The sequence below is a fragment of the Hirundo rustica genome, chromosome 28, assembly GCF_015227805.2.
Source record: "Hirundo rustica isolate bHirRus1 chromosome 28, bHirRus1.pri.v3, whole genome shotgun sequence".
NCBI lineage: Eukaryota > Metazoa > Chordata > Aves > Passeriformes > Hirundinidae > Hirundo > Hirundo rustica.
This window is the reverse complement of record NC_053477.1, coordinates 1155537-1415659: the sequence shown is the minus strand read 5'-3', so window position 1 is coordinate 1415659 and position 260123 is coordinate 1155537. Positions and strand designations below refer to the sequence as shown.

The window sequence follows — 260123 nt, the reverse complement described above, 5'->3', positions numbered from 1 at the left end:
GAGGGACATATATCTGAAGCCTGGGGTTCCCTTGCCACTCTCAGCTCGCCAAAGCAGCAGCAGGGGTTGACCCCACTCCACATTCTTGTCACCACTGGTTGTCCCTATCTGTGCGAGGTGCATGAACTGGGGAGGAAGCTGTGGCAGGAGTCCCTGGATGAGCAGGGAGGATCCATGTTCTGGGACCCCAGGTCCCATAACCCTGTACCCCCAAAGCTAAGAAGGGATCCAGGTGTGTCTACACTCCTGCAGGGGTAGAGGCAGGTCTGGAGGGCAGTGCAGGGCATACAGGGTGCAGCAGCAGGAACACGGGGTGCAGCACTGAGTATGTGGGATGCAGCACCAAACATAGAGCACAGCACAAAGTGTGTGGGTGTGTGGCCAAGTGTGGAAGGGTGTAGCACTGAGCAGAAGGGGATACAGAGCCTTGCACATGGGGAGCAGCACTGATCACATGGGTACAGAATTTAATAGATGGGGTGCAGCACCAAGGATGTGAGGGGAAGGAGCAGGCTGGGTGGCCCTTCGAGATGCCCCCAGCACAGTACATTGCAGGTTCCCAGCACTGGGAGGGGATCCTTAGACCTTTGTCAGCTTCACTCCTACTGCAAGCCCCACTCTTGAGCAGTGGGACTGTGACACTGGAGACACCTAAAACAGTGAGGCAGCACTCTGGGAGCTGCTGGGAAATGCCCTGGGAAACACTCCAGCCTGTGGCCATCTCACACACAGACGCAGGGGCTACATCCTCCTGCCCCAGTAACACCAGTAAGTCTGTAACTCCTGCATTGGAAGTCTCTGATGGATGCTGAGCCTGCCCCGAAATCCACCTGCTTGGCATCAGCACCCCGAGTCCTTGTGCCAGCTTTGACCTGCAGGTCCCTTCACGTGTCCTGGTGTTCAACAACATCACTGGTCATCCCAACATCCCAACACTCGCTGGCACATTATGGACCTCTGAAGTGCCACCAGCAGTCTCCAGAAACCACCAGCACCGCAGAGGTTGGCACCCCTGCCTATCCGGGCTCCACTCCTGACTGATCCTCTTATTTCACGTTGTCCTGCTCTGTGGAGGGGGATGAGCTTCCCAGACCCTTGCCCTGGAGGGATGTCTCTTGAATGGAATGTGATAAACTCATCTCAACCCTCCCTGGGAGAGAGGACCTAATGACGGAGTTCTCTCTCAGGTCAGAACAAAGCACCCATAATGCTTTGATATACCTTCCCAAACCCATTGGTTTTTCCCCTTTGGTACCACCCTTGCTTTCCCCCATAAATACCCCAGAGTCTACCCTGCTCAGGAGGGAGTTGCCGTCCCTGGCCACCCCTTTGCAGGATAATAAAAGCTATCCTGTGGAACTGCTACACGGCGCTTCTGTCTCGCAGTCCCTTGAGCTGGCCTGGGATAACCTCACAAGGCAGAGCTGAAATCACTGCTAGAGCTGAAACCACTGCTGAGCTGACACCACTGCTAAGAGCTGATCACTTACAGCCCCTGGCTGTGCCTTGCTGAGGCTGCCCAGAGGCCAGAGGCTGCCCGAGACCCCCAGAAAGGCTGTCTCTAGCGAGATCTCTCTCTCTGGGAAGATAGCACCTATCTGGGTTGGACTACAGACTCTACAGACATTCACACAACTCTGTTGTTAATTGGTAATAAATTAAAATGAATTTTCCCGAGTCAAATGTTTTGCCCATGACTTAACTGTTGAATGACCTCTCTCTCCTTACCTCACCCCAAAAGCTGTTCCACTGCTCACACCCCTGCCATATGTGTCTACATCGCCCCACTCTGTATCACCAGCTGGGCACTGTAAGTGTGGTCATGCTCCATGAGAACTTACATGATCCACATTCATGAGTAGTTTGGCTTATTGGAGCAACAGGGAAGCAGGTTCAGAATAAATGCATGAACCAGAGTGTTAATATGTCACAACAAAAGGTATAGAACAGAATATATATAAAATATTCCTGGGTCTGTGTGTTGCTGGAGGCTGGGAAGCACTCAGTGCCTGTTCTGGACAGTAGCCAGATACAGGGGCCCTGTGGCAGAGCTCCACAGGGGATGCCTGTACAGGCAGCCCACCTTTTCCTGGTGGCCCAGTAAGCTGGGATGGAAAAAGCCCAGTTAAGGTCTGCTCCAGCTCACTCATCCAGCTCCTTTCTTTGCCATGCATTTTTCCAGGAGATTGTGCCCAGCATATGAAGAAATCTCACTGGGTGCCTCCCCAGCATGGGAGATCTCTTCCACTCACTGCGTGCTGGTGAATCACTGAATTCACAAAGGTATTAGTGAAAACAAACTTGAATCACATTGTGGATAAGGTTGAAAAGGACAACTGTGGGGTCATCTGGTCCAACCTCCCTCCTAAAGCAGGGTCCTCTAGAGCACATTGCACAGAAATGTATCCAGACAGTCATGGAATATCACAAGTGGCTGAGACTCCACAACCTGGGCAATCTGTTCCAGTGTGTGGTAACCTGCATAGAAAAATTCTTCCTCATGTTCAGGTGGAATTAGTATGAATTTGCAAAAACACAACAAAGGGTGTTGTCCAGGGTCACTGTATTCCTTACAGCATGGACAATACCTATAGTGAAAATCAAATTAGAATCAATTAGAATCAGTGGCAAGTTAGATTCAGTGGCATCATGGGGTCCCCTCACCCCCTCAGTACCCAAGGGACCCCCAGGCCCCACAGTGGCATCCATGGGAGTTTGCTGCCAGTACAACACAATTGATCATGCTGATGCTCTTTATTTATACTCCTCCAAATATTCTGCTAGCTTCTGTCTGGCTGTCTGGGCACTCCAAACTGGCTCAGGAAGCTGCGAGGCGCCTATGAAGAGAGGAAGGTGCTGAGGCCCAGCCAGGGTGCAGGGTGGGTGTGAGGATCCAGAGCAGCCCTGGGCACCCGCGGGCTGTGGGCACCCGCTGCAGAGGGGAGCTGTGGGCTCAGAGAATGCTGAGCAGAGCACAGAGTGCCAGCTCACAGAACCAATCTCCACAGTGACTTACTGGGTACCCAGTAAGCACCAGAGCTCAAAATGCCTCATGCCACCCAAAAGCGGTTTGGCAGCTCCTCTCTGCCCCACCAACTTACTTTCTCCTCTTCCTCCACACATGGAGCACACAACACAGCACCATTCCCAGCAGCATTGAGCCGAGGACCGCCACGATGCCTTCAATGCAATACTTCTGGAAAGAATTAGCATCCACAGCATTTCTGTCTGCCCTGCCCACCACAGTGTTTGGGTCTGCTCCGTAATCCACAGCGTTTGGGTCTGCCCCGCTGTTCCCAGCACTGGCGGATCTCCTGACAGCACTGTTGAGGCTCAGGCTGTTCACACCTGGAGGACCAATTGTGCACATTAGTGGGTCCTGCACACCCCTGGCAATCTCACTGGAAGGCTGACATTGCCAACAAATGTTCTTCCCCACTTCACTAGCATCTCTGAATGAGGGATATCCTGTGGCAGCAATATTTCCATGGCTTCAGGAGAAACCAAGGGAACTCCCAAAGGCCTTGCAAGTTCCTGCTCTCTTGGACCCTCTCTTGTCTCAGCTTTGCTTACACTTTGGAGTGGCCACAATCCAGTTCTTCCAGTGTCTGCCTTTGCTCCCTGTTCTTGGGGATTCTTCACACGCGCCCACAATTTCCCTCATGCTCTGGCCAGGGCAAACACAGTCCCTGGGCCTTAGCTGGAGACACAACTGGCAGTAGAGACTCTGGACTACACTTGCAGCTCACCAGCACCCGCAGGGCATGACAAGGAGAGTCCCTGCAGTGAGGGTCTGAGGTGTGCAGGGGGGGCAATGGTGTGCCCCTATATGCACCTGAAACCTCTGCTGCTCAATTGGGCTTGTCAGGAGTGACCTGCACCCACCTCCTTGTATTATCTTCAGCTCCCTCAGGATTTCATGTAGCATTTTGGATGACTCCATGGAAGATGGTTTCCTTCCATCTTGATACTCTGGACCTTAATGGGAAGAATAAAGTTGCATTTTCGCCCCAGCAAACCCTGGAAACAGCGCTCAAGCTGTGCAGTTGGTCAGGACTGACCAGTGACTCCTGCAGTGCCAGGGGAGTTCCAGTGCAGGGTCCAGCGGAGAAGCTGGGAGAGCCCTGTCTATGCTCACAGCTGCAACCTGTGCCCACAGCTGCAACGAGACTCCCCCCAAGGAGCTCCCCTCATACCCTGGAACACCATCTGTCCTGATGGAACAACAGAACAGGGAAGAGGATCATGAAAGAACACACCACACCACTTTGCTCCATGTTCCTGGGGATCCTTCACGTTTGCCCACAATTTCTCTTGGCACTTGCCTATCTTCCCTTTTGAGGCTTGGCAGGTGCTGCCCTGGATGGAGGCTCGCTCTGATGCTGAAGGATACAGCTGTCCCTGTGGACAGGACTCAAGGGACTGGACAGAGCATGGTGGGGAGCACAGCTGTCTGACCAATTGCCCCTTGGAGTGAGATGGACAAAACCCATTCCTGTGTCAAGGACAGCCATCCCCATCTCTCCTTCACCAGCCCAGCACTCAGACCCCAAGGGGATGCAGTCAGGCCCTCTAGGGAGATATCTGAACTTCCCTCTCCCTTATTGCCTTTTTCTGCAGTACAGGCAGCATTTGCCTGTCCCCAGTTTTCAGGACTCGTCTCCTACTTACAACCTGTGGCAGGACCTAGATAATTTTGGAAGCATTCCTATATCCTGGCATGGGGGCCTTCCCCAGGGTTGGCCAGCACTGCCAAGGATCAGGGAAAAGCAAAGCTGCAGCACAGACTTTGCAGGAGGATGACGTAGGGTCCCCCTAAGCCGTGCCGATCTGAGAGTGATCCCCTTTGGACCCCAGTTCTGAGGAGGGATCCCCCTCTGCTGTGTTAGTGCCTCCAGGGTCTCACAGCAAGGTCTGGGATGCAGGTGGTGGGGGAGGGATATTAGCTGTAGAGTCACATTTCCCATAATCTGCTGAGGGGTGTCCAGGTGGCCTCACTCCCAAAAGAGCCAAGTTCTGAAATCCCCGAGAACGGCGTGTGAGAGGTGGTGAACATCTTGCTGCACCCACAGAGTGTCTGAGTGTGTGTCCCTAGGACAGCAACAGCAACAACCTGCACCCCAGAGGTGATAGTCACCCCAGAGCTGCTCCTGGCTGCTGGCAGAGCACTGGCTCTGCACTGACAGTTTGGCACCAGGGCAGAGCCTGCAGACACCCGAGGATCTTGACAGATGTTGCTGAATGGAAGGACAGCATACCTGCTGTGTGAAAGGCCCTGGTGTTTCCCCGAGGGACTGGCACTGCCTGATGGCCTTCCTGAGGCGCTTCCTCCTGCGCAGCCTCACGCTCCAGCACTTTAGAGAGAAAGTGTGTCAGTTGAATTCCAAGTGACTCTTGCTCATTGGGATCTGCCAGAGCTGGGTGCTGGCTCTGACCTGCCTACCTACCCACTGCCTGTGCTCGCCATGGAGCAGCCCCAACATCCTGGGCTGGCAGGGCCACCAGGAGGAGGATGAGAGCCAGGGCCCACCGTGCCTGTACCATGATGCAGCTGCTGCTGCTCCTGCCACTGCCACTGAAGCCCCTAACACCCAAACTACACTGCACACCAGGACTTTGCTGTTCCACAGGGCGCTTTGTGACCTCATGGGGGCTTCTACCAGCAACATTCTGCCATCTCCATGGAGGGCCCAAATATTCTCCAGGTGCTGGTGACAGGTCAAGCAGAGCCAACAGATTCAGCCCTTCCCCAGCATACATAGGGTTCTCTGGAGAGCTGCTCTAGAATACTTTGCAGTGACTACCTGGGACTTTACCTTGCTGTCTCCAGAGCAATTACCAGTGCTCCTGGAAGTGCCTGAGGATGTCAGGCAACTGCTGTTGTGCACCTGCCCTGAACATGGACCAAACACTTCCTGGAGTTTCCTTAGAGGAGTCAGAAGCTGGCATCTGGGAATTATCTCAAACCCTTCGTGCCTCACATCAGTCATCAATAAGGACTGTCAGCTGGCAACTAAGCACCATGAAGCTGTTTGCTTACTTTGCCCCTCATGGAGTAAGGAGCATACTCAAGAAAGCAAAGAAAATAGAATTTGTGGGCTGAGATAAAAACAGTAATTTAATTTAATTTAATTAATTTCAATTTAATAATTGAAATGCAGTAAAACAACAACAACAAAACAACAACAACAACAATAATAATAGTAATAGTAAAAAGATATGGTGAGAGGGAGAGAACACACAAGAAAACAAGTGATGCACATTACAACTGCTCACCATCCACTAAGCAAGGCCAAACCAGTCCCCAAACCCCCCTAAGCCATTTGTTCTGGGTAAGTCCCCCATACTGGGCATGATGCTCTATGGCACAGAGTATCCCCTTGGCCAGTTCAGGACAGCTGGCCCAGCCATTCTGCCTCCCAGATTTTAGTACCCTCCTCCCTGGCAGAGCACAACACACAGGAAAGTCCTTGGCTCAGGGCAAGCAGTTCCTTGGGGCCACCTCTCCTGTCTCCTACCTGATTTGCTGCCCATCCCAATGACCCAGCAACACCCACTTCAGGACTGCCCTTGCCACCAGCACCCCAGGTGCCTGACAGAGAGCTGGGGGACATCTGCAATGGAGGCCAGCTTGGCAGGTGCCCCAAAGTTCCTCCCAGCCCAGCACGGTTTCCACTTGCCTGGGGGGGCACCATGCAGCTGTTTCTTCACCTCCCAGAGCTTCTCTCCACCAGCCCACCTTCACTGGCCACCTCCATGCTGGGCCACAGCTCCACTGCCTTGTGGCAGCCCAGACAAGAGGGGCCCATCACAACACCTCACCACCTACCAAAGGAGTGCAGAGGAAAGACCCACATACCTGAGGACCCTGCTGGCACCAACACAGAGGGACAGAGGTGGCCCCAGCCCCCATGGTGCTGCCAATATCATCATAGCCACCACTGCGGGGGCATCCCTGGCAGCCATGTCCCAGGGCAGCCACATCCTCCTCAAGGCACTGCCCAAGGAGATCCTTTGAGATCGTTCCCTGGTCAGACAGGATGAACCCAGAAGCATCCCCATGGCTTGGAACCCTGGAGCCATCCCCTATGGTGACGTTGCTTTGCTCTCGCTGCCGGCGGAGTTGTTCAGCCCCACTGCAGTGTCTCCAAGAGCACTAACTGTCTTGAGTCAGGAGCAAGTCACCACTGGCAGGATGGAGCCCCGGAGGCTGTGCTGAGGTACATGGAAGGACCCACTGCCACCCCAGCCTGCCATGTCCCAGCTTCGCACGGGGCACATGGAAAGTGGGAGAAGTAGAAGAGCACCAGGCCAAACCCTGCCTCCAGCAAGTGCCAGGCTCGGGCAGCCAGCACTAGGGTGGGAGGCGTGGGTATATTTCAGCATGGAATGGTGGTAGATTGTAACTTTGCAAGATATTTACTCCCGGGTGTGTTCCATTAAGCACTGGTTCTCCCAATTGTTTTGTGCAGGAGGGGAAGGGAGGGACTGGGGAACAGCACCTAAGAGGTGCAGGAGCCGTGCTGAGCCCCACATGAGAACCAGCCCCGAGAGGAACTGAGCTGCCCGCAGGGCTGAGGCATGGCTAGCTGGGACGACAGAGGCAGAGGTGGCTGCCCGGTCCCCTGCCTTGGGGGAAGCAGCCAGACCTGATGGGTCCGTGCAAGACTCTATGGCCACAGCCTCATGCAGAAAGCAGCAGGGAGCCCCTGGAACAAGGGCAGATGGGGGGAACAGGGCTGGGGATGGACACACAAGGGATACAGCACCTTCATCTTGAGCACGAGCAGTGTTCCTTGCAGCAGGGATAGGTGTGAGTGCAAAACCCTTCAAAGCCTCAGGGCAATAAGCTCTGTCTGGTGTTCCCTGCACTCAGCTCTGCAGCTCAGCTGTGCCTCACTGCTGCAGCCAAATCACCCCAAATTGCCCCAAGAGTGGCAAGGGATCAGCTGCAGGCCAGGTAGGGACACTCCTTCCCCGGTCTGGCTGAATTGATGGGGAGTGGGGGAATAATAATAGTAAGGAACAGGAAAAAAAAAAAAAAAAAAAATCACAGCACTGACCAGCCAGTACCTGGAATATTCATCTCTCCTTGTTGCCCATTTCCCATCCAAACTCTGGATCCCATCCCAGGTGTGGATCCTGGGGAAGGTGCAGTCCCCATTGGCATCAGCCTCGCCCCACACACTGCCCTGCCCTCAGCACTGTGCTTGCCCCAGGGCTCCTGTCTCTGTAGCAGATGCACTAACACTGCCCACCACTCTCAGGGCCATGCTGTTCCTCTGCCTGAGAGACAAAGTGAAAGAGGAAAAGACCACAACTTCAGGGCTGTGCAAAAGTAATAGCATGTACTACTGAAGTGCATCTTGGAGCTCTGAGAGAACTGGAGGATGGAGTTGCCAGGACCCCCTCTGTGCTTTTGGGAAAGTCACAGCCGTCAAGTGAAGCCTTGGGTGATGGGGAAGGGAAACTCCACCTTCCCAAGATAAATTTAAGATGTTGTGTTTTATTCCCATGTTTAGATGAACAATGTGTCCAGCCCCAAACTGAGGATTCAGATTTAACAGAATCCAATGCACTAATTCCAAGTAGATGGGGTTTGGATAAAATTCTTTACTATTTTCATCTAGTTCCTTAAACAACTTATTGCCTTGGTTTTGAAAGACAGTTGTCTGCCAGGGAAAACTAGAGCCTCCCTTGGAATGGAGAATGTAACCCCCCCTTCCACCCAATTATTATAATTTTGCAATTAGGGGCTCTCAGGCAAAGATATGGGAATAGGAGTTCTTTACTAAGAATAATAAAAATAAAAAGAAAAATACAAATGTAGTAGTTTAAAAAACAAAAACAAAAACAAAAACAAACAAACAAAAAAAAAAAAACAAAAAAAAAAACAAAAAAAAAACCACACAAAAAAACAAACAAAACAAAACAAAACAAAACAAAACAAAACAAAACCAACAAAACAGCAAGGAAGCAAAGATCCTGGAGAGTCCGGGATACAACCTGGCACCCTGGTGGTCAGGGTGTTGGAAGCTGTCCAAATAAATCCTCCTGGAGTAACAGATGTGGTTCTGTGCAGTAGGGATGGTCCTGTAGAAAATCCAGTGGTGGTGAGATGGGTCCAGTCTTCCTCTGGGAATCCAGTGAAAAAACCAAATCCCTTGTGTCCTTCAGTCCCAGTTTTTATCTAGCTGGGAAGAGCTGGCTCCTCCCCCACTGTGTGGAGCATCTCCCAATGGCATGATGGAATGTGTCATGTCATTGGTGGCCCCTAAATGGCCCATTATCAGAAGATGTTCCCCTGGAGGTTGGAGGGATGACAAAAGAGACAAGAAACACTGCCCCACCTGGATTTAATGGCTGGGCCATTATCAGGAGGCATCCTCCTCCTTCCCCCCTGGAGGAGCAAGAGAAAGACAAAACATCTCTCAAAAAACAGCTTTCAATAGATGAAACAGAATGCACATTTCTAGGTTACATAATCCACTACACTTACAAATAACCTGAGAAGTATCTGCAGAGTTATAAACACATGTTTAACAACACATAGCAAAGTATGTTCCAGTGTTAGTATAGACATTAAAATGTTCATAAACAGGATCTCTGTCTGACTGAAAAAAATACCTAAACTCTGGGAACTACCAACTCCTCAGCCGCAGCTCTACGCCTGGGAAGATTATGGAGATCCTCCAGGGAGCCCTGCTGAGGCCCATGGAGGGCACGAGGTAATTCAGGACAGCCAGCACAGCTTCACCAAGGGAAAGTTCTTCCTGACTAAGCTTCTGCCATGGAGCAATTCCACCCGGGGACAAAGGGCGGGCTACGGCCGGTACCTCTCTGGGCTGTTGAAATGGCACCCCCAACACCCTTCTCTCCCCTGGAGAGGGGGATTTGCAAGGGGTGTCTGGCGGACGAGTTGACTGGATGGTCGCAATGTTGATCAAGTCGATCAAGGGGACCAGCTGATGGAATCATTTTTGATTTCGGCAGTGTTCATACAGTCTGTCCCAGGACCTTTCTGGAGCAAACCTCCCGTACACGGTTAGATAAACCCATGCTGCAACAGGTGAGGAGCGGGCCGAGGGGTCACAGTGGCCAGGGCGACACTAGGACAGAGACCGGGGGCAGAAGCGAGGGGACTGCTGGGGGAGTTCCCCCAGCCCGGAACGCAGGCGCTGCCGCGGGAGCAGGCCCGGCACCGAACGGAGGCGCTGCCGCGGGAGCAGGCCCGGCACCGAACGGAGGCGCTGCCGCGGGAGCAGGCCCGGCACCGAACGCAGGCGCTGCCGCGGGAGCAGGCCCGGCCCCGAACGCAGGCGCTGCCGCGGGAGCAGGCCCGGCACCGAACGCAGGCGCTGCCGCGGGAGCAGGCCCGGCACCGAACGCAGGCGCTGCCGCGGGAGCAGGCCCGACGGAGCCGCTCCCGGCCGCCACGACGGGCCCGGCCCGCGCCGCTTCCACAGCCCAAGCGGCGGCGGCGGGGCCTGGGCGCCACCTGGAGGCTCGGAGCGGCTCCTGCAGCCCCGCCCCTCCCATCCGTGGGGCAGAGCCAGTAATGGCGAGGGGGGGGGGGGCCGGGGACGCGGGGGACATGGAGAGTATCGGGGGAAGTGGGACACTGAGGACAAGGGGGGCCGGGGTCTGGGCGTCCCCTGGTTCTGGGAGGCGACAGGAGGCCCCAGCGGTGCCACTGGGAGGCCGGGAATGCCTTGGAACCGTGAGAGGGGCCTCCCGGGAGGCCGGAATACATGTGCGCGGGTCGGGTTCCGGGCGGACCGGAAACGTGGCCGAACCTGTTGCCGTGACAGCGGGCCCTGAGCCGCCATGGAGGCCGCGCTCACTGACATGTACGACCAGGCGCTGCTGGGCATCCTGCAGCATGTCGGCAACGTGGAGGAATTCCTACGCATCCTCTTTGGCTTCCTCTACCGCAAGACCGACTTCTATCGGCTCCTCCTGCGTCCCGGGGACCGCCTGGGCTTCCCGCCTGGCGCGGCGCAGGCCATGGCCCTGCAGGTACCGGCGGGGCCCGGGGGGATGGCGCGGCCTGGCCTTGCTGGCGGCCGGCGCTGTGCCTGTCGCGGGGCCGAGCCGAACGGGCCGCGTCTCCCCGGCTGGGCGGTGTTTGTACCGGGCCAGCGGCGGGCTTAGGTCCGGGCAGAGCGGGGGATGTGAGGCGGGGGTCGGGCAGCACAGCAGCCTCCGGGGCACCGGCGCTGCCTGGAAGAGCACAGAGGAAGGCAGGAGAGATGCCTTGAAGCGGGGGGGAAGCGTCGTAAGAAGATGAACCCTCGTAAGAAGAAGAGCCCCGGAGGCAGGCACGGACGGCGAGACCGCGGTGGGAAGAGCCGGGTCGTGGCATCAGCTCGGAGCTAGGCCCCAGGAGCACCGCGCCCGGGTGGTCTCAGGGAGCTGCGGCCAGGAGCCGTGGGAGCAGAGAGCCCAGAGAGAGGCAGGGGGCAGATGAGGATCCGGGAGTCGTGGGAGGAGGCAGGTCTGGGCTTTGCTTAGCAGGAGCTTGTACTTGGCATTGCTCTGGTCCCGCTCCTGGACAGGAGGGGCAAACAGCCTGAACTGCCTGCTTCAGTGTTGAAGCAGCTTTGATTTGGGGATCTCTGGCCTGATGTTAATCTTCACAGGCAAGGAGGAAACGAGCTCATAGAACTTAGAGTGAGACTGGGTTTAGGGTGTTTGTCTGCTTAGACTGGATGAGTTTCTCTTGCCAGGCGCATCAGGCCTGGCCTGCCTCGGGTGGGGGGACAGGAGTCCTGCCACTCTCTGCAGTGCCCTGTGGCGCATGGGGGTCCTCATTACCCCCAGGAGTAGCCCCTGCTGGCCTCTCTGGAATAGACAGACCCCAGAGGGCAGGGCTGATGGGGTTGCTATCTGGTGTCAACCTGAGACTTTTTGGGGCTGATCACAAGGAAGGAGGTGCAGTGTTCCTGCCGTGGGAAGGTGTTAGGACAGCCTCATGGCTGCAACCAAAGGTCCCCAGAGTGTGGGAACAGTGTGGAAGGGGCTCGTTTCTCCTCATCCTCGCTCAACTGCAGTTCAGGGGCACAGTTCTGAGGTGTTGCTTTGCACGATCTATGTAGGGCTGGTACTCACCTCTCCCACATTCTCTCCTTTGCTCATTGCCTGAGGACGAAAGCTGGCATCAGTGGCACAAGCTTCTGTCATTTTGTGACTCTGCTGGCAGGAGCCCTCCCTGGGCCATGTCTTTTGTCCTGCACCTCCTGGACCCAGAGGAAGACTCAAGTCGAGCAGGTGTGCCAGTCCACTGCTGGAAGCACTAAACCTGCCTCCATAGTATTCCTGGGAAGCAAAGGAGGGCTGCGTTTGATGCTTGACACTTTTTAGAACATGTTTACAGTGCCAAAGCCCTGGCACTTGGGTGGGAGAACTTGCAGCCCTTTCAAGAAGCAGGTGCAGGGTCTGTGTGGCCATCACTCCTTGCTGCAGACACAGTTGTGGGCTTTTCTTCTGACCTTCAGCCCACACTGGACAGGCATGGCTGGAAGTCAGTGAGGGGTAGGATTACATCTGGAATCACATCTTCTCCTGCACATGTCTGTTTGGGCACAGCCAGTGCCAGGTCAGCTGTCCTGCAGCTTCTCCTGGGGCAGTTCATCCTGTTTACTTGTTGGGGACTTTGTCTGAGTCCAGGCTTGCAAATGGTCCCTGCCTGAGCCCTGAAATATGGGGTAAGGGAAGGCTCTCTTGGAGCCTCCTCACAGCCAAGAGCTGAATCTCACCACTCCACTTTTCCTTGGAGTAACCAACTCTCTCCCCAGGCTAGAGTGAGGTTGCCTGTGAGAACACAATCCTAGAAACAATACCAAAATGCTCCCAGGAATTTATGAGTTGTGCTTGACGGCCATGGGACTTTTCAAAGAGACAGCAGCTGTTTTTCTTGATGACTGAAGCAGCTCAGGGTAGGTATGTGGTGCAGAGAGAGGAAGGGCAGGAGGGAGTAGGTGCCCCAAGAGTGTGGTGCTGCTCCTTTCCTTCTCTCGGCATCCCAGGCAGAGCTAGCAGTGCTGCTCACTTGGTTTGCTCTTTCTCTCCCAGGCATTCCGAGTGTTTGAACGGATGGCCAGGCAGGATGATGAGAAGAGGTGCCGGGAGCTGGAGGCAAAGCTGAGGAAGAAGGAGGAGGAGGAGGAGGCAGCTGCAGCCGCTGAGAGGGTGAATCTGTGCCCTGCAGCTCAGGAGATTGAGGTGGAGACAACGGAGCACATCCCAGCTCCAGATGCCGGGGAAGCTGCAGGCACACAAGAATCAGCTGCAGCCCCAGGTGCTGCAGCCCCCAGTCCTGTAGCAGTGGAGCCTCCGGGGGCTGCTGCCCCAGCAGAGCTGCCCACGTAAGGGTCTCTTACTTTCTTCATGTTCCTGGTGGGGGGAGGCAAAACCATGGACAGGGTATCCACTGTTCACTGCACAGCCCGTTTTGGATTTTGACCTTCTTCTGCAGACACTCAGCCCTTCAGGAGGCTGTGAGGATTTCCCTTGCAGGCTTCCGAGGCCAGAGACATTGTGTAACTCCCCACAGGAGGGCAGCAATTGTTGTCCTCTGGGTGGTTCAGGGTTTCCCACTCTGCTCTGAGCAGGGGAGGTGGCATGTCCTGTACATGGCCCCACAAAGCTTGGCTGGGCCATGTGGCTCCTCCACAAACTGGTTGTGGTGTGCACTATCCCTTTTCTGGCACTTGCAAAGGTTCACATGGAAGTCCCGGCACCAGCCTGCAGCCTTTTTGTTAGTGCTGTACTCCTTGGATTGCTGGGAGACATCCCAGCAGCCATCTGGGAGTGTGCACAAATACCTGCAACACTTGCAAGTTGGTGCTGGCAGGCCTGGCTGTGTGACAGGTGGCTGCAGCAGCAAATGATGTCTCTGGTCTCTCTCCCTCTAGAGGCCTCTGACCCCGCCATTGGCTCAAAGCAGGGCCAGCTTTGAAGATCAAGCAAGTGTAGCAAAGTTTTCTCTTTAGCCAGGCTTGGTAGCTTTCCAGCAATGCCAAGCAACCTCCATTTGTGCAGAAATGTCCTTGTGTCAAAGTCCTTCCACAGCTTCTGGGACCTTGCAGTCTGACTCTGCTGAGCAGCAAGATGTGAGCTCCGGAAGGCCAGCATGGCCTCTCTGAACCGTGTACCTGAATGCAGGTCCTGTACAGTGTTCACTCATCCTTCCCTGGGATCACCTTGACCCTGAGCAAAGTCAGAGCTGCCCAACCCTTACTCAGGACCCCATGCCCCACCGAGGTTCAAACTCCTGTTTCTTTTCTGACCAAGTTGGGGGAGTGGTGCTGTGATCTGGCTGTGCAGATTCCGTCTCCTCCTCCCCTCTCTGGTGTGTTCTGTGGTCAGACCCCATGTGATTGCTGTGCCGACCCTCTCCAGTCACCATGATGGTCGTGACCATATGTGGGGTTTTGCTGTGGCTTGTCCCTGCCATCCCACTGGTGCTTGGTGAGGAGGAAGCTTGGGCTGGTGATCCCTGTCCTCTCAGGCAGTTTTGGACATCATTGGGAAGAGCAAGATGCTGGAAAGAAGTGGAGCACTAGAAGAACCCCAAATCCTGTAAGGACTGGGATAGCCATGCCCCTGAGGGGCAGAGAGAATTCAGAGCTCAGACTTTGAGACTGTCGACCTTTGGCACATGGAAAGGACAATCTGAGGACCAGAATCTTGAGAACAGTGGAATGATACATGGCAGGAGTGGGGAGGTTTCCTTCTTCCCCTGGGGGATAGTTAGGCACTCAAGCAGGCTCCTTGGTCAGGGCTTCAAGGCTGCCAGAGCTCAAGGAGCATTTGGACAATGCTCTCGGGCAAACGTTGGGATTGTTGAGGTTGTCCTGTGCCAGGAGTTGGACTCAATGATCCACATGGGTGCCTTTCAGCTCAGGATATTCCATGATTTCATTATTCTAGGACAGTGGTAGAGTCAGGTTCTGCAGCCTTGGCTGGAGGCTGTGTTGGAGAAGAGCCTGAGCTCCGGCTGTGCTGGGACAGTCTTAGAATGGCCACCACTGGAGGAGGGGGAAAGGACACCAGCAAGGTGCCTGGTGAGTCACATGGTCAATGGGAGGAGGAGAAAGGACTTACATGTAACTGATGGCCATCTCATGGGATAAAGATAAGCCAGAAGCCAAAAATGAAATCACCTGCAATGCCTGTGCTGGTGCTCTCCTGGAATAGGAGAATTGTCCCTGGGGCTGCCAGTCTGACACTGATCCCTGGGCAAAATTAGCAAGTCAAAAAAAGGCCTGCCAGAGTGCACAGCAGAGGCCTGGGTGTGTCCAGCCCACTTTCTCCCACTGGAGAAGAGAGGGAGAGATTGGAGGCCCGGTGAAGCCCTGAACGGAGGGAGCTGGGCTGGGCTGAGTGCCACTTGCTTGTGTCCCTGTGCAGGCTATGTTTGCTGTGGTTTGCCCTGTGAAGTTTCACCTCAGGACTTTGGTTGTGGGGCAGCAGCTGGTGTGAGGAGAGTTCAGCTGCTTGAAAACAAATGTCAAGGCTACAGGAAGGAAACTGGAGGGATCAGGAAGGAAGATGAGGGCTCGTGTGGGAGCAGGATGCATCTAACAGCAAGTGTGGTGGAGCCACGAGGGATGGTTTCCACTGTGTGTGGTAAGAGCCTGGTTAAAACTCAACCCTTGCATGTGCCACCCTCTGGGTGTGCCTGGCACACTGGAGAGTGGCCCTTGTCAGACTTCAGACACTCAGGTGCTGTTTTGCAGCCTGCAGCTGTGGCATTGAACACCAGGCCCTGCGTGGCAGCTCTCCCCTGGGTACCTTCTGCTGAATATAGCTGCCACTGCAACTTCTGCCCTCCTCAGTGGGCTCCTCTCCCTTTACTGCTCTTGCTACCCTAAACTTGCTGGTGGGGTGGAACACCTGCAGCCCCCTTGGCGCCTGCCCACTTTAAACACGGGGTGGGTGAGACCAGGTGCAGGAGGCCCCATCCCAGTCCCAGGAGTCTCATGGTTTCCAGGCCAGGAGAACGGCATGTCTGTGGTCTTGAAGTAGGGCAGAGGAACCCACGGGTTTGTCACAGGGCTGTAGTTGGTTTTGATGCCTCTGGGGGGCACTGGAGCCCCCAGAAAGGCAACGGGGGCCGGGCAAGCACCCCCTAACAGACTATTAATAATTTAACCAATTGCTTAATTCTCCACAGCCCCTTCCTTCTGAGCAAAACCCAGAGCTACCAGCCTGGGTATGAGGGGCGCATGAGTAATGCACAATTCTGGCAGCAGGAATGCAGAAAAGGGCTTAAACAAAAATATTTTCCATCTCTCTTCCTTCCCCCTGCCTCTCCAGCCACTGGTGAAGACAACCACTGCCACCAAAATCTATATAAAAATTTGCTCATTCTGTCAACCTGACGGCTCTGGAAATGTAGGGCAGGTACCATCCCAGATCTGCCAGTTCCCATCAGAGCCTCACACTGTGCCTGGATGCTGGGGTGCTGGTTGGGAACATCTTACAAAGCACAGTGAGATGGTAGCAGCGTTTTCAGGGTCGATCCAGATGAATCAAGCCAGTTTTGCCAGTGTGGAGGTTTTCAGGGCTCAGTTTGGGGCTCAGCCAGGTCTCCCCAAGTCCCTCGCCCTTCCCACTTGTGAAAGGCAGGTGAAGCAATTCCTCTTTGCTGCCCTGTAAATACACCAAGAACTGAAATGTCTTTGGGGTGGCACTCGTGCCTGGAGCTGTGCTGAGGGGGACAGAGGTCTCTGTGCCACAGAAGAAGCCAGGCTCCTCTTGCAGCTGTCTCAAGTGTTTCAGCCATCCTTCCCCAGCTGTTGCAGCTCTCTTGCTGTCCCTACCTTGCCAGGAGGGTAGCAGGGCACCGCCCTCCTCACGCCTCACCATGGGACTGTTCTTCCTGGCATTGCAGCTGCGCAGTCCCAGCTCTGGCTCTTCCCCCATCTGCTCCCAGAAGCCATCCTTGCTTGAGCTCAGCTCCTAATTTTGAACACCTCTGCTGCCCAGCACCCTTCCCTTCCCCCAGCTTGGATTCCATCCTGCATATATTTGCCACACAGCATTTAAAATAGAGCCTGGCAGCCCACGTGTGGCACTGCACAGCCCGGCCTGTGCTTGTGCTTTATGACTTTGGTTCCTGGCTTCCCTCTGCTCCTTCCTTTCTCCCGGTATGAACGGGGGCAGGGAAGTTCTCGTCTGCCTGTCCTGTGAATCCCTGCCCTTACTGCGTGTATGAGCAAGAGGTAGTGACAGGAGGCTGGGAAGGGCAGTCCTGGTAGCCTGTGCATGATGGTGAATGTGTCACCTTCATGTGTTTCTCCATCCAGCTTTTGTGTCTCTCCCAGGTGTTTCTGCCAGGTGTGCTCAGGATGGGGCAGCTCTGGTCTGTGCCTTAGAGATCATCTGGGTGGGTGAGATCTCTGAGAGGAGGATCTTTGGCTGTGGACAGCACAGCCAGGGCTGGAAGCAGGGCCACTGGGACACAGAACACTGTGCCAGGTGGGCCCAGGAGGCTGTGCAAATGCCTCATTCCTGAGGAAGCCTTTGGCTGCTGCTGGGCAATCTGGCACAGTAGCACGCAGAGCAAAATGAAACCCTGGGGTCTCTGTGGCCTCAGCCATTTGCCCTCTGCGGTGTGGGGAGGGAAGAGGTGGCTAGAGCAGCGGGCTGAGGTGAGGAGGGGGCTCTTCATGGCTCCCCACTTTGTGGGGCCTTGAAGAAAACCCTTCAGGTGTTCTAGAGTCTGTGACTAGTGGAGGGGACTCCACTCACCCTATGCACACAGTGCCATTATGCCAAGGAAGGGGGCAAACAGGCTGCTGCTGAGCAGCAGAGCCCTGGCTGCCCCAGTCACCTGGTCCAGGTGAGCCCTAACAGCGGGCTGGTCTCTCTGACATTGCTCTGCTGTCCCTGGGAGTGGGTATTGGGGCTCAGCAGTGACCTACAAAAATCCCTGGTGTACTCCCTGGCTTGCTGGCTGGTGAGAAGCAGAGTGGAATTGAACTGAAATGCATTAATTTGGTGAGCTGACTCCTAACATCCTAGCTCTCTCCTGAGACCCACCAGTCCCATTCCCAGAGCCCTTGGTGACCTGGAGTTAACCCTTTGTGACACACACTGGGAGCATCCCTGGGATGACACAGCAGTGCTCTGGGAAATTTCCATGAGGTGCCTGTGTGAATCTTAACTCGACTTAGCAACGGCTTGGCTTTGCTGGAAGCCCAGATGGCATTTTGTTGTGAGGTGCCACAGGATGGGCTTCCTGGCATGGCTACATCCTCCTTAGGGTGCCAGGGACAGGAATTTCACTGCTGGTCACCCTCTGTGGGAGAGCAGGGCTGTGAAGAGGAACTGTTGCTGCACACTGCTAACTTCGAGGCTGGTTTTGTTTGACTCAGAGACTGCATCGTCCCAAGCTTTCTCCTCTCAAGCCTCTTCCATTTGGAAGGGAGGGGAACCCTTAGGTGCTCAGCAGTTTTGTCTGGGACTGTCCAGACCAGAAGTCAGTTAAACTGGTTTTCTTCCCCACTACCCCTATGGACTTTCCTGATGAGCTCACCTCAGAGTCTGTGCTGTTCCTCCAGCCTGACCTAGAAAGGAGCTGATCTTGATCCATATTTAAGGAGAATCTGTCCTGGTTCTGATTCCTCTTATGCACGTGGGGCTGTGCACGGGGAATTCCTCTGGCACAGCCAAGGCCTGTTATGAGCAGGAGTCAGACAGAGCTCAGAGAACGGCCTGACCTGATACAGCCAAGCTCCATCTGGCCCCATATCCTGTCTCCATCAGCAGCAGATGCTGGGGGAAGAGCAGAATGAGTGGTGCAGTGATACTTTCTCTATGCTTTCACCCTGCCCTGATACATAGTGGCTCAGTGGTTTTCTAAACACTTGGTCGTTCAGCCCTTTGGGAGGATTATTTTCCCTTTTCTTTCTGAATTTCAGGCCTCCCACGCCTGGGACTCTGCAACAGCATCCTGCACCAGGTCCCTGCCACATAGCACTGCCATGTGTGGCGCTTTTCTCTGTGCGGGTGAAGAGGCATTGAGAGGGTCCCCAGTCCCCTTCTCTGCTCTCTGTGGAGCTCTTCTATTGTGTCCACTTTCCGCTTTCAGCCTGTTTTTGGGGTGAAGAGTCATAATATCCATGCTTGTTTCCTGCTTGAGCATCTTTGTGTTCCTGGTCCTACACGATTCTCCAGTATTCTGAGGGCCATTCCCATGCTTGTGTGTGGATGCATTGGTGTTTTCTGCCTCCCTCCCTGTTTCTTTTCTCTTTTGCTGTCCTGCTTTTGCAATGAGGCCAGGAAATCCTCTACCAGCCACATGGTACCTCTCACAGTAAAGTGACATCACTCCAAACCCTTTTGCTCCCTTCCCAGCTCTCCCCAGCGCTGACAGCTTTTTCAGGTTGGGAGCAAGAGCTTTGAGAAGCTCTGTGTTGGTGAGACCTTCTTCTGCCAACATGCCCCTGTGTGTCCTTGGCTCCTTATGTGGAACCGAGGCTTTTGACCTTCAGGGTCTGCAGCACTGCACTCACAGTGCTGTTGTGTTTGGTTTCTGGGAGGAATGTGTCCAGGTGACACTGAGGGAAGCAGGGAAATGTAACTTAAGTCATCTTTGCTAAGTGGAGTCTTTCTTGCAATAGAGAGAAGCCATTCCTGCTGGGAGAATCATTTTAATCCATATTCCTTCTCCCATTGTGGTGGGAACTTAACTGCTCAGGAAGCTTCCTTTCAAAGGGTTGAAACACTTGAGCTGAGGGTGAAATCCCTTAGCCCTTTCTGGTGCAGCCCTTGTCACTAAAGCCTTTTGCAGATGATCAGGAACAGTCAGGGTCCAATTTTCCAGTGTTCTGGAGACCCAGGCTCCTCTGGTTGGGCAGCAGAGATCAACAGCAGAGTGCCAATTTCCCTGTGCTGCACTGAACTGCTAAGTCTTTTGGTTGCCCTACCAAGGTACTGAACTCCAAAATTAGCTCCTGGGACCAAAAATAACTAAATTAAAACCTATAAATTTTTCTCTCAACAAGCAGAAAATCCCAGGGCTGGAAACCGAGGGACAGCATGTGCCCAATTCTTAGGTAAAAAAGCAATCGCTGTTTGCTTGGTTCACTAAAAGGGGCCTACCATGGAAAACTACCTGGATTAGGCCAGGTTGTGTTGGTGATGTCAGGGTCTGAGAGGCCACCTTGTCCTCTGTTCCAACAGCTCAATCCCTTTGGCTTCCTTTGCCCTTATCCCCCTTTATCCCAGGGGAGCCTGGTTGGCTGCGTGTAGGTCACTCTCCCAGGAGATCTCTGAAGCCCAAGGTTGTAGAAGCTGTGTGCAAACAATAAAGATCCCAGGGGTCTTTTCTGGACAGTAGTATGTCCTGCTGTCCTTGACCTAAATATCCCTCCAGTAGTGAAATTTAACCCCTTGGTGCTTGCATTACAGCACTCTTCTGCAAGCTGGTGGTGGCATTTCAACTTGCCTAACGTCAATAAGTTGGCGCTGTCGAACAGCTCTAAATAACTTGGGACACAAAAGGGAAAGCTAAAAGCTCTCCTGAAGTGAGTGAGCTTGGAAAAGGGCAAGGCTCTCCCCCAGCAGGGAGGGGGCAGAGCATCTCTGTGGGGCTGGTGGGGGCTCCAGATGCAAAGGAGGCGGGTGGATTTGTTGGTTGGCTCCTCAGTAGAGCAGCAAAGGCATCATGTGAGTGGTGGCTTGGGCACGTGGTACCCAGGAGCATTGACCCCTTCCTACTGCATCACCTGGACTTAATGACACACTGGGATCTAGGGTAGTGTGTCTTGATGGGCTTGGGTTTTGGTTGTTGGTTCCATCCTGGTGGTAAGTTGAAGCTCTGAGGCTTTGTGAAGGTGAGGCTTTGAAGTACAAGTCATATGAGGAACAGCTGAAGGAGCTGGAGGGGCTCAGCCTGGAGAAAAGGAGGCTCGGGGTGACCTTCTCACTCTTGACAACTCTCTGACAGGAGGGTGGAGCCCGGTGAGGATCTGGCTCTGCTCCTAGAGAACAAGGGACAGGACAAAAGGAAATAGCCTCAAGTTGTGCCAGGGGAGGTTTAGCTTGTATATTGGGAAGATTCCTTCATGGGAAGGGCTGCCCAGCCCTGGCACAGGCTGCCCAGGGAGTACAGCCTGGGGGGATTTTACAAATGTGCAGATTTGGCACTTGGGTACGTGAGTTAGTGGTGGCCCTGACAGTGCTAAGGACACAGTTGGACTTAATGGTCTCAGAGGGTTTTTCCAACTGAAATAATTCCATGATTCCATGATCCTTGTAAGGCTGATGGTGGGCACTGCAGGCTTGAGCCTGGGCTGCACTTCCTGGCTGGGCTGTACCTCAGGTTTGAGTGAAGGGGAAGGCACTGGCTTGCATTTTTCGCCTTTTGTTTTCGAGAGCAGGACCACCAAGCTGCACAGTGCAGTCCTGGAGGTGTGTGTTCAGGACCCCAGGGACAATGGGCTACGGGGAACTGTTGACAGACTTCTGCCTGCTTTGCAGGTGAAGAAGACTTTCCAAAACTGGATTTGGGTTGTTCTCCAGCAAACCAAACTCACTTGGACTGGAGGAAATCCTGAGGAATGGGAGTGCCCTGGACCACTGCTGTGCTCAGGGCTCAGCTTGCTGCCAGCCAAGGAGTGTCAGAGAGGATCGGGATGGATCAGAGGGGATCAGAGTGGATCCTGAGGCTTATTGACTGCAGTGTGACTTGAACTGTAAAGGAAGGGATTTGGCATTCAGCTTGCTTAGTGCTGTGCCAGGGCCCTCATTAGTTGAAGTGCTGGTACAAGGAAGCCTTTGTGGAGCCCTGGTTGCCTCCTGGACCCCAGCAAAGGTCTGGGAGCCGCGGTGTACATTTTCCTACCGCGGTGCTTCCCAGGCAGAGCCCAGAGACAGAAAGTACGACTGTCCTGATGTTTTGATGCCAAAAGATGTTAAATCTGGAGGTGAGGGGGGAGGCTCCTTTGCAGCTTGCTTGCAGAAGTAGCACAAAGCTGGGATTTTCCATGCACACAATCCTTGCAGCTTTGGGAATGCAGCTTTCTGATGAGGTTAAACCTCTGGCTTCCCTACTTGTTGCTACAGCACCCACACTGGAGCCCTGAGGAGCAGAGGGCACATTTTACCCTCTTCAAAATCATCTTAGAAGCTGGGAGGTTTTTAGCTTTGGCTTACCAGCTCAAGCTGAAGCATGGTAGCAGCTTTTTGGGGTGCGCAGACCTTCCTGTGGCTTGAAGTACTTTGGGTTCTCATCTGGAGAGCCAGTAGAAGTTCTGGAAATCTATTCCTGTAAATCTGTATTGTGTTGCGTGTGCTGGTGTCTTTGAGTGAGTGTGGCCTTTGTGCAGAGATGCAGAATGGGCTCTGCCATCCCCCTGCCTGCCTGCCTAGCTGCACTGCACTATGGTTTCTGCCTTGCTGGGCTACATGCAGTCCCTTTAGTGCTGAGAGGACAAGATGCAGGTGTGGTGCAAGGTGCTTCCCCAGGAGGGATCAGGGATTTGTGATAGTGTGAAGGTCTGGAGTTGGCCAGGGGTCTGACTCAGGGGTCTCACCCACCTGGGTGGGTGACCCAAGTGTTGCCATGGCAGGAGGATGGTGGCTGCTGCCATGGTGCTGGTTCCCAGCAGCCCTGTGCTACCTGCATCAGTGGTTTCAGGGGGACGGACTGTGGGCTGCTCCTCTCATCCTTCCTCCACATCTGGCCTGACATGATTTCCTTAAAGATGCCTAAATAATTCACCTTCAGTAATAGCAAACAGCAGTGCCAGCTCTGGAGGAAGCTTTCTGGGGATGCCAGTGACATGAGAGTGCCTGCTGTACTGGCCACTGAGCCATGGCATCCTTCACTGCTAGCTCCAGGTATCCTGGACTTCCCTTCCTGAGAGGGCAGGGATCCTGCCTTGGAAAGTTGAACTGCTCCAGGCTGAGAGGATCACTTTCATTGAGTTGTTCTCATAATCCTTGTAATTTTTTCCTTCTTCTTATGGGGGAAAAAAAGAGGTCCATTGGGATTATGCTGTACCAGTTCCCTCCCATGACACTTTCCCACCTCTGCTCCTCATGCTGCTGTGTCTTTTCCTCAACTTTAGCATGCCTGCACCAAAACTCCTCAGTGAAGAGGAGCTCAGTGAGCTGCCCTGCTTCTCAGCTCAAACAACCAGATCCTTTGGTGTGTTTGTTTCCTGCTCTTCAGTTGTGTCCTGCTCTGTGTTCACAGAGTTGGTGCTGCGGCTGTTGAGCTCCAAGGACAGAAACACGTTCAGCTGACTGTCCACAGGGAGAGGATTGTTGTTGCCATTTCCACATTGCTCAGCTCATCGTGCGTCACCAACCCACGGAGCTGGGAATCCCAGAGTAAGAAATGCCCAGAAATCTGTGTATGGGGCTTGACGTATGGTTCAATCCTCAGACATCTAGCAAACCCACCAGGGACAGCACTGCCACCTCTCGTGGGGGTCTTGGTCCCCTTGTGCTGCTGCTGAGGGTCTCACCCTGTGTGTAAGGAGTGGCTCCAGTCCCCAGGACAGCGCAGCCGTGCTGTGCCATGTGGCTCTGAGGAGTGGGAAACAGATCGGCTGCTTCTCGATGGTGCATTGTTAAAGGTTTCACCTCCCCCAAAATGACACATTGCAAGCAAAAATAGAACAAGACAGAACACACAGACCCACCCCCACCATCCCCACCACCCGACAGCCAAGTGCACGCAGTGCCAAGCCCTTGGGTATAAAAGCTGGTGCTTTGTCACCCTCCCTCCCCTCATTCCAGCCACCACCTGCGCCAGCCCAGCAGGCATTCAGGCAGTCCGGTGAGTGACCATCGCATTAGGAGCGGCCGTACTGCTGGCACAATTGCCACCCAACCCACACTGTGTGCTGGATCTGGCCTTCTTCTTCAGGTGGTGGGTCTGGGGATTGGGAGCAGGAACCACAGTGTTGGTGCAGGAGGTTCTCTCACCTGCTGCACTGTGGTGCTCTTCAGACAGCATGACGGATGCCTTCGGCCAGGAGAGCCGCCTCTGGTGTGGCGGCATGGCTTGGCCCGGCATGCTGTGAGCCAGAGCTGTCTCCTGTGAATGGTGAGGGAAGCTGCCTCCCAGCCAAGGAGCAGGGTCCAATTCTGGAGTGCCACTGGCGTGTGCTAAGCATTGTTGGACCAGGCAGAGATCTGGCTGGAAAATCTCCAGGAAAGGAAGAGTTGCTCCAGGAGGTGGTAGAGCTGTCAGCTGTTTGTCAGCAGGGCCTAGCAAGGCTGTGCCTTGCCTTCGCCACCCTGGATCCTCCAAGGCTACAGAGCTGGGAGTTCCACTGGCAGTGGAATTATCCAGGCTTTATGAGTCCCCCGGTGATCCTGTCCAGGGGTACAAAGCCCATTGCATGGATTTTCAACATTGGAAACAGAGCAGAAGCAGAGGTTGGTGGTTTCTTGGGAAAATAGCTGGAGGGATTTGGACTAGGTGTTGGGGAGGAGAGGAGTCGAGAAGTGATGGCACTGGATCTCACACCCCCCCAGGACGGGCAGACATGGCTAGAGGGAGGTTTAGGCACAAGGGGGAGCTTCTCCCGCTGAAGTTGTATGAGGGGCTGCAAGGCCGAGGAGGTGGGGCTGAACTTGTCCAGTGAGCTGCACGTGGTGGCAGAGGTGGTGGTGACACGTCCCTCTGTCACCCAGCTGTGCTCCATTTATAACACAGTAACAGCTCTGGAGAATGACAGAGCTGTCCCACAGGGACGGTTGGGCTGGCAGTAAGGCTGCTGTCACCTCTGCAGTCCCTATGCTGTGCAGAGAGACATTGGACAGAGTCCCTGCGGAGCAAGCCCTGCCTCAGTTTCCCTGTTGCACAGTTAACACTGGCTGTGGGGCTGATGAGTCTTTCATGCCCTCACAGGCTGTGAGATTGCATTTGGTAAGCTCCAAGTGGGGCTACAACATCCAGAATTGCCTGGCTGGGGTCCGCTCTGCCCCTGTGCTCTTCTCCTGAGGAAGAGAAGGCACATCCAGGACAGCCCTGGTGGCTTTGTGACAGCAACTGATTGCTATGTTTATTCATGCTGAGGCCATTTGTAGCTGGCATCTCACTGTGTGTGCCTTTGTACCAGTGGATTTCTCCCATCTTGGATGACCTGCATCTGGTTTCACGAGCCTTGACTGGGCGTAAGGCCCACTGCCTCCTCCTGCTCCCTTTTGAATTTTTCCCAGGAGAGGTCCGGGGGGAGCAGCCTAGGGGAAACTGCTATTTGATGGTTTTTGTCTGGTTCTTTCATGATTGTGGGGAGCCACAGACACTTGGAATGGCAACTCCCAGCTTCCCCCATGTATCTTGCTGGCAGGTTTGGGAGGAGCCAGGTTGGGCTCTGCCGTGGCCAGCATGACCACTAAGCCAGAAAGCTGGGGTTCCCATGGAGGGAGGCTGCAGAGAACTGAAGGGTGGTGCAGGTAGGACTGTGGGGTGTCAAAACCCCCTCCATGCTGCTGCCCCTGAAGGTCACAGAAAAACAGAAAGTGACCCACACTGCTTAGTTTCTAAAGAGATTTTAAAAAAAAACAGCTGGGTTTAAAATCGGGTCAGATTTGTCCTCTGGTTCACCATGTGGCCTCGTGGCCAGCCTGGAGTGGAGGGCAGGAGTCCCATGTGCCATGCCTGGGCAGACCCCACAGTACGGGTAAACATCTTACGAGGGCATTTAACGAGCCGAGCTGCCCCAGGCTACACACAGACCCTGCTCCCTGCCAGGGGCTGATGCAGCGTGGTCTCTGAGACAGGCGTGCCTTGAGAGACAAGCTGGGTGCCACCAATGGGCTGTTCCTAGACGGGGACCAGGGGACACATGAGACAATGCCTGGGGACATACCACCGCGTTTCAGCACGTTTGCTTTGTTTACTTCCCACGGGAGTGTGCTCGGGGCTCTGAAGACCCTGTCACCACAGCTCCTGGTCGCCTGCACCGTTCGGCTTCTCACCCTCCAGCCTGTTTGACTCCTACAATCCGGGGGCGGTTGGGAAGTGACAGCTGGAGCCAACGCACCAGCCCGGTGCGTGCTGCCATGCCAACCCTGTTTCCATGGCAATGGGCACCCAATGGGCGACTGCCAGGCAAGGCCAAGATGCCTGAAAAATGATGCGATGCCCCCCGAAACGGCCAGCTGAGGGTGGGAGCCTGTGAACGCCGCCAGTCCCAGTAGTGCCTTCAGTGCCTCGGAGTGGATCAGACCCCCCCCAGTCCACAGGTGTAACAGGGCAGGTGAAACTCTTGGTGCACCCAGTGAAACCATAGGGGAAAAAAAAAAAATGGGGAGGTGCGCACAGCCACGTTTACAGCCCCCTCTGACTGTCTTGCAGCCTAATTTAATTTAAATAGATGGCTCTTACATAACCCTCAGGGTGATGTGCTGCTGGAGCCAAGCCCACCCCAGACTAGTGAGGGCCCCCCAGAGTGGGGGTGCCAGGAAGGCAGCAGAGCACAGCAAGACAGGCTCCCCAGGGCTGTCTGTGCCCTGGGGATGCTCTTCTCCAGCCCCTCCTTTACATAAGTCCCTGAGCCCCATGTTTATCCAGCTCTACACTGAAGCCTAGGTGGGTATCAAAACATTTTAAAATAACTCTGCCTTTTGTTAGCACCGCAGCTATCTTTAGAAAAGATTTGATTTTATTTGAAAGCCCTCTCTGTGAAGGTTCAGTGGAATAGATCCCCAGCCCAGCAGTTTAAAGGGATCTTTAAGGGTGTGGTGATCTTTCTTGGCTGGAAACACTGTCTTGTTTATTGCTTATCAATAAACCCAATCTTACCCCTGCAGCCATCTCAGCTTTTCTGACATTTCCACAGCTGGAAGGGGCAGTGTTGTGCTCAGTGTTGCTCACGATTCACTTGTCCAGGCACCCTGGGATGGCTTTTGAAGCATCCTGGTCCCCAGCTCCATCACCTTCATGTAAACAATTGCCCTGGTCATAACAGCTGGTGATTTTCCCAAATGTTAAAATCAGAGTGAGGAGAACCAGTGCTGTGTTTTCATGGTCACACCCATAGGCCACCACCTCTGCAGCCATGACAGTGCCTTGGGGGACAGCTCACACACAGCACGTGCCAGTGTCCCCGCTCCAGCTGTGATGGGAAGTAGAGGGAACGAGGAACTCTCTACTGGAGCAGAGGTGGCCATGGCCCACTGGAGGCCATCTCTGCACCTTTTGGGCTGCCAAACTGTCACTGTCGTGTGTCTCACCGGTTGTCCTTTCAGCAGCCTGATTGCTGCTCCAGCAGACTGGGGAGAGAGGACTGTGAATCACCCACAGTGGGTAGGATGGCTGTGGTCCCTCTGTCCTGTGGCTGCTTACTTGGACCTGCTCCCTTCCATAGAGCCGGCAGTGAGGGAGAGATGGGGCAGGAGCCCAGCCTTGGAGATGCTGTAGAAGGGCTGAGCAGAGGCTATGCCATTCCTTTTGGTTTCTTGCATCCTGCTCTCAGGCTTCCAGCTCTCTCCAGGCTCTGCTCTCATTTAACGTGTCACCCCTTTCTCCCTGCACCAGGAGACAGGAGCAGTTCCAGACAAACCCTGACAGCTACAATGGAGCTGTGCGAGAGAATTACACCTGGTCCCAAGACTACAGTGACCTGGAAATTAAAGTGCCTGTGCCCAAGCACATTGTCAAAGGCAAACAGGTAAAGTGGTGTTCGTGGCATCTCTTTAACATTTCCCTTTTCGTCGGGGTGCACAGCTTTCCTGGAAAACTGTGTTTGGAGCAGAAAGGCTCCTTGTCCTTTGTACTGAAGGACCAGGATGTGGTTGTGCCTTGTTCTCCAGTGAGTCTGATGGGGACTGAGATCACAGACTGACTGTGTTCCTGTTGTGTGGCAGTGTCCTCTGCTCCATCTCAGCTAGGTTCCCTGGCATTGCCTTGCACTTTCTATGCTTCTTTCTGCTTCTACTACCTGCATACTCACACGTGTGTTTCAGAGCCTGGCTGGGGATAGAGGCCGTTCTTCATTTGTTCCTCTGGCTCTGAGTGCCTTCTGCCTTCTGTTTGGAAGCAGGAGCTGCTGGAACGGCTCCTCTGGCACTGGGGAGCTGGATCAGGCACAGCCCCTGTGTGGCTTGACCTGCTCTAGATGGAAGGGAGCCGGCCTTGGGTGGAGGCTGAGGGGTAGCCCCTCCCCCTGGCTGGCTTCATGTACAGAGAGGTCTCGCCTCTCTCTTTGGCTCAGGCAGGAGCTTCCCTGTTCTGCTTGTGGTCGTGTTGTTTTTCCTGCACCACATCTGGTCTCTCCTGATCAGGGACCCAGAAAGAGTGTGCCCATGGCTGACCTTCGTCAGACCTAGAAGTTTGAACTCTTTCCCAAGTGCTGCCCTTCCCTCTGTATTGTTCCATTTGGAAAGCCTGTGCTCCCCACCTCCTGCTCTCCTCTGCTTCCAGGGTGGCTGAAAGGAGCACACTGGAGTTTGTCACTGGTTTCAGCCTACACAGCTCCTCAGCACGCCAAGGAGTGTCACTGGCAGCAGCAGCAGCCCAGGCTGGAGGGGTGAGGGGGCACATGGCTTCCACAGGCACAGCAAGGCACCAGGAAGATGCATCTCTTCCAGCGGGTCTCTAAAACAAACCCAGGCTGTTTCTTCAAAGGATTCTGGGATGTCCAGATGGATATTCCATCCCTCCACATCATACTTCAATCACGATTCCTCTCCCTGTCTGGGGAAGTTTCCTCCATGCCAGAGAAGTTGTGTCCTTGCCAAAAACCCCACACAGAGCTCTGTCTGCTCTATCCTTGGCCATGGAGAGGTTCAGGAGCCTGCAGGAGCTTACAGGAGTGGAGACAGGATATGTTTCCTGACCTTTCCTTGGTTCAAGACTGTGCTATTGCAGTGGAAGAGTCCCTGCACCTCAAAGTGGGCAAAGGAGGTTTCAAGACACCCCCTTTCCCATGCCAGTGCCCGTGGCATGGCTCTGCCCACCATTGCCCCAGTATCTGCCCACACTGCCCTCTTGAAGAAATTGGTTGTTAGGGTGCTGGACTTCCCTTCTCCTTGCATTCTCTTTCCTGGTATTTTGTTCATACCCCCTTCTTGGGGCTTCTCATGTCAGCTGAGTTTCCATTTCCAAATGATTCTATGTATTCCCTGCCTTGGGGGAATGAGGGCAGACAGGCTGGGTTTTGGGCCAGAGCAGGAGGACTCAGCAATTTAAAAGCTCCATGGACTTTGGACATGTTGTTAATCAGTACCTGCACAAGAGCAACATTCTCCTGCATTCAGATAGCTTCATATTTTTTAAAAATTACCAGTTTTTTTGCTTCTGCCTGCCAAGGCAAGATTAAAAATTTCCCCATTTGGTCCCTGGGCTCTGAGTGCACCCAACTCTAATGCTGCTCACAGTCTTCCTTATTTTTGGGAAGACTTTTTGGGATTCAGGCTGTTGCTATGGCACATTTTGCTCTGGTGAGCTTGAGGTTTCCATGTATGGAGCTCAGGTGTCCTTGGAGCAGAAATGGGCAATTTGGGTAGGTGGGAGCATCTTCCTCCATGATCCACACCTCTGATCTGCTTATGGGCTCAACAGAGGCCCATGGATCCAAGCGCTTAAATAGAGATAATGACTCCAGGCCTCTCTCTGCTGGACTCAAGAGGAGACAAGCTCGATTCCTCTCTCAGTTTATATTTGCTTGTTTGAGCTGCGTGGGTGAGCGTGGGCATCCAGTGTGGACAGAAATCACTATGGTGAAAAGACCACAGCACAGACGAGAGCTGGCTTTCTTTGGGAGCAGCCAGGTGTTTTGGGGAGCAGAGGTGCCTGTGGGGAGCGCCTGGAGAGGGACAAGCAGCTTCAGAGCTGCCACAGTACTGTGGGTTGCTCTTGGCCTTCCCCCAGGTGTGGGCTGTGCACAGGTACCACCTTGTGCACACATGAGTCCTCTCAGACATGTCCCTCCATGAACAGAGGGGCAGGGCTCTCCAGCAGGGCATGTGCTGCCCCTGTCCCTACTCCTGGGGGGCTGGTGTGCTACGTGGGACCTTCTTGCTGAGTGCAGGTAGAAGCAGGTGTTGCAGTTGCTTCTCATGTTGGCTGCTTGCACAGCGAAATGGCTGGATTAAGTCTTCCCAGTTTGTATCTCTTCTTCCATTTTAGTTTCTCTGCTTCGTCTTCCCATGCGTGGCTGGTCCCAGAGCACCTAAAAGGTGTCCCTCGGCACTACCAGATATCTTGTGCGGCCACCTGTGAATAAAACCCCTCTCACATTTGGTTCTTGTCCATGTAGATTCCACTGACACAATGCTGCGCCTGTGCCTTCCATGTCTCCAGCTTTCCTGGACCTCCACACCCCAAAGAATTTCTCCCCAAAAGGTGACTTGGAAGTCACCTTACTTTTTTTCCCCTTGATCCTCTGGGCAGGCCCTGTACCATGCTGAGAGCCCAGCATCAGCAGCTCTGTCCCTGCACCCAGGGACCTGAGCAAATGGTGGAGTGGAGGGCAGAGCCTCATCCCCATGCCTCGTCTCTGCAGTAAGGTGTCAGCACTGGGCTGGAGGGAGCCTCTCCATGGAGGGAGCTCCTCTGGAGGTGTTTTCATCCCAGGGCAGCTGTTCTTGTAGAGACTGTCCACAGCCACATGCCAGGTGACAGCCAGTTCTCTCCCATCCTCATGTCCCTTCCCCAATCCCCTGTGAGCACAGTTCTGCTCCCAGCCATCCCACTGGAGCTCAGTCCCATGTCACCCTCTGCTGCGTGTGCTGGGCCTCCTCTGCTCCTGCCGGAGCACGCAGCAGGTTCAGGGGCTGTACCCGGGTGACATCAGTCAGACACAGCCACGGTGCCCTCCCTGGCTGGAGCAGCTCTGCCTGTCTTCTGCCTGTGTGGAGCTAGTGAGCTGCTGGAAGTCTCCTAGGTAATGGATAATGTAATAACATTTCAAATGAGATCTGCAGAGCAGGAGGAAGATCTGGGGGAACTCTGGGAGAGAATGCAGGCAAATCTCACTGCAGTCTCCTCCTCTTGGGCCAGCACTGGGGGCCACAATCCTACCTCTCCCCAGTCAGGTCCTCCTTACATCCCCTGGCTTGGCATGGGCTCTGCTGGCGGCACCTCAGGGCTAGAGGGGACAAGAGAGAACATATGGTCTCTACAGAGACCAAGGGTACTGTGTGCCCCTCACAGCCTGCCTCTGTCTCCCCAGGGGACAGCCACGTCACCTGCATGGCAGGTCGGAGCAGAGTTCCCCATATGGCTGCTGTGGGCGGGAACTGGCCCTGTTCCTGGGGACAGAGCTGCCCCTGTAGCAGGGAGCCGGGAAAGCATGCTGCAGCATTCCCCCTGCACGCAGCCCCTCCTCACACACCCAATGGGAGGCCTGGGCTGAGCCCAGTGCTGGCTCCAGCAGCGGAAGCAGAGCCAAGGAGCATGCTTTCAGCATGGTGCAGCAAAGAGGGGATGACCTGCTGCAGCCCTAGTATAGGAACCCCCAAATTGCCCCTGCTCGTCTATCAGGATGACACGCACTCATGCCCAGCTTGTCACAGTGACAGACAAGCACACCCCTAAAGAGCTCTCTCCTAGCAAGTAGAGGTGCCCAGCCTTTGAATGCTCTTCGGAGGCCTGTAGCGTCACTGGTCTTTGAGGGGAAACTGAGGCGTGGGTTAGAACCAGCTGCCTTGAATCCTTCAAGGGTCCCCCGATTGCTTTTCCTTCCCTGAAGAGGTTTCCTCTCTCCTCCAAACTGTCGCTGTTTGCTATGAGAGAACAGCAGGATTCCCACCCTGCTGCTACAGGGAGGGCTGGAAGCTCTTCTCTCTCTCATCCTCTGCAAGTGCACTTGACCCCAAACCCCAGCATGCGCAGTGAGATGGCAAGCAGGAGCCTTCCAAATTGTGTCTCTCCCTTTGTTTCCAGGTGTCTGTGGATATCAGCAGTGGTGCAATTCGTGTAGCTGTGGTGGAGGGAAGCAGCCAACGTGTCCTCATGGAAGGGAAACTCACCCACAGGATCAACACGGAGAGTTCCCTGTGGAGCCTGGAGCCTGGGAAGTGTGTTTTGGTAAGGGTGGTCTACACCAGCTGCGTCTCCTTGGCTTGCAGCTCTGCCACACTTGACCTAGGAAACTGGAGCAGGTGGAAGTTTGAGCCAGCTCTGGATGTGTCTGGCTTTGCCTGTCCAGCGTCTGGCTCATGCTGCCCTTGCCTGTGTGCTGTGTCTTGCCTCCTGCTCCTGAGTTGCCTGTCAGGGTGCCAGCTGGGCAGCACAACTGTCAGGCTGGGCAAAGGAGTCCCCAGCTGCAGCTGAGGGGGTGTAGCACAGCCATGCCTTAGGGGTGGTCACTGTTCTCAATCATGGAGCTCTGCAGTGCTGGTCCTGCACACCCGGCCTTGCTGACTCTGTTGTCTCAAATCATCCCTGTCAAGGTGGTCTCAGCTTGTGCCCAGCTGTGTATTACTAGTGGGTTCCCAGCCCCAAGCCTCATTTCTGATGTGCTCCAGATTTTCGTGCTGAAGGTGTAAGTTCAGCTGTGTTCACAGCTGAAACTGTTGCAGTTCTGCCCATCACCCTGGGATCTTGTATGTCAAAACAGTTTCCAAAGTTTATATGCCAAATTGGGGGCCAGGATTGTGCTAGGAGCAAGATTTTGCTACCTGTGACTATCTTCGCCCTATCCTTTTCCACCCAGAGGCTTTTCCAGGAGAGTTTCAGGAGTCCCCAGGCTGTTGTGAGTCCCAGGAGGGGACACATACTGTCCCTGGGAGGGAGAGAGCTGGATCCAAGCCTTTCTCCCTGTGGCATGAAGGTGGCAGCAGATGGCACCCAAATCCAAGCCCTCACAGTGGAAAATGGAGTGGGAATGTGCTGCCAGAGTTAGGAATCCTGTGGATGGTGTGTGGAGAAGCTGCACAGTGCTGCTTGACCACTGCTGATCTGCAGAGATGTACCTCAAGTGACAGACTGGTGCCAAAAGGGTGAGTGAGGTCTCTGCAAGGGAGAGGAGCTTCTTCGATGCTGCTAGGCCATTGAAAGGATGTGGTAGTGGCGTTCTTAACCTGCATTTTGTAAATATTCGTAAACATCTTGAAAATTAGCTTATCCGGGACAAAGGAACAATCCTGGAAAGGCATAAACCCATTGAAGAGGAGGTGGCCCAATGGGTGGCTGCTCCACGGTGTGGATGGAAGTCTGGAAGTCCCAGGTGGATGTTCCCAGCACCAGCAAGGGCAGACGGTGTCTCTTTAGTACCTGTCAGAGGCTGGGAATGGCGCAGGTGGAGCGAGACGTGCTGCCTCCTGGAGTGGCCACAGGCAGTGTGGGGAGTTGGAGTGAGCCCATCACCCTCAGCCCCAGAGCTGGGTCTTGCCTCGAATAGCATGAGCCCAGGCTTGTAAGGATCTCCAGCTGGCTGCCAACATATTGATAGTGGGATGAGATCTCATTGGAAGAATTGTAGGGTAACTGGAGCAGAGTGAGTAATTCTCGCCCAAGAGCATCTCCTTTTTCCATGCGCTGAGTAGCCAGGAGTGGTTTGTGCCTCCTCCCGATTCATTCATCAGGGGGCACCCACCCGTGTGGGAATGCATTGCTTCATTCAGTGCCTGGATGGGGCCGTTGGGATTTATTTGAAGCTCATGGGGCACATGGACCCTTTCTGTGCCCCAGTTTGTGCATTGCTCTGTGTAAGTTCCAAATGCAGCAGTTGGGCTGTCTCCCTCCTGCAAGGTCCTGCAAGGTGCTGCTTGGCTTCCCTGTGGGACACAGCGATGGCATTCCCTGGCAGGGTGTGGGTGTAGCCAAAACTGAACTCACCCAGTGTCAGTGCTGGGGTTGTCCAAGGAGGTCCTGCCTTAGGGACTAGTTGGGGGACCTTAATGGCCCTGTCCATGCTGCATGTTCATGGTCTGTGAATTGAGGTGATCCCTGCAGCAGAACTCAGTCTTGGCGCTAAGGAAGTGGAATCTCTCTTGCTGGGTCCTGTCTGTCTGAAAAGATCTCAGTTCTATGCAGAGATGCTGTTGAGTCCCATGTCTTCTTGCAGAACATACCAGGTATCATCAAGATCCCCAGATTCTTCAGGAGGCTGCTGTAACAGCTTTTGCACTGTCCTCAGCCTCCCTGGCCCCCTCCTGTCTCGCTTCTGGGATGTCATTCACGGGCACGCCATGAGCAGACTTGCTCCTCCTCCAGCTCTTATCCTGGGAAGATTATTTTGCCTTACAACCCATCCTAGTTCTGCTTCCCCCATCCTGCCTGACGTTCTTATTCATGTATCCTCTTCATTATGTCACTCGCACTCCAGCAGCCCCAGAACTCCCCTTACCAGCATTCAGAGACCACTCTGCCTTCCCCTCCTGCTCCCAGCTGGAGCCCAGCCTGACACCAACATGTTTCTCATCTCATCCTTTGGCACACCCATGGGCATGGCAGCAGAATCCAGCTGGCATTGTTCCATGGTGGAGTGCCTTGCCGATGTGGGGTGGGGGGCTGTCCATACCCCCTGCTCAGGATTTTGTCCCAGGATTGTGCCTTTGCCTGTGGTGTGCCACGCGTTATCCTGGTCCTGGGTGTCATCCCTGTGCTCTCCCTTCTCTGTCACACCCGCTTGCTTGTTGAAAGCAAGATTAAAATAACCTCGCTGTTTTTAGCAATCCCCACTGAGTGTTGTGCACAACTCTTTTTGGTATTATTTTCGTTGTGGAGGATTTTTTCTCCCATTCCTTCTCTTTTTCTCTTCCTCTCAGCCTTTGTTTTCCACACTTGGGCTTCTGTCAGCAAGTCCTGCCTTGAACGTTTACTACAGTCTTGGCTTGTCATCCTGTGAGCCATAAGGCTGAGGGGAGACAATTTAGTGGTGTTCAGCCCTACCCTCCCTGTACTGGCAAGAATGGTGCCTCCTCTGTCCCCCTAAACACCTCCCAAAGATTTTTGAGGTGACTTTGGCTGCTGTGGTTCCAAGAGGAAGGCAGGCAGGCAGAGGGTGTCTTCCCACGACCTACTTACATCCCTTGGCAGCATCTCTCCAGGTTTAACAAGGTATTTGGCATCAGAGAAGAAACCTTGTGCTACCACAAAGCCCAGCACCGACAGTGAGGGGTTGTGACCTTCCCAGTAGGGGGTGGAGATGGGTCATGACACTGTGTCCCTACCAGTGATGCCTGTCACCTATTGGAGGGTCTCTCCTGCTGAGTGTCCCATTGTTCCTGCAGCCGTCCTCCTTGTAATCCATCATTACCCTGGTGCTTTTCCAGGCAACAGCCCATCCCGATGTGGCTGAGAGCTCATATCTTCGACACCGGCTGTGGGAAGTGAGCACTGTGGCATGAGGACACTGCTAGCTTCAGATACAGCATTGGGGTATGCCTCCTGCAAGCCTCTCTCTCCTCAGGTCACTGTTGCAGAAGCTGTTCCTGCCTCCTTGAGCACCCCAAAAGACTCAGCTGGGCTTTTACCCCATTGCGACCCACAAGGCAGATCCGAAATCTGGCTGAGAGCACGGGCACACCGCAGTGACCTCATCCTTCCTCAGTGGCTCTCAGCATGTCTGGGGCCTTAGGGGGCCAGCCAGAGCTGTTGGCTGGAAAAGTGAGCAGCAGTGTCAAGTGCAGGCAAAGCTTTGCCTTGTCTCAGAGTGAGAAACATAATCAGGTCAGGGTTTGTCCTTGTGGAAGAAGCCATGCTCCCTCCTGGAGCCCCAGTTTCTGGAGCTCTCCACAGCGGTGCCCACAGCCTCTGGGGGGGCCTGTCAGCTAAGTGCCAGAGCCTCTTCCATGGGCAGGTGGGTGGATGGGGACTGGCATGTGTGGAGAATCACCCAGAAACCTGCCATGGCCTCTCAACTCTCCCTTGGCTCCCTTGGCTCCCTTTGGGCATCCAAAGTGCTTGTGGGGGGACCCAGCTGCATCTCCATCACCACTGGCTCACATAACCCAGACACTCAGCCAGGCAGGGGATGGATCTAGAGAGGACACTGGCAGAAACTGTCCAGGGAAATGTCCTATTTCTGTCCCATCCTGGAGGTGGGACCTGTCTGCAGCAGGTCCTCCAGCACCACTTGGAACCACAAAATGCAAACTCATGTAATGTTTGCATTTTTTTTTTTTTTTTTACAGGCTGCAGAGGTGTGCAGATGGTGTCAGGGTGCCAGTGAAGGAAAGGGGTTTGGTAGGGAAGGGAGGTGAGATGGGTTTCCATCCCAGGTGCTCCAGGATGGGTTTTCCATCCCCCCCAGTGCTCCAGGATGGAGTTGGGGTGAGCTGCTCCAACACTTGTCTGCCCCTCTGCCAGCAGGCTGGCCCTGGTAGGGCTATACCAAGCCATGCATGCTTCATCGCAATGCCATGGGGGCATGGCTTGTGCTGGAGCCCTCACTAGGGAAGCTCACACCTTGCCAGGAGCACCATGAGGGCATCTCTCATGTTCCAGACCTCATGAGCCTGAAGGGTGCTCCTGCTGCAGGTGTGGGACAGTTGGGGCTGCTGCCCCTCCACTTTGCTTTCTGTCTCAGGGTGATGTTCTGGGGGTGCTACCACTCCCCCACCTGCCCACCACGGGTTGGGAAGCCCAGGAGCAAACCCTCAGTTGCTCTCTCTCCCCTCCAAAGTGGAGCTGTGCAATTAAAAAGAGAACAAGCATGCCTGTCTAGCTGGAAAAACTAATGCCTTCCCCAAGCTGGAATATTTTACTGTCTCTGCTCTCTCAGAAGGATTAAACCCCAGCCGCCCCCTCCTGTATTAATTGGTTCCTTTTCTTCACACCACAGAGAAGCTTGGCTCTATAACAGGAATGGCTGTCCGTGTTCTCCCCTCTGGAGCTATTGAGCTTCCAGGGAGGTTTGAGCAAATTGTATTGTCTGCCTTTATTGATGATTTTGCAGAGGCCAACGAATGCCATAAATCTGCCCTGCTGCTGGGATTAGTGCTAAAATAACATGGGAGGAAACAGCCCACTCTTCCTGGAAAAACTAAAAGCAAGCTGGAGTTCCCGTTGCAGGATGCCCCATGCTGGCCCCAGCACAGCCTCCCGGGCCAGCCGACTCTGCTCAAGGCACTGCCATCAGGGATGATGCCTGTGACTATAGCCAGTGGCTTTTCCCAGTGAGGATGTTGGCTGGAGCAAGGAGATATCCCCTCTCCTTGTCCATCCCTCTGGGGCTGCTGCTGAGCTGTGGTGCCACGGGAAGCAGGTGCTGGCAGTCAGCAGGGGTGGCACAGAGCAGCAGGTGATATCCTTGCCTCCTTTGCCACTCGTGCTGCCACCCAAGCCAGTGCCAGGGGAGCTGAGGCCAAGGTTCTTTCTAGGTTAGGGAAAGGCAAGATGGCTGCACTATCATACCAGGAGCCCACACTCCACCAAACACGGCCTCCTCATCTGGCAGTCCTGGGCCCTGTCACTGCTGCTGTGCTGTCACCCCTAGGCAGGTGCCGCTGGGGAACGCCGGTCCTGACTTTGAGCTGTAACGTGGGCTGAGATTTTGTCCTTGGGGCCTGAGCTGGGACTGTAGGGGCCCACAGCAGGGTTGAGCAAAGCCTTTGGCTGCTGAGGGAGGGAGACACAAGCATCCCTCCTCCTCTGCCAGCCGTGAGGCTGGATCACTATGAGCTTGACTTCCACTCGTGGGCAAGCCCCATGCTGCTGTCAGCCGAGCTCTGCATCACTGCCGTGGAGCTGTGAGGTGGGCAGGGGCACCACATTCTGGGCAGGACAGGAGCTCCTCTCCCCATTCGCTGACCCACACCTTGTCCCCAGATCAATCTGAACAAGGGGGACGAGTACTGGTGGAATGCCATCCTAGAGGGTGAGGAGCAGATCGACATTGACAAGATCAACAAGGAGCGCTCCATGGCCACAGTGGACGAGGAGGAGCATGCTGTGCTTGACCGCCTCACCTTTGACTACCACCAGAAGCTGCAGGGCAAGCCGCAGAGCCATGAGCTGGTAGGTGCTGGCTACCCTGTGTCACTGCCCCAGCCTGGTGCTCCCACCTGCCCTTCAAGGGTCCTATCCCCAGGAAAAGGGGCCCCAATGGCTCTGCTTCCTCTCAGAGCACCGCTTCACAGTGTCCCCCCCAATTAACATTTGAGGGATGTGAGGTTCTGCTGGTCAATCTTTTGCCATGCACTCCTGTCTTCCCTTTCCTGGCACCTTGGCAACTGCCTATAAGCCCAGACCCGCTGTACCAGGGATGAGCCCCACATCCCTGTGCCTCTCTCCCAAGCTGGCCCTACTCAGGGCTGGACCCACAAAGGTCTGGACTGAGCCCGACCCAGGAGCTGCCTGGTGCTGCCCTGGGTGCTGTCTGCCCTTTCCCAGGCAGCAAAGAGGAGCACAGAAGTGGTGTGTGCCCTTGGCAATGACTTCTGCCAGCCAGGGACGGGGGGGGACTGCTTCCCACAGACCTTCCCATGGGTCAGGTGGCCACACAGCCCCAATGCCTGGGATGAGCGCAGGGGAGAGCAAGGGGTGTGGGGAGCAGCATGGCATCACCCCAGGCTGACAGAAGCCTGTGGCCTCTTTGCAGAAGGTGCATGAGATGTTAAAGAAGGGCTGGGACACCGAGGGTTCGCCATTCCGCGGCCAGAAATTTGACCCCTCCATGTTCAACATCTCCCCTGGTGCCGTCCAGTTTTGACAGTGGCAAAAACAACTGCAAAACAAAGCAGGGAGAGGAGACCTCCCCGCCCCCGGATGCCCACCAGGACCCTCACACCCAGCGCCAGTGCCCTGGACTCATCCACGCTGCCAGCACCCATCCATGCTGTGTGGGGAAGCTTGAGGAAGCGGGCAGATTTTTTTTTTTTTTTTTTTTTTTTTTTTTTTTTTTTAATATATATATATACACACACACACACACACACATCCTGTCACCACGACAACCTGGGCACCAGGACCCCTCTCTCTTCCCCTCCCTGCCCCTCACCTTGTGCTGCCGACGCTCCATGTTTTTCTGGAATAGATGGAGCGTGTTGGGTCATGTTGCGTGACATAATTATTATTTTTGGTGGATGAGGATACTGCTTTTGGGGTTTCTGGGAATGTGGAGCCCTCCCTGCCCTGGCACGGGGCAGCTTTGCTCCCTCACAGTGGAGATGGGTGCTGGGTATGGGCAGTGAGGATGAGGAAGCCTGCATCTGCCTGCCTCTGCCAGCACCCTGCCCACCTGGCCCCCCCAAATCGTGTCACCAACCCTGCTTCAGGGTATCGCAAGGGGTCTCTGCTGCCCCTGCCTTCTACCTAGCCCCGAGGGCAGCTTCCTCCTGGTTTCCCCCTCCTTCACCTCCTCACTGGAGGGTTGTGAGGGCACCTGGGAGTGGGCAGTGACCACAGCCATCCCTCAGTGTTTGCTTCCCTTCATCAGGGAGCAGTGGGGGTGCTCCCCACAGCACTGGCGTTTGGAGGGGCTACAGGCCCACACCTCATAGCCAGCAGCTGGGCAGGAGCCTCAGAAACATACAGGTTTCCCTGGCATGGTACTTAGGGGTCTGAGAGTGGGGACTTCCTAGGAGAGTAGGCCCCACCTAGGCTCAGCCTGGCCCTCACAGCTTCCCACCAGCTCTCCACTCTGGGGTATGTGGGCTGGGGGTCCCTGGCCATCGCCTTGTCTGGTTCCCCACCCCTCACCCTCAGTGTGCAATAAACATGTCTCACCCTGGGGCCTGTGAGTGATTCAGTGCCACCTCTGGGGAGATGAGTGTGCCCAATTCTCCACCATCACCTTGCTTATGGGACAGGGACACCCAAGCAGGGTGCCTGGGGTGTCTGTCTGCCAGCATGGGCTCCAGACATTGGGGTGGATGTTGGGGGGGATATGGGATTCCTGGGGAGAGTGGAATTTGGGGGTCCTTCAGGGTGTGACTATGGGATTCCTGGGGGTGGAGGGAATGAATTTTGAGATCCTGGGGAGGGGCTGGAATATGGGATACCCCGAGGAGGGCTGGATTTATGGGTTACTTGGGCATGGGGATGTCAGAATGTGGTATCCCAAGGAGGCTGGATTTTGGGGTCCTTGGGGTGCGATATGAGATCTCTGGGGAGAAGGTGCTGGATTTTTGTGTCCTTGAGCGGTGGGGTGGGTATGGGATCCCCAAAGCTGGCTAGGTTTCATATCGTGGGTGCTCTGGGGATACCACCCCCGAGGTGTCACCCACCACTCTCCCCCTAGCCCTCCACCCAGTGCCGGCATCTCCCGGCGCTGATGCGCACACCGGGCCCGCGGCCTCCCCGGCCGCCCACGGTCCCCATGGCAACAGCAGCGCCAGCCGCCCGCCGCCCACCCGCGCCGTGGGGAGCCCACTCCCCCCACCCCACACCCCCCGCGCCCACCCACCTCCCCGGGCTGGGGGGGACACCCCGCTGTCCCTGGGGCTCCTGGTGGCCTTGGGGGCGGCTTTTTGTGTGTCCCTCGCACCAAAACCCACCCCCGCGTTATGCTGCTGAAACTGGGGGACTTCAAGGTGCCCTTGGGGGAAGCAGGGGGGTGATTTTGTCCCGCTCCGACCTCTCCCGGGTGTTTTGCTTAGGGAGGGGTTGGAGCCTGTAAGGGTTGTTTGGGGTGACATTGGTGCCGGGAGGAGGGAGCTCAGTGTTGGGGGGAATAGGGGGGGATTCCCCGAGGGTGGGAGGAAGGTAGGGCATGGATATGGGGTCTTTGAGGTTATCTGAATGTTGGGGCTTTTTAGGGGGAGAATGTGGGATCCGGAGGGGGTGCGGGTTTGGGGTTCTTTGGGGAGGGGGGGTGAGATTCTTGAGAGGTGTCTGGATGTGACCAGACCAGACCTATTGCAAGAGATGTGGATGTGAGTCTAGATTTGGGGTCCTAGGGGGGATCCGTCAGAGGGAGTCTGGACACAGGGCTATTTAGGGGAGGAGTCCCGGGAAGGCCGTCTGGATATGGGGCCTTTACGGGTGGGGGTTTGGTATCCCACTCCCGTGGGTGATTTGGGGTAAAGGGGTTCCAGGGTTGGGGGGTGGTCTGGTTATAGGGCCCTTGTGGAGACAAGGGGGATCCCCCCCGGCACGCGGGGGCAGGTCCGAGGTGGGGGGTGCCCCGCGGAGGGGGTTGGGGGGGATCCCAGGCGGAGGGGGGGCGGCGGGGGCTGTCCCGGGCTGGAGCCTCCCCCGGCCCGGCGCCTCCCCCCGCCCCCCCGAGCCGGGCGGAGCCGGAGCCGAGCGGAGCCGGTGCCGGGGCGGCTCATTGCGGCGCGGCGCGGCGGCAGCATGGCCACCACCGTGCCCTGCACCCGTTTCACCGACGAGTACCAGCTCTACGAGGAGATCGGCAAGTAAGGGCGGCGGCCCCGGCCCCGGCCCCGGCCCCGGGGCGCGGCGGGGGCGGGGGGCGCTGCCCGGGGCTCGGGAAGCCTCTCGGTGCAGACGTGACGCATCCCCCCGCCCTCCCCCCCCCCCCGGGATGGGACACCCGGGACTGGCCCCCCCCCCCGGGATTGGCCCCCCCAGCCCACCCCCCCGGGACCGGCCCTGCCCAGCCCAACTCCCCCCCTCGGTACTGCCCTCCCCCCGGTATTGGCCCTGCCCCCCCCCCCCCCCCCCACTGGCCCCCACCCCTTATACCGCCCCCCTCCTGGGGCCTTCCAGCCCTTCCCGGCGGCCCGGACCCCTCAGCTCCTTTGGGCCCCCCCCTCCCAGAGCCCCTCCTCGTCCCTGCAGCCCCCTTGTTCCCCAAGGTTTCCCCATCCTTATGGACCCTCACCTTTAGACTCACCTGATGTGTCCTCATTCCCCCAGCCCTGGTGACCCCAGACCCCTCCTCCATCCCTCCAGATCCCCTGCAGTCCCAAATCACCCATCCCTAGAGAGCCCCTACTCAGTTCTTATAGCTGCCCTTGACCCTATGGACATTCCATCCTTACAGACCCCCAAATATCTCCTCAACGCACCCCAATTTTCACAGATTCCTCCAGCACTCATTCCTGCCCCTGGCTCCTACAGACTCCCTCAGTCCTTAAAGCCTCCTTGCTCCAAATAGAACCCCCATTGTCACAGACCTCTTGTCCCCACAGATCCCCCCATCTTTACAGACCCACCCCGCCCCCCATGTTCCCTGCTCCTTACAGATCCCCATCCCTCCAGACCCCCCCCAAAAAAGCTCCTATAAACCCCCACTCCCTCCAGCCCTTATAGCCACCCATGTTCCTTCCAAACCCTCCACCCTACTCAACCCTGATAGACTCCCCCCTCCCTAGTCCTTACAGCTCCCCTCTAGACACCCCCCATTCTCCAGACCATCCTTAAGTATTTATAGGCACCTCCTCCTTTTAGACCTCCTCCCCTTTCAGAACCCCCTTGCCCCTCACCCTGATGGACTTCCCCATCCCTCCAGCCCCCCCCATTTCCATAGACCCTCCCCCATCTTTATGGACCCCCCCTCCCATCCCTTTCCCCTCTGGTCCTTTTAGACCATGCTCCCTCTATCCCCTATTAGACCCTTTTGGGCCTTATATAACTCCCAAATCCACTCCCCTTTTGGGTCCTTACAGATTCCAGCCCTCCTGGGCTCACCGGCCCTTAAAGATTCCCAGGTCCCTCTTCCACCCTCAATTCTTCCAAGCCCCCCCAGCTGCACCCCCCGCATCATGACCCCCTCGGGTGGGTGTTGTGGGGAGCTGAACAGGAGCTCTTTCTGGGGGGGTTCATTTGCCCCCAAGGCCATGGGGGTTGCAGTTCCCCCCCCTCCCCCCCCATCCATGGGCAGGGATTGGTGGGGAGTAAAATGAGAGGGGAGGGGGTCAAGCCTTTTGTGAGGAGGGTTGTGCCACCACCCTCTAGACTGGGGGAACATTTTGCAGGGCTGGCTGTAGTCCCTTTGGGGGTACCAGTAGGGGGAACATGGTGCAAATTGGGGGCTGTTATGTCGGTCTGCCCAAAATCCAGCCCATCCTGGTTGCCATGGCAACGTGGTCCTGTTTCCCCCTTCCCATCTCTCAGTGTAGCCTGCCAGCCATCGCGCATGTGTTCCCCCCTCGCCAGGGTAGGGGGGGAATATTGCTCTCGCCAGGGGGAAACTGAGGCATGGCTTGGACCATGACAATGTGCCCCTCCCTCAGGGGCTGGCACCCACGATTTCCCCTTGTCCTGGGGGCCACGTGGGGAAGGGAGAGGTCAGCGTGCTGGGAACCCCCACTTTTCCCCTGGTGGTGAGAGGGTCCCCACTATTCTCGCCAGCATGGGGCCCTTGGTGCCTGAGGACATGGGGACATGGGACGGTGGCAGGAGGCAGCCAGGCCCTGCACCCTTCCCAGGGCACACGTCCAGCACAGCACCCTCTCCATGGCAGGACCAGGGTGGTGCTGGTCTCAGCCATGTCCCCAGCCAGTTATGGGGATCTCCTCTATGTGTCCTGGTGCTGCCTTGACCCCCCCCTCAAGGGAGGGGCCTGTTGGACAGGGAACAGGCAGGAGATGTGCAGGGACTTGGATCCTGGAAGGAGGACAGGTGCTGATGGCACTTGAAGGGGCTGCAGGTGCTTCTGCCTGTCGTGGGCACAACCATGCTTTTCTCATCTCTGTCCCTGTCCCTGGGGTGTTGGTGGCAGCCAGCTCCCTATATTCACAGCTGGGTCCTGTGCCCACTGCTACCACCACCACTGTCACCACTGTCACCGCCACTACCATCATCACCATCGCCACCGCGGCCACTGCTGCCATCCGGGCCACCCACTGTTCCCATGGCAACAAGCTGCCGGTGCTGGATCCTTCTCGCGACCCCCCCTCCCCGATTATGCGTGGCTCTGAGCCCCCCCTCCAACCTCTTCCTCCCAGCCACCCCCTGTTGCACCTCCAGCACACCCGTGGCAGGGGCCCAGTGTGTCAGTGTCCTCTGTGTTGGGGTTCAGCCCCCTGGTGCTGAGTCACTGTGGGTACAACCCCCTGACCTTGGGTGCTGAGTCATGGGTGGGAGTCACCCCCTACCCACCCCCCAAGGTGCTTTGGGGCGTGCTGAGCCTGTCCCTCCCCAGGGGAGCTTTCTCAGTCGTCCGGCGCTGTGTCAAGCTCTGCACTGGCCATGAGTACGCTGCTAAGATCATCAACACCAAAAAGCTCTCAGCCAGAGGTAGGACCCCCAGGAACCCTGGGACTCCGCAAGACCCCTCTGGCACCCAAGGGGGTCATTCCCAGACACCCCTGGTACCTGTGATAACTCCTGGTGCCTATGGCACTTCTGATGCCCCTGGTGCCCATGACAGCTGTGATACCTGTGGTGCCCGTGACACCTGTGGCAGCTGTGACCCCAGTGGTGCTGGTGACACTGGGTGCTGGTGTTAGGGGGGAGGGGAGCAGGGTGAATGCTCCAGGGGGTGGGGTCTGGCCCTGCCTATTCCCGTTATCTCCCCTGCTGCCTCCCCCAGGGCCCCTCAGAACTTCATCTGTCCCTGAGGGGTGTCCTGCAGGTGCACAGGTGTAAGTAGATGGTGGGGAGGGAGGGTGTGCATGGACAGGTGTGAGCCCCGTGTGTGAACGTATAGGAGCTCTGTGTGTGCAGGTGTGAGCTGTGTGTGCACAGGTGTGTGCAGTGTATATATGGGGGTGTGTGTGATGGTGGGTATGCGCACAGATAAGTGGCAGGGGAGACCTGTGTGTGTGTGCACAGGTGTGTGTGTTCATGGTGTGTGTATGCACATGTGTGGGTGTGCACACACATGAGCAGAGGGTGCCTGAGGTGTGTCTGTGTATGTGCGTGCTTGGTGTGCACCCAGGTGTGAGCAGAGTGTGTGTCTGTGGCACTACAAGTGTGCACGTCAGCAGTGTGTGCATGTGTGTGTGCTTGCACATGAGGGTGGGCACTGCTCTGTGTGCAGATCTGTGAACAGAGTGGGTGCCTGTGGGGTGGGGTGTGCTCATACCTCAGCAGTAGGGGTGTACAGATGTTTGCAGGTGTGGGATGTGACAATGCGCAAGGGTGTAGATGTTTAGGATGTGCACCTGGATAAGAGGCAGCATAGTGTGGCACAGGGTGTGTGAGTGTGTGTTCTGTGTGTGCACACGTGTGTGTCTGTGGCTGTAGTTGTATGCACAGATGTGAGCAGTGAGTGGAGTGGTGCACACTTGTGTGTGAACTGTGTGTGAGCTATGTGCACATCTGTGCACGTGTCTGTGTGCTGTTGTATGCAGACATATAAAAGTGCAGCTGCACACGCAGGTACACATGGGTATTCATATGGTGGCTGTTGTAGGCACACGTGCAGTCACACACATGCACAGCTGCACAGATGTACTGACCTGCACACTCCACATCACATACAAACACAAGTACAGTGATGCACATAGATGCAGGCACGCATACATTTACACCTCTGCGCACAAGTGCAACCACAGAGCTGCATGGCTGCACACGTAGGTACACACAGGTACAGCTGCACACAGGCACACTCGTGTGCACAACTGCAGGACACGGATACCCCCGCACACCCTGCATACCCACGCCCAGGTACAGCCACAGGTGCTTGCACACATGTGCATGCCCATCTGTATGTGTGTACAGGCATGCACAGCCTCTCACAGCAGCACACATGTGAACACGCACACCTGTGCATACCTGCATAGCGTGTGCATGTCTGTATCCACGTGCTTGCCCAACCCATGTGTGCGTACATGCAAACCTGTACACGCTTACACATGTGCACAACCAGACACACGTGCACAAGCCCACAGGTACAACTCCTACCCCTGCCCCCAGTGCATACGTGCACACCCCACAGAGCCACATGCACTCCCACATGGGCATCTGTGGCTCCCCTTGCTGGGGTTGGGCTGGGGGCAGGTGATGGGGGTGGGAGTGGAGGGGCAGGGCAGGTGCCCCCCTGACTACTGCCCCCCCAGACCACCAGAAACTGGAGCGCGAGGCACGTATCTGCAGGCTGCTCAAGCACTCCAACATCGGTGAGTGACTGGGGACACCGGGGGGCTTTCACCACTGTGGACCTGCTTGGGGCCACCCAGGGACACCCTGGATGACACCCTGGGGATATGTTTGGTGTCTCTCTGGGGATGTACGGGGTCTCACCCTGGGGTCCCTCTGGATGCCACCTTTGGGACACTGGATGTGGGGGTGTGGGCTGCATGTGACAGACACACATGGGTGCCACTTGTAGTGGCTGGGGGAAGGGGCCAGGGAGTATATGGGGGGCTGAGACTGAGCCTGTCCCTGTCCCCATCTGGTCCCCACAGTGCGGCTCCACGACAGCATCTCCGAGGAGGGGTTTCATTACCTCGTCTTTGACCTGTGAGTGTGGCATGAGGCTCCCAGAGCTTTGGAAAGGGCTCAGGGGATCCTAGGGGCTCCCGGGGATCATAAGGTGATATGGTGCCTGGCTGTGTTTCAGGGTGACGGGTGGCGAGCTGTTTGAGGACATCGTGGCACGGGAGTACTACAGCGAGGCTGATGCCAGGTGAGCCTTCACTCCGCCATGCACCCCATAAAGCCCTGGACGTCCCCAGCCACCTGTGCCCTGCACCCTGGGAGGCCTGCAGAGGTGGGGTAGCTCCAGCAAGACAGGCAGGGGGGCACCCAGTGGGAGGGGGGGCACACCCCCTCAGCCCCCGTGTTGTTATAACCCTTCCACTGGCTCCATCCTGCTGCTGGGTGGGCTGGGGCCCCCAGGTGGGGGCCCCCTGTATTGTATTCCACTTCCGACCCCATGCTTCCCCCTCTGCCGCTGAGTCCTGGCACTATCATGACCTGTGCTGGGAGGGCTGGTGGCAAGTGGGGGGCCCCCAGGGCCCCTCCTGTGCTGTCCCCAGCCCCCCAGTGCCCTGTGTGCTGCCGTGTACCCCTCCCCATGGTCTCTGGGCTTTCACAACATTGTTTCTCCCCCTCTCTCGTTCCCCCCATCTCCACCCTCCCCTGTCCCTGTCCCCCCTCGTGCCCCTCACCTCCTCCATCCATTCCCCCCATCCCTCTGTCCCTCTCGTCTCCCATCACATGTAGCTCGGGCTCTGTGCGTGTCCGTGTGTCCATCTGTGTGTCTGTCCGTCCCACTGCTGCCCTCTGCTCGCTGACCCCCCAGCCCTTGCCCTCTGTTTTGCCTCCTACACCTGTCCTTGCCCCTGAAATGCCCCTTATCCTCCCATCCCCCTCTTCTGCCTCCTTCTCCCACCCCTTTACCCCCAACCTGTCCCCACACCCTGACCACCACTTCTTCCCTCCCACCCCTTTACCTCATCCCACCCTGCCAACCTGCCCCCGTCCCACCCCCTCTACCTCATCCTGCCCCCCATTTCCCACCCTCTACCCCTCCATCCTGCACCCCTTCACCCCTTCACCCCATCCTGTCCCCCTCCCACACCCTTTGGCCCTATCCTGCCCCTGTATCCTGACCCCTCTCCCACCCCTAACCCTCCCTCCTGCCCTCCTGCCCCCGCCCCCCGTTCTGTTTTGCAGTCACTGTGTCCATGAGCTCTTTGCCCGCGTTCCTCCCACCCATCACTTTGCCCCTGAGCAGAGGGAGCCGCAGGTCAGTATCTGGGGGGGGCCGGGGGGGCCATTTCCCCCTCGCTGCCCCCACCCACCGCTGCCCCCGCTTCCCGGCCCCCCAATCCGTTCGTCAGGACCCTGTTGTGGGGCTTTCTCCTCACTCTTTTTTCTCCCTGACCCCCCCTTTTTTGCCCCAGTCCTCACAGGGAGGTTGCCCCCCCCCTAATGCCCCTGCTCTCCCAGCTAGGTGGGGCCCCCCTTCACCCCCATTTCAGGCTCTCATCCCCTCGCTCCTTCCCTCTTTCTTTCTTGTCTCGTCTCCATCCGCGTTCCCCCCCCTCCCCACATCCCCTGTTCCCCCCCTTCCCCTGTGAGTCCTGTCTGGGGGATCCCAGTGTCTGGGCGGCAGCAGGGATGGGGGGCTGCCATAGGGGACAGGGGTAGGCACAGAAGCACCGCTGGGGTGACACCCCATGGCTCTGTGCCAAGGTCGGAGCTCACCTGGTGGGTGCTGAGGGGTGACCCCCAGGAAGTGACCTCCCCAGGGGTGAACCCCCAGCCAGTGACCATTTGCCCCAGGATCACCCCCAGGTAGTGACCCCCAAGGGATGATCTCACAGGTGTAACCCCTAGTCAGTAACACCCTTGGAGTGAAAACTGGAATGGTGTCCCAGGGGTGACCCCTAAGGGATAACACCCCAGACAGTGATATGCCCCCATGGGTGATGCACCCCAGGACAGAATGACACCCTCAGCGACAACCCCATGTCAGGTAGTGACGTCCCCATAGGTGTCCCCTAGGCAATGACCCACCCCAGGTGGGACTCTCCCCAAGGTAGTCATCCCCCAGGAGTGATGCCCCAAGGCTGACCCCCCTGGCAGGGGTACAGAGGGGTTGCCATGCACAGCACCCACAAATCCAAGGTCACCACTTGTTTTTGTCAGTTCCCCCCTGGGTGCAGTGGGGCCCTTGCAGTGGGACAGGGGGCCCCCTTTGGAGGTGCAGGTCGTGGACAGGGGTTGTGGGAGGTGGGGGAGCAGCATACCTCTGACCTCCCTGCCATTTGCATGCAGCCACTGCATCCAGCAGATCCTGGAGGCTGTCCTGCACTGTCACCAGATGGGGGTGGTCCACAGAGACCTCAAGGTAAGTGTGTCCTTCCAAGCCCCATCCATCCCTCTGCCCCTCTCCCTCTGCCCAGTTCTTGGGGATGTCCCTGGCCCGGTGGATTCTGGGGAGTCACTGAGACCTTGCTGGGCTTGGGGGATCCCCTCAGCTCTGAGCACTCCCAAATACCTTTTCTGGGGATGCACGTGTCCCCGGGTTGTGACATGGTTCTGCGCTGCTCTAGGGTCTCACTGCAACCCCCTGTCGCCATTGCCCCAGGGGGAGTGTGAACTGGTGGGGATGGGGGCATGGGGGTGGGAGCAGCTGGAGCTTGGCAGGGGGGGTTCAGGGCAGGACACAAGGGTGTCCTGTGGTGGGACATGGAGGGATGGTGGGATACAGGGGGAGGCTGGGATATGGGGGATGCTGGGATGAGACATGGGATGACCCTGAGCTGGCCATGGCGCTGTGCCATCTGGCACCCTCGGCCATTGGCAGAGGGCACCGAGAGGCCACAGCCCCACAGCACGGAGCCAGTGATGGGCAGGACCTGGTCAATGGCAGTGGTAAAGTCCCTCCTTTTGTCCCATCCCCCCTCTCCCTCTCCCCACCCATATCTGCGCCCGGTGCTGTCCATGCCTGGTGCTCCTTGTGCCTGGTGACCACATAGCCGGAGAACCTGCTCCTGGCCAGCAAGTGCAAAGGGGCAGCAGTGAAGCTGGCAGACTTTGGCCTCGCCATCGAGGTGCAGGGGGATCAACAGGCCTGGTTTGGTGAGTGCTGTTGCCCCTCCTGCCCACCACATTTCCAGCCCCTGCCCACTGTGTCCTGCTCACCATGCCCCTGTGCTGTGTCTGCTGTGTCCTTCCATTGTCCACTGAGTCCCTGCTTCGTTTCTACTGCATCTGCCCCGTGCCCACCATGGCCCTATCCCATACCCAGTATATCCATGCCACTGTGCCCACAGCATCTCGCCCTGTCCCCACCATGTCCACCCCTGTCTAGCACATCCCTGGCCCATGCCTATATCCCAGTCCTGTGTCCTGCATGGTGTCCTGTCTTTGTCCCCTCCTGTTGTGGCTCACCTGTCTCTCCTCACCCATTTCTCTGTCCCTGTTACAGGATTTGCTGGCACACCTGGCTATCTGTCCCCCGAAGTCCTGCGCAAAGAGGCCTATGGCAAACCGGTGGACATCTGGGCATGTGGTAAGAGCCAAGCCCTGCCCAGTCCCTGCCCGGTCCCTGCCCCTTCTCTGCCCCCATCCCAGACCTGGACCCGGTCCCAGTCCTGAACCCTGCCCAGCCCCTGCCCAGTGCCTACCCAATCCCATCCTACCTGGTCCCATTCTGATCGCATCCCACTCCCATTCTGGCACTCTCCAGGCTCCATCCTAGTCTCACCTTCTTTCCCATACCATTTCTATGCTGATTCCTGTTCTTGTTCTGCTCTGATCCCATCATGGGGCCACCCCATACCATGTGCCCCAGCAGTGCCGCACAGTCCCCTGTCCATGCCGTCCTGGCAGCGCAGGGGACAGGCCATGTTGGAAATAATTGCTTTGTCATGGGGGCACTGCAGGGGCAGAGGGAGCCAGGGGTGGTTTGGGGTCCCTGAACTCCCCTAACCCCACTCTCCCTGGCTCAGGGGTCATCCTGTACATCCTGCTGGTGGGCTACCCGCCGTTCTGGGATGAGGACCAACACAAACTCTACCAGCAAATCAAGGCCGGGGCCTACGATGTAAGTTCCTGGTGCCTGGCATGGTGCCAAGACCCCATGCCCTGCAGCAGCTGGTCCATTAACTCTGGAACCTACTGAGGGGCAACACAGTTGATCTTTAGCAGGCAGAGCCTGGGGGTGGCTTTGGGCCATGTCTTTGGTTGCTGGCTGGGGATTTGTAGGGATGTGGGGTGGCACACACACCATGGGGCTGCCCCTCCGCAGCTGTCACCCCCATGTCCCTGTGCTCCCCCAGTTCCCTTCACCTGAGTGGGACACAGTCACCCCCGAAGCGAAAAACCTCATCAATCAGATGCTGACCATCAACCCCGCCAAGCGCATCACAGCCCACGAGGCCCTCAAGCACCCGTGGGTCTGCGTAAGTGCGGCGTGTCCCCCCAGTGCGTGTCACCTCAGTGCAGTGACCCATGGCATGTGGTGCTGACCCCACTGTCCCCCGCAGCAACGTTCTACCGTGGCCTCCATGATGCACAGGCAGGAGACAGTGGAGTGCTTGAAAAAGTTCAATGCCCGGAGGAAGCTCAAGGTGAGGGGGCTGGTGGAGGAGGTGTGGGCTGGGGACAATGTTTATCCTCCCAGCACCACCTTGCCTCTCCATGGGGCTCTCCTGTGGGACTCTCCTCTGCCCTTCCTTCTGTGGGACATTCCCCTGTTCGCTGTGGGACCCCTGCCTTGCACCCTCTGGCAGCACCTGGTACGGCACTTTCCTGCCCCAGCACGCATCAGTGCCTTCCTGTCCTTTCCATGGGGCGCAACCCCCTCCCATTGGGTGTCGCAGTCCCTCTCTGATGTGCCTGGTGCTCTGCTGTGGGCTTTGGTCCCGTCCCAGTGACACACAGTGTGGCACAGTCCCACCCTGTCCCTGCCCAGTATCTTGCTCTGTGCCATGGCTCTAGCCTGCCCCCGTCCAGCTGTGCCCCCCAACCTTCACCCTCTATCCCATTGCCCTGTCCCATGGCTCCATCCTACCCCCTAGTCCTGCCAGTCCCATGCCAGTCCCATGGGCTGCCTCCCGTACCACCCCTATCCCATCGCCCCATTTCTCCCTCTCCATCTCACCCACCCCCATCACACCCTGCACTCCCAGAGCCCCATTCTGCCTGTCCCCCCCCAGCATCCTCTCCCCTGCTCACCCTGCCCCTCCCCGCAGGGTGCCATCCTCACCACCATGTTGGCTACCAGGAACTTCTCAGGTAAGGGGGGGCTCCCACTGGCCGGGGGGGCCGGGGGCCGCAGCTCCCCCTCCAAAGTGCCCCACCCCGGGCCGGTGCCCCCCTCTCTCTATCTCGCTGTCTTTCTCTCTTTCTCCCCTCCCTTCCTTAACCCCCCCAACCCATTTTTTCCCCATCGGTGAGGACGGGGCATGTGGTAGCCAAGGTGGGGGCAGGACCCGTCCCCCTCCGCCCCACGCACGCAGCAGCAGGTAGTGCCCGGTCCCCGTGTGTCCCCCCCCCACTCCGGTGGCTGAAGGGAGGACAACACGGGGAGGGGGATGGAACAGCACCAGCCACCCCAGGCCTGAGGCTGGGGTGATGGGCACCCCAGGAGTTCTTGTTGGGGGGGGGAAGGTGGGGGTCCCGGCTGCAGCCCCTCCCCGCCCCCCCTAACAGGAGCTCCGCTCCCTCTCTCTCTCTCTCGTGGCCCGCAGTGGGCAGACAGACCACCGCTCCTCCCACCATGTCGGCGGCCGCTGCCGGGGCCCCCCTGGGGCTGGTGGAACAAGGTAGACGCGTCCGCAAAGGGCCCCCCCGGCCCCCCCGGCCCCGCTTGGTCTCTGTGTGTCCCCAGATCCTCTATCCTTACGTCACCCTCTTCTCCCGACCATCCTCCCTGCCTCCCGCCTCCCCAACGGGTTTCGGGTGCCCTCCTCGGAAATTGGAGCGCATGCATGGCCCCCTGGCACTGCCTGCCCCCGCAGCCCTCCGGCCTCTCCCCTCCCCGCTGGCAGCAAGAGATGCCACTGTCCCCCTGCTGTCATCCTGCGGCTGGCCCCGGGGAAGGGGTCCCTGCACCAGCCCCCAACCCCAAGGTCGGCTGCTGAGTGCTTGACCCTGGGCCAGTGGTTCCTGGAGGAGGGCACACTGATGGCATCCCCAGGGTCCACATCTGGTTCAGCAGTGGGGAGCTGGGGGTGGGGGGGTTGATTTTAGAGTGTGTCCCTCCACCGCTCCCACCCCCATGGCACTGCCCCCCTCATGCACACAGGGGGGGCACACTGGTGCATGGAAGGGGGAGTGAACGGGCTGCATGTCCTGTGTGCCCCCGTGCCCCCCCTGCGTCCCCTCCCTGCATGTGCCACCCCTCGCATGTGTCTCTCCCCGGCATGTGCCCCCCTCAGCATGTGCCTCCCCACAGCTTCTGAGAGCTGCAGCCAGTGTTTGTGATGCTGCGAAACACTCGGCGGGTCTTAAACCATCCCCCATACAAAGGGTTGCCACTGGCCCCCCTGCCAGGGGTCCCTCTCTCCCGCACCCCAGTTTGACTCTGGTTTAAACCCCCACCTCTCAGCACCCGCCTGCTTTCAGAGGAGGGACCGGGACCCTTGGGGACACCCTGCTAGGGACTCCTGAGGAGACAGATACGTCCGCGGGGGAGGGATGTGTGGGTCATCTCCTCCTCCCCACATCTGCCCACCCCCTCCTTTGGTGCTGATGGGTACTACCCTGCTGTCACTGGACTTGTCACTGCACATCCCCCCTCAACTTGTGATGCCAGCGGGAGGAGGGGTCCCTCAGTGTGGAGGAATGACAAGGATGCTCGAGGTGACACCCCCTAACCTCCGCACGCCGCACAACCACTTGAGCCCCACCATGTCCCCGTCACCCCCTATTCCCCCACTGGCCAGAGATCGTGGTAGCAGTGACAGATGCTAGTACCTGTGCCCGTCCTTGTCCCCCTCCAGGGAGACAGGGGGGGCACAGGCAGCTGTCCCCACCCCCTGTACTCAACTCATCTTTTTTATGTTCTTTTTTTATGTTTTTCCCCTTTTCCTCCTTTCCCCCACCCCCGTTTCTCTCTTGCCTCCCTCCCTATTCCTCTCTCTTGCTTTCCTCTCTGCATTTCTCCAAGGTAAGCCTGCCCTGTCCCCCCCACATGGGGGGGGACCCCCTCAGGCTGGGGACACCTCCTTCCCCCAGTCTGAGGACCCACTGAGTTTGGGGACCCCTCCCTCCAGAATGGGGACACCCTGCCTCGATGGGGATCTCCACAGGTTGGGGACATCCCTCTCAGGATGGGGACAGCCCCCCCAAGGTTGGGGATCCTCCTGAGTTTGGGAACTTCCCACCAGGATGGGGACACCCACCAGGATGGAGACACCTGCCAGGAGGGGGATGGCCCCACAAGGCTGGGGAAACCCCTCCCTGGGTAGGGACACTCTCTTCCCCTAGGATGGGGACCTTCCTGAAGTTGGGGACCCCTCCAGGCTGGGGACACCCCTCCCCAAATGGGGATTCCCTAGGATGGGCACAACCCATCCGGCATGGGGACACCCCTCAAAATGGAGACCCCCTTAGAATGGGGACACCCCTCCCTGCATGGGGACCACCCCTCCAAAATGGGGACCTCCCCCAGGATGGGGACACCACCTTCCTCGTGTGTTCCCCCTCTCCGACACTGGGGTGGCAGGTGCTGCCAGCACCCAGGGTGGAATCGTGTTGGGTGGCTGGGAAGGGTCTGGGTTTGGGGGGAACGTGCAGTGTCCCTTGTGCTGGGGGGAAGCACTGACACTGTCTCCCCCTGCAGCAGCTAAGAGCTTACTGAACAAGAAGGCGGACGGCGTGAAGGTGAGGGGCCGGAGGGGCCAGAGGGAGGCCGGGGTGGGCTGTTTCCCCCCCATCCCACTGAGCCCCTTCAATCTCTCCCCTCCAGCCCCAGACCAACAGCACCAAAGGCAGTGCCGGTGTCACCAGCCCTAAGGGGACTCTCCCGCCCACCGCTCTGGTAGGTGCCCCCCACCCTGCACCCCCGGATCTCCCATCACATCAGATCCATCCCACCAGCCCATCCCATCCATCGCCATGCGCGTGCCATGACCGGCTCTTCCTGGGGTTGCTGGGGAGGGGGGCTGTCCCCAGGATGGAAAGGGCTGTGCAGGATATGGGCACAGGGTGACCCTACTGGACAGACGAGGTGGGTGAAGGGTGCAGGTATGTGGACAGCCCCGCATCTCCCTTAGCCATGGAGGCAGTGACATGGGTGCAGGACACAGTCATGCAGGTGTCCTACTGTAGGGACAAGGTAGGTCCAGGACACACACACAGATATTCCTGCCATGGGGACAGCAAGGTGGGTGCAGGATACGGGTGTAAGGATGTCCGGTGACACGGGAACCAAGGACCTGAGTCTGGGGGTGCCCCAGCATGGGAACAAGGTGGGTGCAGGGTACAGGCATAGCTGCCCCTTAATGGGGACGAGCCACAGGCAGGAGGATCCTGGTGATACGGCAAGGTGGGTGAAGGGCTGGGGGACGGGGACACCCTGCCATGCCAATGGCAAGGCAAGCACAGGGTCACAAGGATGGGGCTGCTGACTGTGACCTCACAGGTGAGGTAAGTGGAGGATCCAGACACAGGACTGCCCCAGCTGGCACAGGGAGTGTGGGACATGAGTGAAGGTGTGGCTGTCTAGAGCAGCAGGTGCAGGATTTGGGGGTGCTCTGGTAATGCCATCAACAAGGTAGGTGCAGGATGTGGGTGCAGGGGTGCCCACTGTGATCTTTATGGCCAAGGGGTGCAGCACAAGGGTAGGGACATGGTACTATGAGAGCAGGACACAGGCAGGGTGATGCCCAGCTGGCACAGAGTGCTGTGCACTGGGGAAGGTGTGCCTGGCTGGTGAGTGAGTGCAGGATATGGATAAAGGGGTGCCCACCCCACACAGTGAGGGTGGATGCGGGCAGCAGGAAGCTGTGGATGGCGGTGGGTGGGGTGCTCAGGGTGTGGGGATCGGGATGGTCAGGATCCAGACACAGAGATGCAAGCCGAGGGATGCTTGGGGTGCAGGCACAGGGATGGTCTGGGTACAAGCTGGGGGATGCGCAAGGATATGGGCAGTGCTTGGGATGCAGGCAGCAGGGTTGTTGGGATTCGGACACAGGGATGCCCAAGATGCTCAGATGCATGGTGAGTGGAGCCCCTGGGCACCAGGATGCAGGACAGGGGCATGGAGCTGCCCCTCAGCCCAGCCTTTTGGCCTCACTTTGTCTCTCCCCCAGCTCTGCCCACCTCTTTCCCCCCTTTCTTCCCCCACCATGTCTGAATTAAACCATTTGGCTTTGCTGGACTAATGACTCTCTGCTTCTCTCCCCCCTCTCTATCCTCTTCCCAAATCCGCTCTGGGTGTCTCCTCGCCCCTGTCCACGTGCTGCTCAATCCGTCGTCCCCCCCTCGTTGTCCCCTCCGGGCTCTCGCTTCCCCCTACCCCCGCCTCTGTCTCTCTCCCTTCTCCTGTAGGAGCCTCAAACTACTGTCATTCATAACCCCACGGACGGCACCAAGGTATCGCTGCCCCTGCTTTCCACCTTCATCCTCCCCCCAGCATCAGCCATGTCGTGGGGGGGGTGACGTGGACGAGGAGTTGTGCGCAGGGCGCAGTGACAGCGGGGTCCCCCCGTGGCGTCCAGCATCGTTGGGGTCCTGCCAAGCCCTGGCCGGGCTTGTCCCCCATCCCCCCGGGGCCAGGTCTGACCCCCCTGTTTGTGTCTCCCCCCCACCGCCGCCGTCCCATGAGCAGGAGTCCTCCGACAGCACCAACACCACCATTGAGGACGAGGACACCAAAGGTGACGGGCGCAGGGGGCGGCAGAGTTGTGCTGGGATGCATTGGGAGGGAGCTGGGATGCGCTGGGGCGGTGCTAGGATGCATTGGGTTGCACTGGAATGGCACTGGGATGCACTGAGAGGGTCTTGGAATGCACTGGGATGGCGCTGTGATGGGCAGTTGTGGTGGCACTAGGATGCGTTGGGATGCACTGGGAGTGTGCTAGAATGCACTGGCGTGGAGCTGGTATGTGCTGGGATGACACTAAGATGCACTGGGGTGCACTGAAATGGCACTGGGATGGCACTAGCATAGCACCAGAATGCATTTGGTTCACTGGGATGCACTGGAGCAGCTCTGAAATACACTGGGATGGAGCCAGAATGGCACAAGGATGTGTCAGGTTGCACTGGAATGGCACTAGGATGCGTTGTTGGGTGGCACTAGGATGCACTGGGAGTGTGATGGATGGAATGCATTGGAACAGAGCTGGGATGCATTGTGTTGGCACCAGGATGCCTCGGATTGCACTGGAATTGTACTGGGATGAACTGGGGTGGAACTGGCATGGCACCAATGCACAGTGATGTGCTGGGGCAGCACTGGAATGCACTGGGTGGGATTTGGATGCATTGGGATGGCACTGGGATAGCAACAGGATTTGTCGGCGTACACTGGAATGGCACAGGGATGGCACCAGAATGCATTGGGGTTATACTGGGACATTTCTGGGATGAGCTGGGCAAGTGTTCAAATGCACTGGAATGGATCTGGAGTGCGCTAGGCTGGAGCTGGGCTGACACCAGGATTCATTGAGATAGCACCAGGATGCACTGGGAGCACGCTGGGACGGCACTAGGATGCATTGGGGTGCACTTGGATGGAAATCGGATAGAATGCTAGAATGGCACTGGAATGACAACTGGGGTTCATTGAAAAGGCACTGGGGTGGCATCAGGATGCACTGTGATGATACTGGGACATGGTGGGGTGGTCCCAAGAGGTGCTCTGGGTAGAACTGGGCTGTACTGGGATGTATTGGGATGCCCTGGAATCAGTGAGACACAGTATGTTGGCACTGAGATGCAGCAAGAAGTCACTGACACAAACTGGAGTGTACTGTTATACTCTGGCATAGTACTGAGTCATACTGGGATGGAAATGGGCTGTGTTGGAATGCACAGCAGCGGCACTGGGATGCACTAGGAGGGCATAGAAGTGACATTGGGATGCACTGGGACAAACTGGGATATAGTGAAGGGTCACGGAGATGGTTGGAACACATTAGGGTGACAAAAGAATGGACTGAGGAGCACTGGGACACAGTAGAATGGTACTGAGATTGAGATGCACTGGAGTGGCCACGGGATGCACTGGATGGAACTGGGGTATACTTACATGCACTAGAATGGTACTGGGATGTATTGGGATACACTAGAATAACATTGGGACACAGGAGATTGGCACAGACATGCGGTGAGATACTACTGGGATGCATGAGGGCAGACTGGAATATACTGGTATGCTCTGGAATAGCACTGGGAGATACTGGGATGGAAGTGGGCTGTGTTGGAACGCACTCAAGTGGCACTGGGATGCACTAGGATGAAGGGACTAAGGTGACTAGGATGGCATCAGGATGAAGTGAGTCCTTGGGATATAGTGGGACGGGCTACACTGGAATGGTACTGGAACGCAATTGCACTGGCACACACTGGAATTCAACAGCATGATGCTAGGATGCACTGGGGTGGAACTGGGGTGAACTGGAATGTATTAGAAGGGCACTGGGACAAGGTTGGCACTGGGTTGCATTGAAATGCAGTGGCATGGCCCTGAGATGTACCAGTGTAAACTGGGGTGTATTGGGACGCCCTGGAATGGTATTGGAACACTCTGAGGTGTGACTGAAATGTAGCGGAATGGCACTAGAGTGTACTGGGCTGTCACTGGAATGCAGTAGGATTGCACTAGGCTGTAACCGGGTTTATTGGAATGCACTGGGCTGGCACTGGGAAGCAATAGGATGGCACTGGGATGCATCAGAGGACACTGGAGCAGCTCTGGGATGCACTAGGATGTATCGGGATGCACTTGCATGGAACTCTGAGAGTACTGGGATGCACTGGAATGGCACTGAGACAGTGGGATGGCACTGGGAAACACTGGTATGGAACTGGCTGTTTTGGGATGTGCTAGAATGGCACTGGGATATACTGGGACTTGCAGGAGTAACGCTGGAATGCACTTGGAACTACTGGGACATGCTGAGCAGGCACTGGGATGCTTGAGCATGCTGGGAGGGCACTGGATGGCACTGAGACATGCAGGGGTGGCACTGGGCTAGCAATGAGACATGCTGAGATTATCCGAATACTGATGTGGCAGAGCTTTGGGGGTCCTGGGAGCACAGTGGTCCCTATCTGTCCCCACGGGCCTTCTGTCCCCAAAGGGTGTCTGTCTGTCCCCGTGGTTTCTGTGTCTGCCCCTGTGGTCTGTCTGTCCCCAAGGTCCCTGTGTCTGTCCCTATGGTCCATCCCCATGACCTGTCTGTCCCCAAGGTTTTTCTGCCCTCAAGGTCTGTCTGTTTGTCCCTGTGTCCGTCCCCACGCCTCCCCTTCATGTCCCACGTCCATCCCAACATCCCGTCCACCCCCCCCCACGGTGTCACCGCGGGGCTGGGGCGGTGACAGTGACGTGCCCCCAGCCCGCAAGCAGGAGATCATCAAGATCACGGAGCAGCTCATCGAGGCCGTCAACAACGGGGACTTCGAGGCCTACGCGTGAGTGGGGCAGGGCCGGGTGGGGCAGGGCGGGGCCGGGCCAGGTGGGGCCACTCTCACCTGCTGCCTGCAGGAAGATCTGCGACCCGGGGCTCACCTCCTTTGAGCCCGAGGCACTGGGCAACCTGGTGGAGGGGATGGATTTCCACCGCTTCTACTTCGAGAACTGTAAGTGCCTGCCTGTGCCGCTTGCCCTGCCCATCCTCTCCCTGTCCAGCCCGATCCGATCCATCCTGTCTCTCTCTTCTTCGCTGTCCCCCGTCTCTTACCCGCTGCCTGCCCGTCCTGGTCCCCTTGCCTGCCTGTCCCAGCCCTCCGCTGCCAAGCCATTGGCTTTCTGCGCTGCTCCCAACCCTGCCCCTGCCCCTTCCTCACCTGTTCCCCGGCCCCGCTGGGTCGGTGCCCCGCTGACCTTGGCCACCCCGCAGTGCTCTCCAAGAACAACAAGCCGATCCACACGACCATCCTGAACCCGCACGTGCACGTCATCGGGGAGGACGCGGCCTGCATCGCCTACATCCGCCTCACCCAGTACATCGACGCGCAGGGCCGGCCCCGCACCAGCCAGTCCGAGGAGACCCGCGTCTGGCACCGCCGCGATGGCAAGTGGCAGAACGTCCACTTCCACGGCTCGGGGGCCCCCGTCGCCCCGCTGCAGTGAAGGTGAGGGCGGGCTCGGGGCTCGGAGGGATGGGGAGCCCCAGTTGTGTCTCACCAGGGTGTCCCCACAGAGCTTGCGGTGGCTGTCCTGGTTCCAGCCCGATGGAGACGGCGATGGGAGCCGAGGCGGCAGCCGGAGCTGCGGCCCCCCGAAGCACGCGTCCGCATGCCTGTCCCCCCTACCCTGGCCCCTGCTCCCCCCTCCAGTGCCTGTGTTTGCAGAAAACAAAAAGACAAAAAAAAAAAAAAGAAAAAAAAAGAAAAAAAAAAGAAAAAAAGCCAAAATGATGACAACAAAAAAACAAGGAAAAAAATGAAAGGGGGAAAATCCACCCTGATCCCAAACCCACCCACACCCCCAAACCCAACCCAGCCACTCGGCCACAGGTGAGGGCGCTGGGGGGCTCAGCCCCCCCCCTCGGCCCATCTCTGCTGGGGGGGAAGGGGGGTCCCGGCCCCCCTCCCAGCTGTGCTCGTGGCGTGTTGCTGTCGCTGGTGGTGGATATTGTTCTTTGGGCTCCGCTTTGCTCTGTCCTGCCCCAGCCCCTGTACATAGAGAGAGCTATTTATTTTTGAATTCCCACGGGGGTGCCCAGCATTGGGGGGCTGCCAGGGGGTGAGTGAAGTGGGGGGGACACATACAGACTCTCTCCCCTCCACCCCACTCCAGAGCATCCCCTGGGAGTGCTGCTGTGGGGGCCCGAGGCTTATCCTGGGCACTGCTGCACAGGGAACACGGCAGGTGCCTTTGGGAGGGTCCACCAGTCGCACCCCAGTGTCCCCACCCACTGATCCCCACCCCAGCACCCCGTGTCACGGGTGCCAGCTCCAGGAGCTGGCAGGTTTTGGCAGGGGGGAGGCGGGTGCCGTGTCAGAGGGCAGCCGGGGAATGTTGGGGTTCGGGGTGGGAGGCTCAGGACGATCCAGCCAGCACTGACACAGCATTGAAAGCACTTTAGACTAAGAGAATGGGTCTCTTAGGGGGCACAGGCTGCTCCGCCGGGGACCCCCCAGCACAGGGGCACCGGCAGCACATCCTGCACCCCCTTCCCATGGCCAGCACTCGGGGGGACCCCGTCACCCCCAACCCCCCCCATCCCTGGAGAGGCATCACTCGACTCCCAGGCACTCCCCACACAATTCCCCAGGGCATCCCCACCATGCTGAGGGCTGGTTTTGGCTGGGGGAGAGGGGGTGGGATAGGCGGGGGATATTATTTTTTAATTATTCTGATGATTTCTCTGCATGCCCTTTGCGCGGGAGCAACCCTCGGGCGCTAATGCTGTATGTCGAGGAGCTGAGCTGTTCCTGTCCCATGAATGCTGGTGGATCGTTGCCAAATTTTTCTTTCCTCCCCTTCCCTCTCATTCTTTTTCTGTCTCCCCCTCCCCAGCATATCCCCCTCTCCCCCTCCCCCCAAAAAGCCCTTTGTCTTTTCTTTCTGAGCCTTGTAAGTGTAAAAGATGACTCTGATTTCGTTTTTGTCTCGGGAAAACTGCAAATAAATTATGAGGAAAAACCAATGATCATTAAGTACGAGGTGGAGAGGGAAGGCCGAGCGCACCTGTCCCTGCCAGGGTGCCCAGGACATGTCCACCTGAAATCCCACCCCGGGACGCTGCAGAGAGGGAACAGGACTTCAACTGCCAAAGACGACTTTATCCCCCTGGCCAGTGCAGCCAGGGCATGGAAACAACCAGAGCACTGCAAGGTACAGCCCAAGCCAAACTTTTCACTTCCCAAGGAGGAGGAAGAGGAGGCAGTGAGGGCTGCTGGACCCTGGCAGGTGCTGAGTCCCCCCACCCTGGCCGGTGGGAGGAGGGGCAGGGCAGGCTGGTGAGCTCCCCCACTTCCCCAGCACCAGGACACAGCTCCAGGCTCAGCACCATGGGGAAAAGCTGCTCAGGGAGGCAGTGAGCACCCTCCACCCAAGACACCTCTTCTTTTTCCCTTCCCCCCTTCTCCCACCCCCCCAGCTCACCCTTAGGACACGAATACATAAAAGCCCCCCAGCTCCTGGGATGGCAGCAGGGGGCTCTGCGTGCCCCCCCAGCCACCCAGACAGCAGTGGGAGGCTCCACCCCTGGGGGGTGTGAAGGCAGGGGAGTGTGTGGCCAGGTACCCCCTGGTCCAAGCTGTCCCAGGAACAGCAAGGGGGGTCTTCAGTGTGGACATCCCCCCATGGATGCCAGCCCAGTGCCAGCCTTGGTGTCCCCTTAAGATGGACAAGTCACATCAGCCCAGGGGTCTGAGGACCCCTGGCCCAGCCCCAGGAACATCCCTGGGGTGGCTCTGGAGGGGGGTGGAGGGCTGGTGGTCTGGAGGTGGAGACCCTGGGCTCCACGTCACATGATTTCACAGCAGGAATTCTGCTTTCGGGCCTAAGAAGAGAAGGAAAACCATCTGTAAGACTCCCCAAGGGTTGGGGGGTCCCAGGGCCAACCCACCTGAGGTCCTGCACAGCCCCTCTCCTGCCCAAAGACACCAGCATAGCACAAAGCTTGAAGACCCAGAGGTTCCTTTCTTTTTGGCCCGAGGTGGTGCCAGGAACTGGGATGGGCATCACCCCCCCACCCAGGGCAGGGGCTGGGGGGCTCTGCAGATGGAATCGAGCTGCAGGTCTCCAGGCCCAAAGCTTGCAGCAACAGGGACGATCCCTGCCTGGCACAGAGCTGTGCCCCAGGATTCATCCACTGGGGGTGACCCCCCAAGAATGATATTCCACCCATGCCCATCTCTCTCAGGGAGGGGGTGACCCTCCACACCCACCGTTTTGTAGAAGGCTTTGGATTGTGCCCCCAGCACCTCCGATTTGGAGACCAGGTCATCCAGCTTCTCCCCACGCTCCAGCAGCGATTCCATAGTGTTGTGCTGCCAGAGAAATGTGTGCTGAGCCCCAGTCCCACACCACCCTGCGGCAGGAGATGGAGCTGCCACCACCCCTCCCACCTCCCTACAGCCCCCCCAGCTCTGCAGCCCCAAGGGAGATGGGAACTTGGCCAGGGACAGGAGCAGCAGAGTTCCCAAAGGGTCACCAGACTGGCACTTGGAGGAGGGGTCAGAGCCCTGGTGCTTGTGTCCAGCCAGCTAGGATAAGCCCAGGGAGAAAAACTGGGGCAAGTGAAAAAGGGGAAGAGAAAAGGAAGCTCCCACAGCAGGGAGGTCTCTGGGGAATGGCCTGGGGTGACCCCACCCTGCCCCACAACATGCCCCCAGAGCCCCCACCGGCGTGTGCAGGCAGGAGCATCCGGCTGCAACCTCACCAGGATGATTTTGGTCTCGTCCAGCTCTGCCTGCACTCGTGTCATTGGATCAGCATCCCGGGGGTTCTGGAGAGAAACAACACGGCGCTGGCAGCACCACAGGGACACCAGAGCTCCCCGGCTCACCGGGGTCCCCGCACGCACCAGTGTTGCCCATCTGCCCTGCCATTTTCAGGGCTGCAGGAAACACAAGAACCCTCTGTCCCAGTGCCCTGCAGGGTCCCAGGGGTCTGTACCTGGTATTTGCTGAGGTATCCATCCAAGGCAGAGTAGCTGATGGTGGCAGGAGACCCTGAGAGCCAGTCCATCTTGCTGACCTGCCTGGAGAACTCATCCAGCACCTGCCAGGTGAGGAAGCAGCAGCTGCCATCCAGGAGCCACAGCTGGGGGGCCACAGTGGCTGGATGGGTTTTGTTCATCAAAATAGGAGATCTGGAGATTTTTGGGAAGGGACCTTACAGCTCATCCACACCCCTGCCACAGGTAGGGACACCTTCCACTACACCAGGTTGCTCCAAGCCCTGCCCAAACTGGCCGTGAACGCTTCCAGGGATGTGGCAGCCACAGCTGCTTTGGGAAACCTGTGTTAGTCCCTACTACCCTACAGGGAAGGAGTTCTTCCCAATAGCCCATCTAACCCGGCCCTTTGGCAGTGGGAAGCCATTCCCCCTTGTCCCAAGTCCTTCTTCAGCTCTCTTGGAGCCCCTTTAGGTACAGGAAGCGGATCTGGGGTCTCCCTGGAGCCTTCTCCTCTCCAGACTGGATAACCCAGGTCTCCCAGTTTGTATCCCTGGCAGTGGCTGGGAAACTGCCAGTGGAGAAGGACCTGGAGGTGCTGGTGGCTGTGACTGGACATGAGCCCAGTTATGCCCAGATGGCCCTGGCCTGTACTCGTCACAGTGTGGTCACTGTCCCAGGCAGTGGCCATCCCCTGGCCATGCTCTGTGCTGGCACTGCTGAGGACCCCTGAGTGCTGTGTCCAGTTCTGGGCCCCTCATGGCAAGAAGGACATTGAGAGGCTGGAGCGTGTCCAGAGACAGGAATGGAGCTGGGGAAGGGGCTGGAGCCCCAAGAGCAGCTGAGGGAGCTGTGGGGGCTCAGCCTGGAGAAAAGGAGGCTCAGGGGGGATCTTCTGGCTCTGCACAACTCCCTGACAGGAGGGGACAGCCAGGGAAGGACAGGCTCTGCTCCCAGGAAAGACGGACAGGAGGAGAGGGAACAACCTCAAGATGTGCCATAGGAGGTTCGAGTTGTATATTGGGAAAATTCCATCATGGAAAGGGTTGTCCAGCCCTGACACAGGCTGCCCAGGGCAGTGGTGGAATGCCCACCCCAGGAAGCACTAAAAAAACCATGTGAATGCAGCACTTGGGGACATGGTTTAGAGGTGGTCTTGGCCATGTTGGGGGAATGGTTGGACTCGGACTTGGAGGACTTTTCCAACCAAAACAATTTCACAATTCCATAAGAGGTGCTCCTGCCCTCTGACCACCTTGGTGACCCTCCTCCTCCACCCCTTCTGAACAAGCTGAGGGCAGAGACATGAATGAACAGTCCTGGCAAAAGAGGACCAGAGCAATGCCCAGGCCAAGGTGGCCAGCCCTGACTGTCCAGAAGCCCTGCACGTGCCAGGGCAGGGAGACTGGAGAAGGCCTCTGGAGCACCTCCCAGCAGGCACCCTCACCTTGTCCAGCAAGGTGAAACAAACCCGCTGTGGATATTCATTGTCTGCAATCACCACTCCGGCCAGCCCATCGTTCCGGACATACACGTGGCACAGATAATCTGGGAAGGAAATTCCTGTCAGAGAGGCAGCAGAGGTCCCAAGCCTTTCCCAGCACCCACCACCCTCCATCCAGCACTCCCAGTTTCCTCCCTCCCCCAAACCACCCTGGAAGGTGTCATCAGCACCTGCATTTTTCATTACTTCATTAGGAAAGTAAGAAGGGTTTAAAATTTGGGGCTCAGCCCCAAATTGCTCTGTGGCAGGGGCCCACAGCCATGCCATGCAGTGTGGGACATAAAACTGACATCCCACCGTAGCAAGAAATAAATAAAAAACAGTGGGGGAAGAGCTCAGCCTGATTTTAACTAATTTTAATTAATAACCAGGCTGGGGTGTCATTAAAGAGGCTCCAGCAGGCAATCCAGGCTGTGTCCCACATGTCCTGGGGCTTGGGAGGCACGTGAAACAGGACAGGGAGGCTGCAATGAGGTGAGAATTTGGGGTACGGAGCCTGGACTCGCATGGCAAAGCTGGCACAGGCCCCCTGCAGTGGGGGTGGGGAGTTGGGGGAGCTGCAACCCAACAGCTCCAGGGATCCCGGGGAGAGTGCAGACGCCTGAGGAGGGCCCTGCTCCCTGCAGAACTCTGGCACTGGGCCGAGCTCACACCCGGTCCAGCAGCTCTCGCCATCAGCGCTGCTCCCCAGGCACTCCCCAGGCTTTGGTGTGACTTCTCCCAGGAGTGGGGCTGGGGGGAAGCGGCCGCCCAGGACGGTCTCACCTTGCTCCTTGATGGAGGCCCGGCTGCCCAGCGGCGAGCGCTCCGCGATCAGCTGGCTCGTGAATGTCATGAACTCCTGCACGCTGTGGGGACACAGCACCGGGCCAGGGGACAGTGCTGGGTAAACCAGCTGTCCCACAGCTCCCTGGTGCAGTGAGGTAACAAACGCTTCCCCCCCAGTCCCCATATCTGCAGCGGGGCTGCATCTGAGGGGCAGGTTTTCCTTGGGGAAGAGGCTGGACCCTGAACCTCTGAGGAGTGGCAGCCCCCAAACAGACACCTCCAGCCACCACCCAGACACAGGGGAGCATCCACAGCCCTCCAGCTGCACTAACAGACTTGTGTCCTTGGGCTGGACTTGCTATTTGGGGATTTAGCAGAAAGCAAAAATACCATTGAACCCGGCTCTACTTGGCCAACACCTGGTGACCAGCTGCATCACAGAATCATAGAATGATCTGGGTTGGAAGGGACCTTAAAGACCATCCCGTTCCACACCCTGCTGACATCTTCCACTAGAACCATAAAACACGCTGAGTTGGAAGGGACCCATCAGGATCAGTGAGCCCAACCCCTGAGTGTGCACAGAACACCTCAACCATCCCACCCTGTCCCCGAGAGCATTATCCAAATGTCTCCTGAACTTACGCTTCCTGCTGTGACCACTGCCCCAGGGAGCCAACTCAGTGCCCAAACACCCAAAAACCTTTTCATGATATCCAATCTAACCTTCCCCTGACACAACTCCAACCATTCTCTTGGGCCCTGTCACCGATGACAGAGAGCAGAGACAGAAAGCTGCTCCTCTGCTGCCCCTCAGAAGGGTGTTGAAGAGCAGTGAGCTCTCCCCTCAGTCTCCTCCAGCAGAATATACCAAATGTACTCACACACTGCTCATATGGGCCCTCCAGACCCTTCCCCATCCTTGTGGTCTCCTTTGGACGCTCTCCAATTGGCTTAATGTCTTTTTTTTATATTGTCATGCCCAAAGCTGTCCCAGGACTCGAGGTGAAGCTGCCCTCAGTGCAGAGCAGAGCAGGACAATGCCAGGACAGGGATGCCCCTCCTGACTGCCAGGGCATTGCTGACTCAAGTACCAGACCTTGAGACAGCTCTGTGGGTAGGGTCTTACTTGAGTGGCTCACAGGAGCACAATCCCCCTCCCCATGCCAGGGGGGATGTTTGACTCCCCAGGCACCCAGCCACCGCTGTGAGTCAAAGTTAAAGAATTTCCTAAAGCCAGACCTGCTCTACGTTTGGAAAACATTCCTGAGCCCAGGCTCAGGCCTGTCCAACAGGCTCCTCAGTGATTCTTCATCACCCCATAGCAAAAGAAAAGAGGTCAGAAATAATGAGCAGGAGTAAAATAAACCTGTTTTCAAAACACCACATCCCAGGCACGCTGGGATTAGCCAATGTGAGGCAACACATTCCCCAATTCAGCTGGAAAATCCCAGGAAGGGATATTTATCAGGGATCAGGTTACAGTTTGCCAAACACCAAGGAGCGGGACAGCTCCTGCTTGGGGGGTGATATGGTGACAAGGAAATGTCACTGGACACAGACACTGGCATGGCAAAGACCATGGTTTTCTGATGGCCTCCCACAGCTGGAAGCAATTCCAAAGGGGAAATTGCCTCTCACATTTTACATCCTGTAGAGGAGTCTGCATTCCTCCCAGCCTGGACACCAGTTCCAGAGAGATTTGGGACTGTTGGGGTTTCAGGCACTGCAGAGAAAAGTCCAGCCCAAGGATTCCTGAACACCCCTGTTTCATCAGAGAGAGGGAGCACAGACACCGTCCTCCAAGTCGAGGGATGTACTGCCAGCCACAGCCCCCCACTGTGATCCCAGGGTTTCATGCATACCATGGAAAAAAACATTTAAGATCACTCAGTCGAACCACGCGTCAATTAGATCCCCATATGTATTTTCTTCAAGGCCAGCTCTTCTACTGGGAATACTGCTTTTATTTCCCAGTATTCCAGAAGGAACTGCTCACTCAATACTTCATTCTGCCTTCCTGACCCTGCCAAATTCCTTGGCAGATGTTCAGCAGACATGAGGCACTGGCACAGCCCAGCCCTGTGCTTCTACCCAGCAGGTTCCACAGCCCTGGTTACCCCAGTCTCAAGCCTTCAACCCAGCTCTCTGGGAACTCCAAACGTCAGCTAAACACACCTTACACATCACACCTGGGCCAGGCTCTTGAGGCCCTCTGAGCATCACCTGTGAATAAGCCTGGAACAAGCATCAAATCCTGGGAACAGCTGCAAGACTGACAGGCACAGACCACCTCCTTCTCCAAACTTCACTGCTCTTCTCAAAAGCCCAGACTCTTCTCCAAGCAGAGACAGAGCCTCCTGTGGGGGAAGCCCACAGCATAACCACACAGGGAATTTTCTTGGGATTTGGGAAAACAAGAGCTGCAGCTACAGAGTGTTTTGGGATTGCAGCTGACGTCACACGCTGGCACTGCTCCACATCCCACTCACACATTTGATTAAGAAAGAGTTTTTTAACAGTCTTACTCCCTTTCCCCTTTACCCCTGGAATTAGAGAACCAAATGTGCCTGAGGATCCATAAAACCTTGGCATGGAAAATTTGGGTCCCAGACGAATTTCTTAACTCCTTTACCATTTGGAGCAGGCACTTGGAACAACCACAGCCTATTCCACAGCATGTTCCTGCTTTGTTTTACAGCTTCGGGAGGTGCTCAGGAGCTGCCCAGAGCTCCCCAGTCCCTGTGTGCCCCGAGTGGGGATCACAACACCAGGAGCCTGGACTGACATCCGGGGCTCGATCAGCTCACCTGAAGCCACTGGAATAACCTGAGAAGGGTTTTGTGGGCTGGGAAGAGCTTCAAGTGAGTTCAAACAATCCATGAGCACCAGGATCCGGGTGAGTCCTGTGAGCCTGACACAGATGGGCCTCCTCTCGTCCCACCTGAGAGGGAAGAGCTGACTCCACTCCCAGGGCATTCCCTGTGCCCCAATTCAATTGTTCAGCTACATTGGAGAATTTGTAGAGTCAGACCTGACCAGCTACTGGCTGGTGCTCCAAGAGTTTCACTCCATTCCTGAGGCTGATCCATCACTCCAAGTGCTGCAGCAGGTCACAGCTCCCCAGAGAGTAGTAGCTCTTGGGGTATGTTCTCTTTCACTGAAAAGCCTTTCACTGCTGCCACTGCAGCCCCAGCGGTGCAGAAAACCTCTCAAAAGCTTCTGCTTCCCCTCCCCAAGGTCCTGCCTGAGCCATATGCCAGCCTACAGCACACAGGAGCAACTTCCCCCAGGAGGTTCCAGCCACCGGCACCCACCTGGATCTCTGAAAGAAGTTGAAGGTGGACACATCATAGGCAGCTTTGAGCAAATGCACTTTGGGGTCACCTTTGTAAAGGACACTTAGGCTGTAGAGCCTCATCGCGGTGGCTCCGTGGGCCTGGGGGAAAGGAAGGATTGGGCCTGAGGCCATGCAGAAGCTAGGACACCCTCGGACCTCCCTATGCCACCCCTGTGCCTGAGGCTCCCCCAAACCTTCCTTTCGTGCTTTAAATGTTATCCCACTCAGCCAGAACCCTCCTGCCCCCGGAGCCTGGCCTGACTCCCCATCCCGGCCCCCGCACAGTCAGGCCTCCTCAGCCAAGCCTAACCAATCCCTGCCCCCTTCTGTCCCAGCTGGCCCAGTATAACCTAGCACCCACCCCAGTATAACTCAGTAAAACCCAGCCCGTCCACGCAGTGTAACGCGACCACTCCTCAGTAAAACCCATTACAACCCAGCCCCAGTGAGCCCATCTGGCCCAGCCCCGCCTTCCCCTGTGCAGCCCAGTTCCCCTGTAATGACTCAGTAGAGCCCAGAGACGCCCAGTACAGCCCCCAACCCGCCCCGGTACCGAGGCTGCGGTGGCAGCTCAAAGCAGCAGGCGGCCGACGGGGCGATGGGCGCGACCCGGAAGTGGAACACGGCGGCCGGAAGTGCCCCTACCCCAGACGCTGCCACGGGATTCCTCCTGGCCTGCGCACGCGCCGAGACGGCTCCGCCCCCTCAGCCTTCTGACCAATCACCGTCCGCCTCCCCTCTTCGTGTGTCAGCCGGACGACCAATCAGCGCCGCACTGGCGCCGTGGGGAGGTGCTCGCTCCGCAGAGAGGCCAGCAGGGGGCGCTGTGCCCGACCGGCGGGGCCGCAGCGGCGGCGCCTGATCGGCTCTCGCGCTGTGGGGCGGGACCCCTGTGTGGGGCGGGACCCCTGTGTGGGGCGGGACCCCTGTGTGGGGCGGGACCCCTGTGTGGGGCGGGACCCCTGTGTGGGGCGGGACCCCTGTGTGGGGCGGGACCCCTGTGTGGGGCGGGACCCCTGTGTGGGGCGGGACCGTGCTGTGGGGTCTCTTCCTACGGTGTGGTGACCCTCTCTGAGAAGGGGCCCCACGGGGGGAACAGCCTCGCCCTGGTGCTGGGGGACACGCAGGGGAGTGGGGTCCTTTCCACGAGGCGGTTCTGCCCCTGTGTGGAGGTGTACTGAGGAGGGGTGGGTGAGTGCCCGAGGGTTTTGGACCCCTCAGAGGTGTAAGCGCCCCTCCATGGGTGGACACCAGCACAGGGGAAGGGCTGCCAGAGCCCTCCTGTGGCCCCCGGGAGCCCTTTGCACGGGGTGCAGGTGAGGTACTGCAGGGTGACCCTGTATCCCCTGGGCCCTGCTCTGCCACCCACAAACCCTCTGCCCTCCCCAGAGCCCCGCAGTCCCCCGGGAGGCTGTCACCCCGACACCCAGCCAGGCTTCCCGCGGACCCTCCTCAGCTCTGTGTCTAAGGAGATGCTGCCACAGACCGACACCGGGAGGTTTTGAGGTCCACCCATGACCAAGAGTGCACCTCATCCCATTTGCACCTCCACAGTCTCCTATTTCCACAACACTGGCTGGATGACGTGGCTTCGGGGGTGCTGGGCGTTGCCACATCCCCGTCCTCAAATCCAGCACCCATCTCCGACCTGTTGTGATGCCTGGTGTCAATCCCAGCACCACTGGATCCTTTCCCATCCTGGGGGCTCGGAACGCTCCCCAGTCGCCCTCGCCCCTCCGCGGGTGTCTGTAGGCCGTGCTGTGTCCGCGGTCTCCATGGGAGCATGCCGGTTGCCAAGCCGGCCGGTGGAGTGCTTGCCACCACCATCGAGCCGTTGGTATGACAACGGGGACACGGGTGACCCGGGGCGTGGTGCTTGGAGTGACGGGGCCAGCGGCCCCTGCGGGGAGGGTCCTGGCCGAGCCTCGCCAACATACCGGGGGGTCCCCACGGGCTGCCAGAACCCACTGCGCTGGGCTAGGACCCACGTGCCGGCACCAGCCCGGGAATTTATTGATACATTAAGGAAGAGAGCAGAAGAGCGTGAGGGGATCCCCTCTGGAGCAAAGGATGTGGGGCAACAGGGCTGATCTCACCAGGGCCCTGAGTCCCGCTCCCTACCCCGCTGTTTGAGGCCTGGGGGTATCGGGACTCTCTCAGTGGGTGCTGTACTGGGTCATCAGATGAGATAACACGGCGCAGCGAAAGTGGAGCATCCGCGTGTGGAGCGAGGGACGGAGCAAGGGACGGAGCAGCCCAGTGCCTACCGGACCCCCTCCAGGACAGGACAGGGGGCTCCCCCAGGCCAGGCACCACGGTGGGGACACAGGGGCTGAGGGGGGCACGGCTTGGCCCGCAGCCCACCCCACCCCACCACCTGCCCCCATGCTGGATCACCGAGCCAGGATGGAGAGCAGCAGAAAGGAGAAGGTGAGGCTGCTGCCAGGGAAATGCTGGGGGGCCGGGGGGGCCAAGGGGTGCCCAGTGGGTGTGGGGAAGAGTGCAGATCCTCACTGGGGGTTCCAGACTTCCCCGGAGCTAGTGGCCAGGTGCTCCCAGCATCTCCCAAGGTCCCAGCAGAGGTAGCCCAGAGGATGGCTGGTGGGGAGGACATCAGCTCCCAGGCAGCCTGGGGACAGCCCAACGTGCCCCAGGGAGGTCCCCATCCCCTGGTCACCGCCCAGCACATCACAGGCCCTACAGCACTGAAGGCTCATGATGGAGCTGGGAGCATTTGTGGGACATTCTGCTGATCTGGGATACTCCCACCATCCTAACATCGCCCTGGACATCTTGCAGCCATGCAGCTGCACCCCAGGATGAGATGGGGCCTGTCACCTCCTTTAGCTGGCTGTCATTGTTGTCACTGAGGCACCCAGCAGGATCACGAACGGCTTATCCCCAGTCAAAAAACAGTTGATTGTGGGAAGCATCCTCTCCCAGACAGATTGAGCTCATGGGGTCATGGGTGAGGACAGTGGAGACACTCCCTGCTGCCAACTGGGACACTGAGGGGACTCAGCACATGCTGGACCAGGAGAAATGGGTGTCACTGGCCACTGCAGCCAGCAGCCATGGTTGCTCATGGTTCCCAGCTCCATCCCTTTTGTGGGATGCATTGGAGCACACCATTTCCATGGGAAACTGAGGGCCAGATAGCATTATGTGGGAAGACCCAAATCCTGCCAGGCAAGGGCCAAAACCGTTGTTTGAAGGTGAGTGAAGAGATGAGTAGGGATATGGGGTGCTGAGATGGAAAAAAAAAAATGGAGAAATAAAATTTGGACTCCTGGGTGCCAGACTTGGGATGGGGACCCTCTGGCCATGGCAGATCTGGTGTTGCCATGCCAAGCAGTGCTGTGGGATGGATTAGCACAGAATACCTTCAGCCAACAACCCCGGAGAGATGATCAAACCCAGCTCCATGCTTTTCCTGGCAGGATTTTTCCAATCATTCTGGGCCAAACACCTCTGGATCTGGGCAAACCTCACCACAATGCTACCGCGGGTGCCCGGCCCCGTTCCGGGGAGGTCCATGCTGCAGCTATGGCATTTGGGGCCAGGTGATGTGCTAGGGTGGAGGGCAGCTGGACTGAGCCACAGCAAGGGGTCCCCACAGTGTTGGGACGCTCCAAACCACACTCCAAACACTTTCCCAAACCCCCTTCCCCAAAACCTGTCAAGAACCAGCAGCGGCCTTGAGGCAAACATCTGTGCCGGCCAGAGCATTGGAGCCTACCTGGAGCCCGGTGACTAATGAGCCCTAATGCTGCCAACTGCAGCTGGCGGAGGAGTGCCGGCTCCAGCTCCATCTGACAGCCGGGGCACCTGGCCCCAGCCCTGCCTGGCTAATGGAGGCTGCGCCAAGCCCAGGGTTGCTACGGAAAGGATAAACACGGATCCTGCTTGCCAGGTGCTTCCCTGGAGTGGATCCTGTGGCTCTCCCTGGCAGCGAGACAAGGCAGCAATCCCCAAGAATATTCCTGCCTGCCTGCCCTCTGCCCCATATTAGCCCCACATTTGATGGGTGAAAAATGGTGCCCACAATTCCCAGTGGGATACAGGAAGAGGGACGCTCCCAGGGGAACAAAGAAGAAGCACCAGCATCATCTTAAAAGAGTCCCGTGTCCTTGGTGCGAGATGTTGTGCTCCTCAATGGCATGGCCAGAAGCACTCCTTGCTGGGAATGACCCTGGGATTCATCAGTATGGGATATCCGAGGTTACTGCTGGAATGGTGCTGGCTTCTATGCAACCATCCAAAAAATTCAGCTGGGTGACAGGGATGGCAGAACCGCAGTGCCAACTGCAGGCCCCAGGGACCCCAGAGCTGATTGTGGCGTCCTGCAGGCAGCACCAGAAGGGGACTTGGTGCCTTATGATGGTCCTGTGGATTCCCTGATGCCTCTATTCAGTGGGAGGAGAATAGCAGAGTGATAGGATAAGTAATTTCAGGGTGTCCATTGTCTGATGGGGAAAACCAGGGCTGAGGGAAGGGAAGCTTGGCTATTTCTTGCAGTTCAGGCACCTTGCATTCCACATTCCTGGTCCCTGGTTGATGGTGTGTTGTGTGCAGGTGGAGCAGATCCTGTCGGAGTTCCGTCTGAAGGAGGAGGACCTGAAGAAGGTGATGTACCGGATGCAGAAGGAGATGGACCGAGGGCTCAAGCTGGAGACACATGAGGAAGCCTCTGTCAAAATGCTGCCCACCTATGTTCGCTCCACCCCCGAGGGCTCTGGTATGCTGTCACTCCCAGTCCGTTGTGTGTCGCCCCGTCCTTGGACCCTATCAAGCTCCATGTGGAAGGCTGAGCCTACCAAGAGCCCATCACCTTCTCCCCCTCTCCCTGGCTTTGCAGAGGTGGGAGATTTCCTGTCACTGGACCTGGGCGGCACCAATTTCCGTGTGATGCTGGTGAAAGTGGGCGAGGGGGAGGAGGGGCAGTGGAAGGTGAAGACGAAGCACCAGATGTATTCCATCCCAGAGGATGCCATGACTGGGACGGCTGAGATGGTCAGTGGAGCACACAGGGCATCCCATCCTGTTGCAGTCCCTTTCATTGTGTGTTTTTCAGTGGGAACACTGGATGGGACACCCTCATCTGTCCAGCCAGAGAAGTTTGGGGGGGTGGCCAGGCCTGGGGAACCCATGGTGGGCAACAGCATCCATCCAAGGGCAGTGGGAGGGTGGGGACATCCCTTGGGAAAGGCTGGACCTCCTGTCTTCCAGCTCTTTGACTACATCTCTGAGTGCATTTCCGATTTCCTGGACAAGCACCAGATGAAGCACAAAAAGCTGCCCCTGGGCTTCACCTTCTCCTTCCCTGTTCGACACGAGGACATCGACAAGGTGAGGGGGTGGCCGGGCAGCATGAGGGCTTAGTGGTCCCCAAACCTCACCTACACCCACAGCCCCATTTCTGTCTGACCCCCATTCCAGGGCATCCTCCTGAACTGGACCAAGGGCTTCAAAGCCTCCGGCGCGGAAGGAAACAACGTGGTGGGGCTGCTGAGAGACGCCATCAAACGGCGAGGGGTGAGAGGATCAGATGGCTGTGCTGGTACTGCCACAGTGCAGAGACCCCAGCACCCCTGGCTGTCCCTACGATGCACTCACTGAAGCCTGGCTGTGCCTGCAACTGGGCCACTAGAGCTGGATGTGTCCTCAGGAAGGGACCACTGGATCAGCGCTGGCCCCACAATGGGGCTGCTGGAGCCAAGTGTGTCTCTGGGCAGAGCTGTTCTATGTGTTTGCTCACATGTGTGCATGACACATGCCCAGGTCCTCAGCCCCGGGGACCACGCACCATAAACCCACCTGTTGTGGGACAGCCTGACCCCCCCCAATGGTCCCTGTCCCCAGGACTTCGAGATGGATGTGGTGGCGATGGTGAATGACACAGTGGCCACAATGATCTCCTGCTACTATGAAGATCACCAGTGCGAGGTTGGGATGATTGTGGGTAAGATACCCCTTCTACAGGGACACGTGGCTGGGGACAAGGAACTGTCCCATGGTCCCGCTCCCCTGCTGCTTTCCCTGTCCATTTGGGGAGACATACCAAGGACAGGGGGGTGGCAGTGGCACTCTGCTGTGGTGTCCGGTGGTTGGGACACCCAAAGACATTTCCTGGCCCCAGCATGGTGGTTGGGGCACTTTGGGAGTAGAAAGGGGGTGATCCCCACAGGGCTGCCCTGCCCCCAGGCTCTTGGTGCCTCTGGCACCTCATCATAGGTATAGGCACCCATGGAAGGCAGCTGGAGCCAGGTGGTGGGGATGAATTTGAACCCTGCTGGCTCTATCCCCCAATCCCCACAGAGAGCAGCCCCCCACCTCTCCCAGCCCCTCACTATCTTTAGTGCCATCAGACATGCACCAACGTGCCATCTGGCCTCTGTGTGCCCTTACCTGGGTAAACGCATGCTGGGATATTCATCAGCTTCTTGGGGCTAGCTAGGCTGGCCTCAGCACAGTGCCCCGAGCCCCTGGGACCCTGCCATGGGGACAAGTGGCCAGCTAGGGCTGTGGGGACACTGCAGGGGTGGGGAGCAGGAGGGATGTCCATCCCCATCCTGCAGGACAAGGATGTGCAGCCCCAAGCACAGCCCTCAGCCATGATCTCAGTCACTGAATTCTGATGCTCATGGAGGATGCACTGGCTATTCGGTCAGTTTTTTTACTCTGAAATGAGGTCTCACATGGAATCATGGAATTGTTTGAGTTGGAAAAGTCTCTGAAGTCGGGTCCAACCATTCCCCCAATACTGTCAAGACCACCCTAACCTATGTTCCCAGGTGCCACATCCACGTGGCTGTTGAACCCCCCAGGGATGGGGTCTTCACCACTGCCCTGGGCAGTCTATGCCAGGGCTGAACAGCCCTTTCTATGAAGGGATTTTCCCAATATCCAACAGAAACATCCCCTGGTGCAACTTGAGGCTGTTTCCCTTTTATCCTCAGAGCAACCTGGTTTAGTCAAAGGTATCTCTGCCCAGGGCAGAGTGGTGGAATGAGATTAATTTTAAGGTCCATTCAAACCCAAACCATTCCATGATTCTATTATTTGATGGTTCAGTGCTGGGTGGAGTAGGGATAGTGATTTGGGACATATGTAGTAAGTTTCTAACCATCCTTGGTTCCAGCTTTCATGAAGTCACAGAATAGTTTGGATTGGAAGGGACCTTAAGGATTATCCAGCTCCATGCCATGGGCAGGGACAGCTCCCCTAGACCAGGCTGTCCAGCCTGGCTTGTAACACTTCCAGGGATGGAGCAGCCATAGCTTCTCTGGAAAACCTGTTTGTCCCTACCGCCCTCACAGGGAAGGATTTGTTCCCAGTATCCAATCTAAATCTCCCCTCTTTCAGTCTAAAACCTTTCCCCCATGTCCTGGAGTCACCCTTGAAGTACTTGTAAACCATGGTGCCAGTCACCAGGTTGAAGAACGTCCCTCAGGCTCCATATGGATCCCAACCCCTGCCCTGGCACATCTGGACCCCCTCCAGTTCTTCCTCATTGCTCCACAATACTATCCCAGTTTTATCCCAATTGGGATGGGAGGGCTGTGGCAGGGGGGTGTCATTGCTGCCTGCCCCCACCGCCCAGACCCATCCCCAGTTCCCGGCAGGGACAGGCTGTAATGCCTGCTACATGGAGGAGATGCACAACGTGGAGCTGGTGGAGGGCGACGAGGGGCGGATGTGCGTGAACACGGAGTGGGGGGCCTTTGGTGCCTCTGGGGAGCTGGACGAGTTCCTCCTGGAGTACGACCGCGTGGTGGACGAGACCTCACTTAACCCCGGTCAGCAACTGTAAGGAATAGGAGAGATCCAGTTCCTCTGGGCATCCCTCCCACCCCCTGCACCAGGCTGGGCTCAGCCCCCCAGCATGGGCATCCCTCACCCTGGGCCATGCCCATGTGCGGGAACACATCCAGCAAGGAGGGGGGAAGGAAAGAGGGGGTGCTGTGGGATGTGACCCCTCAAATCCCAGCTCTGATGCCACCCCCTCACCTATGCCCCCCCTCCCCAGGTACGAGAAGATCATTGGGGGGAAATACATGGGGGAGATTGTGCGGCTGGTGCTGCTGAAGCTGGTGGATGAGAACTTGCTCTTCAATGGAGAAGCCTCTGAGAAACTCAAGACTCGTGGGACCTTTGAGACCCGCTTCATGTCCCAGATCGAGAGGTACGCGGCTGGGGGGTGGCACCCCCAAACCGGCCTGCCAGGCTGCATGGCACTGGGAGGTCTGTGCTCTCACTCCTCACTGGTCCAGGCATATTGAGGAGTCTGTGCTCTCGCTCTGCACTGGGCTGTCCCACATGGAGATCCCCCTATTCCATCATCCCATACCAGTGTGCTTAGACTGCCTCATATTAGGGTCCTTTATCCTGTTAGCCCACACCAGCCTACTCTGACTGTGCCTCTTGGAGTCCCTGTGTTCTGCCACCCAAACCACAGTGTCCCATGTCACGGGCCCATCATGACGAGACATCATGATCCCATCATTCCGTACCTGCCTGCTCTGTCCCATATTGGGGTCCCCGTGTCCCATCACCTCACATTAGGGGGCCCTACTTACAGGTCCCTCTGTCCCATCACCCCACACCAGCCCTCTACAGCAGCCCCATGTTGGGGTCCCCCATCCCATCACCCCACACCAGCCTGCTCTGACTGACCCAGTTGGGGTTCCCTATCCTGTGACCCCATACAACCTGAGGCTCCCCAATCCCATCATTCCCCATCCCTCTCCAGCTGCCTCACCCAGGGTCCCCACCCTTCAGCCTTTGCTAACCCCCTTTTCTTCCCTCACCCCAGTGATTCAGATGACCGCAAGCAGATCTACAACATCTTGTCAGCCTTTGAGCTGCTGCCGTCTCGGACAGACTGTGAGATCGTGCGCCGGGTGTGTGAGAGCGTGTCCACACGGGCTGCCCAGATGTGCTCAGCCGGGCTGGCCGGCGTCATCAACCGCATGCGGAAGAGCCGCAGCCAGGACACCCTCAAGATCACTGTTGGTGTCGATGGCTCTGTCTACAAGCTCCATCCCAGGTGGGGATCCCCAGACCCAAATGTCATCCCTTCTCCTCTCCCTTCATTCCCCAAGCCTCGAACACATTTGTGACCCCTCGTTCCCACTCCCCAGCTTCAAGGACCACTTCCACGCCACAGTGCGGCAGCTGACTCCCGGCTGTGACATCACCTTCATCCAGTCAGAGGAAGGCAGCGGGCGCGGGGCCGCCCTCATCTCAGCCGTGGCCTGCAAGATGGCCTGCATGATGGGGCAGTGAGCTGGACTCAGAGGGGGGATGGCAGGGGCCGGTGGTCCTGCTCAGAGCACTGTGAGAGCAGACGTGGATGCGGGAAGGAGGCGGCTCCAGCCCCCCAATAAACGGGGTGTGTGTGGACTTCTCTTGGGCCACTTGGGCCAGTGCTCCTCATGCCTCTCTCCCCATGCTGGTAGAGACACCCTGATGGTGCTGCCCCACACAAGTGGGGCAGCCAAGGAGCTTCCTGTGCCCTCACCCCCCTCCTCCATCCTCACACAGCTGCAGCAGGGGGGGGTTCCAGTGCACCCCAGCCCCTTTGCTGGGGGAAAGCCCCCCCAAGGGACTCTTTGGGGGTACTTTGGGGGGGATGTCAGGGTAGAGGAGCTCCCCACCAGTGATCCCTGGGGTGCAGAGACTGACCAGAGTGCACCAGAAATGGGCCAGATGGGGGGGAGCATACTGGGGGGAATCCCCTCAAGCCATGTCCCTACCCGTGTTCCCTGAAAGGTCTGGGACACTCCAGAGATTTGAGTTCACCAGAAGATCTGGAGCAGATTATTGGGGTCCCTCTGGGGGCCATGGGCACCCCAGGGTGTTGGGGTTCCTCTAAGAATCTGGCAATACCAGAGCATATTGTTGTTTCCTGAAGGCTCTGGAAGCAACCCAGGGATTTGGGCCACTCTGAGCGTCTGGAGTACCCCAGAGTGGAGGTGTCTTCCTGAGACACCTCAGGGTGTTGGGATCCCTTTGGGGGTTTGGGGCACTCCAGGGTCTGGGGCCCACTCATGGTGTTGGGGTCAGCCCTGGGGGTGCAGGGCTACCCCCTGGTATGGTCTGGGGTTATATCTGTGATATTTGGGGCCACTGCAGGGGTCTGGGATCACCCTGGAACATGGGGACTCGCAGGATCTAGGGACATCTCGGCGTGCTGGGGTAACTCGTGGGCATCCAGGACCACCTGGGGGGACTGGATCACCACAGGGTGTGGGGCCAACCTGGGGGGCTGGAACTACCAAGGGGTCTTGGTGTCCTCACAAAGTGCAGGGTCACCCCATGGCTGGGGGGTGCACACTGAGGGGCTGGGGACACATGGAGCGTCTGTGTCACCCCAAGGGACAAAGCCACCAAGCGGTGCTGTTCCTGAAGCCCCTGCATTCATGCCTGGCACCGGGATCCCCACAGCTCGTCGCAGGAGGGGAAGGGGATCCCTCTGTTCTGCTTGGCGGCAGCCCTTAGCCAGCAAGATTCCCTGTGTTCTGATTGGTTTGCAGCAGAAAGACATCCTTGAGCTCTGATTGGTGGCAGCCCTCAGAGACCTACAGTTTCTCTGTTCCGATTGGCATGGGGCAGACAGAGGAGATTCCCCGCATTCCAATTGGCTGGAATTAAAGAAGCGGGGGGGGGGGGGGGGGGGGGGAAGGGAAAGGGATGTGGGCTTCCCTGTGCTCCGATCGGCTGGGGCTGAAGAAAGGATCCAAGGGATTCCCTGTGCCCAGCTGGGACAGTGCCAATGCCATGTGTTGGGGACAGTGAGGATGATCCAAAGCCCATGGCAGTGCCAGGGACAAGTGACAGTGCCAAGTGCAGGGACAGATGCAGTGCCAGACACGGGGACATGCTGCTGTACAATGAGGGGACAGTGACAGCCAGGACCACCCAGGTGTGTGGAGGGAACCTCGCACTCCCACCCACATGGGACACAGCCCCACACTACCGCTGGCAGCTTTGGTGTCACCTTGGCCCTGCTGGGGGCAGGCCAGGGCCAGACTGTCCCCTGCCAGTGCCTGGTGCCATACACCCTTGCCACCATGTCCCCCCAGGGCAGACAAGACCATGCAGCCAGAGGAGAGGCTTTATTGTGAGGGAGAGGGATGGCTGGGCTCCAGGGGCATCAGGGACTGGAGGGGTGTCAGGGTTCGGGGAGCACTCAGGGCTGTGCCTGTGGAGAAAGGAAAGAGCAGGGGGTGAGTTGGGGGCCAGCAGAAGCAGCTTCTCTAGCTTTTCCCCTGCTCCACAATGCACTTTGTGGTGACCTGGCTCACCCCCACCCTACAGAGCTGCAGTAGGGAAGGGTCAGAAACCCCAAGCACACTCCCACCCCTCCGACATGGGGGTGCAGGATGTGGGGTGCAAAGCATGGTATGCAGAGGGGAGAAATGGGGTCAGGATGTGGGGTGCAGGACATAGGACATATAGCAGACTCAAATTAGGAAAGAGATTTATCTTCCCCCCCCCCACCTTTGCCTAAGTTAAGGCACCCTTCAAGAAGGTCTCAGCATCTATCTTTGACAAACTGGGCAGCAGTCAGATGTAAAGCAATCAAAGACAAAGACTTTAATTTGGCTGAAGAGCCGCTTATGGCTTTACCAGGATCAGGCTGCAAGGTGCAAGATGAAGGATTCAGGATACAGTGCAGGACTGGGACATGGGGTGCAGGACATTTGGTGCAGGATCAGGATATGGGTGCAGGATGTGGGTTCAAGATCAGGCTGTAGGGTGCAGGACACAGTGCAGGACAGGGGGTGTGGGATTGTGATACAGGGTGCAGGACATGGTGCAGGATGCGGGATGTAGGATTGGGATGTGGGGTGCAGGACACAGAGAGCGAGATACGGGATATGGGATCGGGATGCAGGATGTGGGGTGCAGGACACAGGATGCAGAGTGCAGTATGAGGATACAAGTGGGCACTGACCATGCTCAGGACTGGCAGATGCCCATGGCAGCACAGATGTCCCGGGGCATTTCCCCATTCTGTAGCCCTTCGGTGATCTGGTCCTGGTACTTTTTTACCAGCCGCCGGCACTGCCTGCCCATGGCCCGGCCCAGCATCCGGCAACCCTTCTGCAATGCTGCTTCCACCGCCGCCTGCCAGAGCTACCACGGGTCAGGGGCACAGAGGGACAGGGTCCCCAGCCCAGCCACCCAGACCCTCATCACCCCTCACCTTGTCGGGGTTGTCACCTGCCAGTGCCTGTATCCTCTTCAAGACCTTGGTGCACAGGCGGCACTTAATCCCCCTGTCCTGCACCATGCCGTCCCCATCAGCCATGTTGTCCCCATCAGCCATGTTGTCCCCATCAGCCACATTCCCCTGTGGGGACACAAAGACCCTCAGGGCTGCCTGGACCCCTGGGTGGCCCTGGCAGTACTTGAGGGTGTGGCACTCACCAGGGCCAGGCTGTCCCAGATGTCCTGGCATCGCTGCTCCCAGCCACAGCGTGTGGCCGTATCCATGTCCCAGCACCAGGACATTGGGTCACCCTGGCAGGGTTGGGGGGCTGCGGCCTGTGTTGCTGCACAGGGACAGGACGATGAGCATGGTCGCAGGTGCCCATCACTGCAAACCCCAGGAGCTCTGGAGGTGCCCAGACACCTAAACCGCCAGTTCCAGGTATTCAGCCCCATCCCCACCATCCTTTCTGCCTGTACTCACAGCCTTCTCTTCCCGCTGTTCCTAGGTCCCCATGCAGATCCTGTCCCCAAACGTCCCCAGGTGCTGGTCCCAACATGGGCACCATGCCCATCATCCCTGGGTCCTCAGGCAGTCCCATCCCTGCCACCCCCAGGTGTTCCCATAAGATCCCATCCCTGCAACTCCAAGGCCCCCACCATCTCTCCTGCCTGGACCTTTGTCCTCCTCCCCACATCCCTGAGTGCCTCTCCCTATACAGACCCCATCCCCCTCACACACAGGTCCCCACAGGCCCCAGCCCCCCAAGCTGCCATCCCCACTGTCCCCATGTGTCTCCTCTCCACCTTGGGGTGACCATTCCCCCCGGGAAGCAGGAGGGTCCCCGTTACCTCCCACCAGCAGCAGCAGCAGGAGGAAGATGGAAGCCATGGTGAGCCCCCTGAGCTGGTGACGGCCGGTGACTGAGTGAGCAACTGCCTGTGTCCTGACACCTTTTATTGTGAAGCCACAGGCTGTGGGGGTGGGGGACCAAGACACCAAAACTCCTTTAAACAGAATACCGCTGCTCCCCAGGGCCCTTCCTGCTTCACACCTCCACCCCCGCACGAAGGGATAGGGGGGGGCCCGGGGGGGACATGGGGGAGCTCAGCAGCCCCCAACCTCCCCAGCCTCATCCCCTAAGGGAAGCTGCACGTAAGTCCCCCAAAGTGTGCGGGGAGGAGGGAGTGGCCAGACAGCCGAGGGCTCCGGAGGGTCTATCCCGAGATCGGGGAGGTCTATCCCGGGGTCTTCTTGGACCTCTCCGGGCTCTGGGGAGTCCAAGGGCCTGGGCTTAAGTGTCCTCCCGGGGTCAGTCCTGGTGTTCTCTTCACCGCATGAGTTCCGTGGGAGCCCGGGGTGGATCCCGATGTCTCACTGTCGCGGTCTGTCCCCGTCCCCTCCATCTCCCCCCACACGGGGACGGGGCGGGGGGGGCTCTCATGGCACCGCGGTTGCCATAGTGACCCTAACGTCACTTCCGCCGCGCGGTCACACAACTTCCGGGTTTGCTGCGTTCGCGCCTTTTCCCGCCGCAGCCCCACCCCCGTAGCGGGTCCCGGTGTTGGCGGCGACCTTCGACCTCTGACCCCTCACCCCGTACGTGACCTGCGGGAACCCCGGGCGGCGGTCGAGGGGGTGTTCCCGTTTGGGAACGGGGAAGACCCCGGTTGGAGGGACTGGGGAGGTCCTGCAGGTCCTGCAGCCTGAGGGGGGCTGGGGCGTCGGGGTTGGTGGTTAGGGCGGGCTGTTGTGTCCTCGGGGGGTTTCTGGTGCTAGGTAGGTGTTTGGGGGGTCCAGTGCCGCGGGGAGGAGGATTGTGCCAGAGGGAGTGTGTTGTGGGGGGGACACTGGTGCCTGGGGATATCCAGGAGGCTGTGCAGGGCCCGGGTCCATTTGGGAGAGGGGGGTCATGGGGGGCCAAGGTGTATTTTGTGGGGACTTCAGGTGTCCTGCTCTGGGGGGGATTTTAGGAGAGGGTGGTCCGGTCACTAGGATGAGTTTGGGGATGCCCTGAGTTGGGAGGAGAGGGGAGGAAGGGGGGCTGAGGGGGTGTAGTGTGCAGAGGAAGGATCAGACCCGGACATGGTTTGTATTTTTGGGGTGGGGAAGATCATTCTCTGGGGAACTGTCGTGTCTTGGGGTGACAGTGATGGCTGGGTGGGAGCCAGGATCCTTAATTCACCAATTTGTTTTCCAGACCCATCGTTAGACCCCCATATCCCATGCCATGTTTTCGGAGCAGGCAGCCCCCACGGCACAGGGGCTGCTGGCCCCCCCCTCGGCCGAGCCCCCCACCTTCCCCAGGGTGCCCGTGTCGGGCTATTCGGACTGCTCGCAGCCCTTCCAGCTGGGTGAGCGCAGCTTTTCCCGGCAGTATGCCCACATCTACTCTGTGCGCCTCACCGGGATGCGGCCAGGCTTGGAGCGCCGTGCACGGAGCCGATGGGGTGAGCCTGGGGGGAACCCCCTCTTTATCAGCCCCAGAAAAAACACTGAGGGGCTGGGACATGTCCAGGGGTAGAGACAAAGCTGAGGTAGGGACTGGAGCACCAGGAGTGGCTGGCGGGGCTCAGGCAGGAGAAAAGGAGCTTCAGGGGGGACCTTCTTGCTCTCCACAATTTTCTGGCAGGAGGGTGCAACCAGCAGGGCTCTGCTCCCAGGAAACAAGGGACAGGACAAGAGGACATGACCTCAAGTTGCACCAGGAGAGGTTCAGATTGGATATTGGGAAAATTCCTTCATGGAAAGGGCTATCCAGCTCTGGCAGAGACTGCCCAGGGCAGTGCTGGAGTCCCCATCCCTGTGGGGAAATAATGGCTCTGTGGATGTAGCACTTGGGAACATAGGTTAGTGGTGGCCTTGGCAACAAAGATCTGTGGAGCTGCCTTTGGATTTTATCTCTTGTGTTTGACCAGATTTATATCTAGAGTCCAGAAGTGAGTGAGTGTTCCCATCCTCAGGCTGGGTGCACCCTGCAGGCATCCCTGGGGGCAAGATCCTTCCTGTTGAAGAGGGGGCTCGGGGGTGGAGTCCATCCCTGCCAGGCTGCAATCCACCTACAACCTTCCTGCAACCTGTGCAGCTCCAGTGTGCCCAGTTCTGCCAGTCTCCAGTGCTCCAGTCTCCCCTTGACAAGGGATGTTCAGCAGAGCCCAGTCAAAACAGCTCAAGCCCCCAGCTCTGAGATGCACAGTGATGATGGGATAATTCATTTGCAGCTGGATTATGTGGTATTCCTGCTGCAGCTCCCACCTGGAGTTCTGACCTTGGGACAAGCTGCATTCCCCATCGCAAATAGAAGGGGGTGTGGGCAGGGAGAACACAATCGTCTTTGTCACATCGCCCCACACACTGTTGGGAGCAGGAATTGGGTGTGAGGTTTGTCAGGGTGAGGCTGGGGGGCCCTGACCAGGAAGTGGGGTACAGGGGGGTGCAGGGGGATGAGAGGTGCTGGTTGTGCCAGTGGAGGCTGTTTCCTGCCTGGGGGGGTTGTGGTTCTGTGGGTGGGACCCTCACACTCAGAATTTCCATCCGCGGGGTGAAGCAATGCTGGCGCTCCTGGGGCTCTAACCCCCCTTGCCTGGGCACAGCCTGTGGTTGAATTTCCTTCGTCTTTGCCCTTCTATGGGCAAAAACCCCTTCAGTGGAAGCTTTTGGGCTAGATGCCTGTTCCTGTGCTCTCCCCAGCCCCGTGGGCCGTGTGGAAGCAAAGCCAGTGCTGCTCCCACAGAGGATGTCATTTCTTGGTTGGCCACCCTGGACTTTGCCGAGTGTAACTGGAGCTAATGGTTTGTAAAACTCCACCTCCTGGAGTCCTGGGATGGGACCGGATTTTGGGGTTTGTCTCCTAGCAGGAAGCTCTTGCAGGCAAAAATCTGGAGAGCACACCCCCCTCCCCCTGAACACACATTTTGGGGAGTTTGAGCCAAAAATAAGAAATTTCAACAGGATTGTTTTTGTTCTGACTCAGAGCTTTTGCATTCCTGGGCTCGGGAATCCATGTTTCCAGTGTGGGGTGCCAAGGATGGCAGCAGGGTGCTCTCCCTGGGACAAGAGTCACGTTCAGCAGCGCGTGATGAGCAAAGTGAGATCTTTGGGAGGAGAAATGTCACCCGGAAAGGATGAGGAGCTGGTGCAGGCAGTGTTGTTTTGGGAGAGGAGACCGGGAGCGGGTTCCTTGCTCCTCTCCAGGGCCTGAGGCTCAGGATGGACTTCACAGGCTGGTTTAAGTAGGGAATGATGGTCCCATAGCCACATACTGGATTGGGAGGACACACACTGGATGGGGCTGGAGCACCTCTGGGTCCCCAGGCATGGGGTAAAAAGTTTTGAACTCACCTTGTGGTGAGGGAGATTTTTGCACCTCAGCCACAAAGTGGATGCAGCTGGGGCTGCAATGCTTCTTGCAGCTCCCGAGGTTCTTCTAGCCTGTATACCCTATGGATCCCTGCCTGAAGCCCAGGGACTTGTCAGCATGCCAGGATCTTCTCTGGAGTTATGAGGATCCTGAATTCCAGCAAGGATCTGGGGCAGAAGATCTAGCCCTATCAGAGATCAGGTCTGGGGGTATTGGGTGATCTCCTGCCTGTCAACTCCCAGTAGGATGTTTGGGTCATCCCCTGGGGTGAAGACCAGGAACAGCAGCCCTCCATGCCCAAGGGCAGGAGCGCTGCATCCTGGACCCTTCCCAGCCAGAGCTGTTACTGGGAGCTAAACACACCATCATGACCCAGCTTTCCCCTCAGCACAGAGGAAATGCCTGCAGGCTTGCAGGCTCTGGAATGCTCCTTGGCCCCATCTGGCCCACACATGCCTGTTCGGCACCATGCCTTGAGGGAAAGCAGGAGGCTTCCTGGCGTTTCCCAGCGCCTCTTGCTGGGGCTCTTCAGCTGCTCCTGCCAGCCCTGCACTGTGCCCACCATCACCCCGAGACCGCTGACCCATGTCTCTCTGCAGGGAATGACATTGCACTGCGGAAGCTCTCAGAGCTGCAGGCAGGAGAGAAGTGCTGCGTGGTGGGGACGCTCTTCAAGGCTATGCAGCTCCAGCCCTCTATCCTGCAGGAGATCAGCGAGGAGGTAATGGGCTCACCCCCTCCTCCCCACAGCTCAGGGGGTTGTGCCAGCACACCTGAGAGCTCAGCTGGGTTTCCATGGCTTCCCTGTGCTCGTTATAGCCAGGTAACTGGCAGAGATTTGAGCAGGGATTTAAACAGGATGGCCTGTGCCCAGCCTGTCCCTGAATGCCACCTTGGTACTGCCTCTTGGTGTGTGTGCTCCTTAAGAAATCATGGAAGCTCAGAATGGCTTAGCTTGGCTTGGCTTGGATTGGCTTGGAAGAGACCTTAAAGCTCATCCATGGGCTGGTTTTACCTTCCACTATCCCAGGTTGCTTCAAGCCCCATCCATCCTGGCTTGAACACTTCCAGGGATCCAGGGGCAGCCACGGCTTCTTTGGACAACCTGTGCCAGGGCCTCAGCACCCTCACAGGGTATTTCTTCCCCATATCCCACCCCATCTAAACCCACCCTTTGTCCATCTGTTCTCCCACCACCACTTGCCACCACTCTTGTTCAGCGATGCTTTTCCAGTGCTCAGTGAAACCAGCCCATCCAGGGGTTTCCAGCTGCTGGGGCCCTCAGCTGGGCTGTTGGCTGTACTGGGGATGGGGGGCTGGGGTTGGGAAGGGTCCTTGGCTGCTACTGATCCTTGCTGAGGCCGTCAGAGCTGTCCCTGTGCCCTATCAGCACAACCTGGTGCCTCAGCCACCCCTGCCCAAGTACATCCAGCCCTCTGATGAGCTGATTCTGGAGGATGAGCTGCAGCGGATCAAGCTGGAAGGAGCCATTGATGTGCAGAGGCTGGTGACAGGTAAGGGACAGCAGTGGCTCTGTGGTGGCACCCACCCTGCAGGTGCTGGCTGGGGCTGATCCCCTGCTCTGCCGTAGGGACTATCTTGGCTGTGTACGGCTGCGAGCATGACGATGGCAGATTCCTGGTGGAGGATCACTGCTTCGCTGACTTGCCGCCACCACTGCCCTGGAATGGGCCCAGCTCCGACCGGTGAGTCAGCAGCAGCAGGACTGGGGTTGACACTGCATCCCTGCTGTGTCTCTGAGTCCTTTGTGCCAAGAGGGCTGGCAGGGGGTCTGAGCCCCTTGTCCTGGCTCTCTGAAGCCCCTAAGTTTGGGAACATGGCACACTGCCTGAGCCTCTCCATCCGTCCAGGTTTGTGCTGCTGGCCTCGGGACTGGGGCTGGGCAGTGCGAGTGGAGAGGCCCTGCTGAGCACTCAGCTGCTGGTGGATGTGGTGACGGGGCAGCTGGGTGCAGAGGGCGAGCAGAGCTGTGCTGCCCACATCACCCGTGTCATTCTGGCCGGGAATCTGCTAAGCCAGAACACGCAGAGCCGAGACACCATCAACAAGGTACGGTGAGGAGGGGGCTGCAGCCTCGCAATGCTCCTGGGGTGCTGGGAGGGTGTGGGGAGGAGGAAGAGAGGCTGCAGGCTTGTCCCTCACTGTCTTCCTGCTCACCTAGGCCAAGTACTTGACCAAGAAGACACAGGCTGCAAGTGTGGAGGCTGTGAAGATGCTGGATGAGATCCTGCTGCAGCTCTGTGTGAGTGCTCGGGGTTGGCCAGGGAGTCAGGTTCCTTTGGGGTAGGGAGCCTTGTTTCTGAGGCAGGGTAGCAGTCTGGGGTGCAGGGTGGCAAAATTCCCTTCCCCAGCACCCAGCTTCCCTTTTAGCACCCCATACAGGGAGGCAGATCACAGTCCAGCTCCAAATGCTTCTCCTGGGATCTGGCCTCTTTGGTGAAACCAAGCAGGGTGTCCTGGGGATAAGGAGCAGCAGTGACAGCGGGGCTGTGCTCTGAGCCCCCTTGGAGGGCACTTCGGCCACCCAGTTGATCCCTGCTCTACCCACAGACCTCTGTGCCTGTGGATGTGATGCCTGGCGAGTTTGACCCCACCAACTACACACTGCCGCAGCAGCCCCTGCACCGCTGCATGCTGCCCCTGGCCAGTGCCTACGCCACTCTGCGCCTTGTCACCAACCCCTACCAGGCTAACCTGGATGGTGTCAGGTAAACAAACCTGGTGCACTACCAGCTCTGGTGACGGTCCAGCACATACAGCATCTAAAGCTCCCCTTCTTTCCCCCACAATGTAGGTTTTTGGGGACATCAGGACAAAACATCAGTGATATCTTCAAATACAGCAGCATGGACGACTACCTGGAGATCCTGGAGTGGACACTGCTGACAGGACACATCAGCCCCACAGCCCCAGACACCCTGGGTATGGTGAGAGCTGGGGGGTTGTTGAAGGGGGCTTTGCCAGGGTCTCCCCCCTAATTCCTGTCTTCCCCAGGCTGTTACCCGTTCTACAAATCTGACCCATTTATCCTCACCGAGTGCCCTCATGTCTACTTCTGTGGCAATGCGCCCCACTTCCAGTCGAAACTGCTCCAAGGTGGGTCTCACAGCACACCCAGATCCTCGCAGGGGCTGAGAACCCGTGCTGGGGGCTGCCAGGGGACTCCTCTGCTTGACTCTCACCTGTGTTTGCAGGCAAGGAGGGGCAGCGGGTGCTGCTGGTGACGGTGCCAGACTTCAGTGCCACGCAGACTGCCTGCCTCGTCAACCTGCACGACCTCACCTGCCAGCCCATCACCTTCTCTGGCTTTGGGGCTGACAATGAGGACAAGGACATGGAAGTTGGACACTGACCACATGGAGGACAAAGGTTTCACAAGCCCCCACCCCTCAAGGGATCCTGGCACCCACAGCCTTTGTCCTCTGGGAGGGTGACAGAGCTGAGGAAGCAGTGGAGGGACAAGATGTTCATACCAATATAACTTGATTTATATGTGTAACAAAAACTGTATGAAAGGGGAGAAAGGCTATGCTTGCCTCCATGGGCCCTGCCCAGGAGAGCAATACCACCCCTGCCACCCCACTGGGATACAGACAGTGAGCTGGCACTGCCCAGCTCCAAGGGATGGGGTAGCATGTCCCTGACAGCACCCAGCTGTTGGCAACAGTGCCTGCAGTCCTTGGAAGCAGCAAGGTGAGGAGCTGGAGCCCACCTGGAACAGCTGCCGAGGCTCAGGGAAGATGTTGGGAGCGACTGCCGAAGCGTCTGACTGTGGCTTGAAGCAGAGTAAGGGCTCAAGTGTCCCTAGTCCCCAAAGTTCACGGTGTAGGTTTCAGCTGTGGTGAGGGGCTGCGCCATCCCTGTATGCAACTCCCAGCCCTCTGTCTCTGTCACCAGCTCGGTGACAACCTCTGTCTCAGTGTCCATCTCCCAGGTCCCGGCAGTGGGCGGCTCCTGGCTCCAGGGCATGTAGGCCGTGCTGCTGAAGGGGAAGGGCGGGGCCGTGGTGGATGGTGGGGCCGTGGGGCTGCTGGTGGCTAAGGTGGCATTGAGACGCCGCAGCCGCATCTGCTCCCGCAGCCGCATGCGGTGCCGCAGGCGCATCCGCAGGCGCAGGCGCTCACGGGGGGTCATGGGCCGACCAGGCACCACGCGGCGGATTGGCCGGTTCCCATTCATAGCCATGATCTCCCGGATGCGCTTCCAGTTGGAGCGGGACAGGACGAAGTTGCACTGGGTGGCCCCAATGTCGTAGAGGACGTGGCAAGTCTTGATGCTGGGATTGTAGCCCTCGGCCCGCGCTGACACGCGGTACTCGCCCGGGTTCAGGATGCGCCAGTAGTCCCCGCCGCTGGCTGCGGATGTGGCGGGCAGCAGGGTGAGGTGGGGGTGAAGTGGTGCTGCCAATACCCTGCCAGTGCTTCCCAGCACCTACCTGTCCTGACGTTGTGGTTGATGCCCCCCACCGCAATGGTGGCGTTGGCAATGGGCTCTCCCTGCTGGTCTGTCACCACACCCTTGATTCCCCGGTGGATCTGGGTGAGGAAAAGGAAAAGGGATGAGTGGAACTGTGTAGGACAGGTGGGGCAGCTATGGCCATGTCCCAGTACACACCTGCTCCATGAAAGTGAGCAGAGACTCCTTATTGTTCTCCCACTCCTGCTGCAGCTCGCTCTCATGGGGGAACTTGTCACAGCCCAGGTAAATGGAGAGCTCCAGGCAGTTGGTATGCAGGTAGCTGAAGTCATTCATACCTGCAAGAGCATAGCCATGCCCACCCAGCTGCTTGCTCACCTGCCAGTGGCCAGGTTATGGGGCAGCCACACCACTGGCCCCAACTTACTGCCAGGCCGGGGGTGCCACTTGGCACCCTGCACGATGCCCATGGCATCGGTTACATCCGGTGCGTGGCAGCCCCCCCCGGAAGGTCTCGGTCATGGTGAGGTGTGCTGAGGCATAGGAGATGGCAAGCCACCGGAACACAGCGTGGTCGGGCGTCTCCTGCAGTTCAGGCCGCTCATCCTCATAGTCCAATGGACGAGGGGCGGCTGCTGGTGTTGGGGGGCTGGGTCGGGCTGTGTCAAAGGGGAAGGACACCAGCTTCTCCCCACCCTGCAGGTTGGCTCCCAGTACGAAGGGGTTCTTGTCCATCCATGCCATGACAGCCCGTGTCTCCACTGCCACCTGTGAGGCACACACAGGGCACAAGATGTCACCCCCTGCCACCTTCTCCCCACCCCCTGCCCCCTGTGCCGCACTCACCGCCGCGTCCTCTGACAGGTAGTGCTCTGGGATGGGGATGTGGTGGTTGGGGAACTGATGGGGCACCAGCCACCTCTCCTCGGCTGCCCACAGTGCTGAGGCCAGGTCAGGGAAGTTCTCAAAGAGGTCAAAGCCTTCCTCCGTCCAATGGCCCAATGCCCAGTTGCCCAGTTCGGAGCCCTGCAGGCAGCCCAGGACACTGGTGAGTCCAGGGGGGCTGCATCCCACCACCCATGTCTCATCCCACTGCTCCGGGTCCCCTCCCCTTCTCTGACAGATCTCAGGTGCCCAGCTTGAAGCCCTGTGGCCAGCCCAGGGCAGCAGTGAGCTGTGAGCGGGGGGCTGCCTCCGACTGCTTTACCATCCCATCCCACTAACCCACAGCCCATCCCAGCACCCCACGTCCTACCCCGCTGCTCCACTGTCTAATCTCACTGCCTCATGGCCCCTCACCGCCTCATGGGCCAGCTCGTAGCCATCAGGGTTGAGGGACGGGACGAGGTGGATGCGTGTGTCGGTGACCAGGCTCCGCACGCGGGGATTCCCATCCTGGTACTCCTTGCACAGGAACTGCATCAGCAGCAGCAGCAGCTCCCGGCCCAGTACCTCGTTCCCATGCAGCCCCGCTGTGTACCGGAACTCGGGCTCACCTGGAGGCGGGGGCCAAGGAGGGTCAGCAAACACCTGGGACCATGGCTGGGGGCCCCAAATCCCTCACACCTCCCTCACCCGTCTCATGCTCGCCGGGGTTGTCGGAGACCTCCATGGCGTAGATCTTCAGCCCCCGTGAGCTCTTGCCAATGTTGTAGATGCGGGTGATGGTGGGACACTCTTCATTCACCACCTTCATCAGCTGCAGGGTGGGAGAGATGGGGGCAGTGCTTGGGGGGATGAGCCCACACCCTGCAGAGAATCCCACGCCCATGCAGGATCCCATTCTGTGAAGATGCCCATCACCGTACAAGTGCCCACAACCACAGAGAATGCCATACCACAAAGATGTGCCCACCACCACAGAGGTGTCCACTCCTCATGGCGGATCCCACCCCACAGAGGATCCCACAACCACGTGTGTTCCAACTCCATAGAGGATCCCACTCAAAGGATTTGTTCAGAGATTATTCCATCCCCTACAGAGGATCCCACTCCCCGCTGGATCTGCCCCCTAGCAGTGCCCACCTGCCTCATGTCCTTGTAGGAGTGGTGTCGGAAGTCTAGGTTGTCCGTGGAGGTCACCTCGTTCTGCTGGGTGTAGTAGCTGCTGACAGCTGTGGAGGCGACAGGGACACAGCAGCGGGGGTGGCTGGAGAAATCCCACCCCCCGTGGCCCCCAGGCTACTTCGGGGTGACTGTTACCAGAGAGGGGGCACCCTAGGACCTCAAGGCGCAGGCAGAGGCTCCCGTTCCAGCGCTGGGGGTAGATGCGGATATACCGGGCCACCACTGGCTCAGGGAACTCACTCAGCACCGGTGTGTCCTTGTCCACATTGCCGTAAAACATCTGCCGAGGAGGGAGAGATGTACCCAAGAGGGTCACCGCTGTTCCCGTGTCACCCACCCAGAACAGGTCCCCACCATCTCCTCGTAGCCATTGCTGTACATCACCCAGTGTTGGCTGTCGTTGCTGAAGCCCACATAGAAGCTGGTGACAAAGTCATCACTGTGGGAGGACAGACAGGTTGGGACAGGGGTCTCCATGCTGATCCCCCACTCCACGTCCCCAGCTCCACCGCCACATCCCCATACTGGATCTGGGAGTCGCGGCCCTGCGTGATGACTCCGGTGAACATGGTGATGCGGCGGGTGTCCACCTCGAGCCAGTGTGCCCGGCTGTCATCCTCGGCACACCACGCCCCATCGAAGAAATCGTCCTCGTTGGTGCCCGCCTGGGGAGCAGTGAGGGGGATGTGCGTGGGGGTATCACCATGGCTCATGGGCTGGGCACTGGGGGTGACCCTCACCTGCATGTTGAGGCGGCCACGCTGGGCACCCAGCCCGTGACGCAGCATGGAGGAGGCCAGGATCTGGTCATCCTCAATGCGGTGAGACTCCAGCCCAATTGGGGGACACCCTGGGGACAGCAGGGGGTGATGGGCTTCCCTTGCCCAGCAGGGTGTCCCTGTCACCACAGGAATGGGGACACTCACTTTTCTTTTCTGCTGGAGGGGCCCATTCCTCCTCATCTGGATCCCACTTCTTTCCTCCCGTTTTTTTGGGTTTTCCTAGGAAAGGAAACGGGAAAGTGAGGGGGGGCAGGGACAGGGACAGGTGTGAGGGGACAGGAACGGGGGCTGCCACCCACCTTTGCGGTCCTGGCCCTTCTCCTCCGCCCAGCGCTCCCCCTCTTCCTCCTCCTCCTCTTTCTTGGGCTTCACTGTTGGTGAGGTGATATCCACCCCAGGGACGTGACACCAGTCCCAGGAACATGCCACCCACCCCAAGAATGTGGCACTGATGCTTGGGGTGTGACACCCACCCTGGGGACATGCCCCCTCCCTGGGGATGTGACACTTGCCTGCAGACATATCACTCACCCCGGGGCCATGCCACCCACTCCAGGGATGTGCCACCATCTCTGAAGACATGACACCCACCTTGGCATGTGACATCTACTCCAGTGAGGTGACGACACTCACCGTGCAGATATGTCACCTACCCAGGGACATGCCACTGACCATGAGACATGTGACTCACGCTGATGATGTGCCACCCACCGTGGGGACGCAAACCAGCCCAGGGACATGCCATCCTCCCTGTGGCTCTGCCATCGACCTTGGGGCACACATGTCCACCACGGGCACATGCCCCCCATGCTGGGCCCTGCCCACCCCACCCAGCCCCCTTCACCCCCTCTCACAGGATCTGGTTTTCTCCTCATCCGTCTTCATCCCATCCTCTTTGTCCGGGTGTTCATGGGGCTTCGTCGGGAAGGGCAGCCCGTATGTCCCTGGGGGGCACAGGGTGGGGGCTGGGACGACCTTCTGGAGATGGGCGGGGCAGGGATGACTGGGGGTGCTGGGGTGCCTCGTTCTTCCCGCTTCATCACTCACAGTCATCGTAGTCGGGTGGCTCGAAGCCCTCACCGTAGTCCCCTTCAGTCACCGGGCCAGGCAAGGGGGGCTGCGGGAGCGGCTGTGGCGGGGGTTGCGGGGGACGCTCCTCTGGCTCTGCTTGGGGGAGGGGGGGGAAGGGGCTGTGCTGGAGATGGGGAGGCAGTGAGGGTCCCCATGGCCCTGCAGGGTGCCCTCTGTGGGGTCTCTATGGAATCAGCATGCCCCTCAGGAACCCACATTTCCCTTTTGGGTTCCCATATACCGTGAGGTCCCCGTGTCCCCACCAGATCCCTCTGTATCCCACTGGGATGCCCACGCCCGCAAGAGATCCCCATACCTCTAGTGTCCTCCCAAGAGTGTCCCATGCTCTGATGGGAATTCCATGTCCCTATGGGGTCCTCCATGCCCCCACAGGGTCCCCATGTCCCTGCAAGGCTCCCTGTGTCCCTACAGGACCCCTCTATATGCCCACAGGATCCCCATGCCACCAAGGGATCCCCACACCCCTATAAGATCCCTGCACCCCTTATGCCATCCTCATGTTCACCCCAGCTCCAGGCTGCCCCAAAATGAGGCCCCCCTGGGTTCCCAAGGCTGGGGACTGTCCCCCAGCCTCACCCTGAGCACTGCCAGCCCCCCGTGTCCCCATCCTCCCACGTACGTGTCTCCTCGGGCTGGGGCCAGACCCGCTCAGGTCTCCTCCTGCTTGGGGGCTTGGGGGGCTTCTGCTGCCGCCGGATGTACTCGACTGGCAACACAGAGGATGGCACACTGTGGGGAGACATGCCCTCTATCCCTCCCCGCTGGCCCCCCACCTACACCCCAGCACCGTACAGTCCTCGTAGTCCTCCCGCTCCAACTGCTCGTTGTAGTCCAGAGTTGGCGGTTCCGGCTCCTCGGGGACCTCTGCGGACAAGGGGCACATGGGGCACAGGGTGGCACCGGGGTGCGGGCAGGTGACAACAAGGAGCAGGAAGGTGACATTTGAGAATAGGAAGGAGGCCCTGAGGTAAGTGTGATGGCCCTGGGGCACATAGGAGGTGACACTTGGGAGCAGGGAATTAGTCCAGAGTGCAGTGAGGTGCAGGGAAATGACACCAGGGAGGAGGGGGTGGCCCTGGTGTGCAAGGTGATGGCCCTGGGATGCAGTGCTGCGACAGGAAGGTGACATAGGGGTGCAGGAAGGGGAGTTTGGGAACAAGGATGTGGCCTGTGTTGCAGGAGCATGGCCCTGGGGAGCAGGGGCATGGCATTGGGGTGCAGAAAGATGACATTTGGGGACAGAGAGGTGGTCCCAAGACACAAGGAGCTAGCCCCAGGGTGCAGAGGGGTGGCCCTGGCCTGCAGAGGAGTGTCCCCAGGACATAGGCTGGTGGCCCTGGGGACTGGGCACTCACCTGGCTGAGGTTCAGGGTTCCAGTCCTCCCGGCCCAGCCCCCAGCGCTCAGTTGGCAGCTCTTCTAGCTCCTCTGGGGACAGAGACAGAGCAAGGGGCTGGTGTGGCCTCCCCAGGCCCCTCTCCAGGCCCCCTCCAGCCCCACAGTGGGAAGAAAATCCCATGGGAAGGAATGCAGGGAGACAGAGGGGAAACCCAAGGGAACAAACCCCAGCCAGCTGTAGGGTGCTGCCAGGGCAGCTGAGCACAGTGTGGGGTGATGCTCTGCTGTGGTGAGACCTCCCACCCCAACCCCACTAGTGGCAAGATGGGTGTCCCCAAAACTCAGCTCGAGCACCTCCATCCTCCTCCTCCTTGTTGTGCGAAGGCTCCAGGAACTCGGGTGTCTCTTCATCCTCCTTGCCCTGTGAGGGCTGCAGAGTCGTGGGGGGTTCAGTGGGGGGGCTTGGTGGCACTGGTGGCTTCTTGCCAGAGGGTTTGGTGGCCTTGGGTGGCTTCTCCTTGGGCTTTTTGGAGCCTTTGGGGATTTTTTCAGAGCCTTTTGGAGATTTTTCTGAGCCTTTTGGTGGGTTTTCAGAGCCTATCAGTGGCTTCTTCTTGGATTTCTTGGGGGGTTTGTTCTTGCCCCGGTCCTTGTCCTTGACCTTTTCCTTATCCTTATCCTTCTTGGGGTTCTGGGGTCGCTCCTTGAGCTTCCTGGGAGGTTTTTCCTTCTTCCCCTTCCTGGGTTTCTCGGGCTCTGTCAGCGACCCTGGAGAGCCTGAGGGGACAGAAGCCGGGGGGCAGCCACTCCGAGGCAGGGTGAGCGTGGCAGGGCCGGGCAAGGGGGTCCCCCCTATCCCGCCACGCCCGTTCCCCGTGGGATCCCAGTGCCAATCACTCACCGGTGCCGGCGCTGAGGTCGGTGCCGAAGCTCAGCTCAGCACCGTCCCCGTCTCGGTCCCCGCCGTCCCCAGGTCCAAGGAAGCCCCGCAGAAACTCCTCGATCTCGGCGTCGGTGAGCGCGGGGGGGCCCGGGGCTGCCCCCGGTGCCGGTACCGGCAGCAGCAGCAGCAGCGCGGCCGGGAGCAGGAGGCAGGAGAGGGGCGGCCCCGCCGGGAGCATCGCGCTCCGCACCGGCCCCGCTCCTCGAAAGCCCCGAGAGCCCCTGACGGGCGGGCTGGGGGCGGTGCTGCGGCCGGGGGCGGGATCCGCTCGGCACCGAGGCGGCACCGACGCTCACCAGGGCCGGGATGGCACTGAAGGGACGGGCACCGACACGGTCACTGTCGCCGGCCGGGGACCGTGCGCTGCACCGGGGCCGGGAACCCGCACTGACACCGCGCGGGACTGGCGCTGCCGGGCACCGACACCGGGACTGGCACGGCGACTGGCACCGGCACCGCCTGGGACTGGTACCGAGCCCGCACTGGCGCTCTGCGAGGTCTGGGTTGCAGGGGCGGGCGCTGCATCAGCGCTTGCAGGGTGTGGGGACCAGCAAGACACCGGCACCGGCCCTGGCACCATCACAGCAGGCACGCGTGCCGTGTAAGGGCCCGGCCGCAGGGCTGGCACCCGGCCGGGCACCGGCACCGCTCCTGGCACGGGCGGGCACACGCCACATGCCCCTACCCCCACAGCCCAGCACAGTGCCTCACACACCAGCGCTGCACCTGCACAAGGTCTGGGCACACACCCGCTGCACCCGCTGCAGGCATGGCACACGGGAACCGCAGCACCCGGAGCAGCACACGGACACGCGTGTGTGAGGACACTGAATGAGGGACATGCACAGCACATGGAACACACGGCACACATGCACACAGAGCACACACACGGGTCACGCACTGCACATGAGGCCCTGCACACAGAACACACATGGGTCACATGCTGCACATGAGACCCTGCACACAGAACACACACACACACTGCACATGAGATCCTGCACACATGGGTCACATGCTGCATGTGAGACCTTGCACACAGAACACACACGGGTCACACACTGCACATGAGGCCCTGCACATGGAACACACGTGATACGCACACACACTGCACATGAGACCTTGCACACAGAACACACGTGATATGCACACACACTGCACGTGACACCCTGCACACAGAACACACACACACACTGCACATGAGATCCTGCACATGGAACACACATGGGTCACATGCTGCACGTGAGACCTTGCACACAGAACACACGTGATACGCACACACACTGCACATGAAACCCTGCACACAGAACACACACACACACTGCACATGAGATCCTGCACACGGAACACACATGGGTCACATGCTGCATGTGAGACCTTGCACACAGAACACACACGGGTCACACACTGCACATGAGATCCTGCACACGGAACACAAGTGATACGCACACACACTGCACATGAGATCCTGCACACGGAACACACATGGATCACACGCTGCACATGAGGCCCTGCACACAGAACACACGTGATACGCACACACACTGCATATGACACCCTGCACACAGAATACACGTGATACACACACACTGCACATGAGATCCTGCACACGAGATCCTGCACACGGAACACATGTGATACACACACACACACACTGCACATGACACCCTGCACACGGAACACACACAGGTGACACGCTGCACATGAGATCCCACACACGGAACACATGTGATATGCACACACACTGCACATAAGACCCTGCACACAGAACACACACACACTGCACATAAGACCCTGCACACAGAACACACACACACTGCACATGAGGCCCTGCACACAGAACACACATGGGTCACATGCTGCACGTGAGACCTTGCACACAGCACACGGGTCACATGCTGCACATGAGATCCCACACATGGAACACACGTGATACGCACACACACTGCACATGAGACCCTGCACACAGAACACACACACAGTGCACGTGACACCCTGCACACAGAACACACACACTGCACATGAGATCCTGCACACAGAACACACACTGCACATGGATCAGGCACATGGAGCACACACTGCACGTGAGTTCCCATGCACGGAACACACACTGCACGTGAGACCCTGCACACGTGTGGCAGTGCCTTGGGTTACCCGCACACGCACCGCGCACAGAGGAAGCACACACAGGGGATGCAGTGCACATGCTCTGCACACACTGCACAAGCATTACACCCCCCATAACCCCTCTGCCTACAGGGTCGAGGTTCAGGCTGGAGGGCGCACGCCCAGGGTGCCCCCTGGGGCGCTGGGGGGCTCTAGGGGGTGACGCTGGGGTGCACCGGGTGTCCCCCACCCGCCCGGGTCCTGCAGGCTCCCTGGGCGGCAGTGGTGGTGGCAGGGCCACGTGGCAGCTCAGGCCGCCCGCGATCGTCACATGCGTGACCCACGCCCCCCCCCCCCCCCCGCCCCCAACCCATGACTCACTGTCCAGCAATGCTGGGGCCTGCCGGGAGCTGGGGGGCCCCATCTGCACCTCCCCGTGCCTCCCACTGAGCCGGCTGCAGCCCCTACTGCACCCCACCAGCCCTCAGGAATGCTCCCCCTTCCAGTCCCACTCCGGCTCCAGCCCCTCAGCCTGTCGTGGCTCCCCCAGTACAGCCCCGAGTACAACACGCCTCCCTTCCCGCACTGCGGTCTCCCCCAGTGCAGCCCTCCCATTCCCAGTAGAAATCCCCCCACCAGTAACAGCTCCCAGTATACCTCCCCCACCCCCATGCAGACCACCCAGTATAGTCCCCCAGCCACCGCAGCCCCCTTCCAGTTCAGCTCCACCCCCACACAGCTCCCAGTATAATCTTCGCACCCAGTATAATCCCCCTTCCCAGTACAGATCCCACCTCCCCCGGCCCCCCAGCGACGCCCCAGCCCCTGGGAGGGGACAGAGGCCTGGGACTGCAGAGCGAACGGCCCGTAGGTAGCACGGGAGGGATGGGGGTCCTGGGAGGGGTGGGGAGTCCTGGAAAGGGATGGGTGCCAGTAGGATGGACTAGGGTGTCATCAGGGTGGAGGGGTCCCGTGAGAGTGTGGTGGCCCAGCAGCACTGAGGAGGGATTCAGGAGGAGGGGGTTCCTCAGGAGGGTCCGCAGAATGGTGGGGGGTCCGCAGAATGGTGGGGGGTCCAGCAGTGTGAAGAGGGATCCCAGGGGATCCCATGAACATATGGAGGCAGGGAGCGTGAAGAAGGGGTCTCCTGGAGGGGAGGAGATCCCAGGGCTCAATGCCCCCCTCCAAATGCGGGGACCCGCACCCGGGTCCACCTTTCCCCCCCCGGGCAGGCCCAGCCCCGGCGTCCCCACAACTCCCCTCCCTGTCTCGCCACCCTCGTCCCCACCTTTTCCTGCGCCTGAGTCACTCCCGGCGCCTTCCGGCTCGTGGGGCTTCCTGCTCGTCCGCAGCCTCGGCCGGAGCCGGGCGCTCTCGGAGCATCACTCGGGGGTCCGTCCGTCCATCGGGGATCCGTCCGTCCGTCCCTCGGAGGGGGACGCTGTCGGGTTGTCCGTCTGTTTGTCGTGGGATGTACTCCTCGCGGCTCTCTGTCTGTTCTGGGGGCTTTCCACCCCCTTGGGGTCTGTCTGTCTGCTGGGATGTCCATCTGTCCTTCCAGCTGTCTGGCTGTACATCAGGACAACTCTGGCTGTTTGGGGTGCCTGTCCATTTTCCTGGTATCCATTTATTGGGTTGTCTGTCTGTCCATGGGAGTCTCCCCCTACCCATAGGGACCTGCATCTGTACCTAGGGGTGTCTGTCCCTCCTCTGGGTGTCTGTCTGCCCACTGGGGTGTCCATCTACCTCATGTGTCCATGTGTGCATTGGGGTGTCCCTCTGTCCTTCTGGGTGTCCATCTGGGCATACAAGGTGCCCTTCTGGATGTCTCTTGGTGTGTCTGTCTGTCCTTCTGGGTGGCTGTCTATCAGGGTGTCCACTTGTCCTTCTGGGTGTCTGTTGGGGCATCTGTCTGTCCTTCTGGGTATTAATCTGTCTACTAGAGTGTCCTTGACCTCCCTCCTGGCTCTCCGTCTTTTGCAACCATCTCATGCTTCCCATCCCCGGGTCCATCTGGCCGTCCATCCCTCTGTCCCCACAGCCCCAACGCCGTGTACACCGCTCTCCCCAAAAGGTTCCCCCTCCCCACTCCCCCCACCCCCTTGACTGCTCACATCTGACCCCACCTGCTGCGCCACAGTGGTTCCCCTTTTGACCCTGGTGCCACCAGCTCAGGGCTGCACGTCCGGTGGGTGGAGCAGCTGTGGCCAGTGAGGGTCCCTGAGGCCACCCTGGTCATTTTCTTCTCGGGGGACACTACCTGGTGCTGTACAATGGCCCGGAGGAGCAGGCCCACCTCCACCTGTGGGTGGGTGAGCACAGGGCGGGGGCAGGTGGGCTCGGGTGCTCACCTGGCTCCCACAGGCTGAGACTCCTCGCAGGACAAGTGGTGCCCCTGCACCCTCCTCTGCAGCCAGCTGAGCTTGCTGCTGGACCAGCATCCTGTCACCCACCACCAGGTGCAGGGCAAAAACTCCAACCTCTTCGTGGAGGACTTCCCCTGCAGCTTCACCTACCCGCTATGGGGGTCCCCAGGGATGCTCAGCACCCTTACAGCTGCTCAGTATCCGTGCTGGGTGGTTGCAGTGTCTGTGCTGGGTGGTTGCAGTGTCCGTGCTGGGTGGTTTCAGTGTCCGTGCTGGGTGGTTTCAGTGTCCGTGCTGCATGGTTTCAGTGTCCGTGCTGCATGGTTTCAGTGTCCGTGCTGGGTGGTTGCAGTGTCCGTGCTGGGTGGTTGCAGTGTCCGTGCTGGGTGGTTTCAGTGTCCATGCTGGGTGGTTGCAGTGTCCGTGCTGGGTGGTTTCAGTGTCCGTGCTGGGTGGTTGCAGTGTCCGTGCTGGGTGGTTTCAGTGTCCGTGCTGGGTGGTTTCAGTGTCCTGCTGGGTGGTTGCAGTGTTCTGCTGGGTGGTTTCAGTGTCCGTGCTGGGTGGTTGCAGTGTCCATGCTGCATGGTTTCAGTGTCCGTGCTGGGTGGTTGCAGTGTCCGTGCTGGGTGGTTGCAGTGTCCGTGCTGGGTGGTTGCAGTGTCCGTGCTGGGTGGTTTCAGTGTCCGTGCTGCATGGTTTCAGTGTCCGTGCTGGATGGTTTCAGTGTCCGTGCTGCATGGTTTCAGTGTCCGTGCTGGGTGGTTGCAGTGTCTGTGCTGGGTGGTTCCAGTGTCCGTGCTGGGTGGTTGCAGTGTCCGTGCTGGGTGGTTTCAGTGTCCGTGCTGCATGGTTTCAGTGTCCGTGCTGGATGGTTTCAGTGTCCGTGCTGCATGGTTTCAGTGTCCGTGCTGGGTGGTTGCAGTGTCCGTGCTGGGTGGTTGCAGTGTCCGTGCTGGGTGGTTGTCACCCCTGTTTGGTTGCTGAGCCCCCCACCCCGTGCCAGCAGCAGGGCGGTGTGGCCTCAGCCGTTAAGCACACCCACCCTGGCCCCAACCCCACACCCAAACTCTACCAGGGGAAGGGCAAGAGGAAGATCTGGGCAAGCCAGCGGGACCTGTCCTAGGCCAGCTTCAACACTGCCGACTGCTTCCTCCTCGGCCTGTGACAGGTGGGCAGAGGACACCTGTCCCCACTGTCCCCGTCCTTGTCCCCGCTGTTGCCTTCCCTGGTCTCCAGACCCTTCTCACCAGGTGCAAAGTCTTGTGTGCTCCTCAATCCTCTGGGGTGTCCATCGGCTCAATGGCATGTCTCTCTTCATTGGGGCGCCTGTTCATCCACAGGACTGGCTGTTTTTCTTCCTCTTGGGGTGTCTGTCTGTCCTTCCAGTGGCCACTGGGACATTTTCCTATCCATAGGCATGTCTGTCTATCTGTTGGAGTGCCCCTCTTCCTGTCATGGAATCTCCCTGGACCAGCTTTAACCTCAGTGGCTGCTCCATCCCCAGCCTGGGCAAGGTAGGTTGAGGGCTACCATGGAGCAGTTCCATCACCACTGTCCCCCTCCCTATCCCCAGACCCTCTTCATCTGGTGTGGGGCCCAGGGCAATGTCCTGGAGCACAGCAGGGTGCAGGAGCTGGCCGGTGCCATCCGGGACAGTGAGCGGGGCGGCAAAGCACTCCTGGAGATTGTGGCTGATGGCGAGGAGCCACCTGAGATGGTCCAGGTGTGTCCCCACAGGGCAGAGACGGGGATTTGGGTGTCCCTGGGGTTGCTCCATGACCTCCCCATCTCATCCCCTGGCAGGTGCTGGGCCCCAAGCCCCCCTTGCAGGAGGGCAGCCCTGAGGAGGACATGGTGCCTGATCAGAGCAACACGGGGGCAGCTGTCCATGCCATTATGGCACCGGGGTTGGGCATATGTAAGTGTCACTATGGCAGGCACAGAAGGTACGTGAGGCTGGGCACAGCCAGAGGACACAGTGACGGCCCCCAGGAGCACATGAGGTTGGACATAGCCCAGGGACACTCTGGTGACCCTTAGGAAAGCCACACGGAGCTGAGCATGGCCAGAGGACAGACACTGCAATGGCCCCAGGGGACACCACAGGGGCCCTGGAGCAGCCAAGGATGAGGAATGCCGGAGTGGCTGGGGGGGAGGGAGAGAACCCAGGTGACCCCACAGTGATGTCCCCTCTGTGGGCAGGTGTCGGATGCGACAGGGCACATGGACCTGACCCAGGTGGGCACCAGCAGCCCTGTCAGCCAGTCTGCTCTGCCCTGAGGACTGCTTTGTGCTAGACAACGGCACTGGTGGGATGGTCTTCTGGAAAGGTGCCCAGGGATGGGGATACAGGGTGGCATGGAGATAGGGCCTGTCCCCAGAGCGGCTCTGACATCCCCCTCTGCAGGGTGCAGTGCCAACGAGCAGGAGCGCCAGGCAGCTCTGAGGGCGGCTGAGGAGGTGATCGCCTGCATGGTGGGTGCAAATGCTGAACAGTGCCCAGGGGCTGCATGGGAGGCATCACCCCCTCCCAATCCCTGTCCCCTAAGTGTCCCTGTCCCCACAGGTGGAAATCCTGTCCCAGGGCCACAGGACACCCTTCTTCAAGCAGTTCTTCTCCAGCTGGAAATGGGCAGCAAGTGCCCATGGGGCAGTGCCTGACCCAGAGTGTGACCAGGCTTGTGCCAGCTCCCAGCAACGGCTGCACTCTGTTTAGCTGTCCCTGTCCCTGTGCCCATCCCATCCCCATACTGTTGGCATTCACATCCTTGTGCATCACATCCTTGATATCCCATACCAAGCCCATGCCATCTCTACTGCTGTGATATCCCCATGCCTTTGCCCACACTATGTCCATGCCAGGCTCATCTCCATGCCATCCCCAAGCCCATGTCATCCCTATCCCTGTGCCATTGCTATGCCAACTCCACGCCCAAGCCCCTGCCATCTTCCCCTCCATGCCAGTCATTCTCCTCCTTGTGCCATTCCCATGTCACCCCAACCCCAAGCTGTCATGTCTACCCCTGTGCACGACACTGCTGTCATCCCCGTGCCTCTGTTTGCCCCATGCACACATCATTCCTGTCTGTCCCTTTGCCATTCTCATGCCCATGGCGCTTCCTTCCCCATTCCCATGCCCACGCTGTGCCATGCCCATGCCATCTCCAAATCCATGCCATGTCCTTTCTGTGACAACTCTGTCCCCATGCCATCCCAATCTCCTTGCCATACCCAAACCCATGCCACCCCTGCCCCTGTGCCATCCAATCATCCCAATTCCTTTGCTCACTTCATGCTTACCTCCATCCCCATCCCTACACCAACCCAAGTCCATGCCATGCCCACAAGTCACCACCCTTCCACGCTGCTGCCAGTTTTGCCACCTGCATGCTTTCCCCACCTTCTTGCATGTGCCTGTGCCACACTGTGCCCGTGCTGTGCCCACCCCTGCGCCCAGGTCCTGGTGAATGAAGGGACAGTGCCATGTCCTGATGGGTGTGGTACCAGCCCCGGGCACGGGGAGGCATGAGGGGACCCAGACAGGACAGGGCAGTGCCAGTGCAGGGGGTGAAGTGTCTCCAGCACCCTGGTGTGATGCCACCCCACATGGCACACAGCAGGGCCACCTGTGCCACCAGTTCTCTGCCCCTGAGAGTGTGATGCCCATAGCCACACGATGTCCCTGGGTCCCTGTGTGAGCACCTGACCCCATGTGTTTGGGAAGGGTGGGAGATGGCCTGAGGCACCCATCTGGCCACCACCATGGGTCCCCCATATCCCCAGATTCCCCATGTCTCCAACTCTCCACTGCACCTCCCTGTCCACCCTCTGCTCTCTCCACAGTCCCTACACCCCCAGTATCCTGTGTTCTCAAACCACCAGTGCCACCAGCCACACCCACAAAGCCCCCCTCCCCCCTGGGGTCACCCAGATCCCAGGACAACCACTGCAAGCTGCTTCCTCCCTCATTAGACCCAAACAATTAGTGTTGAGACTAATTATGTCCCCATTTACTCCCTCCTCGGCCCCTGCTCACGACAACCTGGTGTGATAATGTCTGGCACTATCAAACCCCTGGCATTCCTCTCCAATTCCCACCAGGATCCCGCTCCATCCATCATCAAAGAAAAGCCCTTTTATTGTAGCTGGGGAGGGAGCAAGGAGAAGCAGGAGGTCGGGGGAGGGACTCGGAGATGCCACCGTGTCCCCCAGCACCCGCAGGAGGGCTGGGTGAGCTGGGACCCCCCATGTCCCAACTCTTTCTCTCCTTTTATTCCTAAAGTGACATCAGGGCAGGAAACTGTATTGGGGGAGGGGCTGGGCAGGGCTTTTCCTTGTTCACAGTGAGCTTGGGGGATGGGGAGGGGGCCCCACGTGCTTGGCCGGGCTGGATCTGTGCTGCAGGGGAGGTTATTCACTCCCAGTTCAAATCCCCAGAGCATGTTTGGGGTGAGGGAACAGAACAGCGGGGAGAGCAGGGAGGAAAACACAGGATCACATGTGGCGGGCTCAGTGTGCTCAGGGCGGTGGGGAACAGAGCCAGGATTCACCTCTCCTGGTCATGTCAGACCCTGCAGGATTCCAAAATTATTCTGATGAGCTTTTTCAGTGAAATAGAATTGGGAAAGTGGCTCCTCCAGGGTGGCTGCAGCAGGTCCAAGTCACGGGTGGGAGGGAGGACAGAGGAGGTAATCTGTTCCCTGAAAGTTCCTTTGAGGGATTTGTCACACCCTCCTTCCCACTCCAAAGCCGAGGGAGGAGGGGGAGACCAACACTGCAGGCTCAGGGTGGGATGGGACCCTTCCTTCACCCACCCAAGGGCAGCTATGGGGCACAGGGGGGCAGCACCTGGGTGGGCCCCACTGTCAAGGGACTGGGGAATGGCACTTCACTGAGAGAGAGAAAGAAATAGAGAAGAAGAAAAAGCCACGTGTCATTTGAAAGAATCAGGCAGGAGCTGAGTGGTCTCAGGGGTATGGAGCAATCCCAGGGGTCTGGAGCCCCCCATTAGCCCCCTGCCAGTTCCCCTACTCTATCAGCTCCACGTAGTTGGCGGGGAACATCCCGAAGTGGCCGTCGGGGCCATAGCCGCGCCACCAGCCCTCATCAATCATCTCGATGTTGGTGATGATGTTCTCAGGATCAAAGGAGATCTCGGTGTCATCAGCTGCAGCGGGAAAGAGAGAGGGGAGGGGAGGGGGGGGTCAGACCACCTGAACTAACCCAGCTCTTGGGTTCCCAAGATAAGAGGGACGTGGAGCTGCTGGGTCTCTCTGCTCTGAGTCCAGAGAAGGTCATGGAGGGGCTCCAAGGGCTGGAGCCCCTCTGCTCTGGAGACATGCTGGGAGAACTGGGAATGTCCAGCCTGGAGCAGAGAAAATTCCAGGGAGACCTTAGAGCCCCTTCCAGTGCCTAAAGGGGCTCCAAGAGAGCTGGAGTGGGACTTGGGACAAGGACAATGGCTCTGTGGGTCTCACCAGCCTGGTAGTCGTACAGTGCCCGGGCACAGAGCCCCTTCCCCGCCAGGTCCAGTGACTCCTGGTACTCCACCCTGTAGTCATATTTGGCATCGTCAGCTTGTTCCTTCAGGAAGGAGAGCAGGAATTACCAGGAGAACAGTGGGAGGGAAGAGAACAACAATGTCCAATGCCCAGAAATGTATATCGGCCACCTGAGGCTTGGAGACCTGTGTGCTGGAGGTTCCAGATGCCCTCTGGAATAAAATGTGGGCTCCAGGGAAGTTGTGCCACATGTCTGCCACAGCAGCAAACCAGCTCTTAGCCAAAGAGCCAAGGTGGCCACATCTCTGCTTAGCTCAACACCAATCCCTGTCCCTTGGGATCTCATCCCAATGGAAACACTGGAGACCGGTGGCAGACAACCCCTCTGATCCCTTGGGATTCCTGCTGTAGGCAGAGGCTCATCCCCTAACAAATAAACTCCAGCTCCTGAAACATTTCTGCCAGAGCCTGAGCTGGCTGTGGTTTGCTTTCCTCAGGAGAGGCTGAGGGGATCATTGAGCCCATCTCCTCTGGAATCCTTTGGAACCTGCTGGACATTTCCAAATTGCAGAATGAGAAACTGTTTGGAATGCCGATGGTTTGGGGAGCATGGAAGAAACCAGAGGGGCCCCATATCTCCGAGTGTAGGACAGCAGCACAGCACAATGCTGCGATGCACCACTGGAGAATCCTGGAGTGCACCAGGAATGGCTGGGATTGCCAACTCCACTGGGCCCAGATGTGCAGAGAAGCAGGAGGAGGAGAAATGGCTTTGGAAGAGGCTGATGGATCCTCTCCCCTCACTGGTTCTGGGATGTGACACTGACAACAGCTGGGGCAACCCTGGGGTGCAGGATGGGTGCCAGGGACTTAGCACCAGTGTCTCCCACTGGGAGCACTGGGAAGGGGCATAGCAGCAGCCCTTTGCCACATGGGTGCATCCTGAGTACATCTGAGCTCTGGGGTTTTGCTGTTTCCTACTATTTTAGCTAAGAAGAGTGTTCCAGGCTCATCCTAGGGATGGGAGAAGCCACACTCTCCCACACAGATCCAGCCCCTGCCCTCCAAACTCACCTGGGGCGGCTCCTCATAGATGGCCGAGGGCTCTGGAGGCTCCTCATACAGATTCTCTTCCACGTGGGACCCTGGGACACCAGAATTGTATCTGGAGTCTTGTCCTGAGGAGAAACAAGAGATCTGTCACCAAAACCATGCGGTCCCATCATCTGGCTCCTGCCCTGGACTGGAGTGACACCAGGTACCTGCTCAGGAGTTGGGTGTCCCCTGGGCCTCACGTCCAGCCAGGAGATGGAGCAGGCAGGAAGCATGGGATGGAGTGAGGAGGGGTTTCGGGAGCAGTGGAAAGGATAAAGGAGAGATCTATCTCTGATAGGGAGGGGATAAAGACAAAGAAGGGAGAAACTCGCTCAAGATGAAAAAATTCCCCTGGAGGGGAAGGGCTGGAGCAGAGGTCTTGGCCAAGAGCAGCATCTAGTGGTGACAGTGGCCTGGGGACATCGGAGCGGCACCAGCACCTCCCTGGTTCCCTGCCCGTGGCAGGGGAGGTAGAAGTAGATGGTTTCTGAGAGTCCATCCAAACCAAAGGAATCTGTGATTCCATGATTCAGGGACAAGGGCAGCCCTCGGTGCCACCTACAGCACATGGGGAGACCTCTGGGCACAGCCAGCCCTTCTCTGGAATCTCCTCCTCCCCCAGACTACTGGGAAGTTGGTTGGGCAGGGACACCTTCCACTGTCCCAGGCTGCTCCCAGCCCAGTCCAACCTGGCATTCCAGAGATCCTGGGGCAGCCACAGCTTCTCTGGACAACCAGTACCCCACCCTCATAGGGAAGGATTCCTTCCCAATGTCCCATCTAACCCTGCCCTCTGGCAGTGAGAAGCCAGCCCCTCTTACCCTGTCACTCTGTGCCTGTGACTTTACTGCAACAAGGAAACAATCAAGTCTAACTCTGGAGCAGGGAAACCCCTGCACAGGGACTGAGCAACCTCAGCTGGGCCTTGGGGCATTCTGGAGAAGTCCAAGCTTGACTGTCCAAGCCCTTGTGGCAGGTCTGGAGGAAGGCTGGGGGTATGCAGAGCCAAATTCCAGTCTGAATTCCAGCAGGACATATCCTCATCCCCCAGGCACTGAGCCTTTGGCTGGAGACAAGCAGGAACCATCCTCATCCTCAGCATCACACTAACCCCTGGCTGGAGACAAAGCCCAGGAGAAAACCAAATGGAATCTCCAAGCCCAGCCTCAAAATGCCCAATTTTGTGAGATCTAGTTGGAAAGACAAGGAGAAAAGCTTTGGGGAGTGCAGGGAGCCAAGCACATACCGGCTGCAGGCACTGGGGAGGCCGGCGGGGACCCCCAAACATCCCGGCTGGAGGAGGCAGCACCGGGCACGGCGTTCGTCTCCTTCTGCAGGAATGGGCTGCGGAGCTTCCCTGGAAAAGGAACTGAAGGAGCTGCAGGAGCTGCTCAGGCAGGGGGGCTCCCAGCCTGACTGTGCACCCACAGGTACTGCTGGGTCACCCTCCCAAGCAGGATTTTCCAGCTCTAATCCTGGTTGTGGAAAACAAGTTTGGCAACTGGTTACAGCAGCAGCCAAGGAAAACTTTTTTTTTTTTTTTTTTTTTTTTTTTTTTTTTAATTGATTTTTGTGGAGGAAGAAGAGCTGGACAGCTCTGCCTCTGGCTCTCCAGGGTGACTTTTGGAGCACCTTGAACTCCACAGACGTCATACTGGGAGGGGATGATGCAAACTGGTTTCTGCCGGTGCATTTCCTGTGGCAGGAGGTAACTGTGCTGGTATCTCCCCACCTCCACCTCCAAACCAAACAGAAGCTGAGGAGAATTCCCAGACAAGCCCTACCAGCACCAAGCCTCCTGCCTACCCTTATCGCTGGGTCTGATCAATTCCAGGACATTTATCTCCCTTTCCTCCACGAAAACCATCAAATCCTAATAAAATACCACAAAGTCAGTCTCTCCCCATGATGTCTATCAGAAAGACATTTTCCCAGTGTGACATTCCCTCCTCTCCCACACATGGCTTGCCTGCCCAAGGAAGTAGGGATTCATGCTCCTATCACCAAGTGATTATTCTGAATCAATTTAAGGTGCTTTGGAGGGGGCTGGGCTGAGGAGGATGAGGAGGTGGCAGAGGCAGTCACCCGAGGGTGTCACGCATTCTTCACTGCTACTTCCTCAGCTGCTCTCAGCTCTGGTTTGCAGACTTCCTGATTCCTATCTGAGAGATTGGATCAGGCTCTTCTAACAGCACAAGATTCTGCTTGGCTGGGACAGTGCAAAAATTCGGGTGAAATTTCATTCAGTCAGGATAGATTGCGACTAGTGGTGTTTTCCTGGTATTAATATATTGAACTCTAATTAAAACAAAACAAAACAAAACAAAACAAAAAAAAAAAAAAAAAAAAAAAAAAAAAAACCACCAAAAAAAACCCAACCCACCTTTAAGGCTCTGAAGGGAAATGGGAGTATGGAAATCTTCAGTCTGTGTGATTAAAACCTGGCTAGACCCACAGCCTGGAAAATGGCAGGAGCCAGGTGTGGGACACAGCACAGCAGAGAACATCAGCTGCCTTTTGTCAGCTCCAACTGTGGCCTCACAATATCACTGCCCCACTGGGAGCCCTCCACATGCAGAGACACTCAGTGGGCACTGGGACCCGCCCCCAGCGCCCTCTCCACGTGCCCGGGCCGTACCTGGCTGTGCTGGCATCCCCACGTCTCCCGGCCCCGCTTTCTCCCTTTGCTTGAAGATGTCTCGGGGGTTCACAGCTCTCTGCGCGATCAGCGTGGCGGCCTCCTGCCCGGGAAGGGCACACGGCGCAGTCAAGGCACCGAGCAGCACGGAGCCGAGGCAGCTCCCCCTGTCCCCAGGGGCTCAGGCTCCCAGTTCCTCACCTGGGCTTTCTCCACCGACTCGCTTCTCTTGACGCCCTTCCGCTGCTGCGCCTCGTACTCCTCGGCCTGCTCCTTCTACAGCGCAGGGGATGTCTGGGCACCTGCCCGCCCCTGCAGCCCTCCTGCCCCCTTCACCCCCTCCTGCCTCCTCCAATTCCTTCCAGAACCACCCACCCCCTTCACCCTCTCCAGACCCAAGGAACTGATGTGGCAAGGGAGGCTGGATGAGGAGGAAACCCTGGATCTGGGTGGGAGACGGGGGAATTCTGGGTTGAAAACAGGGACTTGGTGTCATGGAATCGTGGAATGGTTTAGGTTGGAAAAACCCTCTGAGAGCATCAAGTCCAACGGTTCCCCAGCACAGCCAAGGCTACCGCTAACCCCTGTCCCCAAGTGCCACATCCACACAGCTGTTAAACCCCAGGAATGCGGATGCCAGCTGTGGGGCACAGCTCCTGGGCAGCTGTGGCAGAGCTAGACAACACTTTCCATGCAGAAATTTGCCCAATATCCGACTTAAACCTCCCCTGTGCAACTTGAGGCCATTTCCACTTGCCCTGTCCCCTCCACCATGGATAAACCTCGCCTGGGGCCAACCACCAGGCCTCACCCATTTCTGCTGCTCCCTGTCCCTGTTCTCAGCCTCCGGTTGCTGCTGGAGTCTCCTGTGGGGACAAATGGGTTGGAACTGAGGATTTGAGACCTCACCCTGCTATTCCAGGTCCCTGAGAATAGCACATGAAGGCCATCCCTCACTTTGGTAATGCTCCACCTCACTTCAGAGCTGACAAGGCACTACAGGTCACCCTTGAAGAGAGGAGCACAGTGAGAGGGGCAAGAGCTGCTCCAAATAGTGGGATCATTCCAGGGAAATCTCTTCCTTTGGGATATAGACATGAGCATCTTGATATGGGAGCTGGGCAGATTTCCCTGGAATGGTCCCTGTGCGGCTTGGAGTTCCCTGGACCTCTGACACCCCAAAAATAGGGACCATGGGTGCCAGGCAAGAGTTTGGGAAGCAAAAGGAGGAGTAGTCCTGGAGCAGGATCCATGGGCAGGGAGACTCAGGGATGATGCTCGACAAGCATCGAGCTCCTTGGGGGTTAGCTAGGGAGATGTTCCCTCCACAGCTGGAGCAAGAACCCCTCATATCTGTTCTCCTAAAGGAGATTTCCTGGGACTGCAGGAATTCTAGCAGTGGGAAATGCATGGACATGATCCACCACTTCCTAAGGAATAAACTTTGCTGGAGTGGAGGCAGGTCAGAGAGGTAGTGACAGGGACATGTAGCACCACAGGGACCCCAGAGAGCAGAATGGGCTCTGGGAATCATTCCCAAAACCCCACTCACTTCTGGGCTTCAATTTCACTGGATCTGGCTTTAAACATCTGCTCCCGCCCCGCTGCCTCCTGCAGCTCCCGCTCCCGCCACTCCCGCTCCAGCCGCTGACGCTCTTCCTCCGCCCTCCTCTTCTCCTCCAGCCGGCGGTTCTCCTCATCCTTCTGAGGGGAGACAGGCACAGAGGCTTGGGCTTCCTGGGCTCAGAGGGGTGGGGGTCAGTGCTCAGAACCCCCTGGGCCTCTGCATCCTGGGGCACACAGCAGGTCCCAGGGGACACGGCATATCCCAGGGCACACGGTGGATCCCCGAGCTTGTGGTGGATCCCAGGACACTTATCCAGTCAGAAGGTTCACACATTATTGCTTAACCCCATAAAACCTAAGGTGAAAGGGAAGGAGACAGGGAACAGCCCTTGGAGAGGTCAAAAACCAGTTTCCTTACCCAGCTGGGATTTGCTGGGAGCTGGGATGCAGCCCAGTTGTCTGCCAGGAGAGCCAGGGTGCATCCCAGCCCTCTCTTCCTGAGCCCACCCCAGCAGCCCCGAGCCAAATTCAGACGAGATAAAGGAGCACCTTCCACTTCAAGACCCAGCCCCTCCTCTCTGAGCAACCCCAAGGCAGTAGCTCTGCACTTCCCTGAGCTTTTGATGCCTGATTCCAGGCAGGACTCCCCTGATCCCAGACAGGGAATAAGCATATGGAGAATAATTTCCAGCTAAATCCAAACACTTTGTGCTCCAAGGCACGTGTTCACTCACCTCTGCTTTGGCCCAGAAATTATCCTTATTTACCCGCTTGATTTCGGACATTGCATTTGTCTTCTGGTACACAGAGCCCTGAGGAAGACACAGAGAAATCTTTTTTGCCTTTTTTTTTTTTTTTGGTCAAAAATCAGCCAAAGTCAGCACAGTCTGGGACTTCTAAAAGAAGTTCCTATAACTTGATGCTTTGCCTCACAATTTAAAGGAGTGCTGGGTGAGGCAAGCGACGTGCACATTGCCAAAAATATGGAATTGCTGGCCCTGGCACAGCTTGCTGCCCCTGGATCCCTGGAAGTGTCCAAGGCTAGGCTGGAGAGGCTTGGAGCACCCTGGGATAGTGGGAGATGTCCCTGCCCATGGCAGGGGGTGGGACTGGATGGGCTTTAAGGTCCCTCCAACGCAAATCATGTTTCCATGCTTCAAACCTGCCCTCTGGCAGTGGGATGCTATTATTCCTCCTTGTTACTCTGTGCCTTGATGCAAAGTCTTTCTCTGGCTCTCTTGGAGCCCCTTTAGGCACTGGAAGGGGCCCTAAATTCTCTCTGGAGCCTTCCCTTCTCCAGGCTGAACATTCCACCAACATGTCAATGGCCAGGGTGCCCCTTCCATCATGGGAAGATAGTGGTCCCAGACCTTCCCCCCCACCCAGAGGCACCCAAAAGCCCTCACTGATTCAACTCACTACAGGAGCCTGGGGCCCCGAGTCCTGGAACTTGATGCTCTCCTTGTGGAAGCTGTAGTTGGCTCCGGAGGCCTTGGCCACCTTTTCCATGATGAGTTCAGGCTCCACATCTTCCTCTGCCCGGGCATTGATGGTGACGTGAGCCCCCTGAGCAGGAGGAACCAGGACAGGGGTGAGGGGATCACTCTGGGAGGCCCCAACGCCACCACCCTGCCCTGGTAGGTCCTGTCTGTGCTCCCAGAGCTCCCAAGGGGAAGGAAAAGGGTTCTGGTGAGGAGGAAATATCCAGAGGGATTTTTTGAGCAAGCTGGTCCACTGGAAGATGTCCCTGACCGTGACGGGGGGGTGGAATGGGATGGTCTAAAGTTCCTCCAACCCAAATCATTCAATGACTTCCTGAGGGAGGACACGAGGGGGATCAGACCTTCAAGAAGTTGGCCACAGTGCTGACGTGGTTGGCGCAGGCTCCTTTCCGCATGTCATTGACACCTTCACCCGTCTGCAATGAGATACCATCAGCACCTGGATCTGAGCCTGAGGCCCTCTCCAGCTCTCCTGGAGCCCCTCAAGGCACTGCAAGGGGCTCTGAGGTCTCCCTGGAGCCCTCTCTTCTCCAGGCTGGACACCCGCTGCTCTCCTGGCCCCAGGGCAGAGGGGTTCCAGCTCCCTTCCCATCAAGCCGAGGTCTGTCCCCACTCACCCAGTTGACGAGGACGTATTTGGGCAGCCCAGAATTGGGATCCTTCACGCGGCAGAAGCCGTACATCACCTTCCCGCTGTTAAGCTCCTCCACCATCTCCTCCAGCCCCCCATCTGTCCCAGGAGGAAGGAGAGGGGCTGAGTCCAGCCCGTTCCGTGCGTGTGGTGGGAACAGCCAAACCCACCCCAGCTCTGTATTCCCCGGAGATTTTCCCCATTAGATGTGGGTACCTCATGAGTGCCTCAGACCCCTGTGTTCACTCTGTAAACTCATAACCTGATTATTTATCACCCACATGATTATTTGGGAGCCTTTTCTCATCCACTCCCATCCCCAGCAGCCTTCATCACCCAGTTCCTCTTACTCACGCCTTCACAAACCCCATACGGAAAGATCCTAGATCTGCAACCAACTGCAGGCATGACAGGGAACGGGAAAGAGCTGCTCGCACTCCCTAATCAATTAGAAGCTTTAATGAGAGCAGGCAGCTGTCAGTTTTGCCCACAGGCTCCTGCACAAACCCATGCTCAGAAACACCTCAGTGAGGGTGGGAATGGTGCTGAGAAGTGGTAGAGGAACTGGCTGAGCCTTGTTCCTGCTTCGCAAGATGGGAAGTAGAGAAGAAACCAAAAGGGTCACATGGGGAAAGGTCCTGCTAGTCCACCATGGGGAAACTCCTGCCTCAACGCCTCCCTCCCTGTTACAACCACCTAGAGTGGTCTCAGCACTGGTTTGAGGACTTGGGAGTGAATCCCAGAAGGAAAATCCCATACAGGGCTCAGGCACTGGCAATGGAAAGGGAACAGTGTTGCTCCCGCTACACCAATAAACTACTAGGAAAGGAGGAAAACCACCAAAAATGCACACTCTCATCTCAAAAATATTCCCCCAGACCACAATTCCTCCTGTGCGGGGTCATCTGAGCCCAGAAAAGTGGGAAAAGAGCCAATGGTCCTTATCACCCCCAGCAGGAGTAACAAAGACCAACACAGCTTGTTCTGCTCTGCACCATCACCCAGATCATTTCCTCCTCCCTATTAAATATTTATGATTTGGCTCTAAATTTGGCTCCAAACCCGACAGGGAAGTTGAAGGTTGGAAGTCTGAAGCTGGTTGGTGAGGGCTGGAACAGAGGGACATGACAGGAGTGCTGGGGGAGCAGGGATCTGCGGGGAGTTCAGGGCACACCCTCTGCGGCTCCCCAGAACTCTGGTTTGTGACTCAACGAGGGTTTTCCTCAACAAAATTCCCCAGCACCAAACCCCTGGCTCCAAGGGCTCCAGCAGACCCTGTGAAGCATCACAGAAACTTCCACAGAGCTGGGAAAAACACTTGGAAATTAAGGAAGAAGCTGGGGAGGGATGAGAGGATGCAAATTCTGAGTGTGGGGAAACCTGTCTAGATGTGCTGCTTCCTGAAGGCTTCAGCTTCCCAGCCAGTAGTGCCTGGGTAAGAATCAGCAGTCAAATTAAAAAAAAAAAAAAAAAAGTGGGAAGAAGGGAATTGGACACGAGGAGCTTTAAGAGCATTGAGTAGGGAGCCCTGGCTGAGTAACTGGCTTTGGAGTACCATGTGGTCCAGCCTAAATCCGGGATCTAAAATACTTCAGGGATGCAAAGAGCTGCCAGGATCCAAACTTTGGATCCTCTGGAAAGGAGGAAAGTTAAAAGAAAGGAGAAGCAGAGCTGCCAGTGAGGCTCTGCTCCATATTCCTCACTCCAAAATCACACTGGACACCCCGATACAGCTCCCACCCTTGTCCCACCACCAAGGGCAACCCCAAAACACCCTCAGGGACTAACCCCTGCCCCCTGACATTTCAGGCAGCTACAGTGAGATGAGCCCTAGAAGACCCCCAGAGCCATGGAAGCCATGGAAACAGGGGGATAGTCCCCAAAATCCTCACCTCCAGAGCCAGCCACTCGCAGGTCATTGCTGTTGCCTTCATAGGTGAACAGAACCCTAAAATTAAGGCAGAAGAGGGATTTTTAGCACAGTGCTCATGTAGGGTGTTCACACGTCCCTGAGGTGCACGGGAATCTGCCACGCCACAGCCCAGGGCCCCACTGATCCCCTGCAACCTGCCCTGATCTTCTCACACAGCCCAGCCCCAATCGCCCCTCTACCCCTTCACCCACCCCACATCCCCCCAAACACCCCCACACTCTGACCCCTCTCACCCCATATCCCCCCAAGGCACTGGCTCAGCCGTATTTTTTGTCACAGGCCCTGTTCCACCCGCCTCCATCCCTCTCTCACTGCCACCCCTCCATCGCCCTCCCCACCTCCTCGGATTCCCCCGCACCCCCATCCCCCACCCCAAACACCCACGTTGCTCCGAACACTTCACCCCCGCCCCCGCAGCCCCCCATCCCCCCCCCATCGCCCCTCAGCGACCCCCGGGCCCCGCCGAGCCGCCCTCACCAGTCCGTGGCGCTCCCCGCGGCCACCACGCTCCCGTAGGCCTCCTGCAGCGCCCGCCCGTTCTTGGCCAGGTTCAGCGCCATGGCCGCGCCCGCTCCGCCCGCCGGCACCGCCGACACCGCCCCGGCCCCGCCCCGCCGGTGCTACCGGCACCGCCCCGGCACCGCCCCTGGCACCGCCCCGCCGGTGTTACCGGCACCGCCCCGGCACCGCCCCCAGTGCTACCGGCACCGCCCCTGGCACCGCCCCGCCGGTGTTACCGGCACCGCCCCTGGCACCGCCCCGCCGGTGTTACCGGCACCGCCCCTGGCTCCACCCCCAGTGCTACCGGCACCGCCCCCAGTGCTACCGGCACCGCCCCTGGCCCCGCCCCGCCGGTGCTACCGCCACCGCCCCCAGTGCTACCAGCACCGCCCCTGGCACCGCCCCGCCGGTGCTACCGCCACCGCCCCCAGTGCTACCGGCACCGCCCCTGGCACCGCCCCGCCGGTGTTACCGGCACCGCCCCTGGCTCCACCCCGCCGGTGTTACCGGCACCGCCCCGGCACCGCCCCCAGTTCTACCGGCACCGCCCCGGCACCGCCCCCAGTGCCACCGGCACCGCCCCGGCACCGCCCCGCCGGTGTTACCGGCACCGCCCCTGGCTCCACCCCCCAGTGCTACCGGCACCGCTCCGGCCCCGGCCCCGCCAGTGCTACCGGCACCTCCCCTGGCTCCACCCCCCAGTGCTACCGGCACCGCCCCGGCACCGCCCCCAGTGCTACCGGCACCGCCCCTGGCCCCGCCCCGGCCCCGCCCCGGCCCCGCCCCGCCGGTGCTACCGGCACCGCAGCCCCCGGTGCCACCGGCACCGCCCCCGACACCGCCCCGGAAGTGCCAGGCCCCGCCTCCGGACGGCCCCGCCCCATCACACCACGCCCACGAGAAGCATCTCGCGCTCCCGATCAGCTAGACCACGCTCCCGGTAGAGAGACCACCCACTCAAATCCCAGAGCCCGCCCATCAATAACGGACCCCGAGAGGGAGAGAGATCACCCCCGACAGGGACAGAGACCACCCCCGACAGGTCCCCGCCCCTGAGCCCCGGGCTCGGCGTCTTTCACGGACCCCCCACCCCGGGTATTTTTTGGGGTCCTCTATCGCAGAGCGGCTCGAGGGGACCCCCAGCCCAGGGCGGTTCTGGGGCTCCCCCATCCCAGGATGACTCTTGAGCGCCCCGTTCCCGGGCAGTTCCGGGGTCCCCCGTGCCAGATCAGTTTTCGTAGACTCCCACCCGGGAGGGTTCTCGGGGTCCCAAGGGCAGTTCTCAGGGACCCCATCCCGGGCTGTTGTGGGACACCCGCTCTCCCGGGGGGTTCTCGGGGTTCTCGGCGCCAGCGCAGCCCCGACAGCGCCCACATCCCACACACTCATCCCCAGCCCCTCGTACCCCCTCAAGGCAGCCCCCGGCTGGAGAAAATCGGCATTTCCGGGGATTTCCCTCATTTCCCAACCTGAGTGGAGGGGCACACCGGGGGTGTTTACGGGTACCGAAGCAGCTCGGAGCCTGGAGCTTTTCGGGGTGTAAATGGGTCTCAATTTTAGCCCAAATCATCCAAAATCTGCCTCTCACCCCGCCGTGGCGATGGCTCTCCCGAAGCTGTGTTCTTGGGGGGCAGGAGGTGAGCTGAGGCGGAGGGACACGGGGTGACCCTCGCGCGACGGTGTCCCCAAGATGTGTTAATGGGTCATTAGCAGATCATTGTTCCCCCAGCCCTCCCCCAACATCTGGCACCGCCACCGCATGGAGGAGGGCTGCTCGGGGGATTTCGGGGCGGCCCTCCACCAGCTCCCTTTTCTGTCCCTCGAGCCTTCCTCCACATTTGGGCTCTCCTTAAACTTGGGAGAGCAGCAAGGACGCGGGGATGGGAGGGGGAGTTCCCCCCAAAACTCCTGCGGCGTCTCATTCCCACCCCTGCGGGCTCAGGGGCCACGGTGGGAGCAACTCACCCATAACTCACCGCCTTCACATACGGGGAAAATAATGGGGGCCCAAGCTCTCCCTGCCCTGGGAGGGTGAGGTGGGGTTTAACGAGCCCCCCGCCCGGCCCCCAGTTTGTCCCCAGAGAGCGTGGTGTTTCCAGTGCTCTGTCAGGATTTGTCTCCTTGGGACTTCAGGCTTCAGTTGAGGAGGTGGAAGGGGGGTGGGAATACCCTCGTGCCCCCAGCTCCCGGGGAAAAACGTATCTGCGGGAGTGGGATGGGATAGGAGATTGATCGTGACTAGAGTGATGGAGGGTTCTGGGATGTTCAAGGGTCCCGAGGCATCTAAAACTCCTGGGGTTGCTCTAGGTCCTGGGGTACCTGAGAGTCACAGATTTTCCAAGGGTTCTGCGGTGGCTGAGAGTCCTGGGGTGTGCAAAGGTTCTGGGGTGTTCAAGGGTCCCAGAGTGGCCTGAGGTCATGGGGTGTGTGCTGGGTGCTCGGGTACCTGAGGGTCCCAAGTTGTCCAGACTTCCTGGAGTGACCAAGGGTGAAGGAACAGTGGAAGGTCCTGGGGTGTTTGAGGGTCCTATGGTGGCTGAAGATCTTGGGGTGTCAGAGGGTCCCACCTTACACCCCTCATCCCCTCCATCCCAAGGATCCCCCATCCATTCATCTGGTCATCACCCCCAGAACACCAGATGTCACCTCCCAGTGGATGAAACCCATTGACGAGGCTCTCGTGTGTTTGTAGGACCTACAAAAATGTTGGGGAACACCCCAAAACTGCAGAGCTGCCAGTGCCTTTTTTATGATTTAGGACATCATACTAGTGCGAAGTTGGGGAACACCCAGGGAGCGCTGCATGGCATGGGATGTTCACCCTCCACATGTCCCCTGTTGGGAACCAGCTACCTCCTCACACCTTGAGCATTCATCCCACATTATTTATGGGAAATATAGGCAAAAATAGTGCATAAGGTGATTATTTATGTTTTTTAGCATCCTGGGACTCACACAGACCCCCGGACATATCCATACCCCTACTCCATGTACCCCTGAACAAGGAGCTGTCTGGGAAGAACGGGCAGATGTGAGTTCCCCATTCAGCACGTGGCTGGAAATGTTAATTAAACACAGGGCAATAAAACATCTGGAGGGCTGGGAGTGGGGAAGGGCCAGCCGGCACTTCCCCCCCACCCCGCAGCTGCCTCCTGCTTTTCCTTGGGAATCTTGGGCAGGGGGGACTGGGGTCACCAGCGATTTCGATGGTACAAAAGCCTTTTCATGAAGTATTTCAGGCAAAGCAACTGAAGAACCTTTGTGGCGCAGAGCAAGGGGCTGCCGGGGGGTGGTGGCCCCAGGGGTTTGGGGACTGGAGACGGCTGGAGATCGGGGTTCACGGTCAGGGGGTGGGTGATGGGATGGGACAAAGACAATGGTTTGGAGATGCTGAATTAAGCCCCATTTGGTGTCACCCCACCAGCCCTGCAAGTGCCTGTCACAGGGGAACGAGCCCACCCTGTAAAAATGAAGGGGGGAAAGGATTTTTGGATTAATCTGTTCCACAGACTGGATTAATCGTGGCAGGACCCTGCTCCCATTGTGGGGAGAGATGGGCATCTCCCTCTGAGGATTCTCTGGGGTAGGGGACAGGGGCACTGGAATGCACTGGGGTCACTCTAGTCTGGTGAAACACATGGGTGGCACGAGGACACGGTGGCAGGTCAGAATCCCTCTGGTGAGATGTGGGCTCTCCTGATACACAGAAATGGGACACGGCAGGACAGGGGTGGTGAAGTGAGGGGCACCCTGGGTGGGATGAGGACACTCAGGGAGGGTGGAGGGAACTGAATGGGATGGGGGTCAGGGATGGGAGCACCCAGATGGGAGGGCACCCCTTGGGAAAGGTGAGGGGACCCAGGGCACGATGGGGAGACTAGGGCAGGGTGAGAGGTGCACGGACGGAATGGGGGAGACAGTGAGTAAGGTGAGAACACTCCGATGTGTCAGAAGTGTCGCCCCGCATGGAATGGGGGGACCACGAGTGGGGCACACTAAACAAGCTAGAGGAGCCCCGGACGGGATGAGGGCGGCACGGACGGAATGGGGAGAGCCCGGACAGGTTGGGGGGGGCTCCGAACTTGCAGGGAGCCTAGGACGCGGCGGGACCGACCGTCGCCTGTGGGCGCCCCGTGGGCAGCGGGGCCAGTGCGTGGCCGGCGGCGGAGCTGGTGCGGGGCCGCTGCGGAGCGGTGCGGGCCCGGCGGGGCGGTGCGAGCCCCTGCCCGGCCCCCGGTGTCGGTTTGCATCCCGGCTCCTCCCCGCCCCGCCGCCCCACGCATTCCCGACCCTCCGGGCGGTGGCGGCGGCGGCGGCGGGGCCCGGCGGGGCCGGGGCGGGACCCCACGATGCCGCAGCTGGAACCGACGGGGGGAGACGACTTGGGGGCCCCCGACGAGCTCATCGCCTTCCAGGACGAGGGCGAGGAGCAGGACAAGGGCGCGGGGCGCGGCTCGGCCCACGGGGACCTGGACGAGCTCAAGTCCTCGCTGGTCAGCGAGACCGAGAACCGGGGGGTCCCCGGCCCCGTAGTCGGCCCCGGCCCCGAGGTGAGGCGAGGGCCGGCGGGGAGCCGGGGGGAGGCGCCCCCCGCCCGGCCCCGCTCCGCTTACCGCCTCTCCCCGCAGGCGGAGCGGCCCCCGCCGCCCCGGGAAAGTTTCCAGAAGCCGCGGGACTCTTTGGCAGAAGGTACCGGACCCCCCTTCCCGGCGCCCCCTTGCTCCCCGCCACATCCCCCGGGACCAGCCGACACTTCCCAACTTCTTTGTTTCCGCCCCCGGCTGCGGGCGGGACCCCTTGTGTGCCCCCCCCCTCCCCGTCTCCCCTCCCGCGTCGTCCAGTTCTCCCCACGGTGTCCCCCCACAGTTGTGTCCTCACCCCCCATGTGTCCCCCCCCCGTGTTCTACTCCCCTCGTATCCCACCCGCCGTGTTCCTCTCCCTGGCGTCCCCCCCCCCCCCCCCGCCCCCCTAATTCCCCTCTCCGTGTCCTCACGCTCGTGTCCTCGCCCCCCCGCGTGTCCATCCGTCGTGTCCCCCAGTTCAGCTCCCGTGTCCCCTCCCCGTGTCTGCCCTCCCGTCGTGTCCCCTCTCCCACTCCACCGGCCCCGGGTCCCGCCCCCCCGCCCCGGTCGCCGGCCCCGGTCGCTTCCCTACGGATGGATCGGTGCCCCCGTGGCTCCGCGGAGCAGCCGGGCTCGGGACGCCCCCAGGGCTGGGTCCTTTCAGGGAGTCACCAGCACCGGGACCCGGGACTCCCCCCATGCAGCCGGGATCCCCCTCCCGCGGGGACCGCGCTCCCCAGAAGAACCAAGGACCCCCCCCAGAGGGACCCATCCCGGCCCCTCCCCAGCAGGGATCCCCCAACAGCACAAAGGATCCCCCTAAGGGACTTGCGCACCCCCAGAGGAACGTACCCAGGTGCCTCCCGAGTGGGAACCCCTAGAAAATCAAGGACCGCCTCCCGGGCACCCCCAGAGGAGCCCACCCACGCCCCGTAAGCGCGGACCACTTTCTACGAGATCCAAAATTACTTGGGCACCCTCCCGCAAGTGGAGAGCCCCAGAAGAACCGGGGACCTCCCCCAAGGGACTTGGGCACCCCCAGAGGGATTTCCCCGGCCCCCCCATGCACTCAGCCTTGTTCCCCTCCGTGGGTACCCTCCCCACCGCTCCTCCTCCTGACTCCCCTCCTTCCTTCTCTCCCCAGTGGTCAGACGACAACAAGATGGGAGTTTTTTTAAGGCCCCCCCCTATCCCGGCTACCCCTTCCTGATGCTCCCTGAGCTGGGCAGCCCCTACCTCGCCAATGGAGCGCTCTCCCCCGGCGGAGCCCGCACCGTAAGTGCCCCCCGGACCCTCCCTAATGCCCCAGGCTCTCCTCACCTTTTGCCGGTGCTCAGACCCCTCCTGCAGGAAAGTGACTATCTGATGCTAAAGAAAAACCCCAAGACATTTGGTTTATTTCCTTTATTCTTGGTTCACTTTGCCACTTTGGGGGGGTGGGGAGTTTGGGGGGGGCTTCTTCTTGACTGCGGGGGACCCACCCCAAAACCTGACCCTGAGCTGCCGCTTTTCTCATTTAAAAGGGTTTTAAAGCCGTTAATGGGCCAGCATTGGCTTCGGGGGAAAAAGTGATTAAGCAAATTGAGCGAGAACTGGGGGGGGGGGGATGGGTGGGAGAGGGGGCACGACCCCCTCCCCTCAGAAGAGTCCCTCGACCCCCAAACCATCCCACTCAACTTCTTGGGCAGCATCGTAAAGTAATTTCAGGGATACAAAGCTATTTTCGGAACATAAGGTGTTCCCTACAGGGCCATCCTGGGAGGAATTCTCAGCCTCCCCCCGGCCCGGGAGGGAGGAGGAGGAGGAAATTCTCAGCCCTCCGGGGGGTCCTGAGCCTTCGTGGAGGGATGCTGACCCGGGCAGTGGTACCCACAGAATCCCGGGCTGGAGCACCGCACCTCACTCCTGATTGTCCAGGTGTATTTCTCGCTCCACTGATGCTTTTCCACGTATTATTTCCCCGGATCCACAGGGAACTCTGTTCCCATATGGAATGTATATGGGTTAACAATATTGTGGCATTTATAATGGTTTGAAATCCCAGAATCTGGCTGCTTTGCGTGGAGAGTTTTCCATATTTTCGGGTTTTCCTACTTCTGCTTTCCTGGGAGCAACTGGTTGGAGGGGCCGTGAAGTGCAAATCCCGGGATGGGGAGGGCAGATAAGCTAATTATCCTGGTGTTTTGCCGGCGGCTGGATACAAGTTGTATTCCCAATTTGTCACTCTGGGGATTATGAGGTTTTGGGATGAAGCAGGACTGACCACGATGTCAAACACTGCCAAGGAATCCGGGATAATGAGAAGGGATTGGGGTTGGGACAGTCACAAGTGGCCACTAACGATGATTTAATGAATCCCAGAAAGGGGATTAATTAATGGGCTGTAGCTGGTCTCACCTCCCGGATGTTTTAGAGAGATGATTGGGATTGGGAAAGCATGGATTGGGGCTGGATTCCGATGGACTGGAGCCTCTGCATGGAGCCAAGTTAGGGGTGTGTGGGGGGTAACTGGGGGTGCTGGGCCAGCTGTGATCTCCACTGGATCCCGCTGCCACTAACGCACAGAGAGCACCCGAGCTCTGTGCCCGTCACCAAGCCCCCGTCCCACGGCGTGGCAGCACAGGGATCCCCCCAGATCCCAGGATGTCATCACACCTAGTGCAGCTGGATTCACTGGATGTCCCCGATCGCACAGAGCATCTCCGATCCTGTACCAGGTCCAGTAAGGCTCAACATCCTTGTTTCACCCGTAACAAAACTGCAGGACGGAGCGTCCTTGATCCTGGTCTGGATTCAGCTAGGCACAGCGTCTTTGATCCTGTACTGCATCTGTTTGGGTGCAGCATCCTCAACCCAAACCAGATCCTGCTGGGTACAACATGCTTGATCTTCTGTTGGATCCGGCTGGGCTCAGCATCACTGATCCTGCTCCTGATCCATCCAGGCACAGCATCCCTGATCCCCTATTGAATCCATCTGGGCACAGCATTCTGGATCTGATATCCATCCAGGCTCAGTCTCTTCAATCCCATACCGCAACCATCTGGGAACAGAATTCTTGATCCTGTACCAGATCGATCTGGACACAGCATCCCTGATCCCCTACCGGATACATCCAGGCACAGCCTTCCCAATCCTCTGCTGGAAGCAGCTTCCCAATCCCTTCTGGATCCAGTTGGGTGCAGCATCCCCACATGCAGCATCGCCCGAAGGCACTGAGCTCGCTAAACCCGCCTCTCACCCTCATCCCAAGAGGCTCTGGATGAGCCTGGACATGTGGAACACCAGGGTGGCAGGAGGCACAGGCTGCCTTGGGAACCATCTTTTTCTTGTTTCCTTCTTTTTTTTGCCCCAGCATTGAAAGAAATAAGCTGATCTGCAGGATCCAGCCATGCCGGTGGCCATGGCATTCAGCCTCAATATTTTGCAGCCAGGTGCTGTGGATTGAACCACATGGAAAAGAAAGATTTGAGGAGAAGAAACCCAGACCCCAAATAACATCCAAGGCTGGGAGATGCTCTGAGGAGGTGGCCAGGACGGTGGTGAATTCTGGGGATGGATGAGTCTGCAGATGCCAGGGCTGATCCGACCAAACAACTGGAGGACTTTTTTTGGAATACCGGGCAAGAAAGCAGTGCTTTTGCATTTCTCCACTCCAAAGTCTTTAGAAATCTGGGATGTCTATGGAAATCTGGGAAATATTTAGGAATCTGGTTATACAGTGCCTTCCCACACTCCAAACTAGGAGAAGTCCCATCCCTATGCCAACCCACCGAGCACCAATGGATGAATGCTCGTGCTCTTCAATCTTTGTGAATTCACTTCCAAACAGGATCCTGGAATTTGGGAAGTGTCCGTGGTCCCCAGTATCACTTTCCTGGTAGTTTCTGTCCAGGGAGTATTTTTGGGGCTCTGCTCTGATGGTGGAGGAATTTGTTGGAGTCTAGTGATGGCATTGCTGTTTGGAGCAGCATTTTAGCCTGGTTTTCCTCCTGGGGAATCAGGAATTGGGGACCTGTGAGGCTCTGTCTGGCTCCTTGGGATCTTTCCCAACAACACAAAGATCTCCAAGGTGGGATGGAAAGGAAATGTTCTGGACGTGAATGAGCTGGTTGGATGCAAATCCCTATTGCCATGATGCCAGATTCCTTCCAGCAGGATTGTGTGGAGTTGATGGGTTTTATCCCAAACCCAGAATGAGATGGATCCATACTGGGGTAAAATCTCATCCCAGCATCTTTCTCCTGCTTGGGAAGTGGATGGGAGCCAGGCATGGCACTGCCGGAACAGTGAAGCCAAGACCATGCGCAGGATTGGCATTATTCCCAAAAAAACCAGTTTAACCCCAGGAATTCGAGTCTGGAGGCGCGGATTTAAATAAATCCAAATCTTCCTCAGGCATGGAATTCCATCCAAACAGCTCTCCCTACGCCATGCCGGTGTAATTAAGGCACCTCGATGTAATTAATGCGCCTCGGCAGGCTGCAGTCCCAAAATAAATGAGGGAAAAATCCATAACCTGGGCTTATTCTGGCTTTTCTTTGTGCCACTCCTGCGATGAATTCCCGAGGATACAGAGCCGTATCTGTCTCCTAAAGAAAATAGATCCTTAACTGCGCTGCTGCCAAGGAAAATGATTAAAATATGGATTTTTTGGCAGGAAAAAGGCTTGCTCCAAAAACCGGGTGGGTCTTGCTGGCGGTTCTGGCAGAGCGTGGAGGGTTTTGGCATTGGGATGTGGATGGAAATGTTGGAATGGGGGAATTTTTCCAGCGTGGGGGCTCTCTTGATGCTCAGCATCCTCGGACCATGGCAGTTCCTTCTTCCTCCTGCACTAATTTGGGATTTTCTGGTTTGTTTGGGATTTGCCCCCCATCAGTGCCGCCTTCCTTCCCCACCTGGAAAATATTAAGGAAAAATCCTGGTTTTTCACACTTTCTGGCTTGTCCATGTTGTTCTGTGCAGCTGCTGGGTTGATCCAGTCCTTCCCGGCTCTGAGCCCTCCCCGTGCCTCAGTTTCCCTACTCCCAGACTCTCCCGCCTGCTCTGCAGAGCTGCCGCACACAATGGCCCCTTTATCCCGCTCCTTAATTATGCTCTTCGGCTAATTACCCTGCGGGCGGAGTTTGTAGACCTACAGGAGGTTTCCACTCCCCCCACCCCCCAAATCTCCCTCCTCCCTCCTTTTCTAACACGATTCCCAAATTAAAGCGATGAAGTCAGTGCTCGGGGCGCCTCTGCTCAGCCCTGGGATTGTTCCGGGACTGAGGCGCATTCATCATCCTTCTGGAATTCCCAGCAGCTGCTTTTCATTAGTTTTCCTTCCTTGAAGTCGCTGGCGGGAGCTTGGGAGGGAAGAGGAACCGGGGGCAAGTGCCCGGTGCATCCTGGATGGAGGAAGAGGAGGGATAAGGGAAGAAGGGGTCGGGACTGGGATCGGGTGTTGTGTTCCGTCTCCTGGAATTCGGGGGCAAAGGGGGATGGAGTGTGAGAAGGTTGTCTGAGGAAGAGGGAGAGGGAAAGTGAGTGATGTGCCTCTTCCCGATTTGCCTCTTTTTCTGGTGTTTTTTGGCAACGATTTCACCCCGTGTGTTCACCCTGGGAGTCCTGGAGCCTTTGGGATCCTGGAGCCCTGGGGACACTGCTCGAGGCAGAGGGCAGGGGAGGTGGCAGGATGGGGATCTGGGTGTGCTGGTGTCCCGTGGGTGCTGCAGTCCCTGCTCAAGGATGCTCTGGGGACGCTCCGGAGCAGTGGGATTGCTGGTGCCGGGGCAGGCTGAGCCCGCTGGGATCCCCCGTGCGGACGCGCAGAGATGAATGGATCCATTGAGGCTGGGGCTGGGAGCTGCAGACAAAAGCCTTGGGGCAGCAGCAGGATTCAGGGCCACTGGATTTGGGGGCAGGGAGCAGGGGCCCGGCGGGCGCTGAGCCTGCCCTGCCCCACGGCCAGTGTGTGCTGGGGGCATCCAAAGGCAAAGGGTACTCGGGGCGCCCATGGGTGAGGGAAGCTCGGGGTGTCCATGGGATGCTCGAGTCACCCAGGGGACAGGGCTGTCGGGATCCTCTGTGGGGGGAGGGTGCTCGGGGCACTCAGGGGTGAGGGAAGCCCGGGATGCTCAGGGCCACCCATGGGTTGGATATCCCGGTGCCAAGGCTGCCCTGGGCTGAGGCTCTGGCCCGACTGGTGTACTGGCAGCGCTCCAGCCTCATCCCGCTGCCTCCCATCCCTCCCATCCTGCCTCCCTCTGCAGATCTGGGACTGAGTTCTTCAGCAGATTCCACTGGTATCCCCAGGGTAGGGACATGGGATCTGTGGGTGGAGATGAGGTCGCACGAGCATCACCACTCCAAGCTCACCCCAAACTGAGGGGGTTTTTTTTAAACTTATTTTTCATCTCCCAGCCACTTTTTCCACCTTCCCATCCCAGCCCCATTGGCATTTCCCATCTGGTATCTGTGGCTGTGTTATGGGAATGGACAAGTATTTGTCATTAAGGTGTCACAAACCCTCATTCCCCAAAATCTTTGTCCCCGCCTGGGACACACTTTGCCTGGCCAGTGTCACCCAAAAAAATGCTAAAAGAAGACGTGGTGATGTCTCCTGCATCACCCCCCTATCACCCTTCAGAAACCCTAAATCTGGATGGGGAAATAACTCTTATCAGGAATTTTTGGGGTTCTCCCTGGGATGTGGGGGGTGCAGGAGACCCTCCCAACAGTCTCCTGGCTGGAATTTGTCATCCTGGTGTTCATGGGCAACATCTGGAGGAGATTATTTGGCTGGGAAGCAGATGGATGGTGGGGGTCGGGGAGAGATTTATGTCTCATTCCCTGGGCTGTAAATCCAGCTGTACCTGGGATTTCTGCCTTCCCAGTTATCCCAGGGAAGCAGAATGCAGCAGCTGCGGTGCGAGCTTGTGGGATGAGTGATGGGCTCTGTGGGGCCAGAGTGCTTCTGGGCTTTCTCCCTGATTTTTAGCATTGGGGTGCGAATGACACCCCATCCTCGCTCAGGAGGATGAGGGGCCAGGTCCCTACTTTCCCCTGTCCTTTTCCCCCCTTCCCCATCCCTTTTTTCCCCGGTTTGGGGCTTCCCCCCAATCCCTGTTGGTGTGATTCCCCATCTGCCGCATCCCTGGGTGCAGCCTCAGACCCTTCTGCCAGGGCAGATTTGGGGTTTTTTTCCACCTTTTTATGCCCAAGCACAAAGTTTTAAGGAACTGGATGATGCACTGAGCTCAGAACTCCTATTTCTCTCAAAAAATCCCATTTCTCTGTCACTCCTGGAGCCAAATTTGGGTGGTTTTTTCCTAAACAAGCCGGTGTCACTGCTCAAAGCTGGATCTTGGGATGCCATGGGGCTGCAGTGGCCACACCGGGACAAAGATTTGGGGGCCTCCATTAAGCATCCTACAAACCCCCATTTTCTTCCCTAATGCTTGGCCTGTCCTGTCTCGCCTGGCATGATTTTGGAATGAATTTTGGGAGAAAATGGCTGGAGCAGAGGCAGGAAGGGGAAGGGGTGTTGGTTATCCTGCAGCTGTGTTAACAGCCTAGGAATCTGGGGGTCTCTGGAGGGGCTCAGGGGACTTTGCAAAGCCCTGGGAATTTGGGCTGGAAAAGGGATTGTCACGAGGATGGGCGACTGGGGGTTGCCATTCCCCACCTCCTGTCCTGGGACAAAAGGATGGATGCCTCTGGGAATCTTCCTGGGTTCCTTCCAGCTCCTTTGGGGGGGTTTTGGGGATGGGGATGAAGCACTCACATGCTGGGATCACCTGGATCTTCTCCATGGTGGTTCCTGCGGGCTCATCTCTGGGCTGGAATCTCTGCAGGCAAAGGGAGAAGCCAGCAAAGAGGCTCCTGCCCCACAGCCTCTGGCAAAATGGTCCCGAACAGCCCTTTTCTGTCCCAAAATGAGGCCACTGAGTACCAAGCCTGAGGCTTTGATCCCAGCAGAGAGGAGTCTGTGCTGGGACAGGGAGCATCAGGATAAGTGATGGAATGTGCAGTACTGGGATGGATTGCAGAGCCTGGAAAAGGGAGCAGTGTGGAGGGCAGTGCTGGGATGGGTGATCCTGGGACACCTGGATACAGTGCATCCAGCCTGGAAAACCCATTTCCCTCACAAATCACACCTTGCCTGCACTGCAATGCTGGGACAGGCAGTGATGGGACCAGGACAGCAGGACAGGAGGCACAACTGAGCGATGGCACCCTGAGACACGCGACACCGTGACAAACCGTGCTGGGACACAGGCACATGGAATGCCAGGATGTGCAATTCTGGGACATACAATAGTGGGACACAACACCAGGATGTGACACACAAGGACCTGCGATCCTGGGACACCCAGCAGCCACCTGGACATGCCACACCAGGATCCAGGGCATTGGCACGTGCCACACCAGGACAAACAGCCACAGGCAGCGTTGTTCCAGCGGCTCTTTTCCCCCTTCCTGGGGAAATCATCACAACTGGATTGATCCCTGTGCATAAGAGGAGCGGAAATCCTCTCCTTAATGCCCTTAACTGGACATTAGGGGTTCCCCTGTCCCCTTTTCCTCCGGGGTCTGGGGGCTCCCAGAGGGATGGGCTCCAGCAGGGAAGGGGTTATTCCTGGTTTTAGCTGGCTGGTAAGGAGGACCCAGGACTGGCTCTAATCTCTCTGGAATGTGACTGATTTTCAACTATTTTCCTCTTTTTTTTTTCTTTTTTTTTTTCTTTTTTCCTGCTGTTTCACAGCTCAGATCCCCACGTGGGGGGACAGTGGCGGCTGTGTCCCAGCTGGAGCCAAGGCATGGGGAGGAAAAAGAGGGGAGGGAGGGTCATTTTTCCACATCACCACTGAACCATTCACCAGCTCCCTCTGCTTTGTATATTTTGAAAGAGTCCCCCCTCTTCCTCTCCCTCCCTTCCCCTTTCCCTTCTTCAGGCTCCCGAAATGGCCTCAAAATGAGAATCAGCCTTTTATCCCCCAAACCTTCCCCCACTGCCGTCCCCCCTGCGCAGCCTCCCCGCCTGCCCATCCCTTCGCGCCTTCTCCGCTTACAGAGCAGCCCAGAAAGCTCCTTTGTGACCGGGAGGGCTGGGGGTGGCGGGGCTGGGGGCGTCAGGGAGCCCCTTGGGGTGGGGGGGCGCATCTCCTGGCCCTGTCCTGGACACAGTCACAGGGGGACACGGTGGGTGAGCACCAAGGGTCTCATACAGTGCTCAGAACGTGAGGTCTTGGTTAGGGGCAGATGGGGGGTCCCCAGCGCCGCCCCAGTGTGGCTGCAAGCATGGCTGTGGAGCTTTGTGGCTGCCCTGGCACTGTGGATCACCCGGTTTTGGAGGGTGCATCAAGGCTGCCACTTCAGGAACGGCTCCTTCATCCCAGGGAGCGCTGGGTCACGCAGAGCCCACGGGTGACAGTGAGCCCATGGGTGATGTGGGGCCTGCAGGTCAGGGTGAGCCCGGGGTCATGGGGCCACCCGCATTCCGAGCGTGCTCTGGGTGTGTGGTGTCCCAGCTCCCGGCCCCTGCAAGCAGCTGCCAGGGGATGGATCCAGTCATGACACCTGTGGGATTATCCTGGCACTGCCCCTGGAGGCGCTGGGAGCGTGGTGCTGGAATGCCCCTGTGCCAGGATGGCGATGGGAAGTGGCCCCGTGGCACCTGGGTTAGGCAGGGAAGCAGATTTTTGGGGGATCCCCTGTGCCAGCAGCTGTGGAAATGGTTGGATCATGAGGAACCCTTGGCTTTGGGACTGTGCTGTGCCAGGGGGGTCCTGGGTGGGGGTCCTTGGGTGGAGCAGGGAGGGAGGGTGCTGGGAGGTGTGCTGGAGATGGAGGGGGATGCTGGGGCTGGAAGGCTCCTGGAGGCAGAGGGAAGAGGCTGAAGATGCAGGGAGAGGTGCTGGAAATGCAGGGACAGGGCATCAGAAATGCAGGTGGAGCTACTGGGGATGGAGGGGGGACACCGGGTGTACAGGCAGGGATGCAGGCCTGGTGCTGGGTGGGATGGAGGGTGCAGGAGGGGCATGCTGGAGACAGGGGCCAGCCAGAGGTGCTGCAGGGGGCAAATGGGACACTTTGGGGGCAATAGGAGGCCATGTGAGGGGGGAGGAACCCCCCAGCCCTGGAAGAGTTAACGCTCCCCCAAACTCCTCCTGGGTTTTCCTTATAGCTGCCTCAAGCTGAAGAAGGTCTGTATTTTGGGAAATTCCTGCAGGCAGCTGCTCCAGCCACATTCCCACATTCTTGAGCCCTGGCATCTCCAGGGACGCTCCCTCCCTCCTGCTTTCTTCGGGAAATGCCTCTGTCCCCCCAAATACTGCACCAAGCACCTTTCAGTGGGGGAGCAAAGGAGACAGCCCAGTGTTACAGTGAGATGTTAACCCGGAAAGGGGGAAAAACCCCAAAATCTCCTTTCCACCAGCCCATGGGTTAGGGTGTCCTTGGCTGAGTATGCAGGCGAGGCTGGGGAATGTTTTGGAGTCAGAGGGTTGTTTCAGAGCTAGGGAATGTTTTGGGACTGGGGGGAAGTTTTGGGGCTGGGAATCTTTCAGGAAAAGGGTTTTTTTTTGGAGGGCTGTAGGAATATTATGGGGCTGAGTGGGATGTTTCAGGGTTGGGGGTGCTTTGGGGCTGAGGGGCGTTTTGGGGTCAGAGCGTGTTTGAGGCCAGGGATGGGACGATTTGGGTCTGGGGTGAATGTTTCAGGACTGGTGCAGCGTATTGGGGCTGGGTTTTTTTGGGGGCCAAGGGTGTCCAAGGTTCTTGGAGAGCATTGTCCTGTCCCTCCCACAGTACCTGCAGATGAAGTGGCCGCTGCTGGACGTGCCGGCCGGTGCCACGCTGAAGGACAACCGCTCTCCCTCGCCTGCCCACCTGGTAAGAGCAGCCCCTACCCATGGGGTGGTGGGTTCCCAGCACCTCCGTGATCCTGCAGTCAGGGAATTTCAGAGTGGTTTGGGCTGGAAGGGATCTTAAAGACTAAAGTGTCACAATCCTGCCATGGGCAGGGACACCTTCCACTGCACCGGCTCGCTCCGAGCTGCCTGGAACAGTTGCAGGGATGTAGCACCCCTGGTGACGCTGCCCTGCTGCCCACGGGGGTGTTTCTGGAGGGTAGCTGTAGGTCCCCTGCCACGTGCTCTCCCCACAGTCCAACAAGGTCCCGGTGGTGCAGCACGCCCATCACGTGCACCCGCTGACACCGCTCATCACCTACAGCAACGACCCCTTCCCGCCGGGATCGCCACCCGGCCACCTCTCCCCAGAGATCGACCCCAAGACGGGTGAGCAGGGGCTGGGGGACACGTTTGGGGGAGCAGAGGGAACGTGGTGGTGTGGGGAATGTGCTGGGAATGGGGAGCTCTCCACTGGGTGCTGTCTCTGCCTCCCAGGTGGTCTCAACCCAGTCTCTGGGAGGGGGCTGGGGCTGCAGCCGGGGATCAGGGGGTTCCTTGCGCAGACACGGGTTGGGTTGGGGTGTGGGGATCTCCCCAGGGCTCCACTGTGGCTGTTTCAGCTCTTCCCAGCCTGGGGTGATGGGGTGCTCGAAGGGAGGTTGGGTGCTCCAAGGAAGCGTGCTGGAGGGCATGGGGGGCTCAGAGGCTGCAGTGCCCCTGCTCTGACCTCCTTTCTTGCTCCCTCTCCCACTCACAGGGATCCCCCGGCCGCCGCACCCCCCCGAGCTGCCCCCCTATTACCCGCTGTCGCCTGGAGCCGTGGGGCAGCTCCCACACCCCCTGGGCTGGCTCGTCCCACAGTAAGGATGGACTGACCCTGGCGTGGGGTCCCTGGGAAGCCTGGGAGCCCCACTTCTGCCTGGGACCTTCCTCCCCCTGCGCCTCCTCCTCCCACTTCATCCACTTCTCCTGCAAGCTCAGCAGGATGCTGCAGGCTCCTGTGGGGGGTGGGAAGGGAGGGACTCCACACTGCTGGAAAATTCAGGAATATTGCTGATGGAAATCAGCTGAAGAGCAGTCCAAGGGTGCCCATGAACTGGAAAGGGATCTTTTTTTTCCCCTGAAACTCGTGTTTTTGTAGGCAAGGACAGCCCGTGTACTCCATTCCTGCTGGTGGTTTCCGGCACCCCTATCCTGCCCTTGCCATGAATGCCTCCATGTCCAGGTGGGTCATGGGAGGGGGAGGGACCCTCAGGGGCACCCCGGAGCTGGCACTGGGTTTTGGGACACTTCACTGCACACCAAGCATCGGCACAGATCTGTTCCAGGAGATCGGGGTGGTCTCGGCTGAAAATGTCCCCCGAGGGTGTGGCTGGTACCCACGGGTGAAGGAATGGGACATCCCATGGGCTCAGGACATGGCTTGGGCTGGATCAGGGTCACCGCCTCAAAGCTGGGGTGGGATCTGGGGGCTTTCAGGTGGATTCAGGGTCTCCAGCATGGCTTTTGGGGTTTGCAGAGTGGATTTGGGGTTTGCAGAGTGGATTTGGGGTTTCTAAGGCAGACCGGGGCTCTAGCATTGTTCTGGGGTTTCCAGTGTGCATTTGGGGTTCCAGCATGTTCTCAGGGTTTCCAGCTCAACTGTGTTGAGGCAGGTGGTCTCTCAACCCAGGAGGGTCTCAGGGAGGTCTCTGGCTACCTGTGGGGAGGTGACCACCCCTCCTATCCTCTCCCCCCGCTGCAGTTTGATGTCCAGCCGCTTCTCCCCGCACATGGTCCCACCGCCCGCACACGGGCTGCACCCCTCGGGCATTCCACACCCCACCATTGTCTCGCCCATCGTCAAGCAGGAGCCCTCCCAGCCCAGCACCAGCCCTGGAGGCAGCTCGTGAGTGGGGGCCAGGCTGGCCATGGGGACAGGGGCTTGTCCTGGGGGTCCTGACCCCCTGTCCCACTCCTTCCAGGAAATCCCCCGTGGCAGTAAAGAAGGAGGAGGAGAAGAAACCTCACATCAAGAAGCCTCTCAATGCCTTCATGCTGTACATGAAGGAGATGAGGGCCAAGGTGGTGGCTGAGTGCACGCTGAAGGAGAGCGCTGCCATCAACCAGATCCTGGGCCGGCGGGTACGGTGGGGATCCCCCCCTCAGGGACCTTTCAGACCCCCCTGGCCTCACGTCTCCCCATGGATCGGACCCCAGACCTGGGGCACTGCCAGCCCAGGGAGTCCCAGGGAGGTGGTGGTGACCTGGGTGGCACTAGGATGGGGAGGGATGGAGCTCTGCAGCCCAGGGCAGCAGGTCCTCGGGGTCGGCAGTGGGGATTTGGGGATTCCAGCTGACTTTGGGGTGGCTTTGAGGTCTCCAGCATAGCTCTGGGCATCCTAGCATCTATTCAGCATTTGGGGTTTCTAGCCTGGCTCTAGGGTCTCCAGTGTGGATTTGGGAGTTCCCAGCCTGGCTTTGGGGTTCCGAGAGTGGCTCTGGGGTCTCCAGCATGCTCTCCCCCTGCAGTGGCACTCGCTGTCACGGGAGGAACAGGCCAAGTACTACGAGCTGGCGCGGAAGGAGCGGCAGCTGCACTCGCAGCTCTACCCAACCTGGTCAGCGCGGGACAACTACGTACGTGTGGCCCCCGGCTCCCCCGGCCCCTGGCTGGTGGGAGGGGGCTGGCTGTGCCCGAGGGTCGGTGTTGGGGATGCTGGTGGCAGTCGGTGACTCTGCCAAGACCCCGCAGACGCTCTGGGGCACTGCCGGCCCTGTTTCCCACCGCAGCATCCCGCATGGTGGTGGCCAAAAGCCGTGGAAGGACCTCAAATCATCTTTTCCAGGGCAAGAAAAAGAAGCGAAAGCGTGAGAAGCTGGCACAGCAGCAGAGCCACGACGCGGACAGTGAGTACCGCCCCCTCCGCCTCCCCCTGCGCTGGGCTCTGCCCCTCACGCTGTGCCTGTCCCTCCAGGCTCCCTGCCCTCCAAGAGCAAGAAGCCGTGCGTGCCGTACCTGCCGGCCGAGAAGCCGTGCGCCAGCCCGGCCTCGTCCCACGGCAGCATGCTGGACTCGCCCGCCACGCCGTCGGCAGCGCTGGCCTCGCCGGCCGCGCCGGCTGCCACCCACTCGGAACAGGCCCAGCCACTCTCACTCACCACCAAACCGGAGGTCAGGGCTCAGCTTGGCATGCATTCCACCATCCTCACCAGCAAAGCCTCCTCTTCTTCCTCCTCAACCTCCTCCTCCTCCTCGACCTCGACCTCCTCAACCTCCTCCTCCTCCTCCAGCCTCGGCAGCCTGCCCCCGCTCCTCTCCAGACCCATCCCCTTTGCCTCAGTGACCCCCACGGCTCTCCTGTCCTCCCCGCCCAGCTCCATCCCGGCTGCCCTGGCCGTGCTGCAGACGCAGCCCCTCTCCCTGGTCACCAAACCTGCTGACTGAGGGAGAACCTCGTTCCCCCTCCGCTCCCTCCCGACCCCGTCCCCTTCCCGCTGTACATTGCAGAAGCCACAATCAAGATTCAAATGCAGCCAAAACCATTATTGGTCAATATTTGACCCTTTCTGAACTCTTTGGAAGCAGACTCTGGAGGAAGGGGCTTTCTGCTCAGAGCTGCTGCCAGCAGTCAACCTAAAGACTGTTTTTATTAAAAAAAAGGAAAAAAAAAAGAAAAAAAAATGAAATAGACCCTGCACAAGCCGCCGACAATGGGAATCTCTGTGTGATGAACTGAGTGCCCATTGCTGCCTTGGGGCACAGGGATGAAACCTGCATGGTGATGCCAGCACCAAACACAGCAGGTGTTGACTGGAACTGGCACTCCATCCCAGATCCAGGAGCAGGAATGTCTCCAGCTCCTCCCAAATCCTCCCGTCCTGCTCCCATCCCCAGCTCTGTCCTGGCAAGGAGCTGGATCCTGCCCCAGGGATGCTGCTTCATCGGTGCTGCTCCTGCTTGCAGTCGTGCTGGGGTGGGCAGGGTCTGGGGCTGAGCCCTAGGAGTTGTTTTGTTTTTATCACCTCAAAATCCTGTTATTTTTCACAAAAGGAAATAAAACTACAGCTGCAACTCACTGTTGGAGTGTGGTCTGTGTGGGAAGTGCTTGCTACTTATCCATTTCCTGGGAAATAGCTCGGGACAGAACTTCAGTCATGCTCTTGAGGTCCAGCATCCCCTCAACACCTCTGTCGATGGGCACAGGGAGATTTTGGGGTGTCCATCAAGAGTGTACAGTTTGCTGGAGTTATCCAGCCATCAGGACATGGGGGGCTTAATGCATGAGAAGCCAGGGAGCAGGAGATACTGGTGTGTACTGGGTCCTCTGTGCCTGCTTCGTCCAAACCAGGGATGAAAGATTGGGATGAAAAAGGACCAGCAGAAAACCAGCCCCCAAAGGATTTTCAACCCATTTGGAATCCTCAGTCAGTTCAATACTTCGGTGTATCAGGACTCTTCCTTCTCCTTGTGTCTTAACAGGAAAAATACCTCATTTTTTTTTCCCTGGAACTTAAAATTTTGTTTGTTGCAGACTGACTTGGAGCTGCACCTGCCTTGAGCTAGTTTATGGGGTTCACAGTCCTGTTCCATTCCCCTCTGGAATTTTCTGCCCTGTTCCTATCTCTCACGCCCAGCCTGGCTGCTCTCTACCCACACCCCTCCTGCGTTTTGGTGACCACGGTGTCCCTCAGTTCCCAGGTGTGGCGGTGGCAACATCCTCACCATTGGCGATGGGCGAGCTCCTCCCGTAGCTGCTGGGTATGGTGGGACTGCGGTGCATTTGGGGGATCAATGACACTTTTTCCTCCTGTTGTGACATTTCTCTTCTCCTTTCCAGTGCTGAGAAGCCACCAGGGAAGTATTTTTAAGGAAGTGGAGCAGCAGCAGGCACCTGTCTGCAGTTAGAGGGGAAAGGGAACTTCACGGTGACTAAGGAGGATCTGTCTGTGTTTTCTAGATGTGCTAGATGTTCGTATCCATATCTGCAGCAGGTGAGACCTGGATTTGGGTATTTTCATATCAGAGCTGGGCAGAACTACAAAAACTCATGCCTGAACTAGGTCCCAACCACAGGCACTGACATGAGCCCTTGGCTGAGCCCTGGGGACACACCTAGGGCCAGCACCAGCTCCCACAACCTTGTGGAAGCTCCTGATGCCTTTGCAAGCAGCAGTGGGACCTCCAGCAGGAGCATGGCCTCTCTATCCAGCTCAGGACCATCATATGAACAGCTGAAATTCCCAGCTTGGAGCATCCCGGAGCTCCCAGAGTCAAGTTGGGAGCTGTGAGCAGAGTGCAGCTGTTGGGTGCCACCAAATCCTTTGAGTGCCCAGAGGATCCTTACTATTGCCACACCCAAGACAACCCCAAATTTGGGAGGTGTTTCCATTCCACACTCCAAATTATTTAAATTTCTTGCTTTCAAAGGAAAAAAGAAAAAGTGTAAATTCTGGACTGGAGCACGATTACTCCTTGGGAGCACCCAAGAGGAGCAGCCACGTGTCGCACAGTAGTGTGAGCACCGGGGCAAAGGGGATTAGAGTGTTACCCAAAGCATACGTGGCTGTCACTTGAAAAGAGGCAAAACTGAGCTTTTTTGAGAGAAGCTGTTCCAAGAAACTGTTTTAGGTGAGGAATGCCTGGAAGACATGCGGCCCTGCTCTCCCCAACACCAGAAGCAGGCTGCGGACAAACAGCTCCTTGAATTGGATTTCATGGGACATTAGAGGCATGAAGAGACCTGTCACAAGAATTAAATCTGAACCAGAGCCAGACAGCTTCAAACAGATGTTGGGCTTCAGCAGGAGAATATTCCTTTGTTTTACTCGGTGTTTTCCCATACGGAAAAGAAACATCTGTTCCAATGCTTTCGCGGTGCTCCGGAGCTGAGATGGGATGGGATTATCCCTGCCAGAAGCAATTGGTCACCCTCCTGGCCTTGCTGTTCCTGGGGAAGAAGGTGAGACCAGGGATGCATTGCTCCACTCCTGGGTGGACCCAGTGGAGCTGTCATGGTGGAACAGATCATGGGATCAATATATCCATAATGCCTGCAGCAGCACAGCTGGATAAAAATACTGGATTCAGAGTGGTTGCCCATGGAAAATGGGTCCTTTTGGATTTTATTTGTCCAGTGGAATACTTCTACAGGAGAAGATTGGAGCAAGTTGTTCTTTAAGGTCCCTTTCAACCTAAACCATTCCATGATTCTAGAAGAGGAAAACTCTGGGGTTTATCTTAGTTGAAGAAAAAAGCCTGGCTATGCAGCATATTTCCATTTGGGATGATGTGACCAGGAAGCCTGGTGGCTCCACTGCTCAGTTTTGGACAAGTTTTGGGTGATGTTTCTCATGATTTAACTTGTCCTCAGAGCCAGGAGGTGAAATGGAGCCAGGCAGTCCAGGATGTGGGAGGCCTGGGATACTCCCCAGCAGTGTCTGGGTCTCTGGATATGCCTAAAGGGGATCAAAGAGGACTGGAGAAGGATTTGGGACAAGGGCCTGGAGGGACAGGACACGGGGAATGGTTTCTCACTGCCAGAGGGCAGGGCTTGATGGGATATTGGGAAGAAATCCTTCCCTGTGAGAGTGGTCAGGCTCTGGCACAAGTTTCACAGAGCAGCTGTGGCTGCCCTGGATCCCTGGCAGTGCCCAAAGCCAGGTTGGACAGGGCTGGGAGCAACCTGGGGTAATGGAAGATGTCCCTGCCCATGGCATGGGTGGCACTGGATGATCCTTGAGGTCCCTTCCAACCCAAAATGTTCCATGATTCCACAATTTCCCAGTTACAAGATTCCGTTTTTCACAGTTGCACCAAAGTCCCACAGTTTTGCAGCCCAAGGCCCCTTGGTCCCCTGAGAAACAAGGCCCTGCCACTGCCCACCCCCTGGTCCTGCTTTGTAGGATTGGCTTATCATGGAGTGTAACCCAATCACATCCAGAGAAGGGGAAAAGGTCAGGAAGGAATGAAATGGAGTTGACGTCAGCAGCCGAGGGAAGGGATAGCACAGTGTGAGAGGGGACAGCTGGATCCTGCCGTAGCTGAGAGGCACGGAACAGCTGGAAGAAGAGCCCGTGATGGGGTCCCCGTGAGGCACGTCCAGGCATGGAGCAGGGAGCATCCACGTGGATGACGGAGCTGAGACTGGAAACCAGCAGCGGTGTCCTTGGTAATTCACAGTCACCATCACTGCTGCCCCTTCCCAGAGTTAATCAAAGCTCGGGAAGTGCCTGGTGTCTCCTGCCTGCGGTTGTTCCAGGTGAGGAGCTGCTGCAGAGCTGTGCTTGGGGTGGAACTGGCTGCTCCATCCCTGGAAGTGCCCAAAGCTGGGTTGGACAGGACTCAAAGCAACCTGAGATAGCAGAAGATGCCCCTGCCCACAGCAGGGGGATGGAAAGAGGCGACCTTTAAGATTCCATCCACGAAAAGGCTTCTACAACCCACACAGGCTCCCCCTGGCCACAGCCCCGTGGGGTTCATTGCCAGAAGCTGGTGAGAGCCTCGTCAAGGGCTCGTCGGTAGGAAACTCCTGGGAGCACCGGGAGCATCTGGGAGCCAGCTTGGAGCTTTCCCGGCTGCTTTCTGGGCGCGGGCTTACTTCTCTCACCTCCGCCCGGTTGCTGAATTGTGGCCCCCTCCCTTCCCCAGTCCTTCCCCCCGCCCCCCCTGCAGGCTGGCCAGGCAATAATTGAAAAGCCTAATGAGGTCCCAGAGGTCTCCTGCAGAGATGGAGCTAATTAGGTGCTCCACCACGAACACCGAGGTTTTTTCAAACCTCTTTTTTTTCGGGGGCTGGGGGGGGGGGAGGGCGCACCAGATGTCCTGTTATCCCACTCTGCACCGGGATAAGGCTGGTGCTCCAAGTTCTCCGGACTCCTGCCAAAGCAGCTGGTGCAGAGGCAGTGGCTACACTTAATACATTTTAATTAGCGTCATTAAATTCTTCCATTTGCTAATTGTTTCTCCTTTTGATCCTTTATCCTGACCAGATTAGCCCTGGGGAGGGATGGGGCCGGATGGGGGATGCAGACATGTCTGATGAGGAGAGGACTTTATTATCTTGACACCAGACCTTGGGACACCACATTAAAACAACCCAATTAGCGTTAATTAAGGCCAGATTTGTGTGTCCAGCCTGCTCTTGCTGGCTATTCTCAGAAAGAGTCATCCCCAAAAAGTGAATCCACAAGGATTTATGAGAATGGATGGCACCAGTCCAGGAACACCACAAAACTGAATCTGGAATGTAGAGTTGCTGTTGAGGTGATAACATGCTCAGGTCTTGGAGTGTCCTATGCAGGGCCAGGAGCTGGACTCCATGGCCTCTGAGGGTCTCTTCCAACCTGGGATATTCCATCAATCCATGATCCTGTGATCCAGGACCAGCAACTGCCATCACATTGGTTTGGGCCATGTTGCGAGGGATGTGAGGTGAGGTGAGGTGAGGTGATGTCACCGGTCCTCTTTATCCTGTTTGAGCCCAAGAAAAGTGTTGGATCCTGGTGCAAGCCACCAGGCTCTGGGCTGATGTCAGTCTCATCCATGGTATTTTGGGGCAGAATTGCATTCCCAGAGGCATTGTTGTAAATCCAGAGGATCTTGGCCTCTGCTAAGTCACTCTTGACATCCAGGCGGTGAATGAAAGATGAGCATGAGAAACAGCCTCAATTCTCTGTTTAAATCCCAAAAAAACATTAGGCCAAATGTTCTGGTCTCCTTGGAAAGGCTGGCACAGGCAGAGCTGAGCAGCAGGGATTGTTGGAATGTGTTGAATTGAACTGAGATTCCCCAGAGATCGAGGAAGAACAACACGAGAGAAGAAAACCAACCACATCTTCCACCACACTCCAAGGCAGGATTATTCCCCAGTTATTCCCCAATCACCATGTGGGATTTGGTTGGTTTCTATGTGACGTTTTTTCCTCTGTTTTAGGGTTGAATTGAATGACTGGAGCGGGCAATGGATCCATGGAAGATTGTGATTCCTGGAGACAGGTGAAATTTCACTGCTTGGCTTTGGCGCCCTGTGATGGATGAGACCCCATGGAACAGCACAAATGACCAAGAACTTAATCTTGGCTGCAGATGGAGGCAAACCCCTTGATATAAAAGGAAGTGTCTAAAGCCTGGTGGCTTGGAGAAACCTGGGATAGTGGAAGGTGTCCCTGCCCGTGGCAAAGGGTGGGAGTGGATGGTCTGTAAGGTTCCTTCCAAGCCAAATCACTCTGGAATTCCATGATTCCAAAAAAAGCTGAACATTTAGTCCAGAGAAGGGAGATTTAACAGTCTAAACTAGATAAACGGAAAGAAATTAACAGTCCTAGGTGCCCACAGACAGGCACAGCCAACTTCCTGCCGCTGCTGAGAATCGCTGCTGTCAAACAGGACATGCCTGCTTGGGAGAAAGAAGAAAAACAACAGGTTATCAAAAAAATTAAAGAGTATCTGGAAAATAACAGGTTACCTGAAAAACAAAACAAAACAAAACAAAGGTATTTAAAAAAAAAAAAAAAAAAAAAAAAAAACACACAACCGAAAAATACCAGGTTATCCAAACCCAGCAGGTTCTGCAAAGCCGTCCTGGAGCAAAGGAAAGGTAAGCAGCCCTGATTTCCTACCTGTTGCCCTCCAGCCTCGCCCACGCCAGAGCCGGGAGAGCACTCCGAACGCCCGTCTGAGGCTGCAGTCACAAACCTTCCCACGAACTCCCCGCCCGGGACCCTCAGGAAGCAGCGCGAAAACCGGCAGAATTTAACCCAAAACGCGGCTCCGAGCGCGCAGGGACAGGCCCGCTCCCGCCAGGGGGCGCCAATCGCCTCCCGACGGGCCGCCCCAAGCTCCGCCCCCTGCCGGACCAAGTCCCGCCCCGTAGCGCCATGGCGCCCATGACCCCGCCCCTTAGAGAGCCACGCCCCGTGCGTCAAAGCCACGCCTCACGCACCGAGCCCCGCCCAAATGTTTACGCCATGCCCCACCCCCTCAGTCTCTGCCCCCTCGCCGCCGTTCTCGCTCCCTCCCGTCCCCTCCCCGCTCTCGCGAGATCTGTGCCCGGAAGCGGCACCTCCGGGCCGAGGTGACGGTGAGGGTCTCGCCCGCCATGGAGGCCCCGTGTCCGCTCCTGCTGCTGCTGCTCCTGGGACTCTGCGCCGCCCGCGCCGCGGGTGAGGGGCCGCTGGCACAACGGGCGGGGGGTCCGGGAGGGCCCGGGAAGGGGTTGCAGAGAGGCAGCGGACGGGGGGACTGTGGCAGGGACAGGAGAGGGCAGCGAAGCCCTTGGGCCAGGGGTGGGTCAGGCACTGCACTTGGTTTGTGGGGCCACCTCTGCCTTTGGGCCCCTCCTGCGGGAGGGGTTCCTCGTGGTCCGCCGCGTCCGGTCACCCGGGGGTTCCCCTCCGAGGTCCTTCCTCTCCCTTGAGGTCCCTTTCCCCCTCTGCTCCCACCGTCCCTTCTGATTTCCAGCTCTCAGCCCCGTCATTTCCGACTGACGGTGCTCTCCGTGCTTGCCCGCAGCAGACACCCTGCAAACAGATACCAGCAGATCTTCTACAGTGCCTGACGCAGCCAAGTCGCCTGCAGCAGGTGACCTCCAGGAGCAAAGGAGCACATCCCCAGAGAACCAAAATGAGCAGAAGGATATATCCAACAACGGCAACCTGAGTCGCAGGACCAGTTTGAATGAGAATCAGAAGGCAGATGAGGGCCAGAAGGACAGCAGTGTGACTGGAAATGACGGCGCTGAGGAGGAGAAGAAAAACAAGTCACAGAAAGGCAGTGACAAAGGGGCTGCTCAGGATGGCCAAGATTCAAATAGGAGTGGTGAAAGCCATGGAGGAGGCAGGGGACAAGGAGTTGAAGACCAGAAGAGCAGCACTGGTGGCCAGGGCAACACAAACAGTGGCAGTGGTGGCCAGACTGACAACACAAACAGTGGCAGTGGTGGCCAGGGCAGTGCAGGGACCAACAATGGTGGCCAGACTAGCAACACAGGCGGTGACAGTGTTAGCCAGGGCAGTGCAGGGACCAACAATGGTGGCCAGACTAGCAACACAGGCGGTGACAATGGTAGCCAGGGCAGTGCAGGGACCAACAATGGTGGCCAGACTGGCAACACAGGCGGTGACAATGGTAGCCAGGGCAGTGCAGGGACCAACACTGGTGGCCAGACTGGCAACACAGGCAGTGGTAGTGACAGCCAGGGCAGTGCAGGGACCAACACTGGTGGGCAGACTGGCAACACAGGCGGTGACAATGGTAGCCAGGGCAGTGCAGGGACCAACACTGGTGGCCAGACTGGCAACACAGGCAGTGGCAGTGACAGCCAGGGCAGTGCAGGGACCAACACTGGTGGGCAGACTGGCAGCCACAATAACAACGATGAGCAGAACAAAGATGGGAACAGCAGTGTCAAAAAGAACAGCCAGAATGGCAGCCAGCCAGGCAACGCCAAGAACGAGGGCACCAAGGAGAGCAGCAGTGAGAACAAGGCTGGCACCGACAATGGCAGCAACACCCAGGACAGCAACAACAAGGAGCAGGGCACCAGCCAGGGCAGCGGTGACAGGAACAGGGCTGGCACTCAGGGCAGCAAGGCCAGTAGTGGGCCTGCAAACGGGGGCACCAGCCAGGGCAGCAGTGGTGGGCAGCAAGCCCAGACTGAAACCCAGGGTAGTGCTGGTGATGAGCAGCCTCACAGCCAGGACAATGCAAAGAACTCCCAGGAGGACCAAAGCTCTTTGTCACCCGTGGCTCCCTCCACTGCAGAGGGCTTTTTGGAAAATGAAGAAAACGCCGCAGAGGAAATGGCCGAGGCTGAGGAGGACAGTGACATCTCCTTGGATCGGGACAGAGAGAAGAATGTTCCCACCCTGCCCAGGGCCCACTCAGAGAGCAGCCACTTCTTTGCCTACCTGGTGACCACGGCCGTCATCGTTGCGGCTCTGTACGTGGCCTACCACAACAAACGCAAGGTGAGCAGCCCTGCTCGAGCCCTGAGGGTTGGGACCCGCTCAGCCCTTTCCCCTTGTCCTGACTGCGGTATCTCCTTGGTTGGTTTGTGTTCATGTGGCCCCAACAGCAGTGGGAGGAGCAGGAGGGTTGTGACCAGATCTGGTGGAAGCTGGGTGTTCTTAGCTGTGCTGCTGATTTTCAGCTGAGAGGTGAAAACATGGAGGGGTATGAGATCCTTACGTCTTTTCTGTGACAGTTTTCTACTGACAGTTTTCTGTAGTAGGTTACACAAGATCGGGGTTGCTTTTCCTCACATAAAGCTTTTGAGCTTTTTTGAGGGAGGAGAAAGAAAACAAATTCTTACTGTTCTCTGCTTGTTGAGAAAACCTCATTATCCATCTTAGCTGGGGTCGAGTACTGGCATTTGCCTTTTTCAAGTGCTTGGTCACAGGAAAAATGTTGTAGGAGCAAGTGAATGAAAAACCAGAGGTGAGCCTGTGTTGGAAGCTGCTGTTCCACTCACCCTATCTCCATTTTTCTCTCTCCAAAGATCATTGCTTTTGCTCTGGAAGGAAAAAGATCAAAAACTGGTAGGCGGCCCAAATCTGGTGATTATCAGAGACTGGATCAAAAGGTGAGACCCAGCCCAAAGTGGGGGTTGGCGTGCCTGGTGTGTGTTGGAAACACAAAATATTGGCCCTTTGCATTATAAAGGGTCCCAAAGCCCCAACTCGGTGAGTCTGGGAAAGCACAATTTGGTGTAGAAATGGGGTTTTGCCAGGAAATGGAAAAAGTAAGGCTGAGAAATGCTGGCAGAGCTGACCCGGGGCACAGGTGGGATAGTCTCGAGCTGGGCTGTGCTGAACAACTTTGTCACTGATCCAAATGACTTGTCAGACAGGATTTTTGTGGGAGAAGGGTATGATTTGTGGAGAAATCCCTTTCTTCTCTCCCTTGAAACCTTTTTCCACCTCTTTCCCTTCAAAGTAGATATGCCTGTAATTATTTTCTGCCATAGGAAGAGGAGAGGTAGAAAAACAAAGGCAAGAGCTCGTGTTTGCTGTGGGAGCTTCTCATCCCACTCAAGTCTGGACAGAGCAGGAGAGTAATTCTGAGCTTTCAGGTAGCTCCAACCTTTCCTTTTACCTTTCCAGATCTAGATTCCTCCTCAGATGATGACAGCCACCAATGGGAATGCAATGCTGCCACAGTTGGATTTCAGTCCACAGGAAGGAGGGAAAACGCTTTTTGTTTTGCACCTGCACCTTGATAAAACCTCTCACTCCCCTAAATTGCTCCTTTCCCAGCTGCCTTGTTTTTCCCCTGGGCATCTGGCTGCCTGAAAAAGTCCCAGAACTGCACACCCAGGACTTCTGTGTCCCAGTGCAATGGGATTTGCTATCTGCTGGACTGGCCCCTTCTTTTGAAGGGGAAATTAAGGATCTGTTGCTCACTGAGCCATGGGGCTGTCTTCCCTTGCCTGGAAATGAAGCTGCCTTGGTCTTCTCCTCCCTCTCTTGGGATTGGATGCTCAAATTGGGAGCATGGGAGTTTTCTTGGGCTTGTTTGGAATTGACCCACCACAGACTTGGATTTGGGTTTTCTCTCCCTGATCAATTTTCCAGTTTCACACCCAGATTCCCTTTTTCACACGTAGCTTTGGCCATGCTGAAGCAGTTTTTGTGGTGTGGCTCAAACCCTTCATGCTCTATGCAGGTCTTTTCCCTTCCAGTCTTCCCAGTTTGGCTGTTTGCACTGGGGGGTGTTGCTTGTGGTGTGGTGCTGTGGAGGGCATCAGGCTGGGGAAGCTCCATGATTCAAATGGGAAGATTGCCTCCTCCCCCTTGTCAGGTGTAGGAAGGAAGGAATCCCTGAGGAGCTTGGGGTGAGTGAAGCTCCCAGTCCCTCCAGTTGTGTTGAACTGGTACGGTTTGGACCAAAGGCTGCCAAAGACATTGGTGCCCCAGTTACACCAGTGAGGTGGTTTGCATTCCTGTAGTTCTACTCCCCAGAGTTTTATTCAAGCTGGGACGTTTCTGGAGAGGGTGCAAAATGCCTGCTTGGCTCCTGCTTTGGATTTTTCCAATACAGACAGAAAAAAACTGGATTTGAGGAACCCAGAGCTCCTCACGTGGGCACCCAGCTGCATCACATCAGGTGCCAGGCATGTGCCAGTCCCACACTTGCTGATTGACTGCATGGGAAGAATCCCAGGATAGTTAAATTCCTTCCTGGGAGACTTTTTTCTGGCCTTCCCAATCAGCTCCTTGCTCTGTGGTCACCTTGGGAAAGGGCAGAGCCATTTTTTGGTCACTGTGAAAGCTGCAGCTCTAGTTTTCATTTCCTAATAATTCATTCTGAGAGGGGAGAGAGGGCTTGACCTTCTCCAAACCCTAAAATCATCCTTTCCCTTTTTACTGGCTCTTAGCAAGCACAAGGAACATGAGAGTCCCTCTTGGCTTTATAGAGTTCTCAGAGTTTCCCTAGGAAACATCTAGGATGCTGAAAGGACTTCCAGGAGTTGTTTTGGAGAGCAGGAGGGTGGAGGGAAGGGAAAGGGAAACAGGGCTGGGAATGTAACTCTCGGGGAAAACGGTGAGAACCTCCTGCACCAATCCACGCTGCTCCAGAGCTCCTGTGGGATCAGCCAGGCTGGGGGGCTGCTTTGGGGCAGGGTCGGGGAGGGGGACACTGGCTTTTGGCTGGTGACAGCAGGGAGACAAACCCTGTTCCGGTGTGTGGAATTCTGTGTGCTCCTGGGCTGCTCTGGTCGGGATTTTTGGAGTGTGTGCACTTTTTGGAATGTGAATGCTCTATGCTTGCTTTGTCCTGTGTTGTTTGTTTGTTTGGGGTTTTTTTGATTGTTTGTTTGGTTGGTTTTTTTAACTTGAATAATTTAGAAAGATGGGGGTTTTTTTTCACGATCTACTTGTTTTTCTATCCTGAGAGCTGTTTCAAATCCTCTGTTGCTCCAGGCTGTGGGAATTCCACCCAGCTACCAACAGGGGATGGAATATTTTGGACCTCAAACACCTTGATCGCAGGCTGAGCCAAGCACAAGCTCCTTAGGGTAATAAGGACACACCTCATGGCTCTGGGAAGCACTGGGTCTGGGGAGAGGGAGATCTCACACCAGGCTGAATTGCGGGGTTTTCCCCCAAAATGCCCTGCCAGCACTTCCCCAGGCTTGTGTGTTCTACCAACAACCTGGGCTGCCCCAAGCCTCTGGGTTTGCTCCTGGTTTGTTGAATTTTATGGTGTTTATGCAACATGTCCCAAAGGGGTCAAGGTGCACAGCACCTTTTCCCTTTGGACACGTGTGTTTCCCATGGATGGTGTCTGCTGGTAGAGAGGGGGTTTTTTTGCCAAATATTCCTACTTTTTAGGCTTGAACCAGCACCTGATTTGTTTTCTGCTGCAATGAAACGCACTTTGCTTGGAAGGATCAGATTTTTTTACGGTTCTTTGTACTGTTTTTTGTTTTCTGTGTGGTGAAGTCAGTAAATGGATTAAAAAAAACCCAAAAGGTTGAGATTTCACTTCTCTCTTGGTATTGGTTTTTTTTCATGTTCTTTGCATGGGTTTCATTGACACCTGGCACCAAAGGTGCAGGATGTCTCCTCTTTATGCAAAACCAATATGATTTTGATAAAAACACCTGATTTTGGGGAGCTGTTTGTGCTCAGAGCTCCGTGTGCAGCCGGAAGGAGCCCAGACAGGCCCAGGCCAGAGCGGATTTGAAGTTTCCAGTCTGCTTTCCAAGGCCCAGTATCAGCCCAACTCCATGGGGGCTGGCATTGGGTGATAGGAGGTCAGAGCCCAAGAGGAGATTAAACTGCTCTGGACAGAGCTTAGTCATGAGCTCTCCTCTTGGATTTCTTCTTTCTCGTCCAGAGAGCCCCAGAGGGCAATCCCAGGACGTCCCAGCTTGTTGGAGCAGCTGGGAGACTGGAAAAGAGAGTGATGTGGCTGCTGCTGCCAGCCAGCTGTGGTATGGGGAAGAGAAGGTGCCTGATCCTCAGTGGATAATGAGGGTACTTCTGGGGAGTGTTTCCTGCAGAGAATGGAAGATACTCCCTCCTTTCCTCCTCCTCTTTTCCCTAGTAGGAGAAAATCCCGCCTTCCACTCCTTCCTCTAGTCCTGGCAGTGGCCAACAGACTAGGCTGGGAACAGGGAGGGCCGCTGGTTTTCCTGGGGATGAGGTTACTGGCAGCTTGCACGAGGAAAAAAGGGTGAAAATGGGGGATCAAATGATTCTTGTGGGGATGTAGGGTTGGGAGAGACCTTACAGACCTCCCCCAGTTCCAAGCCTTGCTACGAGGGGCTCAAAGCACTGCTCTGCTCTGTGTCCTTAGGGTGATTTCGCCCCCCAAAAAACATCGCATTGTGCTCCAAGAGCTTGCTGAACCCCTTCCTTGCTCTCACCCTCCCCTGAGAGGGCTGGAAAAGCCCCAAAATACTGCAGGCAGAGCAGGTGTGCTGGAGCAGGAACAGGCCCTCAGGTCAGGTCCTGTCCGTGGGTGCAGGGAGCAGTGGGAGTATCCCAGGGGTGGGGAGTGCCCTTGGGGTCATGTTGGGGTGACTGCCCCAGAGTCAAAGTCCATGAGTGGAAATAATGTCAAATCAAATCAGAAATGCTTTGCCAGCTGGGTTGGGCTCTACTTAATCAGGGCTGGATTACTGAGACATTCCGATTCAGTTGAGCAGAGAGGCCCCGAGGGTGGAGGAGGTTTCATGCATGAGAAACTGGGCGAAACTGGGCACTGAGCTGGGGGCTGGGGATGGGTCTGTGCCCTTCACCCCTCCTGCTCCTGCACAGGCTGACTGGAGAGCACTGCCAGCTGGGGGTCAGGCTCTGCTCCCAGGGAGCGAGGGACAGGAGGAGAGGAAATGGCTTCAAGCTGTGCCAGGAGAGGTTCAGGTTAGATTTTGGGAAGATTCCTCTATGGAAACAGCAGTCCAGGCCTGGCACAGCTACCCAGGGCAGGGGTGGACTCCAAATCCCTGGGGGGATTTAGCAGCTTTGTGGATGTGGCACCTGGGGCCCGGGGTGGTGTTGGCAGTGCTGGGGTAGCAGTTGGATTTGATGGTCTTGGGGCTATTCCAACCCAAATGATTCCATGGTTCTGTGAAATGCTGCTACATCCAGTGCCTGACCTCCACTCCAGTGAATCCAACCTGCAAACCCTGATAAGTATCCCGGGTTTATTTTATCTTCTTTTGTTGAAAGCTTTGAATCTTGCATGGCTTCCTGAGCAAATGGGTGAAGCTGAGCTGATCCCACAGCAGGTATTTTCCTTACGGGCAGGGCACCAGCCAAGCAAACACATCAGCTTTTCCTCTGCAAGACAAATCCCATGGCCTGGGAAGGTTTGTTTGGATTAAAAAAACCACCAAAATGACCAAGCTGGCATTTGCAAGGTTGGAGCTCTTTGGGGAGAGAAAAGCAGGAGGAGAGGCGGGTTTGGGTCTCCTCAGAGCTGTGGGAGCCATGGGGATGCTGCTGGGGGGGAAGGTTGGGTGTCACTGCACTGTTCTGTGCCTAAATCAGATGTTTCTGCTCTGCAGAGGATCCCTGGGAAAAGGTCCCTGAGAAAAAAACCTCTGCCCAACAGCTCTGGTGCCTCCAGGCTGAGCTGCTCACTTTCCCAAAAGAATTTTTGGTTGGTTTTCCTGTAGCTTCTCCCTTTCTCTCCATGTATGACAGGGAAAAAGCTGCTGGTCACCCCTTGGGTTTTCCCGCTCAGAACTCCTCTGTCCTGAGGAGAACAGATGTCTCCAGCAGGTTGGGAGTGAGGCAGGGCCTTGGTCCCCACCGTCCAGGACCCTGCAGGAACGTGGATCCGCAGGGGCTGGGAAAGGATGCACAGCCTTCAGGGTGAAAGGAAGGACAGGAACAGTGGCTGTGTCCTGGCCCTGCTTTGCCCTAGTTTTTTGGCAAAAGGAAATTTCAGGCTGATACTGGTGTGTTAGGGGCTCTCCCTTACCTGGCTGCAGGTGAACACCTCTGTGGTCCAGGGAGGGATCGAAGGTTGTCAGAGATTCCACCTGGATCAGCCTCCAGGTCTGCACTGTCAAACTCCACACCCAGCCCTGGTTGAATCTCCCCCCTGAGCAGTGTGTGGCTACTTTGAACTCCCCCAGTTCTGCTCTCTGGGGGCCGTGTGGGCCTCTAACCCCAAACAAGAATCCATGGCTTGGGAGAGGCCTTACAGACCACCCAATCCCACCCCTGCCATGGCAGGGACACCTTCCACTGTCCCAGGCCGCTCCAAGCCCGTGTCCAACCTGGCCTTGGACACTGCCAGGGGTCCAGGGACAGCCACAGCTGCTCTGGGCACCCTGTGCCAGGGCCTGCCCACCCTGCCAGGGAACAATTCCTTCCCAATATCCCATCTATCCCTGCCCTCTGGCAGTGGAAGCCATTGCCTGTGTCCTGTCCCTCTAGCCCTTGTTCCCAGTCCCTCTCCAGCTCTCCTGGAGCCCCTTTAGGCCCTGCAAGGGGCTCTGAGGTCTTCCCAGAGCCTTTTCTTCTCCAGGTGAGCACCCCCAGCTCTCCCTGGCTCCAGAGCAGAGGGGCTCTAGGCTTTGGAGCAGCTCCATGGCCTCCTCTGGACTCACTCCCGAAGCTCCACATCCCTCTGGTGTTGGACCCAGAGCTGTAAGAGCCCCAGGTGAGGTCTCACCGAGGCTGCAACTGCTGGAGGTGCCAAGACCAGGCTCCCCAGGTCACTGCTGTGCCCCCCAGGGCACTCCAGCGTTGATTCCCCAAGGGGTTGACTCTGGGTGATCCCTCTTTGCAGAGCTCACATTCTCTTCAAATTCCATCCCATCACTGAGTTATCTTTTGCTCAGTGTTCTAATCCTCTTTGCCAGATCAGCCTTTAAGCCTCTTTCCAGGGCTTCTTTCCAGCACTGTCACACTATTCCCTGCTTGCTCACACTGCTCCCTGCTTAGGAACTTGCACTGGGGTTTATTTTTCTCCTACTACATCAGCAGCTCACAGCTGGGCTTTTCCCAGCCCTGCCCTTGGGGGTTGCTGTCCCTAAACGTCACTGTGATGAGATTTCAAGTCAACTTTTATGAATTCATCTACATCCAGTTGGTATCTGGGAGGAGTTTTTGCTCCCAGTGATGTCCTGTGTCATGGCACACGGTGTGATTTCAGCCCCAGTAGTCCAAAGGGTACAAACCACTGGGAGAAAGGGGGGCACTGCGGGTAACTGAGGCTGTACCCTCAAGGTACCTGTAGGGATTGTGGGAGGCTGCGAGGAGGGCTGCAGGGAGCAAGGAGACCTCAAGATCAGTGAAAGCATCAAAAAAGAGGCATGAAGCATAAAAGAATTCAGATGGAGGGCTGTGGTGGGAAGCTGGGGAATGAGGAAGGGATCAAGGAGGGACCAAAACCAGCAATTAAACCAGATTTATACTGGCAGCAGTTCAAAGCCTCATGCTGTGCCAGTCCAATTCTACCCAAACCTAGCAAAAAGTGGGGAAATTCTCATCCAGCAGCTGCCTTACCTGGACAAAGATGTTTCGGGGGTTTTTCTGAGCACTGGGCACTCTTCCTGTGATCATATCTGGAAAATCTGTGTCAGTTTCGTGGGCTTTGTGCCAGAGCCCAAGGTGCTCCAATGCTCACAAAGGACTCACCATGCTCACAGCATTACCCCCCAGTACCAGGAAATTCCTTCTTCCCATGGCTCTCAGCTCCAGGGAAGTGAGAGATAAATCCACATTGGCCAGCTGGTTTTCCTCGAGTTCCCAATTTATAGCTGTTCTGCCATTATTCCTCCCCAGAACTTGGCTGGTGCAGGACAAACCCTCAGCAACACGTTCAGAATGTCGGGGCTTTCCCTTCCCCTTTCCCTTCCTGTTCCACTTTCCACTCTGCTTTCCTTTCCCCTTCTTTTCTCCCTCACAACCCCCAGCCCCACTGACCCATCACGAGGCACAAATTCCAGGATTATTATCACTATTTTATTACTTCCAGTCTTACATGCTCCCCTTCCCATCTGGAGAAGACTTTGGTTCTGTTCCCAAGTTTTTACCAGCAGACAGAAGAACTTTGTTGGTGCTAAAGGAGTGTGTGCTTGTGCCAATGATGCCTTGGGGCAATGGGGAGAGAGCAGCACCCAAACATTTGGAATACTGGGGGCCTGGGGTCCTGTTGCTCCCAGGAATGACTCTGGAAGCACTGGACAGCCCGCAAGTGCTGCTGCTCTTGGACAGCTCTGGGGCTGCAGGTGGAGATGGGCTTTTGCTGGGGGCTGCAGGTGGAGGTCAGTGATCCTGGTGGGATGAAGCAGCCACGCGTGCTTCTGGCACTGTGGGAGCTGCTGGGCCATGCTGGTACCTGCCGGTGCCACCTGTTTTGGGGTTATCTTGACTTCTCTCCTGGCCATGACAGCTCTTGGGGCCTCCCTTCATGGCCAGGGACCAGCACTGGACATGATGGTGGAAGGGGATGCATTTCTTTGATGGGGGTGGGGTCCAACACAATCTGTCTGGGAATGGGAGCAGCATCTTCCAGGACTGAAATCCCTCGGCTTTGCATAGAGACGGATCTGCTACAGGCGCGTGACAGCTGAGAGGGAGGTGGGCATGATGTGGTGGGGAGCAGGGATCCCTACTGGTGGGATGGCAGGCTTTAGTCTCCCTTCTTGGCGCTGGTGGCCTGCAAGCGCATCTTCAGCCATGCCAAATCCACATAGAGGTTGCGCTTGAGGATGGTGCTGGCGCAGATGATGGCTCCTTGCAGGGCTCCCATGAAACCCTCTAGGCACAAATCCTGCCCTGAAAGGAGGGAGAAGCAGATGTGGTTCCCCCTGTGAGCAGCCCTCACTCCCCATTCCATCCCAGCCAACCATCAGGGGTGGTTTGGGAATCACCTTCCCCACCTTCCAGCTGCCCCCACACCATCCTTGGGGTCTGAACCCATAACGCTCTCCCTGTCTGACTTTGTCTCTGGCAGGGAAAGGGCCTCATCCTGCCTCATCGTGCATTGGGCTAGAGGAGCACAACCCCTTCCTCCTCCCCTTGGGACCATGGAACTCTCCTTTCTCAGCCATTATTCCACTGCCCCACAATAGCTCTTCCCTTTATTCCATTTCAGGAATGAAGATTTTCTCTCCCCACATCCCGCTCCCCCAGAGCTGTCCTCATCTGAGGACGCTGGTGGCCCTGTCACCTGTTAGGTAGAGGTTGGGCACAGCTGTCTGTGCCCGCAGGGTGGCAATGGTTTCAGCCTGCAGGCGGGAGATGCCATGGTCGGCGCCGTAGAACTCCCCGTGGGGGCTGGCGAGGTAGTGCTGGTTGGTGAGGGGAGTCCCACCTGAGAGGTACTCGATCTGCAGGGGGACAGTGACAGGCTGGTCTGCAGGGGCAGCAGGATGGGGGGACTATTGCAGGAGCCTGGCTGGGGGACGTATGGGCTGGGACAGGATTCCTTGCAGACCCTGGGATGGTGGTTCTGGCCAGGTTTCGTCCCAGGATGATTCTGGACAATCATCCTGGGATGGTCATCCAGGTCTGCCCAGGCTGGATGGGGCTTGGAGCAACCTGGTCTAGTGGAAGGTGTCTCTGCTCATGACAAGGTGGAACTGGATGAGCTTTAAGGTCTTTTCCAACCCAAACCATTCCATGACTCCATAGTCATTGGGTAGGTAGAGGCTCCAGAGAGGAGCTGGAGGACCCCTGAACCTCAAGTTTAGGACCCCTAAACCCATGTTTTCTCACCCGGCCCTCAATGCGAGGATAGAGCTTGAAGACAGTCTGCATGATGGCATCCACAAAAGTCTTCTTCAGGTCCTCATAGTCATCCCCCCGCTTGTGGACCTGCTTGTCCTTCCACTCCTCGAACCACTCATACCTGGCAAAGGTGACGATGGCCAGCGTAGATTTACCTGCAGAAGGACAAAGGCTGGGGTGCTTGTTCCTCTGCCCACCCTCATCCCACCCTGTCACTGCCCCAAACCCTCCCCAAACAGGGGAATGTCCCCAGATCTTTGGGGTTCCGTGTCCTCCAGCCAGGTATCGCAGAGACTGCACTCCATGAGCCCTGTGCTCAGCAGCTTTAATCATGGATAGCTGAGTAGAAACTCCTTGTGTGGGATCACCAAACCTCCACAAGAATTTTGAAGCACCTACAAGCATTTGTGGCTGGATGTCAGCCTTACCTGGGTGCCTCATTTCCCAGGTGGGGTCTTTGGCTGATGGCGAGGTGACAAAGAGGACAGGGATGTTGTTGGCAGCTTCTTCTCTGGACAATGCCAGGTACCGCTTCATCCTGCATTAGGGAGAAGGGCTGAGCTGGGGTTCAGTGCACACCTTCCCCTGAATTCTCCTTACAGCCAAATCCCCATTTTCTGAGTCACTGCCCAGGAATTCATCTCCTTATGCTCAACGAAGCACATCTAAGGTGAAGCCAAACCTACATTCCATCCAGGTCGTTCCCTGGGTACATGAAGTAGTTGATGGGTTCGAGCCCCAACTCTTCCCTTGAGCCGCTGAGGCCGACGAAGACGGTGAAACCCCCCTCACCGTGGGTTACCATGTGGAGCTGGGACTGGATCGCTGCAATACGAACAGAAAAAGGGGAATTCGTCTGTTCTGGGGGGAATCAGGCTTTTCTAGGATCCTCAGCTACAAAGAAGTGGTTTCTCCAATCCTGGTCCTTTCCCACCAAACCCTGACCCTTACCACCCACACAATCATCCCCCTTCCACCCAGCTGTGACCCTTCCCAAGCACCTCTGTCCCCTTCCACCCAACCACTCCTCCCATCCTTGCCCCTTCCAGAAGATTTTCTGGCAATCAAACTTTAAGTGGACATTCCATCAACTTCCACAAATTTTGGGGCCCTGCACTGTATTTTTAAAGGAATCCTCACACCAGGGTGCCCCGGGCACCCCTCACAGGACTTTGCAAACTACAGCCAATTTGGGCCAATTAATTTAAGCTTAATAAAACCCCCATTTAGAAATGAGTGGCCAGGGCTGGGTTTTGAGGGCCATGGCACAGGAGCGACAGGGGGTTTGCCAATGTTAATTGATAAATCCACTTTCTGATGAGGCTCAGGGTGGGATTAACGCCGTAACCCTGCCAGAGCCCAGCACTGATGCAGTACCTGGCAGAGCCTGTGCCTCTGCCGGCAGCAGCCTCTCATAGGTGTTGAAGATCCCGGCATCCGAAATGATCACGGGAGCGAAGATATCCACCGAATCTTGGCCTTTTTTGACACTCACACCTGGGAGGGAAAACCCAGAGGGGGATGAATGAGGTGCTGGTGAAAAGAACCCCACTTTGGGGAGCACTAGGCTGGGGCTCACCGCAGGCTCTGCCCTGGGGGTCCAGCAGGATCCTCTGCACCGGCGCCTTCCCAAACACGTTGCCTCCAGCCTTCCGGATCACGGGAATGGTGTGGAAGGCGATTTCCCCAGCCCCACCCTTGGGGTACCATGCGCCACAGAGAAAGTGATTCACCAGGATGCTGTGCATGGAGAAGCTGGCCTTGGAGGGGAGCACACCTGGGAAAAAGGGCAGCCAAGGTGGGTTTGGAGAAATCATGGGTTTGGAGCTTATCCTAAATATTTTAGGATGAGGAACACCCTGGACACAACACTGAGAGGAAGGTGAGGAACCTGGAGGAGTAGGGAGGATGTTGGTGTGGGTGTTCCCATGGCAAAGCCCATGGTCACCAATCTGACCAAGTCATGGGGGGCTGTGAGCAAAGCCCAGGCGATGGGATAGAGGAAGGGGGAAGCTCAGGAACATTCCCTTGTACAGGAACGATGTCACCCCATGAAGAACACATAGGGAAAGAGATGGAGATGAGCAATGGGGACACGTCACCTGCCAGGGACTTGGGGACAAGGATGCTGACAAAGCATTCACCACAGCATTCCTGCAAACCTTCCAAAAGCGTGTAAAAAGGGGGGTTCTTACCTTTTTTCTGTTTCTAAAGGGTTTAACATCATCCTAGGCCTCCTGGTCACCTACCATAAGTGGGGAAGATGTAGCTGAGGACAGCCCGGAGCTCCGGGTTGGGGGTGAGACCATCCACCACCTCCTTGACGCTGCGTGAGGCCAGGTAGGAGAAGGAGCAGAGGCGTGGGAGCAGCCTGGAGCGGACCAGGAGCGCAGCCAGGAACCATGGGAGCATCTTCAGTATCCCCAGCAACAAAACCCCACGGCTGGCGCTCTGTGGGGAGAGCCTGGGACTCACATCAGAGACACGGGGGTTCAAACACGCCCCTAAGACGTGCCAAAGCATTTTTCCCCTTAAATTCACTGCTAGGTATCCTGGGGAGCCATGGGCAAGGGGGAAACTGGCTCCCTCAAAAAGCTTCCCTCAAAAACCTCTCTTAAGAAAAGCTTCCCCAAAAAAGCTTCCCCACTGAAGCTCCTCCAAAAAGGTCCTCCCGAAAAACTCCCCAAAAAGCTCCCTAAAAAAAATGGTTCTACAAAAAAAACTTCCTTAAAGAAATCTGCCCCAACTCCTTAAAAGAAATTCCTTAAAGAAATCCCCCCCAAAACATATGTGATGCTGCATTTTTGAGGCAGAAAGGGCGATTTTGCATGTTTCCCAATGCTTTTGGGATGATGCCATTATTCCCTGGGGGTGCCCAGTATCCAGGTGCCAGGGAGTTCCCCTCTTTGTGAGACTCCCCAGATCCAAACTTCGTTTTATCCCGTCCAGATCCGCCTCTACCTTCACCAACCGCTGGAACTCATCAATGGCTGCCGCCTCCCCAGGGAACTGCTCCTTCAGCCTCTGGAAATATTCCCTCTTCCCAGAATGGATATGGAAGGTCTTGCCAGCACCCTGGGGGTCCCCCAAAACCACAGCGTCGTAGGTGGCCGGAAGTGGGGCCCACTCCAGCTGCCCATCTGTCAGCTGGTCCAGCAGGAACCGCATCAGCGAGCCCTCCTGCATCTGCCCCACATAGTGGATCCCTAAAATAGACATTTTTTTCTTTATTTTCCACTTTTTCCTTTTATTTCCACCTTTTTTAATGATTTTATTTCCCCACCCCAGGAAGCACCAAACCGACCTCTTATTTACCCATCCCTACCCCATCAGCTCCATGTGGAACGGAAAGGGAAAATCTGGGATACACCCACCTCCCAACTGGGGTGAATGGCACTGACCATAGTGTTTTAGCTGGTAATTTTGGAAATTTTTTACACTTTGCTATTCATCTCTACTGTAAATAATTAATCCTGGAGATCTGGGGGCATGCAGAGCTGGACTTTGTCTTGCCACAAGAAGTTTGCCAGCAAGATGTGTCCCGATGTGATATCCCCCACGCTAGTAATACACAGGGGCTGCATATGTGGAATTTGGTATCCTACACTCAGAGGATTTTGGGGTGAAGAGCAGGAAAATGGTTTGTCTACCGCAAGGTGCGTGCTGGGGAGCCCTGGTCCTCACCCCAATGGGTCTGATTCCCACCCTGAGGGTATCCCATTGCCCCTCCCTTGGATCCTGGGGGAATTTGGGGCCCCAAATCGTACCAGTGTCAAACTCAAAGCCCTTCTCGGTGAAGGTATGGCAGCAGCCCCCCAACTTCCCGTGCTGCTCCAGCACCAGCACGCGCCAGCCAGCCTTGGCTAGCAACGCCGCAGCCGCCAGGCCACCGATGCCGCTGCCCACCACGATGGCGTCGAGCTCCTGGGGCACCTTCTCTGCCGAGAACACTGCGGGGAAAGGGGGACGTCACCGGGGGGACACCCCACAGCATCCGGGGACTCCTGAAACCACGGTGAGCAGGTGGCACCGCGGGGATGATACTGGGGGGTTAATGCATGCTGCCGCAGGTGGAGATGCTGCCCTGGGGGGCTGATGCCGCCCTGGGGGATCCAAACTGCCCCGAGGGTCCACGGCACCCCGGGGGTGATGCTGTCCCGGTGCATTAATCCCATCCTGAGGGCAATGCAATGCTGTCCTGGGGTGCGATGCCACCCCGGGCTGTTGATGCCACCCCGGGGTTTAATCCCGCGGAGGGGTCCCGTACCTGTCTTGACGACTGTCCTGCGCACAGCCTTGTCGGTGACGAGCGGGGCGGGCGGGCGGCGGCTGTCGGTGGCGAAGGGGTTGCGGCTCCTCGGGAACCGCGGGAGCAAGAGGGAAAGGAGCGGGAGGAGGACGACGAAGAGTAGGAGAAGGGGGGCGAGGAAGAGTAGCGCCTGCAGCCACATAGCGCTGCGCTTTCCGGCTGCGGGAGCCCCGCTCTCCCCCGCGGAGCTGGGAACGGCGGCGGAGCCGGCGAGGACAGCAAGAACGGGAACGGCGGGGACGAGGGGTGGCTCTGGCACTGAGCGGGAGGGCCGCGGGGAGGGGCTGGTACCGGGAGCTGGGACTGGGCACTGGGGGCGGGCACTGCGATTCTGGGAGCTGGGAGCTGGAGGCGGGCGCTGAGACTGGGACCTGGCACTGCAATAGTGGGAGCTGGTAGTCGCCTACTGGGAGCTGGGACTGAGCACTGGGAGCTGGGACTGAGGAGTGGCGCTGGGCACCGAGAGCTGCTCCTGGACACTGGGAGTTGAGACTGCGCAGTGAAAGCTGACTCTGCGCACCAAGAGCCGACACTGGGGGCTGGCGACACAGGGAGTTTGCACTGACATAATAGGAGCTGGTACTGGCGTACTGGGAGCTATGACTGACAACTGGTAGTGGGACTGGGAACTGGCACTGGACACTGGCAGCTGGTACTGGGCGCCGGTACTGGGCCGAGTCCCGCCCCGGGCACCTCGCACGTTCCGGCTCCGCCCCGCCAGGCCTTAGCCCCGCCCCGCCCCTTATGGCGCGGTGCACGCCGGGAACTGTAGTCCCGGCGCTCCTACCCAGCGGGCGAAGGTGCGGACTACAGCTCCCGGCGTGCAGCGCGGCCGGCTCCGGCTGAGGAAACCTGAAGCGTTAGAGAGGTCTGAGGGGCTGAGCGTGGGCTGGAACGGGCTCCTGAGGGGTTGGGGGGCTGCTGGGGGACCAGGGGGACCCTGAGCGGGTTGGGGGATTCCCGAGGGGCTGAAGGAGGCCTGGGAAGGGCTCCTGAGGGCTGGGGTGGTGAGGGCTGCCGGAGGCTCTTCAAGGATAGGGGACCTGAGGGACCCAGAGGGGTTCCTGAGGGCCTGGGGTGGTTCTGGAGATGTCAGTCACCGGGACACCCCCACTCCCACCACCTGATCCCCTCCTCTCCCGCAGGCCATGAGCGGCGTCGGGGGCTCGGAGCGGTCGGAGGAGCAGCCGGAGGAGCGGCAGCACGTTGTCCCCCCGGCAAGTCCCCGCCCGTGCGTGTCCGGCCGGACCTCGCCCCCAACCGACACCCGCGGGGCCCCCACCTCAGGAGTCCCGGCTCTCCCCTTCCTCTCATTGCTCCATTTCTACCGTTACAACCACATCAAATCATCTTGAGGGTACAGGCTCCCCTGAAGGGGCCTGAGCCGCCTTCCCACAGAGCACAGGGGCTGTTCTCTTGGGGAAAAGCTTGGAACTCGGGGTTGGTTGGTGTTTAGGGTCTGTCGCAGGGAGTGACACCGTGTTCCCTCGGTCCCCTCAGATTCCAGCTGTGGGGCAGGAAGATGTCCTGCAGGAGCTGGTGCTTGGAGTGGGGCAGCCCCCAGACTCTGGTGAGTTTTCCTGCTTCCCTTGGATCAATCGTGGTGTTTCCTGGTGGGAAAGTCACCTGCGGGGCTCAGAGGGACTCCAGGGAGCAAGTGGGGGGTGTCTGTCAAATCCGTCTGGTCCCAGATTATTCTCCAAATTCACCCAAGATAAGCCCCGGGTGGCTCCAGTTGGGATTTTCCTTGCAAAAGAGGAAGTACAGCCCTGAGGTGTTGGGGGAAGGGAGGAAAACCCCCACTCCATGTCTGCCACCCAGATGTGACTCCTGTACCCCTTCCCTTGTGCAGGGATCAGCGAGGAGCAGCGCCAGGCCCGGGAGGAATGGGAGGCTCTGGAAGAGATCCAGTCAGGTAGCGGGACTAACGGGCCTGGCAGCTGGAAATGTCCAGGAAGGGGGAAGGAGCTGCATCCTGGAGGGCAGGATGGGTGGGGGAGAAGCTGGACGAGTTATTTGTGGTGGAGGGGTGGGAGGTTCCGTTTTTCCCTTGTTCCCCACAGCTTCATTCTCCCGGAATCAAGGATGATTTGGGGGGGAGGGGGGGGAGTCCGGGGTCAGTGGGGTTCTGACCCACTCCCTGCCTCCCTGCAGGGTTGGGGGGCACCTCAAGCACGGTCTTCCCTCCGATTTCCTTCACTGAGGCACTGCAGCACTTCCAGAGTGCCGAGCTCTCCGAGAGCCGGGTATGGCTGGGCTCTGGCTCCCGCTCCTTGCAGGGAGTGTAGGAAGTAGGACTCAGGGGCACCAGCCCCCTCCCCTTGCCTCTGGCTGCGTTCCCTGATGGGTTTGGGGTTTTTCTCCTGCAGGGCAAGGTCCAGGTGCCAGGGCGTCGGGGAATCCTGGCTGCCCTGCTCCGCTGCCTCTGCTTGGCCCCCCGGCTCCGGCCGCAGCTCTGGAGAGAGCAGGAGCTGGCACTGGCCATGGCACAGTGTGAGTGATCCCCTTTGTGCCCTGCTGGATCTCATCCCTGCTCCCTATGGACACAGCTCCAGGTGGGAGCCCTCTGGCTCCATGGCCCCTTTGCCCCTCAGTCCAGGGCCAAATGGGATGTGAATCACCCAGTCCCTTGGCATGAGGGGGCTGCACACACATGGAAACCCTGGGCCTGTGAGTTTGGGGGCTGAGTGGCCTTTTCGGGGCACCAAGGGGGTTTTTAAGGTGCCAAACTGTGTTTTTTAGGTGCTGTGAAAGCATTTTTGGAGGGTGTTTGTTTGGTTGTGGGCACTGAGGGACTTTTTCTGGCACTGTAGGTTTTTTTAGAGTGCTGAGGGGGTGATTTTGGAGTCTTTTGACTACCAAGAGGCATCTTTTGGTTGCCGAGAGGTGTTTTTGAGAAACCGGGGGGATTTTTAGTGTGCCATGGGAAGTATATTTTCAGGGCATGAGTTTGGCTGCTGAGGGTTTTTGGTGCCAAGGGGCGTTTTTGGGTGACAGGGTTTTTTTGAGGATGTGCAGTTGTGTTTTTAGGTGCCAAGGAATGTTTTTGGGGACCAAGGGGAGTTCGTGGAGCATTGAGGGTTTTTTTTTTAGATCCCAAGAGTCTTTTCAGCCAGCTGGGTGTTGGCTCCCTCCCTGCAGGTGCCCTGGATGACTCAGAGTGGGTGCACATGCGGATCCTGCAGACCATCTACCAGCAGCTGACACGCTCCAGGCTGGGCTGCCCGCGCTACGGAGCACACTGGGAGGAGCTGGGCTTCCAGGGTAGGAGAGGGACCAACCCTCTTCCTGGGGAGAAGCCCAGGCCCATTCCCAAAATCCATTCAAACCTTCCCTGGAGCGACTCTGTTCTGTCCTAGCTCCCTGAGCCACTCCCTGTGCTCCAGACCCAACTCCCATGTCCTCCCTTGGACATGCTCCAGCACCTGAATGTCCTTCTTGGACCCCAAAACTGATTCCATATTTTGATCATCCCAATCCTCCCACTCCTCTCCATATCCCTACAAAATTCCCAAGGGCACTCTCAATCCCTTTATCCATAGAAGGATTAAATCAAACTGACCCCAGTACAACATCTGGACTGGTTGGCTGTGTCATCCCAGTACCATATCCATAAAAAAGCTGTTAATTCCTGGAAAAGTGTGGGAATGGGAGTGGTGGGGTGGAGCAGGGCTGGTTAATGTTCAGATGGGCACGGTGATGGCCCCATTAGGGAACTTGCCTGAAAAGCTTTCCCTCAGGAAAGAGAATACTCAGGATTCTTGGACTCTGGAAGTGCAGCGACAGGGAATACAGGGGAAACAGCCCATGGAAGTGGGAAGGTGACAGGGAGTGACTCCACGCTATCGCTCACCTTCCCAGGTGTGGATCCTGGGACTGACCTGCGTGGGACAGGAATGCTGGGGCTGATGCAGATCCTGTTCTTTGTCCTGGATTCTCGGACGCTGCCACTGGCACGAGAGATTTTCCGGCTCTCCCAGCATGAAACCCAGGCACGACCTCCCCCCTCCTCCCTGCCAGGGGGTCTCCCTTGGAAATCTCAATGCTCTGGAAAAGGGAAGAACAAAAACCTTCTCTTCTGAGCTTTTTTTGGGATGCTGAACCACCTCGTGCGTGTGAGAGAAGGTGGTGCTCAAGAGCCCCGATCCAGGCTGCAGCAGAGCTCAAAGTGCGGTATTCATGCTGGGAATGGGATTTTAGAGATTTGATACTGGCTAGGAGTAGGATAAACAGGCTGGAGAGCTGGGCAACAGGAAAATGGGAGTGAGTGGAGCCTGTCTTCCTAAATTCCACATTTTAGTCTGGGTTTAAGCATAGGTACAAGATCGGCTCAACCCTCAGCATCCATCCAAGCCTGGATTTGAAGGGCTGTTATCCCAGTGTGTGGATCCCATGGATCCATCCCATGGTTTTGTGGATGCATGGATGCGGTGTCAAAGGGCTGAAGGTGCCAGAAGGGAGGAGGGTTTTCTAACTGAGCTTCCATAATGCTGCAATTCTGGTTGTTTTCCAGAATTTTCCCTTCTGCATCATGTCTGTGAACATCACCCGGATTGTCATCCAGGCGCTGCAGGAGGAGCGGCTCTGCCGGTGAGGGGGATTGGTTTTGGAGTCTCAAGCTGCATCCTGGGTCCTTTCCCATTCCCAGACCGTGGCTGAGCCCTCTCCCCTTTCCAGGGAGTGCAACCGGCGGCAGCAGGTGATCGGGGTGCTGAATGACCTGTACGCCGCTGCCTTCCTGCGGCTCTCCCGCCTCTGGAAGCGGCAGCACGGGACCATCGCTGACGCTGGCTTCTTCCTCAAGGGTTTGTCTTCCTGGGTTTTTCTTTCCCAACTTTCTTTGGGGGGACAACCTCAGGACAACAACTTCAAAACACTCCCCGCTGTGTTCTCAGCACATCCCAGCCCAAGTTGTAATGCCCAAGAAATCCAAATGTTCCCAGTTTAATCCTCACGCCGAGCTTTTCCCACATTTTTTCCCTACCCCAGTGCTTCAAGGGCTGTTTTTCCTCACATTTACCACCCCAAATGGATGCTGTGAGGGGGTGGCTTGAGGTGGGTGACGCGTGGGGACATTCCTTGCTCCCCAGGCTCAGAGGGGGCTACAGCTTAACCCCTGTCCATGAATTATTCCAGAGGGGATTGCTATCAGTGGGATTAATGTTTCCCTCAGAAATCAGGATCCAGCTGGCACTGCTGGGCTCTAGCTTTGCCTCATCTTCCCTGCATTCCAATCTCAGGCTGCTCAGGCTGGCATTGAGCTTCCTGTGCTTCCTCAACCCAAGGAAAGCATGAGCATGCCCATTCCCAAGTGAAAATGTTGAGATACTGGATGTATTGGACACTTGACACCATCCAGGTCCTGCTCCCCTCAACCTTTTTCCCCCTCTGACCTTTCCAGAGCTGGAATTATCCGCCAAAAAGAAGCCGAGGCAGCTGCTGAAATCCCTGGAAGCCTACCTGAGCCGTGGCCTTCAGCCTCCCTCCTCTCCCTCCTCCCAGATCCACTTCACCAGCATTTGTGACCCTGGAGTGGAGCTGGAGGGAGATTCCTAACTTACCTGACACGGGGTGGGATGCTGCCTAGGGAATTCTGGTGGATCAGCCCTTGGAGGGAGACACACTGGTGTTCCCCCTGGTTTGGGGGCTCAGGAAGGGCTGGGAGAAGTCACAAAGCCAGGATTTTGCCTGCTCCAGCTGGAACTCTCTGGGAGCAAAGGAAGAAGAGGTAGTGGAGCAGGGGATTCCATGAGCCACCCAGTCTGGCACTGGGATAGTCCCTCTCTCCATCCCAAATCCAGGGTCCTACCTGGGTTCTTAGCCTTCCCAGGTGGAGCTGAAAGGTGGTGCTGGGTTCCTGGATCCCATCCCAGCCACGCCTGGAATGGGTAACCCCCCCACTTTGGGCTGTGGCAGGCCCCCCAGGGCCACTGTGGGGTGTCAGCACCCAAAAAAGTTATTAAAGGGGGAGACGAGGGGTCTGGTGGAAAAGAGTTTTGGATTTGACACTGGACTTTGTATCTGGGGGAAGGCAAACTGGGGGTGCCCAGAGTCCACTTTGGAGTGAAAAAGGTGCTGTGGAGGAGAGAAATGAGGGTTGAGAGCTCCAAGGAGGAGGGGAAGCTGCTCCTCTGGGAGTAGTTCAGGGATAGTGCTTGGGAATGGCCTCTAAAAATGGAGAAAAGCAGTCCCCAAAGCCCAAATCTGGAGAGAAATGAGGGGTTTGGAGGAGAGGAGTGAGAGCCTGGGGGAGAATGGAGCATTTTGGCCCCAGCCCCCCTGAGAGGGAAGTGATTCCTGGGGGCTAGGAATGCTCCTGGATGGGAAAAAAAAAAAAATAAATGGAGAAAGAGGAGCCTGGAGTTGGGGTTTGGTCTTCCAGTCTTGAATTGTTGTGGGAAATGAAGGGAATATCCGTTTCAGGTGTTTTGGGGGAACAAAGATGTGGGGTGGGGATGGGGGTGCCAGGAAGGTGGGGGGAAAGTGCAGGTGGGATGCAGGGGCCAGGGAGGGATGAGGGGAAGAGGCGGAGGTGTCACCTGCTGGGGAGGTCGGGGGAGTCTTGCACCTGTGGGAAGACACTTGGGAGTGGTTTCTGGGTGTCTTGGTTTCAGACAGGTGTTTGCTAGGGATGGGCAGGACCTCTCTAGGAATGGGGAATTCCAATCCCTTCCCTCCAAGTTATTATAATTTACAAAATTAAAGAGGCTTTTCAGTCAGAGCTATGGGGAAAGGAATAACAGTTCTTTACTAGTAAGTATAACAGGACAAACAAACAACAACAACTATAGCATTAATAATAAACAGAACCAGGAACCTCGAGGGGCTTTGTTTCACAAAGCCCAGGGCAGTCTGATCCCTTGGGGCTCCGAGAGCAGCAAGCTGGAACGGTGGAAACTCCCGGGCTGGTGGCTGGAATGGTGAGGAGGGTCCCCAGCAGGCAGGGGGCTGTCCCGGCAGGCAGGGGGCTGCGGGGCTACAGCGTAGCAAAAAGAAAACAAAGAGCAGCGCTGAAGAAGCCGCGAGTCCCGGGCAGGGCTGGCCCAGCTCCAGCAGGGCAGGCGAAGAAGCTCAGAATGCCTGGGCACACGAGCAGATAGATGATGGTAGATCTCCCAGGACCAGACTTTCTGTTGGCAGTGGACTTCTCCCGCAGCAAAGAACAGTCTGGCGTCCTCTCCGATGCCCAGAGCAAAGAGCACACCCAGCTCCCCCAGCCCTGTCCTTTTCCTGCCCCAAAACTCGCGTGATCTTCCCCCTCCTTTGTGTTGGTCAAGTACTGCCTAAGTACCAGCACTTTGTTTCTTAGCAACTTATGGGGGGAAATTCCTTAAGAAGGAACAAATCTAATCCCCAACATTATCCACCCCGAATTCTTTCCCCATATCAACACCTTATAATGAATTTAAAACTTTAAACTATATACATATATACATGTGGATATGGATACAGACACAGTCACAGTGTTCACCCTAAAACAAGGTCCCCTTGAGGGATGCAGCGGGTCTCTCCATCCTTTTGCATCACCCCCCATGTGCAGCCAGGTTCCTAAACAAAAACAACCCCACGGGTGGGATTGTCTTTGCTGGAGGCAGAATTAATCCAAACAGTTTTTCCCAACAAACCTCTCATGTGTACCACTGGAACCTTATCATCCATCTCTTGTTCTCAGGGGCTCAGATTGGGCAGGGCCTGCTCGGTTGGTGGAACCTCGAGTGTCCACTAACCAGGTGGCCTTTGCTAAATTAATCTCTCAGTTCTTGAAAGTCCCCCCACCCAGTGCCTTTAAGGTGGTTTTAAGCAGGCCATTGCATCGCTTAACTTTCCCAGCTGCTGGCGCATGATAAGGAATATGGTACACCCACTCAATGCCATGTTCCCTAGCCCAGGTGTTTATAAGGCTGTTCTTGGAATGGGTCCCACTGTCTGACTCGATTCTCTCTGGGGTGCCATGTCTCCACAGGATTTGCTTTTCAAGTCCCAGGTTGATGTTCCGAGCAGTAGTGTGACGCACAGGGTCTCCAACCATCCAGCGGTGGCTTCCACCGTTGTGAGCACATAGCACTTGCCTTGGCGGGTTTGGGGAAGGGTGATGTAGTCAATCTGCCAGGCTTCCCTGTACTTATACTTGGACCATCGCCCACCATACCATAGCGGCTTCACCCGCTTGGCCTGCTTGATTGCAGCACACGTCTCACAGTCATGGATAACCTGAGAAATACTGTCTATGGTTAGATCCACCCCTCGGTCTCATGCCCACTTGTAGGTGACATCTCTGCCCTGATGACCTGAGGCATCATGGGCCCATTGAGCTAGGAACAACTCTCCCTTGTGTTGCAATCTAAGTCTATCTTTGACACCTCTATCTTTGCAGCTTGATCTACCTGCTCGTTGTTTCGGTGCTCCTCATTAGCCCGGCTCTTGGGGACATGGGCATCTACATGGCGGACTCTGACAGGTAGCTTCTCTACCCGAGTGGCAATGTCCTTCCACTCATCTGCAGCCCAGATTGGCTTTCCCCTAGGCTGCCAGTTGGCCTTTTTCCACCTGTCCAGCCAGCCCCACAGAGCATTGGCCACCATCCACGAATCAGTGTAGAGGTAGAGCTTTGGCCACTTCTCTCTTTCAGCAATGTCCAGGGCCAGTTGAACAGCTTTGAGTTCAGCAAGTTGGCTTGACCCATCTTCTCCTTCAGTGGCTTGTGCAACCTGTCGTGTGGGGCTCCATACAGCTGCTTTCCACTTCCGGTTCATCCCTACAATGCAATAGGAGCTGTAAGTGAAAAGATCATAGCACGTTTCTTCTGCTGGTAGTTTGTTGTACAGTGGAGCTTCTTCAGCACGTGTCACTTGTTCCTGCTCCTCTTCATCCGTGAGACCAAAGTTTTCACCTTCCGGCCAGTTTGTAATTATCTCCAAAATCCCAGGGCGATTCGGGTTTCCAGTGCAGGCACACTGAGTGATGAGGGCAATCCATTTGCTCCATGTGGCATCGGAGCCATGATGGATGGAGGGAACCTTTCCTTTAAACATCCACCCCAGCACCGGTACTGGAGGTGCCAGCAGGAGTTGTGCTTCTGTGCCAATGACCTCTGAGGCAGCTTGAACTCCTTCATAGGCGGCCAAGATTTACTTCTCTGTTGGAGTGTAGTTGGTTTCGGATCCTCTGTAGCTTCGGCTCCAGAATCCCAGTGGTTGGCCCCGAGTCTCCCCAGGCACCTTCTGCCAAAGGCTCTAGGACAGGCCATTGTTCCCGGCTGCAGAGTAGAGCACGTTCTTCACCTCTGGTCCCATCCTGACTGGGCCAAGGGCCACTGCATGAGCAATCTCCTGCTTGATCTGGGCAAAGACTTGTTGCTGTTCAGGGCCCCAGTGGAAATCGTTCTTCTTGCGGGTGACCAGGTAGAGAGGGCTCACAATCTGGCTGTACTCAGGAATGTGCATCCTCCAGAATCCTATGGTGCCTAGGAAAGCTTGTGTCTCCTTTTTGCTGGTTGGTGGAGACATCACAGTGATCTTATTGATGACCTCAGTGGGAATCTGATGCCATCCATCCTGCCACTTTACTCCCAGGAACTGGATCTCTCGGGCAGGTCCCTTGACCTTGCTCTGTTTGATGGCAAAACCAGCTTTCAGGAGAATGTAGATGATCTTCTCTCCTTTCTCAAACACTTCCATTGCCGTGTTCCCCCACACAATGATGTCATCGATATACTGTAGGTGCTCCGGAGCCTCACCCTTTTCCAGTGCAGCCTGGATCAGTCCATGGCAGATGGTGGGGCTGTGTTTCCACCCCTGGGGCAGTCGGTTCCAGGTGTACTGCACGCCCCTCCAGGTGAAAGCAAACTGAGGCCTGCATTCTGCAGCCAGAGGAATGGAGAAAAAGGCATTAGCAATGTCAATTGTGGCGTACCATTTTGCTGCCTTGGACTCCAGCTCGTACTGGAGTTCCAGCATGTCCGGCACAGCAGCGCTCAAAGGTGGAGTCACTTCTTTCAAGGCACGATAGTCCACAGTCAATCTCCATTCTCCGTCAGGCTTGCGCACAGGCCAGATGGGGCTGTTGAAGGGTGAGTGGGTTTTGCTGACCACCCCTTGGCTCTCCAGCTCCCGAATCATCTTGTGGATGGGGATCACGGCATCTCGATTTGTCCGATACTGTCGGCGGTGCACCGTCGAGGTAGCAACTGGAACTCGTTGCTCTTCTACCTTTAGGAGTCCTACTGCAGATGAGGTCTCTGACAGTCCAGGCAAGCTATTCAATTTCTTAAGGCCCTCTACCTCCACAGCAGCTATTCCAAACGCCCACCTGAGTCCTGAGGTCTTTGTAGTAGCCATTCTGGAGGAAGTCTATGCCCAAAATACACAGGGCCCCTGAGCCAGTCACAATTGGAGGTTTCTGCCACTCCTTCCTGGTCGGGCTCACCTCGGCTTCCAACAGAGTCAATTCCTGTGATCCCCCCGTCACCCCAGCAATGGAAATAGGTTCTATCCCCACATGTCCTGATGGCATCAGGGTACATTGCAAACCAGTATCAACCAAAGCTTCATATTTCTGTGGCTCTGATGTGCCAGGCCATCGGATCCATACAGTCCAAAAGACTTAGTTTTCCCATGCCTCTCCTGGCTAGAGGCAGGGCCCCTCTAGCACCAGTCATTATTCCCTTCCTGGCCATACATGATAGAGTTTGCTTCACAGGGATCTGACATATCATCCTCACTTCTGTAATACCTGGCAGCTTGGTCATGGGAGGCTGAGGCTACTTTCATCTTAGTGGGACCCCCTCGGTTAGTGTTTCTCTCCTTGAGCTTACGCACCCGTGCTGCCAGGGCAGAAGTGGGTTTCCCATCCCACCTTCCCATGTCTTCCCCATGGTCACGCAGAAAGAACCACAGGTCAGCTCGTGGGGTGTACCCTCTCTCCCTATCTGGGGGCCGTTGAGCTCTGACTCTGGGGCCTGTAACTCGCACCGGTGCCACATGGGAACTGTTCCTCCTCATCTCCTCCCTCATCTCCCTCATCTCCCTCATCTCCTCCCTGAGTTCCTTAGCCACGGCAGAGACCTGAGCCTGCATTGGGCTACTGATGATACTCTCGTAATTTCTGAGCTTGCTGGTGACAGAACCCACTGTCTCTCCGTTGTCACTGGCAAAAAAGGTTGCAATGAATGTGGCGTATTGAGATGGTCCTAGAATTCCCAGACTCCACAACATTTGCCCTGTGCACCTGACTTTGTCAGGGTCATTATCATGCTGTCCACCCCTCCCAAAGAGTACCTCCAATACCGCCTCTTCTCTCAGCTGTTGGATCCCTTCCTCAAGGGTCTTCCAGCACATTCTATGCTGGTGCTCCTGCATTCTGTCTCCGTGGACAAACCTCTCCCGTACACTCATTAAAAGCCGCTCCCAAAGGGAAAGGGGCCCTGGCTCCCTTATGAATACCTGATTCACACCTGAGTCCTGGGTCAAGGGTCCCAAATTCCTTGCCTCACTACTATCTAGCTGCACGCCTGTACCTATAAGGTCCCAGACCCGAAGTAACCAGGTTGTATAAGCCTCACGTCTCTGTCGTGCAAGATCTTTTTGCAGATTACGGAGACTTTCATATGACAGGGTCTCAGTGATGATCTCAACCTCTGGCTCCCCTGCAGGTTGTGAGGGCCCTCCTTTCTTATCCTTATTACCTGAGTGCTTTGATTTTATCTTGCATTTCTTTGTTTGCACAGGGGCATCTGCTGCTGGCTGTGGCTGCCCCTGTGGTTCAGCTGGAACCTGGACAGTTGTAATGCCTGTGGGTTCTGCTGCTGCACCATCAGACTCTCCCTCTTCAGGGCAAGGGGAGGGTTTCCCACCCACTGGGGAAATGTGCTCCTTCAGCATCTTGCCCTTCTCCTTCACCAGAACTCCCATCGGATCCAGGTGTTTCATTTCTGAGGTGGGCTGCGGGGCAGGGGCAGGCAGTGGGCCAGCATCCCTATTCTCTGGGGCAGTGTCAGGCCCCACGGCACTATTCCCAGTCTCTGGGGCAGTGTCAGGCCCCATGGCACTATTCCCAGTCTCTGGGGCAGTGGCAGGCTCCATGACAGCATTCCCAGTCTCTGGGGCAGGTGTCTGTGCAGTGATCCAAGTCAACCACAGTTTACCTCTGAAAGCTAAATAGGCTAGGATTATCAGCAACACAAAGAACTGGTTGAATGGCTGGGAAAAAACTTCACCTACTGTCATTTCCTCACAGACAGTACCATTCTTAAAGTAACCCCAAAAACATACGCTTAGTGTGTGATAGCCACGTATCCATGTGTCCTCCTGCCAGAGGAAGTTAAAGATCCATGAATTCCTCACCTCATCAACCCATAAAGCAAAATGGATAACAGCCACAGTAGCCTTAGTTATAGGGCTCATGTTTAGAAAATGGCCTGAAAACGGAAAAAATACAGCTAAAACCACGTGCCATCCGAACCAGAGCAAGTTAGACCACATGATGCTACTTAAGTTTTCTATATCCAGTGCACAAGAAATTAGGTCACTCAAGAACTGTCATTCCTTTTGCTCTCAATTCCCCACATTGGGTACCAAAATCTGTCTTGGTTTCAAAGACAGGTATCTGCTAGGGAGGAGCAGGGCCTCTCTAGGAATGGGGAATTCCAATTCCTTCCTTCCAAGTTATTATAATTTACAAAATTAAAGAGGCTTTTCAGTCAGAGCTATGGGGAAAGGAATAACAGTTCTTTACCAGTAAGTATAACAAGGCAAACAAACAACAACTATAGCATTAATAATAAACAGAACCAGGAACCTCGAGGGGCTTTGTTTCACAAAGCCCAGGGCAGTCTGATCCCTTGGGGCTCCGAGAGCAGCAAGCTGGAACGGTGGAAACTCCCGGGCTGGTGGCTGGAATGGTGAGGAGGGTCCCCAGCAGGCAGGGGGCTGTCCCGGCAGGCAGGGGGCTGCGGGGCTACAGCGTAGCAAAAGAAAACAAAGAGCAGCGCTGAAGAAGCCGCGAGTCCCGGGCAGGGCTGGCCCAGCTCCAGCAGGGCAGGCGAAGGAGCTCAGAATGCCTGGGCACACGAGCAGATAGATGATGGTAGATCTCCCAGGACCAGACTTTCTGTTGGCAGTGGACTTCTCCCGCAGCAAAGAACAGTCTGGCGTCCTCTCCGATGCCCAGAGCAAAGAGCACACCCAGCTCCCCCAGCCCTGTCCTTTTCCTGCCCCAAAACTCGCGTGATCTTCCCCCTCCTTTGTGTTGGTCAAGTACCGCCTAAGTACCAGCACTTTGTTTCTTAGCAACTTATGGGGGGAAATTCCTCAAGATAAAAAGGAACAAACCTAACCCCCAACACTGGGATTAGGAGGGAATAGAAAAGACAAGAAAAAAGGGGAAAGGAAAGGATGGTATAAAAGGAGAATAAAAGCAAAGAGACAAGAAAAAAGGAGGGAATGAGGCCCCACCACCCTTTTCCTAGTTTGTTTTGGGGTGGGGTTTTTTGCTTTTATATTTTCCTTTGCCCCCTCCTTTCTCCGTTTTTTTTTTTTTTTGTTTTTTTTTTTTTTTTTTGTTTTGTTTTGTTTTGTTTTGTTTATTTGTTTGTTTCGTGGGTTTTGTGTGTGGGGGGGTGGGTTGTGTGTGTGTGTGTGTGTGTGTGTGTGTAGTGGTGGTGCGGGTTTTTTTTGGGGGGGGGGTTGTTTCTTTGTTTGTTTGTTTGTTTTTGTCTTTCCCTGTTTTCCCCCTTTTCCCATCCGTTATCGCAGCTCCCGGGTGCCGCTCCCAGCTGTGGTCCCCGAGGTGCAAAGCCCCCGCCCCTCCGCAGGTGAATCGGGGCCTTTTCGGTGTTTCCAGGCCGCTGCAGCTCCCTGGGTTCGGAGGTGTGGGATGGATAGAGCTGGGGACGGCGATGGGGCTGACGGCACCGGGGGGGACAGGGCTCAGGGAAAGGGACGGGAGCCCACGGCGGGGCTGGGGCTGATGTCCCCGGTGGTGTCAGGGCCCAGGGCCGCGGGGTGACGGGGATGGCCCCGGTGGCTGTGGGGCCGAGCTCCGTGCCAGGCCGGGCAGGAGCGGCGGGGCCGGTTCCGGCCGGGCTCAGCGGGGGCGGAGCGGGGCCGGGCCGGGCCGGAGCGCGGCTCTGCGGTGAGCGGGGCCGGGGTCGCGGGGCCTGGCGGCGGAGGGGCTGTGACCCCCGAGACTCCGCTGGGGCAGTGGGGCTGAGCCCCTCGGGCCCAGGGGGGTGTGGGGCCGCTCTGGGGGTGACCCAAAGGGTCCGTGGGGGCTGTGGGGCCTGTGCGGGGGATGCTGCCCTCACCCCTCGGGCCTGGCGGGCCCGTGCGGGGCATTTTACCCCCCTGAAGCCCTGTAGGGTGTGTGGAGTGTGAGGTGTCGGTGTGGGCCGTGTTAACTCCCCTAATTCCATATGAGCTGTGGGGTGTTACTCCCCTACCCAGGTCCCTCCAGCCTCTGTGGGGAACATGTGGGGTCCCTTTCCTTGCCCCTGTTCTGTGTGTCCCAAATCTCCTGAAATCCCCCTTTCCACCTGTTTGTGTCTCCAGGATTTTTCCCAGGACCCTCGAGCACCAGTTCTCCCCGGTTTGAGGGTGTCCCCGCAGCCATGACACCCCCCAGGGTATGTGACACCACAGGGACCCTCTGTGCCACCAGCCTGCCCCTCGTGAATCCCCTCTAAATCCCCTCATTTCCACCCTTCTTTTCCTCTCCCGCGGCTACATTTTAAACCAAATTTGCTTTCCCCCCCGCCCCGCTTTGCTTTAGGAAATAAAATTTGTTAACCCCACATCTCAGAAAGGGAGGGGGAGTCCCCATTTGGGGGCCAAAGAATTGGAATCCCCTGACTCTCGAGGTGGGGGTGGAAAGGGCTGATGAGGGAGTCTCCCCAGATCCCACTGAGCCCCCTGAAGCCCATATTTCCCAGCTAGGTTAATCTCACTGGATCTATGTCTCAGAGGGAGAGAAAACCCAGTGCCTGATCCTGCCAGGGTGCTGATCCCCCAGAACCAGCTTGATTCCCCTGCATCCGGGTTGATCCAGGTCCACACAGTCACCAAAATGTGCCACCATCTTGTCCCAGCTAAAATTCCTTTATTCCTTGCCATTATTGAAAACCCCCACATCACAAGCGGGTCTTGGGGTTTATCCACCCACATTTGGCATTCTCAGATGCCCCTTCCATTTTCCTTTTCCTCCCTCAGATTCAAACATGGATCAGCCACTCGGGCCCAAAGCTGGACGTTTTCATCCCATTCCTGGGCAAATACCACCGCCCGGTTTCGGGGCGCTGCTGCCAGACCTGCACCCCCAGGAGCTGGGTAGGAGAGCTTGGGATCCTGGGATGCTGAGGATCTGGACTGGCAGGGATTGATCCTATTTTTCCTTCCAGGAGGGATTCTATCCTGAGGATCTCGCCACTCTTGGGTTCCGTGATGTCAGCCGTGTGAGGGAGACAGACACGCGGTGAGGATGGATGAGCTCTGTGCAAAAAACACCTGGAAAACCACTTTCCCCCCATATTTCACCAAAATGCCTGTGGGAATCCCTCTCCATCCTCCCTGGTTCCTCATTATTGCAAACCGAGCTCATTAATCAATTTTGGGAGGCTGGAAGTGGCGTCCTTGAGGGCTTGGGCTGTGCTTCAGTCGTGGAAGTGAGGATTGGGGGTCATGCCTTTATTTGTTTGAGCAAAAATTGGAATCTTGGTGGGAAGAACATGGAGGTGGAAGGTTGTTGTTATCTCTGGCTCACAGGGAAAAGGGAAAACAGCCACTTCCTCCTAGAAGGAAAAATGCCAGAAAAGGCAAAATTGTGGTTATCCTTCCTTTTCCTCTGAGCAGGAGCTGCCACAGAGCCATTTCCAGATATTTTCATTTCTGAGGTGCCAGATTGCTTTAGCTCCATTCCCCTTTAGGGAGCAATCCCTGGATTATGCATTTTTTGCTTTTTTTTTTCCTAATTCAGATCATTATCCTCCATTCAGTTCCAAATGTTCCCAGCTTCAGCTTTGAAACGCTTGGAAGAATCCGTTGGGAACACAGGGAAACAGTTTCCCTGTCCCACTCCAGCCCTCCTGCACACTCTGGGATGTCTCAAAGCTCCCTCCCACCATGCCTTCAGTGCAGATTTGGGGATAGATTGGGAAATTTCCGTGATTTGGGAATCCCGGGTTTGAATCCGAGGTTTCCTTCCTGCTGGGCAGCCTGAAGCATCAATTCACTATCAATTCACTAGTGCCTCAACATTTCCAGCTGTGAAATGGGGAGAAATGTCCTGGATCTGGCAAAGAGGCAGTCTGGGGAGCTTTGATCCTGGTGGAAACCCCCCCTCACCAGGATGTCACTGTGTGTCCCCTCCAGGTTCCGGGGCTGGCTGGTCCGGAGGGTCTGTGGATTCCTCGCGGCCTGGGAATGGAAAATTCCAGCAGAGACCCCTGGGGAGCTCCTGGTGCGGATCTGCAGCAGCAAGAGGTGGGTGGGAGCTGCTGGGGCCATCCCAGGGTCACCCTCACCCAGGAGGGTCTGGCCCCCAACCCTGGGGATTCTGTTTGGTCCCTGGATCCCAGGTCAGTGTGATCCTGGAATCCACCGAGGCCCTCTGGACCCCAACGCGTGGATGCTGGGGTGCTGCCCCCTCCCATCCTCTCCCCAGGGTGCAGGATGCTGCCTCCAGCCAGGACCCTGGATCTGGAGGGGATGAGGGATCCCAGCAGCGCTGGAAGGAGGAAATCTGCCGGATCCTGAGGGAAATCCAGGCCCCGCTCTCCCCTCTGCTGCTGAGGTGTGGATCTTTTGGGGAATTATTCTGGATTCTCTGAGGGATGTGTATAGATACTTTTGGAGATATTCTGGGATTTTGGAGGGATGCACATGGATCCCCTGGGTGGTTTTCTGGGATCCTTTTGGGACATGTGCTGGCATACTTTGGGGGATATTTTGAGATCCTTTGGGAGCTGCACATGGACCCTTTGGCTGGCTGCCCTTGGGGTTCTCTGTAGCTCCTGGGCCATTCCCCTAAATCCTTCTGAGGAGCTGGAGTGGCAAAATCCAAACCCTGCAGGAAAGAGGGAAGCAGAGAAAACTTACTCTTTCCTTTTCCCTTTCCCATCCCAGCACTGACAACTGGGAATCTGGGGCTGCATCGCTTCTCTGAACCAGTGGTGGGAATAAAGAGTACTTTTGAGCCTTTAAAGGGAAGGTATTCCCCTGAGAATGAGAAATTCCCCATGGAGTAACAGCATTTGGGGATCTCAAGGCAGGACAGGAAAATGGAGGAAATGCAGGATTCCCAATGGCAGCTCTGGTTGCCAATGGAAAGGAGGATGCAACCTTTCCCGTGTGCTAAAAGTGAGAATTTTGAGCAGGGGTGGGCTGATGAAACTGAGGCAGGGAGAGTTTTGGGGGTTTGGGAAAGCCCCGTCCATGGCAGAGTTTCTCATTCCCAGTTTTCTCACAGGCTGTGCCACTGGCTGCTCCCCAAGCTCCTGACCCGTCTGTTCCTGAACGTGCAGCTGCACTGGGGGCAGCTGGAGATGGTGCTGCGAGCTGCCAGGACGGTACGGAGCCCAGCCGGAGCCTGGTCAGGCACTCTCAGCCCCCCTGAAACTCTGGGAATTCACCCCAGGATCCCTTGTTTGCAGCCCCAGGTGCCACTGGTGTTCCTGTGCAGCCAGCAGTCCTGTGTGGACGGGCTGCTCCTGTCCTTCATCCTCCTCTCCCAGGGGATTGGTCTGCCCAGGGTGACGGTGGGAGCCTGGCCCAGCCCTTGCCTCCGGTAAGGCAGCGCTGTGGGATGTTCCCCGAGGATCCAGGGGGATGCAGTAGTTGCCCACGGTGTCCTTCCCTTGCCAGATCCCTGCTCCAACGCCTGGGAGGGATTTTCCTGCCGTCAGGAATGGCACAGACATTGAGTGACCAGGATGAGGGGCTCCCAGGGGCTGTGCTGGATGCGGTAGGTGCAGTTTGGGCTGAAAAATCTCTCGGGGAGCACTTGGGGAGGTGCTGGTAGCTCCCAGTACTCCCAGTCTTTTCCCAGTATATCCAGGAGGTGCTGCAGAGCCGCCAGCCCCTCGTCCTCTTCCTGGAGGAGCCCCCGGTTTCCCTGCGGCTGGCAGACCCTGCCCGGCGCTGGCTGCTCCGTGTGCTTCGGGCACTGCAGGACGGAGCTGTACCCGACGTCCTCATCGTCCCAGTGGGAATTGCCTATGACGTGGCTCCTGGCAGAGTGGAGCAGGATAGAGTGGTGAGAGAGGGTTAGGGGCATCACTGGCACTATCCCTGGGGATCAGTGTTCCCTAAAACCTCTAGGAAGCACAGCTGCCCTAAATCTCTGGGAAGATCCTTAGGGAGAAGCATCACCCTAGATCTCTGGGAGCATTCCTGGGGAGTGGCATCCTCCCAAATCTGCCATTAATCCCTCAGTGCCATCTCTTGGCAGCCCCCTCAGCCCCTCGGGATCGGCATGTGTCTCCGGGCAGCATTCCAGGCCCTGCGCTGGCACCGTGGATGTGCCCAGGTGGATTTCTCTCAGCCCTTCTCCTTACGGGTATGGCAGCTGCGGATCCCCATGGATCCATCCCGGCACTGGGAGACTGTTCCTGGGATGTTGGTGGGGTTTGAGTGAATTCATCCTGGGGAAATCCGTGCTCCTCCCAGCCCTGGGGATCCAGGGATCAAATGAGCTCATGGTGCTGAAGGCTGTGAGCACCTACAAGCTCTTTGATCCTCATTCCCAGGAATTTGTGGACAACAACCTCATCGGGCCAGTCCTCACAGGGAATCGTCCAGAGCAGCTGCTGCTTCCCGCCATCCTGGGCAGGTGGTGGGGAGCTGAACCCCGGGCAGTGTTTCCCCTTGTATCTGCTCCTGGCTTCTCTACTCACCCCTCTCATCCTGACTTCCCAGCCCGCTGGATATTGGGAATGTGGGGACTTTGAGTCCCAGTTTGGGGTCTGAAGAGGCGATTTTGGTGATGGCGCTGGGCCTGCATGCACTGAGTGGTGAGGGGGCCAGGGTGTCCCTGTATCCCTTGGGATGGCATTCGCTGCTCAGGAACGGGGTGGAGGTTAATCCCTCCCAGATAACAAATCCCTCTCTCCCCCACTGCAGATTCCAGTGCCTGCTCTGCCATCACAGCTGTTGGAATCACTGCGGCGCTGCTGCTCCACAGGCACCAGGAGGTGGGATAAGTTTTCCATCTTTCTCTTTCCTCAGAACAGCATTCCCAGTAGGATTCCCCCCTCCCAGTAAGGCAGCAATGCCCTGTGGGAATCACACTCCTTTCCCTGGGAGCAGCATTCCAGTAGTAATCACCCTCCTTTAACAGGGAGTAGTAGTCCTAATGGGACTCACCCCTCCTCTCTGTAGAGCAGCATTCCCCGTGGGAATCACCCCCTCTTTCCCTCAGAGCAGCACTCCCAGCAGAACCCCCCTCTGTTCCCCCAGGTCGTGCTGCTGTCGCGGCTGATGTGGGATTTCTCAGCACTGCTGGAGCAGCTCCTGCTGCGGGGCCGGGCCGTGGGGTTCTCGGGGCAGCTGCGGGCGCTGCTGGGGCACAGCCTGCGGCAGCTGCAGCCGCCCCTGGCCCCACACCTGAGGCTCCCCAGGGTTGCTCTGGGGCTCCCTGACGCCTCGGCCCGGGCACAGCTGGGGCGGCTGGCCCGGGGTGTCCGGCACCACCTGGCCGGGGAGGCCGTGGGCGGTGAGCGGGGACAGGGTGACACCAGTGGCACCGGGGAGCAGGGATGCTGTGGGAATCAGTGACACTGGGGGGATCGGTGACACCAGGAATGGGTGATGGCTACAGTCTGGAGAACACCAGGGGTATTGTTTATATTGTGGGGGTCAATGACGCTGGGATTTGGGACACCAGAAATCGGTGATGCAAGGGAGACTGGTGATATTGGGGGATTCAGTGCCACCAGGGTAAGTAGCACTGGGGAAATTGGGGATGCGGGGGATTTTTGACACTGGGGAGTGGGATAATTGGGGATGGCAGAGGTCAGGGACACGGGGGGAGTTGGGGATGCTAGGGACTGGGGATGCTGGGGTATTTGGTGACTCTAGGACTGGTGACAACCCTGTCCCATCAGCCTGTGCCATCCGTGCCCTGCTGCTGGAGGTGCTGCCAATCCTGGGGCCCCCCTCCAGCCTCACCAAGATCGTGCTGAGCCGGGACGAGCTGCTCTGCAAGATCCTGGAGCTGCTGCAGCTGCTGCCCCCGACCCTGCTGGGGCTCCAGGTGGGGACGCAGGATGGCCTGTCATCCACAACACTTCTGGGGCTCTAGGTGGGGACACGGGTGGCCTGTCATCCACAACACTTCTGGGGCTCTAGGTGGGGACACGGGTGGCTTGTCACCCTTTTTCCTGTCTCCCCAGCCCTGCCAACCTCCTGACTACCACAGCCTGGACATCCTGGACAAGCTCATCCTTGGGGGGCTGCTGGAGGTGGAGGAGGTGGGTGACACCCCAAGACCTCTCCTGGGGCACAGGGACAGGGTCGCTTCGAGGTGAGGTGACACCCTGTTGTGCCCATAGCCAGAGAGTGAGCACGGGGGTTGTGACGTGGCCCCCCGGCACTTTTTGCGGGGATATTCCTTGGGATCCTTCACTGATGACAGCGACAGTGACAGCGAGCACGGGGTCCCCAAGCAGTGCTACAAGGTACTGGGGGGCTCCCCCAACGCCCCCTGGGCTGGGGGGAGGGTGGTCTCCCCCACATCTGACCGTGTATCCGCCACAGCTCAGTGAGCCCCAGGGCTTCCCTGGATTCCTCCTCTTCCTCTGCCGCCTCCTGAGCCCCATCCTGCGCACCTACAGCCAGGCTGTGCAATTCCTGGAGCGACCCCGCTGGCCCCAGCCCGGTAGGATTCCGCAAAGCAGGGAACTCCTTGGGGCTCCCTGGGGCTACTGAGGCAGGGCTGCAGCCCCCAGGAGGTTGGATCTGATGCCCTTCCCATTGCAGAGGCAGACTACGTGGAGGCACTGCTGGAATTCCTGGCTGAGGATGAGGCTGGTGAGTCAAGGGGGGGGGGGTGGGGGGGGGGGAGGTCTTGCTTTTAGGGGTCAGTGATCCCTGAGCCAGGCTAAGGGTTCTTGAGAGGTGGCATCTGGGGGTTCCCTCGGGATCTCTCTCCCCTTAGGGTATCCTGACAGGAGCCTGGCCCTGAGCTCCCTGCAGAGTTTCATGGACATGGGGGTAAGCACAGCTCCCCCACCCTTCCAACATTTTGCTGCTCCCTCTCTTCCCTCCTGACCTTCCTGTGCCCCCCCAGGTGCTGGAGGAGCTGCAGACCCCCACTGGACCCCTTCTGCAGCTCTCCCAGCCTTTCCAGTCTGCTTCCAACCGGGAGAAGCTGGGAGCCTTTATCCACCAGTTCACCCAGCTGTAGACCCCAGACCCATAAACGGAGCACAATGATCCAATGGTTCATGGATTTATTGACCCTTTTGGGGGGGAGGTGGGATCTACGGCGTCTCTCCATCATCAGACCACCCGGTTGCAAATGGTGCCCAGCTCCTCAATCTCACACTGCACCTCATCACCGCGCTGCAAGGGGGGACATGGTGGCATCTGTCCCCAGTGGGGTCTACTGTGTCCCCACACATGCCCCAGCCCCACCTGAGCCCCCATTTCTCCTCACCTTAAGGAAAACGGGTGGTTTCCGAAAGACACCCACTCCTGCAGGGGTCCCTGTCAGCAAGATGTCCCCAGGTGCCAGTGTCACGAACCTGGGGGCACATGAGGTGTCAGCCATGGCCCCCTGCACTTTGGGGGTCCCCAGCCCCCCCATTCCTACCGGGACACCCAGGCAATAAGGGCGGGCACCCCAAAGATGAGGTGGCGGGTGTTGCTGTCCTGCATCCGGTGCCCGTTGACGCTGCAGCGGATCCACAGGTTGTGGACATCTGTGGGAGGTGACATAGGGGGACATGGGCACACTTGCCACCTCAGGGAAAAACACGGGGGAATGGGGAACATGAGGCTGCGATAGCACCAATGGTAGCTGAGGAAGAGTCGCCATCCCATTCCTGTCTTGTCCCTGTCGTGTTCTCATCCCATCTGTGTCCTGTCCCCATCCCATCACTGTCCTGTTCTTGTCCCATCCCTATTCTGTGCCCATTCCATCCCTGTCCCACCTGCCACCGCCTCCCTGGTGACAATGGCCGGCCCCAGGGGACAGAAGGTGTCAAAGGTTTTCCCCAGCAGCCACTGCCGCCCGTTTCGCTGCGTCTGCCAGTCCCGGGCGCTCACGTCGTTGGCCACCGTGAAGCCCAGCACGTGCTCCAGTGCTGCCGCTTCCTGGGGACAGCAGGGATCCGCTGACAGGGGGACACTCCCACAGACCTCCAAAGTGAGGCAGGGGTTGGGGCAGGGGCTACCTCGATGTGTCGCCCCCTCTTCCCAATGACAGCAGCCAATTCCACCTCCCAGTCCAGCTCCTGTGGGGACAGAAGGGGAGCTGGGAGGGCCATTCCCCTTGGGGGCTGTGGGGGTGGGTACCGGGGTACTCACGTTGGTGTCCTGGGGGTGCACGATGTCATCAAAGGGCCCGGTAATGGCACTGGGGAACTTGCTGAAGATGACGGGCTTCTCGGGGACCTTCAAGCCCTGCTCCTGACAGTGGTCATGGTAGTTGAACCCCACGCAGATCACCTTCTCAGGGTCCCCCACCGGTGCCAGCAGCTGCGCAGTCGCCCGCGGCACCCGGTGCTGCCCCGACTCCAGCACTCTGGGGGACAGATCCACCGTTGAGATCACTCACATTTTGGGGCACCCATTTCTCACGGGACACACTTTTGGGGGGGTCATTCAGAAGGGTCAGCTATATTTTAGGGACTCTCCTTTTGGGGATGTCCACAGTTGAGGGGACCTACTTTTTGGAAACAGACGCTTTTGGAGGTTAATGCATCATTGGGGGTTACCCATGATTTGGAGTGCCCACCTTTTTGGGGGGCCAGCTGTTGGGGGTAACAGACTTTGGGGTCATCCAAAGCAGCATGCAGATTTGGGTGGCCAGTCCTGTGGGGATCTGTGAGGGTACCTCCCTTTTGGGGTTCCCTCTCCTTTTGAAGGACCACCGCTGGCGGGGTGCTGGCTTTTGCAGCACCCACCCTTGAGGATCACCCACCTTTGGGACCCACCTCTGGGCGAGCGCCAGCCCGCGGGGACCGATCTCCAGGAATTCCCGCATCGATCGGGGCAGCTCTGGCTCCGCCGCGCTCAGATCCACCAGGTCTCCCCCGGGCGCCTCCTCCAGTCCGAGCCGGGGCCTCCCGCCCGCGGCCCCCCGGAACCGCACCAGCCGCAGCGCCATGCGCATCCCCTGCGGCACCCGAGCTCGGGATCCCGCTGGAGGGGACCCGGGACGGCAGATCCTCCCTCGGCTCGGGGTGAATCCCGGCACCCGGGGGGATCCCTCTCCCCGATCCCACTCAGCCTCGACCCCGGGGGATCCCACGCAACCTCAGTACTCGAGGGTCGCTCCCACAACCCCACAGTGTCGCGATCCCCAGAATCCCCCCAGTCCCAGGGGATGCTGTCCTGATCCCGCACCGCTCGGATCCCTGAGGACATTCCCCCCACCCCGATTCCAATCATAGGGAATCCCCTGATCCTGCACAAACCCAGACCCGGGGGATTCCCCGCCCATTTCTCAGTCCGATCCCAAGGAACCCCCCGGCTCCCTGGGATTCTCCACCGACCCCACATTCCCCTCACCCCGAGTTCCGCACAGTCCCGATCCCGCACAGCTCCGATCCCAGAGAGCCCCGATCCAGGGGATTCCCCCGTTCCCAGGGACACCCCTCGCCCCCATCCCGAGTCCCGGGGGTCTCACACACAGCTGTTCCCCCGCTCCGCTAGGGGCCACCACTACGTCACGTATCACGTGACGTACCACCCCTCTGACTGAAGGTCGCCGTCTCGAGACCACGCCCCCTTCTTGCTGCCCAATGGGAGCACGCAGAGGGTGGGGCCAAGCATCCCACGAGAGCCAATGAGAGGAGAGGGCTGAGGGGTGTAGCCACGGGAATGGGAATAGGGACGGGAATGGGAACGGGACGGGGAGATGGGAATGGGGACAGGACAGGGAATGGGACTGGGAACGGGACTGGGAGATGGGAATGGGGACAGGACAGGGAATGGGACTGGGAACGGGACTGAGAGATGGGAATGGGGACAGGACAGGGAATGGGAGAGGCACGGGAGTTGGACTGCTACCCGGACAAGGACAGGGACTAGAAGAGGCACGGGGAATAGGACTGGAAGCAGAACAGGGACTGGGACACAGGCAGAGACAGAGCACAGGACAGGGACCAGGACACTGCACATCTCTCCCATCCCATTTGACTCCATTTCACCCTTAAATCGTCGCTATTTGGTTTATTTATAAAATCCACACCTCTCCATGCTCTTGGGAGAGGGTGTTTCATGGTTGGTCCCCTCAGTGTTGGGGGAGGAGGGACTGTGTGCTTTTGGTTGGTGCTTGGCCGCTCCATTTCATGGTTGCGATATGGAGACCCCCACCCAGAGGGCCCCCACATCCCGGGTGGTCCCTGCCCTGGAGGGTCCCATCTGTGAGGGTCCTCACACCCCAGGCAGTCCCCATATCATGGGGGCCCTGCCCCAGGGGGCCCTGGGGTTGGATTTGTGCTGTGTCAGGTCCTTGCAGTGCCAAGGAGGAGGGTTGGTGTCGAGAGGAGGCTCAGCCCCCCAAAATGGGTCTGTCTGGCATGTGGCAGCATTGTGCCTAGGGGCCTCTGGTGGACACGTCATCCCTGTCCTATCCCATCTCCGGGAGCCACATGCTGGATTTCTCCTGACTTTGAACTTCTTGTTTGTCGGAAATAGTAGAAAATCTCCAGAGCGGGATGGGGTCTAGAGCACGCTGTCGAAGATCTGCATGGAGCTCATGATGTCCTTGTCCTGGGAAGGAGAGACCAGAGACCCCGTGTCCTCCTCCTCCCAGCTCCTCTTGTCACCCTTTTGCCGTCTCCCTCTTTTTCCCCCCATCCTGTCCCCATCTCCTGTCCCCACCCCTGTTCCCTGCATCCCACACTTCCCATCACAATCCTGCTCTCTACCCTGCATCCCTCTCCCAGCTCCAACTCCTGTGCCTCTCCTCCTGTCCCAGTGCAATCCCTTCTGGGGTGACCCCTTTGTCCTTCTCTCTCCTGATGTCCCCAGCACATCATTTTGGGATGGAACAAGGAGGAGGAGGAGGATGGTGCCCCCCAGAGCCCCTCACCTCCTGGCATGTGGCCAGGAACTCCTCGAAGGTCACCATGCCGTCCCTGTTCCTGTCCATCTTCTGCAAGGGAGTGGCCAGGACTCAGCAGGGTCACCCCTGGCCGAAGAGTGGCCCCAGGGGGTGACAGTGGGGACAATCTCACCTGGAAGAACAGCTCCACGTGCTGGGCCGGCGCACTGGCCCCCAGGGCGGGCTCCGTGCAGCGGCCCATCATAGCGTAGATGGATTTCATGATCTCCAGCATATCCTGGGGGACACACGGTGCTGGCAGGACCCCTGTCTGGGTGTCCCCACCCTACCAGCTCCCCAGTTTTCCCCACTGTCACCTCCTTGGTGATGTAGCCGTCCTTATTCACATCGTAGAGGTCAAATGTCCACTTCAGCTTCTGCTGCTCTGTCCCCCGCAGCAGCACCGAGAGTCCCACGGCGAAATCCTGCCGGAAGGGTCATAACCATGAGCTGGGGGGGACCCCCAACCCCTGCCACTCCCTCCTGCTGCCACATCGATCCCGGGGCGCCCAAGGGATTTCATTCCCTATTGATCCTGTTATTTTTACCCCCAACTGCCGCAGTGCCTGGTGTGCCCAGCACCCGCCAGGGAGAGTTTGGCCACAGGCTGGGAGGGAGAAGAGGAGGAGGGGGAAGATGTGATGAATCACGGTGCTGGCACAGCCATTCCCACCGGTAATTCCCACCTGGAAGCAGAGAGCCCCGTTGTGGTCGGCATCGAAGGCGTCAAACAAGAAGTGGGCGTAGGAGCTGGCGTCTGCGGGGGAAGGGGGACAGTGACTCTCCCAGGACTGGGGTCAGGAGTTTTCCTGGATGGGCCCCCCCAGACCCTCCTGCCAGGTTTGAGCACTCCCGACTCACCGCCTTGAGGGAAGAACCGTGAGTAGATGAATGTGAAGGTTTCCTCATCCACTAAGCCACTGGGACATTCCTGGGAAGGGGAGCGGTGCTGGTGACCCCAAGGAAAGTGGAGACCCATGGATTTGGGGGGTCGGGGCAACAGACCCCCAGACTCACGTTCTTGAAGCCACGGTAGAGGGACTGAAGCTCCATCTTGGTGAACTTGGTCCGAGCCAGCAGCTGCTCCAGCCCCTCAGGTTGGTGCCGGATTGTCGGAAGCTCCACATCGGCATCGCTGCTGTCTGCCAGGAGAAACCCTTGAGCAAAGATCCCCCTTAGAAACACCCCCTCCACCCCTAAACCCACTGCCACCCCCCCTAAAACTAACACCCAGCACCTTGGTGGACCCTGAATCTCCCTCGGGACCCTGGAACACCGTGGGTGTTGTGTCCCCAGGGGTTTCCCACATTCCCAAAGTGCAGAACACTCCCGAGCCACTTCTTAGCCACTGCTGCTCCAGCCCAGCCCAGCAGAAGGTAATTAAGGTTCATTAATAATTTCAGCCTGGGAAGCCCCTGTGGAGCCACTCAGCACAGGGGGTGTCAGCAATTTTGGGATGGGGTTGGGAGCTTGTAAAATACCCAGGCACTGTCAGAGGGGGGTGAACCCCCAGCTCCTGCTGTGAGGGGTCTCAGGGGACTTGGGGGTCCTGGTGTCCCATCTCAGGAGCTTTTGGGGGCAGTGAGGGAGAGGGGGACTTCTGAGGGGAGGTTCAGGGGTTGATGCAGGACTTGGGTCTCCCTGTGTCCCACCTCAGGAGGTTTTGGGGGTCATTGTGGAGTAGACAACCCCCAGCACCCCACCTCGGGGAACTTGTTGGGGGTCAGTACCAGCTCAGAGCCCTCTCAGCCCATCCTGTGAAGGCTTGGGGGTTACTGGGGGTCCCCATTATCTGCTCCTGGGAGTTAATCGGGCATGGGAGCCCTAGGAGGAGAGGGAGGTCTCTGGGGTGAGGGTCCCTACCCTCCCAGGTGTTTGAGGGGTTTCTGGCAGCACAGCCTCTGGGGGAAGGTTGGAGCACAGCTGGGCCATGACACTGCTGTGGGGGGGGTGGGTTTGGGGCCCCTGCCTGCCCCCCCCGCAGTCCCAAATCCTCAGCCTTCACCCCAAACCCTCCTGAGGGGGAACCCCCAAACCAGCTGGTTCTACTCCACAGGGACCAATTAGAGGCCAACAGGTCATTTAGTGCTGGCAGGAGGGACAGGGACATCCCGGGATCGGGGGAGGGGGGGGGGGAGAATTAATTTAATTAAATAATTAGGATTAATTAAGGTTAAGGAGGGGGTACCTTCTACAGAGATGGGTTCCAGGATGCCGAACTGCTTGAGGACGGCGATGAAGAGGAGGATGACCACGGCCACAGCGCACAGCTCCATGCCCTGGATGCCCATGGCCTCTGGGGGGGGACTGGGGGCTCCCCCCCCAAAGCCTGCGGGGCTGTGGGCGCTGGGTGCCGTGGGAGGGCGGGGCGGGTGCTGTGCCCGCCGCCCGTGTCCGGCTGTCCTGCCCTCCTCCTCTTCCCCCTCCTCCCTTGGCACGCTCCCACCTCACGCCCCCCCCCCGCGACGCTGCTTTCCTACATTTTATTTTCAGTTTCCCAAAGAAAGTTGGGGGTTGGGTGGGCAGGGGCGTTACCCCCCCCACTCCCCGCAGCACCCGTGGGTGCTGGGTTCACAGCCGGGGGTGTCAAACCAGAGCGGGCCTCGAAATTGGGCGAAAAAAGGTTGTTTTGCCCCCCCCCATCCCCCCCCCCCCCCGCCCCGGTGGGATCGATGGGATCGATAGGGATGAGTAAGCAGCGAAGGGAGGGGAAACTGAGGCAGAGAAGGCGGGGCAGGGAGGGCGCTGTTCCTGTTCCCCCAGAGCTGTCCCCAGCCCTCTGTGGGTGTCCCATAGTCCTGGGGACATCGGCCCCGTTCTCCGAGGAGCTCTCCCTGTGCCGCTAAGGGTGTCATCTCCCCCATGGCCATCTGTACCCACTGCCGCAGGGATGTTACTCCGCAGTGTCCTGGGCTGCCCTTGTCCCCAAGCCTGCAGCTGTCCGTGCCCTTCGGGGTGTCCTAGCCCCATGGACCACAGGGGCCATGTACCCCCGGGATGTCGTGTCCCCAAGGCCCCAGAGGCATCTGTCTCCATCCCTCAGGGGGTTTCATCATCCCCATCCTTCCAGGGGTGTCCCATCCTCATGATTCCAGGGACATCACCCCTGTCCCCCATGGCATGTCCAGGGTATCCTCGGCTGCCCCCTAATCCCAAGGTGTCTCATCTCCGTGGTCCTCGGGGACATTGTTCCTGTCCCCCTGGGGGTTCTTCCCATTGCCTCGGGGGCTGCGCTGTTCCTATCGCCTCTGGGATATTGTCCCTGTTCCCTCAGGAGTGCCCCACTGCCCCCAGCGTTCCCCTGCTCTCCCCAGATTATCCCTGTCCCCCAGGGGTGTCCCATACCCCGGGCCAGGGGGACATTGTCCCCATCCCTCCTTCCAGGGCTGTCCTTGAGCCTCCAGGGCTGTCCCTATTCCCACGGGGGTGTCCCTGTCCCCTCATGGGTGTCCCTGTCCCCTCAGGGCTGTCCCTATTCCCTCAGGGATGTCCCTATCCCCTCAAGGATGTCCCTGTCCCCTCACGGGTGTCCCTGTCCCCTCACGGCTGTCCCTATTCCCTCAGGGATGTCTCTATCCCCTCAAGAATGTCCCTGTCCCCTCACGGGTGTTCCTGTCCCTTCAGGGCTGTCCCTATTCCCACGGGGGTGTCCCTGTCCCCTCACGGCTGTCCCTGTCCCCTCAGGGATGTCTCTATCCCCTCAAGGATGTCCCTGTCCCCTCACGGGTGTCCCTGTCCCTTCAAGGCTGTCCCTATTCCCACGGCGGTCCCATCTCCCATGCAAAATCTCAGCCCCGCCCCCCGCGATCACCGGGCCCGCAGTGGGGGCGGGGCTCCGCTCTTTGTGGGCGTGGCCGAGGGCGGAGCTCCGTTAGGCGGTGCGCGGCTCCATCGCTCGGCCCCTCCGCCCCGCCTACGTCACTTCCGCTTCCGCCCGTGCCGGAAGTGCCGCCACTGTCGCCGCCATGGCCTCAAGGTTACTGCGGGTGAGCGCGGCCCTGCGGCTCCTGCCTGCGGCTTCTGCTCGCGCCGTGCCCTCCCGCCACCTCGGCGTGCCCGGTGAGAGAGGGCCGGGGAAGCGGGGAAAGGGGGAGGGAGCAGGGGAGGAACGAGCGGGACCGGGGTGGGACCGGGGCGGGATGTCTGCACCCCCGATGTGACGGCGCCCCGCAGGGAACCTGGCCAGCGATGAGGAACAGGCGACCGGGTTGGAGCGGAAGGTGATGGAGGCCATGAACAAGGGTCTGGTGAGTGCCGGGAGTTGGGGGACATCGAGGGGGTCTGAGGGGTAAGGGGTGAGAAGATTTGGGGATCCCATGGGGGTTGGGGAGTGTTCGGGTGATGGCGGGCTTATCTGCAGGGGGTGTTTCGGAGTTTTCGTGTCCTTGGAGGATTGCAGGGTCTAGGGTTGGGGAGTTCTTGGGAGGATCTGGGCGTCTCACAGCTGGGGGAATCTCAGTCACAGGGTGTCTCGGGGGTGGAGCTGGGGGCTGCCAGGGTGGGGTAGTCATTTGGGGTTCTCGGGGACAGGCTGCCCTCAGGGGCGGTTGTGGGTCTGAGGGATGGAGGGGCAGGTGGGGGTTCTGGGGTGCTCACAGTCCGGGGGTGTCCCCACTTGCCCATAGGACCCGTACAGCATGTTCCGGCCCAAGCGCTACGCGGGCACCAAGGAGGACCCAAATCTCGTCCCCTCCATCACCAACAAGCGCATTGTGGGCTGCGTCTGTGAGTGCCCCCCATCCCTGTTTGTGTGTCTTTATGTCCATCCCCATGTCCACGTGTCCGTCCTCGTGTCTCTATGTCTGTTCTGCCCATGTGTCCATCTTTGCATCCGTACCTGTTCATGGTGTTCCTGTGTCCATTCCTGTCCCTTGTCCATTTGTCCATCCTCCCCATCCAACCGCTTCTGTTTTTGTGCTCTGCCCACACTGTCCATGTTCCCTGTTCCTCTCCCCCATGCCTGTCCCTCCCTGTCCCTGTCCCATGGTGTCCCTGTCCCCCCAGGTGAGGAGGACAACAGCTACGTGGTTTGGTTCTGGCTGCACAAGGGCGAGGCCCAGCGCTGCCCCTCCTGCGGTGCCCACTACAAACTGATCCCCCATGAGCTGCCCCACTGAGGGGGGCTGTGGGACCCTCCACCATCACCTCCCCGGGATCCCGGGGTCCTGTTTAACCCCCCTGAATCACCCCAGAAGATAAAGAGGTTGTGTGGAGAGCCTGACTCTGTCTGTGCTGCGGGGGGCAGCGGGGCAGGGGGATCAGGCCGTGGGGGTGTCACCATGAGCGGGGAGGGGACATGGGGGTCTGAGGGGGATGCAATGACCTAGGAGCAGTATCTGGGGTGAGGGGACCCCATCTCATTGTCCCTCTGCCCTAAGATTAGGGGGACCCTGGGTGTAGCTGGAGGGGGGGGAAAGCCTAGTGGGTTCTGTTGCTTCTTTGTCCCCTTTGGGCTTCCTTGTCCAACCCTTGGGGTGCCCCACCCCTGAGCACTGAGAGGGGTTGGGTTGGTCTCACAACCTCCTGGACAGATCACAGCCCCACACACACACACAAGGTTACCCGCCAGAGCTCCCCCTGGGGACCTGTTTGTCCCCGTAGACATGTGCTTGCTTGTCCCATGGCTGAAACCTTTATGGGCAGGAGCATCCTCCTGGAGGGTCTCAGGACACCGATCCTACCAGGTGCCTGTGGCTCCATCTTCCTCTGAGGGCACTCAGAAGGCCCCACCAGATGGCAGGAGATCCACATGGGACCTCAGGAGGTGCATGAAGGTTCTGAGGAGATCCTGGGAAGTCCCTGTTGGTTCCCCTAAGGTCCCCAGAGACCCTGCATGATCCCAGGGTGTCCCTTAGGGATTGCCACATCCCTGACATGAGGACTCCCCTCAGGCAGGTCATCCCATACCGGGGGGGGCGGGGGGGGGGGGGAGTGTGTGTGGGTTCTGACCTCCAGGCCCTGCTGAGGAAAGGGAGCACCTGGAGGCTGCCCATCTGAAGTGTGGGCCCGGTGCTACTGACCAGCCATGATGACATCAATGATGTCATGGTGACTGTCCATGATGTCACGTACCATTGGCTGGAAGGGACAGAGCTGTGAGCCTCACTGGCCAATGGGGGCTGTGCTAAGCATGAGTGGTAGCAGGGGGTGGGGCTATGCACCTCGCGGACCAATGGGTGCTGCAGGAGGCTGTGAATGACAGCAGGGAAAGGCGGGAAGCTGCGCACGAGCGCGCCGGGAAGGGAGGAGCTGGGGCGTGGCTTGAGGGACCAATAGGAACTGCCAGCGCCGAGACTGACGGCCGGGGGGCGCAGCCTTGTCCGCATTGACCAATAGGAGCTAGCGATGGTCCTGACTGACAGGCAGCAGAGTTCGGCGCTCAATGGAGCGGCGCGCCGGGAGGGGAGGGGGCCGAGGAGAGGGGCCTGGGCCCAGCGGCCAATGGGAGGGGAGGCAATGGAGACTGACAGCTGGGGGCTGGACTGGGATCGCGGGAATTGGAGAGGAGGGGGCTGCGGGGCGGGGCCTGCTGGGGGGGCGGAGCTTCGCCGGGGGCGCGCGGGGACGCGGCGGGCGGGGCCCCCGGCGCACGTGACGGCGGCGGTGCGGCGGTGACGTCAGCGGTGTCGCAGCGGGGCCGGACGCGGGCGGCGCGCGGGGCGGGCGGACAAGATGGCGGACGGGGACAGCGGCAGCGAGCGCGGCGGCGGCGGCGGGTTCGGGACCGCCCGCGGCGGGGCGGGGGGGGCCGGCCCGGCCGCGGGGCCCGGCGGCGGCGGCGCGGCCGGCCCCGAGCAGGAGACGCAGGAGCTGGCGTCCAAGCGGCTGGACATCCAGAACAAGCGCTTCTACCTGGACGTGAAGCAGAACGCCAAGGGCCGCTTCCTCAAGATCGCCGAGGTGGGCGCGGGCGGCTCCAAGAGCCGCCTCACGCTCTCCATGGCCGTGGCTGCCGAGTTCCGCGACTACCTGGGTGATTTCATCGAGCACTACGCGCAGCTGGGCCCGTCCAGCCCCGAGCAGCTGGCTCAGGCCTCGGGGCCGCCGGGCGAGGACGGCGCTGGGCCCCGCCGCGCCCTCAAGAGCGAGTTCCTGGTGCGGGAGAACCGCAAGTACTACCTGGACCTGAAGGAAAACCAGCGCGGGCGCTTCCTGCGCATCCGCCAGACCGTGAACCGCGGCCCCGGCGGCCCGGGTGGGTTCGCGGGAGGCCCCCCCGGGCTACAGAGCGGCCAGACCATTGCGTTGCCCGCCCAGGGCCTCATCGAGTTCCGCGACGCCCTGGCCAAGCTCATCGACGACTACGGGGGCGAAGAGGACGAGCTGGGCGGCCCCGGCGGCGGCGGCCCGGGCGGCGGGGGGCTCTACGGGGAGCTGCCCGAGGGCACGTCCATCACCGTGGACTCCAAGCGCTTCTTTTTCGACGTGGGCTGCAACAAGTACGGGGTGTTTCTGCGGGTCAGCGAGGTGAAGCCGTCCTACCGCAACGCAATCACCGTCCCCTACAAGGCTTGGGCCAAGTTCGGTGGCGCCTTCTGCCGCTACGCCGAGGAGATGCGCGACATCCAGGAGCGCCAGCGGGACAAGCTCTACGACCGGCGCGCCGGCCCGCCGGGACCCGGCAGCGGCAGCGGCGCCGGTGACGACTCCGACGGCGACGACGTGGACGACGACTGAGCCGATCCCCCCCCAGCCCTCGACCCCGACGCCGGCCCCCCACCACCCCCCCTGAGCCCCGGGGCGAAGGGGGCCCCAATCCCCCTTCCCAGTGATGGGGCAAAGGGGTCCCCGACCTCCCCCCCCCCAACAGCGATGGGGCAAAGGGGTCCCTGAGCCCCCCTACACCCCTCCCAGCGACGGGGTGAAGGGGACCCCAAAGGCCCCACGTCCCCACTTCCAGCAACGGGACAAAGGGGTCCCCGAGCTCCCCACAGCAGCGGTGGGGCACGGGTGTCCCCAAGCCCCCCCCTCCTGCCGCCACCGGAGAGAGAGAAACCGGCCCAACCATGCAGCCACCCGCGGCCCCCCCCGCCCCCTCCCCTGCTCCCACCATGGGACCCCTGGCCCCCAGGACTCGCTGCTTTGGGGGAGATGGGAGGTCACCCGCAGACCCCTCCTGGTGTCCCCCCATCAAAACCAGCACCCGAGGGCCCCGGAGCCGAGCAGCAGCGCCGGGGGCAGGGGGAGCAGCAGAGGCACCTTGGACCAACGGCCGTTCCCTTGGCTTGTGATTTTTCCTTCATTTTCCTTTTTTTTTTTTTTTTTTTTTTTTTCTTTTCTCCTCTTTCCATGTTTGTTGGTTTCTTTTTTGATTTTTTGGGTTTTTTTGGGGTTTTTTTTGGGATGCAAACTCTGGGTACCCGAACTGGAACCAGCCCCGAGGTGGCGGGTCCCTGACAACTGGGGAAGATTTCCTCGGTTTTGCCGATTTCTGACGGTTTTTCCCCCTCTCCCCGTTTCCTGCCGGGAAGGGGGAGGCGCCGGCACAAAGCACAAGGAAAAACTCGACGGGGCGAACCATCTTCCCCTTCTCCAAATAAGGCGCCTCCGGCCCCGTTTCACCAGGACCCGCTAGAATCCGCCCCTTGGCTTCACCCAAATTGGATTTTCCGGCCCTAAATCCGTGGCCACGCCCGGCCCTGGCACCTTGGGGGTGGATTTTGGAGGTTTATTGTTGTTTTTTGCCTCCTTTTGTCTTTTTTTTTTGCCCCCCTGGGCCTGGCCCTGGCGCCGCCTGGTCCCTGCAGCCACCTCCTATTAAACAAATTTTTCCACTCTCAAATAGTCTTTTTTTTTTAAATTCTTTTTTACTCCCTCAGCTCAGTCCTGCCCTTTCCAGAATTCCGGTTTTTCACCCTGTTTTCCCATAACTCTGAACTCCATCGTTCTCATTCCAAAGTTTTGCCTCTTCTTCTCCTACAGTTTCACCACTTCTAGGACTTTACTTTTACTTTTTTTTTTTTTTTTTTTCCTTTTAATCCATCTTTGGGAGCCCAGTCAGCTGCCTCCTTAATTTATTTCCATGGATCCGGCATCTCCCTCTCTCCATATTTATTGGGAAGCGAGGAACAGCTGCAGACCCCTGGGGACACCCCCACGCCGCAGGAACGCCGCTGTCCGTCTGTCCGTCCAGCTCCCGGCCCCATCCCACTGCTCCCACTGTTCCCGCTGCCGTCGTTCTTTTTAAAGGGATTTTTAAAGCGTATTTCTTCCGTTTATCCCATTTTTAAGCCTTCTCCGTCGCAAAGGACCTGGATCCCTCACTCACTCACACGGGAGCAATAGTCTTTCCTCGATGGCCGATGTGTCCGTACTGTATTTTGTACCCTCAGGCAGCTCTTTCTGGTGAATTCCTGCTGTATCCACCCATCCTCCTGGTCCTGTGTTCTTTGCCACGGAGAAAAACCATAAACCACGACGGCAACGACGGATTTGGGGGGAAAAATGCTCCCAGCTCCGCGGGACTCACCGGCGTCCAGCCGCGGGACCTCTCCTTTTATTTTTGAAGAGGATGATACATATATATATATATATATATGTGTATATATATATATATAAAAAAATACATATATATTCCTTTGGGTTTTTTTCTTGTAGCTGAATTGCGGTGATTTAGCCTTATTTCTACTCTGGGAGAGCAGCAGAATCGCTGCCAGCCTGGCCCAGCTCTGGGATCTAGCTAGAAATACATGGAAGAGGAAAAAAAAAAGGCAAAACCACCAAAATCCAGTACTAAACCCAAAAAAGCTCCTGGCGTTGGCTCAAGGAGCCTTTCCGGGCCAGAGAAGCGCTGGATCCATGGACACAACCTCCCACAGCTCCATTTGGGTGGGAAGAGCAGAGCACGTCGGGGGAAGACAGCAGAAAAAAAGCAGCCAAAATGAGATAAAACAAGGAGAAGGGGATTTGAGGTGTCAGCTGGAGCAAGGGGAGCGGCCATGGGGGAGGGGATCTTGGGGGGCAGTTTTGGGGTTTTTTTCTCTTGGGGCCCCCCAGGAGCCATTGGGTGTTTCCCAGGAAAGCTGAACAACGCCGGCATCTCCCCTGAACCCCCTTCCCATCTCTGTGTGTATAGACATGGCTGTGTGTACATAGCTCAGATTCGGTTGAGTTTTGGGTTGAATTCTGTAGAAAATGGGCAAATTGCTTTTTTCTTTTTCTTTTTTTTTTTAAACCACAAATAGGGGGAAAAAATATCCCAAATTCCTGGTACTTCCAGCTTTGCTGCCCCAGAGGGGCTGATGGAGAACGCGACGATGGCTGTACAGACAGAATATTGGAAGTCTTGTACAATGCCCCGAAACCCAGTGGAAAATACCCCAAATGGCTGGGTCTGGAGTGGGTGGTGCTTCCACGGCAAGTTCAAATAGCTTCAATTATTTTTGCCCTAAAAATATGGAAGAAAATTCAGATTCTCCTGCCTTGTTTCCAGGCGATTTGGGAGCGATGGGGGATGTTTTGAGGGGGTCGTGCCAGTGGTGGCTCCTAATGTTAGTGACAAAACCTACCCAGCCCTTCACTGGTCTCTCATGAAAAAGCAAAAAGTGGAAAAAAAAAAATCACAAAAAAGCCTGGTAAAGAAAAAGAAAAAGCAGCTGAGGGAGCACTTGGGAGTATGCAGGGTGGTGCACCATGGAGCTCAGCAGGTATTCCCAGTGGGAAATCCCAGCTGGCTCTGTGGATGCTCCCAGATGTTCCTGCAGGGCGAGGCCTGGCCACGAGTGGCATCGCCCTCCTCATCCTCGCGGAGCCGGTAGAGCCAGCAGCACCAGACCCAAGCCACGAGGAAACAGGGTTGGATGTTGGTGAGAGAACTCAGATCTGGGCAGGACGGCCGGGAAGGAGCACGGCATGGCCTGGGGCCCCTGGGGTCCATCCAGCCCCACAACAGAACCCCTGGGGGTTCTGGCCTCGGAGCAGTGGCTGAGAGCGGGTTCAGCACACGGGTCAGCCCAGCCAGGAGGCTGGGACAGCATCAGTGGGGAGAGCACTGGATCCTCTTCCAAGAGCCAGGCACTCCCAGAGGTGGATTCTCTGACAGCTGGGTCCTCCAAGAATTGTATCTTCCAAAAGCTGGATCCTCTGAGTGCCCAATCTTTGAGAGTTGGATCCTTCAAGAACTGGGTCCTCCAAGAGCTGGATCCTCTGAGCACCAGATCCTTCTCTGAGTGCTAGATTCTCCTCCAGGAGCCAGATCCTCCTCCAAATTGGATCCTCTTGAGAGCTGGATCCTCTGAGAGTTGGATCCTCCAAACACTGGACCCTCCTCTTTGAGCTGGGTTCTTCTCCAAGCAGCAGATCCTCCTCGGAGAGTTGGATTCTCTGAGAACTGGATCCTATGAATGTTGGATCCTCCTCCGAGCACTGGATCCTCCTCAGAGCAGCAGATCCCGGGAGTGCCACCTCCCTCCCTCCCTGAGCGCTCACCATGATGTTCCTTTGCCGAAAAGAGAAAAAAAAAATAAAGTTTTATTCCTGTTATTTTTTTAATGAAAGAAAAACAAAAACTAAAGCAAACCTGCACTTTAGGCAGCCGGGGGGGCCGGGGCCCCTGTGTCCCTTCCCTGCGGCCGGCGGGGCGGCTCCAGGGGCCGGAGGCAGGTCCTGGGTGTTACCACTAGCGCAGACGAGGCCAACGCGACGAACTCCTCCTGCTCCGAGCACTCCTGACGTAGCAGATTTTTGCAAATGGAGTTTTACAGTCTATATTTAAAGAATTGTATGTTTGTAACAAATAAAAGTATGCGGAAAAGTGAATGAAAACCAGCCTGGACCCGACTTGCTCCTTGGGGGTGCCGTGGGGGGCCGTGGAGGGTGAAGCTGGTGCCACCGTTGTGGTGAGGGGTGTGGTGGTCACCCTGTGGTGTTACAGGGACGTGCAGGATGTGAAGGCTTGGGGTCACGAACAGGGAATGTGGGGTCCCTAACAGGGAATGTGGGGTCCCTCACCTTATCCTGAGGGGATCGCCTGACTCAGGGAAGTTGGGGGTGTGAGGTGGGGAGGGAGAAGGTTTGGTGTTGCTTAGGCGTGTTGTGTCACAGCTCAGGTTGCCGTGTGCACGGGTATAACGTGTATGTGGGTAAAGTGTGTGTGAAGTGTGCGTGCCGTCACATGGCTGCCTGTTGTGGGTGTGTGTGTAAAGCATGCATGCCATCACATGGCTGCCTGCCGTGTGCGGGTGTAAGGCGGGGAGGGTTTGGCGCGGCACGTTCGTGGTGCGTGTGCCAGGGCTCAGGCAGGTGCGTGCACAGGTGAGTGCGCACAGATGTGAAAGATTGTGTGCCACGCACACGGCTGCGTGGAGTTTGTCAGGTGCGTGTGCCATCCCACGGCTGTGCCACACGCGTGCAGGTGTGTGCATTGGGCGTGTGCACAAGCACGGTGCGGTGCCCCCTCCCGTGCCCGTGCCCGTGCCGTGTCCCCATCGGCGGTGCCGCAGCCCCCGCCCCCTGCGCTGCGGCTCCCTGCGGGCTCGGGCTCATCTGAGGACACGCGGGGACCCGCCTGCGCATGAGCTGCCGCCGCCGTCAGCGTCATTACTGCCATCGCCACCGGGGCCTGCTGCGACCCCCGAGCCCCCGGCCCGCATATCCCCGGGGCCGCGGGGAACGGCTCCTCCGGCCCCATCCCACCCCGCAGCTGCTCCGGCCCCCCCCCGGCTGGAACCGGGGGACGGGGGAGCTGGGGACAGCTGGAGAGGCCCCGGGGACAGCCGGAGAGGGCCTGGATGCAGCCCGGGGGGGGCGCAGCCGGCGGCAGTTGCTGCCCGGGGTGCCGGGAGCAGCTGCGGGATGAGCGGCCGGGGGCACCCTGAGCCTCCCCGACAGCTGCAGCGAGGGGCGGGGGATGCGCGGTGCGCCCCAGGCCCTGCTCGGTGCTGGGGGGAACCTGACGGGGCAGGGCAGACACTCCGGGGAGGACAGTGACAATGACAGATGACATCCTCCTCCTTCTCCTCGCCCACCTGCTCCTCACAGCCCGTACCTCGGCCATGGCGCAGCCGGAGCAGGGAGGGGGACTGGGGGCTGCCTTGAGCCCCTCGGCAGCTGCAGCGAGGAGTGGGGGTTGTACGGTGCACCTCTCCCCTGCTCAGTGCAGTGAAACGGGCACCGAGGCCGGTACAGCCGGGGGGACCCGAAACAGGTGCCTCCCTCCCCCAGCCCGTTCCTCAGGGTGGTGGAGCAGGGTGGGTCTGGGATGCCCTGAGCCCCCGCGGCGCGGCGAGGGGCGGGGGCTGCTGGAGGGACACTGAGGCCGGGCAGCTGGGACAGCCGATGGCCCTGGAGACAGTGACCGGCCCGGGTGCAGCTGGGCTGAGGGGCCCGGGTTCCGGCCCCAGCCTGGGCAGGGCTGCGCCGTGCGGGGCCAAGCAGCTCCAAAACCACTGCCCTATCACCAACCCTCGCTCGGGAATCCCCAATGCCATTTATAAACTCAGCCAATCACACAGATTCCGTTTGACACTGAAAGGGGTCCGTCATGAGAAACGGAGTTTTTATTTAGTGTAACACATTTGTTCGGAAAAGGGGCCCTTTTCCCCCCAACAGTGCCGTGAATGTTCTTGGCTTTTTGGCCACACTTGTCCCCTGCCGTCACCACTGACAGTTTCTTCAGCCTCCCAGGGTCTGCCCCAGCTTCCAGTCCGGCCCGGGGGCTGCGGGGTCCACGTTACCTCACTACCACCGCCCTTCTCACTCATCCTACCGGGCAGCGCCGGGTTATTTCTATACCGCCCCGAAGAAACACAGGGAAGAGTCAGAGGCACTGGCCCCCACACGGGCTCCCCTCATGCCGGGGCCTCTCTCAGCCCCGAGCAGAGCCGGACCACGTCCGATGCAAAGCCCCCGGCCCCGCGGAGCCCTTTAGCAGACTCAGGACCAAGTGGGACCCTCTGTCGGGGCCTGAGGCCCTCCCGTACCCGCCAAACGCCCACCGCCCGCGCTCCCCTCACGGTCCACTCCCCCCTCCCCCGGCTCCCCGACACAAACACGACCCGGGGGCGGAGCTATGAAATGGGCGGGAAACAACTCTCGCTTTCTATTTGTTCAATCAGCTGTCAATCATCATAACCCCGCCTCGCATCGCGGTGTTCTTTGTCGCTATTCGCCAGGCTGTGACGTCACCGACGCGTGCACGCCCGCCCCCACTCCGCTGCGTGCCGTGTGCAAAGGCAACACAGCCGTTAAACGAGCCGCGGGGCGGAGCCAGTGATGGACGGGGAAAGAAGCGGCTCGTCCATTGGGCATCGCGGGATGTTCAAACTAGTATGGGAGGCCGTGATTGGTTGTAACGCGGCGCTGCCCACCGCCCCCGCCCGGGCGGGTCATTGTCTGGCGGCTCCTGAGGCGGGTCGGGCGCGGTGGTGGTTTTGGGGTTCGGACGGCGGCGGCGGTATCATGGTGAGGGCAGGGGCAGCACTGGGGCTTGGGACTCAGGGGGCCCGCCAGGACAGCGCGGCCGGGCCGAGTCAGGCCCCGTGGGACTGCCAATGGGCACCGCTGTCAGCCCCGACCGGGCGGGGGGAGGGGGATGGGCCCCGGTCCGTGACCTTGGGTCCGTCCCGGTGCCCCCCCGATGCCCCGTGGCCGCTGCCGCCTGGCTCCTGGGCGGGGGTTTATCCTGCCGCCCAAATCCGGCTCCGCCGGTGCCTTCCAGTGCTGTCAGAGCACTGCCGTGTCGGCCGGTGTCTCCTCGGTCTCAGTTTGTGCCGGTTCCGGGTCGATTGGACGGGAGGAAGCGGCTGTCGTGGGGGGAAACGTCATTCGAGGGGCCCGAGCGGGATCTCTTAGCCGCCCGAGGCCTCCTCCGGGGTTACACGGGATACATCTCAGCCCGCTTCTTGGGAAATGGCCTGGTCCGTGGGGGAAGAAGACGGGGGGGGGGTTCATTCTCTCCGGTGCCCCGTTCCTGTGGCCGCGTAGGGGCCATGGGGGGAGCCGTGTATGGAGCTGTCAGCGAGGGAGGGCGGGGGGATGTGGATTACGGTGGTTCTGTGGATCTCTGAGAGGTTCCGTCCATCTGCAAGATGCTTTGGGCTGTTCAAAGGACCCTTGAGGGGGGTTCCGTGGATTCGCTGGGGGCCTTGGGGATTCCATGGAACTACGGGAAGGTTCTGTGATTACACAGAGGGTGTGTGTGGATTTGTAGGGGGATTCGGGTGCCTCTGTGGAACCGCGGGGGGGTTCTGTAGTTCTGTGAAGATATCCTGTGGGTCTGCAGGAGAGGTTCTGTGGTTCTGGAGGGGACGTAGGGGGTTCTGTGGATCCGCAAGGGATTTCCGTGGATTTGCAGGAACTTGGGGGGTTCTGTGGTACCTGGTGGGGGACGGGTGATGGGTGTTTGAGGGGATCTTTGGTGGGGGGGGGCATTCTGTGGATCCACAGGTGGGCTCGAGGGGGTTCCATGGGGGGCTCTGGGATTCACGGAAGTTCCGGAGCTGGCGGTAGGGGCCCCGATCCCTCGGCATTAATGGAGAAACACCATTGGATTATGCAACTCCTGCTGCCTTCAAAAACTTGTGCTCAGGGATGTCTGGGAACGTGCAGCAGGAGATAAGAAGTTGCTGCTTGGAGGGGTTTTAATCCTGTTTGAAGCAATAAGGGGGAAAAAAACCGTTTGCCTGCTGTGAAGGATCCACCTGGTCAGACCCAGGGAGGATTTAGCTCCCAGCGAGGAGCATGAGGGCTTTGGTGGAGAGAAGGGATGGAGATGTCCCAAGGATTGTCTGAGTCCTTGGGAGCCCCAGCCCAGAGGGTGAGGAGAGAATTCCTTGGGGTTGCCTCCTCAGGAGAGAGGAGTCCAGGAGCCCTCACTCCCAGCACAGAGTGAGATGATGTCACATACGGAGCTGGAGGCAGCTGGGCTGGGGGAAGTTCCCTTGTTCCCTCTGCAAACCCTGTGGAGGGTTGGTGAAAATAAGGACAAACCTCAGAATTTCCACAGTGAGACTCTTCTTGTTCTTCTTAGTCATATGCTTGTTGAAGATGTATCAAGCAGGCAGCTCCAACTGATGGGGCAGTGAGAAAGTTCACAGCTGGCTGATAAAAGCCCTCAGTGGGAACAGCCAGTGCTTTTCCCAATGCTGCCTTTGATTCCTAGAGCAAGGGAATATCCATGAGTTCCTCTTTCCTCCCCCTTTCTTTCCCATAAATATCCCTTTCCTCCCCTCAAATCCTCCCTCGTTCCACCCAAGGCCCTCCTTGAGTTTTATACTTTTTGTGGAGCAACTGATGAAAGTTAACTCCTGTGCTTCACAGTGTTTCTCCAAGTCGCCCTGAAGACCCTTCCTGTCTCACCTGCCAGGACACAGAGTGGGTTTGCTGGGTTCCCCATGGCCTCACCTGGTGCCCTCTGCTTGTTTTAATCACCTTGGGATTAATTAATGCCCCCTCATGACTAATTTTTTTTTTCCAATGTTTGAACTGAACCTTGTGTTAATTCTCCCCTGGCTGGAATGAGTCCCAGATCTTGGACATTCCCAGGTTAACCAGCATCTTGTTTTAAGGATTAATGTGTTCCACTTGCTTTCCCTAGTGTTTCTGGATCCTTTCAGCTCCCTCACCATGAGGCAAAATTCCTCCTTTTTAGAGGGGATGGGGATTGTGGGATCAATATATGCTCTAGAAATGGGGATTGTGAGTATCCAGGGTGTTTTCAGGTTCCTGTCTCCCTCTGCTGTTGTTTCTTGTCTCTCTGTGGGCTGGAAAACTTTGGTTTGGGGGATTTTTATCCCTGTTTGGTTTTTTTTTTGTTTTTGTTTTTTTAACCTGGAATAGATTTTGGGTTGCTGACGTCTTTCCCATGGGGAAGGTGCAGCTCCCTCTGCCTTTCTGCATCACCCGTGGCTCTCGCCTTCATTAGGAACAGCTCTCATTAGTGATTAATGACATCATAGGGTCTTCCTATATCCCTGGAATCCGTGGATTTCCTGACAGCGGATGGGAGAGCCCAGCAAACCCGTGGTCAGCTCTTCCTTGTTACTCAGCAACTCCCAAACTCTTGGGTTTGGCATTTCCACCCCTTCCGACATGATTTTCATTAAATCCACAATTTCTGGGGCTCCTGGGTGATTTCCCACTCTGGAGCAGGAGGGGAATTAGCCCTGAATCCCACAGGATTCACATTCCCATGTACAGGATCAGTGTCCTGCCTAGTGCCCAATGTCAGTGTGTGGAGAAATTGAATCTGAAAACAAAGTGGGCTCACAACTGCTGGAAAAATAATACCCAACAAGGGGATTTTGGGCTGCTTTCTCCCCATTTGGCATTTTCTGGAAAATACTGGGAATAGTGGCAATAGGAATAAGACGCCTGGGTAAAGGAGCAGCTGCTGCACCCTGAAAACGTCCCTTGTTTTTCCTCTTGAATTCACGTGGTTTGAGAGGTCGTGAGTTGCCAGGGAGCTGCCAGATTATCCTGCAGCAGGTCCCTCTGTCTTAGAATTAATGAGATTGTTTGGATTCAGGGATTAATTAGATTAATTAACAGGCCCCTTTCTCCCCCAGGCTGGCGGCAAGGCGGGCAAGGACAGCGGCAAGGCCAAGGCCAAGGCTGTGTCACGCTCCCAGCGAGCCGGGGCTGCAGGTATGGCACAGGGAATCACCAGGAAACAGAATGCTGGGCAGCTGAGGGGCCCCAAACCCTCTTCTTTGTGGTCAAAACTGAGTATTTTGGCATTTGGAGACTTATGGAACAATGTGGAGACCTGGGCTTGCAGAGTGGATTTGCTGTCAGGTGGGACAGAGAGGATGGGAGGATTAATTGGGAGAATTAACTAGTTATATTTTCTAATTGATAATTATAATAATTGAAATACAATTATTTTATGCTATACAAGCTATAATTATATTTTACTAAATTGTGGCAGCAATATACAATATATATAATAACAATATATTAACAATATATAACAATATGATAACAATCTATTATTATTACATATATTAATATATATTAATTAGTAATAATGAAATTGGATAGTGATAATTAAGTCCTCTGTTTGGAGAGTTGCTCCTGGAAGCTGCAGCCCAGATCAGCAGTGTAGGGTGTAAACATGCACACTGCAGGGGGCTGTAGGTGTTAACGAGGTTATTAATTGACCCCCAGTTCCCAGTCGGCCGCATCCACAGGCACCTGAAGACTCGGACCACCAGCCACGGGCGTGTGGGAGCCACGGCGGCCGTGTACAGCGCAGCCATCCTTGAGTACCTGACTGCTGAGGTAGGATTCCCCCTCCCCAGCCCCAGCACCCCTGCCCTCGGCATTCCCACCTCTTCCTGGTGTCCTGCAGGTGCTGGAGCTGGCTGGCAACGCTTCCAAGGATCTCAAAGTCAAGCGGATCACGCCCCGGCATCTGCAGCTGGCGATCCGTGGTGATGAGGAGTTGGACTCCCTGATCAAAGCCACCATCGCTGGTGGAGGTAGGTGTCGTTCCCGTGTTTCCATCCTTGAGTGCAAATTTTAGCAAGGGGAAATGGGGGAAACCAAATAGGGATTTTGCCGTTGGCATAAATGCATGGGCTTGCTGCTTCCCTGGGTTCACGCTGAGGGGGATCCACTCGACATTCACACTTGATTTTTACAAAATGGGGAATTGAGGATTTTTTGGAGTTTCTTGGGAATTCTGCAAATGACTTGATGGGATTTCTCCCCTCCTCTCTGCAGGTGTCATTCCCCACATCCACAAGTCCCTGATTGGAAAGAAGGGACAGCAGAAAACGGCATAGAGGGAGTGTGGTACCGGATCCCCTTGTCATCGTACTGTACCTGGGCACAGGAACATCTCGGGGATACGAGGAATTTTTTTTAAAGGAATAGTTCAAAGGAAGAGCATAGAGGATTGACTGTAGAGGAAACATTGGGATGGGTTTAGATTCTGAGTAGGACACACCGCAGGCTGTGGGGTGGCAGCCGGGGGTGGGTGGGTAAGTGGCTCGGCTGCCCCGTGTTTTATACAAAAATGGAAACCCATAAACCATTTTTTACAAAAATCCAGACTGTCTCCAGTGGTGGTGGGGGAAGGGGGTTTGGGGGGGCTGTCGGGACCCTGCAGTACCAGGCAGAGGGGCAAAGGGGGCCCCATGAAAGGGAGCCCCTGTCCAAAGACACGGGGAGGGATGAGCACCGCCCACTACACGGATGTTTGGTGGGGTGGGGCTTGTTCCAAGGCCCTGCCTCCCGGGAGGACATGGCCGGGTCTGTCCCGGAGATGGAGATGTCCATCTGTCCTGGCCTGGATACAGGAGTATTCGTGTGTGTGTCTGCCCCGCCCTTAGGGCTGTCTGTCCGTCCACGGCCTGGGGGTGCCAGTGCTCAGGCACCCTGCAGCAAATGGATGCTGGGAGTCTGGGTGTTTGTCAGATCTGGCTGTGTGGGTGCCAGATCTCTATCTCTTGGTGGCATCTGTCCATCCTGGGTGTCACTGCCCTGGGCACGTGGCTCCTGCCGAAGCTCTTGTCGAGCCCTTTATGTAGCAGCTGGATACGGGGGTGCTCGGAGCCGGACGCGGAGGCGGTGGCGGGGGGGAGCCGGAGCAGGGGCGGCTCCTCCACTGGCAACACCAGATGCCGGTTGCATCAGGCGTCAAGTGGCCCCAACGGCCTGGGGCACCGTTAGGGCCGTGCCTGGGCTCAGACCCGCCCCACCGAGGCCCATCTCCTGGGGTAGCCGCGGGACCGGTGGCGACCGCGGACAGGGGCCAGGGTGGAGCCGTGCTGGGGTCGGTCCCGGCGGGCCCGAGGTCGCACAATGGCGACACCGGTCTCCGCAAGATGGCGGCGGGGAGGCGGGGTCGTCCTCGCTGCCCGCGGGCTGTGCACCGCGCATGCGCACTCAAAGCCGTCGCCGGGCGCATGCGTTCACCGCCGTGCTCCTCGAGCTGCCGGGCCGCGCGGGAGGCACCATGGTGCCACTACGGGGGAGTACGGCGTGGGCAGCAGTGTCCGTCCGCAACACTGCGCCGTGTGGGGCAGAGGAAACGGCCCGACCGGCGACTTAACTCCTGTGAACGCTCGGCTGACAGCGGCGTGCTACAGGTTGTCCCGGAGGTTGAGCCCAAGTTCCGCGTTACGTAACGTGCTCCCCCTGCTCGGCTGCAGTGGTTCTCGTCTCCCGCCCCCGTGGTGCGTATTACGCTCGCCATTGGCTGGACGCAGCAGCGGGGCGGGACGAGGAGGCTATAACTAGAGGCGGCGAGGTAGGCGCCGCGTTCAGTTCATCGCTGCGGCGCTCTGGTTTTGTTCCTCTTGTGCTTTCCCCTTCTGCCTGTCGCCACCCATCGTGCCGCCATGAACGGGCAACTGAACGGTTTCCACGAGGTGTTCATCGAGGAGGGCACCTTCCTCTTCACCTCCGAATCCGTTGGCGAGGGGCACCCAGGTGCGGGCCGAGCGGGGCTGGGCGGGGCGGGGATCGCGCAGGCGCGGCCGGGCGGCGGGGGGGGTAGGGTAGGGGTGGGGTGGGGAGGAGGATGGTGAGGATGAAGATGAAGGAAATGAGGATGAGGATGGAGGCAGTGATGATGGGCCGGGGGCGTGGGGGGAGCGGCGGTGACGCGGGCGGGCGCGCGCGCAGTGTGAGGGGGGGCGCGCGCTCGCCGCATTGCGGGCCCGTCGCGCACGTGCTGCCCGCGTGGGGCGGGACACCGGCGTGCCGGTACCGCCGTGACTCAGCCGTGACTAAGCAGCTCCCGGTGCCCCCGCACCCCACGGGACCCCTGCCGTGGGCTCCCTCCCCGCATGGATGCCGAGGGTAAGACAGGCCAGGCGACCGCCACGCACAGCCCCCGGGCCGGAGTGTCTCCCTCAGCCCACCCCACGCTCCCCCGCGGTGCCGCCGATGCCGCCAAGCCGGTGATGAAGTCTCGCGAGTCTCCCCAGATGTGCCCTCCCGCCACACCTGGGGGGTTTTACTTCTCCCGGATGGTGGTTGGAGCCCCCTCCCCAGCTCGATACCTGCCGCTGCCGGTCTCTCCCGGTCTTTGTCCTCGCCGGTTTGGGGCACATGACCGTTAATCTGCGCAGGCAGCTGCCAACGCCCAGTGCCCTCTGCCTGGGCGCGCTCAGTACCGCGAACCCTCTCAGCTCTGGCCACTCTGACACCCACTCGCATGGCACACTTAGCACCTACCGAGTTCCCATCAGTTCTGGATCCCACTGGGGCCCCACAGTACCCCATAACTCTGCTCCTTCTGGCTCAAGCACCCACAACCCGAGGGCACAACCTGCGGCTGGTCTGGGGCTCCCCCCACTTTGCCTGAGGGAGGAGGCTATGAGGTCCATTTCCTCACTCTTTCCCACCAAAAAACATCCGGGGGATCCTCCCCTCACCCCAGCTGGGCGCTGCCTTGTCCTCACCCAGAAGGTCGCTGCCAAGGACACCTGCAGTCCTGGGAACATGGGTGGCTCTTCGGATGCCCCACACAAAATGCCCTGGAAGCAGGAGGGGGCTAGGTGTCTAGTGAGGTATGGCTGGAGCAGCCTTGGCTGGAGGCAGAGCTGCTGAAAGCTGGCATGCCGTGAATTTGGGAAGCTCGGATACAGATCTGATCCTTTCAGTGGTGCCACAGGGTTCAGCCTTAGTTGGAGCTGGAGCTTAACTGGGACATGCCTGGAATTCCAGACAGGGGACAAGGCAAGGGCTGTGTGCACCCTGAGGGGCTCCTGGATTATGGGGCTCCGATCCCTGTGCTGGAGGCTCCGGAAGGAAAGGCTGTGCCATGTTGGGCTGTCCCATGCCACCATGACGCCTCCTGCTCTCTGTATCCCCAGATAAAATCTGTGACCAGATCAGTGATGCTGTCCTGGATGCCCACCTCAAGCAGGATCCCGACGCCAAGGTGGCGTGTGGTGAGTAAGGGCACCAGGGGGGACAGCAGGTTGGTGACGTGGAGGTGACACCATGCTGATGTCACCCTTGTGTTTGCAGAGACTGTTGCCAAAACTGGGATGATCCTGCTGGCGGGGGAGATTACCTCCCGGGCCAACGTGGACTACCAGAGGGTGGTTCGGGACACCATCCGGCACATTGGCTACGACGACTCCTCCAAAGGTGTGTCCCGGGCTGCCACTGCCTCACTGACAGCACAAGGGTGGCACTGGGCTCACTAGAGCCCCCTTTGTCTCCCCAGGTTTTGATTACAAGACGTGCAATGTGCTGGTGGCCCTGGAGCAGCAGTCCCCTGACATTGCCCAGGGTGTGCACCTGGACCGCAGCGAGGAGGACATTGGTGCCGGTGACCAGGTGAGACCCGGGGCCACGGGGTCCCTGTGGTGTGACCGAGAGTTGGGCGTGACCCCCTTGTCCCTGTGCCACAGGGGCTGATGTTCGGCTATGCCACGGATGAGACAGAGGAGTGCATGCCCCTCACCATTGTCCTGGCACACAAGCTCAATGCCAAGCTGGCCGAGCTGCGCCGCAGCGGAGCCCTGCCCTGGCTGCGCCCTGACTCCAAGACCCAGGTGAGATTACCGGTGGGTCCACAAAGCTCTCAGAAGCCCCTTGTTCCCCAGCCTGGCCCCTGACTGGTGTCCCCTGGCAGGTGACAGTGCAGTACATGCAGGACCGCGGGGCGGTGATCCCAATCCGGGTGCACACCATCGTGATCTCAGTGCAGCATGACGAGGACGTGTGTCTGGACGAGATGCGCGATGCGCTCAAGGAGAAAGTCATCAAGGCCGTGGTGCCCCCCAAGTACCTGGACGATGACACCATCTACCACCTGCAGCCCAGCGGCCGCTTCGTCATCGGCGGGCCCCAGGTGCAGTGAAGGGCACTGTGGGGGCAGCACGGTGGTGGCAACAGTGACACCGGTGGTGGTGGTGACATTTGCGATAGCATGATGGTGGCGGTGGCAATGATGTCACGGTGATGGCAGCAGTGATGGTGCAGTGCTGAGGGCCGGTGACAACATGGTGACCACTGACAGCGGCACAGTGGTGGCAGTTATGACGGTTTGTGGTGGTGAGAATGGCACAGAGGTGGTAGAGACGCTGTGGTTATGGTGACAGTGGTAACACGACAGGGGTCACAGCATGGTATGGTGGCGGCAGTGAGAGCATGGCGATGGCTTTATAACCGTGACGCTGGTGACAGTGTGGATGAGGTTGTGATGCTTCTGTCCCCAACAGGGTGATGCAGGGCTGACAGGCCGCAAGATCATCGTGGACACGTACGGGGGCTGGGGCGCGCACGGCGGCGGCGCCTTCTCGGGCAAGGACTACACCAAGGTTGATCGCTCGGCCGCCTACGCCGCACGCTGGGTGGCCAAGTCCCTGGTGAAGGCCGGCCTGTGTCGCAGGGTGCTGGTGCAGGTAGGTGCTGCTCTGGGTCGAGGCTGGTCCAGGTGGGTGCTGGGGCCCCTCTCCCCATGGTCTTGGGGGTCTGGTCTCACCCGCAGCCCTGCCTCCCCCCTGCAGGTCTCTTACGCCATTGGGGTCTCGCACCCCTTGTCCATCTCCATCTTCCACTATGGCACGTCCCAGAAGAGCGAGCGGGAGCTGTTGGAGATCGTCAAGAAGAACTTTGACCTGCGGCCTGGGGTCATCGTCAGGTAATGGGTGTGGAGGTCTGTGCCGGGGGGTGGGGGCAGGCGGGGGTCCCTTCTGGAGCAGACTGGGGACTGCCTGGCGCCTGGACCCAGCGCGGAGCCGCTCGGCCGAACGGAGAAGGCGCGCTCGGGGTGCAGATGGGGTAAGTATCCGCTGGAGCCGAGCGCTTGGAGCTTCCCCGGTGCCAGGAGCTGTTTTGGGGGAGCGGCCGGGGAAGCTCCAACTGCCCCCCGGGGTGGGGAGGAGGTGGAGGCGCCGCTGTGGAACCCCAGGCCAGGCAGGGAAGGGGCGAAGGCAGGACCCCGGGGCCACCTCACTGAGTCGGGAATTGTGTATTCCAGGGATCTGGATCTGAAGAAGCCCCTTTATCAGAGGACTGCAGCCTATGGCCACTTTGGTAGGGACAGTTTCCCTTGGGAAGTGCCCAAAAAACTAAAATACTGAGGAAGAAAGCATTGTTAGGGCTTTTCCCCCCACTCCCACGGGCGTAGGTTACAGAGAAGCCCGTGGGCTCTGGGGGAAAGAGCTCCCTCCCCCTCCAGGCTCCCTGGCCGCGCCATTGTCTCTCACCATCGTTTTGGTTGTGTGGGGACCACGTGCCTCTCCTGGAGCCCCCCGCCCCTGTGTCCCCTCAAATCCCTCTGGATGTTTATTAACAAATCTATCCTTACTCCAAGCTATGAAATGGAGAAAAAGGCCCAAGTGCCCTCTCTCGCCCTGCTCCAAGCCCCCACAGTCCCACTGTGGCAAGGGCCACCCCATTTTGGGTCCCAGCAGTCCTGCTCTGTGGGGGAATACCCCATTTTATCACTCCCCATTCCTTCTTGGCCCCAAATTCCACTACATCAAGGGGACCCCCCCATCTTGCTCCAGAGGGGGGACACACAAACCCTCATTCTGCCTCCCTGTGTGTCCCCCCACAGCCCCATTCCACAAGGAGGATTCTCATTCTGGCTCTCCCAGTCCCACTGGTGGGGAAAACACTTCCCATTCCACCTCCTCACACCCTTGGGACCTTGCTGGTGCTGGGTTTGGTTCTTAACCCTCATTTTTAACCTTTTTTTTTTTTTTTTCCAAAAATGCACATTTTGGGGGGGGGGGACACGTTAAAACCGATCCCCAGCCCCTCCCCCCCTTGAGGGTTCAGTACCAGAGGAAAACATTTTACATTCTTTTATTTGGGGGGGGGGAGGGGTTTAATCCAAAAGCTGAAGTGACTCCCCAACTGCACAACCCCTCCAGCTCCCCAATTTTGTCCAGATGTTGGGGGGAAAGGGGGGGCATTTGGCGCTTGATACTTGAAGGTTTGGTGTATTTATTGTGCGCCGAGGCGGGGGCGTGAGTACAGAGAAGTCCCCGCACTCTGCCGGCAGCTCCTGATCCCTGAAAGCCCCCTCTTCCCCTCCCCCCACCCTCCCCCCACGCCCCACCAATTTGGGGTGAAATGGGAGGATTGGGTTTGTTGGAGCGCCGGGGGTGCCCTGGGCGTGGCGCTGGTGGCCGGTGTGGTACAGAGAAGCCGGCTTGTTTACTGCCCGCCCAGGCTCCGGCCCCCAGAGTGCCTTGGGGAGGGGCAGGGGGGGCTTTCTCCTGCCCTTGAGGATTTTTTTTTTCTTGGTTTTACTATTTTCGGGAGGTCTCGTCCAAATGTTTTGATCCACTGAATCCAAAAATGAGTTCAAAAAGAAAAGAATCTCAATAAAAGTGATGGGTTAGATGGAGCCTCCTCAAGTGTGTGGGGAAAATGGGTGCAGGGGACAGGTGAAGGAGTTTGGAAACTGAGGCAGTGGGAGATGGAGAGATTGGGGTACAAGGGAAAGTGGGACATGGGGAAGTAGACAGGGGAGAAAGTGTGTGGGGGGAACAGACCAGGGAAACTAAGGCACAGGGTCCTTGAGATGGGGGAAACGGGGGGTGGAACTGGAGTACAAGGCAGGAATGAGTATTGGGGCAACAGCTCTGAGGGAGGTTGGGGAAATACTGAGGAATGGGGAAAGAGATATGGGAAATAGGGGGGAAAGTGGGGTGTGAGGGGGAACTGGGCTACAGTGGAGACTGGGATGGATGAATCGGGAATGTGGCTGGGGAGCTGGGGCACAGGGGGAGCTGAGGGATGGGAGGGAAAGTGGGATGGAGGGAAATGAGTCCAGTGGGTGAGGAACACACCGGGCAGGGGGGCCGTTTGCTGGGAAGTCTGGGGAGCAGGGGGAAACTGAGGCACGGGAGGGTTTCTGGCTTAAAAACAGCATTTATTTGGGGTGTTCAGAGCTCAGGTCCCCTCTGGGCCCCCCCAGGGCTCTCAAGCCAAGCCTCCTCCTCCCCGCGCCAGTTGGCGAAAGTCACCTCCTGTGCCAGGCGCTCTGGGGACGGGCGGCCCAGTGCCAGGTTCCGCAGTGCAATCAGCGTCATCAGGGCACTGCAGGGACAAGGGTGGGCAATAGGGGCACGGTGGGCACAGGGGCAACGGGGGACAAAGGGGCTTTGGGACTGACCTGCGGCGGAAGATGAAGAACTTCTTGCGGAGGAAGCGCTGGAAGCGCTGGGCCAGGCTGGATTCCCGCTCGCGCCGCTGCTCGCGCTGCTCCCGCCGCAGGAACAGTGACACCACTGGGTCCAGTGGGACCCCCGCGGGCAGGGGCTCCCCCAGGATGGGACGCAGCTCGGGGGGCAGCGGGGACTCTTCTGGGGGGTGAAGGTGATGGGGGTTTTGGGGTCTCCATGATCCCCCCCCAGTCCGGTGATGGGAACTGGGGATGTTGCTGTGATCTTCCCACCCGAGTGACAGGGACTGGGTGTCCCCGTCATCCTCCCATCCTATTACTCATCAGAGAACTAAGGGACTGGAATTTGGGTCCCCTGCTGTCCCCCCCACCCAGTGACAGCAACTGGGGTCTTCCATGATCACCTCAGCTCACCAGGGGCTGAGTTGATGGAGCTTTTGGGGTCCCCCAGTGCTACCCAGGGGGTGAGGTGATGGGGATTTTGGGGTCCCAGGAATCAAGGTGTCAAGGATTTTGAGATTCCCAGGTCTGAGGGGCTCTAGGGTGTCCAGGGATGAGGTGTTCAGCCTTTGGGTGTCCCCCCCGCCTCACCAGTGCCGTTGCGCACGCGCTCCCGCAGCTCCTGCAGCCGTGTCAGGTTCTGCTCCAGCTCCAGAGCTGTGGTGTTCACGTACAGGTACATGTAGCACGAGGGCTCCGGGGACACTGTGTGCACCTTGTGGTACTGCCCTGCTGGCAGCTGGGGAAACAGGAGTGTCAGCACCCCCAGGTATCCCCAAGCCCCCCAGGGTCCCTCCAAGCCTCACCTGCATCCCCTCACCCTCCTCCAGTGAGTGGTTCTGCTGCTGCTCCACCAGCTCCACCAGCACCTTCCCCCGCAGCACCCGCAGGCTCGTGTTCCCCAGGTCTTCGCTCACAAAGTTCTCCAAGTGCAGGCCTAAAACACAGCTGGCTCTGTCCCCCCATCCCAAACCCCCAGGACCCCTCTATGCCCTGATCCACATCCCTCCAAGCCCTCAGGTACCCCCCATGTTCTCCACCCTTCCCCCTGAGTGCAGTGACCTCCCGGTACTCCAAAACACCCCCTCAGCCTCAGGATTCCCCCATGCCTTATACCCAACCCCTGAATCCCTAGGACCCGTTGTTCCTTGTACCCACCACTGACCCCTCTCCCTGCCCTATAACCCCTGTACCCCAGCCCCAGGACCCCCCTGGGTCACACCAGGGAAGTCTGCGATGAACACGGCATCTGTGTGTCCATCCAGCTGCGCCTCCAACTCCTGCAGCCGCTGGCGCCACGGAGAGAGATCCATAAGCAGTGGGAGCAGCCAAGGCGTGGGGGTCCATGGGGACCATGGGGCACGGACCAGGTCCACCCGGGGGTCCACAAGTCTGATGGGACAAGGTATCAAGACCTCGCAGCACCCAAATCCTGTGTGTGCCCTCAAACCCGTGCTGGAAGTGACGGTGCCCATAGCATGGGGAACCATAAGACCAGACAGGGTCCATGGGGACCACAACAGGTTCACCTGTGGCTCCACCAGCCTGTGAGGACAAGCCACCAGCACCCGTACATGTCCCTGTGTTCCCCCAAAACGTGTTCCCCCAAACCGTGTCCTCCCTAACCAGGAAAGCACCAGCTCCAGCAGCAGCAGCACCCACAGCTGTCACCCCACACCCACCCCCAGGTCCCCCCAGGCCCCTTGCCCCCACAGCCCCCATCCCCCCATCCCACCTCTGCTGGAAGCGCTCGTTGATGGACACCCAGACGTCGAAATAGATCTGGGGCTGGGTGACGTTGTAGCGTGGCAGGAGCTGGCTCAGGCAGGTTGAGTACTGCTTGAGCATGTCGGCGTGGTCCCGCCAGCGGCGGCTCTGCGTGAACACCTGCGGGGAGCTGGTGTGAGGCAGGGGGACAGGGGCATTGGGGAATGAGGGATAGGGAAACTGAGGCACAGATGAATGAGGGATAGGGGAAACGAGGGATGGGGGGGAAAATGAGGACCAGGGAAAAATGACGTACAGGGGTTGTTCCATGAGTGGGAGGTGATGGGGAAATGTGGGGGAAAATGGAGGCATATGGGGAAAATGAGGAATGAAGGAAACTGAGGCCCATGGGGGGGAAGTCCCTGTATTTGGGAGTGATTTGGGGTGGGGGGGGGTCACCAGGGGGAAACTGAGACATGGCAAGAAAATGAGGGATTGGGGACACTGAGGCCCAGCAGGTGTTGGCTCAAAACACTGAGGTTCTCTAAACTGATCAGAGCCCCCCCATCCTTCTGCATCCCTGGGCCCAGCTCAGCTGAGTCTCAGGTGCCTCCAGGGCTTACTCACCCCTGGTTTCAGGTACCCCACCTCCCCGGTGAGCCCATCCCTGTAGGTGATTTTGACGTGCTGGTGGAAGCGGGAGTGCACCATCATGTCCCAGGAGTAGCCGTAAAGCCCATTGGTCCAGTTGTTGTAGCCCTGGGGAGACATGGGGAGGTCACAGACCACAGGGGTGCCCCACCCCTGGGGACAAGGAGGGGACAGGGACTCCCTACCTACCACCTAAATGCCCCCCCACCCGCTTAACTGCCCCCTATGTGCGCTCAAATGCCCTCCACATCCCCCAACCCCCTCTCCGTGTCTCCCAAACTCCTTCTTACTCTTCTCAGACCACCCCCTTGTCCCGAAACCATCTCCCCAGTCCCTCCCCCTTATGCCCACCTGGGTGATGAAGTGGGAGTAGGGCAGGAAGAGCTGCTCCAGCACGTAGAGGATGGTGAAGGCTGCGGCCAAGTGCTGGCGAGGCCGAATGCCCCCCTGTGCCCCCTGGCATCCGTAGTGGCAGTCGGGGCTGGGCTGGGGGGGCTTTGTGCTGGGGAGCCACCCCTGCAGCCACAGGGGGCAGCGGGCCAGCAGCCCCCGTGGCCACTCGGGGCGGCAGAAGAGCCCGTTGGTGGCCAGCATGGTGTAGGAGAACATGCCTGGGTTGAGGACACTTAGGGACCCCCACTGCACCCAGGGGTGGGGGGTGCCCCTGTCTGGGATTTGGGGGGGTCCCTGCACAGGGCCAGGATGTTTTAGAGTGTCTGGGCACCCCTGTTCGGGATTGGGTGGGGGGTTTTGGGGGCCATGGAGCAGGGAGCTTGCCCCGGTTGGGAGTATTTGGGGGTACCCAGGGGTCCCATGTCCTGGCTGGAGATGCTCTAGGGCTGCCCTGGGCATACTGGGGGTGCAATGTCCCCCCCCTCACCGATGCTGAAGAGCTGGGAGTTCATGCAGTGGAAGTAGGTGACGAAGACAAGGGCAAGGGTCCGTGTGGCATCGAAGAAGAGCAAGAAGCCAGCAGAGAGGTCGAGCACCAGGCCCCCTCCGTGCACCACCAGCCGGCTGGTCAGCTCCTCAGACAGCACCAGCCTGGCCACAGAGCCTTTCTTGGCATCGGCCTCACCCCAGCACTGTGCTCAGCCTCATCCTGCCCCCTTCTCAGCCCCATCCCATCATCTCCCTCACCTTCCTCCTCCTGTCTGTCACATTCCTCAGCCCAAACCCAACCCTCTGTACCCTTCCTCACCCCAGTCCCGCTCCCTTCCCCATCATCCCCCTTCTCGATCCCCATCAAACTTCCTTAACCTTATCCCCCAGCACCCATAACCTTCCTCATCCCATCACAGTCCCAACCCATCCCAGCTCTGCATTCATCCTCATCCCCTCCCCTATCATCCCTCTCACCCTCCTCACTGTGCTCCATTCCTATCACCCCATCACCCCCTCCTCATCCTCACCTTGGACGCCCCCAGTTCCACTGCACCCTCATCAACCCTCTTCACCCTCCTCATCCTCACCCCAAACCACCCTTCACCATCCTCATCCCATCTCCACCATTCCACTGTCCCCCTCCTCACGCTCATCCACCTCCTCACCCCTCTTCCTCCCTGACCTGAAAGGTGCAAAGAGCCAGTGCCGGGCGAGGGTCCCCATGGAGAACCCCCCGACCCAGTCGGCGTCCAGCTTCTTCAGCCCCGCGATGAAGTACACGATGAACACCTGCGAGGACAGGGTCAGAGAGTCCAGGGGACCCTAGGGGGTCCTGGGGCAGGGACACCCACCTGGGCACGCAGCAGGGCATAGTTCCACAGCGGGACGTGGGCATTCCGCTTCTGGGGACGAAAGAGCCCATCCACGGACCTGCAGGGACATGGCAGGGACAAGGCCACTGTCGGCCCATTGCCAGAGCCGTGGGGACATGTGTCACTGCCTGATGGGGACACGATGGGGACAGAGTGCCAGGGGTGACACCAGGTGGGTACACAGTGCCACAGGACGTCTCCTGGGGACACAGCACCGTGGGGACTCCAGGACCTGTGCCACCTGCAGGGGACACCATACCATAAGGGACCCCAAAATCTCTGCCACCCCATGGGAACCCCAGCTCTGTATCACCACCCTGCTGCCCCTACTGACTTGAAGAGCTCCAGAGCCACCCATGTTCCCTTGTGTCCCCAAAGGCTCCCAGTGCTTTGAGGGTCCCTGCAGCCCCTCCAGTGCCCACCCGTAGCGGTCGGCGCCCAGCAGTGCCAGCTGGAAGCCCAGCAGCCCATAGAGGTAGGAGTGGTTGTTCCAGGAGGTTTTGTCCAGCAGCAGCAGGTACCAGTACGGGCACAGGAACGCGACGCAGCTCAGCCGGTAGAAGCACCCCAGCATGATGCCCAAGGCTCCTGTGGGCACAGGACCCCTGGTGTATCCCCTGTCCCCTCTTGGTGCTTGTCCCCAGCCTCCCTTCATCTCCCCTTCCAGTCCCAGTGTCCATCCCAGGACCCATTCCCACCCCAGTGCCAGTCCCCACCGTGATTCCTGCCCACATCCCACCCCGGTTCCTGCCCCAGCGCCAGCCCCTACCTGTCCCACTCCTCCCTGGCCCCATCCCCGTCCGTACCCAGGAACATGATGGTGTAGAGCAGGTACATCCAGTCCAGGGGCAGGGGATGCAGGAAGGGCAGCAGTGGGAAGCGACACACCTCCAGCCCGTCCAGGTATCGCTGGTCCAGATGCCCCAGGCCTCGCTCCTGTGGCACATCCAGGGCCATTAGCAGTCCTGCGGAGGATGAAGGAGGGTCAGTGACCCCACCGGGCCGGGGGGGGGCCCAGGTGTCCATCGGTCAGTGGCCGCGTTCCCCCCATTCAGCCTCAGGGAGCCCCGAGCGTCCGGGCGGGCACTGACCCCTCCACCCACTCAGGCCATTGCCCAACCTTTACTCCGGTGCTGACGTGTCACGGCTGGACATTGCCGGCCCGCCCTCGGATTTGGGAATCCCCCGGATCTCAGCCCCTCTCCCCAAGGCCCTGAAGCCCCCTAAAGTCCCAGTGCCCCCGGAACCCCTGGATTCCCTGAGCCCTCACAGGCCCAGCCTCCTTGTCCCCCCCACAGAATCCCCAAGGAACTCTCCCAGAACTTCCCCATCCCTCCCAGAGTGCCTCCAGCCACGCCAGAGCCCCCCGATCCTCGCAGCCACTCCAACCCTCCAGCCCCCACTACCCCTGTTCCCCACTTCCCCTCCCGAAGCCCCTCTGCCCCCCCCCAAGCGCACGATCTCCTTCTCCCCGCCGGAGTCCTCCCAGCCCGGGTGTTCCCCGTACCCTGAGAGCCCCCTCAGAGCCCTCCCCGTCGCCCCGGTCTCCTCCAGTCCCTGCTCCTTCTGTCCCCCCGGTGTCCCCCCGTGCCCCGCCTCCTTGTCCGGGTGCCCCCGAGCCCTGTGGTCCCCGTGCCCCTCAGAGCCCCTTGGTCCCTCCAGCCCCCGGGGGGCCCCGTCCCCTCCAAGCACTTCCGGCCCCCCGGAGCTCCCCCGGTGCCCCGTCCCCGCTGACCGAAGGCCGCGCGGAAAGCTCCGAGCGCGGCGGGGTCCTGCGGCCGGTGCAGCAGCCGGACGAAGCGGTGCCATCGCGTCAGGTCCCGTAGTTCGAACCCCAGCAGCCGCCGCGCCAGCCCGGGGCCGGCACCGGAGGACTTGGGGGACCCGGAGGGGTTCGGAGGAGACGCCGCCGCCTCCCCCCGCTCCGGCCGCCTCCGCCGCGCCGGACCTGTGGGGGGGTCACAGGTCAGGGGTCACAGGTCAGGGATCACCGGGGTCCCCGGGGGTCCCGCGCCCCCGCCCGAACCGCTCCGCACCCGCCGCCGCCGCCATCGCCCCGACCCCGCCGCCCCGGCCCCACCGCCCCGGCACGTGACGGCCGTGACAGCCAATCAGCTGCGAGAGGGGCGGAGCGATCGGACCGCGCCCCGTCAGACCCCGCCCCCTTCCCCTCAGACTCCGCCCCCGCGACCCCCGGCGCTTTCCGGGACCCCGCGGTTCTCCCCGAGACCACCCCCGGCACCCCCGGCTCCTCACGACCCCCGACCCACCGTGACTCCCGACCCCACCGTGACCCCGGCCCGCCCCCAGCCCCGGTGCCCCCGCTCTGACCCCGCGGCGGTCCCGGCCCGCCCCCGGCCCGCCCCCGGCCCGGCGATGCCGCCGCTCCCGGAAGCCCCGGGCTGGTGGGGCGGGTCCGGGGCCGCCGCGGGAGCGGAGCCGAGCGGGGCCGGACGGACCATGGTGGGGCCGGGGCGCCGAGGGGCACGGGGGGTTACCGGAGGGGGTACGGGGAGCACCGGGGAGGGATATGGGGGTCCTTGTGGGGGCGCCGGGATGTGCAGGATCTCCGTGGGTGTCCGTGGGGAAGCAGCCGCGGTGTTCCTGGGTGTCTGTGGAGTGCCAAGGGGGTGTCCATAGCGGGTGAGGGGTGCCCGGAGGGTGACGAGGGGCTCCCTTTGGGGTCTCCAGCGCACGTGTGGGAGTCTGGGGTGCCCACAGAGTGCTTGAGGAAGTGCCCAGCGTGCCGTGGGGTGCCCATAGGGTTCTTACGGGGTTCCTCTGAGGTATCCGGGCTGTGTATGGGGGGCCGGGTGCCAGGGGTTGCCTATGGGATGCGGGGGGTGTGTCCGAGGGACCCACAGGGTGCCTGGGGAAGTGTCTGTGGGGTGGCTGGGGTGGACGTGGAGCACCTGTGACGTGCTTTGAGGTTCACACGGGGTGCCGCGGGTACATACAGGGTGCCAGGTGGGTTCACAGAAGGTGCTTGGGGTGCCCATAAGGTGCTTAGGGGGTCTTTTCGGGGGATCCACACTGTGCCTGCAGAGTGCCTGGGAACATGCATGCCTGGGGAGCACATAGTGTACTCAGAGGGTGCCTGTGGGGTGCTGGAGGTGTTGGAATGTGTGGGATACTTGTAGGGGCTCTCGAGGGGCTCGAGAAAGTGCCCAGGATGCCCATGGGGTGCTCAGCGAATGATTGTGGTGGGCATGGGCTGCCTGTGGGGGACTCAAGGCACTTATGGGGTTCTTTAGAGTGTGTATGGGGTGTCTGAGATACATATAGGATGTCATTGAGGTGCCTAGAGGGTGCTTGGAGAGGTGCCCAGGGTGCACATAGGGTGCTTGGGGTGGACATGGGGTGCTTTGTGGGTACTGTGGGAGCACCTCTGAGGTACCTGTAGGGTGTACGTGGGCTATGGGGAGTGCTCAGGGGTTGTATATGGGGCACCCATGGGATGCTGGCGTGCCCATGGCAGGCTTGGTGGGTTCCTTTGCCTGGGGTGTTTGTAGGGTGCCCAGGGTACATCGAGGGTGCTGCGCGTGCCCCAGAGCATACATGGGGTGTCTGTAGGGTGCTGTGGGGTGTTTATGGGGTGTTATGAGAGTGTCCAGGATACGTGTTGGGTGCTGGAGAAGCCCCTTGACCTCTGCCCTGTGCTGCAGGCGGGGCTCCCGGAAGGGGTCCCACCGAATGTCGCAACAGATGCCACAACAGGCGCCGGGCGCGTGCAGGCACTGCAGCGGGAGGTTCAGGGGGTCACCACCATCATGACACAGAATGTGGAGCGGATCCTGGCACGGGGGGAGAACCTGGAGCAGCTGCACAGTAAGAGCCAGGACCTGGAGGCCACGGTGAGGGGTGCACAGGGGGCATGAGGGGGGGCACAGGGTACCCACATTGAGCACAGGGTCACCAGGGTGGGCACGGGGTCACCAGGGTGGGCACAAAGCTCCCTGAAGGTGACCCAAGGTCCCTAAGGTGGCACGGTATCTGTGAGGTGGTCCCAAAGCCCCCAAGGTGGTGCAGGGCTCCTGAGTTGGCACTGGGTCCCCTGGGTGGGGGCTGGAACCCCAGGTCAAGGAACACAAGATCTGCAAGGGAGAACAGGGTCCCTAAGGGCACTGCAGGATACCCAGCGGGATGGTATGGGACCCTTGGCTGGCAGGGGGTGTCCCTAGCATGTCCGTGAGGGTCCCCAGGGTTGCAGTCGGAGTCCCCAGGGTGGGCAGGATTGTCTCCAGGGTGGTTGTTGAGGTCCCCACTGTGGCAGGGCTGTCCTCAGGATCTCAGCCGATGTCCCTGTGGTAGCAGTTGGGGTCCTCAGGTGACAGAGGTGTTCCCAGCAGGTAAGGGATGTCCCATGCATGGGATTTAGGTTCTCCGTGATGGCATGGGTGTCCCTGAGTTGGCAGTGTAGTCTCTGGGGCAGCAGCTGAGTGTCCTGAGTGGTAGTGGGCAGTCCCCAGGGTGTGAGGGCTGTCCCTGGGGTGGCAGGGATGTCCCCATGTTTCTGAGCACTGTCCCTGCAGTCAGAGCACTTCCGCACAACGTCCCAGAAGATGGCCCGGCGCTACTGGTGGAAGAACATGAAGCTGCTCATCATCCTCGGCCTCGTGGGCATCATTGTCCTCATCCTCATCATCCTCCTGGCCACTGGCACCATCCCCACCTAGAGCCACTGTCCCCACAGAGACACGGCCACCCCAGGGCCCAAATACAGATGGGGTGAAGAACCAGCGAGACTTGGGGGTGTGTGTGTGTGTGTGTGGTGGGGGGACATGTGGGGATATGATGGGGGACGCAGATGGACATGATGAGATACAGGGACATGGGGGGACACAGAGGGGACAGGCACAGGGACACAGGAATATGCATGGGGACATGGGAGGACACAGTGGGGGACAGGCCCCAGGGATGTGGGTCTATACTTAGGGACACTCAGCTGGGGTCACAAAAGGGACACATGTGGGGACACAGGCACGAGGGGATGCGTCGGGGGGGGGTGGGGGTGCTGTGCCAGGGCGCCAGAGGCTGTGCCAGGCACCGAGGGACAAAGGACACTGTGGTTGCACTGCCACCCTTGGAGGCTGGGGGGCGGGGGGAGAAGGGGGAGGGCCAGGGACATGGAGGGGACCCCAGACACCCGGACATGGGGGTCCTGGTGTGGCCCCATATCTGCAGGGTCTTGGGGACACCAACACGTGTGGTGCTGTGGGGCCCCTTTTCTCGGGGACAGGGCAGTCCCAAGACACGCACGTTTGGGGGTCCTGGGGACATGGGAGGCCGGGGAGCTGTAGGAACAGGGGGCTCTCTGGGGACGTGGGGAGCCCGGGGGACCAGGCAGCTGGGGAGGGTTGAGTGTGGGGTCGTGGGGAGCCCCGTCCCGGAGGGTGCAGGCAGGGGTGTCCCGGGTCTGTGGACACTCGAGGGTGGGAAGGGGGGCGGTCCCTCCCGTCGGGGGCGGCCGCTGGGGCCCGAGGCGGGACGGGTACAGGAACGGGCGCACCGGTAGCGACAGGCACCCGCGGGACCGGGACCATGGTGAGTCCCGGGCCGCCGCTGCCGTCGCTTTTGCTTTCGCTTTCCGAGGGGGCAGACCGGGATCGGAGGCACGGGAGCCGCCGGGCTCGGGATTCCCCCGTGCCGGTGCCGGTCCGCGCCCCCGGGCTCTCCCTATTGAAAAGAGGGACGCGGCCTCCGGGGGTGGGACCCGTGCGGGATTTTCCGTGTCCCTGCATGTTCCGGCCCCGCGTGTCGCGCGTGTCCCCCGCCGTGCCCCGTGCTCTGACCCCGCAGTGCTCGTGTCTCCCACGCTCCCCGTTCTCAGGTGGCCCTATGCTCGCGTCCCCACGGTTTCCTGTACCCTGTGTGCCCCCCCTTGCAGTGCCCTTGTCCCCGCGGTCAGGCTTTGTCCCCGCGGTGGTAGTTTCCTCACGGTTCCCCTGTGTCTCCATAGTCCCCACGATCCTCACGTCCCTTGGTCCCCACATGGCCCATCCCCGTGGTTCTTGTGTCTCCACGTTCCCCCAGTCCCCCTTCCTCGTGATGCCCATGTCTTCGCTGCCTGTCCCCATGGCATCTCTGTGTCCCCATGGTCCCGATATCCCCATGTCCCTTCGTCCCCATGGTCCTTGCATCTCCACGGTGTCCCTTCGCTGCAGCGCCCCGTATCCCCAGTGTTCCCACAGCATCCCCCACGTTGTCCCCCCGTGTCCCCAGGCAGGGCTGGTGCGGTGCCAGCGCGAGGCCGAGGAGGTGGCGGAGCTGATGCGACAGAACGTGGCGCGGGCGCTGGAGCGGGAGGGGCACCTGGAGCAGCTGCAGAGCCGTGCCCAGGACCTGCGACAAGCGGTGGGACCGCGGAGACAGGCCGGGACACACGGCGCAGGGGGAGTGGCACTAGAGGGGACACCTGGGGAAGCTGCAGAGCCGGGCCGGGGCCTGGGGACACTCATGGCCCGAGGGTGGGGTATGGCACTATAGGGACACCTGGAGCTGGCCAGCACCTGCGACAAGCGGGGGACAGCAGGGACACGTGGATCGGGAGGAGGGGCAGTGGGGCTTTATGGGGACATGTAATCTGGGGACACGGAGCCCAGGCAACACTGTAGAGGCATAAAGCCCCAGGGAGGACCTATTATAGGAATATATAGCCTGGGGGAGAGATAGTATAGGGACATGTAGCCCTATGAGATACACACAGAGCCCTGGGGGACACTATGGGGCCATAAATCTCAGGGCTGGACTTGCTCCAGGGACCTCAAGCCCTGTGGGGGTAACATACAGACCCCCAGGAGGGACAGACTGTTGGGACATAGAGCCCCAGGGTGATCCAAAGTCCTGGAGGCCCCTGTGGGGACACAAAGGGGCTGGGGGACAATGTGGGGATGTATGGCCTGGGGAGGAGAGACTCCGGGGCCATAGAAGGGTTGGGGCGTCCCTATAGGTCCCCCCAACCCCTCTGTGGCCCTTGGGGGGACTGTCTCCTGTCCACCTCTATGTCCCCACAGAGTGAAGCCTTCACCCGCACCACACAGACAGTGAAACGGCGCCAGCGCAGGAGACATCAGCGGTGGCACCTGGTGGCCCTTGGCCTTGGCCTCCTCCTCCTCTTTATCCTGGGTCTGGCACTGGCACTGGCCCTGGCACGGTCATCCCCTGGGACTGTCACCAGCACTGTCCCCACCCCATGGTGGGGACCAAGCACCCCCCCAAGCACCACCCCACTGCAGGGACCCACGACAGAGCAACGGGGGGGACGCCTGAGGGGGGGCCATGATAAATAAACACTAGGACTTGCTTGGGGAGACTCTACAACAACAATAATCAATCACTGGGATGATCTTCAAGGAGAACCTACAATAAATAAACTCCAAGATCTGCTTTGAAGAGACCCTACAATAAAAACCCAGCAAGACCTATTAGAGGGTAACACTACAATAAGCACCAGGAGCTCTTTGGGGAGACCCTACAATCACAAACCAGGAGGATGAACTTCTGGGAGACCCTATAATAAATAAATAGCAGGATCTGTTTTGGGATGACCTTACAATAACTAAGGCTCCAGAATCTGATTTGAAGATACTGCATGATAATAAACCAGCAAGATGAACTCTTGAGAAGACCCTACAATAAATAAATAAACACCAGAGTATGTTTAGGACCCCACAGAAACCGAGCCTGCGGGACCTACTTCAGGGAAACCCTGCAATAAATAAACACCAGGATCTGTTTTGGGGAGACCCTACAATAAATAAATACCAAGAGCTCTTTTGGAAGACCCTACAAAAACAGAGCAGTGGTACCAGCTTGGGGGAGACCCTACAACCCCAAACCAACAGGATGATTTCCAGGAAGATCTTACAATAACAAATGTGACAGACCCTCCAGGGAGACCCTACAATTAATAAAACATCAGAATTTACTTCAGGGAGACCCTACCATAACAAAGGATCAGGATGATCTCTGGGAAGACCCTACAATAACAAACATGTTGGACCTCTTCTGGGGAAACCCTATGAGAAATAAACACTTTAACTTTTGTTTGGAGAGACCTTACAAAAACAAATCAGCAGGACCAGCTCCAGGGAGATTCTGTGAAAACATCCTGGACCCTGTCTGGGGAGACCCTACAATAACAACCCCTCTGTGTCTTGCTGCTGGGAGACCCTACAAAAACACAGCAGTGGGGTGATCTTCAGGGTAACCCTACAATAACAAAAGGCCCTGATTCAGGGACTCCCACAACCCACCCTGGGGAGACCCTACAACCCACCCTAGGGACACCCAGAGATGCCACCAACCTGGGCTGGGGGCAGGAGGAGGCTGTGGCCCCACCACCAAGGTGGGAGATGCAGAGAGTACCCTGGGGACACAATGGTGCCTGAGGAGGGGATGGGGTCTCCAGGGAGAGGGCTGGAGGTCCCCAGGGACATGGTGGCACCTGGGAGGGACCAGGGAGACCTGGCAACCAGCATCACTGCATGTGGCCACCATGGCCTGGGCTGAAGGGGACAAGTGGGAATGTGACACTCGGGGACCCAGAAGCCACATCACTTCCCCCACCCCTGTGCCGTGCCTCAGTTTCCCCAAGCAGCGAAAGACACCAGAGCCGCGCAGCACCTTTATTGACACCGGGGGGATGGCACCAGTCCCCGGGGTGGCACCGGTCCCATGGGGATGGCAGTGTCCGGGGGCTGGGGATGGCAGCGTCACCCGGTGCCCCGGCGCTTGCTGAGCTCGTCCTGCACGCGCTGGCAAAGGGCCCTGCGCAGGGGGGGCTCCAGCGGGCTCCGGGCGCACACCCAGCGTGTCACCTCCTCGGCGCTGTCCCCCTGCGGCACCGACGTCACCCACCGGGCCTGCCGCGGATGCCGGCGCCCCACGGAGCCCCGCCACGGCACCCCCGGCACCTCATGGCCCCCACCTACAGCACCCACCGCCCCACACAGCCCACAGGCACAGCCCCCCACCGAGCCCCAGAGCCGTGTCCCTCGTCCCTCGGGACCCCCACCAACAGCGTCCCATGGCAGCTGAGACCTGCGCCACTCCCGTGCCGTGGCAGCACCCCCCGCCCCAAGGGCTTCCCCCCCATCCGACGGGCACCCACCGCACCCCCACACCCAGAGCGGCCCTCTCTGCACCACAGAGCCCTCACCCCCCGCGCCCCCCTCATCCCCAGCCCCACAGCAGCACCCACCCCTCCGCCCCCCAGGCCCCGGCGGTCCAGGGGCCGCACCTGGTGCACGATGACGGCCGTGACCTGCCCGTCGTCGCCCTCGTACTCGAGGCAGAAGAGCCGCGGCCCGCGGGCGGGGTCCGGGGAGGCCTCGCGGGTGTCGGGAGGCGGCCCCGCGCTGGCGTCGCCCCCGGGCCCCCCTGCGGCATCTGCACCCTCAGGGGGGGCTGCCAGGGCGCCCCAGGCCAGCCCCCCCGGCTGCCTCCCATGCCCGCCTCCGTCCCCACCCTCCGTCCCCTCCTTGTCCCTCCTCACCCGGGAGGTCCCCCCGCCCCCGGGTAACCCCCCCCAATCCCAACCCACCCTGGGGTGTCGCCCCTTCCCCACCCACCTCCTCGGCTCCCCCCACCCCTGAATGCGCCCCGGTCCCACCCTCAGAAGCCCCCGCATCCCCCGATCCCGGTACTTCCCTCCCCCTTCCGCAACCCCCTCTTGGGGTCGCCCGTCCACGCCCCGCGGGTGTCCCCGCGCTCGGGGTGCCGCTCACCGCTACCCCGGTGGGGCCGGTACACCTGCTGGTCGGGTCGCCGGGGCCGCGCCGGGGTCGGGGTCAGCCGCGTCCGCGCTCGGCCCCGCGCCTGGCGCACCGCGCGGTCGTACGCGTCCCTGGGCACCCCAGGGGCCGCGTTACCGGCGGGACATCGGAGTTACGGGGTGGGGGGGGGATGGGACCGGGGAGCACCGGGGCCAAACCGGCCCGGGGACGAGGGTCCCCGGGGGTGGCCGGGGAGGCCGGGCCAGTTCCGGTACCTGGCGAGCTGGTTGCGGCGGATGTGCCGCACGAAGCCGTGGCTCATATCCAGCCGTCCCCCCGGCCGGCACCGCCAGCCCGGGGCCGCCGTTGCGGTCGCCGCCTCCATCCCGATACCGGGGGCGGGGGTCGGTACGGGACGCGGCGCCTTTAAGAGCCCCGCCGGTCCGGCGCGTGCGCCGACATGGGGCGCCGCAGTGCGCAGGCGCGGCAGCGCCTCTTCCCGCCCCGGCGGCCGCGCATGCGCAAAGTCATAGAGACGGTTTGTCGCCCTCCCCGGTCCCTGCGCGGCGCATGCGCACATCGCCAGTGCGCCCGCCATGTCGAGCCGCGGGAGGCGGGACCGCGACCCCCGGGAGCCCCGCGGGGCTTCCGCCGCCTCCTCCGCCCGGGGCTCCTCCCGCAGCCGCCGCGACGCCGATGCCGAGCGGTCTCGGGGCCGGCGGGAAGCGGAGCGGGAGCGCGCGCGGCGGGAGGCGGCGGAGGCGCTGCCGGTGGATCTCGCGCGCGTCAAGAGGGAACCGGGCACCGGCACCGGCGTCTTGGGGGGGCTCCGGCACCGCCGCCTCCGCCGCACCCGTCCGTGTGAAGCGGGAGCGGGAGCCGGATGGAGACTCCGACCCTGAGCCCGAGCCCGCCGGTGGGGATCGGGAGGAACGGATTTCAAAGGGTTGAGGGGACACGGGGGACCGCGGGGACTGAGGCGGGGCCGGGACACCGGGATGGGGAGCGGGGAACTGGAGTAGGGGAGCCGGGTGGTTGTGGAGAGACCCAGGGGTGCTTTTGGGGACATACCAGGGTGTGGCGGAGGCATCAGGTCGAGGGGATCGGGCGCTAGGGGTATGAAGGGGCACCGGGGCGGCAGGGGAGCGATCACAGAGCTGTCCCGGAGGACACCAGGGGCAGGGGGGACAGGACTGTGGGTGTGCAGAGGAACTGGGGTGTCCTGTGAGCTGATGGAGGAGACTGGTGTGTGAGGAGGGACGCGCTGGGGAATGGAGGGGAACCGGGAGGGGAGGGATGGGGAATGGGGTGTCTAGAGGGATTCTGGAATGAGAGTAGGGTGTCTGAGGGGATTCTGGGACGGGGGATCACCAGGACTGATCCTGGGTGTCCTGAGCTCAGCTCTGGGCAGAGTTTGGAGACACTGGGGGATCTGGGGCTTAGCCCTGGGGAGGTGTAATGGAGGGGGGCTTGAGGGAGCATCATCTTTGTGCTTTTGGGGTCCTTATGCCCCCGCTTGTTAACACTCTCCGTCCCCCAGTGCGCTATGGGCGCTTCGACCCCGAGGACCAGCGCAGCCGGCACTGCCCCTACCTGGACACCATCAACAAGTGGGTGATGGGGGAGTTCTGGAATCCCCCTGTCTCTAGGGGTCCCCTGAACTCCCCCACAGCCCTGTGACACTGCCCCCTCCTCCCAGGAGCGTCCTGGACTTCGACTTTGAGAAGCTCTGCTCCATTTCCCTGTCCCACATCAATGTCTATGCCTGTCTTGTCTGTGGGAAGTACTTCCAGGGTGAGACCCCTGGGGCTGCTGGGGGGCGTGGGGATGTGGGGAACACCCAGGGACTGCCGGGGGACACACAGGGGACAGCCAGGATTCATGTGCTGCCCTGGAGGACACACATAAGGACTGGGATGCTGCTGGAAGTGGGGCATGGAGGACATGCCAGTGCTGTTGTGAGGGCACACTAGGGGATAGGGGTGGTGATGAGGGGGACATTCAGGGACTGGGGTGGAGCACAAGGGATATGGGATGTTGCCGGGATACCCCAGCGCTGTGGGGACACCCAGGAACAGGGATTCTGCCTGCTAAGGTGACGGGGATCAGCCAGGGAATAGGGTGCTGTCAAGGGGTACAAAGAGGTTGTCTGAGGAGGTACACAGTGGAGACACTGAAGGACAGGGCAGTTGCTAGGGGAACTGAGGGACCCTCCAGGGGGCACAACCCCCCGTAAGGGACAGAGGATCCTTTCTGTGCCCCCTCCCTCTTCCCATGGCTGCTCTGTGCCCAGCCCTGGTGCTCTGTGTCCCGCTGACGGTGCTGTCCCCACAGGCCGCGGGCTGAAGTCCCACGCCTACATCCACAGCGTGCAGCTGAGCCACCACGTGTTCCTCAACCTGCACACGCTCAAGTTCTACTGCCTGCCCGACAACTACGAGATTATTGACTCGTCTCTCGAGGACATCACGGTGCGGGGTGCCTTCAGGGGTACCCCTGCTCTGGGGGGCACATTTGGGGTCCCCAGTTCTGGGGGGTTGAGTTTGGATCTCCTCCAGCTCTGAGGAGTTTGGGTTGGGGTCCCCCGGTGCTGAGGTCTCTCTCCTCCCACAGTACGTGCTCAAGCCCACCTTCACGGCCCAGCACATTGCCCACCTGGACAAACAGGCCAAGCTGTCCCGGGCCTATGATGGCACCACGTACCTGCCTGGCATCGTGGGGCTCAACAACATCAAGGCCAACGACTACGCCAACGCTGTGCTCCAGGTGACACCAGGGTTAAAAGCCTCCTTTTGGGGTGAAACCCTGCCAAAACATCACTGTGGGACCTTTTCTCCTGTGGGTTGTGCACTCTGAGGGTGTTCAGGCTTCATTCGGGGGTGAAACCCAGCCAGAATCCTGCTCTGGGGGTTTCGGGGATGAGTCCCACCTCTTTTCCCACAGCATACACACCTGGGGGATGCTGCCTTCGTTCTGGGCTGAATCCCCTCTGAAATCCTCCTAAAATCCCTCTCTGGGGGTCCTGAGAGTGTATCCCATCTTTTCTTCTAAAGTCATTACACCTGGGGGGTGCAGGTGGCTTTTTAGGGTAAAAGCCCCCCCATAACTCTCCCCAAACCCCCTCTGTGGGGCTGACAGGGATCAAGCGCACCTCTGGATCCTTTCCAGCTCAGACTGGCTTCACGCCCATGGCAGGGTGCAGGGTTTGCATAATTGCCTCCAAACCTTCCCAGGTCACCCCTCTGGGGGTCCCAGGGCTGAATCCCCCCTGCTCTGTCCCCAGGCCTTGTCTAATGTGCCGCCCCTGCGGAATTACTTCCTGGAGGAGGAGAACTACCGGCGCATCCAGCGCCCGCCTGGGGACATCATGTTCCTGCTGGTGCAGCGCTTTGGGGAGCTCATGAGGAAGCTCTGGAACCCCCGGAATTTTAAGGCACATGTGTCACCCCATGAGATGCTCCAGGCTGTGGTGCTCTGCAGCAAGAAGAACTTCCAGATCACCAAGCAGGGTGGGGTGTGGGGGGACAGGGCTGGGGGACAGACCTGGGTGAGGGGAAGAGCTGGACCTGGATTTGGGGGTGCAGGGCCAGGTTTGGGAAGCAGCACTGGGTCTGGGAGCCCTGCAGTCAGGATCCGGGCTCAGCTCCAGCTCTGCTGTTCCAGGGGATGGGGTGGAGTTCCTGTCCTGGTTCCTGAACGCGCTGCACGCAGCACTGGGTGGCACCAAAAGGAAGAAGAAGAGTGAGTGGGGGAAGGTTCTGGGGGGGGCCTCGGGGGCTGCTGATCCCCTGCTGAGCTCCTGCTGTCTCCCCAGCCATCGTCACCGACGTGTTCCAGGGCTCCATGCGCATCTTCACCAAGAAGCTGCCACACCCTGACCTGGTGGGACTGGGGGGGAATGGGGTGTTGAGGTGCAGTGGAGGATGTTGGGGTGCAGTGTAGGGTGCCAGAGAACAATGGGATCCAGCAGCAGGAGTTAGGGAACTGGGGGAGTTGGGATACAATGGGAATGGCAGGGTCGAAAAAAGGGGTGTCATGGTGGAGTGGGGGGAGTGTTGGAGTGAGATGGGGGGCTGTTTGGAAATGGTGGGGGGTGTTGGAGGTGGTGGATGAGGTGGTTGGGTATCATGGAGCACCTGGGCTAGGGGATTAGAAGTGTATGGGATCTGACCGGGGGGTTTGGGTCAAACGAGGAGCGTGATGGGGTCAAATGAGGGATAGGGAGTGTCGGGGTAGGGTGGGGATGTATTAGGGTCCAGTGGGGGTGACAAGGTCAAATGAGTGGTGGTAGGGTCCAGTGGGGGGTTTTAGGCAGTGGGGCTGATGGATCCAGTGGGGGTGATGGATCCATCAGAGCTGTGCTGTGGGTGCCCTGCAGCCAGCGGAGGAGAAGGCTCAGCTGCTGCAGAACAGTGAGTACCAGGAGCGCATGGTGGAGTCCACGTTCCTGTACCTGACCTTGGACCTGCCCACGGCGCCGCTCTACAAGGACGAGAAGGAGCAGCTCATCATCCCCCAAGTGCCCCTGTTCAGCATCCTGGCCAAGTTCAATGGCAGCACCGAGAAGGAGTACAAGACCTACAAGGAGAACTTCCTGAAGCGTTTCCAGCTGACACGCCTGCCCCCCTACCTCATCTTCTGCATCAAGCGCTTCACCAAGAACAACTTCTTCGTGGAGAAGAACCCCACCATCGTCAACTTCCCCATCACGTGAGCCAGGAGGAGGGGCTTGGGGGGCTGAGAGCTTGTGGAGAGGGTTAAAAACATCTAAGAGGAGATTTGGGGTATCTGGGGGGGTTGAAGGCATCTGAAGGGGGTTGTAAACATCTGTTGTTTACAGCGCTGGAAACACCTAGAGGGGCTTTGGAAGCACCTGGGCCAGGGGATTTGAAGTTTGCAGGGATTTGAATGTATCTAGGGTGGTATGTGGGCATCTGTGGGGGGCTTTGTAAGCATCCAGAAGGGCTTTGAATGGTTTATAGGCATCAAAAAGGGGTGTGAAGGCACTTGGGGGGCGTTTCTGGGTATCTGGGGGCATCTGGGAGGGGGATGTAGCTATCCAAGGGCATGTGGGGGCGCGGGTTGCAACAGTCCAGGAAAAACCTGGAAGCAACTTGGAGGTGTTTGTGAGTGCTGTGGGGGTCCCTCGTGGCCAGTGCCCTGCTGAGGGTGCAGGGGATCCCCAGGAATGTGGATCTGCGGGAATACCTGTCGGAGGAGGTGCAGGCCGCGCACTCCCACACCACCTACGACCTCATCGCCAACATCGTGCACGATGGGAAGCCCTCGGAGGGCTCCTACCGCATCCACGTGCTGCACCATGTGAGTGCCCCTTCCTCAGGGGGCTTGGGGGGGCCACGGGGACCCACTTGAGTCACCCCGTCCCCTCCCGGGTCCTGGCAGGGCACAGGGAAGTGGTACGAGCTGCAGGACCTGCAGGTGACCGACATCCTGCCCCAGATGATCACCCTGTCTGAGGCCTACATCCAGGTGAGGTGGGGCAGGGGGGCGGTGGTACCCCCAGGGTGTCCTGTGCCCCTCCCTGAACATCCCCTTCCATCCCCAGAATGTCTCCTATGCCCCTCCCAACTCCCTCCTGCTCTCCTGCAGATCTGGAAGCGACGCGAGGAGGATGAGACAAACCAACAAGGCGCCTGAGACCCTTGGGGACACCTGGAAACCCCCCTGGGGACACCCCCAGCTCCCCCTCAGGGGCACCCTGAGCACCCCAAGCTCCTTCATGGACGCCCAGAGACTTGGCAGGGACACCCATACCCCACCTGGGGACACCTCCATCCTCCCTGGGGTCACCCAGAGGTCCCCAGGGGAACACCCAGACACTCCTGGGAGCACCCACCTGGGAACCCGTCTGGGGACACCCCCAGTCCCCCTGGAGGTGTGTGTTGCAGTAAATGCCACCTACTATTTTTGTAACTCATTTTCACCTTTTCTCTTCTTTGGGTTTGGGGGACTTTGTGGTTTCTGCTGCTTCCCGTGACACCTCCCAGCACCCTGTGACCCCCCCCCAAGCCCCCATCACACCCTGAAACACCCTAAAACACTGAGGCAGAGCTGCATCCAAGCTTTATTGGGCAGTGCTGGGGTGTCCTGGTGCCTGCTACAGCCAGACGTGCTCCTGGCAGTGCTGCAGGGCCTGCAAGGGGCGCAGAGGTCAGTTGGAGGTGCAGGGGGTCGCAGCCCCCCCATCCCCATGTCCCCACTGACCTGGCAGCGCTGGGCAGCCTTCGGGCCTGAGCACCAGAAGATGGGGCCCAGGGCACAGGGGCCCAGGGGCAGGGACGGCACAGGGACAGGGACACTTTTGGAGTCCTGTGGAGGGGACACAGGGATGAGGGGTCCCCCCAAGGGTGGGGGCACTCCCAGGGCCTGCCAAAGGCCCTTCCCCAGGGCTGTGCCTTGTGGGCACTGGCACTGTTCTCTTGAGGGAGAGTGGCACTTACTGGGGACCTCATTGTGTCCCCAGGAGTGATGGGACTGTGACAACCAAGCTGTGTCCCCTGGGGGCTGCACCAGCATTTGTGTCCCCGGCATGGCTCCTGGGGACTGTGACGCTCCGGACGCATGCCCTCGGTGTTGTGTAAGCCCTGTCACCTCCTGGGGACCATCGTCCCCAGCTGTCGTCCTCGTGTCCCCCTCGTATTCCCCCCGCTCCTCCTCACCTCCTCACTGACGCACTCTGCCAGCCGCACCACCACGGCCTCCAGCACCCAGGGCGGTGGCAGAGTCCCCACGTCCTCCTCGTCCCAGTTGTCCCCGCTGCGGCAGGCGAGGAACAGGCGGCAGAGCAGCCGCGGGCTCAGGCGGCCCAGCAGCCCCTCGAGCACCAGGGCCGCGTAGCGCTCGGCCAGGCACTGGCACGGCCCGGCCAGCGGCAGCGGCAGCGCCCGGCACAGCCCGGCCACCGCCGCGGCCACCGAGCCCACGGGGACAGCGGCCTCGGCCCGTGCCACCAGCCTGCGGCACAGCCAGCACAGCGGCAGCGGCAGCGGCAGCGCCTCCGGGGACAGCCCGGCCCCGCCGGAGCCCTGCGGGAGGTGAGGGACACCGCGCTCGGTGCTGGGGTCGCTGCGTGCCTGTGCACCCCCGGCACCGTGGGGCCGTGCCGATGGCCACGGAGCCGCCGTCACCCGGCCCCCGCTGTCCCCATGGGCCCGTACCTGCAGGTAGGTGCCGGGCGCCTCAAGGATGGGCACGACCGGGGCGGCCCCGGGCTCTCGGCGACACAGCTTCAGCGTGGCACAGACCTGCCAGGGCTTCTGCGAGGCAGCACAGAGTGACCCGGGTGTCCCCAGGTCCCAGCACCCCGGGGTGTCCCCGGATGCCCTGGTGTGCTTGTGTGTCCCTGCGTCCCCAAGCCCCCTTGCTGTGTGGCCCCACCTCTGAATCTGCTAGAGGAGGTGATCAACAAGCACCCAAACCACGACAGGGGGACGTGGGCACAGAACGCCACCACCTGATCTAGCACCACCTGTGCCAGGGCACTGACAGTGACACCCACTGTGACACCCACCGCTGCCATACTCACCACCATCACCGCCACACTCCAGCCACACCGGCCACCACTGGTGCCCATGTGTGGTGCCTGTGGCATGGCACCTATGACCATGGCACACATGACGGCATCCATCCTGTCACCTCACTGCCACGGCAATGCTGACATCTGCCACCACTACACCCACCATGCCAGCACCCACGGAGGCACACGCCACCATGGTGGCATCTGTGACCATGGCACCTGCCATGACACCCTCAGTGGCTGCCACCACTTCATCAACCACAGTGGCACTCCCAGTGGCACCTTCCTGTTGTGGCACTTGCTGGCACCCACCATGACACCCAGTGACACCTGTGCCCATGGCCCCCTCAGTGGCACCTGTCCCCCATCCCCACAGGCACCTCCACGGCTGATTGGTTGGAGGCCTGGCGGAGGAAGTCGAAGAGCCGCTGGCACACAGCACAGATGTCCTGCAGGAGAGGACAGCGGGGACATGAGGACATGGGGACCCGGGAATACGGAGATGTCTGGCATTGGGGAATGGCAACAACAGGGGACATGGGGAGCATGAGGACATGGGCATGTTGTGGCACAGGGATGTTGGGAAGTGGGACACGGGGACATGGGCATGTGGGACATAGGAATATGGGGGAATGGGGATGTAGGGATGTGGAGGAATGAGGACATGGGAACCAAGGAGGATGCACGTGGACATGGTGTGGGACTGTGGTATGAGTACTGGGACCCCTGTGGAGTTTTGGGGACATATGGGGGGCACAGGGACAGAGGGAAGGGTGGAGGGACATTAGAGGGGTGATGGGAGCATGGGAGTTCTCTCACCATATCGGGATGTCTCTGGATGAGGTGGGGGCAGCGCCCCAGGGCCCCACAGCGCAGCGCCGTCACCCAGTCCTGGCACCAGGCAGAGGGGGGCATCCCACAGCCCCCCCCTGGTGCCCCTAAACCTGTGGCCACTGTCAGCACCCGGCCAGAGGGACCTGGCAATCCAGGACCCCCCAGTACACCCCCCTCAAGTCACCCCATCCCAACATCAGCCCTCTTGGTGCTCCCGGGTGTGGGGGACTCCCTCAGTGAATCCTCCCACTCCAATACCCCATCCCAGGGGCCCCCTGACACTGTGACCCCACCTCTAAACACACACCACCCCTAAAACTCCACTCCTGCCGTCATGGGGGGACCCAGGTGGAAGGGACCTGACACCACATCCCGCCTCCACCTCCATCACTGGAGGGCTCCCCTCCCCCAGTGACACCCCCCATACACCATCCCAGCCTGAGACCCCAAGAGGGTCCAGACCCCCACCCAAGGGCCCCCTTTCCCCCTTGCCCAGGGCAACCAAGCGTCACTTCACCACAGGGTCCTTGAGGGGGGCACCCACCTTTGGGGGCACCCAGCTCTGGAGGTGCCCTGCCCTGCAGGCACACTCAGCTCAGGGGCTGCCCCCAGGTGTGGAGGTGCAGGAGCCTACCTGGGGTGGTTCCGAGCAGGGCGAGGAGCAGCTGCAGCGCCAGGGCCATGGCGGGGACAGGGCCGAGGACCGGGACAGCGGCTGGGCCGTGGCAGTGCTGGCAGGGCTGAGCCCGCGGCCTCTTAAGGCCCTGCAGGCGGGATGTGGCCGCTGGGACCGTGCCAGAGCACGGGGACAGGTGTGTCACACCCACGGGGACACTGCGGGGCCTGCCACCCCCGCCCTGCCACTCTGTGCTGGCCCCACGCCCCTGTGTCCCCACAGCCACGTCCTGATTGGGGTCCCCATTGCAGGGCCCCATGTCCCCAGCAGGGATCCGTTCTAATGTCTCCATGTCTCCACTGAGCCCCCGTTGCAGTCCCTATGTTCCCTACTGAGGTTCCACCATCTCCTTGGGGTTCACACTGGGATCCCCATGTCCCCACACCCCCTTGTCCCCGATCCCCCCACATCACCTCTACCCCCCATATCCTTCCCACCGTATCACCATCTCCCTCCTCTCTGCCGTGTCCCCACACCCGCGTGTTCCCATGTCCCTTTTGTGTCACCACGGCCCCACACCCCAATATTCCCCCCCATGTCCCTCCATACCACCCTCCAATCCTCCCCAGCCCCTCTGTTCCCATTCTTTCACATCCCCCTGTGTTCCCCCCGCCACGTCGCTCCAAAATCCCCAACGTCCCTCTATCTCCAAACGCCCGCTTGTTCCCGTGTCCCCCAAGTCCCCGCACATTCCCTGATGTTCTCACGTCCCCTCTCCCGTACCCGCACGTCCCTCTGTGCCCTCCAGCTCACGTCCCCACACCCAGATCCCCCACGTTCTGCCCCTGCCCCCAGCCCCGAGTGTGGCCCCCTGTCCCCCCCCGGCTCCTGTTCCCGGAATGTCCCCGGTCACCACCTTGACCCCACTCGAGAGCCCTGAGTGCGGGCGCGGCCAGAGGGTGGGGCCGCAGAGGGGGCACCTTTGCCAGGTGAGGCACTGGGACGGGGCCCAGGGCGGCACAGCCCCACCCCGTGCCCCTCTGCCACCCTGGGGACCCCCCTGCCGCCCTCACACCCTTGGCTGCCCCGTATTTCTCCCCCCACGTCCTTCTGCCACCTCCTGTGCCACTGTGTGTGCCCCAACGCCCCATGCCACGCCCTGTGCCCAGGTCACGGTGTCACCCCGCACTCCCCAGAGCTCCCGTGCCCCCCTCGGGCAGCTCTGCAGACACGCGGGGGTCCAGAGCCGAGCCCTGGCACAGCCCAGCGACAGGACAAGGGACAAAGCCCCAGCCCGGCCTGGGAAATCACAGCTAAAGCACTGGAATACAGCACCCGGGGGGCTCAGGGGTGTGGCTGAGGGAGCTTGGGGGGCTCAGCCTGGAGAAAAGGAGGCCCCAGGAGAAAAGGGGAACTTCTCACCCTCCACAACTCCCCACAGGAGCGTGGATCTCCATCCTCACCATTCCTGCAGCAATTCCAGCTCACACTTCTCTTTCGTAATGAAATAATTTATTTCCTAACAATCAAACAAGACAGAAATATCCATGGACACAGCAAAGATCTCCTAAAACACAGAATTCCTAAAAAAAAAAAAAAAAAAGCACCATTCTATTGGCTTGACACGGGGTTCAGCCCAACAATGGGATATTTACAGCAGGAACGGCTGGAAATGGGATCCGTGTTCGCTCCCAACTGCCCAATGGAGCTGAGGGTGGGGTGGATCCACTTCTTGGGAAGCAAAAAGAACAGAGAAAATGACGGGAAAAGCACAAATAAGAGGTGTCCCAAAGAATAATAAAGGAAAGGTTGAGTGGCAACAGGACAGTTCCACTGGAAAAATTAAGGATGAAACAAACATTTTGGTGCTTCCCGGAAGCTGGTGGTTTGGGATCTGCCTTCCATAAGAAAAAAAGAAAGGAAAAACAGCCCAGAAATGGGTGTTTTTGATTCCCACCCATCCACGCCCCGATACAACTCCCCCCACTCCCTGGATTTTTGTCACAACCTATAAAAAAAGTCTTTCCTGCAGCTTATTTCATAGGAATGCTGGTGGATCAGTGAATTCCAGGAAAAGGTTGGCACCACCTTTGGGGACCCGGAGATTCCAGGTTAGTGCAGCATTTTGGGGTTCCCGGAGCACAGCCCAACAGTGCAAAGGGCCGGGAAGGGTCAGTCTGGGATAGGAAGGAAAAAAAGGGGAAAAAAAAAGGCATTGGGAACTCAAAAAGGCACAAACCTGCCAAGCCCCCTCATTTGTGCTGAGGCCAAACCTTCAGTCCAAAACCAACCAAAAATCAACATTTTGTACCTCTGAAGGGCCTTCCCAATGCTGGAGATCACCTGCCCACAGGGCTCCACTGGGATTCCCCAGCTGAAGGCAGAAGCCACCTGAGCCACTGGCCCCCAAGGGCTGATATTCCTCTTTTTCTCAGTGTTTTCCATCTTTTTGTCTTTTTTTTCCCCTCTTTTTGCTGGTGCAGGGGGTTGAGCTCAGGTGCCCACAGCCCACGACAATGCCAGAGGGTGGAAAATTCAAGCAGCTTTAAAAGAAAATTCCTTGTGGTTTAGGTTTTTTTTTTTTTTTTTTTCCTGTTAGGAACCAGCACATGGCAAAAGAGCCAGAACCTGGAGGATTTGGGCAACTTGTGGGGCCTGTAGGTGGCTTCCCACTTCCCCAAGTGAGCCAGGAATGGGATTGGGGTGTTGAAAAGGAAAAGGGGGAAAGGGGAACAGAAAAGGAGAAAAGAAGGAAAGGAAAAGCAGGAAAGGAGGAGAAGGGGAAAAGGGAAATAAGAAAAGGGAAAGAGGAAAGCGGTAAGAAGAAAAGAGGAAAAGGAACAGGAGGCGAACAAAAAAATGAAGGAAAAGGGAAAAGGGGAAAGGACAAAGGAAAGAAAAAAGCACTGGAGTCTCCTGCTGCTCATCCCCTTGCACTCCATGGAGCATCTCGATGCCTTTCGGCACCTGTTTCCTGAAAGGGACCGGCAGAGGGTTAAGGGTTTGTACACCAGCGCCGGGAAAAGCCCTGGGAGAGCTCCTTGCCGACTCCTCAGCAGGGCCTGCCCAGCTTCACGGGGCTGGAAAAGCCCCTGGACCAGCTCGAGGGGAAAAGGAAGGGCTTGGAAGCAGAGCTCTCTACATGTCAACATTCTCAGAGCATCTCTAAAAGCAGGAAGTGGTGGGAATGCTCCCTCCAGTGCATTAGGAAACTAACCCAGACCACGGACAGCTCACGTGTGCTCCGGCTTGGAAACTCCCCTGCCCCCTGGGGCTTCCCTCCCTGTGGTGGCTTCTGGAACCCTCCACGAGCCTGGAAAAATCCCGATGGATGGACACAATCCGGGGAGTCCCATGGGGTTATTGCTGAGCAGAGGCATCATCTTTGTGCTGAAGGGATGGAGAGAGTCCTTGGGCTCCCTCCGAGGTAGAAAAAAATGTCCCCGAGACTAGAAGTGTGGAAAGGGAATTCCAGGAGTCTGGAATGCCGTGCCACAGGAGGTGACGGTTTTGGGTTTAGAGAGGGCAGAAACTTCCCAACCCGGAGGTGGCCGACCCGAGAGGTGAGAATGGCTCTGAGCCCCCGGAGCGCAGTTCCCCGTGCCAGGAATGCTCTGGGATGATGGGAGGGCCAGGATGGGGTATCCCTGAATATTTAGAGTCGGGGGAAGGAACCCCTGACTGAGGCTGATCCCTGTGCCCGAAATGCTCTGTGTTCCCAGCTTGGCTCCACTCTGTCACGGATGGAAACTCCACAAAGGATCTCTTTGTGTCTCCTCCCAAAAACTCAGCTTTTTGGGTCCCGAGGATTGGGAACGTGATGTCGCCACCCAAATGTAGAGGAGATAGGGAATACCAGGCAGTGATAGCCTTGGAAAGAGCCCAGGGAGGGCTCTTGAGGTCGCTGTTATTGCCAGGATATTCCTGGGCGCTTCAGGCGTGGCTGGAATGTAGGGCCTGGCAGAGGAGGTTCGGCCAGGAGGAGAGGCCGGTGATGCAAACGGAGCCCTGGGAGCAGCTGGACCGGCAGGACGTTCAGGTGTTTCCGTGCAGGGAATGCTGGCAGGGTGGGTGCGCTGGCTAACGGGATCCCAAGGGGACGGCGGTGGTGCCACGGCGATGGGAAGCGCTTCCTAAATCCCGACAGGAAGCTTCCGGCTGTTCGCCAGCTTTGCCCTGGTCCCGCCGGAGCTGGAATATCCCTCATCGCTGCCCAGGCTCTGGAGGCTCCCGCGCTCGTCCGAATCGCTGGGGCTGCTGCTGCTCCAGTCCAGGTCGGCTGGGAGGCCGTCCGTGCTCTCCACATCCACATCCATCTCTTCTGCCGGAGGAATGGGAATGGTTGGAGTTCCAGCACAGCCAGGCCTCTCGCTGGCCATCCCCCAGCGCGGGGTCTCACCTTGATCCGAGTCGGAGCGCTCAGAGGAAAGGCTGGAGCCGATGCTGTCTATCCTGACCCGCTCCATTCCCAGCTTTTCCAGCTGCCGCTGGAGGTGCCGCTGCTCCCGCTGCAGCTGCTCGATCTGGTGCAGGGCCCGGCGCTCCTGGTCCTCCAGCTTCTGCAGGGGGGACGTGGCACCCTGAGCTCCAGGATTCCCTCAGAACCACTCGGCATTCCTGGCCCAAACCACCCCAGCGCAGCCACCGCCAGCTCCCAAGGGGCTCCCGTCTTCAGCACGGGAGTGGAGCTGTGTGGATTCCAACTCTCCCAGTCATCCCAGCCCAATTCAGAACTCCCCGTTACCCCAGCCCCATCCCAGTCCTCTCCCCATTACCCAGCCCCATCCCTTTGCTCCCCTCATTATGCCAGCACAATCCAGTGCTCCCCCTGTTATTCCATCATGATGCCAGTGCTCTCCCAGCTATCCCAGCCCAACCCAGCACTCTCCCAGCCCATGCCTCACACTGGGATGCTGCTCTCAGCTCCGATGCCGGTGCCAGATCCCGTTTTTGGGCTCACCTGGATGTGGAGCCTGGCCCTGGTGAGGAGGCTGAGTGTTGTGTGCCGCCCGGCTGCCGCCCCCAGCGGCACCAGCCCCTTCAACCTCTCCAGGCACAGCCGGAGCTGGGCACGTCTGGAACGGGAGCACACAGTTGGATCAGCTTCCTGAACGGCATTCCCACCCCTCTGGTGCAGAAAAACGGGGTAGTGGGAGTTAAACCCAACTAGGAGCATTCCCAGCCTCCACGGACTTGGGAGTAAACTGCAGCCAGACAAAAGGATGCTTTGGAAAAATGTCATGGATAAACCCTGCTGGCATCCCGGGCTATTGGGATAATCCCAGGCAATGGGATGCCAATGACCTCAGAAATCTGGGTGAGAATATCCACTTCTGGTCATTCTCTTCCCCAAAAGGTTCCATCTCAGGAGTGCTGTTTGGTTCCTGCTGACAGCTAACACCCAGCTGCAAATCCCTTGGGACTGCTTCCTTTCCATATTTTTAGCAGGAACAGGGTGGTTTTGGATACAAAAACCCCAGAGCAAGTGCAAGAGCACGGACCGTGCTCCAGGAATCCTCCCTCTTCTGTAACACCTGGGTTTTCTCTGCTTTAACAGGTAGGAGGGAAACTCCAGCTCCCTGAGGAAATCCCTTTTTCTGCTGAAAGCAGGGATGCTTCTAGCACATCCTAGTTTCCCTGGTCCATTACTCCAATCCCAACATGTAGCTCAGATCCTTGGGAAGGGGTTGTAACACCCATCCCTGAACTGCCTGATCCCAGGCAGCTCCAAATGGATTTTGCAATGACCTGCTGGTCTTGTTTGGGATATGCTGGGAGTGAACAGGGATTTTCTCACCCAAAGGACCTCAGGATGACAACACAGGCAAAAAAAGTGGGATTTACACAGGATAAATCCCAAACTCCAACTGGCTAAAAGATGAGCCTGTGCAAAGATAATTTTCCTGAAAAAGAAGGGCAGTAGCTGACTGTGGAGATGGATATCATTCCCAACAACCAAGGACAGGGAATGCCTTAATCCTTGATGGCCTTTATCCCATTCCTTCCCTCCCACTCTCCCTTGCAACCCTTCTCATATTGCTTTTCTAGGGGTATTCCATCCCTGGAGTAGCCTTGGAAAAGCAACTATTTCTCCCAGCCCAGCTCCTGACAACCCTGTGGAACTCACCTGTTCTTTTCCATCTCATTGTGTGTCGACCTGGAAAAGAAGGAAGAAGTTATTAATTCCTCTGGCTGATGGGGGATTAACAGTTGGGATTAACATGTGGGAATTAGCAACAGCTCCCTGGAAAAGCTGCAGACCTGGGGGGTCTTCCAGAGCTCCATATCCAGGGATGGTGAACGGCAGGATGCAGACTTAGAAACTGCCAGATAAGGGGCAATAAAAGGGTCAGGAAAACCACAAAATGGGATTTAAAACCAGAGACTCAAGTTTTAGAGCTGGGATTGGAATCAACAGCTCATCCCTGTGTCTTGACCTGCCAGGAACATAACGTGGAAAAATCCTTCCCTGTGTCCAACAGCACAGAGCAGCTCTGGAAGAGACCCCGAAAGCACCAGTGACATTCAAACCACGACAGATCCCCCTGAAACTCCCAACTTCCACAGAGATGGGAAAAGGTGGAAAACACAAGCTACGAGTGACTTTCCCTCCACTGAAATCCAGGAAGAAGCCACAGGAGGCCACACAGCTTGTGTTCCCAGGAGTGGTGTTTATGGAAGAGCTGCTGCTCTGCCTACTGACTTCCTAAAACCTCCAGAGGCCTCCAGAAGCTCCACTCTAAGTTGGAAAAAATGTTACGTGCCTGAAAGCATAAATATGGGAATAACCCACAGGCTGTTTGGATGAGGATGTCTACTGCGATGGCCCCATGGGATCTGGGAGTGCTGGAAAAACAAGGGATGTCACTGAAGGGAAAACCAGGGATGTCACCAAAGGGAAAATTAGGGATGTCACCATCACAGCAGTGGAAGATGCTCTCTGAGGTCTCCTTCATTTTTCCAGCAGCATTCCTGATGGATCACCCTGCTCCAGTGGCTCTGTTGCTTGCTGGCAAGATTGGGGCCACATCTCCCACATCCCCAGAAATGTGGGGATATTCTATTCCAAAAATTCCATCCCAGCAGAGACACTTCCCACTCCAGTGGGATCATCCTGACACAATGGAAGTGCTCAGCTCTTAGGCTCCTCCGCAGTCTCTCCATTAAATTTTTCCCTGGATAAATCTGCATGTTTCACACCCAGACCTTCACCAAGGGCCGCAGCCTTACGAGTTTTTTCCTTGATTCTAAATTATCCAAACACTTCCTGAGCACTGGTACAGACGGGGTGAAGCTCCCATCACGTCCACAATCATTAATTACAAATCCATCATCTTTTCTGCCTGGATCCTTCCTGGAATGGTTGTTTTCTCTTTTGGACTTGCATTCACCATCAGCAATACTTAGAAAAAGATGAATTAATTGATGGATTTTAATTTTGGATAAAATAAGCAGGGACAGAGGGAATGGCAGCTTCACCCCGTGGCAGGTGGAGCTCCCACATCCCAGAGCACATGAATCACTCATGCCCACAGAATCACTGATTTGGATTCCCACTAGTTTGAACCTCAGCCGATCATCAGCTTTCCCTTCGGAATGTGTTTTTTATTCCTGAAAATCATAATAGATTGGCCCAAAGCAAACAAAAATATTCCAAGAAGGAAACCTGGAGCGTGTCCAGGCAGGAGAAACCCCCAGATTCACCTGGAGCCTGCTTGATTTGAGCCCAGGGGCCCTGGCTGGCCCTTGAGGGCCTCCTGACACTCTGAAACACCCGCATGGGAGCCGCCCCAGCCCCGGGGGACACGGGGAATCACGGCACGGGTAAATCCAGGTGGATTTGTTCTGGCAGCTGCCAAAGGTCGGCCGCCGTGGCGTCGCGCAGACGGGATCGCTCCCAACCAGGAAAAGAGCGACAGATGTGGTGCCACCAGGGCCTGGCTCCTCCCTGGCACCATCCGGTGTCAGGATGGACCTGCTGCCCCTCACAGCGTCCCCTTGCCTGGGGGAGCATCCTGGAGCCAGCCCTTCCCAAAATCAGCTGAGGGTTCCCTCGCCACAAGGAGCCGAGTGATTTTAAGGTTATTAAAGTGATGGAATCAAGCCTCCAGGATGTGGGATTTACTCCTGAAATCCAATGTGGGTGCTTGGAGCCTACTTAAACTTCGAGAAAAGGTGGTTTAGTATTTAAAATCAGCAAGGAGTAAGAGGGAAGAACAACCAAGAAGGGATAATGGGAGGCTCTGGGTGGGTTTCAGGGTGGATAATTAGGAAGGTGGCAGAAGGGTCCCCTCCAGCCTTGCCATGGCACTGTGACAGCAGGACCTCTCTGGGCCGGTGACCCAAGGACAGAAATGTCCCACCCACGGTATCACACCCGGTGACAGGAGGACTTTGGTGACAGCAGAGCCTCACCCAATCCTGTCACACCCAGTGACAACAGGACCTCACTGAGCCGGGTCACCTGATGACAGGAGGGTCCCCCAGTGCTGTCACACACCCAGTGACAGGAAGATCTTCCTGTCCTCCAAACACTTGGAGACAGCAGAGTGCCCCCGGCCTTGTGACACCCCCAAAGACGGCGGGGGGGCCCTACCAGAGCCCGGGGACCGAGGAGTCACCCTGGCCCAGCCACAGGCCGAGTGACAGTGGGGCCTCCCCGAGCCGGGACACCTGGGGACAGGAGCCCCCGGGCCCGTCAGGCACCCGGAGACAGAGGGACCTCAGCAGAGACTGAGCAGCGTCATGACCGGAGGGCCCTGCGGCCTTGCCGCACACTCGGTAACAGCGGGGCCCCATCAGAGCCCGGGGACCGGAGGGGTAACCCGGCCCGGACAGAGGCCCAGGAACAGCGGCCTCACCGGGCCCGGACACACGGACACGGGAGCCCCCTCGGGCCTGTCACCCACGCCCAGTGACAGCGGGGGCGCACCGGGCCCGGTCGCACGGTGCCGGGAGCTCTCCCGGCCGGGCGGGGCGGAACCCGCAGCCCCACAACGGCCGAGCCCTTTCGGTCCGGTCCCCCCGCCCCGCCCGGTGCTGCCGTCACCTGCCGCCGCCGCCGCTCCTCCGGGCCTTGGCGCGGCGCCGCGGGGCCTCCCCGTCCTTCCCGCCGGGCCGCAGCGAGGCGTAACCGTGCTCGGCTTCTGCGGAGACACAACGGCGGGCACGGGTCACCGCGGGGCCCGGCCGGGGGCACGGGGGACACCGGGGGGGGGGCGGGGGGTACCTCGCTCCCGCCGCTCCAGGAACTCGGCGGCCTCCAGCAGCATCTGGATGCCGAGGCGGGGGAGGGCGGCCATGGCGGGGCCGGGACGAGCCGCGACCGGCGGCGGGGGGGTAGCGGCGGCCTCTGCCCGCCCCGAGCGCCGCTCCGCCAGACCCCCCGCGCGCCACGCCTCCCCCGCACCTCATTGGCGGAGGCTGAGAGAGGCCCCGCCCTGCGCCGCCGCTGATTGGAGGACGGGGGATAGGCCCCGCCCAGAGCCTCCACGAGCGGCGGTGAGGGTGGGCAGCCGCACCTGAGGACGCGCCCCCGGTCGCTGCCATTGGACAAAAGCGCCACGCCCTCCCGCCATTGGCCCGACCTCCCCGCGCCGCCCCGCCCACACAACCGGCCCCGCCCCGCTGGCCGCACGCGCTGCCCTGACTCACTTCCTCCCGCTCAGCCAATGGCGAGGCCGGACGGGGAAGGGGCGGGGCCTCTGCTACGTGAGGCAACGTGAGGCGGGCGGGAACGCCCCCGGACAGGGACAGAGCCCCGGGAACGGGGAAAGCCCCGGGACAGGGCAAAACCCTCCCCGGGGAAGGAGGACTCGACAGGGACAGACATCCTCGGGAATGGGGACAGCCCCAGGCCAGGGAACCTCCGGATTAGGGCAAAAACCCCCCGGGGAAGGAGGACTCGTCAGGGACAGACACCCCCACAGAGCTGGGACCCCCACCCTCCCTGCCAAGCAGCCACCCTCCTTGGGAGGGATCCCCACGCCAGGGCAGTGACACCCCCGGGCAGTGACACCCCCGTCCCACTGCAGGGAGCACCTTGGGCCCTCCAAATCAAGAAGCACACCCAGAGAGAGCACCCCCACCCTAGACAGGGCTCAGGGCAGCCAAAGCCACTCCTTAAACTTGGAGCAAACCCAGATCCCATTGCCTCCTCGGGGGGCAGGTGATGGAGGGGCCTCCCAGCCCCAAACTGATAATTGGGTGGGGTTGAGGGAGGAATAAAGACCCCCCTGGCAAACACCTTCGGTTTCAGGCCACAGCTCAAATGGCGCCCCACAGAATTGACCTGATCAGTATCAATTCCAAGGATTTGTGGGAGAGGGAATGGAAGACCTGCTTTATCGCTGAATGATAAAAATTAAAGGAAAAAATACATCTGGGGTTTTATTAACAGGGAAACGAACCAAAACCAGGGAAAACACAGCAAAATCCCACCCAGAAACCAACCTTTGTTCTAAAAAAAAATAATAACAAAAATCCAGGAAACGGAAAACTCATGGCAGCTCTGGCCTGTGGGACTTGTTGAGAATAATCCAAATTCCACTGGAATCCATCATCAGAGCCACCCAGAAGAGTGCAGGGAAGCGAAATCCTTCCATGGTGGGAGTGACATCCCAGTGTCAGGCGATGAAATCCAGTGGTCTGTTGAATCCTCCTTTTCTGTTCATGTATTGCCTGGGCAAGGATGGAGCCAGAGTGAGCCCTGAATCCAGGGAAATAGGGACAAAAATACCCGGGGGAGGTTGGGAATGTGTTTCAGTGGCCACAGGGAACACAATTCCACAGGCATTTGACCAAAAAAGGGCAGGAAGGCTCCCAGTGAGGAGGTGCTCCAGAGGCTGGGCTGTGTGAGGATCCCAGGTTCTCATCAGAAAGGGAGCAGAATTGAAAAACTGGGTGTTTTGTGGGAATAAACCAGGTGAACAGTGTCGCTTCCTGCTAATCTGATGCTGTTCAGGCCTCCCTGGGCACATCCCACCTGTTCTTAATGTGCTCCTCACGTTCCTGATTTCCCCATTCCCAGGGGGATCTGGAGAACTCACATCTCTGCTTTTGAGTCTAGACTTCACAAAATTTCTGTTTTCCCCAGGCCTGGAAGCTGGATCACCATGAGACAGCGGCCAGTTACCTCACAAAACAAAATCCTCTCCCTATCCCAAAGGAGAGGGAACACACCTGTACTTCCTCTTCTGGGACACGTTGATGGCGTAGGCATTAGCGGCGCCATCCACCTTCTTCCCCTGTGAAGAAAAGTCCCAAAATCTCACAGGTTATCCCCAAACAGGGCAGGTGACACCGCAGAGCTCCCAGAGTGGCCTCAGGCCTGTGCTCACCTTGGTGGTATCAAAGGAGGCAAAACCCATCATCTTCATCATCTCGATCTCCTCCTCTGTCTTGCCCTGCAAATCTTCCTCTGAGGGAAGAAAATTGGGGATTGAGCAAACACAGACGTCGGGATTCCCAAAAATCTGGGTGTCCCAGGGCTGGTCCTGGCCCCACATGGCATCTGGGGGTGTTCCAAGGGGAAAATCCCCCCTCACCTGTGATCTGCCGCTCCTTCTTGGAGTCCTTGAGCTCCTTCTTCTCCTCATCCCGCCGCTCCTTGGGTCGTGCCGGTGACGAGGAGCTGGAGCGGTGCCGGCGTGGGGACCTGCTGGGGCACATGAGGTGGGGCTGCAATTCCCACTTGGAATCCCCATCTGGGGCTCCCATTTCCCCTGGGTCACCCAGGGTGCCCTCATCTAGCTGTCCCCACCCCACGCTGGTGTCCCTGCCCTCACCTGGATTGTCCCTGCCATCACCTGGATCACCCCTGCCCTCACGTGGATGTCTCTTCCCTCATCTGGACAGTTCCCACCCTCACCTGGACATCTCTTCCCTCACCTCGATGGTCCCTGCCCTCACCTGGATCGTCTCCGGTGTGGGGAGCGGGACCGGCTCCTTCTCCTGTCCCTGTCCCGGGACCGCGATCGCTCCCGCCGCCGCCTGTCCCTGTCCCGGGACGTGGAGCGCGAGCGCCGGCGCTCTGCCCAAAGAAGGATCAACTGCTGCTTCCCTGCCCACTCCCCAAATGAAATCCCACAGAATATCCCAGCTCCAGAGCGGAGACTCCAGGACAGCCCCTCCCACCCCTCCAGAACAGTTCTGGGCTCAGGGACCCCTCTGGGCAGCCCCAGGGTGAAAGAGCAGCAGGAAAAACTTCCACCTGGAGCAGGGAGAATCATTCAGAGGGGAAATCACCCGGGGGAGAGCAGCCAGGAGAGGGTGATGGTCCCCAAAAACCTGAGGAAGGTGGAGAGGGGTGGGAGGAGAGGAGAAGATAAGGATGGGGAGGGGGAGGGGAAGAAGGAGAGGAGGAAGAGGAGGAGAAAAGGAAGAAGAGGAGGATGAGGGAGGGAGCCTGCTCTCCCCCAAAGCGAGGAACCGGGGCCTTCTCGCCGTCCCCTGCCCTGGAGGATCTCAGTCCCCCTCCTACCCCTGGGCCGCTCCCGAGCCTGGTCCTTCCACCCGGATCTCCCTAGGCCCCGTCCTCGGGTGCCCCCTGAGCTCCCCCAGGGTTCCCGTCCCTCCCTGCGTCCCCGCGGTCCCACGGTGCCCCCTCACCCCGCCGCGGCGGTGACCGGGAGCGGCTGCGGCCCATGGCCGCCCCTCAGCCCCGTGCTGCTGCTCCCACGGCGCCGCCGGCCCGGAGCGGGGGCCGGGCCTGAGGGGGCAGAGCCTGAGGGGCAGATCAGCACCGCATCGGGACGCGCCGGCCCGGCGCCGCCGCTCGCCCCGGGAGCCCGCCCAGCCCCGAGAGCGAGGGGAGAGCCGGGAGGAAGGGGAGGGGAGGAAGGCGGGGCTGCCAGCCTCGGCCGGCGCTGCTCGCTCTCTGCGCGCTTGCGGCGCTCCGTCCTGCCCGGCCCGGCTCGGCCCCGCTGCCAGCCCGTCCGGCGGGTGGAGCCGCAGCCTCGGTTCGGGTCCCCGGGTTCAAGCAGACGGGTTGGGTCGGTGCCGGCCTTTTCAGCCGGGGCTCGCCCGGCCCGGCCTGGAGTCCGAACGTCCTGTGGCTGTGCATGTGTTCTGTAGTGGGGGGGGGGGGTCAGGAGAGGCTTCTCTGAAAAGCTGCTGGAACCTTCCCGGTGTCCGGCGCACCCAGTGCCAGCGGCTCCGGGACGTCTTAGTGAAGGCACTGAATCGGGGAGTACCACTCCTGACCCATGACACCATGCCATCCTCACCCTGAGCCCCATCCCTGTCCCATTCACACCTCCACCTCCCGTCCCATCTCGTCCTATGGCAGCGCATCCCCATCTTGTCTCAGCCCCACAACCACCTCCATCCCCATCCTTCGCCCCTCAGTCTCCGAGCGCTGCCGGGTGCCAAACACAGGGTTTATTTACACCGGCGTTCCACGCGCTCCCGGCCGCGATTGTCACACGCGGGGACATTTCACACCCCGGCCTCCTCCCGGTGGCGTCCCGGGCGGTTCAGCACCCCCTCCCTCCGCCAGCCGGGCCTTCCTGGGCAGCCCCAGCTGGGAGGAGGGGAGCTGAGTGCAGCTGGATTCGCCCTTCCCCCTTGCCAACATGGGATCAGCCTCTCTTTTCCAGCGGAGGTGCAGATGTGGAGGTGCCGGGTCAGGGATTTGCCCTCTCCCTGCCTTCCCCTGCAGAGACCCCGCCACCCTGAGCCTTGCTGGAGTGAGGGGAGGGCGAGGCAGCGAGGTGAGGTGGGGGAATTACCCAAAGGGTGGTCCTGGGATGTGATCTTGATTCTGTTTCCTTCCAGCTGTGCACCCAGGACATCATTGTTGTGATGATGGTGGCACTGGAGCCTTCGTCCCTTTCTACCTGAAACTCCCCAGAATTTCATGGAGGGGGAAATCAATCCCAGGGTCCCCTGCAAAGCCAGTGGCTCTTGGAAAAAGGAGTGACAAAGGCCTTGGGGACAGACCTTCAGGGACAAAGGGGGGACAAAACCCCTGGGGGAGCCCCCAGGTTGGGCTGGGGGTGTGGCAGTGCTGTCATTCAGGAATTGACCCCAGGTGTGACAGTGCTACCCTGGGGAGGTGACACAGCTGTCTCTGCAGGCTCTGCTGTCCTGGGTCACCCAGAGCAAACAGGCCCAGGGACAAAAATGGCCTCAAAGAGCCTTAAAACCAGTGGCAGTGAGGAACACACCCCCCAGTGACAGGGCTGGGGGCACCGAGGGGGGTTAGGGGCTCAGAGTGCCCCCCATCCTGCAGGAGTGGGATGGGGACCTGTGGGGTCAGGTTGACCATGGAGCTCTGACAAGATCCCTGTCTGGGGTCTCTCTGCTGCTTCCTGCACCCCCTGTTCCATGGGCTTCCTGCTCTTCCAGAGGGAATCCAACCCCCAGGAGCGGTTTCACAGCAGTGAAAAGGTTTGAAACCACAGTGATGGCACGTGGGAAAATCCTCCTGGGGCAAAGAAATCCCAAATGGGGTTCTGGGGCATTCCAGACTTCCTGGACAGGGCTCCATGGATGCAGAAAGGCTCAGGGTGAGCACCCCAGGAAATTGGGAGGATGGGGGGCTGATTCCATTGATTTATCCCCAAATCCCGGCGCTGGAATGGCTGTGGGGAACATCAGCATGGCTGGAGCTCTTCCTGGGAAGGGGTTGGCCAGGAGGTTGTAATGCTGGGAGGGAAGGGAACGCCAAGAAGGACTGAACTTGTGCTGGGAATCCAGAGCTGGGAAAAGCAGGGATCCGGCGTGGACGGGGTCACTGTGAGCAGAGGCCGGCGGGAATTAGCAGCGTGTGTTCATCCCGAAGTAGCACTTAGTGAGTGAGTTTTGCTCAGTTTTAAATAACACAGACAATTCCCAGAGGGTTTTTTTTCCCCTATTTTCCCAGGTGCGGGTCGTGCAAGTGAGGTGGGGGCTCTTCCAGTGGTGGGGAATCCTGCTGCTCTTCTGTGGGTGGGGAAAACACGGGGTGGGAGTACCAGGAGAAAGGGATGAAGTGGTTCTTTATCCCAAGGAGAGGAAGATTACAATCCAGGAAGGAAAAATCTCAGCTTCTCCTTCAGGAAAAGCAATCCCCCGCCTTCAGATCGATCCCATTCTCCAGGCAAAGCGATGGACAGTTTTCCCTGGGGATGAAGCCAGCGCCATTCCAGCAGAGCTTGAAACAGAAGGTGAAGAAATAACCACAACACACTCTTTTCTTCCTCAAATCAAGCAGACCTGGGCTCTGGTGGAGAAAATTCAACCCTAGGCCCATGGTGGGAAGGGGCCGGAGCCCAGGAGGGAAAGGGGGGAGGGAGATGCAGCGGGAATTTCCCCAAATGGGGACCACAGTTTCTCTAAGCTCGGTGACTGCCTCCAGGGGTGGGTGACAAGGGGGATGAGATGCCTTGTGCCAGGAGGACCCAGAAAACAGCCGGATTTTGGGGGTTTTGGGCCGCACCTCGGCCAGACGCACGAGGCAGGAGCTGCCCCCGCCCCAGCGCTCCTGGTCTCAGAGATCCTGGGGATCCCTGGGATGGCCACACGTGAGGCCTTGTGAGACTCATGATTCAATCTTTTCCTTCTTTTTGCCTTTTTTCAAGAAAGATGGGGTCCGGAATTTCTTCTTCTTTTTGGAGGGTGATTTGGAGGGTGAACCGTCAGGGGACACAGGGTTGCTGGTCACTGTCTCCTTCTCCTTGGGGGCATCCTGGTCAGCATTGGTAGTTGTCCGGTCTGTTTCCCCTTTTCCAACGTTTTCCTCAGTGCTTTGCTCTTCATCCTTCCCATTCACCACTGCTGGTGCCTCCTTCTTGGCAGTGGAATCAGGGGTGGCTTGGCCATTGGCTTTCTTATCACCTTGGGAAGGGGAGAGGGAACAGGGAATTGGGGCAACAGCACCAGTGCTTTTTGGGGGGTGGGGGTGGTGTTTCCCCCAGATGTCCAGTGGGGCCTGGGCAGGAGCAGGATTTGGCCTCCATGAGTGGAGAACATTGGGATTTGATCCTGTCCTGCTGCAGGCACCGCTTCCCTGAGCCGCCCCCCTCCCTGCGGGACAAGCGATGTGGTATGGAGAGCCAGGAAGAGGCAGCAGGAAAAGCAGGAAGCAACAACAAGGAGGGATTCCCCAAGGGATTTCCTAAGAGATTTCCCCTGAGTGGGGCTGCTGTGGGCCATGGAGACCGAAGATCCCCCCGAGCCCATGTCCCTCAACCAGGATGGCCTCTCCGTACTTACTACGGCGCCAGGGATTCAGGGATAACTCCTTGGGTGACAGGCACACGGGGAGGAAAGAGAAAGGAGACGTTGTGGAGACAGACAGACAGACACCACGAGACACCATGGCAGAGCCAGCAGCCCTGAGCCACGCCCCGGCACCCGCTGTGGATTGGAACAATGGGAACATCGCACTCGCCAGAGCGTGAGGACTGGGATGGGGGACTGGGGTGTCCCCTGCACCCCACAAAGCCACCAGCAGATGCTCACATCCTCCTGCCATGAATCCCCATCGGTGCTCGGCCCCTCTGGAGCGGGGACCCCCCAGGACAAGCAGGGGGACACGAGCTGGCAACAAGCTGCATCTCAGTGCAGTTTGGCCACAGCCAACCTTGGCCCCCCACTCCTGCTGCTCACTGGGACCCCACCCCTCGTTTTGGGGTGCTTATCACCCCACTCACCCTCTGTGGGCTCCACGGGCTCCGGGGGCTCTGGAGGGGGTGGTTCTGGAGGAGGAGCCCCACTCTCCTCTGCTGCCGTGTCCTTCTCGCCTGCCACAGAGAGACACGCTGGTCTTAGGTCCCCTCAGTGCCAGCCAGGGGTGTTTGGGGGTTTTGGGGTGTCTCTCCTACCCTGCAGGCATTTCTTCCTCTCCACCTCCTGCTTGTACTCCTCCAGCTCCTGGTCCGTGAGCTGGCTGAAGGGGTTGGGGGGCTCTGCCTCTGGGGGAGCCTCTTCCTGGCCCTCCTTGGCCTCTGCATCCCCCAAGTGGCTCTCAGTGGACTGAAAAAGACCCCCAGAGAGGTGTCACCCCCCTGGAGCGGTGTCAACGCCCCAGAGAGGTGTCACACTCTCTGGAATGGTGTCAACACCCCCACCCCAAGCAGTGTCAGCCCCTCTGCCCTTGGAGTGGTGTCACCACCCCTGGACCTGTGGAACACTGGGGGAAGGGCTGGGTGCTTTGGGAAGGGGACTTGGGGCTGGGCACGTGGGGTGATGTAGGGCTCGGGACAAGAGGTGACAAGGGGCAGTATTGGCCTGGGGGTACAGTGGGGACATGGGGTGACACAGGGGGACAGGACTGTGTCTGGTCCCAGCAAGGACACTGGTCAGCAGCTGTGACTGGGGACAGGGGACACAGGCCTGGGGACATGGGGTGTCATGGCCTGGGGACATGGGGTGACACAGGTGCCATACGGGGCTGCGGCTGGTCTCGGCGATGACACTGGCCAGCAGCTGGGACTGAGGCCCAGCGGACTTCACATCCTGGCGGTTTTGCTCCCGGATCTGTGGGTGAGGACAGGGATAAATCCCCCTCCAAGGACAGGGATAACGCAACCCCAGCACCCCGAGACCCACCCTGGCCTTCAGCCCACCCCACCTTGTTGCGCATCTCCAGCACCTCCTGTGGGTCCGTGTAGAGTGGCACGAACTGGTTGGGGTTCTCAATGCGGATGGGCGTCCCACTGCTGCCCTTCTCCACCTCGTCTGCTCGCAGCCACTGGAAACCCGGGAAAGGTGTTTTGGGAAGCAGGAGACCCCAGTGATAGATGGGGGACCCTAACAAATGCAACTTGTATAGAGGGAAGACCCCAATGGCAGAGGGAAAGCACCATAAATGCAGGGAGACCCCAGTAAACACTCCTTGCATAGAAGGAAGACCTGACTAAATGCATCATACATAGAAGGAGGACCCCAATAATAAAGGAAGACCCCATAAAAAGCATCTTGTGTAGAGGAAAGATCTTGATAAACAGGTCTTACATGGAGGAGAGACATCAATAAATGCAATTTGCATGAGGGAGAGACCCCAATAATAGAGGGGAGACCCTTATAAATAGGTCTTGTGTTGAAGGGAGACCCCCATAAAGGGGAAACCCCAATAAAAGCATTTTATGTAAAGGGTAGACACTGATAAATATGGGGAGACCCCAAACAATGCATCTTGCATAGAGGGGAGACTGCAATAAATACATCTTATGTAGAGGGGAAGCCCTCATAACAAAGTGGAGACCCCAATAAATGTAACATAAGAGGGAGATCCCAATAAATGAGAAGACCTCGATAAATTTATCTTACAGAGAGGGAAGACCCCGATAAAGCCATGGCACTTGGCCCCAGTAGAATGGGGTGGCGGGTGGCAGGATTTCGAAATAATCATTACAGGATGAAGGTGGTCTCTAGGCCTCCCTACACCCCAACCCAGTTTTTAGCAGGATCCATGCCAAGGACACCCTCCACCTCCTTGGTTGTTGATCTCCAAGCCCCTGTCTGCCCCTCACCGTGGTCTTTGTCCTCTGGCTGCCAGCGCTGCCCTGCGGCTCCTCAGCCAGGTTGACCCTGGTGTAGGTGTTGGGGGTGTTGAGCCACCTCGTCTTCTCCTTCTGCTGCTTCTGGGCGTGCTGGCGCAGGGCAGGGGTCCCGGCGGGCTCCTCCTCGAACACGAAGGCCGTCACGGTGGCAGGGATCAGCACGTCGCTCTTGGGCTTGCTCTTCTCCTGCACGAAGGGGTAGCGGTACGTGTAGCCCGTACGGTATCCCTGGAAAAGCACAGAGCGGGGTGTCAGGCACAGAGGGATAAACTGAGGGGCTGGAGTGCATTTTGGGGCAGGTTGGGTGGGTTTTGGCACTCGCCAGGTTGTCCAGCATCCTCATGAGAGCCTCGAATTCGTGCTCGCCCAGGCGGCTCTTGTGCAGGGGCCCGAAGGTGGTGCCGGCGCGGCGCACGGCGCCCAGGCCGTGAGGCACACGCTGCTGCGCCCGCTCCAGCACAATCAGGTTCTCCGCGCCGCCTGCGCTCGCCAGCGCCGACACCTGTGGGGCACCGGGCACCGCTGAGCTGGGGACGCCGGGGACAGCCCCACAGCCACCCTCAGAGCCAATGCTGGCACAGTGCATGGGGATGGAAATGAGGGGCTGAGACCTGGCACAGCTCAGTGCATGGGGATGGGGTACCGAGACCTGGCACAGCTCAGTGCACGGGGATGGAAATGAGGGGCTGAGACCTGGCACAGCTCAGTGCATGGGGATGGAAATGAGGGGCTGAGACCCGGCACAGCTCAGTGCATGGGGATGGAAATGAGGGGCTGAGACCCGGCACAGCTCAGTGCATGGGGATGGAAATGAGGGGCTGAGACCCGGCACAGCTCAGTGCATGGGGATGGAAATGAGGGGCTGAGACCTGGCACAGCTCAGTGCATGGGGATGGAAATGAGGGGCTGAGACCCGGCACAGCTCAGTGCATGGGGATGGGGCACCGAGACCTGGCACAGCTCAGTGCATGGGGATGGGGCACCGAGACCTAGCACAGCTCAGTGCATGGGGATGGGGCACTGAGACCTGGCACAGCTCAGTGCATGGGGATGGGGCACTGAGACCTGGCACAGCTCAGTGCATGGGGATGGAAATGAGGGGCTGAGACCTGGCACAGCTCAGTGCATGGGGATGGAAATGAGGGGCTGAGACCCGGCACAGCTCAGTGCATGGGGATGGAAATGAGGGGCTGAGACCTGGCACAGCTCAGTGCATGGGGATGGGGCACCGAGACCTGGCACAGCTCAGTGCATGGGGATGGAAATGAGGGGCTGAGACCTGGCAGAGCTCAGTGCATGAGGATGGGGCACCGAGACCTGGCACAGCTCAGTGCACGGGGGTGGAAATGAGGGGCTGAGGCCCGACACAGCTCAGTGCATGCTCTTGCAGTTGCTGGGCCCACCCGCAGCTCAACACTGGCCCCACACTCACCTGGACCTCGCAGGCCGCCTGCAGGTGGAAGATGCTGTAAAAGGCCTCCTCTGCCGTGTCCCCCAGTGCCAGCACCCCATGGTTCCGCAGCACCAGGATCTGAAGCGCCCATGTGGGATGTCAGCAGGGCAGGTAGGGGATGGGGGGGGTGACCCCTACGTCCCCCCAGGTGTCCCCTCACCTTGCAGGTAGGCCCGAGGCACTTCTGGAGCTCCACACGATCAGCCTCATCCTCCACCTCCCCACGGAAGTCGAAGTAGGCGACATCCCCCAGGAGAAGAGCGGCACGGGAGATGGGCAGGAGCCCACAGCGCATGGCCGACACCTGGGCACAGGGGGGGAACAGGGCAGGGGACCAAGGAACCCCAACACCCCCAAAAAACCCACCCCCACAAAAACCCCCAAACCCTTCCAAAACTTCCCAACCCTCCCCAAAAAAGCCATAACCCCCCAAAAAAAATCTCCCCAAAAATCCCCAACCCCACAAACCCCTCCAAATCCCCCCATAACCAACTTCTTAAATTCCTCCAAACTCCCCCCCAAAATAAACTGCCCCCAAAGAACCTCAGCTCCCAGAAACACCCATCATCCTGATCACTCCAACCCAAATCTCCCAATACCTCCAAATCCCCCAAACCCCTTCAAACTCCAAGGAACCCAAGTCCTCCTCAGCCCCCCCAAATCTCCAGGATCCCCTTGTCCCCGCAAGCCCCAAATCCTTTTGACACCCTTCCAACCTCCCAATTCCCCCCCAGCCCAACTTCCCCAAAAGCCCCCCAAGTTCCCCTAACTCCCAAGCCCCCCCCAAGCCCCCATCTCCCCGCTCCCAGCCCGTACAGCGGCAGCAGCGGGGGTGTGCAGCCGCACGATGCAGCGGATGTCGGGGCGTGCGGCGTAGATCGCGGCGTGCAGGCTGAAGCTGCGAGCGTCGGGCCTGATGCCGGTGCTGCCCTGCTCCACCACGGCCCCCAGAACGTTCACCTTCACCTTGGGGGGCACAGGGGGCTCAGGGGGGCTGCTCCCCCCCAGGCAGCCCCAGGGAGGGAGGGGGGTTGCTCACCAGGCTGGCCGCTGTCACCTCGCTGCACGCCAGCCCCTGCGGGGCCACCAAGAAGTGCTCCTGCTCTTTGCTGACCCGCAGCTGCGAGGGGGGACAGAGTGGGATGAGAAACACCCCCAAAAATCCCCAAATAAACACTCCCTCAAAGCCACCACACTTCTCCAATCACCCCTAAACCATTAAAAAACCTCTGAAACTCCTCCCCAAACCAACACCCTGAAGGAACCCAACAACCCCAAAACCTCCAACCCCCACAAACTCCCCCCAAAATAACAACCAACAAACCCTCAAAATCCCAACCCTCCTCAAATGTCCAAAATCCCTTAGATCCCCCCATATCACCAACATCCCACTAAGAACCCAACAGTTCCCAACCTTCCAAAATCCACCAAACTCCCAAAATCCCACAAAAGAACACCAGCTCCTAAAATTCCCCAAATTTCAACCATCCAAAACTCCCCACTCCTCCCAGAAAACCCCAAAATGGCCACCCCCAATCCAAAATCCATCCAAAACACAACACAATCTCCTCAACAAACTCTCTCAACTTCTCCTCAAACCCAAAACATTTTTAACCATCCTGTCCTCCTGTATGGGTTTTGGGGTGCCGATGGTGTGCCCTAGCTGTGCCCAGCTAACAGGTCCAGCAGATCCCAAAACCCCCAGACAACACCAGATCCCACTAAAATAACCGAATTTTCCCAAATATCTCCCCCAAACAAGCCCAAACCTCCTCCAGCTTCCCCAAACCCCCAGATCCCCCACAGGGTTTTGGGGTGTTCACAATGATACAATGAGCCCCAGCTGTGCCCATCTGTATAGGTCCAGCAGGTCCCAACCTCCTCCCAAAAAAACACCAAACCTCTTTAAATCCCCCCAAAACAACCCTGAATACCCTCAAAAATCCTTTCCAGCCCCCCCCCGCCCCCCCATTCCCACTGTTCTGGTTTTGGGGTGCTCACAGTGACAGCAGCGCGTCCCAGTTGTGCCCGGCCTGAATAGGTCCAGCAGGTACCAAAAGCCCCCTAACCCCCCAAAACAACCCCAATCCCCCCAAGGCAAGCTCAGTGCCCCTCTCAGGGTTTTGGGGTGCTCACAGTGACAGCAGCGTGTCCCAGCTGTGCCCAGCCGTACAGGTCCAGCAGCCGGTGGATGCTGCCCACCTTGCAGCGCATCAGCCGCTCGCCCTTGGCCAGCGCCGGCCCCTCCGTCCCGTGCAGGTCGTTGATGGGGGTGACCGACGCCAGCCCTGGGGACCCCCCCAAACCACGGGAGGTTCACCAGGGACAGGGGGCCAGAGGGTTGTGGGAATGGGTTTGGGACAGGGGGGGCAGAGGGTTGTGGGAATGGGTTTGGCGGATCCAAAGGTTTTCTGGATATCGAGGTTTAGTGGCACCATAAGCTTTGGGGGTCCCCAAGGCCTCAAAAGATTGGTGGCCCCCCAAGTTTGATGGCCTGAAAGATTTGGTGATTTTTCAAAGGGTTAGGGAGATCCCAGGGCACCCCAAGATCACAAAGGTCCCAAGGACATAAAAAGGTTTGGGAGTCCTCAATATCTCAAAAGTTTAGGGGCTCCCAAAGTTTGGCGGGCCCCAAAGGTGTCAAAGGTTTGAGGACTCCAAAGGTTTTTGGGGTCCTCAAAGCCCCAAAGGTTTGGTGCTCCCAAAGCGTTTGATGCCCCTGAAGGTCCCAAAGGGTTTTGTTGTTCCAGAGATTTGGAGATTCCAAGGTTGTAAAGACTTGGTGTTCCCCAAGGTTTCGGGGCTTTTCCTGCCCTCCTCAATTAAACCCCTTGTGAGCACCCTCAAACTGCCCCGTCCCCAGCCCCACGTACCCATGGGGGAGGTGGGCAGGGCGGCAGGGGACGTGGTGGCCATGAAGTCAGCGATCTGCCGCAGTGCCCACACGTGGGACGAGTTGTTCCCCTTCTTCATCTGCTCCTGGATCAGGCTCTCCAGCTCCTCCCGGAAGGACTGCAGCACCAGGGACAAGGTGACAACGGGGGTGCGTGGGACCATTGGAGACAACGGGGCAGGGAGCAGCACCACTGGCTCAGTGGAAGTGGCACGGTGATGGTGGCACTGGCAGTTTGGTGTCAGGGACACCATTGCCTTGCTGGCATGGCAGTGGTGGCACCTCCAGCTTGGTCACATGGTGATAATGTCACCTCCAGCTTGGGGACATGGTGATGGTGGCACTGCTGACTTGGTGTCAGCTGTACCTACAGTTTGGTGGCCCACCATCACCAGCGTGGTGGCAGGATTGTCACTGGCTTGATGGCATAGCGATGGTGGCAGCGACAGCATCACCAGCTTGGTGGCAGTAGCATCACCAGCTTGGTGCCACAGTGGTGATGGTGGCACCACGGCGATGGTGGCATTGCCATCTTGGTATCAGTGACAACACTGGCCTGCTGGCACAGCGGCAGCAGTGGCACCGGCAGCTCAGTGGCAGCAGCACCGTGGTGGCAGTGACATTGCCAGGTGGGGACATGCACCACCATGTGGTGACATCTGTTAGCTTGGGGACAGGAGGGATGGGGTGGGTACAACAAAGGATGGGGCCAGGGACAAAAAAGCTTCGGTTGACAGGAGGGACGGGATTTGGGGATGTAAAGGAAGAGGTTGGGGACACAAAGGACAGGGTTTGGGGACAGATGGGACGGTGTTGGAGACAGGCGGGAGGGGGGCTGGGGACAAGAGGGGAGAGGAGCTGGGGACACAGGGCAAGAGTGGGGCCGGGGGCTTACCGGGCTCTGCAGGATCATTGTCACCCGCTTCTTCTGCTCCATGAGGTTGAAGTCCTGGCGCAGGTCCCCGGCGCCGCTCCGCTCCCGCAGGAAGCCGGGCTCCTCCTGGGGGGTGCAGCGGGGCCCGGGGGCGGGGGGCTCGGGCAGGGGCTCGGGGCTGGCGGCCGTGCTCATCCTGGGGACGCGGGGACACGCGGCGTCACCCCGGCACTCCCAAAGTACAGATTGGGGAGAAAGCACCGAAAACACCGCGCAGCTGCTCCCTGCAGATAAGGCCCGCGGGGCCCCCGCCCTGCCCGGCGCCTTGCGGGGACGAGGGGACAGGTTGGGGACACTCGGAGGGGGAGTCCCCCGCTGGCGGCACTGCCCAGGCTGGGTTACACCTCTCTGAGGACGTCACAGCTGAGAACGGGCACAGCTCAGTGCAGCAGTGGGAGCCGGGGATGGACAGCTTGGCAGAGCGATGGGAGCAGAGGCTGAGAACGGGCGCAGCTCGGAGCACCCGTGGGAGAGGCTGCTGGGAACGGGCACAGCTCGGGGGACCAACGGGGCGGTGGCTGCGAACGGGGACCACGGGCTGAACGGATGGGAGCTGAGAACGGACACAGCTCAGCACACCCAGGGGCGCTGCCCCAGGACCCCAGTCCCGAATTGGGGTCACCCACTACTGGGGGCTCGGCGCCGCGCTGCCGCCGCACGTGGGGGCTTTCCGGGCTCCCTCCGGCCCGCGGACCCCAAAAGGACCTTAAAAAGACCCTCCCCTCCAGGTCACCGTCACCGAGCGCCGTGGAGATGCTGATGTCAAGGGCCCCCACAACCCAGGACACCCCCAAAACACAGGGTGGGGCTGCTTCCCCAAATCCCGAGGGTGACCTCCAGTCGCCCCTCTCGCTCAGGGCAGAGGGGGACTCCCACATTTTGGTCCTCGGGGCACACCTGGCTCACTGGGCAGGGGGGTCCATGGCCAGGATAAATCCAGGGGGGCCCCGGTGACCCCCGGCCGCGGGGCCCGAGCAGCCCCGGGAGAAGGCGGCGGGGGGGTGGGTGGGATACTCTGGGGGGGCTGTGCCAGGACCCCCAAAGGTTCCCCCTCCCAGCATCTCCCCCCCGCCTCCGCCCTCGCCGCGCCCAGCGCCGCTGCGGCAGCCGCAGGGCGGGGGGGGAGAGCGAAAACCGGGATGGAAACCGGGATGGATCTGGGGGGGCTGCAGCATCGCTCCCCCCCGGGGGTGGGGATGGGGAGAGGGATGGGCTCGGGTACCAGCGAGGGATGAAGGCCTGGGAAAGGGGGGAGGGGTGGGATGCAGCCCCCCCACACCTGCATGCAGCCAGCTGGGGGTGGGGTGAGGAAAGCGGGGGGGGGGTCACCCAGCCTCCCCCGACCCTCCCCAAATCCCCCCCACCCCCGAGGGATGCTGCGGCCGGGGGCTGCTTCCATCACCCACCTTCCTCCTCCTCAGAGCATCCTGACAAAGGGCCGCCCCCCCCCCCCCGACACACCACGCGTGTCCCCGCACCTCCCCCCGCCCCGCCCTCCCCCCGCACCCCCCCGGAACTCAGTCCCTGCAAATAAATAAGAGGGGACCCCCAAACCCAGCGCTGACGCTCCAACAATCCTTTTTTATTGTGCAATTAATTAATCGGGTTTATATTAACAATCGTTAATAAGCCCTTACCTGGAGGGGGGAGGGAGGAGCAACTAATTACAATTTCGTAAAGAAATTAATTACAGCTCTGCTCCAGTCCCCCCCTCCCTCCACGTTTTAGGGGTGACAGATCCCCTGTCCCCCCAGTTTTGGGGTGCAGGTTTCATGGGGTGTAGGGCTCCAGGACAGGAGCATGACCCTGAAAATGGGGGCTGGAGCCTGGAACTCGGCCTTCGGGGGAGACCTCCACGGGCCCCCCCGGATTTTCAGGGATGTCAGGAAAAACCTTAAAAGAAGGAGAAAAAATAAAGCTTATTTTCACCTTTGGAACATTTTGAGGAAAAAGGTAATTTTGAGCCTCCCTTGTTTATGTCGGTATTACCCAGATGCTCCCTCAGACCTGGACCCCATGGGTGAAACCCCCAAGTTTTTTGTCCTCCCCGAGGCTGCTCTGTCCCCATCCAGGTGCCTCCCCCAAGCTGATCCACCCCCCAAATTTCCAGGGTGCCCCCCCAGGTGTTCTGCCCTGCCCAGGTACCTCCCCAAGGTGCTCTGACCACCCCGAGTTCCCCCCACTCACCGTCCCCCCACTGTTCAGCAGTGCCCCAGGGTGTGGGGGCAGAAGGGGGGGTCCCAAGGGGCAGCTCTCAGGTGGCCCCCTTAGGGACATTGCTCCAGTGTCCCCCAACTCCTGCCCAGTGCTGAGTTCCTGGGAAAAATGGAATTTAAAAAAAATGTTAGAATCAAGGGGGGGATGGGAAGGGTGGCCCTCCAGTAATAAATAAATTAAATTATTAAATTAATTACAACCTCAAAAACCTCAAGAAGGAAAAACCCCACCAGGCCCCCAAGCCCCTGCATTATAGGGGGGTTGTGGGTCAGTTTTAGGGCTTATCCTCGATAATAATTCAATTTATTTTTTTTTAAATTAATTCCAATCTGAAAAATAAGAATAAAAACCCCCCAAAGCTCACTTTACAGGGGGTCCTCAGAGGTGGGGATCAGTTTTAAGGCCCCTCCTCAAATAATAATTCAATTTAATTTTGATTATTAAATTAATTCCAAGCTGAAAAATATTAAGAAAAAACCCATGAGCCTCCCCAAACCCATTATAGGGGAGTTTGAAAATGGAGGGTCAGTTTTGGGGTCCCCATATGCTGGAGGTCAGTTTTGGGATGTTCCCCCCCACCAATAATTATATTTTTTGATACTCTTAAACTGAATTCCAAACGAAAAAAAAGAGAAGAAATTGGAAGAAATCTGTCCCCTCTCCATGTACCTATCCCCAACCAGGCACTCCCTCCACTAACCCCCCCCAAATTCCAATTACAAGAGGGCTCAAAGCCCAGGGGCCACTTTTGGGATGACCCACGAAAGGGTAACGACTAAAAAGAAACTGAATTATTGATTCTGAGACGAAAAACAGCAACGAAATCCTCATCGCCCCCCCCGAATCCCCCATGACGGGGGGGGTTGAGGGGGCAGTTTTGGGGTACCCACCTGGAAGCCGCCGGTGTCCCGCAGCACTCCCCGCAGCAGGCGGATGTACTGGGCCGCTGCCCGCAGCGTGTCGGCCTTGCTGGGCCGGCGGTCCCGCGGCACCAGCGGCACCAGCGTCCGCAGCTGCGAGAAGCCGCTGTTGAGGTTCCGGATCTGCGGGACGCAGGGACCCCGGGGGGCTGGTCAGAGACCGAGGGGACCCCAAAAGGATCCGGTTAGAGACCCCCAAAGGTCAAAGATCCCTGCAGGATCGAACTGGGATTCTCAAGATTTAACTGGGACCACCCCCCCAGGCTTCAACGGGGCTCACCAGGATTAAGCCAGACCCACCCATAATCAAAATCAGGGTCATCCCCCCTCGAATTAAATCGACCCCCCCAGGATTCAACAGCCGCCTGAGAATTAAACTAGCTCCCTCACCGAATCTAACTGGGGTCTCCAGGATTAAACTGGGCTCACCAGGACTAAACATGATTCTCACAGAATTAAACTGAGACCTCAGAATTTACCTGTGCCTCTTCTAGAATGAAACTGGTACCTCCTAGATTCAACCGGGTTTACTAGGATTAAAGCAGCCCCTTTCAGGATTAAACTGGACCATTCCAGCATTAAATTTGGGTACTTGGGATTAAACCACCCCCTGCAGGACTAAATTTGTACCCCATAAATAAACTGTGTTCCTCAGGGTTAACCTGGGGTACCTCCAGGATTAAACTGTGGTTCCCAAGGTTAATCCAGAGTTTCACCAGGATTAAACCAGACTTCACTCCATTAAACCAACCCCCTTGTCCCCAGGATCAAACTGGGCTCCTCAGAATTAAACTCCACCCTCCTAAGACTCAACTGGAGCCCTCTAGGATTATCTTGACCAACACAGGATTAAATCAGTCCCTGCTAAAATTCAGCAGGCCCTCCCCAGGATTAAACCCACCCCCTCAGATGCCAAGTCCCCCCTGAGCCACCCCGGCCGTGGCACTGCTGGCGTCCCCATCCAAAGCAGCCCCGCGTGTCCCCACCGTGTGACCCGGTGTCCCGGGTGCGATCCGGGGGGCTCAGCAGGTTTTGGGGTCGCTCACCCTCTCCCTCTCCTTGGCGTTGGCCGCCTGCCGCCGCTCCAGCACCTCGGCAGGGTCCCCGCCGGGCTCGTAGGCCCCGTCCGGGCCGCGCCGCAGGCGGGCGATGGTGGCTGCCTGCGGCAGGGGCCCGAAGCGCCGGCTCAGGAGCTCCTCCAGCATCTCGGGGGCCGGCGTGGGCTGCAGAGCCCCCAGGGGCTCCGGGACCCCCGAGGCCTCTGGGACCCCGGGCCGCTCTCCAGCGCTGCTGGGCTCCCCCATCCCACACAAGGAGCCAGAGCGCACACACTGAGCTGACTCCCAAAAGGGGAGTTATTAGCCTTAAACAGCCGGGACAAATGAGGCGCAGGTGGGGCCCTTCTGGGCCTGACGAGCTCCGGCTGTGCCTCAGTTTCCTCACCCACCATCCCAGCCCAATAAAGGCCCCCAAACCGCGCTGAGAGACGATGGCAGGCCGGGCACTGATGGGCACCCGGACTGACTCCGGAGAGAGGAGACTTGGTTCGAGACGCCTCGTGTGTGCCTAAAAAACGTGGGAAGCGCTTTTGGGTGGGGAAAACCGAAGTAAGAGGTTTAATGACAGGAGGTCTGGCTCGGTAGGTGGCAGTATTAGTCCCTGTCATACTCCAGGATTCGGGGAGGCTGGGGAAAAATAAATGGTAAAACCTCCCTTTTTCCTCCAAAAAAAAAAAGCGTCCGGTTACTTCGGGTTGTCCAGCATAAGGGGAACCTAATCCCCAGTCCCACCACCGGGGTGGATTTCCCCTCCCCTCTGGTGTTTTAATGGGGAAAAGTCCTTCGAGGGAGTTCATCCCGGTTTTTCTGGGGAATTTTGGGGCACCAGAAGGGAGCAGGTGCTCCGAGGTGTGTGTGGGGCAAGGTTGGGGCTGCCCTGCCTCAGTTTCCCCAAACCTGGAAGCACCTGCGGGGGGCTGAATTCCATCCCCAGATGCTCCGGGATCCTGAGAGTTCATCCTGTGTC

General features: G+C 58.5%; 29 protein-coding genes across 64 annotated transcripts; 16 read left to right on the top strand and 13 right to left on the bottom strand.

The window, feature by feature from the left end:
* The first annotated feature begins 10780 nt into the window (after positions 1 to 10780).
* NUDCD3 (NudC domain containing 3) lies at positions 10781 to 39604 on the top strand. Its single transcript, XM_040087816.2, has 6 exons — positions 10781 to 11019; positions 13075 to 13367; positions 27518 to 27650; positions 31868 to 32011; positions 37700 to 37888; positions 38472 to 39604. Exons 1-6 carry the CDS (start codon positions 10828 to 10830, stop codon positions 38580 to 38582), a joined length of 1062 nt encoding a protein of 353 aa, XP_039943750.1. The 5' UTR covers positions 10781 to 10827; the 3' UTR covers positions 38583 to 39604.
* A 1503-nt stretch (positions 39605 to 41107) lies between these two features.
* CAMK2B (calcium/calmodulin dependent protein kinase II beta) lies at positions 41108 to 60954 on the top strand. 8 transcript variants are annotated; one of them, XM_040087822.1, is made up of 21 exons: positions 41108 to 41232; positions 43926 to 44020; positions 45787 to 45846; positions 46135 to 46189; positions 46290 to 46355; positions 48455 to 48527; positions 49159 to 49261; positions 49611 to 49694; positions 50134 to 50228; positions 50464 to 50586; positions 50671 to 50754; positions 51379 to 51421; positions 51877 to 51951; positions 53976 to 54013; positions 54099 to 54170; positions 55682 to 55726; positions 55962 to 56010; positions 58696 to 58771; positions 58845 to 58939; positions 59200 to 59434; positions 59503 to 60954. In XM_040087822.1, exons 1-20 carry the CDS (start codon positions 41168 to 41170, stop codon positions 59430 to 59432), a joined length of 1629 nt encoding a protein of 542 aa, XP_039943756.1. In that variant the 5' UTR covers positions 41108 to 41167; the 3' UTR covers positions 59433 to 59434; positions 59503 to 60954. The 8 variants fall into 8 exon arrangements, with proteins under 8 accessions (XP_039943756.1, XP_039943755.1, XP_039943760.1 ...); XM_040087821.1 differs by having other exon boundaries at positions 53973 to 54013; XM_040087826.1 differs by lacking the exon at positions 51877 to 51951.
* A 115-nt stretch (positions 60955 to 61069) lies between these two features.
* On the bottom strand, positions 61070 to 69185 carry YKT6 (YKT6 v-SNARE homolog). The gene is made up of 8 exons (XM_040087829.2): positions 69097 to 69185; positions 68521 to 68642; positions 65201 to 65283; positions 64379 to 64479; positions 62931 to 63035; positions 62695 to 62760; positions 62201 to 62302; positions 61070 to 61812 (listed from the first exon to the last, which is right to left on the bottom strand). Exons 2-8 carry the CDS (start codon positions 68622 to 68624, stop codon positions 61777 to 61779), a joined length of 597 nt encoding a protein of 198 aa, XP_039943763.1. The 5' UTR covers positions 68625 to 68642; positions 69097 to 69185; the 3' UTR covers positions 61070 to 61776.
* Positions 69186 to 70468: 1283 nt separating this feature from the next.
* GCK (glucokinase) lies at positions 70469 to 77927 on the top strand. The gene is made up of 10 exons (XM_040087912.1): positions 70469 to 70973; positions 73119 to 73281; positions 73402 to 73556; positions 73773 to 73892; positions 73983 to 74078; positions 74406 to 74505; positions 76169 to 76352; positions 76573 to 76728; positions 77359 to 77592; positions 77687 to 77927. The coding sequence occupies exons 1-10, from the start codon at positions 70929 to 70931 to the stop codon at positions 77829 to 77831; spliced, it is 1398 nt and encodes a 465-aa protein (XP_039943846.1). The 5' UTR covers positions 70469 to 70928; the 3' UTR covers positions 77832 to 77927.
* Positions 77928 to 79655: 1728 nt separating this feature from the next.
* On the bottom strand, positions 79656 to 82186 carry LOC120764117 (antimicrobial peptide NK-lysin-like). 2 transcript variants are annotated; one of them, XM_040087902.1, is made up of 5 exons: positions 81570 to 82186; positions 80982 to 81106; positions 80758 to 80904; positions 80506 to 80678; positions 79656 to 79749 (listed from the first exon to the last, which is right to left on the bottom strand). In XM_040087902.1, the coding sequence occupies exons 1-4, from the start codon at positions 81652 to 81654 to the stop codon at positions 80511 to 80513; spliced, it is 525 nt and encodes a 174-aa protein (XP_039943836.1). In that variant the 5' UTR covers positions 81655 to 82186; the 3' UTR covers positions 79656 to 79749; positions 80506 to 80510. The 2 variants fall into 2 exon arrangements, with proteins under 2 accessions (XP_039943836.1, XP_039943837.1); XM_040087903.1 differs by having other exon boundaries at positions 81615 to 82186.
* A 62-nt stretch (positions 82187 to 82248) lies between these two features.
* On the top strand, positions 82249 to 88670 carry POLD2 (DNA polymerase delta 2, accessory subunit). Of its 2 annotated transcripts, none has more exons than XM_040087872.2 (11): positions 82249 to 82362; positions 82964 to 83213; positions 85723 to 85844; positions 86514 to 86637; positions 86715 to 86829; positions 86995 to 87193; positions 87306 to 87386; positions 87695 to 87852; positions 87939 to 88066; positions 88139 to 88240; positions 88339 to 88670. In XM_040087872.2, exons 2-11 carry the CDS (start codon positions 82994 to 82996, stop codon positions 88494 to 88496), a joined length of 1407 nt encoding a protein of 468 aa, XP_039943806.1. In that variant the 5' UTR covers positions 82249 to 82362; positions 82964 to 82993; the 3' UTR covers positions 88497 to 88670. The 2 variants fall into 2 exon arrangements, with proteins under 2 accessions (XP_039943806.1, XP_039943809.1); XM_040087875.2 differs by lacking the exon at positions 82249 to 82362 and adding an exon at positions 82367 to 82459.
* Positions 88611 to 95959, bottom strand: AEBP1 (AE binding protein 1). Its single transcript, XM_040087849.1, is given in 22 exon segments — positions 88611 to 89499; positions 89580 to 89679; positions 89759 to 89898; positions 89988 to 90063; positions 90065 to 90328; positions 90407 to 90586; positions 90860 to 91056; positions 91136 to 91259; positions 91586 to 91674; positions 91763 to 91907; positions 91982 to 92066; positions 92153 to 92292; positions 92368 to 92477; positions 92554 to 92628; positions 92709 to 92780; positions 93264 to 93353; positions 93457 to 93573; positions 94121 to 94207; positions 94294 to 94365; positions 94857 to 94928; positions 95193 to 95615; positions 95740 to 95959. Coding segments are annotated over 22 exon segments (3429 nt in total). The 3' UTR covers positions 88611 to 88948.
* Positions 95960 to 96087: 128 nt separating this feature from the next.
* On the top strand, positions 96088 to 102966 carry CAPG (capping actin protein, gelsolin like). Its single transcript, XM_040087600.1, is given in 14 exon segments — positions 96088 to 96249; positions 98435 to 98568; positions 99117 to 99332; positions 99926 to 99958; positions 100025 to 100137; positions 100140 to 100196; positions 100249 to 100460; positions 101173 to 101418; positions 101824 to 101973; positions 102054 to 102149; positions 102453 to 102514; positions 102516 to 102580; positions 102658 to 102729; positions 102800 to 102966. Coding segments are annotated over 14 exon segments (1785 nt in total).
* Positions 102967 to 104370: 1404 nt separating this feature from the next.
* DBNL (drebrin like) lies at positions 104371 to 115697 on the bottom strand. The gene is made up of 14 exons (XM_040087876.2): positions 115594 to 115697; positions 115076 to 115131; positions 113170 to 113282; positions 112894 to 112968; positions 112470 to 112616; positions 111785 to 111862; positions 111037 to 111188; positions 110296 to 110350; positions 109686 to 109760; positions 109485 to 109587; positions 108093 to 108203; positions 106826 to 106929; positions 105728 to 105833; positions 104371 to 105417 (listed from the first exon to the last, which is right to left on the bottom strand). The coding sequence occupies exons 1-14, from the start codon at positions 115674 to 115676 to the stop codon at positions 105278 to 105280; spliced, it is 1398 nt and encodes a 465-aa protein (XP_039943810.1). The 5' UTR covers positions 115677 to 115697; the 3' UTR covers positions 104371 to 105277.
* Positions 115698 to 119938: 4241 nt separating this feature from the next.
* Positions 119939 to 135113, top strand: TCF7L1 (transcription factor 7 like 1). 2 transcript variants are annotated; one of them, XM_040087868.2, is made up of 12 exons: positions 119939 to 120167; positions 120246 to 120306; positions 121325 to 121455; positions 130972 to 131055; positions 131330 to 131462; positions 131833 to 131935; positions 132217 to 132300; positions 132820 to 132963; positions 133040 to 133199; positions 133587 to 133694; positions 133904 to 133964; positions 134033 to 135113. In XM_040087868.2, exons 1-12 carry the CDS (start codon positions 119967 to 119969, stop codon positions 134500 to 134502), a joined length of 1740 nt encoding a protein of 579 aa, XP_039943802.1. In that variant the 5' UTR covers positions 119939 to 119966; the 3' UTR covers positions 134503 to 135113. The 2 variants fall into 2 exon arrangements, with proteins under 2 accessions (XP_039943802.1, XP_039943803.1); XM_040087869.2 differs by lacking the exon at positions 132820 to 132963 and having other exon boundaries at positions 119956 to 120167.
* A 5820-nt stretch (positions 135114 to 140933) lies between these two features.
* TGOLN2 (trans-golgi network protein 2) lies at positions 140934 to 146543 on the top strand. Its single transcript, XM_040087599.1, has 5 exons — positions 140934 to 140972; positions 141041 to 141218; positions 141568 to 143024; positions 143555 to 143638; positions 144159 to 146543. Exons 1-5 carry the CDS (start codon positions 140934 to 140936, stop codon positions 144162 to 144164), a joined length of 1764 nt encoding a protein of 587 aa, XP_039943533.1. The 3' UTR covers positions 144165 to 146543.
* Positions 146544 to 150966: 4423 nt separating this feature from the next.
* RETSAT (retinol saturase) lies at positions 150967 to 157517 on the bottom strand. Its single transcript, XM_040087867.2, has 11 exons — positions 157024 to 157517; positions 156524 to 156706; positions 155718 to 155962; positions 155006 to 155207; positions 154336 to 154533; positions 154134 to 154253; positions 153443 to 153581; positions 153185 to 153294; positions 152745 to 152911; positions 152197 to 152356; positions 150967 to 151802 (listed from the first exon to the last, which is right to left on the bottom strand). The coding sequence occupies exons 1-11, from the start codon at positions 157205 to 157207 to the stop codon at positions 151657 to 151659; spliced, it is 1854 nt and encodes a 617-aa protein (XP_039943801.1). The 5' UTR covers positions 157208 to 157517; the 3' UTR covers positions 150967 to 151656.
* A 331-nt stretch (positions 157518 to 157848) lies between these two features.
* Positions 157849 to 163437, top strand: ELMOD3 (ELMO domain containing 3). Of its 4 annotated transcripts, XM_040087878.2 has the most exons (11): positions 157849 to 157933; positions 158211 to 158282; positions 158566 to 158635; positions 158918 to 158980; positions 159220 to 159311; positions 159435 to 159558; positions 160207 to 160329; positions 160927 to 161057; positions 161579 to 161655; positions 161743 to 161870; positions 162467 to 163437. In XM_040087878.2, exons 2-11 carry the CDS (start codon positions 158214 to 158216, stop codon positions 162619 to 162621), a joined length of 1032 nt encoding a protein of 343 aa, XP_039943812.1. In that variant the 5' UTR covers positions 157849 to 157933; positions 158211 to 158213; the 3' UTR covers positions 162622 to 163437. The 4 variants fall into 4 exon arrangements, with proteins under 4 accessions (XP_039943812.1, XP_058279715.1, XP_039943814.1 ...); XM_058423732.1 differs by lacking the exon at positions 159220 to 159311 and having other exon boundaries at positions 157853 to 157933; positions 158211 to 158296; positions 162467 to 163436; XM_040087880.2 differs by lacking the exon at positions 159220 to 159311 and having other exon boundaries at positions 157867 to 157933; positions 162467 to 163435.
* A 6862-nt stretch (positions 163438 to 170299) lies between these two features.
* GPAT2 (glycerol-3-phosphate acyltransferase 2, mitochondrial) lies at positions 170300 to 178480 on the top strand. 11 transcript variants are annotated; one of them, XM_040087853.2, is made up of 23 exons: positions 170300 to 170541; positions 170817 to 170930; positions 171612 to 171685; positions 172269 to 172385; positions 172457 to 172530; positions 173427 to 173537; positions 173719 to 173847; positions 174523 to 174622; positions 174707 to 174840; positions 174918 to 175017; positions 175102 to 175308; positions 175504 to 175611; positions 175802 to 175884; positions 175971 to 176065; positions 176175 to 176245; positions 176511 to 176766; positions 177158 to 177306; positions 177446 to 177523; positions 177605 to 177730; positions 177810 to 177930; positions 178032 to 178082; positions 178210 to 178265; positions 178342 to 178480. In XM_040087853.2, the coding sequence occupies exons 1-23, from the start codon at positions 170505 to 170507 to the stop codon at positions 178456 to 178458; spliced, it is 2508 nt and encodes an 835-aa protein (XP_039943787.1). In that variant the 5' UTR covers positions 170300 to 170504; the 3' UTR covers positions 178459 to 178480. The 11 variants fall into 11 exon arrangements, with proteins under 11 accessions (XP_039943787.1, XP_058279675.1, XP_039943786.1 ...); XM_058423692.1 differs by having other exon boundaries at positions 170876 to 170932; positions 174523 to 174840; XM_040087852.2 differs by having other exon boundaries at positions 174523 to 174840; positions 175513 to 175611.
* A 9-nt stretch (positions 178481 to 178489) lies between these two features.
* On the bottom strand, positions 178490 to 180982 carry LOC120764110 (fumarylacetoacetate hydrolase domain-containing protein 2-like). Of its 4 annotated transcripts, none has more exons than XM_040087886.2 (8): positions 180907 to 180982; positions 180212 to 180393; positions 179583 to 179799; positions 179450 to 179509; positions 179207 to 179369; positions 178867 to 178975; positions 178711 to 178798; positions 178490 to 178616 (listed from the first exon to the last, which is right to left on the bottom strand). In XM_040087886.2, exons 2-8 carry the CDS (start codon positions 180388 to 180390, stop codon positions 178554 to 178556), a joined length of 879 nt encoding a protein of 292 aa, XP_039943820.1. In that variant the 5' UTR covers positions 180391 to 180393; positions 180907 to 180982; the 3' UTR covers positions 178490 to 178553. The 4 variants fall into 4 exon arrangements, with proteins under 4 accessions (XP_039943820.1, XP_039943818.1, XP_039943822.1 ...); XM_040087884.2 differs by having other exon boundaries at positions 180911 to 180963; XM_040087888.2 differs by having other exon boundaries at positions 180212 to 180419; positions 180911 to 180953.
* Positions 180983 to 181066: 84 nt separating this feature from the next.
* KCNIP3 (potassium voltage-gated channel interacting protein 3) lies at positions 181067 to 184707 on the bottom strand. Of its 6 annotated transcripts, none has more exons than XM_040087894.1 (8): positions 184517 to 184707; positions 183346 to 183470; positions 183190 to 183259; positions 183015 to 183085; positions 182646 to 182753; positions 182462 to 182566; positions 182317 to 182379; positions 181067 to 181994 (listed from the first exon to the last, which is right to left on the bottom strand). In XM_040087894.1, exons 1-8 carry the CDS (start codon positions 184617 to 184619, stop codon positions 181947 to 181949), a joined length of 693 nt encoding a protein of 230 aa, XP_039943828.1. In that variant the 5' UTR covers positions 184620 to 184707; the 3' UTR covers positions 181067 to 181946. The 6 variants fall into 6 exon arrangements, with proteins under 6 accessions (XP_039943828.1, XP_039943827.1, XP_039943829.1 ...); XM_040087893.1 differs by lacking the exon at positions 184517 to 184707 and adding an exon at positions 183566 to 183923; XM_040087895.1 differs by lacking the exons at positions 182317 to 182379; positions 184517 to 184707 and adding an exon at positions 183566 to 183923.
* Positions 184708 to 186233: 1526 nt separating this feature from the next.
* On the top strand, positions 186234 to 187543 carry LOC120764123 (cytochrome c oxidase subunit 5B, mitochondrial). Its single transcript, XM_040087910.2, has 4 exons — positions 186234 to 186387; positions 186502 to 186575; positions 186954 to 187053; positions 187333 to 187543. The coding sequence occupies exons 1-4, from the start codon at positions 186294 to 186296 to the stop codon at positions 187443 to 187445; spliced, it is 381 nt and encodes a 126-aa protein (XP_039943844.1). The 5' UTR covers positions 186234 to 186293; the 3' UTR covers positions 187446 to 187543.
* Positions 187544 to 189000: 1457 nt separating this feature from the next.
* Positions 189001 to 190005, top strand: PURB (purine rich element binding protein B). Its single transcript, XM_040087882.2, has one exon. The coding sequence runs from the start codon at positions 189001 to 189003 to the stop codon at positions 190003 to 190005; it is 1005 nt and encodes a 334-aa protein (XP_039943816.1).
* Positions 190006 to 196539: 6534 nt separating this feature from the next.
* LOC120764126 (histone H2A.V-like) lies at positions 196540 to 201317 on the top strand. Its single transcript, XM_040087913.1, has 5 exons — positions 196540 to 196728; positions 199833 to 199905; positions 200429 to 200547; positions 200618 to 200747; positions 200992 to 201317. Exons 1-5 carry the CDS (start codon positions 196540 to 196542, stop codon positions 201051 to 201053), a joined length of 573 nt encoding a protein of 190 aa, XP_039943847.1. The 3' UTR covers positions 201054 to 201317.
* Positions 201318 to 202514: 1197 nt separating this feature from the next.
* Positions 202515 to 207595, top strand: MAT2A (methionine adenosyltransferase 2A). The gene is made up of 9 exons (XM_040087877.2): positions 202515 to 202704; positions 204096 to 204173; positions 204253 to 204375; positions 204455 to 204567; positions 204642 to 204785; positions 204866 to 205084; positions 205455 to 205637; positions 205743 to 205876; positions 206216 to 207595. Exons 1-9 carry the CDS (start codon positions 202614 to 202616, stop codon positions 206316 to 206318), a joined length of 1188 nt encoding a protein of 395 aa, XP_039943811.1. The 5' UTR covers positions 202515 to 202613; the 3' UTR covers positions 206319 to 207595.
* A 507-nt stretch (positions 207596 to 208102) lies between these two features.
* On the bottom strand, positions 208103 to 214542 carry GGCX (gamma-glutamyl carboxylase). The gene is made up of 15 exons (XM_040087597.1): positions 214527 to 214542; positions 214226 to 214438; positions 213297 to 213455; positions 212913 to 213078; positions 212470 to 212548; positions 212301 to 212407; positions 211614 to 211777; positions 211085 to 211344; positions 210710 to 210841; positions 210111 to 210262; positions 209598 to 209767; positions 209182 to 209312; positions 208967 to 209114; positions 208367 to 208556; positions 208103 to 208290 (listed from the first exon to the last, which is right to left on the bottom strand). The coding sequence occupies exons 1-15, from the start codon at positions 214540 to 214542 to the stop codon at positions 208137 to 208139; spliced, it is 2241 nt and encodes a 746-aa protein (XP_039943531.1). The 3' UTR covers positions 208103 to 208136.
* A 497-nt stretch (positions 214543 to 215039) lies between these two features.
* On the top strand, positions 215040 to 217231 carry VAMP8 (vesicle associated membrane protein 8). Its single transcript, XM_040087908.2, has 2 exons — positions 215040 to 216344; positions 217023 to 217231. Exons 1-2 carry the CDS (start codon positions 216081 to 216083, stop codon positions 217164 to 217166), a joined length of 408 nt encoding a protein of 135 aa, XP_039943842.2. The 5' UTR covers positions 215040 to 216080; the 3' UTR covers positions 217167 to 217231.
* Positions 216211 to 220535, top strand: LOC120764119 (synaptobrevin-like protein 5). 2 transcript variants are annotated; one of them, XM_040087906.1, is made up of 3 exons: positions 216211 to 216318; positions 218713 to 218844; positions 219504 to 220535. In XM_040087906.1, exons 1-3 carry the CDS (start codon positions 216271 to 216273, stop codon positions 219777 to 219779), a joined length of 456 nt encoding a protein of 151 aa, XP_039943840.1. In that variant the 5' UTR covers positions 216211 to 216270; the 3' UTR covers positions 219780 to 220535. The 2 variants fall into 2 exon arrangements, with proteins under 2 accessions (XP_039943840.1, XP_039943841.1); XM_040087907.2 differs by lacking the exon at positions 216211 to 216318 and adding an exon at positions 217991 to 218034.
* Positions 220536 to 221103: 568 nt separating this feature from the next.
* On the bottom strand, positions 221104 to 222665 carry C28H2orf68 (chromosome 28 C2orf68 homolog). The gene is made up of 4 exons (XM_040087596.1): positions 222482 to 222665; positions 222138 to 222337; positions 221732 to 221880; positions 221104 to 221327 (listed from the first exon to the last, which is right to left on the bottom strand). The coding sequence occupies exons 1-4, from the start codon at positions 222589 to 222591 to the stop codon at positions 221205 to 221207; spliced, it is 582 nt and encodes a 193-aa protein (XP_039943530.1). The 5' UTR covers positions 222592 to 222665; the 3' UTR covers positions 221104 to 221204.
* A 137-nt stretch (positions 222666 to 222802) lies between these two features.
* On the top strand, positions 222803 to 228140 carry USP39 (ubiquitin specific peptidase 39). Its single transcript, XM_040087595.2, is given in 13 exon segments — positions 222803 to 222975; positions 222977 to 223122; positions 223747 to 223816; positions 223906 to 224000; positions 224541 to 224677; positions 224820 to 224972; positions 225490 to 225715; positions 225870 to 225947; positions 226021 to 226088; positions 226585 to 226916; positions 227393 to 227528; positions 227610 to 227696; positions 227817 to 228140. Coding segments are annotated over 13 exon segments (1749 nt in total). The 3' UTR covers positions 227865 to 228140.
* Positions 228141 to 232712: 4572 nt separating this feature from the next.
* MXD1 (MAX dimerization protein 1) lies at positions 232713 to 240533 on the bottom strand. Of its 2 annotated transcripts, XM_040087900.2 has the most exons (6): positions 240423 to 240533; positions 240243 to 240339; positions 237321 to 237350; positions 236154 to 236268; positions 235593 to 235752; positions 232713 to 235514 (listed from the first exon to the last, which is right to left on the bottom strand). In XM_040087900.2, the coding sequence occupies exons 1-6, from the start codon at positions 240493 to 240495 to the stop codon at positions 235327 to 235329; spliced, it is 663 nt and encodes a 220-aa protein (XP_039943834.1). In that variant the 5' UTR covers positions 240496 to 240533; the 3' UTR covers positions 232713 to 235326. The 2 variants fall into 2 exon arrangements, with proteins under 2 accessions (XP_039943834.1, XP_039943833.1); XM_040087899.2 differs by having other exon boundaries at positions 232713 to 235752.
* Positions 240534 to 241556: 1023 nt separating this feature from the next.
* SNRNP27 (small nuclear ribonucleoprotein U4/U6.U5 subunit 27) lies at positions 241557 to 243993 on the bottom strand. Of its 2 annotated transcripts, none has more exons than XM_040087905.2 (6): positions 243803 to 243993; positions 243104 to 243224; positions 242740 to 242849; positions 242533 to 242612; positions 242375 to 242439; positions 241557 to 241873 (listed from the first exon to the last, which is right to left on the bottom strand). In XM_040087905.2, exons 1-6 carry the CDS (start codon positions 243837 to 243839, stop codon positions 241819 to 241821), a joined length of 468 nt encoding a protein of 155 aa, XP_039943839.1. In that variant the 5' UTR covers positions 243840 to 243993; the 3' UTR covers positions 241557 to 241818. The 2 variants fall into 2 exon arrangements, with proteins under 2 accessions (XP_039943839.1, XP_039943838.1); XM_040087904.2 differs by having other exon boundaries at positions 242740 to 242852; positions 243803 to 243870.
* Positions 243994 to 244558: 565 nt separating this feature from the next.
* ADD2 (adducin 2) lies at positions 244559 to 256390 on the bottom strand. 2 transcript variants are annotated; one of them, XM_040087861.2, is made up of 16 exons: positions 256368 to 256390; positions 254923 to 255097; positions 254008 to 254146; positions 253271 to 253422; positions 252174 to 252254; positions 251951 to 252100; positions 251295 to 251438; positions 251114 to 251212; positions 250004 to 250183; positions 249652 to 249909; positions 248751 to 248870; positions 248567 to 248656; positions 248002 to 248152; positions 247831 to 247920; positions 247391 to 247418; positions 246897 to 247012 (listed from the first exon to the last, which is right to left on the bottom strand). In XM_040087861.2, coding segments are annotated over exons 2-16 (1857 nt in total). In that variant the 5' UTR covers position 255097; positions 256368 to 256390; the 3' UTR covers positions 246897 to 247011. The 2 variants fall into 2 exon arrangements, with proteins under 2 accessions (XP_039943794.1, XP_039943795.1); XM_040087860.1 differs by lacking the exon at positions 247391 to 247418 and having other exon boundaries at positions 244559 to 247012.
* A 132-nt stretch (positions 256391 to 256522) lies between these two features.
* FIGLA (folliculogenesis specific bHLH transcription factor) lies at positions 256523 to 259440 on the bottom strand. Its single transcript, XM_040087901.2, has 4 exons — positions 259145 to 259440; positions 258069 to 258221; positions 257149 to 257277; positions 256523 to 256854 (listed from the first exon to the last, which is right to left on the bottom strand). Exons 1-4 carry the CDS (start codon positions 259400 to 259402, stop codon positions 256732 to 256734), a joined length of 663 nt encoding a protein of 220 aa, XP_039943835.1. The 5' UTR covers positions 259403 to 259440; the 3' UTR covers positions 256523 to 256731.
* Positions 259441 to 260123: the final 683 nt, after the last annotated feature.

Excerpts from the sequence above, each read along its gene's own strand:
- NUDCD3 (XM_040087816.2), top strand. The coding sequence starts at position 10,828 with ATGGAGGCCGCGCTCACTGACATGTACGACCAGGCGCTGCTGGGCATC. Across the intron at positions 11,020-13,074 it reads CGCAGGCCATGGCCCTGCAG|GCATTCCGAGTGTTTGAACG; the intron begins GTACCGGCGGGG and ends TTTCTCTCCCAG. Across the intron at positions 32,012-37,699 it reads AGCCTGGGAAGTGTGTTTTG|ATCAATCTGAACAAGGGGGA; the intron begins GTAAGGGTGGTC and ends CCTTGTCCCCAG.
- CAMK2B (XM_040087821.1), top strand. The coding sequence starts at position 41,168 with ATGGCCACCACCGTGCCCTGCACCCGTTTCACCGACGAGTACCAGCTC. Across the intron at positions 46,356-48,454 it reads TACAGCGAGGCTGATGCCAG|CCACTGCATCCAGCAGATCC; the intron begins GTGAGCCTTCAC and ends ATTTGCATGCAG. Across the intron at positions 49,695-50,133 it reads GGTGGACATCTGGGCATGTG|GGGTCATCCTGTACATCCTG; the intron begins GTAAGAGCCAAG and ends TCCCTGGCTCAG.
- YKT6 (XM_040087829.2), bottom strand. The coding sequence starts at position 68,624 with ATGAGGCTCTACAGCCTAAGTGTCCTTTACAAAGGTGACCCCAAAGTG. Across the intron at positions 65,284-68,520 it reads AACTTCTTTCAGAGATCCAG|CGTGCAGGAGTTCATGACAT; the intron begins GTGGGTGCCGGT and ends GTGTCCCCACAG. Across the intron at positions 63,036-64,378 it reads GTTTCACCTTGCTGGACAAG|GTGCTGGATGAGTTCTCCAG; the intron begins GTGAGGGTGCCT and ends CTCACCTGGCAG.
- GCK (XM_040087912.1), top strand. The coding sequence starts at position 70,929 with ATGCTGGATCACCGAGCCAGGATGGAGAGCAGCAGAAAGGAGAAG. Across the intron at positions 73,557-73,772 it reads TGACTGGGACGGCTGAGATG|CTCTTTGACTACATCTCTGA; the intron begins GTCAGTGGAGCA and ends CCTGTCTTCCAG. Across the intron at positions 73,893-73,982 it reads GACACGAGGACATCGACAAG|GGCATCCTCCTGAACTGGAC; the intron begins GTGAGGGGGTGG and ends CCCCCATTCCAG.
- LOC120764117 (XM_040087902.1), bottom strand. The coding sequence starts at position 81,654 with ATGGCTTCCATCTTCCTCCTGCTGCTGCTGCTGGTGGGAGGTAACGGG. Across the intron at positions 80,905-80,981 it reads TCTGGGACAGCCTGGCCCTG|GGGAATGTGGCTGATGGGGA; the intron begins GTGAGTGCCACA and ends GTGTCCCCACAG. Across the intron at positions 80,679-80,757 it reads CAGGTGACAACCCCGACAAG|GCGGCGGTGGAAGCAGCATT; the intron begins GTGAGGGGTGAT and ends TAGCTCTGGCAG.
- POLD2 (XM_040087872.2), top strand. The coding sequence starts at position 82,994 with ATGTTTTCGGAGCAGGCAGCCCCCACGGCACAGGGGCTGCTGGCCCCC. Across the intron at positions 87,853-87,938 it reads GCTAACCTGGATGGTGTCAG|GTTTTTGGGGACATCAGGAC; the intron begins GTAAACAAACCT and ends CCCACAATGTAG. Across the intron at positions 88,241-88,338 it reads CCAGTCGAAACTGCTCCAAG|GCAAGGAGGGGCAGCGGGTG; the intron begins GTGGGTCTCACA and ends CTGTGTTTGCAG.
- DBNL (XM_040087876.2), bottom strand. The coding sequence starts at position 115,676 with ATGGCGCTGAACCTGGCCAAGAACGGGCGGGCGCTGCAGGAGGCCTAC. Across the intron at positions 106,930-108,092 it reads CTCCCCAGTGCCTGCAGCCG|GACAAGACTCCAGATACAAT; the intron begins GTATGTGCTTGG and ends GTTTCTCCTCAG. Across the intron at positions 105,834-106,825 it reads TCTATGAGGAGCCGCCCCAG|GAACAAGCTGACGATGCCAA; the intron begins GTGAGTTTGGAG and ends TCCTTCCTGAAG.
- TCF7L1 (XM_040087868.2), top strand. The coding sequence starts at position 119,967 with ATGCCGCAGCTGGAACCGACGGGGGGAGACGACTTGGGGGCCCCCGAC. Across the intron at positions 132,964-133,039 it reads ACCAGCCCTGGAGGCAGCTC|GAAATCCCCCGTGGCAGTAA; the intron begins GTGAGTGGGGGC and ends CACTCCTTCCAG. Across the intron at positions 133,965-134,032 it reads GCAGAGCCACGACGCGGACA|GCTCCCTGCCCTCCAAGAGC; the intron begins GTGAGTACCGCC and ends CTGTCCCTCCAG.
- TGOLN2 (XM_040087599.1), top strand. The coding sequence starts at position 140,934 with ATGGCGCCCATGACCCCGCCCCTTAGAGAGCCACGCCCC. Across the intron at positions 140,973-141,040 it reads CCCTTAGAGAGCCACGCCCC|TCTCTGCCCCCTCGCCGCCG; the intron begins GTGCGTCAAAGC and ends CCACCCCCTCAG. Across the intron at positions 143,025-143,554 it reads CCTACCACAACAAACGCAAG|ATCATTGCTTTTGCTCTGGA; the intron begins GTGAGCAGCCCT and ends CTCTCTCCAAAG.
- RETSAT (XM_040087867.2), bottom strand. The coding sequence starts at position 157,207 with ATGTGGCTGCAGGCGCTACTCTTCCTCGCCCCCCTTCTCCTACTCTTC. Across the intron at positions 152,912-153,184 it reads CTGGGAAATGAGGCACCCAG|GTAAATCTACGCTGGCCATC; the intron begins GTAAGGCTGACA and ends GTCCTTCTGCAG. Across the intron at positions 151,803-152,196 it reads GCCCAACCTCTACCTAACAG|GGCAGGATTTGTGCCTAGAG; the intron begins GTGACAGGGCCA and ends CCCTCCTTTCAG.
- ELMOD3 (XM_040087878.2), top strand. The coding sequence starts at position 158,214 with ATGAGCGGCGTCGGGGGCTCGGAGCGGTCGGAGGAGCAGCCGGAGGAG. Across the intron at positions 161,058-161,578 it reads TCTCCCAGCATGAAACCCAG|AATTTTCCCTTCTGCATCAT; the intron begins GCACGACCTCCC and ends GTTGTTTTCCAG. Across the intron at positions 161,871-162,466 it reads CGCTGGCTTCTTCCTCAAGG|AGCTGGAATTATCCGCCAAA; the intron begins GTTTGTCTTCCT and ends TGACCTTTCCAG.
- GPAT2 (XM_040087851.2), top strand. The coding sequence starts at position 170,505 with ATGAGGCCCCACCACCCTTTTCCTAGTTTGTTTTGGG. Across the intron at positions 175,612-175,801 it reads CTCAGCCCTTCTCCTTACGG|GAATTTGTGGACAACAACCT; the intron begins GTATGGCAGCTG and ends CCTCATTCCCAG. Across the intron at positions 176,066-176,174 it reads GGGCCTGCATGCACTGAGTG|ATTCCAGTGCCTGCTCTGCC; the intron begins GTGAGGGGGCCA and ends CCCCCACTGCAG.
- LOC120764110 (XM_040087886.2), bottom strand. The coding sequence starts at position 180,390 with ATGCGCATGGCGCTGCGGCTGGTGCGGTTCCGGGGGGCCGCGGGCGGG. Across the intron at positions 178,976-179,206 it reads CACCAGGGAGGCGGTGGCAG|ATGTCCACAACCTGTGGATC; the intron begins GTGGGACAGGGA and ends CACCTCCCACAG. Across the intron at positions 178,617-178,710 it reads AACCACCCGTTTTCCTTAAG|CGCGGTGATGAGGTGCAGTG; the intron begins GTGAGGAGAAAT and ends CCCCCCTTGCAG.
- KCNIP3 (XM_040087893.1), bottom strand. The coding sequence starts at position 183,719 with ATGAACCTTAATTACCTTCTGCTGGGCTGGGCTGGAGCAGCAGTGGCT. Across the intron at positions 183,471-183,565 it reads GAGATTCAGGGTCCACCAAG|ACAGCAGCGATGCCGATGTG; the intron begins GTGCTGGGTGTT and ends TTCTCCTGGCAG. Across the intron at positions 182,754-183,014 it reads ACGGGGCTCTCTGCTTCCAG|GATTTCGCCGTGGGACTCTC; the intron begins GTGGGAATTACC and ends CCCTTCCGGCAG.
- LOC120764123 (XM_040087910.2), top strand. The coding sequence starts at position 186,294 with ATGGCCTCAAGGTTACTGCGGGTGAGCGCGGCCCTGCGGCTCCTGCCT. Across the intron at positions 186,388-186,501 it reads CCGCCACCTCGGCGTGCCCG|GGAACCTGGCCAGCGATGAG; the intron begins GTGAGAGAGGGC and ends GGCGCCCCGCAG. Across the intron at positions 187,054-187,332 it reads GCGCATTGTGGGCTGCGTCT|GTGAGGAGGACAACAGCTAC; the intron begins GTGAGTGCCCCC and ends CTGTCCCCCCAG.
- PURB (XM_040087882.2), top strand. The coding sequence starts at position 189,001 with ATGGCGGACGGGGACAGCGGCAGCGAGCGCGGCGGCGGCGGCGGGTTC.
- LOC120764126 (XM_040087913.1), top strand. The coding sequence starts at position 196,540 with ATGGACGGGGAAAGAAGCGGCTCGTCCATTGGGCATCGCGGGATGTTC. Across the intron at positions 199,906-200,428 it reads ACGCTCCCAGCGAGCCGGGG|CCCAGTTCCCAGTCGGCCGC; the intron begins CTGCAGGTATGG and ends TATTAATTGACC. Across the intron at positions 200,548-200,617 it reads TTGAGTACCTGACTGCTGAG|GTGCTGGAGCTGGCTGGCAA; the intron begins GTAGGATTCCCC and ends GGTGTCCTGCAG.
- MAT2A (XM_040087877.2), top strand. The coding sequence starts at position 202,614 with ATGAACGGGCAACTGAACGGTTTCCACGAGGTGTTCATCGAGGAGGGC. Across the intron at positions 204,568-204,641 it reads ACATTGGTGCCGGTGACCAG|GGGCTGATGTTCGGCTATGC; the intron begins GTGAGACCCGGG and ends CCTGTGCCACAG. Across the intron at positions 205,638-205,742 it reads GTCGCAGGGTGCTGGTGCAG|GTCTCTTACGCCATTGGGGT; the intron begins GTAGGTGCTGCT and ends TCCCCCCTGCAG.
- GGCX (XM_040087597.1), bottom strand. Across the intron at positions 212,408-212,469 it reads ATGCCCTGCTGCGTGCCCAG|GTGTTCATCGTGTACTTCAT; the intron begins GTGGGTGTCCCT and ends CTGTCCTCGCAG. Across the intron at positions 211,778-212,300 it reads TGGCTCTTTGCACCTTTCAG|GCTGGTGCTGTCTGAGGAGC; the intron begins GTCAGGGAGGAA and ends CTCTGTGGCCAG.
- VAMP8 (XM_040087908.2), top strand. The coding sequence starts at position 216,081 with ATGGGGTGTTATGAGAGTGTCCAGGATACGTGTTGGGTGCTGGAGAAG. Across the intron at positions 216,345-217,022 it reads GCCAGGACCTGGAGGCCACG|TCAGAGCACTTCCGCACAAC; the intron begins GTGAGGGGTGCA and ends CTGTCCCTGCAG.
- LOC120764119 (XM_040087906.1), top strand. The coding sequence starts at position 216,271 with ATGTGGAGCGGATCCTGGCACGGGGGGAGAACCTGGAGCAGCTGCACA. Across the intron at positions 216,319-218,712 it reads GAACCTGGAGCAGCTGCACA|GCAGGGCTGGTGCGGTGCCA; the intron begins GTAAGAGCCAGG and ends CCGTGTCCCCAG. Across the intron at positions 218,845-219,503 it reads CCCAGGACCTGCGACAAGCG|AGTGAAGCCTTCACCCGCAC; the intron begins GTGGGACCGCGG and ends ATGTCCCCACAG.
- C28H2orf68 (XM_040087596.1), bottom strand. The coding sequence starts at position 222,591 with ATGGAGGCGGCGACCGCAACGGCGGCCCCGGGCTGGCGGTGCCGGCCG. Across the intron at positions 221,881-222,137 it reads GTTGCGGAAGGGGGAGGGAA|ATGCCGCAGGGGGGCCCGGG; the intron begins GTACCGGGATCG and ends CTGAGGGTGCAG. Across the intron at positions 221,328-221,731 it reads CGGCCGTCATCGTGCACCAG|GGGGACAGCGCCGAGGAGGT; the intron begins GTGCGGCCCCTG and ends TCGGTGCCGCAG.
- MXD1 (XM_040087899.2), bottom strand. The coding sequence starts at position 240,495 with ATGGCCGCCCTCCCCCGCCTCGGCATCCAGATGCTGCTGGAGGCCGCC. Across the intron at positions 237,351-240,242 it reads AGGAGCGGCGGCGGCGGCAG|GTCGACACACAATGAGATGG; the intron begins GTGACGGCAGCA and ends CTTCTTTTCCAG. Across the intron at positions 235,753-236,153 it reads GGGCCAGGCTCCACATCCAG|AAGCTGGAGGACCAGGAGCG; the intron begins GTGAGCCCAAAA and ends TCCCCCCTGCAG.
- SNRNP27 (XM_040087904.2), bottom strand. The coding sequence starts at position 243,839 with ATGGGCCGCAGCCGCTCCCGGTCACCGCCGCGGCGGG. Across the intron at positions 242,440-242,532 it reads CCTCCTTTGATACCACCAAG|GGGAAGAAGGTGGATGGCGC; the intron begins GTGAGCACAGGC and ends TTTTCTTCACAG. Across the intron at positions 241,874-242,374 it reads TCCCAGAAGAGGAAGTACAG|GCAATACATGAACAGAAAAG; the intron begins GTGTGTTCCCTC and ends ATCCTTGCCCAG.
- ADD2 (XM_040087860.1), bottom strand. The coding sequence starts at position 255,096 with ATGAGCACGGCCGCCAGCCCCGAGCCCCTGCCCGAGCCCCCCGCCCCC. Across the intron at positions 252,255-253,270 it reads TGGGACACGCTGCTGTCACT|CTGCGGGTCAGCAAAGAGCA; the intron begins GTGAGCACCCCA and ends CCCCCCTCGCAG. Across the intron at positions 249,910-250,003 it reads TGAGGATGCTGGACAACCTG|GGATACCGTACGGGCTACAC; the intron begins GCGAGTGCCAAA and ends GTGCTTTTCCAG.
- FIGLA (XM_040087901.2), bottom strand. The coding sequence starts at position 259,402 with ATGGGGGAGCCCAGCAGCGCTGGAGAGCGGCCCGGGGTCCCAGAGGCC. Across the intron at positions 257,278-258,068 it reads GGGACACCGGCGGCTTCCAG|GAACTCAGCACTGGGCAGGA; the intron begins GTGGGTACCCCA and ends CATTTTTCCCAG. Across the intron at positions 256,855-257,148 it reads TGCTGAACAGTGGGGGGACG|GTTTTTCCTGACATCCCTGA; the intron begins GTGAGTGGGGGG and ends CCTTCTTTTAAG.